We start from the raw sequence: 288358 nt of genomic DNA, 5'->3' as shown, positions 1-288358 counted from the left end.
CTAACTAGGGTATAGATGTTCTGAAATATATTAATTATACAAGTTAGCGATGAGCATCTTACGTATAAAATATCAGGAAATACAAAACAATATTTAACATAAAAGCGAAAAATTATAATTAGTGTATTAAATGTACTTAGGTATAGATTAGCCACAATTGTCTTTACTAACTTTCTCATTCAATCTATGTAAATAGATTATAATCAGTGTATTAAATGTACTAAGGTATAGATTAGCCACAATTGTCTTTACTAACTTTCTCATTCAATCTATGTAAATGCAATAAAATCATTTCAAGGCAGATAATTATAAAAACATGTAGAGTAAATTATTGACTACGATCTAATATTTTCCCTTATTCAATAATGTATAAATGAAGCTGATATGTGTGATTAAACAAACATATGTAAAGCTGTTATAATATTTGTTTTGTTAAAATAGTGCCTGTACTTGTAACGTGTTTTAGTACATATAATTAAATCTAGTTGGTGACACAATTATATGTTCAGACTGCTTATGATGAGGCTACTATCTCATTGAAGTAAAAGTACATAGAAAATCTATCCACCCAACAAAATTTACCACCCCTTATATCTTCTTATTAACACCACCTACCTTCGTAAGATATATTAATACACAAGGAAAGTTAAAAAGGTAAAAAGTAGCAGATTCAATATTTTTACTAATAAACAATAACTGTTGTTGTGAAAACATTTCACGAAGGATAATTGTCACCACAGCACTACGAAAACTAGATTAAATTGTTAATTTTAAACTTTGATTTTTACTATAACGTTCATCTGCATAAACCTCTGGTTGTTTCACCTGGCATGGCCAGGTGGGTTAAGGCGTTCGACTCGTAAGTGGATGGTCGCGGGTTCGAATCCCCGTAGCACCAAACATGCTCGCCCTTTCACCCGTGGGGGCGTTATAATGTGAAGGTCAATTCATTAGTAAACTAGTAGCCCAAGAGTTGGCAATGGGTGGTGATGACTAAGTGCCTTCCTTCTAGTTTTACACTACTAAATTACGGACGGCTAGCGCAGATAACTCTCGTGTAGCTTTACGCGAAATTCAAAACAAAATAAATATACCGATTCTAAATCCTGGTTTACAGTTTAAACTTTACTGATAGGATAATAACAGTTAGTTAATCTCCATCCAGAGTATATTGTAATGATTCGTATAATATGTTTCTACGACGTAAAATATTTAAACAATATTTCAGACCTATATATCTCGGTAACTTTCAGTTATATGGATTATTTATAACAAAAGGGATTTGTACAGAAAATTTGGTCATAGTATAATAAAGACGTGAAGATTAGTAGAACAAATATTTATATCAGTGTTTGGTACAATAAACTCGTTTATATTTGAGAGAACAATACGTAATATGTCTGTAACCGGTGTAAACAAAGGCGACTGCTCAGTATTTGACCCTGTAATCTCCTTGTGGGTCAACTGATGTTATTACATCTGTAATGACTGCTAGATGTACGATTCGGGTGTGATTTTTACCATATTTTCGTTTTACCCAGCTAAAACAATATAACCATGACGTCATTATAAAAACGTGACGTCGACTTTTGCTAGTGGAAATAAAAATTCTCTTTTCGCTTAGCAAGTTCAGTAGAACTTTATTTAAACAGTTCTGAACTTTTACCTTGGTAATGACAAAGCCTCCTTCACAGGTGGTGTCATTTAACAAGAGTTTATGTACTTCATATATTCATAAAACAAGAACATTTCCACATGCACGTTGTAACAATTTGTATCAGAACAAAGGTAATGTTTCTAACCCTCCACATGACATTATGTTTAAAGTCTGTGTGAGATAAAAGTTAAAAATATTTCAACAAATTCTGTAATTATAGTATTTAAACTCTAAAATTACGTTTAGACAAAAATCAGCTGTACCTATGAAGACTATAATGGTTTTAATTTCTACATCAATAAAAAACAAAAATAAAACCAATATAATTTCAAATATATTAGATTATGAAAGTTCCATCCAATGCCCTAAACTATTATTATCAAAAAATAGTGTTAAATAGTTATTAAAATTAACATTGTTGTAAAGTAGATTGATCTGTTGGAGTACTCAATGTAACATTGTAGTTTCATCTATTACATTACCAGACTAGTCAATGTAACATTGTAATAATGAAGTTTAATCTGTTAAGGTACCAGTCTAGTCAAAATAACATTGTATTAATATAGTTGGATCTGTTAAAGTAACAAGTTAGTCAGTGTAACGTTGTTATAAAGTAGTTTGATCTGTTAGACCAGGAGTTTCCAAACTTTTCAGACGTGCGGAGCGTCACATCAGAAAGAAAATAACATTCAGGAGCCTTAATAAAAAATACATTAAAATAGGAACAATCGGTCACTAGCACCAGATAAAATATACTTTAAGCTTTTGGAACATGCGTTTATTAAAACTATCAACATTTAAAGAAACATTTTTACTTCTACTTACTTTGTTAACAATTTCTGCTTGCAAAATTTATATCAGTAGACGTACAGTATACTTTGCAAAATTTATATCAGTAGACGTACAGTGTACTTTGCAAAATTTATATCAGTTGACGTACAGAGTACTTATTTTTTATTAGTCGCTCGGATGGGCTTGCTTTTGTTCACAAAGTAGTTCAATATTTGGAGTTATGGTTGTTACTTGTAAGTGCACTCATCTCTAATATCTAGTATGTTTCTAAATTTGGTCTTTGTAGTTGTATATAGTGAAAATGTGTGCCCACAAAGATATGTTATTAGAAAACCCGTCAAAATTTTCAAAGCACTGTTACTTATTCCAAGTTATTCCATGGCCATTTCAATCCAAAATTGTGTAATTTCTTTTTGTTGAAATTTTGTTTTTAGGATGTAATCAGTTGAAATTTGTATAAGTTGATTTTCTCTTTTAAAGGAAGATCGTTGGTATTTGCAGAGTCAACATAAGGATTTTGAATCCACAGTAATTTTTCTAAATGAGAAGGAAAGTACTCGCTAGTAATTGTACACAAATCAGATATGTGCTACAAGACTGAAACTTTTGTATGTTCACTTTAGGAAACTTCATTCATAAGTTAAAAACAATACGTTAGATAACACGATATGAAGCAATAAGAGCACCTTTGTTGTCCTGATGGACAAACGAATGTAGCTTTTCTTGCATTTAATTGCAAACACTTTCTCTTGAAATACTCGGAAGTTGGATTTTTAATTGGAAGTGTTTGATTTCTAGATGCTGTTTTAACTTTGCTGGGTGCAAACTACTGTTACTCAACAGTGTTCCACATTCAACACACAACCCACAAGGACCATCTTCATTACCTGTCCATGTAAAACCACATTAAATAAAACTTTTATCACACTTTCTTTTATTTCTTGTTTCACTACTTGCATCATCTTGTGTTAAAGTGCTTCACACGACGAAAACGTCGATGAATTCGTATTAGGCCTAGGAAGATTTTTCGTAAGAGATTTATTACTTATATTCAGCCACTTATCCATTATAAGGGTGACAACTAATTATTAATTTGTCTAAACACGTATTCTTATATCTTTTACACTTCAAAAGTATTTTCACGGACACAAAATAGTTTATTAATGAAAACTCGTTCAAGCACTTGAGTTTTATCATCATACAATGACATGCTGAACGAAGATCAGTATTGCCATAAGGAAGTCAAAAATAAAGATTTGTAAAAAAAATACTAGACCGCTGGAATAATATACATTTCTAAAGGTAAAGGGTAACCTATTATTTTTTACTGTTTTTTGTTTTTAACGGAAAGTTTTAAGCTATATATATTTTAAGCCAGATCTGCCATGCATCTAACTCTCGAACGAAATAAAACGAAATGAAACATGACGTCATGAGGACCATTGGTAACAAGCTTGTCTAATTAAACTAGAACAAATCTAATCTAACCTAACAATTACCAATTATAATTGTGATAAATATAATTATACGTCATAGAAATATACTTTGAAATTGAAACAATTGATACTGCCTCAAATTGAATCACAATGTTTCTAATTTGGACAACTTTCAGCTATGACGTAATATTTCATATTTTTTTTAGATTTAGCCGCTAATCCAGATCTGGCGTTCAAATGACAGTTGGCATCACTACACAGGGTTGACAGATGTAGTAGCAGGCTAGTCAAAGTAACGTTGAAATAAAGTAGTTTGATCTGTTGGAGTTCGGTGCTAGTCAGAGAAACATTGTAGTAAAATAGTTTGAACTATTTGTGTAACGTGCTAGTCAAAGAAACAATGTTATAAAACATTCAATACACTTCAGTAGGAGGCTTGTTAAAGTAACATTGTAATAAAGTGGTTTCATCTATTTGAATATAGAACTAGTGAAAGTAATATTGTAATAAAGAAGTTTGATAGGTTGTAACAGCAGACTAATCAAAGCAATATTGTAATAAAGAAGTTTGATAGGTTGTAGTAGCAGACTAGTCAAAGCAATATTGTAATAAAGAAGTTTGATAGGTTGTAACAGCAGACTAGTGAAAGTAATATTGTAATAAAGAAGTTTGATAGGTTGTAGTAGCAGACTAGTGAAAGTAATATTGTAATAAAGAAGTTTGATAGGTTGTAACAGCAGACTAGTGAAAGTAATATTGTAATAAAGACGTTTGATAGGTTGTAACAGCAGACTAGTGAAAGTAATATTGTAATAAAGAAGTTTGAAGGATTGTACTAGCAGACTAGTCAAAGTAATATTGTAATAAAGAAGTTTGATAGGTTGTAGTAGCAGACTAGTCAAAGCAATATTGTAATAAAGAAGTTTGATAGGTTGTAACAGCAGACTAGTGAAAGTAATATTGTAATAAAGAAGTTTGATAGGTTGTAGTAGCAGACTAGTGAAAGTAATATTGTAATAAAGAAGTTTGATAGGTTGTAACAGCAGACTAGTGAAAGTAATATTGTAATAAAGACGTTTGATAGGTTGTAACAGCAGACTAGTGAAAGTAATATTGTAATAAAGAAGTTTGAAGGATTGTACTAGCAGACTAGTCAAAGTAATATTGTAATAAAGAAGTTTGATAGGTTGTAGCAGCAGACTAGTCAAAGCAATATTGTAATAAAAAAGTTTGATAGGTTGTAACAGCAGACTAATGAAAGTAATATTGTAATAAAGAAGTTTGATAGGTTGTAATAGCAGACTAGTGAAAGTAATATTGTAATAAAGAAGTTTGATAGGTTTTAACAGCAGACTAGTGAAAGTAATATTGTAATAAAGACGTTTGATAGGTTGTAACAGCAGACTAGTGAAAGTAATATTGTAATATAGAAGTTTGAAGGATTGTAGTAGCAGACTAGTCAAAGTAATATTGTAATAAAGAAGTTTGATAGGTTGTAGCAGTAGACTAGTCAAAGCAATATTGTAATAAAGAAGTTTGATAGGTTGTAGTAGCAGACTAGTGAAAGTAATATTGTAATAAAGAAGTTTGATAGATTGTAGTAGCAGACTAGTGAAAGTAATATTGTAATAAAGAAGTTTGATAGGTTGTAGTAGAAGACTAGTGAAAGTAATATTGTAATAAAGAAGTTTGATAGGTTGTAACAGCAGACTAGTGAAAGTAATATTGTAATAAAGAAGTTTGATAGACTGTAGTAGCAGACTAGTCAAAGTAATATTGTAATAAAGAAGTTTGATAGGTTGTAGTAGCAGACTAGTCAAAGTAATATTGTAATAAAGAAGTTTGATAGGTTGTAACAGCAGACTAGTGAAAGTAATATTGTAATAAAGACGTTTGATAGGTTGTAACAGCAGACTAGTGAAAGTAATATTGTAATAAAGAAGTTTGATAGACTGTAGTAGCAAACTAGTCAAAGTAATATTGTAATAAAGAAGTTTGATAGACTGTAGTAGCAGACTAGTCAAAGTAATATTGTAAAAAAGAAGTTTGATAGGTTGTAACAGCAGACTAGTGAAAGTAATATTGTAATAAAGAAGTTTTATAGGTTGTAACAGCAGACTAGTGAAAGTAATATTGTAATAAAGAAGTTTGATAGGTTGTAATAGCAGACTAGTGAAAGTAATATTGTAATAAAGAAGTTTGATAGACTGTAGTAGCAGACTAGTGAAAGTAATATTGTAATAAAGAAGTTTGATAGGTTGTAGTAGCAGACTAGTGAAAGTAATATTGTAATAAAAGAAGTTTGATAGACTGTAGTAGCAGACTTGTCAAAGTAATATTGTAATAAAGAAGTTTGATAGGTTGTAGTAGCAGACTAGTGAAAGTAATATTGTAATAAAGAAGTTTGATAGGTTGTAGTAGAAGACTAGTGAAAGTAATATTGTAATAAAGAAGTTTGATAGACTGTGGTAGCAGACTAGTGAAAGTAATATTGTAATAAAGAAGTTTGATAGGTTGTAGTAGCAGACTAGTCAAAGTAATATTGTAATAAAGAAGTTTGATAGGTTGTAACAGCAGACTAGTGAAAGTAATATTGTAATAAAGACGTTTGATAGGTTGTAACAGCAGACTAGTGAAAGTAATATTGTAATAAAGAAGTTTGATAGACTGTAGTAGCAGACTAGTCAAAGTAATATTGTAATAAAGAAGTTTGATAGACTGTAGTAGCAGACTAGTGAAAGTAATATTGTAATAAAGAAGTTTGATAGGTTGTAGTAGCAGACTAGTGAAAGTAATATTGTAATAAAGAAGTTTGATAGACTGTAGTAGCAGACTTGTCAAAGTAATATTGTAATAAAGAAGTTTGATAGGTTGTAGTAGCAGACTAGTGAAAGTAATATTGTAATAAAGAAGTTTGATAGGTTGTAGTAGAAGACTAGTGAAAGTAATATTGTAATAAAGAAGTTTGATAGGTTGTAGTAGCGGACTAGTGAAAGTAATATTGTAATAAAGAAGTTTGATAGGTTGTAATAGCAGACTAGTGAAAGTAATATTGTAATAAAGAAGTTTGATAGGTTGTAGTAGAAGACTAGTGAAAGTAATATTGTAATAAAGAAGTTTGATAGGTTGTAACAGCAGACTAGTGAAAGTAATATTGTAATAAAGAAGTTTTATAGGTTGTAGTAGCAGACTAGTGAAAGTAATATTGTAATAAAGAAGTTTGATAGGTTGTAGTAGCAGACTAGTGAAAGTAATATTGTAATAAAGAAGTTTGATAGGTTGTAGTAGCAGACTAGTGAAAGTGATATTGTAATAAAGAAGTTTGATAGGTTGTAGTAGCAGACTAGTGAAAGTAATATTGTAATAAAGAAGTTTGATAGACTGTGGTAGCAGACTAGTGAAAGTAATATTATAATAAAGAAGTTTGATAGGTTGTAGTAGCAGACTAGTGAAAGCAATATTGTAATAAAAAAGTTTGATAGGTTGTAGTAGCAGAGTAGTGAAAGTGATATTGTAATAAAGAAGTTTGATAGACTGTAGTAGCAGACTAGTGAAAGTAATATTGTAATAAAGAAGTTTGATAGGTTGTAGTAGCAGACTAGTGAAAGTGATATTGTAATAAAGAAGTTTGATAGGTTGTAACAGCAGACTAGTGAAAGTAATATTGTAATAAAGAAGTTTGATAGACTGTGGTAGCAGACTAGTGAAAGTAATATTGTAATAAAGAAGTTTGATAGGTTGTAGTAGCAGACTAGTGAAAGTAATATTGTAATAAAGAAGTTTGATAGGTTGTAGTAGCAGACTAGTGAAAGTAATATTGTAATAAAGAAGTTTGATAGACTGTAGTAGCAGACTAGTGAAAGTAATATTATAATAAAGAAGTTTGATAGGTTGTAGTAGCAGACTAGTGAAAGCAATATTGTAATAAAGAAGTTTGATAGGTTGTAACAGCAGACTAGTGAAAGTAATATTGTAATAAAGAAGTTTGATAGACTGTGGTAGCAGACTAGTGAAAGTAATATTGTAATAAAGAAGTTTGATAGGTTGTAGTAGCAGACTAGTGAAAGTAATATTGTAATAAAGAAGTTTGATAAGTTGTAGTAGCAGACTAGTGAAAGTAATATTGTAATAAAGAAGTTTGATAGACTGTAGTAGCAGACTAGTCAAAGTAATATTGTAATAAAGAAGTTTGATAAGTTGTAGTAGCAGACTAGTGAAAGTGATATTGTAATAAAGAAGTTTGATAGGTTGTAGTAGCAGACTAGTCAAAGTAACATTCTTATAAAGTTGTTTGATAGGTTGTAGTAGCAGACTAGTGAAAGTAATATTGTAATAAAGAAGTTTGATAGACTGTGGTAGCAGACTAGTGAAAGTAATATTGTAATAAAGAAGTTTGATAGGTTGTAGTAGCAGACTAGTGAAAGTAATATTGTAATAAAGAAGTTTGATAGGTTGTAGTAGAAGACTAGTGAAAGTAATATTGTAATAAAGAAGTTTGATAGACTGTAGTAGCAGACTAGTGAAAGTAATATTGTAATAAAGAAGTTTGATAGGTTGTAGTAGAAGACTAGTCAAAGTAATATTGTAATAAAGAAGTTTGATAGGTTGTAACAGCAGACTAGTGAAAGTAATATTGTAATAAAGAAGTTTGATAGGTTGTAGTAGCAGACTAGTCAAAGTAATATTGTAATAAAGAAGTTTGATAGGTTGTAACAGCAGACTAGTCAAAGTAATATTGTAATAAAGAAGTTTGATAGACTGTAGTAGCAGACTAGTCAAAGTAATATTGTAATAAAGAAGTTTGATAGGTTGTAACAGCAGACTAGTGAAAGTAATATTGTAATAAAGAAGTTTGATAGACTGTAGTAGCAGACTAGTCAAAGTAATATTGTAATAAAGAAGTTTGATAGGTTGTAACAGCAGACTAGTGAAAGTAATATTGTAATAAAGAAGTTTTATAGGTTGTAACAGCAGACTAGTGAAAGTAATATTGTAATAAAGAAGTTTGATAGGTTGTAATAGCAGACTAGTGAAAGTAATATTGTAATAAAGAAGTTTGATAGACTGTAGTAGCAGACTAGTCAAAGTAATATTGTAATAAAGAAGTTTGATAGGTTGTAGTAGCAGACTAGTGAAAGTAATATTGTAATAAAGAAGTTTGATAGACTGTAGTAGCAGACTTGTCAAAGTAATATTGTAATAAAGAAGTTTGATAGGTTGTAGTAGCAGACTAGTGAAAGTAATATTGTAATAAAGAAGTTTGATAGGTTGTAGTAGCAGACTAGTGAAAGTAATATTGTAATAAAGAAGTTTGATAGGTTGTAACAGCAGACTAGTGAAAGCAATATTGTAATAAAGAAGTTTGATAGGTTGTAGTAGCAGACTAGTGAAAGTGATATTGTAATAAAGAAGTTTGATAGGTTGTAACAGCAGACTAGTGAAAGTAATATTGTAATAAAGAAGTTTGATAGACTGTGGTAGCAGACTAGTGAAAGTAATATTGTAATAAAGAAGTTTGATAGGTTGTAGTAGCAGACTAGTGAAAGTAATATTGTAATAAAGAAGTTTGATAGGTTGTAGTAGCAGACTAGTCAAAGTAATATTGTAATAAAGAAGTTTGATAGACTGTAGTAGCAGACTAGTCAAAGTAATATTGTAATAAAGAAGTTTGATAGGTTGTAACAGCAGACTAGTGAAAGTAATATTGTAATAAAGAAGTTTTATAGGTTGTAACAGCAGACTAGTGAAAGTAATATTGTAATAAAGAAGTTTGATAGGTTGTAATAGCAGACTAGTGAAAGTAATATTGTAATAAAGAAGTTTGATAGACTGTAGTAGCAGACTAGTGAAAGTAATATTGTAATAAAGAAGTTTGATAGGTTGTAGTAGCAGACTAGTGAAAGTAATATTGTAATAAAGAAGTTTGATCTGTTAGAGAACGTGCCTAGTAAAATTAACTTTAACCTAAAGTAACGCCGTTTGTAGTTAGATATGTATTACAAACACCGAAGTGAAAACAAAGTAGAGCTTTATAGATAAACCTGGAGTTTTAAGAAATTTGAAACCAGCTTACCTGCATAAGTATTTCCTTGTAGGATATCATGCCGAGAAATTTAATGTTTCGTCATTTTTAGTTTTAGGTTTTTAATTTTCGTGTTGAAATATGATTTTAAGGACTTACAGCACTGTTCTGTTTCTCGTAATAAAACCCAGGCTTGAAGACTTACAGCAAGCACTTCGTGTTGAAACCTAGACTAGAAAATCTATAGAAATCACTTGGATATCTCTGGTGTTGAAACCTAGGCTTGAAGATCTATAGAAATCACTTGGATATCTCTCGTTTTGAAACCTAGGCTTGAAAATCTATTGAAATCACTTGGATATCTCTCGTGTTGAAACCTAGACTAGAAAATCTGTAACACTCGTTAGAAACTTGTAGTTCCTATTCTGGTCAATAAATGTGATTTATGACTAAGTCCTGACTTTGCTCATGGCGACAGAAATTCAACACTTGTTAGAGTATGAGGCATGCGCACATCGTGTCAAGAGAGTAATGTAACTGATTCTGGAGCTGATGTTTCTTTCATTGAGTACCTTTTGATAAGAAACCGTTTTCCACGACACACATATTAGTTTCCAACATACAGTATTAGACAAACAATTAAAATGGATGTAAGGGCAATTATTGTCTGTAAGTACTGGTGTTGTATATAAAATATAGCGTTATATATATGAAACATTATTAATGAAAATAGTAATTTAAGCATACTATTTTATTACTATGAACATTTAGGTACCTTTAGCAAACTATAGTTCCAATTATCATTATAAACATAATATTAGGTATTTTAACACCTTATAGTTTTAATCATAAGTATAGATATCTTTAACACTTTTATCTCCATCTCCCGCTGGTACAGAGGTAAGTATCTTGATTTACAACTTTAAAATGAGAGGTTTGATTTCCCTCGGTGGACTCAACAGGTATTCCGATGTGGGTCTGCTATAAAAAAACACTTTTAAATACAGTCGGTACTCTAAAGATAATATTAGGTATCTCTAATACCTTGTGTTTTTACTCATCATTCTAAACACAATAATAGGTATCTTTAACACGTTATAGTTGTAATCTTCACTATAAACATAATAATAGGTATCTTTAACACGTTATAGTTGTAATCTTCACTATGAACAGTGGAAGAACAGAACTTTACGGAATAAATTATTTATATTTAAATAGGGTAGGGGCTGACTTGTTTGCTTTAACTCCGTTGTGAGGGAAGTTATAAACTTGGTCCAGACACTGGTGAGGGCCAGGTCCAGACACTGGTGAGGACTAGAAAAACTAAGTACTAAAAAGTAAGAGGCAGTGAAGAGTTTAGAAGTAGTTATAAGGTTAGGCTTAGTGTTACAGTTGTAACGTTAGAAGTATAAGAAATAAAGTTTGTTTGTTTTTCTTATAGCAAAGCCACATCGGGATATCTGCTAAGCCTACCGAGGGGAATCGAACCCTTAATTTTAGCGTTGTAAATCCGGAGACTTACCGCTGTACTAGCGGGAGGCGAGAAATAAAATATAGTTGGGTTTGTTTTGAATTTCGCGCAAAGCTACTCGAGGGCTACCTGCGCTAGCCGTCCCTAATTTAGCAGTGTAAGATTAGAGGGAAAGCAGATAGTCATCACCACCCACCGCCAACTTTTAAGCTACTCCTTTACCAACGAATAGTGGGGATTGACCGTAACATTGTAACGCCTCCACGGCTGAAAGGGCGAGCATGTTTGGTGTGATGGCGATTCGAACCCGCGACCCTCGGATTACGAGTCGAGTGCCTTAACCACCTGGCCATGCTGGGCCCATGAAGTATAAAAGTAGTTATAGGCTTTATGTTATCGTTGTAACGTTACAAGTATATGAAATAAAATATATGACTTTAGAACATTAGTAGGAATGGAGGATTTTGATATAATGGGAATAAAGTAGATGATTTTGATGACAGAAATACAGTTGGTGCCTTTAGAGCACTGGTTGTAATGTAGGGTTTTGATATAATAGAAACAACTGAAGCATGGTTATATGTATATTATTTTGATGACAGAAGTTTCTTTGTGCTACAGGGTTACAAGTTATTTAATAGGATAGAGTAGTAAAGAGAAGAGAAGTGATTTGATAAGTGAAACGTGAGTTACATGTTGTTGAAGTATTTAAGATAATAGCAAGAAGACTGAATACATTTAGATGTTTATTAATGGATATGAAAATGTATTACTCACCATCAGATGGTACTGTTGAAATTAGTGAAAAACTTTACCATGAAATTAATATGTCAGCTATTAATGAACTCATAATTATTGGTGATTTTAATTTTAGACACATAAACTGGGAAATGATAGAGTCAAACCATGGGAGAGTAAGGTTTTTGAAACTGTTCAGGATGAATTTTTTCGCCAATTGGTCAAGGAATCTGCTAGAAACAATACTATTTTAGATTTATTGTTAACTTCTAATATAGAAATGATGGAGAGGGTAGAAACCGAGTAACATCTGGGTGCAAGTAATCGTTGTTTTATTAGGTTCGATCTTATGTTGCACGTGGAGATAAGGAATAATTATACTTTGGTTACAAATTTAAAAACATAAAATTTTGAAAAAATCAATAAGAATTATTTGTTGTTTGGGAAACTAAGATATTTGGAGACATTGGTCAAATGTGGTCATGGTAAAGATGTTCGTTATAGGAAGAAAAGAGTAGCTGCTAGTAAAAAACTAGGTTGGCTAACAAAAAGCTCAAGAGAAAAACATCATGAATTCAATGAATTTCTATTGACTGGTATAGCAGGAAACTGAAAGTATTACAGAATATTAATCATGTTGGTGAGCAAGAAATTAGAACATCAAAAAGGATGGAGGAGAAGAGGTTTATGAAAATGTATAAATTAACAGTAAGTGTTTCTTTAAATACATTAAGGTAAACAAAATCTCAGAATGGGGGTAGGACACTTGAGGAATGATATTAACAGTGAGGGTTTCTTTAAACACATTAAGGTAAACAAAATGTTAGAATGGGGGTAGGACACTTGAGGAATGATATTAACAGTAAAGGTTTCTTTAAACACATTAAGGTAAACAAAATGTTAGAATGGGGGTAGGACACTTGAGGAATGATATTAACGGTAAGGGTTTCTTTAAATACATTAAGGTAAACAAAATGTTAGAATGGGGGTAGGACACTTGAGGAATGATATTAACAGTGAGGGTTTCTTTAAACACATTAAGGTAAACAAAATGTTAGAATGGGGTAGGACACTTGAGGAATGATATTAACAGTAAGGGTTTCTTTAAACACATTAAGGTAAACAAAATGTTAGAATGGGGGTAGGACACTTGAGGAATGATATTAACAGTAAGGGTTTCTTTAAACACATTAAGGTAAACAAAATGTTAGAATGGAGGTAGGACACTTGAGGAATGATATTAACAGTAAGGGTTTCTTTAAACACATTAAGGTAAACAAAATGTTAAAATGGGGGTAGGACACTTGAGGAATGATATTAACAGTAAGAGTTTCTTTAAACACATTAAGGTAAACAAAATGTTAGAATGTGGGTAGGACACTTGAGGAATGATATTAACGGTAAGGGTTTCTTTAAATACATTAAGGTAAACAAAATGTTAGAATGGGGGTAGGACACTTGAGGAATGATATTAACAGTGAGGGTTTCTTTAAACACATTAAGGTAAACAAAATGTTAGAATGGGGGTAGGACACTTGAGGAATGATATTAACAGTAAGGGTTTCTTTAAACACATTAAGGTAAACAAAATGTTAGAATGGGGGTAGGACACTTGAGGAATGATATTAACAGTAAGGGTTTCTTTAAACACATTAAGGTAAACAAAATGTTAGAATGGAGGTAGGACACTTGAGGAATGATATTAACAGTAAGGGTTTCTTTAAACACATTAAGGTAAACAAAATGTTAAAATGGGGGTAGGACACTTGAGGAATGATATTAACAGTAAGAGTTTCTTTAAACACATTAAGGTAAACAAAATGTTAGAATGTGGGTAGGACACTTGAGGAATGATAAAGGAAGACTAGGATGATTATAAGATGGCTCGATTATTAAATTTTGCTTTTTCTTTGGTCCTTATTAATGAATATTTAAACAGTATTTCACATCTTGAACAGTTGATAAATGAAAATGACATCGAACAAGATGAATGCTAATTAAGAAGGAATTGGGAACTTTCAAAACATAACGCTCCTGGGTTAGGTAATATTTCCCCAAGGGGTTTCAACGAAGTTTAAGGTTGGATACTTGAACCATTTCTACTATTTTTTATAATTTCTTGAATATTGGGTAAGTTCCAGAGGATTGGTAGTTAAGTAATAGGACTCATCTTTTCAAAGAAGGTAATAAAACTTTTCCCATGTTAGAGACATTTTAGTTTTACATAAGTTGTGGAGAAATGTTTGAAAAGTCTGTTGAAACATGATTTTTCTCAGTCATTGATAAAATTTAGAATTTTATTGGATAGTCAACATGGTTTCACTAAGGGAAAATCTTGTCTTACAAATCTTTAGACATTCTTTGAATGTAGAAGGTGAGCAAGGTGCCACATGAAAGGGTGGAGGATAAATTAGCAAATTGAAGTGATGAGTGGTTGGATGAAAGAAAAGGGTTGTTACAAATAGAGTTCAGTTGAACTGGATTGATTAATGTTATGTACGTCAAGGCTTAGTCTTAGAACCTTTACATCAATGAAAATTATTTAAATTTAGAGATGATATTAATGTTTTCGTTATTACTAGCTGTCAGTAAGATTCTGCTGATTTACAAAAGGATTTAAGCTAATTTATGAGTTCAACAGATAAATTGCAGTTGCGTTTCAATTATAATAATTGTACTACAATGCATGTGGGTTGTCATAATTTTAATTACAAGTGTAATTTGGATGAAAATGACCTTTAAAATGTTATGAAAAAAGGAATTTTGATGTAATAGTTGATCAGTCTCTGAAGCTATATAAACTGCTTGCTGTTTCTAGTGGTAAAGCAAATAGGATTTTAGGTTGTATATATAAAATACTAAATACAAGTCTAAAGGGGTTATAACTTCATTGTACAGGTCACTGGTTAGGACTCATTTGGAATATTGTGTTCAGTCTATATTTTGAGAATTTAATAAAAAAGCGGTTGTTTATGGGACAACACAGTTGATTCATGTTTGAGCAGTAATTAATTTTTGTGAATATACTCTGATAATAATATTATACTAATAGATAAAATGTAGGTTTAACTTCAGTTTGAGGAGCTAATCCCAAGCACTGTTTGTATGAACTAAGAGTTGATATTGAACTTTGTATCTACGGTTAGGGTTACATTTAGTTATAACTTTAAGGTCAATCCCACAATTCGTTGGTAAAAGAGCAGTCCAAGCAGTTGGTGGTGATGATTAGCTGCCTTTCCTTTAGTCTTACACTGCTAAATTAGGGCTGGCTAGCATAGATAGCCCTCATGTAGCTATGTGTGAAATTCAAAACCAACCCAAAAGTCTTTTCAGGACTATGCCCATTTGCCTATAATGTTTAGTGCTAGTTGTTACTTTTATTTGTTTGGTAGTTCCAAATGAAACTATAAACAGTTTCGTGCTAGTTGTTACTTTTATTTGTTTGGTAGTTCTAAATGAAACTATAAACAGTTTTGTGCTAGTTGTTACTTTTATTTGTTTGGTAGTTCCAAATAAAACTATAAACAGTTTCGTGCTAGTTGTTACTTTTATTTGTTTGGTAGTTCCAAATGAAAGTATAAACAGTTCCAAATGAAACTATAAACAGTTTAGTACTAGTTGTTACTTTTATTTGTTTGGTAGTTCCAAATGAAACTATAAAAAGTTTCGTGCTAGTTGTTACTTTTATTTGTTTGGTAGTTCCAAATGAAACTATAAACAGTTTCGTGCTAGTTGTTACTTTTATTTCTTTGGTAGTTCCAAATGAAACTATAAACAGTTTCGTGCATAATAATCACATTTTTCACTTAATTACTTTATCAGCGCGAATTAGACATTTAATATCCTTCTGAATACACTGTGATTAATTTATAAAGCAATGGTTTATTTTCTTGTGCAGGTGGACTTTGGTATGATACATAATGAATGGTGTAATACACTTGGTACATGATAATGGTGTGTGACTTAGGAACTCTAGCACGTGTTCATAAATCACTGTTATAAATACTTGCGCGACAGTTCTAGGAATCAGTTGTATGTTTCCAGCACAAATTCAGATTTGGTTGAGATAGGAACACTATGAATACAAAAGTTATTCTTTGTAGCTTTAATAGATTTGTCTGTTTATCGAAAATTGAGTTACGTTTTCTATTACATAAATGTTGATAATATTTTTACGCAACAGTTTTCTCGTTACCATACTTTATTTGGTATGTGTGTTTTCTCATAACAAAGCAACATCGGGCAATTTGCTGAGTCCGCCTTCTAACTTGTTTGCTTCCCACTACTTTATATTTAAAAAAAACAACACAACATTTGTTTACTTCCCGCAAGTTTATCCTTTTTAGAAAAAGCATAGGAACATTTGTTTGCTTCTGGCTAGTTTATTTTTAAAAAAACACATAACATTTGTTTCCTTCCCGCTAGTTTACCCTTTTTAGAAAAAACATAGGAACATTTGTTTGCTTCTGGCTAGTTTATTTAAAAAAAAAACATAACATTTGTTTGCTTTCCGCTAGTTTTCCTTTTATAAAAAAACATAGCATTTGTTTCCTTCCAGCTAGTTTACCTTTTAAAAAAACATAACAACATTTGTTTGCTTCCCGCTAGTTTACATTAAATAAAACATAACAACATTTTTTTGCTTCCCGTTAGTTTACATTAAAAAAAACAACATAACAGCATTTCTTTGCTTCCAGGCCAGTTTATCTTTTTTAAAAAAATGACAACATTTGTTTTTTCCCGCTAGTTTATCCTTTTTAGAAAAAACATAAGAACATTTGTTTGCTTTCCGCTAGTTTTCCTTTTTTAAAAAAAACATAGCATTTGTTTCCTTCCCGCTAGTTTACCCTTTTTAGAAAAAACATAGGAACATTTGTTTGCTTCTGGCTAGTTTATTTTTTTAAAAAAACATAGCATTTGTTTCCTTCCCGCAAGTTTACCTTTTTAAAAAACATAACAACATTTGTTTGCTTCCCGCTAGTTTACATTAAAAAAAACATAACAACATTTTTTTGCTTCCGTTAGTTTACATTTAAAAAACCATAACAACATTTGTTTGCTTCCGTTAGTTTACATTAAAACCATAACAACATTTGTTTGCTTCCTGTTAGTTTACATTTAAAAAAAACCATAACAACATTTGTTTGCTTCCCGCTAGTTTACATTAAAAAAAACCATAACAACATTTGTTTGCTTCCCGCTAGTTTACATTTAAAAAAAACCATAACAACATTTGTTTGCTTCCCGCTAGTTTACATTAAAAAAAACATAACAACATTTTATTGCTTCCCGTTAGTTTACATTTAAAAAAACCATAACAACATTTGTTTGCTTCCCGTTAGTTTACATTAAAAACCATAACAACATTTGTTTGCTTCCCGTTAGTTTACATTTAAAAAAAACCATAACAACATTTGTTTGTTTCCCGTTAGTTTATTTGAAAAAACAACATTTGTTTGTTTTGCGCTAGTTTACGTTTTAAACAAAACAACAATTGTTTCCTTCCCGCTGGTTTACCTTTTTTTAAAAAAAAGATAACATTTCTTCGTTTTCTGGAAATTTGTATTTTTAAAAAACATAACATTAGTTTTCTCCCTCTAGTTTACCTTTTTCAAATAAAAATATAACAGCAGTTGTTTGCTTCTCGCTATATTAATTTCTTAAATAAAATATAACACTTCTTTGCTTCCCGATAGTTTACCTAAGTTAAAAAACAACATTTGTTTTCTTCACACTAGATTACCTTGACAAAAAACATAAAAACATTTGTGTGTTTCCTACTACTTCATCGTTTTTAATAAATATAACAACATTTGTTTGCTTCTCGCTAGTTTATCTTTTTGAAAAAACATCACAACATTTTTTTGCTTGGCCAAGTGGGTTAAGGCGTGCGAATCGTAATCTGAGAGTCGCTGGTTCGCATCCCCGTCGCACCAAACATGCTCACCCTTTCAGCCGTGAGGGCGTTATAATGTTACGGGCAATCTTATTATTCGTTGGTAAAAGAGTAGCCAAAGAGTTGACGGTGGGTGATGATGACCAGCCGCCTTCCCTCTCGTCTTACACTGTGAAATTAAATGTTCTCGTGTAGCTTTGCGCGAAATTAAAAGATAACAAATTTCATTCTAGTTTTAATAATTTCTAGTAATTGTTTATCACTAATAATTGTTTATCACTAATAATTGCATATTTTTTTCCAATTTAATATGTTTTTACCAGATAGTATGTCTACAATTTCAATCCCCATAAGAATAAACTAACATTATTATTCTTATTATATTTATATGATGTAATACACTGCCGGCCAAAATCTTAAGGCCAATGAACAAAAAGAAAACATGTGCATATTGCGTTGTTAGACTCAACCATTTATTTAAGTAGAGCTTTGAAAGATGAAAATAAGAAAAGGGAAAATAAAAATAAAAAACGTTTTTAGCATTTAATTGGGAAAATGTGAACACTATGAAATTAGTCTAAGTACTAGCTGGTCAAAAGTTTAAGACCATACTGAAACGAAGCGTTAATCGGTAAACACGTAACGAAATTTAGTCATTTGTGTTTAAGCATTAGCGTTGTCAACATCTTCCACTGACATCTTCTGTGTTACATTGGGTAAAAACATGACAAAGGCTAAAAAGTTGACAGAGTTTGAACGTGGCAGAATTGTCGAGCTGCAAAAGCAAGATCTCTCTAAACGTGCCATTGCTGGTGAGATTGGGCGTAGTAAAACTGCTGTTGCAAATTTCTTAAAAGACCCTGATTAATATGGAACGAGAAATTCAAGTGGTCGGCCCAAGAAAAGTTCACCGGTGTTGAGCAGGAGGATTCGACGGATTGTCCGGCAAGATACCTCTGATCGTCGAACCGGATTAAGGCCCTTACGGACGCAGAATGCAGCTCAAGAACAATAAGACGGCATTTACGAGAGAAACGCTTTAAAAACCGTAAACTTCATCAAAGGCCACGCCTCCTTCCATACCACGGTTAAGCTTTGCTGCGAAGCACCAAACGTGGAATGTAGAAAAGTGGTTTTGTTTTCTGATGAGAAAAAATTTAACATGGATGGTCCAGAGGGTTATCAACGTTACTGGCACGATAAGGATATCCCACTGGAGACATTTTCTACACGACACAGTGGAGAAGGTTTCTTCATGATCTGGGGTGCTTTCTCCTTCATTGAACAACGGAGCTTCAGGTTATACAGGGGCATCAAACAGCAGCTGGCTACACTGACATGTTGGAGAGAGCATCCGTAATAACTGAAGGCCCTCGCTTGTGTGGAAATGACTGGATCTTTCAGCAGGACAACGCTGGATCCCACAATGCCCGCAGGACAAAGGATTTTTTCGTGGCGAACAACATGATTCTTTTGGACCATCCAGCGTGTTTGCCCGAACTGAACCCCATCTAAAATGTTTGGGGGTTGATGGCAAGGGAAGTCTATAGAAATGGATGTCAATTCCAAACAGTGCATGATCTTCGTGAAGCCATCTTTTCATGTTATTCCAGCCAGCCTTCTGCAAATGCTTATAACGACCATGCCAAAGCGAATGTTTGAAGTTATTCGCAATGACGGCCGCGCAACTCACTACTGAGACCTCTTGTTGGGCATTTCCTACCCTGTTTAGGACTTCTTTTTGGTATAGTCTTAAACTTTTGACCAGCTAGTATTTAGGCTAATTTCATAGTGTTCACATTTTCCCTATTAAATGCTACAAAAGTTTTTTGTTTTTTTACCTTCTCTTATTTTCATCTTTCGAAACTCTACTTAAATAAGTGGTTGAGTCTAACAACGCAAAATGCATATTTTTTTATGTTCATTGGCCTTAAGATTCTGGCAAGCAGTGTATTATCACATTTAGTGAAAGAAAGAACCCGTTACAACATTATTACTGTTATTATATTTATATGATGCAATATGATATGGTTTTCACTCTGACGATGTACTTTCTCCATATTTTTAGAGTTACGAGCTGGCGTTTAAATTCGGAAGATTATCTACTCGAAACAACTATTTAGTTATTAAGGTTTCAAAAGTATGTTTTAAACTGTCAAAATATGATTATGTGATATTATTGTTGGGTGTCTAGTGTAAGTATATTCGTGGTTAGCATGTTAAGATACGCGAACAAAAACACGTAAAATAATGAAAGAAATCTGTCTTATTTCCAAAAGATATATAATAGAAATATGACTAACAACATTATTACCTCTGATTCGTTGACCTTGTTAAGTCGAAAGGTGTGACTCGGGTTCCCAACGTCCTTATTCATGGTCTAATAACTAGAAGTTTACGTTCTTTATTCGGCCGTAGAGTTACTAAGTCTCAGTGATATACAATCTGAATATTTCTACATCTTCTTATCGTGTTTCTGGGACACAAAGCTTTGCATTTATCAGAAAAACAGCAATACAGTTTATAAATCATACAAATATACGAACCATGGACACAAATCTTTCAAAGTTCTTTTATTACTCATAAAATACAATGTCGTCTCTATAATTCATTATCCAAAGCATACTAGTGTGAGAAGATAACAGTTCACAGTCTAACTTTATGTCGCAAATTACTTTTCGTTTATCTAATCTTGTTAATCTCCGGTAACTAATCTTTATGACAAATAAACATTGTCCACGAACTTAACCAAACCGCTCCCAATACTGAACAAATGAAAATTTTCAACTTGAACATTGTTAAAATATACTGATGCTTGACCAGGATATAAATATAGCAAGTCATTATTACTTTCTAATTAGGGAATCCAAAGACGTATCCTTAACGTCCTCAAAATAAGAATTCAAATAATGGAGAAACAATAACTGTCACCTTCATAAAATATAACTACATTCACGTCCTTAAACCACAATCCAATGATCGAAAATTAACAGATACGTTCCTAAACTAGAAATAAGAATGGAAAGTTAACAGATGCGTTCCTAAACTAGAAATAAGAATGAAATGTTAACAGATACGTTCCTAAACTAGAAATAAGAATGAAATGTTAACAGATACGTTCCTAAACTAGAAATAAGAATGGAATGTTAACAGATACGTTCCTAAACTAGAAATAAGAAGGGAATGTTAACAGATACGTTCCTAAACTAGAAATAAGAATGAAATGTTAACAGATACGTTCCTAAACTAGAAATAAGAAGGGAATGTTAACAAATACGTTCCTAAACTAGAAATAAGAAGGGAATGTTAACAGATACGTTCCTAAACTAGAAATAAGAATGAAATGTTAACAGATACGTTCCTAAACTAGAAATAAGAAGGGAATGCTAACAGATACGTTCCTAAACTAGAAATAAGAAGGGAATGTTAACAGATACGTCCCTAAACTAGAAATAAGAATGAAATGTTAACTGACAGTAACAAGAAAATAAAAAAAACAACAAAAAAGACTGTTACTCATTACTAAAGAATAGAATGATATAAAAGAATAACTGAAACTAACATAACTATAGATGAAAGAGTAACTGAAACTAACATAACTATGGATGAAAGTATAACTGAAACTAACATAACTATAGATGAAAGAGTAACTGAAACTAACATAACCATAGATGAAAGTATAACTGAAACTAACATAACTATAGATGAAAGAGTAACTGAAACTAACATAACTATAGATGAAAGAGTAACTGAAACTAACATAACCATAGATGAAAGAGTAACTGAAACTAACATAACCATAGATGAAAGAGTAACTGAAACAAACATAACTATAGATGAAAGTATAACTGAAACTAACATAACTATAGATGAAAGAGTAACTGAAACTAACATAACTATGGATGAAAGTATAACTGAAACTAACATAACTATAGATGAAAGAGTAACTGAAACTGACATAACTATAGATGAAAGAGTAACTGAAACTAACATAACCATAGATGAAAGAGTAACTGAAACTAACATAACCATAGATGAAAGAGTAACTGAAACAAACATAACTATAGATGAAAGTATAACTGAAACTAACATAACTATAGATGAAAGAGTAACTGAAACTAACATAACCATAGATGAAAGTATAACTAAAACTAACATAACTATAGATGAAAGAGTAACTGAAACTAACATAACTATAGATGAAAGAGTAACTGAAACTAACATAACCATAGATGAAAGAGTAACTGAAACTAACATAACCATAGATGAAAGAGTAACTGAAACAAACATAACTATAGATGAAAGTATAACTGAAACTAACATAACTATAGATGAAAGAGCAACTGAAACTAACATAACTATAGATGAAAGAGTAACTGAAACTAACATAACTATAGATGAAAGTATAACTGAAACTAACATAACTATAGATGAAAGTATAACTGAAACTAACATAACTATAGATGAAAGAGTAACTGAAACTAACATAACTATAGATGAAAGAGTAACTGAAACTAACATAACTATAGATGAAAGAGTAACTGAAACTCACATAACTATAGACGATAGAGTAACGGAAATTAGCATATTTATAACACACTATATAAAGAAGCAAGTGAAAGGTGCATAAACACATTTAGTTTTAGATTGTATCTGATAGTAAAACAGTTAACATAAAGTATAACGCACTATATAAATAACCAAGTGAAAGGTTCATAAACATATTCAGTTATAGATTGTATCTGATAGTAAAACGGTTAACATAAAGTATAACACACTATATAAATAACCAAATGAAATAAGGTACATAAACATATTCAGTTATAGATTGTATCTGATTAGTAGAGCAATGCCACATGTAATGTTTGTTTTAATTTTAATGTATGGTTCGGTAATAATAAGTGTTTCAAATAATTTCCTGGAATATTTAATGTACAAATATTATGTTGTATTATATTAAATACGGTGTATTTAATGTACAAATATATTATTGTATTATATTATATTATATGGTATTTATTAGCCCAGTATTTTTTTATTCTTTTCACTTTTGTTACTATTTAACTCGTGAAAGAAATAATTGCAAGTCCGGCTGTTAACCCTTTAAACTTCTATCGTTTCTGCCATTTCTTGCCAACTCACAAGAATACATGGACCGTTTAGTGAGTTGGACGTCTACCAAGAACCATTGTCGACGACATGTTCCTGGAGTCTGTACAGGAGAGACCTTTATATTTAGACGCTACTAACCCATCCTTACTTGTGTCTCTATGCCAAGGCGGGAATATTGGGAGCAGGGTTTGGAGTAATACCACAGTTTGTTTGTGAGTAATATTGTTACATATACATTGTATTATTTTTATTGTTGAATAGTACAGTGTGTTATTTTTAATGTTGAATAGTACAGTGTATTATTTTTATTACTGAGTAGTACGGTGTACACTTTTTATTATTGAGTAGTACGGTGTTTTTTATTATTGAGTATTACGGTGTATTATTTTTATTACTGAGTACTACCGTGTACTATTTTTATTATTGAGTAGTACGGTGTATTATTTTTATTATTGAATACTACGGTGTATTACGTTTATTATTGAGTAGTACGGTGTATTATGTTTATTATTGAGTTGAACGATTTATTATTTTTATTATTGAGTACTACGGTATATTAATTTTATTATTGAGTTGAACGATTTATTATTTTTATTATTGAGTACTACGGTATATTAATTTTATTATTGAGTTGTACGGTGTATTATTTTCTATAATAATATTTCACGTATTTAGCATGCTTCCACTGCACATTTCTGTTAAATTGTTGTTAATTTCAAACCTCATAATATCTTTCCTGATGCAACAAGAATTCCTTTCTGACTGTATGTTTGAAAGTTACACGATAACATTGTTGACACAGACTTGATCTAGTTATAGTCTAGAAACGATCTCCAGAAACAAAGGTCATAATTTAAGGTATTAAACTTAACTCAATGCGAGAAAGCCTGGGATGGTTATCGTGGTGATTTGGGGTATTTCGAGGTGGTTATCGTATAGATCTGGGATATCTCAGGATGATCACTTTGGTGATTTGTGATATCCCAAGGAGGGTTTAACTGGCGACTAAAAAGAAAATTTATGAAACACCATGATAGCTGTAGATGAAAACATACCTAGCAACACTGATAAACCAACATTAAATAGAGACCACTGGTTACCATTGGTCAGTTCTTCACTCGTTACACCAGTCATGTTACATTCATTTCACTCTTTCTTGATACCACATAAACCAACATTAAATAGAGACCACTGGTTACCATTGGTCAGTTCTTCACTCGTTACACCAGTCATGTTACATTCGCTTCACTTTTCCTTGATACCACATAAACCAACATTAAATAGAGACCACTGGTTACCATTGGTCAGTTCTTCACTCGTTACACCAGTCATGTTACATTCATTTCACTCTTTCTTGATACCACATAAACCAACATTAAATAGAGACCACTGGTTACCATTGGTCAGTTCTTCACTCGTTACACCAGTCATGTTACATTCGCTTCACTTTTCCTTGATACCACATAAACCAACATTAAATAGAGACCACTGATTACCATTGGTCAGTTCTTCACTCGTTACACCAGTCATGTTACATTCGCTTCACTCTTCCTTGATACCACATAAATCAACATTAAATAGAGACCACTGGTTACCATTGGTCAGTTCTTCACTCGTTACACCAGTCATGTTACATTCACTTCACTCTTCCTTGATACCACATAAACCAACATTAAATAGAGACCACTAGTTACCATTGGTCAGTTCTTCACTCGTTACACCAGTCATGTTACATTCGCTTCACTCTTCCTTGATACCACATAAACCAACATTAAATAGAGACCACTGGTTACCATTGGTCAGTTCTTCACTCGTTACACCAGTCATGTTACATTCGCTTCACTCTTCCTTGATACCACATAAACCAATATTAAATAGAGACCACTGGTTACCATTGGTCAGTTCTTCACTCGTTACACCAGTCATGTTACATTCGCTTCACTTTTCCTTGATACCACATAAACCAACATTAAATAGAGACCACTGATTACCATTGGTCAGTTCTTCACTCGTTACACCAGTCATGTTACATTCGCTTCACTCTTCCTTGATACCACATAACCCAACATTAAATAGAGACCACTGATTACCATTGGTCAGTTCTTCACTCGTTACACCAGTCATGTTACATTCACTTCACTCTTCCTTGATACCACATAAACCAACATTAAATAGAGACCACTGGTTACCGTTGGTCAGTTCTTCACTCCTTACATCAATTATTACATTCAATTGACTTTTATCACATAAAGTCTAAAGACAAAACGTTAGAAATTTGTGCTATTTTAATATTATATCTCTAAGTATATCTTTCAGTATATCTGTATCTCTCAGCTAGGGAGTTCCACCCTTGTTAAACTTTAAAGTTACTTAACCTGGTGGTGTGGAAAAATTTAAGGGTTTGTAACATGATATGTAGGAAACTTAAGGTAGTTAACATAGGTTATATGAGAACTTAGGTTAGTTAACATAAAGGTGTGGGAATTTAAAGTATTTAACATAAAGAATTGGGAACTTAAGTTAGTTAATATAAAGATGTGGGGACTTAAGGTAGTTAACATAAAGATGTGGGGACTTAAGGTAGTTAATATAAAGATGTGGGAACTTAAGTTAGTTAATATAAAGATGTGGGAACTTAAGGTAGTTAACATAAAGAATTGGGAACTTAAGGTATTTAACATAAACTTATGGTAGTTAACACAAGTTATGTGAGAACTTAATGTAGTTAATATAAAGATGTGGGAACTTAATGTAGTTAATATAAAGATGTGGGAACTTAATGTAGTTAACATAAAGAATAGGGAACTTAAGTTAATGTTCAGGAAACACAGTGTGTGATTATATGAACTCATTACTTAATGACTTACTCTTTGAATGATAAAAGTAAAGCGACATCACGTAATTGTAGTTAAACCTGTGCCAAGAATGATTTCGGTTATTAATGAAGGGTGCCAAGACATTTCATTCTATAAAGAAATCTCGTTAATACATTTACCACAGATACGTTTGGTTCGACGTAGAAGACACAAAGAGACCACCATCTGTAGAAAACTCTCCTTTATATCTGCACCACAAATCCAGTTAGACCTTTACTGGCATATTTTGTTTAGGTATGTTTATGTTTCCTTTCTTACTGAAAGTCATTTCCATTTGGTGATGAGAATCTTTCCAAGGAGCCACCTTTTCAACTAAGAAAATCTAGAGGACTTGAGTCCTGTTGTTTTGTTGAAATTAGTCCCTGCTAACTTATCTTTTTAAAGAGGACTTCAGTCCTGCTGTTTTGTTGAAATTATTCCCTGCTAACTTATCTTTTTAAGGAAAAACCTGATTCTTACTGTCTTGTTGAAATCGTTCCTGCTAACTTATGTTTTTAAGGCGGGCCTGATTCTTACCGTCTTGTTGAAATCGTTCCTGCTAACTTACGTTTTTAAGGCGGGCCTGATTCTTAATGTTTTGTTGAAATCGTTCCTGCTAACTTACGTTTTTAAGGCGGGCCTGATTCTTAATGTTTTGTTGAAATCGTTCCTGCTAACTTACGTTTTTAAGGAGGGCCTGATTCTTAATGTTTTGTTGAAAATACTTCCTTATAAGATTTTAAGGAAGAAGAAACCAAATCTTTCTTTACTGAAAATCATGCATGATAAACTCTTTTAAGTAAGATAAAGCCCAATTCTGTCTAAGTATGGAATTAATTTTCGGTTTCTAACTCTGAAGGCCAATCGAAGCTACTAAGTATCTCTTTATAAAGGACATGTCTCAAGTGATCTAATTGTTAAACATCAAGTGTCTGTCCCAAAATGGATCCATGAGCGAAAATATTTTTCCTCGCTGACGTCAATAACTAACTGAAATGTAGCCAAACTTTGTGGCAAAAATAGAGATTTGTTTCCCGCCTTTATATGTTATCACTGAAGTTGTCTATAAAATTTATTACATCCGTAAACTACTTAATAAGTAACGTGAGTTACTTACGTACCTGTACGTGAGTAATATACGTTTTGTAAACAATATCTATAATTCCAATATTACTTTACTAAACAGGACTGTTTTTACGACATCAGGCGACTTGCAGTTATACCTTTACTTTGCAAATCTGTGAGGTGAAAAATAGGCTTAACACTATTTTTATATACATATATGTTAATAAAGATGGATCAATGGCTTTACATAGACGAATTTTGGGAATAGTAATTGAGCAAGTTATGTGAACGTATAAATAAACTTGTATGACTGATATTATAGAAATAACTTTTTTTAATTTTGAAACACTGGCCATGGAGAAATACATGGTGTTATTTAGAAATGAGAAAGGACATAGATAATATGTATAATATAGATCCTAATATATACGTTATATTCAAAACTTTGTTGTACGTTTGTTTAAACCTGCACCCTGTTGTATTACATGGATTATTTTATAACAAATTTATGTAAACTTCGATTGTAATCTATTACATGAATTACTTTGTTATACATCTATGTAAACCCAAGCCCTGATTCTGTCTATTTACAGTTGTTTCACATGTAGCTGATTCTATCTGTTTCCAAGTGTTTCATACAAGCACTTCACTTTATTTTTCATACCTAAATAGAAACTACTTTTACACCTTTTATTTTCCATGTATTATTATTATGTTATGTTAAACAGATATGTATATATTTTATTTGATGTTCAAATATCCACCCTTAGATGTCTCTAGGCTTTATTTATAATATCGTCCTAGACACCTGTTTCCTGCGGGGTTAGATACTTGACAGCTAAGTTTTACTATCACAATAGAAGTGAGATATTATATAAGCTTAGCTGCGTCATCGTTAATAACAAACTATGTCGTATCTCGTAGCCAACTAGACTGCTTTTCTGAGAAACACGACATCTGCATTTCCTTTATTGCTTGGAAGTTCTACTTAAGTGACAGTATCTATTAGGTAAGAAGGAATGAGGTTAATAGTGTGGTGTTTGTTCTTCTGTAGCAGAGAAACTGCCAAGAGTGTTTTGTTCTACTACCACGACTAGCAGGAGTGGCTTTTATGAGACTGCAGTGTTTTATTTCTGGGTATTTTGTTGGGACCCTTCATAGATATGAAATACTACCAGAAGTTGGAAACCATCTGATGCTTTGTGTACATTGTGTTCGTGTTCGCTAGAAATACTTCATGAAAATGTATCTTTGGTCAGGTAAGTAACAGCTATAACTTCTTTGATGAAGTCCCCACAAATCAGAATTTTAGGGCCAAAGTTTATGATGCAAGTTTTTTCCTTTTTCACCTCAATCTCATCATAAAAGAGAAAATGTTGAAACATCTACAAGGTAAAGTCAGCAAGTGGTGGTGTCAATAACCTAATGATAGTAATCAGAAGAATTCGGCAGAAGACGTGAAAATTCTCAGTAGCTGGAGTGACTGCTTTCTTCACAATCCTGACAGATTATACTTAAAATCTTTTCTCTAAAAATCTCTCTGTTTGAACCTTTCATTGACAGAGTTCTCAACATTGATCGAACATTCACTCGACCACCAGCTAAGGCAATGTTTCTCAGCTGTGAATGCTTCCCATCTTGGAAAGGATAATAACTTCAAGTTAATTGCGAATGCCACTCTAGTCTTATCTAATGCATCCTTCATTCATTTCCCTATATTAGTTTGACCAGTAGTATTTGATGCTTTTTGTCAGAAAGATCTGACTGAGGAACTGAGGAACTACATGTGTGGTTTGAAGCCTAGTAGTTCTTCCTGGATCTAATTGAACACATTCTGTGTCTTCCTGACTTTCATGAAGGAATATTCTATGTAACTAAGATTTTGTTTTGACGAAGTGTGAAGTGACGAGCCTTCCAACTTATACCACGAGAAATAGGATTTCCATATCCGTGGAGGCCAAACCACAGATATCCATTTATGTAGCTTTGTGGTTAATTACAAAAAACAACAATTATCTGCCAGCTACCTATTCTATCAATCCTGATAAATATCGACCCAATGTAACCATGGCACTATTCTTATATATTTGAAGTATTTTGTTTTTGCATCTTTGAGTAATTCCAAGAACTTCACCAAACTTTTTATCAGCAAATATCTTATCATGATTGATGGGATCCTTGATTTTATATTGGCTTTACTTTCAAGCATCTTTGGAAATAAATTTCGATTATACATAGTGGACCATATTTCTTCAAGTCCACTGCCTTCCACAGTTTTACAACAACCTGACCCAAGAAAAGATACAAATGGCGAACTTATTTCAGACAAAGCAGGACATTCTTACATACACTTACCAATGTATTGAAATGTTAGGCCTTAAAGTAGAATAGTTCATAACATGTAGGTTTCTGTTTCTGTTTATCAATGTAGTTTTCTATATGAAGTGATTTATTCGATGGTTCTGGTGTATCACTGAGCAGTAAACAATGGTAGAACACAACCATTCACATTACGTCAAATCTGACAAGAAGCTATAAGAACTAAATATGTCGTAGTGAGAATGAATTGTAGAACATCCATAAAGTGACCACTCGTATAAAAGTAAGAAATCTCAGTGACTTCAAAAGCCGCAAACATCTACATTTCTTAGATGGCTCTAAAATATAGCCAAATAAGATGTGCATCTGTTATCTTTTGGTTTAAAGCTGATGTCTGACACCATTACATAAACTGCTATATGATGTATTCAAAAGATGAAATTTAAAGATGGCATTAAATACACGATGAGATGTAAAGAATATAAAGCTAATACACAGTGGTAGGTCAAGCAAGGTCTTAATGGTGATATATTAAATACACTAAGATAGACCAATAACTTAAAGCTGATATATTAAATACATAGGGATAGGTCAATGACTTGAACCTGGCATATTAAATACATAGGGATCGGTCAAGAATTAAGGCTCCCAAATTAAATACAGACTGATGGGTCTAAAACTTAAAATTGATATATATAAAATGCACAGTGATAAATTTAGGACTTGTAGCTGATATATTAAATACCGAGTGTTATGTCTAGGCCTTAAAGCTGGCTATTAAATACACATTGATAAGTGTAGAACATAAATCTGGCATATTAAATACACAGTGATAGCTATAGGAATTAAAGCTGACATATTAAGTACACAGTAATAGTTATAAGACTTAAATCTGACATTAAATACAGTGGTAGGTCTAGAACTTAAGGCATGCATATTAAATACACAATGATAGGTTTAGGAGTTAAGGCTTATACATTAAATACACATCATGATAGTTGTAGGACTTAAAACCAATATATCAATTACACACTGATAGGTCTAGGTCTTAAATCTTATATACATAAATACCCAGTGATAGTTATACGACTTAAATTTGATATATTAAATAAACAGGTATAGTTATAGGACTTAAAGCTGTTATATTAAATACAAAGTGATAGGCCTAAACTTAAGGCTGGCATATTATATACATAGTAATAGGTCTAGGACTTATGGCTGATATATTAAATACATAGTAATAGGTCTAGGACTTATATAGCTGATATATTAAATACACATGGATATGTCAAGAACTTAAATCTCACAAATTAAATACACAGTGATAACTCTAGGACTAAAGAATGACATTAATTACACTGTGTTAGTAAAAGGAGTGAAAGCTGAAATTAAATACACAGTGATGGTCTAGTACTTAAGCTGGAATATTAAACACAAAGTGATAGGCTAGTACTTAAGCTGGAATATTAAATACAAAGTGATAGGCTAGTACTTAAGCTGGAATATTAAATACACAGTGATATCTAGTACTTAAGCTGGAATATTAAATACATAGTGATAGTCTAGTACTTAAGCTGGAATATTAAATACACAATGATAGTCTAGTACATAAGCTGGAATATTAAATACACAGTGATAGTCTAGTACTTAAGCTGGAATATTAAATACATAGTGATATCTAGTACTTAAGCTGGAATATTAAATACATAGTGATAGTCTAGTACTTAAGCTGGAATATTAAATACACAGTGATAGTCTAGTACATAAGCTGGAATATTAAATACACAGTGATAGGCTAGTACTTAAGCTGGAATATTAAATACACAGTGATATCTAGTACATAAGCTGGAATATTAAGTACAGAGTGATAGTCTTAATAGTACTTAAGCTGGAATATTAAATACACAGTGATAGTCTAGTACTTAAGCTGGAATATTAAATACACAGTGATATCTAGTACATAAGCTGGAATATTAAGTACATAGTGATAGTCTAGTACTTAAGCTGGAATATTAAATACACAGTGATAGTCTAGTACTTAAGCTGGAATATTAAGTACATACTGATAGTCTAGTACTTAAGCTGGAATATTAAGTACACAGTGACAGTCTAGTACTTAAGCTGGAATATTAAGTACATACTGATAGTCTAGTACTTAAGCTGGAATATTAAATACACAGTGATAGTCTAGTACATAAGCTGGAATATTAAGTACATAGTGATAGTCTAGTACTTGAGCTGGAATATTAAATACACAGTGATATCTAGTACATAAGCTGGAATATTAAATACACAGTGATAGTCTAGTAATTAAGCTGGAATATTAAATACACAGTGATAGTCTAGTACTTAAGCTGGAATATTAAGTACATTCTGATAGTCTAGTACTTAAGCTGGAGTATTAAGTACACAGTGATAGTCTAGTACTTAGGCTGGAATATTAAGTACGCAGTGATAGTCTAGTACTTAAGCTGGAATATTAAGTACACAGTGATAGTCTAGTACTTAAGCTGGAATATTAAATACACAGTGATAGTCTAGTACTTAAGCTGGAATATTAAATACACAGTGATAGTCTAGTACTTAAGCTGGAATATTAAGTACACAGTCATAGTCTAGTACTTAAGCTGGAATATTAAATACACAGTGATAGTCTAGTACTTAAGCTGGAATATTAAATACACAGTGATAGTCTAGTACATAAGCTGGAATATTAAGTACATACTGATAGTCTAGTTCTTAAGCTGGAATATTAAATACACAGTGATAGTCTAGTACTTAAGCCGGAATATTAAGTACAGAGTGATAGTCTTAATAGTACTTAAGCTGGAATATTAAATGCACAGTGATAGTCTAGTACTTAAGCTGGAATATTAAATACACAGTGATAGTCTAGTACTTAAGCTGGAATATTACACAGTAATAGTCTAGTACTTAAGCTGGAATATTAAATACACAGTGATAGTCTTGTATTTAAGCTGGAATATTAAGTACATACTGATAGTCTAGTACTTAAGCTGGAATATTAAGTACATACTGATAGTCTAGTACTTAAGCTGGAATATTAAGTACACAGTGATGTATTTATTAAAGAGTGATAGATGAATGACTTAAAGCTTCACAGTGATAGTGAAGCTATAACCTTAAATCTGAAACCTTAAAACTGAAACTTTAGCTCTAGAGTGAAAACCTAGGCATTTAAATTGCCACATGGATGTAAAGTGAAACCTGAAGGGTTTAAAACCTCAGTATATTTATGATGAGAATGAAAACCTTAAAAGTTAAAGTTTTGGGCTAGTTACTACCAAGGACTTTAAACTGCAACTTTAGGTATGTAGTGAAAGTGAAGACCTTAAATCTACGACACTAAGACTAAAATGTAGACCAATGTTAGGTAAAGAGTTAGAATTAAATTTGTTTAAAGAATTTTTATATCTTTGCAATACTGCAAAATTAATTTTAGTTTTTATACTTTTAATCAAAGATATCGTATAAAAATTATTTTTTAAACTTTTACTAAGCTTTGGTACTTCCAACAATTATTAGTTATATCTACCAATAACCTGATCCACGACTAAATAAAAAACCATGATTATATTAATACTGAATAATACAGCTGAATAAAAGAGTTGTTTTCGTTTTCTTTGCTGTTATTTATTCTGGCAGCATGATAAAACTTGCGGAACCAATTTATGTGAGTGAAATATAATACGTAATTCTAGATGGCGTTACTTTGAAAACGAAGCTTAGCTGGTTAGATAAGCGGTGATACTCTAAAATGTGTTCCTTCCACCTTGTGAACGTTTAAGCAACGAGCCACCATAGCTTTCAAGGTCATAAACAGTCCGTTAGGATTGAATTGCATCTGACGAATGTATTTTCTAATAACCAGAGATCAAATAACATATATATTTAAAACGAACATTGTTATGCACAAAACAACACAAATACGTCGAGCGAAAGTCGCCAAAAAATAAATATCCGTTCATATCCAGTTTCAGATTGAAAGTTTCAAATAGTAGTAAACATGTTGGTTTCATACAGTGAGCTTTTCATATAACCACTAGTTGGTTTCATACAGTGAGCTTTTCATATAACCACTAGTTGGTTTCATACAGTGAGCTTTTCATATAACCACTAGTTGGTTTCATACAGTGAGCTTTTCATATAACCACTTGTTGGTTCCATAAGACAAGCTCTTAATCGTAGCCAGTTCAAACAATAACATTATTACCCTAATCACCAGTTTATTTCAGACAGTACTATTTACATCCTGATCATCAACTGATGTCAGACAGTACTATTTACAATCTAATCATCATCTGATGTCAGACAGTACTGTATACATTCTAATCATCAACTGATGACAGACAGTACTATTTACAACCTAATCATCAACTGATGACAGACAGTACTATATACATCCTATTTATCAACTGATGACAGACAGTACTATATACATCCTAGTCATCAACTGATGACAGACAGTACTATATACATTCTAATCATCAACTGATGACAGACAGTACTATATACAACCTAATCATCAACTGATGTCAGACAGTACTATATACATCCTATTCATCAACTGATGACAGACAGTACTGTATACATCCTATTCATCAACTGATGTCAAACAATAAGATTTTTTTTCATCACAAATTGATTTCAGACTGTAAAATGTTCAGATTGATTTTATAATTGTCTAATAAATAAATAATAGAAACTTATTTATTTTACAAATCAGGGCTAGTCAATCAGTGTGCTGGACTCATTAGCTGCGGATTCGAGTTCGATCATCGATATTTCAACCGTGTATTTATTATACTCTGATTGTCAATCATACGTTTGGTGTTGAAACGTCACCTTTCCTCTGCATGTTTACAATGAAAACAATGTTGTTTTAGACTGGCGGGTTAGGGCGCTTGACTCACAATCTGCATCTTACGGGTTTCAATTCCCAAAACAGTAAACATACTCGCCCTTTCAGTCGTGACCGTGTCATAATGTATGGTCAATCCCACTATTTGTTGGTAAAAGAGTAGCCCAAGAGCTAGCGGTTGGTGGTGATGACTAGTCGTCTTCCCTTTTATCTTATACTGCAAAATTAAAGATGGCGAATACAGATTATAGTCGTGTAGCTTTGCGCAAAATTGAAAAGCAAACAAACCATCCTTTACTAATAACATGCCATTCATCTACTATACTGTTTTCATAGACTCACGATATCCTCTAAATGTAATCCGTCTGTGGCTTAACTACACAATTAAACTTTCTGTTAACTAAACGCTATTTCCTACCAACAATCTGTCATCGGCCTAAATAGCCAACTAGACTTTCTGAAGGTCATTTAGTGTTCTCTATCAGCAACATTTAATCAGCCTAACTAGGCTTTCAAACTTTCTAAAGGCCAAATGCCATCTATTCTCTACCAGAAATATGTTATTAGCCTAACTAGGCTATTAGACCTTCTGAAGTTCAATTGTTACCTTGTACTGCCCTTAGACTAAGTGGACTGTTAGATTTTTTGTCGACAACGTTTTACAAATTACCGAAATCCTAAAGTAGGCCTAACTAGAACGTCAAACTTTCAGGTACTCATGTTTAGGATATTTCTGATACGTCAGGAGATACTTGAGGTTAATGTGAAGCTGGTTATTAAAGATATTATTGCTTGAATAAGATGATTTCTTCATTCACATAATACGTTCATCTTACAGGAAAATTGTTACGTACAAGATAGCCTACAATTCATTTTAAAATGACGTAATGGGCTGCGGTCCGAGCAAGCTGTACTTATCTTCAAGACGACGAGGTTCTTACTCAGAAGATGATGGTGATGAACATTGTGAAATGGGTAACACAAACATCTACAATATTATAATAATAAGAATGGAGCCGGTATGTGTGTTATAAATATTTTGATAGTTTTCCATCTTTTCAGCCCTCTTCGTCTTTATCTATTTTCTTCTAAACGACAGTTTTTATTCTGTATCATGTGTAACGGACTAATAAACTTGTATTGTTCTAGTTGTAACGTTATCTGGTTGTCTAACTAATTTATTTTATTTTAATTAATATATCGTCTGGTAGTCTAAGTATGAATAATCAATAACAGTCAGCTAACTGAAAGAAATTAATTTTTATATTTATTATTTCGATTTAAAGTTTCTAATAGCGTTTTACACAAAAGATTAGAAACCCAGGTAAATATTGTAAAAATAATTGATAACTTATGTCTCTTGGAGATACCAAGCAACAAATACTTCCTGTAATTTGTCAACACCATTTGTTCAACACCTGTTTTACGATAGTTTACGTGGGTTGGTGATTACATCACAATATGCGACATTTCAACGCCTATTGCAGATACAGGCGTCAAAAGAGATTTAACATTACAAATGGCAAATTCACATAAACGAATTCTTGTTTGTCTCAGATAACCTTTGGCAGGTATAAACTTAATAGGGAGAAAAATCCACCAGCAGAACAACAGATACATGATACATCAAAGATTAAAGAGTAGACTATGGAATAAGACATATACATTACAGAGTAGACTAGAGAACAGCCTATATACGTTACAGAATAGACTAGAGTACACCACATATACATCACAGAGTAGACTAGAGAACAGCCTATATACGTTACAGAGTAGACTAGAGTACACCACATATACATCACAGAGTAGACTAGAGAACAGTCTATATACGTTACAGAATAGACTAGAGTACACCACATATACATCACAGAGTAGACTAGAGAACAGCCTATATACGTTACAGAGTAGACTAGAGTACACCACATATACATCACAGAGTAGACTAGAGAACAGTCTATATACGTTACAGAATAGACTAGAGTACACCACATATACATCACAGAGTAGACTAGAGATCAGCCTATATACGTTACAGAGTAGACTAGAGTACAGCACATATACATCACAGAGTAGACTAGAGAACAGCCTATATACATTACAGAGTAGACTAAAGTACACCACATATACATCACAGAGTAGACTAGAGAACAGCCTATATACGTTACAGAATAGACTAGAGTACAGCACATATACATCACAGAGTAGACTAGAGAACAGCCTATATACGTTACAGAGTAGACTAGAGAACAGCCTATATACGTTACAGAGTAGACTAGAGAACAGCCTATATACGTTACAGAATAGACTAGAGTACAGCACATATACATCACAGAGTAGACTAGAGAACAGCCTATATACGTTACAGAATAGACTAGAGTACAGCACATATACATCACAGAGTAGACTAGAGAACAGCCTATATACGTTACAGAATAGACTAGAGTACACCACATATACATCACAGAGTAGACTAGAGAACAGCCTATATACGTTACAGAATAGACTAGAGTACACCACATATACATCACAGAGTAGACTAGAGAACAGCCTATATACGTTACAGAGTAGACTAGAGTACACCACATATACATTACAGAGTAGACTAGAGAACAGCCTATATACGTTACAGAATAGACTAGAGTACACCACATATACATTACAGAGTAGGCTAGAGAACAGTCTATATACGTTACAGAATAGACTAGAGTACACCACATATACATCACAGAGTAGACTAGAGAACAGCCTATATACGTTACAGAATAGACTAGAGTACAGCACATATACATCACAGAGTAGACTAGAGAACAGCCTATATACGTTACAGAATAGACTAGAGTACATCACATATACATCACAGAGTAGACTAGAGAACAGCCTATATACGTTACAGAGTAGACTAGAGTACAGCACATATACATCACAGAGTAGACTAGAGAACAGTCTATATACATTACAGAGTAGACTAGAGTACAGCACATATACATTACAGAGTAGACTAGAGTACAGCACATATACATCACAGAGTAGACTAGAGAACAGTCTATATACATTACAGAGTAGACTAGAGTACAGCACATATACATCACAGAGTAGACTAGAGAACAGCCTATATACATTACAGAATAGACTAGAGTACAGCACATATACATCACAGAGTAGACTAGAGAACAGCCTATATACATTACAGAATAGACTAGAGTACACCACATATACATCACAGAGTAGACTAGAGAACAGCCTATATACATTACAGAGTAGACTAGAGTACAGCACATATACATCACAGAGTAGACTAGAGAACAGCCTATATACGTTACAGAATAGACTAGAGTACAGCACATATACATCACAGAGTAGACTAGAGAACAGCCTATATACGTTACAGAATAGACTAGAGTACAGCACATATACATCACAGAGTAGACTAGAGAACAGCCTATATACGTTACAGAATAGACTAGAGTACAGTACATATACATCACAGAGTAGACTAGAGAACAGCCTATATACGTTACAGAATAGACTAGAGTACACCACATATACATTACAGAGTAGGCTAGAGAACAGTCTATATACGTTACAGAATAGACTAGAGTACACCACATATACATCACAGAGTAGACTAGAGAACAGCAGGTATACACTTTAGAGTAGAGTACATAACATCAGTGTAGAATAGACAGAGTATCAGACGAACCACAAATGCGTTATTCCATGTTACGTTCCGTGAAATGATGTACTGTTTCTTAATGTGATGTCTACAGATAAAAAAACATGATAATCTAACTAACCGTACAACACTGTATTCTCCACCGACTAAAATCTAGAATATTACTCGGATAGTTCCAAGAGGACAGAGGACGCAGTATCTCTAAATGTGAGGCTATTCTTGATTGGCCACTAGAGCTGTATCTACTTAGAGAAGTGTGTATGAACCAGCATGCACACGAACAATAATTTCTTATCTTTAAATGAAGGTATCTTTCTACACTTAGAAACCAGTATCTAATATTAGCTTTATTGTTTTTACACAGTAATGGAAGTTTCTAAATACTCATCTGAAAACTGCACATATAATATATTATAAACCTGGTTAAAAGTGTAATTAATGTTTTATTGTTGTTGTTATTCCCAGGAGAGAACGTATTTACACCCATGGGTGTCTCCCACCTACATCCTAAATATTCACGGAAAATGGAAGCGAACAACCAAGAGATTACGGTAATAAATATTTTAAGTTTTTTGGTATTACAGGGATTTCTTTTAAAATATTTAAATATATCTAACATTTGAGGGTTTACTAACATATCTTATATGAATATTTAAATATATCTAACATTTGAGGTTTTACTAACATATCTTATATGAATATTTAAATATATCTAACACTTGAGGTTTTACTAACATATCTTATATGAATATTTAAATATATCTAACACTTGAGGTTTTACTAACATATCTTATATGAATATTTAAATATATCTAACACTTGAGGTTTTACTAACATATCTTATATGAATATTTAAATATATCTAACACTTGAGGTTTTACTAACATATCTTATATGAATATTTAAATATATCTAACACTTGAGGTTTTACTAACATATCTTATATGAATATTTAAATATATCTAACACTTTAGGTTTTACTAATATATCTTATATGAATATTTAAATATATCTAACACTTGAGGTTTTACTAACATATCTTATATGAATATTTAAATATATCTAACATTTGAGGTTTTACTAGCATATCTTATATGAATATTTAAATATATCTAACACTTGAGGTTTTACTAACATATCTTATATGAATATTTAAATATATCTAACACTTGAGGTTTTACTAACATATCTTATATGAATATTTAAATATATCTAACACTTTAGGTTTTACTAACATATCTTATATGAATATTTAAATATATCTAGCACTTGAGGTTTTACTAACATATCTTATATGAATATTTAAATATATCTAACAGTTGAGGTTTTACTAACATATCTTATATGAATATTTAAATATATCTAACAGTTGAGGTTTTACTAACATATCTTATATGAATATTTAAATATATCTAACATTTGAGGTTTTACTAACATATCTTATATGAATATTTAAATATATCTAACACTTGAGGTTTTACTAACATATCTTATATGAATATTTAAATATATCTAACACTTGAGGTTTTACTAACATATCTTATATGAATATTTAAATATATCTAACATTTGAGGTTTTACTAATATATCTTATATGAATATTTAAATATATCTAACATTTGAGGTTTTACTAACATATCTTATGTGAATATTTAAATATATCTAACACTTGAGGTTTTACTAACATATCTTATATGAATATTTAAATATATCTAACACTTGAGGTTTTACTAACATATCTTATATGAATATTTAAATATATCTAACACTTGAGGTTTTACTAACATACCTTATATGAATATTTAAATATATCTAACACTTGAGGTTTTACTAACATATCTTATATGAATATTTAAATATATCTAACACTTGAGGTTTTACTAATATATCTTATATGAATATTTAAATATATCTAACACTTTAGGTTTTACTAACATATCTTATATGAATATTTAAATATATCTAACACTTGAGGTTTTACTAACATATCTTATATGAATATTTAAATATATCTAACACTTGAGGTTTTACTAACATATCTTATATGAATATTTAAATACATCTAACATTTGAGGTTTTACTAACATATCTTATACGAATATTTAAATATATCTAACATTTGAGGTTTTACTAACATATCTTATATGAATATTTAAATATATCTAACACTTGAGGTTTTACTAACATATCTTATATGAATATTTAAATATATCTAACACTTGAGGTTTTACTAACATATCTTTTATGAATATTTAAATATATCTAGCACTTGAGGTTTTACTAACATATCTTATATGAATATTTAAATATATCTAACAGTTGAGGTTTTACTAACATATTTTATATGAATATTTAAATATATCTAACACTTGAGGTTTTACTAACATATCTTATATGAATATTTAAATATATCTAACACTTGAGGTTTTACTAACATATCTTATATGAATATTTAAATATATCTAACAGTTGAGGTTTTACTAACATATCTTATATGAATATTTAAATATATCTAACATTTGAGGTTTTACTAACATATCTTATATGAATATTTAAATATATCTAACACTTGAGGTTTTACTAACATATCTTATATGAATATTTAAATATATCTAACACTTGAGGTTTTACTAACATATCTTATATGAATATTTAAATATATCTAACATTTGAGGTTTTACTAATATATCTTATATGAATATTTAAATATATCTAACATTTGAGGTTTTACTAACATATCTTATATGAATATTTAAATATATCTAACACTTGAGGTTTTACTAACATATCTTATATGAATATTTAAATATATCTAACACTTGAGGTTTTACTAACATATCTTATATGAATATTTAAATACATCTAACATTTGAGGTTTTACTAACATATCTTATATGAATATTTAAATATATCTAACATTTGAGGTTTTACTAATATATCTTATATGAATATTTAAATATATCTAACATTTGAGGTTTTACTAACATATCTTATATGAATATTTAAATATATCTAACACTTGAGGTTTTACTAATATATCTTATATGAATATTTAAATATATCTAACACTTGAGGTTTTACTAATATATCTTATATGAATATTTAAATATATCTAACATTTGAGGTTTTACTAATATATCTTATATGAATATTTAAATATATCTAACACTTGAGGTTTTACCAACATATCTTATATGAATATTTAAATATATCTAACATTTGAGGTTTTACTAACATATCTTATATGAATATTTAAATACATCTAACATTTGAGGTTTTACTAACATATCTTATATGAATATTTAAATATATCTAACATTTGAGGTTTTACTAACATATCTTATATGAATATTTAAATATATCTAACATTTGAGGTTTTACTAACATATCTTATATGAATATTTAAATATATCTAACATTTGAGGTTTTACTAACATATCTTATATGAATATTTAAATATATCTAACATTTGAGGTTTTACTAAGATATATTATATGATTTTATAATAAACAGCGATGTTTCGGTGATATTTTGTTTTGTATATTGTGGGATTTTCCATTAAACTGTAGAACTGCTAGGTTACATAACATTTGATAATTGTTGATGAGTGTAGACTACAGAACGTTTGATACTTGTTGAAAGTGTATTTATAGAATATTCGATATTTGTTTATGAGTGTAGATTATAGAAGGTTTGATAATTGTTGATGAGTGTAGACCACAGAACATTTGATATTTGTTAAAAGTGTATTTATAGAATATTCGATATTTGTTTATGAGTGTAGATTATAGAAGGTTTGATAATTGTTGATGAGTGTAGACTACATAACATTTGATACTTGTTGAAAGTGTATTTATAGAATATTCGATATTTGTTTATGAGTGCAAATTATAGAAGGTTTGATAATTATTGATGAGTGTAGACCACAGATCATTTGATACTTGTTGAAAGTGTATTTATAGAATATCCGATATTTGTTTATGAGTGTAGATTATAGAAGGTTTGATAATTGTTGATGAGTGTAGACCACAGAACATTTGATACTTGTTGAAAGTGTATTTATAGAATATCCGATATTTGTTGATGAGTGAAGACTACAGAACGTTTGATATTTGTTGATGAGTGTAGACTACATAACATTCCATACTTGTTGAATATATGTTTAGAGAATGTTCGATGTTTGTTTATGAGTGTAGACTATCGAATGTTTGGTATTTGTTGAAAGTGTAGACTACAGAACGTTTGATACTTGTTGAAAGTGGATGTATAAAATGTTTTACGAAATGAACCTGTATAATACCCTGTTTGGTACCATTAACCTATTGGTAGATTTTGTTGGGTTTTTTTTCAGACAACGATATTGAACCGTAATGTGAAACCTGAACTTAAGGACAAGGGGAACCGGACACTTTCTGGACCACTGAGAGCCCAGGTGTGAGTAACAAAGTCGAATCATTTTGTTTCTAATATTTTGTTCTCAGTGGTTTTTAAACTACCCGTATACGAAGAATAATGTTAAAGCTTTTGAAAAATAAAAACGTGTTTACAAAGTTGATTGTGTAACATAGTAGATTCCACGTTGTTTATTTATAAAGTTGATCGTGTAACACAGTGGATTCCACGTTGTTTAGTTATAAAGTTGATTGTGTAACACAGTGGATTCCACGTTGTTTAATTATAAAGTTGATTGTGTAACACAGTGGATTCCACGTTGCGTAATTATAAAGTTGGTTGTGTAACACAGTGGATTCCGCGTTGTTTAATTATAAAGTTGATTGTGTAACACAGTGGATTCCAGGTTGTTTAATTATAAAGTTGATTGTGTAACACAGTGGATTCCACGTTGTTTAATTATAAAGTTGATTGTGTAACACAGTGGATTCCACGTTGTTTAGTTATAAAGTTGATTGTGTAACACAGTGGATTCCACGTTGTTTATTATAAAGTTGATTGTGTAACACAGTGGATTCCACGTTGTGTAATTATAAAGTTGATTGTGTAACACAGTGGATTCCACGTTGTGTAATTATAAAGTTGATTGTGTAACACAGTGGATTCCACGTTGTTTAGTTATAAAGTTGAATGTGTAACACAGTGGATTCCACGTTGTTTAGTTATAAAGTTGATTGTATAACACAGTGGATTCCACGTTGTTTAATTATAAAGTTGATTGTATAACACAGTGGATTCCACGTTGTTTAATTATAAAGTTGATTGTGTAACACAGTGGATTCCACTGTTTACATTCAACACTTTTAACTGAAACGTTGTACATTTAACACAAAGTTAGTTGTATACTGAGCACTAACTTTATAAAATATTGAACACTCAAGCCAGGTAACATTATTGAAACTTTGTGTATTGAGTAGTTAGCTTTAAGCTAATTAAATTTCAGTAAGTTTATTGAAACTTATCAACGTTCTTTGCAGTAAACGAACACCAAGCCAAACAGAATTCTTCAGAGTTTTGGATGAGAAAATCAACCTAGTAAGTAAGAAAGGAAACACAACAACACTTCACCTTTAAAGAACAATAGGAACTATGATTGTTAAAATAAACATCATTCTGAAATGATAAATGTACAGCATATCTCCTTAGATGAGACTCTAGTCGTGTATGTTGAAATATTCATCAAACTTACAACATACCTCCTTGGATAAGAAACCAGTGATGTATGTTGAATTATTCATATTGTTAAAACAGTAGTTACCACATATCACATACATTAGTTGTTAAAACAGTAGTTACCACATATCACATACATTAGTTGTTAAAACAGTAGTTACCACATATCACGTACATTAGTTGTTAAAACAGTAGTTACCACATATCACGTACATTAGTTGTTAAAACAGTAGTTACCAAATATCACATATATTATTTGTTAGAACACTAGTTACTGAATATCACATAAATTAGTTGTTAAAACAGTAGTTACCACATATCACATACGTTAGTTGTTAAAACAGTAGTTACCACATATCACGTACATTAGTTGTTAAAACATTAGCTACTGAATATCACATACATTAGTTGTTAAAACAGTAGTTGCCACATATCATATTCATTAGTAGGTAAAACAATAGTTGCTAAATATCACCTATCTCAGTTCAAACAGTAGTTACTACACATGACCAACAGTTACTTGTATATTGGGTGGATTTAGAAAAAAACCAACAGTTTCTTCTTTACTGATTGAAAAAATAAAGTTAATAATTAATCTCGTAGTGGGTGATAACAAACAAAATTACTTTATCTTGAAACTATGAGTTAATAATATTGACACCTAAAGACGAAGCTAGAAAACTGTTAATCTGAAGATGACCTAAGAAAGTCGAAACGTTGTTCCCTGCTTGATTGGTAAAAGTATTAATATCCATACCAGACCAGCCGTCCTGAACTATATTTTTACTTCAGATGGGTTTCTCGTCATCACGAAAAGCTGTTAAGAGTCAGAAGTGATAAATATATGTAATACGAGTACAATTGGTTTATATATGTTCCCTTAACAGTCAGAAAAAGAACAAGTTGGTTAACCTGCTGGAACAAGCTAATAAATCATCACATTATACTTTAAGATATAGCTGAACCGTTATCAGTTTCTTTTATATTTCCTATTAACATACATGTTGAAATATTTTGGAAGTAAAATAATTCATGTAAAGTTAAATAAAACGAGTTTGTTTGTTTTGGAATTTCGCACAAAGATACTCGAGTTCTATCTGTGCTAGCCGTCCCTAATTTAGCAGTGTAAGATTAGAGGGAAGGCAGCTAGTCATCACCACCCACCGCCAACTCTTGGGATACTCTTTTACCAAAGAATAGTGGGATTGACCGTCACATTATAACGCCCCCACGGCTGGGAGGGCGAGCATGTTTGGCGCGAACCCGCGACCTTCAGATTACGAAGCGCACGCCTTAACGCGCTAGGCCATGCCGAGCCCAAGGAAATGAGTACACGATGAATAATATGTTGTTACATAACTTCATTTTAAGCTATTAGATGGCAGCACAGACGCTATAAATATCAATTTATCAAACCTAATTTCTCATAGCTCACTCTGTAGAAATAAATTGAAAATTGTACACAGTCGTTATTTTGAAGGAAATCGTGATTTATTTTCTTCATCTAAATTTCTAGTGTATAGTCGTTATCATATTATAAAAAATATCACTGACTTAAATTGAGACTGACTTGTCCCAAAAACGTTGGTGATATACAATAGAGACTGACTTGTCCCAAAAACGTTGGTGATATAAAATAGAGACTGACTTGTCCCAAAAACGTTGGTGATATACAAGGTCTGTTCCAAGTTCACTGTGTCGGTATTTGGGTATTGATGTTAAATACCCAGGTCAGGTACATTTGACCTCTTCCTCCCTCCCGAACGATTATAGCGTCTGTCATTAGGGTTTTTTTTTTTGTTTTTTTTAAGCTTTGGGCCAGAGTAAAAGTATAACATCATACTCAGGCCCATTTCAGGGCTCAGTCCATGCATGGACGAACAAGAAGTTTTTTTGTTGTTGTATTTTCCCTTTATTATTTCTCTTGTGTTTTTTTTCTTCATTTTTATTTTTTTTTTGTATTTTCATATATATATATATATATTGTATTTTTCTCCTTTTTCTTGATAGAGAGAATGCTACTACTACTTGTAGTAACACACACAAAAAAAAAGAAAAAGAAAGTAATAATAATAATTATAATTCAATACTTGAATAATAATTCAAAAAGAGAGAAAAAAATAATGATTAAAAAAGGAAAATAATAATTATAATAATAAAAAGAAACAAGGACTAAGTGTCTAGTGCATAGTGGCCAGCTTGTGTTACATTTCTTAAATATATGTTAAAAGGGGAGAGGTATTTAGGACCATTTACATCATGTACGTGATATCTGTCGAGATCACACATTAAGTCATTTTTATGCCAATTCTTATTGAAATATTTTAGAGAATTATGCAAGAGTCTTTCAGATATTGTGTCTATGTTTGCATACTTGTGCATGAATGTGGTTGAGGTGCTACGTGGTACTTTATATGCTGAAGTTAGTACTGAATTTTGTATACGTTGAAGTTTCTGTACATGTGTGGGTGCTATGTTAATCTAGGCAGGTGATGCATATTCTATTGTTGGTCTAATGTACGTTTTGTAGATTTTAAGTATGTTGTCTGGTGATGTTTCTTGGATTTTACCTGAAAGACTTCTTGCATAGTTTGCTCTTTTCCAGATTCGTATCAGTATATTTTTAATGTGTGGTAACCACGTTAATTTTGAATCATAGGTTAGACCTAGAAATTTAGCAGAAGTAGCAGTCAGTAAAAGTGATCCATTCATATAGAGTTTTGGTGGATCTTTTTTCAGCTTATTCAGTCTGCTGAATAATATGACTTGGGTTTTTGGAATATTGATTTTGATTCTGTATTTCTGGCAGTATTCTTCGATGTTATTTAGGACTGGTTGTAGGTTCGTTGCTGCTATTGACGGAGTGGGGGCACTTTTCCAGACTGCTACATCGTCAGCGAACTGTGATGCATAACCTAAATTTAGGTCCGACAGAGGCATATTACTCACGTACATGATAAATAATATAGCGCTAACAACCACTCCCTGCGGGACTCCTGCTTCGGGTGAAAAGGACCCTGAGTGGGCCCCATTTACATTTACCTTACACATTCTGTTTTCCAGGAAGTTGGACAGCCAGCGAATAGTTTCCTGGGGTAATGCCATTTCAAGTAATCTATGACGTAAGCCATTATACAAGGTCTGTTAAAAAAATACGCGGACTGTTTGAATTGCGCGGCTCCAGTTGGTTCCAGGATAATCCGCTTGGTGTCGCTAGGTTCGCACAGATAAGCTGATTACGACGCCATTTCCCGATTGCAGATATATTCACTTGTGTATTAGCTACGCGGTTTTAAGTGAAGTGCGATTTTTTCGTTTGGCGGATTTCAGAATGAATGACCTGAAGGAGCAACGACTTGCTGTGAAATTTTGTGTTAAACTTGGAAAATCTGCGACTGAAACTTTTGCTATGCTTAACACGGCTTACGGTGATGTTGCTATGAAGCGTACGGCATGTTTCAAGTGGCATGAACGTTTTAAGGATGGTCGACAGTCCATTGAAGATGATGAGCGTTCTGGACGTCCTTCCACGTCAACTGACGACAAAATCAACACCCTGGTGCGGGCAAATCGACGTCTGACTGCCAGGGAGCTTGCTGAAGAGTGTGGGATATCAGTTGGATCTTGTTACGAGATTTTGACCGAAAAATTGAAGATGCACCGCGTTGCTGCGAAATTCAGCCCTCAGAACTCGTGAGTTTTTGGCCAAACACTCGATCACTGTTCTTTGTGATCACCCACCCTACTCACCTGACCTTGCTCCTTGCGATTTTTTCTTGTTCCCCAAACTCAAAAGACCCTTGAAAGGAAGAAGATTTGAGACGATTCCCGAGATTTAGGCAAATGCGATGAAGGAGCTGGAGGACATTACAAAAGAAGCGTACCAGGACTGTTTCAACAAGTGGAAACACCGTTGGGATAAGTGTGTGCGTTGGGGAGGAGAGTACTTTGAAGGGGTCCCAGACCTGTAACTTGTAAATAAAGAACATTTTGTTTTATGACGTCAGTCCGCGTTTAAAATTAAACAGCCCTCGTATAATAGACACTGACTTGTCCCAAAAACGTTGGTGATATAAAATAGAGACTGACTTGTCCCAAAAACGTTGGTGATATACAATAGAGACTGACTTGTCCCAAAAACGTTGGTGATATAAAATAGTTTAATTTCAAAACGATTTAAGTATAAAATTGAATCGATCTTTTTTAATAAAATGATAAATTTTCTGCATTTAGCTCAAGGTTACGTTATCTTACACTGTGTTTTACTTATTATACCAAAACTGCTTGTAATGTTTTATTTCTCGAAGCTGCCGTAAAGTACGTCTAATTAATGAATTATTATTAATGTTTCACTGTTGTTCTGATATTATAGTATAAAAACCTGTTAAAAAACACCATGAATTGATTAGTAAAAATACATAATTTATTAGAACGAATTTGTTAGTCTCTATTCTTATTTCCTCAATCTCAAAATGATTTTTTATCACTATAGTTTTAATAAAACACTACACAGAAAAAATTTCTTTCGAATAAAAGTATGTGTGCACCCAGATAGAGACTTAAATAGCATATTTTAACGTTTTTACATTCCGACACAAATTTCTAACTCTTTGGATTCTAAAAGGATAAAACGTACTTGGTTGTAATAAGCATTTATTTTCCTTTACGTTTTAATGCGAAGTAGATGGTATACAGGAGGTGGATTTGTTAATTTGTAGTATCCATTACTAGATAACAGAAAGATATGTAAAACTGTACGTTTTTAGACCTCACTCGACGAAATCTTCTTAAATATGATCTCAGATTCTAATTTTAGCACTGGCTTTTATAAATACCTGAACTTTTCATGCTTTTAGTTACATTTTCTCATAAAAAGTGTTGTACATCTGCTGTAGTTTCTTAAATTTCCTTTCTTTGTGACGTTTTACCATCAGGGCCGAGGGAACAACAAACACTGCACCCAAGAACCTTCAAAGTGTTAAACTAAGCTATCCAGGATGAGGGGTTTAAATCAGGTAAGATATCTTTAAGTGATATTTAAAGACTGGCTGATTTTAAACAATTTCATGTTACTTTATTTTTATTTTAGTTATTAACACAACATACTCTCTCTCAGAACTTATAAAGGTAATTCAAAAACAAATTCATATATATAAATATTTGTGTTTATAAATATGTTTGTATTTGACTTAACGTCAAGTTACTTACCTAACGGTGTTACTGTTAGTGTTAGAACACATTTCAAAACATCCTAACAACACAATATATTATCACTGATATTAGTTTTATAGACGTTACCTCATACAAAGAATAGAGACAATTTAAATGTTTATATTTATATATGAAATAATGCATAATCAGTAGATTTATGTTTAAGAGTTTGACAGGTTGTCAAAATGATAATTTCTGACAAAATCCACTAAAGTTAAATAGAGAACCTCACGGATGCCATTTAACCCTACTTTAACCTTGTGTTGGTTCTTATATATAAACGAAACGTTTAATATTTTCCATTTCATTTGTAGTATTTTTTCCTTAAAAATATCGTAATTAGAATTACGTAATACAAGAAGTAATATTACAAGACAAAACATTTACATTAAAACTATATAAAATAGAATTATATAATAAAACATTCATAGTAAAACTATATGAAGTAGAATTGCAAGATAATAATTTACATTAACACTATATGAAATATAATTATATAATAAAACATTGATATTAAAACTATATGACGTAGAATGAGATAATAAAACATTTTAATTCGATAAATAATCTATCGTTTCAGAACACTGAACAGAAGAGAAACTGAAAGAAGAGGTGAAAATAATGGTGTTACGTTTTACACCATCTAAATAATCAAAGAACGTTTCTTGCACATGTGTGCTAGATGATGGATTTATTTAGGGGCATGACTGCGTATTGACAGGATGTGGACAAAGACACGAATTGACAAGTAGTGGCTGCTTATTAGCAGATATTAAGTGTCTGGAGACCGCAAAGAATGACTTTAATAAAAGGATGCTAGAAGTTCCTTGAAAGTGTTTATTTTATTGATCTAGTGAATACAGTGTTTAACACTAGTACATTAAGTATACAATGTATACCTGTGAGTCAGGTCAATGGTTATTTACTTAATGCATACAGTATTTAATAGTAGCACATTAAGTATATAATGTAAACAATGCTCAGTGTCTCAAGTCAGTGGTTATTTATTTAATGGATATAATGTTTAATAATAGTACAACTAAGTATATGATGTAAGCAGTGTTCAGTATGTGAGGTCAATGGTTATTTACTTAATGAATACAGTATTTAATAGTAGCACACCTAAGTACATGATGTAAGCAATGCTCAGTGTCTCAAGTCAGTGGTTATTTATTTAATGGATATAATGTTTAATAACAGTACAACTAAGTATATGATGTAAGCAGTGTTCAGTATGTCAGGTCAATGGTTATTTACTTAATGAATACAGTATTTAATAGTAGCACACCTAAGTACCTGATGTAAGCAATGCTCAGTGTCTGAAGTCAGTGGTTATTTATTTAATGGATATAATGTTTAATAACAGTACAACAAAGTATATGATGTAAGCAGTGTTCAGTATGTCAGGTCAATGGTTATTTACTTAATGCATACAGTGTTTAATAGTAGCACACCTAAGTACATGATGTAAGCAATGCTCAGTGTCTGAAGTCAGTGGTTATTTATTTAATGGATATAATGTTTAATAACAGTACAACTAAGTATATGATGTAAGCAGTGTTCAGTATGTCAGGTCAATGGTTATTTACTTAATGCATACAGTGTTTAATAGTAGCACATTAAGTATATAATGTAAGCAATGTTCAGTGTCTCAAGTCAGTGGTTATTTATTTAATGGATATAATGTTTAATAACAGTACAACAAAGTATATGATGTAAGCAGTGTTCAGTATGTGAGGTCAATGGTTATTTACTTAATGAATACAGTGTTTAATAGTAGCACATTAAGTACATGATGTAAACAATGTTCAGTGTCTCAAGTCAGTGGTTATTTATTTAATGGATATAATGTTTAATAACAGTACAACTAAGTATATGATGTAAGCAGTGTTCAGTATGTCAGGTCAATGGTTATTTACTTAATGCATACAGTGTTTAATAGTAGCACACCTAAGTACATGATGTAAACAATGTGCTGTATCTCAGATCACTGTTTTAATCATCAATCGAACCTTGAAAATTGGTTTTATCAAGGAATTGGAATGTAGAATTTCATAACTTCAAACTTGTTTCCTGTAGTCAGATTGTATAGTTCTTGTTTGAATCTTAAGTAACGAACTCTGTATATGTCTAGCCAGAAGAACAGATATCAAAGAAAAATTAAAATAGTTTTATGTTACTCTTTCCTCAGAAGTTAGTTGGTCGTATTCTGTCTACACTTCTACCCAAACTAAACTGGGTCGTATTCTGTCTACATCTCTATTCAAACTAAACATTATGTTATTCTACTTACACTTCTGCCGAGACTAAAGTAGGTTGTATTCAGTCTACATCTCTACCCGGACTAAATTTGATTGTATTCTGTCTACGCTTCTACCAAGACAAAACTTGGTGGTATTCTGTCTACATTTCTACCCAGACTAAACTTAGTTGTACGAGGTCTGTTCAAAAAATACGCGGACAGACGTCATAAAACAAAATGTACTTTATTTGGAAGTTACAGGTCTGGGACCCATTCAAAGTACTCTCCTCCCCAACGCACACACTTATCCCAACGGTGTTTCCACTTGTTGAAACAGTCCTGGTACGCTTCTTTTGTAATGTCCTCCAGCTCCTTCGTCGCATTTGCCTAAATCTCGGGAATCGTCTCAAATCTTCTTCCTTTCAAGGGTCTTTTGAGTTTGGGGAACAAGAAAAAATCGCAAGGAGCAAGGTCAGGTGAGTAGGGTGGGTGATCACAAAGAACAGTGATCGAGTGTTTGGCCAAAAACTCACGAGTTCTGAGGGCTGAATTTCGCAGCAACGCGGTGCATCTTCAATTTTTCGGTCAAAATCTCGTAACAAGATCCAACTGATATCCCACACTCTTCAGCAAGCTCCCTGACAGTCAGACGTCGATTTGCCCGCACCAGGGTGTTGATTTTGTCAACGTGTGGGTCGTCAGTTGACGTGGAAGGACGTCCAGGACGCTCATCATCTTCAATGGACTGTCGACCATCCTTAAAACGTTCATGCCACTTGAAACATGCCGTACGCTTCATAGCAACATCACCGTAAGCCGTGTTAAGCATAGCAAAAGTTTCAGTCGCAGATTTTCCAAGTTTAACACAAAATTTCACAGCAAGTCGTTGCTCCTTCAGGTCATTCATTCTAAAATCCGCCAAACGTAAAAATCGCACTTCACTTAAAACCGCGTAGCTAATACACAAGTGAAGATATCTGCAATCGGGAAATGGCGTCGTAATCAGCTGATCTGTGCGAACCTAGCGACACCAAGCGGATTCTCCTGGAACCAACTGGAGCCGCCCAATTCAAACAGTCCGCGTATTTTTTGAACAGCCCTCGTATTCTGTCTACATTTTTACCCAGACTAAACTGAGTCGTATTCTGTATACATCTCTATCCAGACTAAACTTGATGATATTCTGTCTACATTTCTATTCAGACTGAACTGGGTCGTTTTCTGTCTACATTCTTCTTCAGACTAGACTTGGTTGTATTCTGTCTACGTCTACGTCTCTACCCAGAATGAACTTGGAAGTATTTTGTCTACATCACTAACCAGATTAAACTTGGTGGTAGTCTTTCTACACTTTTACCCAGATTAACTTTGAAGGTATTTTGTTTAAATCTGTACCCAGACTAAACTTTATGAAATCCTCTCTTTATTTCTGTTTAGTCCAAACTGCGTGGTATTCTGTTTATATCTGTATTCACACTAACCTTGATGGTATAGTGTCTATATTGCTACCCAGAAAAACTTGGTGATATTCCGTCTACACCTTTACCCAAATAAAACTTAATAATATTCTTTCTACATCTCCATCAAGACTAAATTGGTGGTATTCTTTCTACATATTTACCCAGAATAAACTTGATGGTATTCTGTCTACACTTCTGCCCAGACTAAACTTTGTTATGTTCTGTCTACACTGCTACACAGACTAATCTTTGTGGTATTCTCTCTACATCTCTACACAGACTAAACTCATTCTATTTTGTCTACATCTCTACCCAAACCAAATTTGGTGGTATTTTGTCTACATTTTTCCCACACTAAACTTAGTTGTATTCTGTCTACATCTCTACTTAGACAAAACTTCGTTGTATACTGTATACATCTCTACCCCCACTATACTTGGTGGTATTCTGTCTACATCTCTACCCCGACTATACTTGGTGGTATTCTGTCTACATCTCTACCCCGACTAAACTTGGTGGTATTCTGTCTACATCTCTACCCCCACTATACTTGGTGATATTCTGTCTACATCTCTACCCCGACTATACTTGGTGGTATTCTGTCTACATCTCTACCCCGACTAAACTTGGTGGTATTCTGTCTACATCTCTACCCCGACTATGCTTGGTGGTATTCTGTCTACATCTCTACCCCGACTATACTTGGTGGTATTCTGTCTACATCTCTACCCCGACTAAACTTGGTGGTATTCTGTCTACATCTCTACCCCGACTATACTTGGTGGTATTCTGTCTACATCTCTACCCCGACTAAACTTGGTGGTATTCTGTCTACATCTCTACCCCGACTATACTTGGTGGTATTCTGTGTACATCTGTACTCAAACAAAACAAAGTTGTAATCTGTATATACTTCGACGCAGACTAAACTTCCTCGTATTCTCTCTACATTTTTATCCAGACTAAACTTGGTGGTATTGTGTCTACACTTCTACCCAGAAGAAACTTAATTATATTCTGTCTACACCTGTTTTCAGACTAAACTTGGTGGTATTGTGTACACATATTTTCTCAGACTAATCTTGGTCGTATTTTGTCTACATCTCTATTGAGACTAAATTTAGTGGTATTCTGTCTACACTGCTACTTAGACTTAAATTGAACGTTTTTTGTCTTCATGTCTATCCAGACTAAACTTCGCGGTATTCTCTCTACATATCTACTCAAATAAAACGTGGTTGTATTATGTATACACTTCGACGTAGAAAAAACTTTATCGTATTCTGTCTTCATTTCTACCCAGACTAATTTGGCGGTATTCTTTCTACATCTCTACCTTGACTAAACTTGATGGTATTCTGTCTACAATTCTACGCAGACTAAATTTGGTCGTGTTTTCAGTGATGTCGAGAAAACCCACTTGTAGAGAAATATATATGTAAAAACGGCTCGTTTGGGTTGAGAAAATATTTTACATAGAAGAGCAAACAACGTTGTTCACTCCTCTAAATTGTCTATTTCTCTACCCAGGCTATACTTGATTGTATTCTGTCTGCATGTCTACCCAGACTAAACTTTGTAGTTTTATGTCTACATTTCTATCCAGACTAAACTCGGTCGTGTTCTGTCTACACTTCTACCCAGACTAAACTTGTTTTTTTCTACATTTTTACACAGCTTAAAGTTGGCTGTATTCTGTCTACGTCTGTATCCAGACTAAACTTGGTCGTGTTCTGTCTACACTTCTACCCAGACTAAACTTGTTTTTTTCTACATTTTTACACAGCTTAAAGTTGGCTGTATTCTGTCTACGTCTGTATCCAGACTAAACTTGGTCGTGTTCTGTCTACACTTCTACCCAGACTAAACTTGTTTTTTCTACATTTTACACAGCTTAAAGTTGGCTGTATTCTGTCTACGTCTGTATCCAGACTAAACTTGGTCGTGTTCTGTCTACACTTCTACCCAGACTAAACTTGTTTTTCTACATTTTACACAGCTTAAAGTTGGCTGTATTCTGTCTACGTCTGTATCCAGACTAAACTTGGTCGTGTTCTGTCTACACTTCTACCCAGACTAAACTTGTTTTTTCTACATTTTACACAGCTTAAAGTTAGCTGTATTCTGTCTACGTCTGTATCCAGACTAAACTTGGTCGTGTTCTGTCTACATCTCTTCCCAGATTAAATTGATTGTATTCTTTCTACATCTACACTCAGACTAAACTTGGTAATATTTTGTCTACCTCTCTACCAATCCTAAACTTGGTCATGCTCTGTCTGCATCTCTTCCCAATGTAAACATGATTGTTTTTGTCTGCATTTCTACCGAGACTAAACTTGGTTTTATTCTGTCAGCATCTCTACCCAGACTAAACTTCGTCGTATTATATCAACACTTCTATCCGGACTAAACTGGGTTGTATTCTGTCTACATCTCTACCCAGACTAAAGTTGGTGGTATTGTGTGTACATCTCTATCCAGACTAAAGTTGTTGGTATTGTGTGTACATCTCTACGGAGACTAAATTGGGTCGTACTTAAAAATTAGTTTTGTATTGTAAGCTGTCGTTTTCAACACACGTTTTCTTTCCTACCTAAAGCAGTAATTTACTATGATATTTTTTTTTTCTGGTAAGTCCTGATAAGCAAGTAACGAATGGAAAATTCAGTCAGATGTGTTTTAGTACGGAATCAGTGAAACTTAGACCCACTTCGTAAACAGATGTTGTTAAGTGTTAAAGCACTGATATTTTACTCCATTGTAAGAGAGTAGACCGATACAACTTTTGTTTTCAGACTTAAAGATCTGTTTTGGTTAACTATAAATAAATAGACAAAAGCATGAAGTGGGAAAAATAATATTTTTTTCACAATTACCTCTGTACTTACATTTGTGTGGTCAGAGTTTATAAAGATTTGTTAAGAAGAAAAACACAAACAGGCCCTAATGGTGTAAAAAGTTGTTTAAAGCTATAACAACTAGAGAAGGTCCTCCTAACTTATGACTACAATATAACAAATAATTCAACAGTGTATAGATCTACAATATAACAAATTCAACAGTGTATAGATCTACAATATAACAAATAATTCAACAGTGTATAGATCTACAATATAACAAATAATTCAACAGTGTATAGATCTACAATATAACAAATAATTCAACAGTGTATAGATCTACAATATAACAAATTATTCAACCATGTATAGATCTACAATATAACAAATAATTCAACAGTGTATAGATCTACAATATAACAAATTCAACAGTGTATAGATCTACAATATAATAAATAATTCAACAGTGTATAGATCTACAATATAACAAATAATTCAACAGTGTATAGATCTACAATATAACAGATAATTCAACAGTGTATAGATCTACAATATAACAGATAATTCAACAGTGTATAGATCTACAATATGACAAATAATTCAACAGTGTATAGATCTACAATATAACAAATAATTCAACACTGTTTAGATCTACAATATTAACAAATAATTCAACAGTGTATAGATCTACAATATAACAGATAATTCAACAGTGTATAGATCTACAATATAACAGATAATTCAACAGTGTATAGATCTACAATATAACAGATAATTCAACAGTGTATAGATCTACAATATGACAGATAATTCAACAGTGTATAGATCTACAATATAACAAATAATTCAACAGTGTATAGATCTACAATATAACAGATAATTCAACAGTGTATAGATCTACAATATAACAAATAATTCAACAGTGTATAGATCTACAATATAACAAATAATTCAACAGTGTATAGATCTACAATATAGCAAATAATTCAACAGTGTATAGATCTACAATATAACAAATAATTCAACAGTGTATAGATCTACAATATAGCAAATAATTCAACAGTGTACAGATCTACAATATAACAGATAATTCAACAGTGTATAGATCTACAATATAACAAATAATTCAACAGTGTATAGATCTACAATATAACAAATAATTCAACAGTGTATAGATCTACAATATAACAAATAATTCAACAGTGTATAGATCTACAATATAGCAAATAATTCAACAGTGTATAGATCTACAATATAACAAATAATTCAACAGTGTGTAGATCTACAATACATCAAATAATTCAACCATGTATAGATCTACAATATAACAAATAATTCAACAGTGTATATATTTACTATATAACAAATAATTCAACAGTGTATACATCTACAATATATCAAGTAATTCAACAGTGTATAGATCTACAATATAACAAATAATTCAACACAGTATAGATCTACAATATAACAAATAATTCAACAGTGTATAGATCTACAATATAACAAATAATTCAACAGTGTATATATTTACTATATAACAAATAATTCAACAGTGTATACATCTACAATATATCAAATAATTCAACAGTGTATAGATCTACAATATAACAAATAATTCAACACAGTATAGATCTACAATATAACAAATAATTCAACAGTGTATAGATCTACAATATAACAAATAATTCAACAGTGTATATATTTACTATATAACAAATAATTCAACAGTGTATACATCTACAATATATCAAATAATTCAACAGTGTATAGATCTACAATATAACAAATAATTCAACACAGTATAGATCTACAATATAACAAATAATTCAACAGTGTATAGATTTACAATATAGCAAATAATTCAACAGTGTATAGATCTACAATATAACAAATAATTCAACAGAGTGTAGATCTACAATATATCAAATAATTCAACACAGTATGGATCTACAATATAACAAATAATTCAACAGTGTATAGATTTACAATATGACAAATAATTCAACAGTGTATAGATCTACAATATAAAACATAATTCAACCATGTATACATCTACAATATATCAAATAATTCAACAGTGCATAGATCTACAATATATCAAATAATTCAACAGTGCATAGATCTACAATATAACAAATAATTCAACAGTGTGTAGATCTACAATATATCAAATAATTCAACCATGTATAGATCTACAATATAACAAATAATTCAACAGTGTATATATTTACTATATAACAAATAATTCAACAGTGTATACATCTACAATATATCAAATAATTCAACAGTGTATAGATCTACAATATAACAGATAATTCAACAGTGTATAGATCTACAATATGACAAATAATTCAACAGTGTATAGATCTACAATATAACAAATAATTCAACACAGTATAGATCTACAATATAACAAATAATTCAACAGTGTATAGATTTACAATATAGCAAATAATTCAACAGTGTATAGATCTACAATATAACAAATAATTCAACAGAGTGTAGATCTACAATATATCAAATAATTCAACACAGTATGGATCTACATTATAACAAATAATTCAACAGTGTATAGATTTACAATATGACAAATAATTCAACAGTGTATAGATCTACAATATAAAACATAATTCAACCATGTATACATCTACAATATATCAAATAATTCAACAGTGCATAGATCTACAATATATCAAATAATTCAACAGTGCATAGATCTACAATATATCAAATAATTCAACAGTGCATAGATCTACAATATAACAAATAATTCAACGATGTATAGATCTACAATATAACAAATAATTCAACAGTGTATAGATCTACAATATGACAAATAATTCAACAGTGTATAGATCTACAATATGACAAATAATTCAACAGTGTATAGATCTACAATATGACAAATAATTCAACAGTGTATAGATCTACAATATAACAAATAATTCAACAGTGTATAGATCTACAATATAACAAATAATTCAACAGTGTATAGATCTACAATATAACAAATTATTCAACACTGTTTAGATCTACAATATTAACAAATAATTCAACAGTGTATAGATCTACAATATAACAGATAATTCAACAGTGTATAGATCTACAATATAACAGATAATTCAACAGTGTATAGATCTACAATATAACAGATAATTCAACAGTGTATAGATCTACAATATAACAGATAATTCAACAGTGTATAGATCTACAATATGACAAATAATTCAACAGTGTATAGATCTACAATATAACAAATAATTCAACAGTGTATAGATCTACAATATAACAAATAATTCAACAGTGTATAGATCTACAATATAGCAAATAATTCAACAGTGTATAGATCTACAATATAACAAATAATTCAACAGTGTATAGATCTACAATATAGCAAATAATTCAACAGTGTATAGATCTACAATATAACAGATAATTCAACAGTGTATAGATCTACAATATAACAAATAATTCAACAGTGTATAGATCTACAATATAACAAATAATTCAACAGTGTATAGATCTACAATATAACAAATAATTCAACAGTGTATAGATCTACAATATAGCAAATAATTCAACAGTGTATAGATCTACAATATAACAAATAATTCAACAGTGTGTAAATCTACAATATATCAAATAATTCAACCATGTATAGATCTACAATATAACAAATAATTCAACAGTGTATATATTTACTATATAACAAATAATTCAACAGTGTATACATCTACAATATATCAAATAATTCAACAGTGTATAGATCTACAATATAACAGATAATTCAACAGTGTATAGATCTACAATATGACAAATAATTCAACAGTGTATAAATCTACAATATAACAAATAATTCAACACAGTATAGATCTACAATATAACAAATAATTCAACAGTGTATAGATTTACAATATAGCAAATAATTCAACAGTGTATAGATCTACAATATAACAAATAATTCAACAGAGTGTAGATCTACAATATATCAAATAATTCAACACAGTATGGATCTACAATATAACAAATAATTCAACAGTGTATAGATTTACAATATGACAAATAATTCAACAGTGTATAGATCTACAATATAAAACATAATTCAACCATGTATACATCTACAATATATCAAATAATTCAACAGTGCATAGATCTACAATATATCAAATAATTCAACAGTGCATAGATCTACAATATAACAAATAATTCAACGATGTATAGATCTACAATATAAAAAATAATTCAACAGTGTATAGATCTACAATATGACAAATAATTCAACAGTGTATAGATCTACAATATGACAAATAATTCAACAGTGTATAAATCTACAATATAACAAATAATTCAACACAGTATAGATCTACAATATAACAAATAATTCAACAGTGTATAGATTTACAATATAGCAAATAATTCAACAGTGTATAGATCTACAATATAACAAATAATTCAACAGAGTGTAGATCTACAATATATCAAATAATTCAACACAGTATGGATCTACAATATAACAAATAATTCAACAGTGTATAGATTTACAATATGACAAATAATTCAACAGTGTATAGATCTACAATATAACAAATAATTCAACACTGTTTAGATCTACAATATTAACAAATAATTCAACAGTGTATAGATCTACAATATAACAGATAATTCAACAGTGTATAGATCTACAATATAACAGATAATTCAACAGTGTATAGATCTACAATATAACAGATAATTCAAAAGTGTATAAATCTACAATATGACAGATAATTCAACAGTGTATAGATCTACAATATAACAAATAATTCAACAGTGTATAGATCTACAATATAACAGATAATTCAACAGTGTATAGATCTACAATATAACAAATAATTCAACAGTGTATAGATCTACAATATAACAAATAATTCAACAGTGTATAGATCTACAATATAGCAAATAATTCAACAGTGTATAGATCTACAATATAACAAATAATTCAACAGTGTATAGATCTACAATATAGCAAATAATTCAACAGTGTACAGATCTACAATATAACAGATAATTCAACAGTGTATAGATCTACAATATAACAAATAATTCAACAGTGTATAGATCTACAATATAACAAAAAATTCAACAGTGTATAGATCTACAATATAACAAATAATTCAACAGTGTATAGATCTACAATATAGCAAATAATTCAACAGTGTATAGATCTACAATATAACAAATAATTCAACAGTGTGTAGATCTACAATATATCAAATAATTCAACCATGTATAGATCTACAATATAACAAATAATTCAACAGTGTATATATTTACTATATAACAAATAATTCAACAGTGTATACATCTACAATATATCAAATAATTCAACAGTGTATAGATCTACAATATAACAAATAATTCAACACAGTATAGATCTACAATATAACAAATAATTCAACAGTGTATAGATCTACAATATAACAAATAATTCAACAGTGTATATATTTACTATATAACAAATAATTCAACAGTGTATACATCTACAATATATCAAATAATTCAACAGTGTATAGATCTACAATATAACAAATAATTCAACACAGTATAGATCTACAATATAACAAATAATTCAACAGTGTATAGATTTACAATATAGCAAATAATTCAACAGTGTATAGATCTACAATATAACAAATAATTCAACAGAGTGTAGATCTACAATATATCAAATAATTCAACACAGTATGGATCTACAATATAACAAATAATTCAACAGTGTATAGATTTACAATATGACAAATAATTCAACAGTGTATAGATCTACAATATAAAACATAATTCAACCATGTATACATCTACAATATATCAAATAATTCAACAGTGCATAGATCTACAATATATCAAATAATTCAACAGTGCATAGATCTACAATATAACAAATAATTCAACAGTGTGTAGATCTACAATATATCAAATAATTCAACCATGTATAGATCTACAATATAACAAATAATTCAACAGTGTATATATTTACTATATAACAAATAATTCAACAGTGTATACATCTACAATATATCAAATAATTCAACAGTGTATAGATCTACAATATAACAGATAATTCAACAGTGTATAGATCTACAATATGACAAATAATTCAACAGTGTATAGATCTACAATATAACAAATAATTCAACACAGTATAGATCTACAATATAACAAATAATTCAACAGTGTATAGATTTACAATATAGCAAATAATTCAACAGTGTATAGATCTACAATATAACAAATAATTCAACAGAGTGTAGATCTACAATATATCAAATAATTCAACACAGTATGGATCTACAATATAACAAATAATTCAACAGTGTATAGATTTACAATATGACAAATAATTCAACAGTGTATAGATCTACAATATAAAACATAATTCAACCATGTATACATCTACAATATATCAAATAATTCAACAGTGCATAGATCTACAATATATCAAATAATTCAACAGTGCATAGATCTACAATATATCAAATAATTCAACAGTGCATAGATCTACAATATAACAAATAATTCAACGATGTATAGATCTACAATATAACAAATAATTCAACAGTGTATAGATCTACAATATGACAAATAATTCAACAGTGTATAGATCTACAATATGACAAATAATTCAACAGTGTATAGATCTACAATATGACAAATAATTCAACACTGTATAGATCTACAATATAACAAATAATTCAACAGTGTATAGATCTACAATATAACAAATAATTCAACAGTGTATAGATCTACAATATAACAAATTATTCAACACTGTTTAGATCTACAATATTAACAAATAATTCAACAGTGTATGGATCTACAATATAACAGATAATTCAACAGTGTATAGATCTACAATATAACAGATAATTCAACAGTGTATAGATCTACAATATAACAGATAATTCAACAGTGTATAGATCTACAATATAACAGATAATTCAACAGTGTATAGATCTACAATATGACAAATAATTCAACAGTGTATAGATCTACAATATAACAAATAATTCAACAGTGTATAGATCTACAATATAACAAATAATTCAACAGTGTATAGATCTACAATATAGCAAATAATTCAACAGTGTATAGATCTACAATATAACAAATAATTCAACAGTGTATAGATCTACAATATAGCAAATAATTCAACAGTGTATAGATCTACAATATAACAGATAATTCAACAGTGTATAGATCTACAATATAACAAATAATTCAACAGTGTATAGATCTACAATATAACAATTAATTCAACAGTGTATAGATCTACAATATAACAAATAATTCAACAGTGTATAGATCTACAATATAGCAAATAATTCAACAGTGTATAGATCTACAATATAACAAATAATTCAACAGTGTGTAAATCTACAATATATCAAATAATTCAACCATGTATAGATCTACAATATAACAAATAATTCAACAGTGTATATATTTACTATATAACAAATAATTCAACAGTGTATACATCTACAATATATCAAATAATTCAACAGTGTATAGATCTACAATATAACAGATAATTCAACAGTGTATAGATCTACAATATGACAAATAATTCAACAGTGTATAAATCTACAATATAACAAATAATTCAACACAGTATAGATCTACAATATAACAAATAATTCAACAGTGTATAGATTTACAATATAGCAAATAATTCAACAGTGTATAGATCTACAATATAACAAATAATTCAACAGAGTGTAGATCTACAATATATCAAATAATTCAACACAGTATGGATCTACAATATAACAAATAATTCAACAGTGTATAGATTTACAATATGACAAATAATTCAACAGTGTATAGATCTACAATATAAAACATAATTCAACCATGTATACATCTACAATATATCAAATAATTCAACAGTGCATAGATCTACAATATATCAAATAATTCAACAGTGCATAGATCTACAATATAACAAATAATTCAACGATGTATAGATCTACAATATAACAAATAATTCAACAGTGTATAGATCTACAATATGACAAATAATTCAACAGTGTATAGATCTACAATATGACAAATAATTCAACAGTGTATAGATCTACAATATGACAAATAATTCAACAGTGTATAGATTTACAATATAGCAAATAATTCAACAGTGTATAGATCTACAATATAACAAATAATTCAACAGAGTGTAGATCTACAATATATCAAATAATTCAACACAGTATGGATCTACAATATAACAAATAATTCAACAGTGTATAGATTTACAATATGACAAATAATTCAACAGTGTATAGATCTACAATATAACAAATAATTCAACACTGTTTAGATCTACAATATTAACAAATAATTCAACAGTGTATAGATCTACAATATAACAGATAATTCAACAGTGTATAGATCTACAATATAACAGATAATTCAACAGTGTATAGATCTACAATATGACAAATAATTCAACAGTGTATAGATCTACAATATGACAAATAATTCAACAGTGTATAGATTTACAATATAGCAAATAATTCAACAGTGTATAGATCTACAATATGACAAATAATTCAACAGTGTATAGATCTACAATATGACAAATAATTCAACAGTGTATAGATTTACAATATAGCAAATAATTCAACAGTGTATAGATCTACAATATAACAAATAATTCAACAGAGTGTAGATCTACAATATATCAAATAATTCAACACAGTATGGATCTACAATATAACAAATAATTCAACAGTGTATAGATTTACAATATGACAAATAATTCAACAGTGTATAGATCTACAATATAACAAATAATTCAACACTGTTTAGATCTACAATATTAACAAATAATTCAACAGTGTATAGATCTACAATATAACAGATAATTCAACAGTGTATAGATCTACAATATAACAGATAATTCAACAGTGTATAGATCTACAATATAACAGATAATTCAACAGTGTATAGATCTACAATATGACAGATAATTCAACAGTGTATAGATCTACAATATAACAAATAATTCAACAGTGTATAGATCTACAATATAACAGATAATTGAACAGTGTATAGATCTACAATATAACAAATAATTCAACAGTGTATAGATCTACAATATAACAAATAATTCAACAGTGTATAGATCTACAATATAGCAAATAATTCAACAGTGTATAGATCTACAATATAACAAATAATTCAACAGTGTATAGATCTACAATATAGCAAATAATTCAACAGTGTACAGATCTACAATATAACAGATAATTCAACAGTGTATAGATCTACAATATAACAAATAATTCAACAGTGTATAGATCTACAATATAACAAATAATTCAACAGTGTATAGATCTACAATATAACAAATAATTCAACAGTGTATAGATCTACAATATAGCAAATAATTCAACAGTGTATAGATCTACAATATAACAAATAATTCAACAGTGTGTAGATCTACAATATATCAAATAATTCAACCATGTATAGATCTACAATATAACAAATAATTCAACAGTGTATATATTTACTATATAACAAATAATTCAACAGTGTATACATCTACAATATATCAAATAATTCAACAGTGTATAGATCTACAATATAACAAATAATTCAACACAGTATAGATCTACAATATAACAAATAATTCAACAGTGTATAGATCTACAATATAACAAATAATTCAACAGTGTATATATTTACTATATAACAAATAATTCAACAGTGTATACATCTACAATATATCAAATAATTCAACAGTGTATAGATCTACAATATAACAAATAATTCAACACAGTATAGATCTACAATATAACAAATAATTCAACAGTGTATAGATTTACAATATAGCAAATAATTCAACAGTGTATAGATCTACAATATAACAAATAATTCAACAGAGTGTAGATCTACAATATATCAAATAATTCAACACAGTATGGATCTACAATATAACAAATAATTCAACAGTGTATAGATTTACAATATGACAAATAATTCAACAGTGTATAGATCTACAATATAAAACATAATTCAACCATGTATACATCTACAATATATCAAATAATTCAACAGTGCATAGATCTACAATATATCAAATAATTCAACAGTGCATAGATCTACAATATAACAAATAATTCAACAGTGTGTAGATCTACAATATATCAAATAATTCAACCATGTATAGATCTACAATATAACAAATAATTCAACAGTGTATATATTTACTATATAACAAATAATTCAACAGTGTATACATCTACAATATATCAAATAATTCAACAGTGTATAGATCTACAATATAACAGATAATTCAACAGTGTATAGATCTACAATATGACAAATAATTCAACAGTGTATAGATCTACAATATAACAAATAATTCAACACAGTATAGATCTACAATATAACAAATAATTCAACAGTGTATAGATTTACAATATAGCAAATAATTCAACAGTGTATAGATCTACAATATAACAAATAATTCAACAGAGTGTAGATCTACAATATATCAAATAATTCAACACAGTATGGATCTACAATATAACAAATAATTCAACAGTGTATAGATTTACAATATGACAAATAATTCAACAGTGTATAGATCTACAATATAAAACATAATTCAACCATGTATACATCTACAATATATCAAATAATTCAACAGTGCATAGATCTACAATATATCAAATAATTCAACAGTGCATAGATCTACAATATATCAAATAATTCAACAGTGCATAGATCTACAATATAACAAATAATTCAACGATGTATAGATCTACAATATAACAAATAATTCAACAGTGTATAGATCTACAATATGACAAATAATTCAACAGTGTATAGATCTACAATATGACAAATAATTCAACAGTGTATAGATCTACAATATGACAAATAATTCAACACTGTATAGATCTACAATATAACAAATAATTCAACAGTGTATAGATCTACAATATAACAAATAATTCAACAGTGTATAGATCTACAATATAACAAATTATTCAACACTGTTTAGATCTACAATATTAACAAATAATTCAACAGTGTATAGATCTACAATATAACAGATAATTCAACAGTGTATAGATCTACAATATAACAGATAATTCAACAGTGTATAGATCTACAATATAACAGATAATTCAACAGTGTATAGATCTACAATATAACAGATAATTCAACAGTGTATAGATCTACAATATGACAAATAATTCAACAGTGTATAGATCTACAATATAACAAATAATTCAACAGTGTATAGATCTACAATATAACAAATAATTCAACAGTGTATAGATCTACAATATAGCAAATAATTCAACAGTGTATAGATCTACAATATAACAAATAATTCAACAGTGTATAGATCTACAATATAGCAAATAATTCAACAGTGTATAGATCTACAATATAACAGATAATTCAACAGTGTATAGATCTACAATATAACAAATAATTCAACAGTGTATAGATCTACAATATAACAATTAATTCAACAGTGTATAGATCTACAATATAACAAATAATTCAACAGTGTGTAAATCTACAATATATCAAATAATTCAACCATGTATAGATCTACAATATAACAAATAATTCAACAGTGTATATATTTACTATATAACAAATAATTCAACAGTGTATACATCTACAATATATCAAATAATTCAACAGTGTATAGATCTACAATATAACAGATAATTCAACAGTGTATAGATCTACAATATGACAAATAATTCAACAGTGTATAAATCTACAATATAACAAATAATTCAACACAGTATAGATCTACAATATAACAAATAATTCAACAGTGTATAGATTTACAATATAGCAAATAATTCAACAGTGTATAGATCTACAATATAACAAATAATTCAACAGAGTGTAGATCTACAATATATCAAATAATTCAACACAGTATGGATCTACAATATAACAAATAATTCAACAGTGTATAGATTTACAATATGACAAATAATTCAACAGTGTATAGATCTACAATATAAAACATAATTCAACCATGTATACATCTACAATATATCAAATAATTCAACAGTGCATAGATCTACAATATATCAAATAATTCAACAGTGCATAGATCTACAATATAACAAATAATTCAACGATGTATAGATCTACAATATAACAAATAATTCAACAGTGTATAGATCTACAATATGACAAATAATTCAACAGTGTATAGATCTACAATATGACAAATAATTCAACAGTGTATAGATCTACAATATGACAAATAATTCAACAGTGTATAGATCTACAATATAACAAATAATTCAACAGTGTATAGATCTACAATATAACAAATAATTCAACAGTGTATAGATCTACAATATAACAGATAATTCAACAGTGTATAGATCTACAATACAACAAATAATTCAACAGTGTATAGATCTACAATATAACAGATAATTCAACAGTGTATAGATCTACAATACAACAAATAATTCAACAGTGTATAGATCTACAATACAACAAATAATTCAACAGTGTATAAATCTACAATATAACAAATAATTCAACTGTATAGATCTACAATATAACAAATAATTCAATAGTGTATAGATCTACAATATAACAGATAATTCAACAGTGTATAGATCTACAATATGACAAATAATTCAACAGTGTATAGATCTACAATATGACAAATAATTCAACAGTGTATAGATCTACAATATAACAAATAATTCAACAGTGTATAGATCTACAATCTTACATAGATAATTCAACAGTGTATAGATCTACAATATAACAAATAATTCAACAGTGTATAGATCTACAATATATCAAATAATTCAACAGTGTGTAGATCTACAATATAACAAATAATTCAGCAGTGTATAGATCTACAATACAACAAATAATTCAACAGTGTATAAATCTACAATATAACAAATAATTCAACAGTGTATAGATCTACAATATAACAAATAATTCAACTGTATAGATCTACAATATAACAAATAATTCAACAGTGTATAAATCTACAATATAACAAATAATTCAACAGTGTATAGATCTACAATATAACAGATAATTCAACAGTGTATAGATCTACAATATAACAGATAATTCAACAGTGTATAGATCTACAATATAACAGATAATTCAACAGTGTATAGATCTACAATATAACAAATAATTCAACCATGTATAGATCTACAATATAACAAATAATTCAACAGTGTATAGATCTACAATATAACAAATAATTCAACAGTGTATAGATCTACAATATAACAAATAATTCAACAGTGTATAGATCTACAATATAACAAATAATTCAACAGTGTATAGATCTACAATATAACAAATAATTCAACAGTGTACAGATCTACAATATAACAAATAATTCAACAGTGTACAGATCTACAATATGACAAATAATTCTACAGTGTATAGATCTACAATATGACAAATAATTCAACAGTGTATAGATCTACAATATGAGAAAGAATTCAACAGTGTATAGATCTACAATATAACAAATAATTCAACAGTGTATAGATCTACAATATAACAGATAATTCAACAGTGTATAGATCTACAATATAACAGGTAAAATTCAACATACTATAGATGTACAATACAACAGAGATAATTCAACATAATATAGATATACAGTATAACAGAGATAAATGAAGATAGTTTAGGCCCAAAATAAAAACAAACATGATTCAACATAGTATAGATGTAATAGAGATGATTCAACATTGTATAGATCTATAATATAACAGAAATAATTATACTAAGTATATCTCTACAATGAATCAGGAATAATTTAACAAAGAATAAACGTATAATATAACAGAGATTATTCAAGATGGTATAAATCTACAATATAACAAAAACAACTCAAGATGGTACAATCTACAATATGAAAAAGATAATTTAAGATGATATAGATTTATAATATAACAGAGATGATTCAATATAGTATAGATGTACAGTAAAAACGAGATTATTCAACATAGTACAATCTACAATATAATAAAGATAATTTAACATTGTAGAGATCTGCACTATTACAGAGATAATTCAACATAGTATAGATCTACAATATAATTGAGATAACTCAGCATAGTACAATCTACAATATAAAAGAGATAATTTGAGATGGTATAAATCTACAATATAACAGAGATAATTCAACGTAGTATAGATCTACAATATAACAGAGATAATTATACTAAAGTATATCTCTACAATAAATCAGCAAAATTTAACATAGTATAGATCTACAATTTAACAAAGATAATTCAATATAGTATAAATGTACAATATAAGAGAGATAATTAAACATAGTATAACCTACACTATAACAGATATAATTGAACATAGTTTGGGTCCAAAATAAAACAGATGATTCAACATAGTATACATGTACAATAAAACAGAGATGATTCAACATAACATAGATTTACAATATAACAAAGATAATTCAACATATTATAGATCCACGATACAGCATGAATAATTTAACATAGTATAAGTCTGCATTTTATAGAGATAATTCAACATAGTATAGATCTATGATGTAACAGAGATAATTTAACATGGTATAAATCTATAATATAAGAGAGATTATTGGGCATAGTATAGATCTATAATATAACAGAGATAATTCAACATGATACATATCTACAATATAACAGAGATTATTAGGTATAGTATAGATCTATAATATAAGAGATAATTCAACACGATATACATCCACAATATAACAGAGATTATTCAGTATAGTATAGATCTATAATATAACAGAGATAATTCAACACGATATATATCCACAATATAACAGAGGTAATGAATTATTATAGTTTGTGAAGTTAACAACATAACAGTGTAATCGTTTTCTTATGTTATTACAATTGTTGAGCAGGATTGTAAAAAGAAATTATAAATGTACATTTTTAACGTGATATTAACGTGTTTTAACATGATATTCTTAATATTGAGTTTTCAGTTATTCGCTTTTCAGTATTACAGATTTTATTTTATTCTTTCGTCCTATTAATGGGACAATATTTGAATATTATAAAGGAGGAGAAAGGAGAATGAATCATTTTCTTTATTGTAACTAAAGATGGACATAAAGTGTAGCCATATATTTTTATAGGGCTTATAGCGACCTATGTATAGAAACACGTAAAAATATTAACATAAAAATGTAACTCAAAATGATGTATATATATAGATATCGAATTGTAATGTATCCCTCACTAATAACTGACAAGTTTGATAACAAAAAACAATTATTTTATTTTAATATTTAAAAGTAAATGCTTCTACCAAAGTTAGAAAGTTTTAATTTGATTTCTCAGCTTCCTCAGTAAAATGGGAAGTTTAATATAATTAAAACATATATGCCAGGAAAGTCTCAAAATTATCCTCACAATGTTACTGGTTTTTGGTTGTTTTTATTTTCAACAATTTCATTAGTACCATAACAGGAATAACTGAGCTGTATATATAATATTGAAACACACAAATCTTAGTTACTGATGTTATACAATGTTTATGGGAGAAACCACTGTTGATTAAAAAATGTAACTAATAAAAGTATTGACTACATGTGTGAAAAGAAGATAATTTTCATTTCTGATGCTGATGAGCTTCGTACCTGATGATAATATTGTTAGTTCTAATTAGTGACAGGCAACATGAAGGTAAGGTCATAACCAAGCTGCAATTGTTTGATTTTATCACACAACATCAAGTCCTAAACACATTTATATTATCAGACACTATTAGCATCCTCATTAACAATACAATACAGTATCAAGATCTTCATCATCAACATCGTACAATACCTAGATCCTCATCATCAATACCATACAATACCAAGATCCTTATCATCAATACCATACAATACCAAGATCCTTATCATCAATACCATACAATATCAAGATCCTTATCATCAATACCATACAATACCAAGATCCTCATCAACAACATCATACAATACCAAGATCCTTATCATCAATACCATACAATACCAAGATCCTTATCATCAATACCATACAATATCAAGATCCTTATCATCAATATCATACAATACCAAGATCCTCATCATCAATACCATACAATACCTAGATCCTCATCAACAACAGCATACAATAACAAGATCCTCATCAACAACACCATACAACACCAAGATCCTTATCATCAATACCATACAATACCAAGATCCTTATCATCAATACCATACAATACCAAGATCCTTATCATCAATACCATACAATACCAAGATCCTTATCATCAATACCATACAATATCAAGATCCTTATCATCAATATCATACAATACCAAGATCCTCATCAACAACATCATACAATATCAAGATCCTTATCATCAATACCATACAATACCAAGATCCTCATCAACAACATCATACAATACCAAGATCCTTATCATCAATACCATACAATACCTAGATCCTCATCAACAACACCATACAATACCAAGATCCTCATCATCAATACCATACAATACCAAGATCCTTATCATCAATACCATACAATATCAAGATCCTTATCATCAATACCATACAATACCAAGATCCTCATCAACAACATCATACAATACCAAGATCCTCATCATCAATACCATACAATACCAAGATCCTCATCAACAACATCATACAATACCAAGATCCTCATCATCAATACCATACAATACCAAGATTCTCATCAACAACATCATACAATATCAAGATCCTTATCATCAATACCATACAATACCAAGATCCTCATCAACAACATCATACAATACCAAGATCCTCATCATCAATACCATACAATACCAAGATCCTCATCAACAACATCATACAATACCAAGATCCTCATCATCAATACCATACAATACCAAGATTCTCATCAACAACATCATACAATACCTAGATCCTCATCATCAATACCATACAATACCAAGATCCTTATCATCAATACCATACAATATCAAGATCCTTATCATCAATATCATACAATACCAAGATCCTCATCAACAACATCATACAATATCAAGATCCTTATCATCAATACCATACAATACCAAGATCCTCATCAACAACATCATACAATACCAAGATCCTCATCATCAATACCATACAATACCTAGATCCTCATCAACAACATCATACAATACCTAGATCCTCATCAACAACATCATACAATACCTAGATCCTCATCAACAACATCATACAATACCAAGATCCTCATCAACAACATCATACAATAACAAGATCCTCATCAACAACATCATACAATACCTAGATCCTCATCATCAACACCATACAATACCTAGATCCTCATCAACAACATCATACAATACCTAGATCCTCATCAACAACATCATACAATACCTAGATCCTCATCAACAACATCATACAATACCAAGATCCTCATCATCAATACCATACAATACCTAGATCCTCATCAACAACATCATACAATACCTAGATCCTCATCAACAACATCATACAATACCTAGATCCTCATCAACAACATCATACAATACCAAGATCCTCATCATCAATACCATACAATACCTAGATCCTCATCAACAACATCATACAATACCTAGATCCTCATCAACAACATCATACAATACCAAGATCCTCATCATCAATACCATACAATACCTAGATCCTCATCAACAACATCATACAATACCAAGATCCTCATCATCAATACCATACAATACCTAGATCCTCATCAACAACATCATACGATACCAAGATCCTCATCATCAATACCATACAATACCTAGATCCTCATCAACAACATCATACGATACCAAGATCCTCATCAACCTCTACAATAGGACGTGGCCGGACCGCAGTATTGGGAAATATATTATTCGGGTTATCGTAACGAGACGGCTGTACAAAATATCTGGTGTCTAACTCAATTTTCTTGTCCGATACGTTTGGATAATGTGGGAATTTAAATGTCAAACAATCACTGTCCATTGTGTTGACTCGGAAGGATGTAGAATAGGGAGTTTCGCTAGTGGAATGTACAGGAAAATGAAGTGGGTCACAGGACATAGTGACGTCATCACTGGCATGTTTGTCGAAGTTGTTCCTTTTTGCCACTTGTTTGTTTATATGTGGTCCCTGTGGTTGTGACTGGCCTCCTTCAAACAACATGTTGCCTTCCGGGATGATCTGGGTTCTTTCTTGAAGTAGACTGTTTACAGAAAGTCTACTTGCGGGATGACTCATTATGTCTACGCTATAACGTGAATGTCTTCTTTGAAGTGTGTTTCCTTTCGATCCAGTAAGGTGTTTTCTACAGCACATGCAGTAACAGATGGCGTTCACTAGGATAACAAGGAAGAGAAACCCACCGCATGCAGCACTCGATATAATAATCACTTGTTCAACATCAACGTTTTCCTTCGGTTGAGAAGTTTTACTAGTGGTGACGTCTAGTGTCGTTGTTTCGACAGTTTCTGGTCTAGAGGATGAACTTATAGTAAATTTTTCAGTTATAGATGAAGTTGTATTGGTTGATGTGCTGGTCGAGGTGGTAGTGGGAATATTACGACCTTTCAGAATAACAGGAACCACATTTGACACTCTCCCATAATTACCCGCACTGTCAACAGCACGAAGGCCTACGTAAAGAATAGTGTCTTTCTCTACCGGAATAAAACTAAAGCCTTGGACTTCCACTGAATAGCTAGGTAGTGGCTGTGATTTCATGAAGATCATCTGCTCGTGACTGTCCCCAAAACTACATTCTGTTAGCGCTGATGGAACCTCAGAAAACTGGACTTCATACCTTGAAGCTGCAACATACATCAAGGATATGGTCAGTACTGGAAATTATTGTTTAAACATAGATAACATAGAAACCTAACTGTGGTCGCTTTTATAATTCTTGTTTGCTTGTAAATTAATTTCATTTATTATACCAGGATTATGACCTAAATCTATTTAATTACTAGGGTTGACTAACGTACCACTTCCCCAGTCACCATCACCACCCGGAGCAGTCCATTTCAAGAAGACGGTCACATTTTCCAAACTTTGATTGACACTTTTCACTTGAAGATTGGTGACTCTGTTTGGAGGATAATGATCTTCGTCAGTAGGTGGAGCCACAATGTGAAATGACTCAACAACGGTAAACCGGCTGAAATTATTCAATGGTACTTGGTTTTTGAAATCTAGTATATCTGTCGAAAATAGAAAATTGGTCAAGTATGATAAGAAAACATGAACTACATACTGTGTGAAACTACATGAACTACATACTGTATGAAGCTACTCGAGGTTACCACATATATTATTATAAGACACTAGATTAACACTAATATTGTAATATAATGTTCGAGGCTAACACAGACATGGTAATAAAATACTCTAGATCAAAACAGACATTATGATAAAATACGCTAGATTAACAAAGATATTACTATAAAACACTAGATGAACACATATTGTAATAGAATGTTTAAGGTTAGCACATACACGATAATGAAATACTAAAGGTTAACACAGACATGGTAATAAAATACCCTAGATTATCACAGACATTATGATAAAATACCCTAGATTAACAAGCATATTATTACAGAACACTAGCTTCACGCTGATATTGTAATAGAGTGTTCGAGGCTAACACCGACATGGTAAAAACATACCAGAGGTTAACACAGATATTATGGTAAAATACCCTAGATTAACAAAGATATAATAAAACACTATTTTAATACTAATATTGTGGTAAAATATTCAAAATTAATACAGACATGGTAATATACTAGTCTATATTAACGAAGATATTAATATACATACCGTAGAGTAACAAAGATATTATTATAAAACACTAGTTTGACACTAATATTGTAATAGAGTGTTCGATGTTATAAAAGATATGGGGATAAAATACTCTTGATAAATACAGATATTATGATAAAACACTCTAGATAAATACAGATATTATGATAAAATACTCTTGATAAACAAAGATATTATTATAAAATACTATAGATAAATACAGATATTATGATAAAATACTCTTGATAAACAAAGATATTATTATAAAATACTCTTGATTAACAAAGATATTATTATAAAATACTCTAGATAAATACAGATATTATGATAAAATACACTTGATAAATACAGATATTATGATAAAATACTCTAGATAAATACAGATATTATGATAAAATACTCTTGATAAACAAAGATATTATTATAAAATACTCTAGATAAATACAGATATTATGATAAAATACTCTAGATAAATACAGATATTATAATAAAATACTCTAAATAAATACAGATATGATAAAATACTCTTGATAAACAAATATATTATGATAAAATACTCTAGATAAATACAAATATTATGATAAAATACTCTAGATAAATACAGATATTATGATAAAATACTCTTGATAAACAAAGATATGATAAAATACTCTTGATAAACAAAGATATTATGATAAAATAATCTAGATAAATACATATATTATGATAAAATACTCTTGATAAACAAAGATATTATGATAAAATACTCTAGATAAATACAGATATTATGATAAAATATTCTTGATAAAGAAAGATATTATGATAAAATACTCTTGATAAACAAAGATATTATTATAAACCACTGGATTAACATTAATATTATAATAGGATGTTCGAGGTTAACATAGATATGATAATAAACTACTCGAGATTAACACAGACATTACGATAAAACACCTTAGATTAACAAAGAAATTATTATAAAACACTAGATTAACACTAATATTGTAATAGAATTTTCGAGGTTAACACAGACATTATCATAAAATACCCTAGATTATCAAAGATATTATTGTAAAACACTGGATTAACACTAATACTGTAAGAGAATATTCGAGGTTAACAGAGACATGGTAATAAAATACTCTAGATCAACCCAGACGTTGTGAAAAGGTACCCTAGATATTATTATAAAACACGAGATTAACATTAATATTGTAAAACATGGGAATAAATACCCTAGATATTATGATAGAATATATCATAATCAGATACTCTTAATTATTTCAGATATAATAAATAGTCTAGATTAACCCATTAATTATAATAAAATAATCTAGATTAATTCAGATACTGTAGTAAATACTCTAGTATAACACAGATACATAATCTAGACTGACAAAGATATTACAATAAAATACTCTAGATTAACACAGATATTATAATAAAATATTAAAAGGAAATATACACATTAAAAATTCAATAACAACATTGTCCATGGGAGTGTTTTTCGTATAGCAAAGCCTGGTCAAGCTATCTGCCATCTCTGCCGAAGGTACTCCAGCTCTTAACAAAGCCTGGTCAAGCTATCTGCCATCTCTGCCGAAGGTACTCCAGCTCTTAACTTTCCTGTTGTAAATCATTGGACTTTCCACTGTTTAAACAGGGGCTACTGCTCACCTGCCTAGATCTAAAGAGGTCTACAGTAACGTTAGCTATGTTTACAATAAAGTTAGTCTGATTTACAATATAAGATAGAACAAAACAGGTTTACTGTAATTTTAGCTAGATTTCTCAGAAAGTTAGTGTGATATAATATATATCATAGATCTGAACAGAATTACTGTAATGATACTTAGGTTTATAATAAGGTCAGTCTGATCTAGAATATAACAGATATAAACAGAACTACAGTAAGTTTAGCTAGGTTTATAATAAGATTTGCCTGATCTAATATATATCATAGATGTGAACATATTTACTGTAAGGTTAGGTGTATTTATAATAAGATTAGCCTGATCTATAATACAACACAGACCTAAACAGGTATATTGTAAGGTTAGTTAGATTTGTAATAAGGTTACTCTGATCTAAAATATAACAGATCTAAACAGGTTTTCTGATAAGTTAACTTTGTTTGTGATAAAATTCATCTGATCCACAAATTAACAAAGATCTAAATATATGCTATAGTGGATGCTTCTGTATTAGTTACTATTTTATGAAATAATTTGCTAATTTCATTAATTTAGTTTTCTCGTCTAAACAAGAAACTTTATTCGAATAGACTAAAGTAAATTAACACATGTATCGCAGAACTCACCATAAATTATTTGAGTTGGAGAAACCTTTGTATTTCGTCCATTCAGTACCACAGTGTCATTTTCTTCATGTATTGTAGCTTTGATGTGTACGCGGTACCAACCACTAACAGAAAACTGTGTGTAGTATCTTGAGTAGATGCCATCTCCTCGACTAATATCTGGATCTAAGTAAGAGAGAATTACAACATAGGAGAGATACTTCGAGGTAAATGGCTGAAAACTGCGTATCTATTATACAATAAACGGTTGGACATATTTTATGTTGTACAATAAAAACTGTATGTATTATACAATAAAGTGTTGGACATATTTTATGTTGTACAATAAAAACTGTATGTATTATACAATAAAGTGTTGGACATATTGTATGTTGTACAATAAAAACTGTATGTATTATACAATAAAGTGTTGGACATATTGTATGTTGTACAATAAAAACTGATAAAACTATGTTATACAATAAACGGTTGGATATTTTGCATGCTGTACAATAAAAACTGTATATATTATACAATAAACACTTGGACATATTGTATTTTGTACAATAAAAATTGTATGTATTATACAATAACGGGTTGGACATTCTACATGTAAAACACATTTGAACATTCTGTAAAAGACATTTCTGTAAACAACCTGATAAGTTTCTATAGACAGTATTTATTATATAGAACGTATCTGAAGGTTCTTTAGATAACTTTTGAACATGGTATAGACAATATTTGTTTATTGTACAATTAAGGTTTTAATCCTATATAAGACATTTGAAAATTCCACATACATGTATAACATCTGTGACCTTTATGTTTCACACAGTTATTTGGAACTTACCTCCATTACCACTGTCAAAAAGAGGTACTTACCTCCATTACCACTGTTAAAAAGAGGTACTTACCTCCATTACCACTGTTAAAAAGAGGTACTTACCTCCATTACCACTGTCAAAAAAAGGTACTTACCTCCATTACCACTGTCAAAAAGAGGTACTTACCTGCATTACCACTGTCAAAAAGAGGTACTTACCTGCACTACCACTGTCAAAAATAGGTACTTACCTCCATTACCACTGTCAAAAAGAGATACTTACCTCCATTACCACTGTTAAAAAGAGGTACTTACCTCCATTACCACTGTTAAAAAGAGGTACTTACCTCCATTACCACTGTAAAATAGGTACTTACCTCCATTACCACTGTCAAAAAGAGGTACTTACCTGCATTACCACTGTCAAAAATAGGTACTTACCTCCATTACCACTGTCAAAAAGAGGTACTTACCTGCATTACCACTGTCAAAAATAGGTACTTACCTCCATTACCACTGTCAAAAAGAGGTACTTACCTGCACTACCACTGTCAAAAATAGGTACTTACCTCCATTACCACTGTCAAAAAGAGGTACTTACCTGCATTACCACTGTCAAAAATAGGTACTTACCTCCATTACCACTGTCAAAAAGAGGTACTTACCTGCATTACCACTGTCAAAAAGAGGAACTTACCTCCATTACCACTGTCAAAAATAGGTACTTACCTCCATTACCACTGTCAAAAAGAGGAACTTACCTCCATTACCACTGTCAAAAATAGGTACTTACCTCCATTACCACTGTCAAAAAGAGGTACTTTCACTTCAGAATCTTTCTCACCGAGTAAGCGAACGAAAGCAGTTACGTTGGCATTTACTATTGGATTTTCTCCTTTCTTCAGTTCAGCATAGATCACCAAAGGTGCGTAACGAGGGTTGACCTAGGAGACGGGAAGGGTAACAGGAGCATTGTGATTCATATCATACAACCAGAACAAGGAAGGTTACTGTTCATATCATACAACCAAAACAAGGAAGGTCACTGTTCATATCATGCAACTAAAACAAGGAAGGTTACTGTTCATATCATGCAACCAAAACAAGGAAGGTTACTGTTCATATCATGCAACCAAAACAAGGAAGGTTACTGTTCATATCATGCAACCAAAACAAGGAAGGTTACTGTTCATATCATACAACCAAAACAAGGATGTTTACTGTTCATATCATACAACCAAAACAAGGAAGGTTACTGTTCATATCATGCAACTAAAACAAGGAAGGTTACTGTTCATATCATACAACCAAAACAAGGAAGGTTACTGTTCATATCATACAACCAAAACAAGGAAGGTTACTGTTCATATCATACAACCAAAACAAGGAAGGTTACTGTTCATATCATACAACCAAAACAAGGAAGGTTATTGTTCATATCATACAAACAAAACAAGGAAGGTTACTGTTCATATCATACAACCAAAACAAGGAAGGTTACTGTTCATATCATGCAACCAAAACAAGGAAGGTTACTGTTCATATCATGCAACTAAAACAAGGAAGGTTACTGTTCATATCATGCAACCAAAACAAGGAAGGTTACTGTTCATATCATGCAACTAAAACAAGGAAGGTTACTGTTCATATCATGCAACCAAAACAAGTAAGGTTACTGTTCATATCATGCAACCAAAACAAGGAAGGTTACTGTTCATATCATGCAACTAAAACAAGGAAGGTTATTGTTCATATCATACAAACAAAACAAGGAAGTTTACTGTTCATATCATACAACCAAAACAAGGAAGGTTACTGTTCATATCATGCAACTAAAACAAGGAAGGTTACTGTTCATATCATACAACCAAAACAAGGAAGGTTACTGTTCATATCATACAACCAAAACAAGGAAGGTTACTGTTCATATCATACAACCAAAACAAGGAAGGTTACTGTTCATATCATACAACCAAAACAAGGAAGGTTACTGTTCATATCATGCAACCAAAACAAGGAAGGTTACTGTTCATATCATACAACCAAAACAAGGAAGGTTACTGTTCATATCATACAACCAAAACAAGGAAGGTTACTGTTCATATCATGCAACCTAAACAAGGAAGGTTACTGTTCATATCATGCAACCAAAACAAGGAAGGTTACTGTTCATATCATAGAACCAAAACAAGGAAGGTTACTGTTCATATCATAGAACCAAAACAAGGAAGGTTACTGTTCATATCATAGAACCAAAACAAGGAAGGTTACTGTTCATATCATAGAACCAAAACAAGGAAGGTTACTGTTCATATCATGCAACTAAAACAAGGAAGGTTACTGTTCATATCATACAACCAAAACAAGGAAGGTTACTGTTCATATCATACAACCAAAACAAGGAAGGTTACTGTTCATATCATACAACCAAAACAAGGAAGGTTATTGTTCATATCATACAAACAAAACAAGGAAGGTTACTGTTCATATCATACAACCAAAACAAGGAAGGTTACTGTTCATATCATGCAACCAAAACAAGGAAGGTTACTGTTCATATCATGCAACCAAAACAAGGAAGGTTACTGTTCATATCATGCAACTAAAACAAGGAAGGTTACTGTTCATATCATGCAACCAAAACAAGGAAGGTTACTGTTCATATCATGCAACTAAAACAAGGAAGGTTACTGTTCATATCATGCAACCAAAACAAGTAAGGTTACTGTTCATATCATGCAACCAAAACAAGGAAGGTTACTGTTCATATCATGCAACTAAAACAAGGAAGGTTATTGTTCATATCATACAAACAAAACAAGGAAGTTTACTGTTCATATCATACAACCAAAACAAGGAAGGTTACTGTTCATATCATGCAACTAAAACAAGGAAGGTTACTGTTCATATCATACAACCAAAACAAGGAAGGTTACTGTTCATATCATACAACCAAAACAAGAAAGGTTACTGTTCATATCATACAACCAAAACAAGGAAGGTTATTGTTCATATCATACAAACAAAACAAGGAAGGTTACTGTTCATATCATACAACCAAAACAAGGAAGGTTACTGTTCATATCATGCAACCAAAACAAGGAAGGTTACTGTTCATATCATACAACCAAAACAAGGAAGGTTACTGTTCATATCATACAACCTAAACAAGGAAGGTTACTATTCATATCATGCAACCAAAACAAGAAAGGTTACTGTTCATATCATGCAACCAAAACAAGGAAGGTTACTGTTCATATCATACAACCAAAACAAGGAAGGTTACTGTTCATATCATGCAACTAAAACAAGGAAGGTTACTGTTCATATCATGCAACCAAAACAAGTAAGGTTACTGTTCATATCATGCAACCAAAACAAGGAAGGTTACTGTTCATATCATGCAACTAAAACAAGGAAGGTTATTGTTCATATCATACAAACAAAACAAGGAAGTTTACTGTTCATATCATACAACCAAAACAAGGAAGGTTACTGTTCATATCATGCAACCAAAACAAGGAAGGTTACTGTTCATATCATAGAACCAAAACAAGGAAGGTTACTGTTCATATCATAGAACCAAAACAAGGAAGGTTACTGTTCATATCATAGAACCAAAACAAGGAAGGTTACTGTTCGTTAGAAATATTCTTATGCATTAGGTTTAGACTTTACGTGATAACAGTGAAATGCATTTTGTTTTAAACATTATTCAAATTCATTAATCCTTAAAGAATATCCCGGTAAAACATGTTTGTAAACATTGAATATTAATCATTTTGTTTAAAAATTCAATTATTGTAAACTTTTTTAAAAATGTGTTTAAGCACAAAGCTTCACAAAAGCCCATCACGAGTTTCTACTACTGTAAACCGCAGACATAGCGCTGTCTCAAATTACTTGACAGATATTTGGGTTTAATTTTTATTTCGCTCTTATCAAAGGGGGACAAAAAATAAGTCGGTGGGTCAGAAACTTTTGTTTCTCTTCACCCCACTCGTGGAAGAAGTTAGTTTAACACATAATTTGAAACTTATTAATTGAACTGGAGTGAACTTGAACTAGAATGGTTAGAGTGAATATTTATAAATAACAACATTCAAAATTCCTTGTAAAGTTACAAAAATGAATATTCTTTGTAAAATCGTACTATTAAAATTTCTTTGTAAATTTAAAGTTCAGATTGGTGAAACATATTTATGTATTTTTTGACGAAACGTGATTATTTTTAGAGAAACTTTTTATAAAGCACGTGGTTTTAAACTGCCTAAGTATAAAACATAAATAGATGAAATACATTTTTTACCTGCCGTTGACTTGTCCAACCTCTCAGTCTGATCACGTGCTCAGAATTATTGATTGTTCGAACCGATACCATGGCTACGCATGTCAACATGGTATTCGTAATTGCGGGTATGGCTGTGTAGGTCCAGATTTTTGGCTTGATATAAAAGGTTGAAAATATGTTAATAACTAAAACCAGTAATTCAGAACACTTATGAGAAATAACGCTGTTTCATCACTAATGCTATTTAGCTCAGGAATTGACATCAGAGGGCGTCATAACGATAACATGTTCAGTTAAAATAATCAAAGTAAATCCTGTTGATAATGAGTGATGTCGAGAAAACCCACTTGTAGAGAAAATTATACCGGCTGGTATGGGTACTAATAGCTTTCTCTACCCATACCAGCCGTTTTTAAATATATAAGTCCTGTTGAAATATTGTGATGTTGAAAGATAAAGCAATCACACCGATCCAACATCATCCGAGTCCATCTGAAGATATCCAATCAACAATAATAATTGTCTCACGGTGTGACTCCAGATATCAAATCATTAAAATACGTATAAGCCACAGTGTTTTCAAGGCTCATATAATAAAATGAAACCACCTTGTATTTCAATAAATATATTATTACCAGTCATTTTCATTTACGATTGTCCCCGTAGTGGAACAGCTCTATGTCTGCAGACTCATACCGCTAGAAAGAGGGTTTCAATACCTGTGGTGGGCAGAACACAGATAGCCTAGTATGTAGTTTTGTGTTTAATACTAAAAAACACATATTTAAGGATATTAAAGGTATATTTGAAAAAAAAATTCTAGTGTTCTCAGTTATTCCTTACATACAAGAAGATCAAGACAGACACACACAAATTTACATATAGGTCAATACACACATTCATATGTACGTCAATATAAGCACGCAAATGATATATACACACTAATATAAACACAAATTTATATATACGTCCATATACACAGACACAAGTATATACATACGTTAATATACACTGGCAGAAATGTATATACACGTCAAAATACACTCAAATTTATATACCGCAATATACACACACAAATTTATATACCGCAATATATACACACAAATTTATAAACGCGTAAATCGACATACCGTATTTTCCGCCTAATAAGCCGAATTTCTGGCCCTAAATTTTGGACCTGATTTTTGGGGGTCAGCTTATTGGCCGATCACTCCTTTCGGAAATTTCTTCTTCTTAGGAAATGTTTTTATTTTGAACATTACCATTGGCGGTAATTTTGTCCAATCAGCAAAGCACGTTAAGTGAAACGTTGTTTCTGGAATTTCATTGGTTACCTAATTACAGTGAGTGGAGCCAATAACGAATGACATATTGATTCCATCTCTGTCTCAATACGACACGTTCTGCTTTACTACAGAACGCCAATGATCACACACAACATGCATGCTGACGCTGAAACGAGACTAAGAAATCATTTTGAAGAAACTTGTCACTTCTTAAAAATGGCTTCGGCTTATTGGGCGGTAAAAAGCAAAAACCCTCATTTTCAGAGCTGAAAATTCGGCGATTCGGCTTATTAACCGGAAAATACGGTATACAAATTTGTATATACATCAGTATACACACACAAATTGATATATGTCAATATACACACACAAATAAATATATATGTCAATATACACAGACGCAAAATTCTATATAAATAAATACACAAGCACAAATTTATACATACGTCAATATACACAAGCACAAATTTATACATACGTCAATATACACAAGCACAAATTTATACATACGTCAATATACACAAGCACAAATTTATACATACGTCAGTATACACAAGCACAAATTTATACATACGTCAATATACACAAGCACAAATTTATACATACGTCAGTATACACAAGCACAAATTTATACATACGTCAATATACACAAGCACAAATTTATACATACGTCAATATACACAAGCACAAATTTATACATACGTCAATATACACAAAAAAATTAATACATACGTCAATATACACAAAAAAATTAATACATACGTCAATATACACAAGCACAAATTTATACATACGTCAGTATACACAAAAAATTAATACATACGTCAATATACACAAAAAATTAATACATACGTCAATATACACAAGCACAAATTTATACATACGTCAATATACACAAAAAAATTAATACATACGTCAATATACACAAGCACAAATTTATACATACGTCAGTATACACAAAAAAATTAATACATACGTCAATATACACAAAAAAATTAATACATACGTCAATATACACAAGCACAAATTTATACATACGTCAATATACACAAAAAAATTAATACATACGTCAATATACACAAGCACAAATTTATACATACGTCAGTATACACAAAAAAATTAATACATACGTCAATATACACAAAAAATTAATACATACGTCAATATACACAAGCACAAATTTATACATACGTCAATATACACAAGCACAAATTTATACATACGTCAATATACACAAGCACAAATTTATACATACGTCAATATACACAAAAAAATTAATACATACGTCAATATACACAAGCACAAATTTATACATACGTCAGTATACACAAAAAAATTAATACATACGTCAATATACACAAAAAAATTAATACATACGTCAATATACACAAGCACAAATTTATACATACGTCAATATACACAAGCACAAATTTATACATAGTCAGTATACACAAAAAAATTAATACATACGTCAATATACACAAACATATTTATATATACGTCAAAATACACAAGCGCAAAATACACATCATAATTTATTTGATGCTAGTTTTAGAGTATCAAAATCCAACCAAACTTACAAATCATAGTTTATTTAGTGCTTGATTTAGAGTATCAAAATCCAACCAAACCAACAGGTCATAATATATTTAGTGCTGGTTAAAGAGTATCATAATCCCACCATACCAACACATCATAATATATTTAGTAATAGTTTTAGAGAATTAAAATCCAACCAAACCAACACATCATAATTTATTTAGTGCTAGTTAAAAAGTATCATAATCCTACCATACCAACACATCATAATATCTTTAGTAATAGTTTTAGAGAATTAAAATCCAACCAAACCAAATTATCATTTATTTATTGCTGGTTAAAGAGTATCCTAATCCAACCAAACCAACACATCATAATATATTTAGTGATGGGTAAAGAGTATCATAATCCTACCATACCAGCACATCATAATACATTTAGTGCTAGTTAAAAAGTATCATAATCCAACCAAACCAACACATCATAATTTATTTAGTGCTAGTTAACAAGTATCATAATCCTACCATACCAATGCATCATAATATATTTAGTAATAGTTTTAGAGAATTAAAATCCAACCAAACCAACACTTCATAATTTATTTAGTGCTGGTTAAAGAGTATCATAATCCAACCAAACCAACACATCATAATATATTTAGTAATAGTTTTAGAGAATTAAAATCCAACCAAACCAACACATCATAATTTATTTAGTGCTAGTTAAAGAGTATCATAATCCAACCAAACCAACACATCATAATATATTTAGTAATAGTTTTAGAGAATTAAAATCCAACCAAACCAACACATCATAATTTATTTAGTGCTGGTTAAAGAGTATCATAATCCAACCAAACCAACACATCATAATTTATTTAGTACTAGTTAAAAAGTATCATAATCCTACCATACCAACACATCATAATATATTTAGTAATAGTTTTAGAGAATTAAAATCCAACCAAACCAACACATCATAATTTATTTAGTGCTTGTTAAAGAGTATCATAATCCAACCAAACCAACACATCATAATATATTTAGTGCTAGTTAGAGTATCATAATCCTACCTTACCAACACATCATAAGATATTTAGTGCTAGTTAAAGAGCATCATAATCCAACCAAACCAACACATCATAATTTATTTAGTGCTGGTTAAAGAGTATCATAATCCAACCAAACCAACACATCATAATATATTTAGTGCTAGTTAAAGAGTATCATACTCCAACCATACCAACACATCATAATATATTTAGTGCTAGTTAAAGAGTATCATAATCCAACCAAACCAACACATCATAATTTATTTAGTGCTGGTTAAAGAGTATCATAATCCAACCATACCAACACATCATAATATATTTAGTGCTAGTTAAAGAGTATCATAATCCAACCAAACCAACATATCATAATTTATTTAGTGCTGGTTAAAGAGTATCATAATCCAACCAAACCAACACATCATAATATATTTAGTGCTAGTTAAGGAGTATCATAATCCAACCATACCAACACATCATAATATATTTAGTGCTAGTTAAAGAGTATCATAATCCAACCAAACCAACACATCATAATTTATTTAGTGCTGGATAAAGAGTATCATAATCCAACCAAACCAACACATCATAATATATTTAGTGCTAGTTAAAGAGTATCATAATCCAACCATACCAACACATCATAATATATTTAGTGCTAGTTAAAGAGTATCATAATCCAACCAAACCAACATATCATAATTTATTTATTGCTGGTTAAAGAGTATCATAATCCAACCAAACCAACACATCATAATATATTTAGTGCTAGTTAAAGAGTATCATAATCCAACCAAACCAACAGATCATAATTTATTTAGTGCTAGTTACAAAGTATCATAATCCTACCATACCAACACATCATAATATATTTAGTAATAGTTTTAGAGAATTAAAATCCAACCAAACCAACACATCATAATTTATTTAGTGCTGGTTAAAGAGTATCATAATCCAACCACACCAACACATCATAATATATTTAGTAATAGTTTTAAAGAATTAAAATCCAACCATACCAACACATAATTTATTTAGTGCTGGTTAAAGAGTATCATAATCCAACCAAACCAACACATCATAATATATTTAGTAATAGTTTTAGAGAATTAATATCCAACCATTTAAAGACAACATATTTTTTATTTAGTGCTACTTTTAGAGTATCAAATTACAACCAAACGATATCATTATGATTTACCTAGTGCTTGTGTTATAATATCAAAATACAACTAAACCATATCATCATGATTTACCTAGTACTTGTGTTAGAATATCTAAATACAACCAAACGATATCATCATGATTTACCTAGTGCTAGTGTTAAAATATCAAAATACAACCAAACCATATCATCATGATTTACCTAGTGCTAGTGTTAGAATATCAAAATACAACCAAACCATATCATCATGATTTACCTAGTGCTAGTGTTAAAATATCAAAATACAACCAAACCATATCATCATGATTTACCTGGTGCTAGTGTTAAAATATCAAAATACAACCAAACCATATCATCATGATTTACCTAGTGCTAGTGTTAAAATATCAAAATACAACCAAACCATATCATCATGATTTACCTGGTGCTAGTGTTAAAATATCAAAATACAACCAAACCATATCATCATGATTTACCTAGTGCTAGTGTTAAAATATCAAAATACAACCAAACCATATCATCATGATTTACCTGGTGCTAGTGTTAGAATATCAAAATACAACCAAACCATATCATCATGATTTACCTGGTGCTAGTGTTAAAATATCAAAATACAACCAAACCATATCATCATGATTTACCTGGTGCTAGTGTTAGAATATCAAAATACAACCAAACCATATCATCATGATTTACCTGGTGCTAGTGTTAAAATATCAAAATACAACCAAACCATATCATCATGATTTACCTGGTGCTAGTGTTAGAATATCAAAATACAACCAAACCAATATATCATATTTTATTTACTGGAAGGTTTAGGGTATTCAATTCCAACCATATCAACACATCATAACTGATTTAGTACAAGATTTAGAGTATAAAACCAGATTATCTTATCATAATTTATTTAGTACTAGTTATACAGTATAAACATCCAACAATACCATCACATCATAATTTCTTTAGTGCCGTTTTAAAGCATCAAAACCCAATGATACCAACACATCATAATTTATGTACTAGTAGTTTTAGAGTATCAAAATCAAACTAAACCATATCATAATAATTAACCTATTTCTATTGTTAGAATATGAAAATCCAACAAAACCAATATCATCATAATTTATTTAGTGATAGTTTTAGAGTAACAAATTTCAAAAATTATAGCAAAAACTCATAATTCATTTAAAGAATGTTTTAGAGTATGAAAATCAAACCATACCAACACATCATAATTTATTTAGTGATAGTTTTAGAGTATAAAAACCCAATTATACGAACACATCATAATTTATTTAGTGCTAATTTTAGAGTATCATAATTCAACAATACCAACACATCAGAATTTACTTAGTGCTAGTTTTAAAGTATTAAAATCCAAACATACCAACACATCATAATTTATTTAGTGATAGTTTTAGAGTATAAAAACCCAATTATACAAACACATCATAATTTATTTAGTGCTAATTTTAGAGTATCATAATTCAACAATACCAACACATCAGAATTTACTTAGTGCTAGTTTTAAAGTATTAAAATCAAACATACCAACACATCATAATTTATTTAGTGATAGTTTTAGAGTATAAAAACCCAATTATACAAACACATCATAATTTATTTAGTGCTAATTTTAGAGTATCATAATTCAACAATACCAACACATCAGAATTTACTTAGTGCTAGTTTTAAAATATTAAAATCCAACTAAACCTACACATGATAATTTATTTAGTGCTAGTTTTAGAGTATCAAAATTCAATCATTAAAACAACAACTCATAATTTATTTAGTGTTAGTTTTAGAGTATTCAAATCCAACCGAACCAGTACATCGTAATTTATTTAGTAGTAGATTTAGAGTATAAAAACCCAACCATTAATACAACTCATAAATTTTTAGTGGTTGTTTTAGAGTATGAAAATCCAACCATTTCAACACATCATAACTGATTTACTGCTAGTTTTCGAACATAAAAATCCAACGATAACAACACATAATAATAATTTGGTGGTAGTTTCAGAGTGTCACTATCCATCCAAACCTACACATAATTTATTTAATGCTAGTTATATAGCGTGAAGTTATATAGTTATATGGCACCATTTTCTGTTACTGTTAGTCAAAGTGTGTTTATTCATACCAGGCTGCTTGTGAACAATAACTATTATTTGGGTTTATTTAAATCGAATCAACCATTTGAAGGTTTTTCCTACTTGTACGTTATTATAAGAGAAATGTTTTCTTACCAATACCGACTGCACGGACTTAAAAACATTGAGATGTACATTATCTCGCCAGCATGTTGTGATTTCCACGTTTCTTCCAGTGCAATCTTTTCCGTCTAGAGTAAGTGTAATTTCTGATTTCGATTGGGACTCACATTGTGCTTGAAATACCAAATCTCCATTCAAGTCTTTCTCGGTGTAAAACTGTTCTTCTATTTTATATTTTCCTACATTAACGGAGTAATGAATCTGTATGGATATAATAAAACATAATACCTGACTTAACCAATCCAAGTTCATCATATTTGAATTATTCGACATGTATATAAAGTGGGAAAAATTTGTACCACTGGAAATATTCCAAAATCATGTTACATGCCACTAAATGATAAAGAACTGCTGAAATCATACAACACGATAGATAACAATTATATGAAAAATAAAACATCTTTACATACGTTAAGATAAACGTTTTATTGTATAATAAATGGAATAGCTTTCTTATTCAAAGCGAAAAGGCTAGATACTATATTTCAGATTTAACAGATTTGTATAAACTATTTAAGGTATACACAAGTATACACAATGTCACTTGGAACAATGAGGTTAATCTTAATATATTGAAAAACGTATGAGTGAAAAACTTCAGTTACTTTACACTCAGTGTTCAGAAATAACACAATACTAAATTCATGTGGTACAACACAGTACCAGATTCATGTCGTACAACACAATACCAAATTCATGTCGTACGACACAGTACCAAATTCATGTCGTAAAACACAGTACCAGATTCATGTCGTACAACACAGTATCAGATTCATGTCGTACAACACAGTACCAGATTCATGTCGTACAACACAGTGCCAAATTCATGCTGTACAACACAATACCAAATTCATGTCGTACAACACAGTACCAGATTCATGTTGTACAACACAATACCAAATTCATGTCATTCAACACAGTACCAAATTCATGTCGTACAACACAGTACCAGATTCATGTCGTACAACACAGTACCAAATTAATGTCGTACAACACAATACCACATTCATGTCGTTCAACCCAGTACCAAATTCATGTCGAACAACACAGTACCAGATTCATGTCGTACAACACAGTACCAAATTCATGTCGTACGACACAGTACCAAATTAATGTCGTACAACACAATACCACAATCATGTCGTTCAACCCAGTACCAAATTCATGTCGAACAACACAGTACCAGATTCATGTCGTAAAACACAATACTAAATTCATGTCGTACAACACAGTACCAGATTCATGTCGTACAACACAGTACCAAATTCATGCGGTACAACACAATACCAAATTTATGTCGTACAACACAGTACCAGATTCATGTCGTTCAACACAGTACCAAATTCATGTCGTACAACACAGTACCAAATTCATGTCGTTCAACACAGTACCAAATTCATGTCGTACAACACAGTATCAAATTCATGACGTACAACACAGTACCAGATTCATGTCGTACAACACAACACCAAATTCATGTCGTACAACACAGTACCAAATTCATGTCGTACAACACAGTACCAGATTCATGTCGTACAACACAATACCAAATTCATGTCGTGCAACACAATACCAAATTCATGTCGTTCAACCCAGTACCAAATTCATGTTGTTCAACCCAGTACCAAATTCATGTCGTACAACACAGTATCAAATTCATGTCGTACAACACAGTACCAGATTCATGTCGTATAACACAGTACCAAATTCATGTCGTACAACACAGTACCAGATTCATGTCGTACAACACTGTACCAAATTCATGTCGTACAACACAGTACCAGATTCATGTCGTACAACACAGTACCAAATTAATGTCGTACAACACAGTACCAGATTCATGTCGTTCAACACAGTACCAAATTCATGTCATACAACACAGTACCAAATTCATGTCGTTCAACACAGTACCAAATTCATGTCGTACAACACAGTATCAAATTCATGTCGTACAACACAGTATCAAATTCATGTCGTACAACACAGTACCAGATTCATGTCGTACAACACAACACCAAATTCATGTCGTACAACACAATACCAAATTCATGTCGTAAAACACAGTATCAGATTCATTTAATTTAACATAGTAACATATTTAAGTTTAACACGGTAACAGATTTATTTTACATAACACAGAACAAAATTTATACATTTTATCATGGTAACAGATTTATCTTCTATAACAAAGTAACACATTCATTTCTTTTAACACAGTAACAAATTATGTTGTTTAGCACTTTATCAAACTAGTTTAATACTGTATTAAGTTAATGTTGATTAGCACTGTACCAGAGTTGTTTAATACTATACTGTTAATGTTGTTTGCTACTGTACTAAGTCAATGTTGTTTACTACAATACAAGACTTGTTTAATACTGTACTAAGTTAATGTTGTTTAATAAAATACAAGACTTGTTTAATACTGTACGAAGTTAATGTTGTTTACTACAATACAAGACTTGTTTAATACTGTACTAAGTTAAAGTTGTTTACTACAATACAAGACTTGTTTAACACTGTACTAAGTTAATGTTGTTACTACAATACAAGACTTGTTTAATACTGTACTAAGTTAATGTTGTTTACTACAATACAAGACTTGTTTAATACTGTACGAAGTTAATGTTGTTTACTACAATACAAGACTTGTTTAATACTGTACTAAGTTAAAGTTGTTTACTACAATACAAGACTTGTTTAATACTGTACTAAGTTAATGTTGTTTACTAAAATACAAGACTTGTTTAACATTGTACTAAGTTAATGCTGCTTAGTACTGTAAGAGAACTATTTAATACTGAATTAAGTTACTGTTGTTTAGTACTGTACTAAGTTAATATTGTTTTCTATTGTGTCAGACTTGTTTACTACTGTACTAAGGTAATTTTGTTTACTGCTGTACTGAGTTAGCAGTGTTTACTACTGTACTAAGTTAACAGTGTTTACTACTGTACTCAGTTAACAGTGTTTACTACTGTACTCAGTTAACAGTGTTTACTACTGTACTAAGGTAATCTTGTTTACTTCTGTACCAGACTTGTTTAATTCTGTACTATGTTAATGTTGCTCAGTTGTATATTTTGTGATTCTTACAGTAACCAGCTCCTCTCGACCGTCTTCGAGGTTTTCATGGGCACTAGTGATGGCCAAGGCAATGTCCTGGACACTCTCTACACCTTCGTCATCTGTAAAATACAGCAGGTCTCCACGTTTGATTGCTGCTGAGGTCCAGTCTTTGTCCTTGTTTCTGAAGAGGACTGACACAAGTCTAACAGCACCTGTTGTTTGTAGCAGGTTATCGGTCCATACAGACTCTTCGACTACTAACACCACTGTTGCTGGTTGATTGAGTTTCACCATCTGAAAGCATCACGTCAGTCGAATGAGCGCTGCTCCAAAGAACTTGTAATATGTATTATTTATCGGAGATGTTAAGTTTACACGGAACTATTTATTATAATAATTATTACTCACACGGAGAACTGGAAACACTTATTATTTACCTCACACACTAATAATGAACTCTATACAATAAAAGCAACTCACGTTTAAAGCTCTTTCGACTGCACAAGATACACAAACATTTCCAGTACTGGTGGTATTAGTAGGTCCGTTTAACTTGAAAAGGATGTCTTCCCGTGAAATTTTGTTTAGTGGGACGATAGGACTAACTTCTTCCACACTGGAAGTATTTACACAAAGAACTCCAAGTTCTATTCCTTCCGGGAAGATATCAAGAACCTGACAAATAACGCGATGAAGGTTCATCCATCTGTGCTGTAAAGAAAGAAAATCCAAGTATAATTAACCCATATCTAACAAGCAGATAGTAAAATAAATTACACACATCTGGTTTCACAGTGAATAAAGTACAGGCGAGTAAAAAAGTGTAAGGTCGTCAGACCTTGATGTACAAATTATATGTAACCATTTTATAGTTACCAGAGTAATTACCTTAAAAAAAGGATATTTAACTAGGTTAGAGGTCAGGTCAGAGTGTAGTATAGATACCTTAATATCTCAAGATGAGGATTCTGGGAATTTACGGATTTACAATACTGAAAGTCAGGGTTAAGTTTCTTGAGGTAGATGCAGTTGATTTTCCCAGTATGGGTGTGCTGTAAAACAAACAAGCAATCAGCAAAATTCCACTATTACTCTAGGACTAAGCATTTGCGAATTGTACGTAAAGTGTACAGCCAAAAAACGTCATGAAGGATTTCAATTACCCTGATGTCTAAACTGATTCTCATGAATATTTCATTATCAATGTACTTCTGTAACTTATATTTAAAACTAGTTTATTATGTCATTTTTAAAACACAAATATATTATATACGCTAACGTTAAACGTAACATTTTGAACAATAATTAATTGGATCGTTAAGGTGCTCAATTAGTAAGAATCGCAGGTTCGAATCCCTCCACCAAACACACTTTTCCTTCATGCTTCCGAAAAGACAGCCGAAAACGTGTAAAACGTCTTGATTTTAAGTGACTGACCCGAAATATAATAAAAATTAAGGTCGAACAAAATAATAATTGACCTTTTGTCATCAAATAATGTGTTTTATGACTAAAAGATAGAGCTACGTGTCATCAAATAATGTGTTTTATGACTAAAATATAAAGCTACGTGTCATCAAATAATGTTTTATGACTAAAATATAAAGCTACGTGTCATCAAATAATGTTTTATAACTAAAATATAGAGCTACGTGCCATCAAGTAATGTGTTTTATAACTAAAATATAAACCTACGTGCCATCAAATAATGTGTTTTATAACTAATATATAGAGCTACATGTCATCAAATAATGCATTTTATAACAAAATATAGAGTTATGTGTCATCAAGTAATGTGTTCTATAACTAAAATATAGAAATAAGTGTCATCAAATAATGTGTTCTATAACTAAAATATAGAGCTACGTGCCATCAAATAATGTGTTCTATGACTAAAATATAGAGATACGTTTGATCAAAAATGCGTTTTATAACTAAAATATAGAGCTACGTTTCATCAAATAATGCGTTTTATAACTAAAATATAGAGCTACGTGTCATCAAATAATATGTTCTATAACTAAAATATAGAGCTACGTGCCATCAAATAATGCGTTTTATAAATAAAATATAGAGCTACGTTTGATCAAAAAATGCGTTTTATAACTAAAATATAGAGCTACGTGTCATCAAATAATTTGTTCTATAACTAAAATATAGAGCTACGTGTCATCAAATAATTTGTTCTATAACTAAAATATAGAGCTACGTGCCATCAAATAATATGTTCTATAACTAAAATATAGAGCTACGTGCCATCAAATAATGCGTTTTATAAATAAAATATAGAGCTACGTTTGATCAAAAAATGCGTTTTATAACTAAAATATAGAGCTACGTGTCATCAAATAATTTGTTCTATAACTAAAATATAGAGCTACGTGCCATCAAATAATGTGTTTTATAACTAATATATAGAGCTACGTGTCACCAAGTAATGTGTTCTATAACTAAAATATAGAGCTACGTGCCATCAAGTAATGGGTTTTATAACTAAAATATAGAGCTACGTGTCATCAAGTAATGTGTTCTATAACTAAAATATAGAGCTACGTGCCATCAAGTAATGTGTTCTATAACTAAAATATAGAGCTACGAGCCATCAAGAAATGTGTTCTATGACTAAAATATAGAGCTACGTTTCATCAAATAACGTGTTTTACAACTAAACTATAGAGCTACTTGTGATCAAATAATGTGTCGAATAACGAAAATATAGAGCTACGTGTCATCAAATAATGTGTTTTATAACTAAAATATAGAGCTACGTGTCATCAAATAATGTGTTTTATAACTAAAATATAGAGCTACGTGCCATCAAATAATGTGTTCTATGACTAAAATATAGAGCTACGTGCTATCAAATAATGCGTTTTATAACTAAAATAGAGAGCTACGTGTCATCAAATAATATGTTTTACAACTAAACTATAAAGCTACTTGTCATCAAATAATGTGTTTTATAACTAATATATAAAGCTACGTGTCATCAAGTAATGTGTTCTATAACTAAAATATAGAGCTACGTGTCATCAAATAATGTGTTTTATAACTAAAATATAGAGCTACGTGCCATCAAATAATGTGTTCTATGACTAAAATATAGAGCTACGTGTCATCAAGTAATGTGTTCTATAACTAAAATATAGAGCTACGTGTCATCAAATAATATGTTTTACAACTAAACTATAAAGCTACTTGTCATCAAATAATGTGTTTTATAACTAATATATAAAGCTACGTGTCATCAAGTAATGTGTTCTATAACTAAAATATAGAGCTACGTGTCATCAAATAATGTGTTTTATAACTAAAATATTGAGCTATGTGTCATCAAATAATGTGTTTTATAAGTAAAATATAGAGCTACGTGTCATGAAATAATGTGTTTTATAACTAAAATATAAAGCTACGTGTCATCAAATAATTTGTTTTATAACTAAAATATAGAGCTACGTGTCATCAAATAATGTGTTCTATGACTAAAATATATAGCTACGTGTCATCAAATCATGTGTTCTATAACTAAAATATAGAGCTACGTGTCATCAAATAATGTATTCCAGAACTAAAATGTAGAGGTACGTCATGAATAAAGTACCTTAAGCTTTACTAAAGTGTGAATTAAAGTTTGCGAAACAAAAATGGGTGCTGTAAATTTTCCCCCTAATTCTTTGGTATTATTATATTTACATAGATTATGGAGTAATATTAGACTAGACAAATAGATATATATTTACATAGATTATGGAGTAATATTAGACTAGACAAATAGATATATATTTACATAGATTATGGAGTAATATTAGACTAAACAAATAGATATATATTTACATAGACTGTGGATTAATATTAGACTAAACAAATAGATATATATTTACATAGACTATGGAGTAATATTAGACTAAACAAATAGATATATATTTACATAGACTATGGAGTAATATTAGACTAGACAAATAGATATATATTTACATAGACTATGGAGTAATATTAGACTAGACAAATAGATATATATTTACATAGACTATGGAGTAATATTAGACTAAACAAATAGATATATATTTGTATGAACTGTGGGGTAATATTTTATGGAATATGGAGTAATATTAGACTAGACAAATAGATACATATTTATATGGACTGTGGGGTAATATTAGACTAAACAAATAGATATATATTTACATAGACTATGGAGTAATATTAGACTAGACAAATAGATATATATTTACATAGACTATGGAGTAATATTAGACTAAACAAATAGATATATATTTACATAGACTATGGAGTAATATTAGACTAGACAAATAGATACATATTTACATAGACTATGGAGTAATATTAGACTAAACAAATAGATATATATTTGTATGAACTGTGGGGTAATATTTTATGGAATATGGAGTAATATTAGACTAGACAAATAGATACATATTTATATGGACTGTGGGGTAATATTAGACTAAACAAATAGATATCAACATATTTTATGGAATATGGTGTAAGATTAGACTAAACAAATAGATATATATTTACATAGACTATGGAGTAATATTAGACTAAAAAATAGATATATATTTACATAGACTATGGAGTAATATTAGACTAAACAAATAGATATATATTTGTATGAACTGTGGGGTAATATTAGACTAAACAAATAGATATTAACATATTTTATGGAATGTGGAGTAATATTAGACTAGAAAAATAGATATATATTTACATGGACTATGGAGTAATATTAGACTAGACAAATAGATACATATTTATATGGACTGTGGGGTAATATTAGACTAAACAAATAGATATATATTTACATAGACTATGGAGTAATATTAGACTAAACAAATAGATATATATTTACATAGACTATGGAGTAATATTAGACTAAACAAATAGATATATATTTACATAGACTATGGAGTAATATTAGACTAAACAAATAGATATATATTTACATAGACTATGGAGTAATATTAGACTAAACAAATAGATATTAACATATTTTATGGAATATGGAGTAATATTAGACTAGACAAATAGATACATATTTTTGTGGACTATGGAGTAATAATACACTAAAGGAATGGAATATATAAGATAACTCTGCTTTACTAATACAGTTATCTAACACAATTAAATGTACATTAAGGTGTATATCATATGTTCCAATGTTTCTGTCGGTTTTATTTCAATGTTAGAGGATGGATGTCAGTTGCCAATGTCCAGGAAAATGAGTCAGAACTGAACACAGTTCCGTCAAGCTATGTGGTGGACTTGACTTTAACGACATATCATTAGTGACCCATATGCCCCCAAGATAGACTCAGCAGGTAGCCCAATGTGGCTTTGTTATAAAAAGAACATACACATACACGCACAAACACACCCTACATGTCAATAACTTGGTGGTAAGGACGTTGTATTTCATTCTTTGTGTTAGTAACGTGGTCACTGGAACAACCTTTCTAATATAAGACAGGGAAGTAAAGTGACAAAAGATGGACATTACGTGTAGTAAGGGTCATCTTTTGTGGATAGCAATTTGTAAAACCGGAACAGAGAGACAAACTTCAAAGTTACATTCCAAACCTACAAAGATACAGAAATCTAAGATTGAAATTCAGTCATTAAAAGTTACTAACCTGGGGGATGTTCGACATATGACAGAACGTGCGTCTTATGCGAGTGAACGAATCCGAAAAACGTGTGGTAGAAGTTGTAACTGATAGAACATTTCGCAACCAACGTTATGATGACAGAATTACCTGAAGAGATATTGTCTCAGAGACTGAACACACTAAAGGACTGTTTGTTTGGTTGTGTTTTTAATTTCGTGCAAAGTTACATAAGCGCTACCTGCGCTAGCCGTCCCCAATTGAGCAATGTAAAACTGGAGGGAAGGCAGCTAGTCATCACCATCCACCGCCAACTCTTAGGCTACTCTTTACTAACGAATAGTGGGATTGACCGCTTAAATAACGCCCCCAGGGCTGAAGGGGTGAACATGTTTGGTGTGACAGGGATTCGAACCCGCTACCCTCAGATTATCGCCTTAACAACCTGGCCATGTCGGGCCTTCACATCAAAGGATGAAGCAATCCTGTTCTCAGTGGAAAACTAACCACAAACAGACTGTTCTCAACCTGCTCTTCGGACTGATGTTTGTTTGTTTCACACCACGGATTACTCCTCTAATTGGTCTAATGTCATGCAAATGTGCTCAAACTTGCCAGCCATCGAACTGTATGCGCATTTCTGAACATTTTCAAATGTACAGTACCATTCAAGCTGTTGATGAAAACCTGTTACTGACTGACACAGAAGATTCGTGTCACGGTACTGCATCAGATTAGACAGACATTTTGTTAGTAAACTTCTCGTAAACCCACCTATTGACAAAACAATTAAATAACTCAAATGTTTATATGCTAACAGCATTTAAGTCCAAGAAGAAAATGAACATTTTCATTGCATTTCCCGAAATATCACTGATACAAATCGTTGTATTTCCCCAAAATATCACAGATACAAATCGTTGTATTTCCTGAAATATCACTGATACAAATCGTTGTATTTCCCGAAATATCACTGATACAACTCGTTGTATTTCCCAAAATATACAAATCTATTTAAAATATACTCTTCAAAAAAAGAAACGCAAAAGGCAAAATTTGAGACAAATTGTTAACAAGTTTATTCTGGGTAGTTCTGTATGACATGTGTTAAACTTTGCACATTCACTGCTGAACGTCCAAAGTCTGCAAAGGCGAAATCCACGCTCACTAGTTGAAGTTTAACGTCACTCAACGTCAATAACGAGTATGCCCCCCGTGAGCATCAATAACTGCTTGGCATCTCCTGCCCATGGAAGCGATGAGATGACGAATCACATCCTGTGGAATGGCTATCCACTCAGCCTGCAAAGCTGCTGCAAGCTGAGGTAGAGTCTGCGGTTGAGGTTGTCGCTGTCGCAGACGTCGGTCCACCTCGTCCCAAAGATGTTCGATGGGGTTTAAATCTGGTGATCTGGAGGGCCAGGGAAGAACGTTGATGTTGTGGTGTCTCAAGAAGACAGTAGTGAGTCGGGTTGTGTGAGGACGGACGTTGTCATGTTGAAAAACGTCGTTGACGTTCACCATGATGGGTTGCACATGGGGCCTAAGAATCTCGTCGACGGTTGCGTACGGTCTGATCGGAAATCCTACGCAGCCCTGGTATGGTTGAGGCAGTAGACGTCGCAGTGGTGGTCCTATCCCGAAGGTGACGTAACCGGATGTAGCGATCTTGTGCGGGCGTGGTCACACGAGGTCTGCCAGATCGTGGACGGTCACGAGTTGATCCATGTTGTTGGTGACGATTCCATAGCCTTGTGATAGTGCTTGGGTGGACATTCACAGCTCTGGCAACATCTGATCGAGATTCTCCTGCTTCCAAGCGACCAATGGCTTTGTTGCGTTGTGCTTCAATCAGTCTTGGCGAAACTGTATTGCGTGTTAGTGACTTAACACTGAGCTATGGAAACCGAGAACCCGTCACTTTTATAGGGATTTTCCACATGTTGCACTTGCAGAACATGCAGATCTATCAAACAAATTTATTGGACACGAATGCGTTTTGGCGAAAAATCCGATGTTTTCCTCCGTTTTCAAAGTGCACAACTTTTATTGTCATTTTGATCTGACAATCAGTGCCGTAACACGTGTAACATCACATACTCTGAGCTTGTAACGTTATTACATATATTTCTCTTTAAAATAACAAAAATATCCCTTTTGCGTTTCTTTTTTTGAAGAGTATATATCAGATATTGCCACGGAACAATTTTCACATAACTAAATATGCCTAAGGCTAAGAAATCCTGTTATAAATGTTAGTTTATTAGATAAATCAAATTGGAGGCCATTTTTAAAAACAGCACTTTACTTGAAGTCTGGATTGCCCACCAAATGATTCTAGAAGGACAGATATCAGACATGGTGACTTTTGGTCCTTCTATTTGTTGTTCAAATCGCGTTTCTTTAAAATTAGATTAATCGAAAACGAAGGAGGCTTGAGAACGTAAAAACATCAGATTAAAGGAAAAACACTAAAAAGGAAACCATATAAAGCACACACAAAACTAAAAACGTAACCACATCAGATTAAAGGGAACAAAGAAGATCTGACTTTACTGTTAAAACAAATAACAACAAGTGATACACCTCTTCAAGTACACCAAAATATTACCAGAGAAGTCAGTAACAACAAGTGATACACCTATTCAAGTACACCACGATATTACTACAGAAGTCAGCAACAACAAGTGATGCACCTCTTCAAGTACACCACAAAATTAATACAAAAGTCAGCAACAACAAGTGATACACCTCTTCAAGTACACCAAGATATTATTACAGAAGTCAGTAACAACAAGTGATACACCTCTTCAAGTACACCACAATATTACTACAGAAGTCAGCAACAAGTGATACACTTCTTCAAGTACACCCCGATATTACTACAGAAGTCAGCAACAACAAGTGATACACCTCTTCAAGTACACCACAATATTAATACAAAAGTCAGCAACAACAAGTGATACACCTCTTCAAGTACACCACAATATTACTACAGAAGACAGCAACAACAAGTGATACACCTCTTCAAGTACACCAAGATATTATTACAGAAGTCAGTAACAACAAGTGATACACCTCTTCAAGTACACAAGAATATTACCAGAGAAGTCAGTAACAACAAGTGATACACCTCTTCAAGTACACCACAATATTACTACAGAAGTCAGCAACAACAAGTGATACACCTCTTCAAGTACACCAAGATATTATTACAGAAGTCAGTAACAACAAGTGATACACCTCTTCAAGTACACCAGAATATTACCAGAGAAGTCAGTAACAACAAGTGATACACCACTTCAAGTACACCACAATATTAATACAAAAGTCAGCAACAACAAGTGATACACCTCTTCAAGTACACCACAATATTACTACAGAAGACAGCAACAACAAGTGATACACCTCTTCAAGTACACCAAGATATTATTACAGAAGTCAGTAACAACAAGTGATACACCTCTTCAAGTACACCAGAATATTACCAGAGAGTCAGTAACAACAAGTGATACACCTCTTCAAGTACACCACAATATTAATACAAAAGTCAGCAACAACAAGTGATACACCTCTTCAAGTACACCACAATATTACTACAGAAGACAGCAACAACAAGTGATACACCTCTTCAAGTACACCAAGATATTATTACAGAAGTCAGTAACAACAAGTGATACACCTCTTCAAGTACACCACGATATTACTACAGAAGTCAGCAACAACAAGTGATACACCTCTTCAAGTACACCACAATATTACTACAGAAGTCAGCAACAACAAGTGATACACCTCTTCAAGTACACCAAGATATTAGTACAGAAGTCAGTAACAACAAGTGATACACCTCTTCAAGTACACTACGATATTACTACAGAAGTCAGCAACAACAAGTGATACACCTCTTCAAGTACACCAAGATATTATTACAGAAGTCAGTAACAACAAGTGATACACCTCTTCAAGTACACCACGATATTACTACAGAAGTCAGCAACAACAAGTGATACACCTCTTCAAGTACACCAAGATATTATTACAGAAGTCAGTAACAACAAGTGATACACCTCTTCAAGTACACCACGATATTACTACAGAAGTCAGCAACAACAAGTGATACACCTCTTCAAGTACACCACAATATTACTACAGAAGTCAGCAACAACAAGTGATACACCTCTTCAAGTACACCAAGATATTAGTACAGAAGTCAGTAACAACAAGTGATACACCTCTTCAAGTACACTACGATATTACTACAGAAGTCAGCAACAACAAGCGATACACCTCTTCAAGTACACCAAGATATTATTACAGAAGTCAGTAACAACAAGTGATACACCTCTTCAAGTACACCACGATATTACTACAGAAGTCAGCAACAACAAGTGATACACCTCTTCAAGTACACCAAGATATTATTACAGAAGTCAGTAACAACAAGTGATACACCTCTTCAAGTACACCACAATATTACTACAGAAGTCAGCAACAACAAGTGATACACCTCTTCAAATACACCACAATATTACTACAGAAGTCAGCAACAACAAGTGATACACCTCTTCAAGTACACCACAATATTACTACAGAAGTCAGCAACAACAAGTGATACACCTCTTCAAGTACACCAAGATATTAGTACAGAAGTCAGTAACAACAAGTGATACACCTCTTCAAGTACACCACGATATTACTACAAAGTCAGCAACAACAAGTGATTCACCCCTTCAAGTACACCAAGATATTATGAGAAGTCAGTAACAACAAGTGATACACCTCTTCAAGTACACCACAATATTACTACAGAAGTCAGCAACAACAAGTGATACACCTCTTCAAGTACACTACGATATTACTACAGAAGTCAGTAACAACAAGTGATACACCTCTTCAAGTACACCACGATATTACTACAGAAGTCAGCAACAACAAGTGATACACCTCTTCAAGTACACCAAGATATTATTACAGAAGTCAGTAACAACAAGTGATACACCTCTTCAAGTACACCACGATATTACTACAGAAGTCAGCAACAACAAGTGATACACCTCTTCAAGTACACCAAGATATTATTACAGAAGTCAGTAACAACAAGTGATACACCTCTTCAAGTACACCACAATATTACTACAGAAGTCAGCAACAACAAGTGATACACCTCTTCAAATACACCACAATATTACTACAGAAGTCAGCAACAACAAGTGATACACCTCTTCAAGTACACCACAATATTACTACAGAAGTCAGCAACAACAAGTGATACACCTCTTCAAGTACACCAAGATATTAGTACAGAATTCAGTAACAACAAGTGATACACCTCTTCAAGTACACCACGATATTACTACAGAAGTCAGCAACAACAAGTGATTCACCCCTTCAAGTACACCAAGATATTATGAGAAGTCAGTAACAACAAGTGATACACCTCTTCAAGTACACCACAATATTACTACAGAAGTCAGCAACAACAAGTGATACACCTCTTCAAGTACACTACGATATTACTACAGAAGTCAGTAACAACAAGTGATACACCTCTTCAAGTACACCACGATATTACTACAGAAGTCAGCAACAACAAGTGATACACCTCTTCAAGTACACCAAGATATTATTACAGAAGTCAGTAACAACAAGTGATACACCTCTTCAAGTACACCACAATATTACTACAGAGTCAGCAACAACAAGTGATACACCTCTTCAAGTACACCACAATATTACTACAGAAGTCAGCAACAACAAGTGATACACCTCTTCAAGTACACCAAGATATTAGTACAGAAGTCAGTAACAACAAGTGATACACCTCTTCAAGTACACCACGATATTACTACAGAAGTCAGCAACAACAAGTGATTCACCTCTTCAAGTACACCAAGATATTATGAGAAGTCAGTAACAACAAGTGATACACCTCTTCAAGTACACCACAATATTACTACAGAAGTCAGCAACAACAAGTGATACACCTCTTCAAATACACCACAATATTACTACAGAAGTCAGCAACAACAAGTGATACACCTCTTCAAGTACACCACAATATTACTACAGAAGTCAGCAACAACAAGTGATACACCTCTTCAAGTACACCAAGATATTAGTACAGAAGTCAGTAACAACAAGTGATACACCTCTTCAAGTACACCACGATATTACTACAGAAGTCAGCAACAACAAGTGATTCACCCCTTCAAGTACACCAAGATATTATGAGAAGTCAGTAACAACAAGTGATACACCTCTTCAAGTACACCACGATATTACTACAGAAGTCAGCAACAACAAGTGATACACCTCTTCAAGTACACTACGATATTACTACAGAAGTCAGTAACAACAAGTGATACACCTCTTCAAGTACACCACGATATTACTACAGAAGTCAGCAACAACAAGTGATACACCTCTTCAAGTACACCAAGATATTATTACAGAAGTCAGTAACAACAAGTGATACACCTCTTCAAGTACACCACAATATTACTACAGAAGTCAGCAACAACAAGTGATACACCTCTTCAAGTACACCACAATATTACTACAGAAGTCAGCAACAACAAGTGATACACCTCTTCAAGTACACCAAGATATTAGTACAGAAGTCAGTAACAACAAGTGATACACCTCTTCAAGTACACCACGATATTACTACAGAAGTCAGCAACAACAAGTGATTCACCCCTTCAAGTACACCAAGATATTATGAGAAGTCAGTAACAACAAGTGATACACCTCTTCAAGTACACCACAATATTACTACAGAAGTCAGCAACAACAAGTGATACACCTCTTCAAGTACACCACAATATTAGTACAGAAGTCAGCAACAACAAGTGATACACCTCTTCAAGTACACCAAGATATTATTACAGAAGTCAGTAACAACAAGTGATACACCTCTTCAAGTACACCACGATATTACTACAGAAGTCAGCAACAACAAGTGATACACCTCTTCAAGTACACCAAGATATTATTACAGAAGTCAGTAACAACAAGTGATACACCTCTTCAAGTACACCACGATATTACTACAGAAGTCAGCAACAACAAGTGATACACCTCTTCAAGTACACCACAATATTACTACAGAAGTCAGCAACAACAAGTGATACACCTCTTCAAGTACACCAAGATATTAGTACAGAAGTCAGTAACAACAAGTGATACACCTCTTCAAGTACACTACGATATTACTACAGAAGTCAGCAACAACAAGTGATACACCTCTTCAAGTACACCAAGATATTATTACAGAAGTCAGTAACAACAAGTGATACACCTCTTCAAGTACACCACGATATTACTACAGAAGTCAGCAACAACAAGTGATACACCTCTTCAAGTACACCAAGATATTATTACAGAAGTCAGTAACAACAAGTGATACACCTCTTCAAGTACACCACAATATTACTACAGAGTCAGCAACAACAAGTGATACACCTCTTCAAGTACACCACAATATTACTACAGAAGTCAGCAACAACAAGTGATACACCTCTTCAAGTACACCAAGATATTAGTACAGAAGTCAGTAACAACAAGTGATACACCTCTTCAAGTACACCACGATATTACTACAGAAGTCAGCAACAACAAGTGATACACCTCTTCAAGTACACCAAGATATTATGAGAAGTCAGTAACAACAAGTGATACACCTCTTCAAGTACACCACAATATTACTACAGAAGTCAGCAACAACAAGTGATACACCTCTTCAAGTACACCACGATATTACTACAGAAGTCAGTAACAACAAGTGATACACCTCTTCAAGTACACCACGATATTACTACAGAAGTCAGCAACAACAAGTGATACACCTCTTCAAGTACACCAAGATATTATTACAGAAGTCAGCAACAACAAGTGATACACCTCTTCAAGTACACCACGATATTACTACAGAAGTCAGTAACAACAAGTGATACACCTCTTCAAGTACACCACGATATTACTACAGAGTCAGCAACAACAAGTGATACACCTCTTCAAGTACACCACAATATTACTACAGAAGTCAGTAACAACAAGTGATACACCTCTTCAAGTACACCACGATATTACTACAGAAGTCAGCAACAACAAGTGATTCACCCCTTCAAGTACACCAAGATATTATGAGAAGTCAGTAACAACAAGTGATACACCTCTTCAAGTACACCACAATATTACTACAGAAGTCAGCAACAACAAGTGATACACCTCTTCAAGTACACCACAATATTAGTACAGAAGTCAGCAACAACAAGTGATACACCTCTTCAAGTACACCAAGATATTATTACAGAAGTCAGTAACAACAAGTGATACACCTCTTCAAGTACACCACGATATTACTACAGAAGTCAGCAACAACAAGTGATACACCTCTTCAAGTACACCAAGATATTATTACAGAAGTCAGTAACAACAAGTGATACACCTCTTCAAGTACACCACGATATTACTACAGAAGTCAGCAACAACAAGTGATACACCTCTTCAAGTACACCACAATATTACTACAGAAGTCAGCAACAACAAGTGATACACCTCTTCAAGTACACCAAGATATTAGTACAGAAGTCAGTAACAACAAGTGATACACCTCTTCAAGTACACTACGATATTACTACAGAAGTCAGCAACAACAAGTGATACACCTCTTCAAGTACACCAAGATATTATTACAGAAGTCAGTAACAACAAGTGATACACCTCTTCAAGTACACCACAATATTACTACAGAAGTCAGCAACAACAAGTGATACACCTCTTCAAGTACACCAAGATATTAGTACAGAAGTCAGTAACAACAAGTGATACACCTCTTCAAGTACACCACGATATTACTACAGAAGTCAGCAACAACAAGTGATACACCTCTTCAAGTACACCAAGATATTAGTACAGAAGTCAGTAACAACAAGTGATACACCTCTTCAAGTACACCACGATATTACTACAGAAGTCAGCAACAACAAGTGATACACCTCTTCAAGTACACCAAGATATTATACAGAAGTCAGTAACAACAAGTGATACACCTCTTCAAGTACACCACAATATTACTACAGAAGTCAGCAACAACAAGTGATACACCTCTTCAAGTACACCACGATATTACTACAGAAGTCAGTAACAACAAGTGATACACCTCTTCAAGTACAAGTACACCACGATATTACTACAGAAGTCAGCAACAACAAGTGATACACCTCTTCAAGTACACCAAGATATTATTACAGAAGTCAGTAACAACAAGTGATACACCTCTTCAAGTACACCACAATATTACTACAGAAGTCAGCAACAACAAGTGATACACCTCTTCAAGTACACCACAATATTACTACAGAAGTCAGCAACAACAAGTGATACACCTCTTCAAGTACACCAAGATATTACTACAGAAGTCAGCAACAACAAGTGATACACCTCTTCAAGTACACCAAGATATTACTACAGAAGTCAGCAACAACAAGTGATACACCTCTTCAAGTACACCACGATATTACTACAGAAGTCAGCAACAACAAGTGATACACCTCTTCAAGTACACCAAGATATTACTACAGAAGTCAGTAACAACAAGTGATACACCTCTTCAAGTACACCACATATTACTACAGAAGTCAGCAACAACAAGTGATACACCTCTTCAAATACACCACAATATTACTACAGAAGTCAGCAACAACAAGTGATACACCTCTTCAAGTACACCACAATATTACTACAGAAGTCAGCAACAACAAGTGATACACCTCTTCAAGTACACCAAGATATTAGTACAGAAGTCAGTAACAACAAGTGATACACCTCTTCAAGTACACCACGATATTACTACAGAAGTCAGCAACAACAAGTGATACACCTCTTCAAGTACACCAAGATATTATGACAGAAGTCAGTAACAACAAGTGATACACCTCTTCAAGTACACCACAATATTACTACAGAAGTCAGCAACAACAAGTGATACACCTCTTCAAGTACACCACGATATTACTACAGAAGTCAGTAACAACAAGTGATACACCTCTTCAAATACACCACAATATTACTACAGAAGTCAGCAACAACAAGTGATACACCTCTTCAAGTACACCACAATATTATTACAGAAGTCAGTAACAACAAGTGATACACCTCTTCAAGTACACCACAATATTACTACAGAAGTCAGCAACAACAAGTGATACACCTCTTCAAGTACACCACGATATTACTACAGAAGTCAGCAACAACAAGTGATACACCCTTCAAGTACACCAAGATATTATACAGAAGTCAGTAACAACAAGTGATACACCTCTTCAAGTACACCACAATATTACTACAGAAGTCAGCAACAACAAGTGATACACCTCTTCAAGTACACCACGATATTACTACAGAAGTCAGTAACAACAAGTGATACACCTCTTCAAGTACACCACGATATTACTACAGAAGTCAGCAACAACAAGTGATACACCTCTTCAAGTACACCAAGATATTATTACAGAAGTCAGTAACAACAAGTGATACACCTCTTCAAGTACACCACAATATTACTACAGAAGTCAGCAACAACAAGTGATACACCTCTTCAAGTACACCACAATATTACTACAGAAGTCAGCAACAACAAGTGATACACCTCTTCAAGTACACCAAGATATTAGTACAGAAGTCAGTAACAACAAGTGATACACCTCTTCAAGTACACCACGATATTACTACAGAAGTCAGCAACAACAAGTGATACACCTCTTCAAGTACACCAAGATATTATGAGAAGTCAGTAACAACAAGTGATACACCTCTTCAAGTACACCACAATATTACTACAGAAGTCAGCAACAACAAGTGATACACCTCTTCAAGTACACCACAATATTACTACAGAAGTCAGCAACAACAAGTGATACACCTCTTCAAGTACACCACAATATTACTACAGAAGTCAGCAACAACAAGTGATACACCTCTTCAAGTACACCAAGATATTACTACAGAAGTCAGTAACAACAAGTGATACACCTCTTCAAGTACACCACGATATTACTACAGAAGTCAGCAACAACAAGTGATACACCTCTTCAAGTACACCACGATATTACTACAGAAGTCAGTAACAACAAGTGATACACCTCTTCAAGTACACCACGATATTACTACAGAAGTCAGCAACAACAAGTGATACACCTCTTCAAGTACACCACACGATATTACTACAGAAGTCAGTAACAACAAGTGATACACCTCTTCAAGTACACCACGATATTACTACAGAAGTCAGCAACAACAAGTGATACACCTCTTCAAGTACACCAAGATATTATTACAGAAGTCAGTAACAACAAGTGATACACCTCTTCAAGTACACCACAATATTACTACAGAAGTCAGCAACAACAAGTGATACACCTCTTCAAGTACACCACAATATTACTACAGAAGTCAGCAACAACAAGTGATACACCTCTTCAAGTACACCAAGATATTAGTACAGAAGTCAGTAACAACAAGTGATACACCTCTTCAAGTACACCACGATATTACTACAGAAGTCAGCAACAACAAGTGATTCACCCCTTCAAGTACACCAAGATATTATGAGAAGTCAGTAACAACAAGTGATACACCTCTTCAAGTACACCACAATATTACTACAGAAGTCAGCAACAACAAGTGATACACCTCTTCAAGTACACCACAATATTAGTACAGAAGTCAGCAACAACAAGTGATACACCTCTTCAAGTACACCAAGATATTATTACAGAAGTCAGTAACAACAAGTGATACACCTCTTCAAGTACACCACGATATTACTACAGAAGTCAGCAACAACAAGTGATACACCTCTTCAAGTACACCAAGATATTATTACAGAAGTCAGTAACAACAAGTGATACACCTCTTCAAGTACACCACGATATTACTACAGAAGTCAGCAACAACAAGTGATACACCTCTTCAAGTACACCACAATATTACTACAGAAGTCAGCAACAACAAGTGATACACCTCTTCAAGTACACCAAGATATTAGTACAGAAGTCAGTAACAACAAGTGATACACCTCTTCAAGTACACTACGATATTACTACAGAAGTCAGCAACAACAAGTGATACACCTCTTCAAGTACACCAAGATATTATTACAGAAGTCAGTAACAACAAGTGATACACCTCTTCAAGTACACCACGATATTACTACAGAAGTCAGCAACAACAAGTGATACACCTCTTCAAGTACACCAAGATATTATTACAGAAGTCAGTAACAACAAGTGATACACCTCTTCAAGTACACCACAATATTACTACAGAAGTCAGCAACAACAAGTGATACACCTCTTCAAGTACACCACAATATTACTACAGAAGTCAGCAACAACAAGTGATACACCTCTTCAAGTACACCAAGATATTAGTACAGAAGTCAGTAACAACAAGTGATACACCTCTTCAAGTACACCACGATATTACTACAGAAGTCAGCAACAACAAGTGATTCACCCCTTCAAGTACACCAAGATATTATGAGAAGTCAGTAACAACAAGTGATACACCTCTTCAAGTACACCACAATATTACTACAGAAGTCAGCAACAACAAGTGATACACCTCTTCAAGTACACTACGATATTACTACAGAAGTCAGTAACAACAAGTGATACACCTCTTCAAGTACACCACGATATTACTACAGAAGTCAGCAACAACAAGTGATACACCTCTTCAAGTACACCAAGATATTATTACAGAAGTCAGCAACAACAAGTGATACACCTCTTCAAGTACACTACGATATTACTACAGAAGTCAGTAACAACAAGTGATACACCTCTTCAAGTACACCACGATATTACTACAGAAGTCAGCAACAACAAGTGATACACCTCTTCAAGTACACCACAATATTACTACAGAAGTCAGTAACAACAAGTGATACACCTCTTCAAGTACACCACGATATTACTACAGAAGTCAGCAACAACAAGTGATTCACCCCTTCAAGTACACCAAGATATTATGAGAAGTCAGTAACAACAAGTGATACACCTCTTCAAGTACACCACAATATTACTACAGAAGTCAGCAACAACAAGTGATACACCTCTTCAAGTACACCACAATATTAGTACAGAAGTCAGCAACAACAAGTGATACACCTCTTCAAGTACACCAAGATATTATTACAGAAGTCAGTAACAACAAGTGATACACCTCTTCAAGTACACCACGATATTACTACAGAAGTCAGCAACAACAAGTGATACACCTCTTCAAGTACACCAAGATATTATTACAGAAGTCAGTAACAACAAGTGATACACCTCTTCAAGTACACCACGATATTACTACAGAAGTCAGCAACAACAAGTGATACACCTCTTCAAGTACACCACAATATTACTACAGAAGTCAGCAACAACAAGTGATACACCTCTTCAAGTACACCAAGATATTAGTACAGAAGTCAGTAACAACAAGTGATACACCTCTTCAAGTACACTACGATATTACTACAGAAGTCAGCAACAACAAGTGATACACCTCTTCAAGTACACCAAGATATTATTACAGAAGTCAGTAACAACAAGTGATACACCTCTTCAAGTACACCACAATATTACTACAGAAGTCAGCAACAACAAGTGATACACCTCTTCAAGTACACCAAGATATTAGTACAGAAGTCAGTAACAACAAGTGATACACCTCTTCAAGTACACTACGATATTACTACAGAAGTCAGCAACAACAAGTGATACACCTCTTCAAGTACACCAAGATATTATTACAGAAGTCAGTAACAACAAGTGATACACCTCTTCAAGTACACCACGATATTACTACAGAAGTCAGCAACAACAAGTGATACACCTCTTCAAGTACACCAAGATATTATTACAGAAGTCAGTAACAACAAGTGATACACCTCTTCAAGTACACTACGATATTACTACAGAAGTCAGTAACAACAAGTGATACACCTCTTCAAGTACACCACGATATTACTACAGAAGTCAGCAACAACAAGTGATACACCTCTTCAAGTACACCAAGATATTATTACAGAAGTCAGTAACAACAAGTGATACACCTCTTCAAGTACACCACAATATTACTACAGAAGTCAGCAACAACAAGTGATACACCTCTTCAAGTACACCACAATATTACTACAGAAGTCAGCAACAACAAGTGATACACCTCTTCAAGTACACCAAGATATTAGTACAGAAGTCAGTAACAACAAGTGATTCACCCCTTCAAGTACACCAAGATATTATGAGAAGTCAGTAACAACAAGTGATACACCTCTTCAAGTACACCACAATATTACTACAGAAGTCAGCAACAACAAGTGATACACCTCTTCAAGTACACCACAATATTAGTACAGAAGTCAGCAACAACAAGTGATACACCTCTTCAAGTACACCAAGATATTATTACAGAAGTCAGTAACAAGAAGTGATACACCTCTTCAAGTACACCAAGATATTATTACAGAAGTCAGCAACAACAAGTGATACACCTCTTCAAGTACACCAAGATATTATTACAGAAGTCAGTAACAACAAGTAATACACCTCTCAAATCACACACAAAATTAAAACGAAGTTGACAAGCCACGTTGAGTTAGTATGAACATTGAAGACGTCCGACCAGTGTGTGTAAAATGTATACATTTATGTTTCTTATGAGTCAGTCACATACTACCTGTTCCGTCATCTGTAGAATGATGACGTACTGATGAACTGTCCGCCGGACATATGTGAAGGTGACTTTCGGTGGTTCTCTGTTTAACGGAACGTTCCTGAAAGAAAAAAAGAAACTTATTCAGTTGTTTTACCTTCTTGCATAAAACAAATGCTACAAAAACATAATTCGTTAACACGTCCACTGCTCTAAGATTCACCTACCTTTGACCTTTAAAGTCCTGAGATGACGAGATTACTTCCCACGTGCTACGTCCGTTACATAGGATGTTCTGTTTCGTAAGTGCATTTCTATTGTGGAGAAAGGCCTTGTCTTTACTACAGAATCTAGTAATCTAGATTGTGGAAAGAAATCACTGGTGTTTCATTAAAGAAGTAAGAAATTACAATGAGGAGGGATATTAACTGTCCAACTGTACTTTAAACAAATATTATAAGAGCTACAATCAACGTTTTTATCTGAAATTTAAACAGAAACTGCCAGGATGAAATAATAATCAGTGATGTCGAGAAACCCACTTGTTGAGAAATTTATATGCAAAAAACGGCTCGTTTGGGTTGAGAAAATATTTCACAGGTTCTTTGTGAACCTGACGATGACCGAAGAAGGTCGAAACGTTGTTCGCTCTTCTATGTAAAATATTTTCTCAACCCAAACGAGCCGTTTTTGCATATAAAAAAAAAGAAACTGCCAGGGTAAATTACGTTTCAACACAAACTATAAACTCCATATAAACACAAACTCTTATAACACTATGTAGACGAACTTTATGTTCAACATCTAAAAACAATAACAAATATTCAACCAATGTTACCTTTATAACACTGAGTAGATAAAGGGGAATCGACCTTGGTAACACTGAAAAGTTAAAAAAGAAACGACCTTGGTAACAATGAGTAGTTAAAGAAGAAGCGACCTTGGTAACAATGAGTAGTTAAAGAAGAAGCGACCTTGTTAACACCGAGTAGTTAAAGATGGAGCGACCTTGGTAACAATGAGTAGTTAAAGGAGAAGCAACCTTGGTAACAATAAGTAGTTAAATGTGGAGCGAACTTGATAACAATGAATAGTTAAAGGTGGAGCGACCTTGGTAACAATGAGTAGTTAAAGGTGGAGCGACCTTGGTAACAATGAGTAGTTGAAGGAAAAGCGACCTTGGTAACACTGAGTAGTTAAAGGAGAAGCAACCTTGGTAACAATAAGTAGTTAAATGTGGAGCGAACTTGATAACAATGAATAGCTAAATGAGAAGCGATCTTGTTAATACCGAGTAGTTAAAGGTGGAGCGACCTTGGTAACAATGAATAGTTAAAGGTGGAGCGACCTTGGTAACAATGAGTAGTTAAAGGAGAAGTGACCTTGGTAACAATGAATAGCTAAATGAGAAGCGACCTTGGTAACAATGAGTAGTTAAAGGAGAAGTGACCTTGGTAACAATGAGTAGTTAAAGGTGGAGCGACCTTGGTAACAATGAGTAGTTAAAGGAGAAGGGACCTAGGTAACAATAAGCAGTTAAAGGAGAAACGACCTTGGTAACACCGAGTAGTTAAAGGAGAAGTTGAATTCCCCATAGCTTTAGTTATTTTACGTTTTTGGACACAAACAAGCTTCTGTTGTAAGTTCTTTAGAAATCTGGTTTTTCTTAGATTATTACAGAGGTTCTCAAACTGAGGAGGAAAGATGCCTGTGCCTAATGGGATGTATCGTGATAGGACGAGTTGGAAAGTTTAAGATAATAGCGAATGATTAGCATACATTTTCTTACGTACGTTTATAAAAATTAATATAATAATAGTAACTTGTATCAGAGCAAGCTATGAAGTTATAACGAAACTCGAAATGAACGTGGCTGTCAGTATTCCTAATTAAATTTTTCTTTTTCTATTTGTAAAGATTAGAATGCACCGTTTTATCAGTTCTTTCCCGTCGCTGTATGCTCACTGGTGTTAAAAATATTTTCGAGTAAGCTCAATGGTGTTGTCTAATGAATTACCAAACTTTCAGTTGGCGTTGTTTATATAACTAGCCCTTTATTAAGCTCACATATGAATGGACAAATTCATCTTATATTTAGCGTCTCATATGAAACTTAAACTGCCATATTCATATACACTTACAAGAGGAAAGGTTGTTATATCAATAGTTTATCTGTACGTGTAAAGTATATCACAAGTTTAAAAATCAAGCATCTGAAAACAAACTATTTTGATACTACGAATTTGGAAACTGATACCAATGAAAGATAAGGAAATCATATTATCTTCCAGGAAATGATCCAAAAGTCAGATGATAGAGCTTTCAGACTGTGTGTTTCTCTAACAAAACTTTTCAGAAAACAAAAATCAACACTTGTACAAAAAGTTCAGTGCAAATTAATTTTCAGTTTCATTAGTACCACATTTCTATACGTTTCACTATATATACAAGTGTGGATTATTTATAATTCCTTGCCCTACCTGTGGAAGATGTGAGATGAACATTATCGAAGACTGTAAACCATTTAGCTGCTCAAAATCACGTAAAGAAAGACTTGGACATTCCTCGGGTTTCCAATTGATTTTCGTACTGTTTAAAATACCAAATGAATTACCTGCTTCAAATAATCTGTTAAGAGGATGTGTCAAGTCTAAAAATATTTTTAACTTTAGAAGGACGTCTTACAATTTAAAATTTGTTTACAGAAAGAAAAGATCTTTTCCCTACAAATTGTATGCGTTAGGATATAGATAACAAATAGTATAAACAATAATATTTATATAGCAAAGTGATACAGCTGTGATTCAAAGGTGTTTTTTTTCCAGCTAGATTAATAAACTCGAGTCGAAGGGCGTAACATATCAATTAGGAAATATTAAAGATCTTTCACTGTACCAGCAAATATTATCTCTTATTTTAAACTCTCCTTTATACAAATATAAACTCTTCATGAGTTGGATGACCGAAACCTAAGCTCTTCATAACATGATGTCACTGAAGTCCAATATTTAGCCTCCCCCTTCCCTAGTACAGGGATAAGTCTACGGATTTACAATGCTAAAATCGGGGATTCGATTCCCCTTGGTGGGCTCGGCAGATTGCCAGATGTGGCTTTACGATAAGAAAACACACTCCTATACATAGTTTACACTTATGAAGTTTTAGTTATCTGTTAAACCTAATACATAATCTAGATATACGTTGAGTTTAGACTTATAAACTTTTACCTAAGTTAATAGGTAATTAAAGCTTTGTTGTTTTAATTTTTGTTAGTATTTGTTTTGTTATATATAATACATATGTTTAAGATTCCATCTCTGCCAGGACCAAGTAAATTACTTAACATTTATTCTTTATTTATATTTCATAGCTGTAGTTAGTGTTAATATAATATGACACTTACTCGAGTTGTTCCTCGATTGTTGGACTCAAACATCCAGTAAAACGCCACCTATGACCATCATGGTAGCAGTTCGGGAATGTTTCGCTATTTTCAAAGGAAAATTCGTCAAAAACTCCATATCTGAGATGAGCCCAATGATGTAAGAACATTCGTGCTAAGGAGTCTGTAGAATATATCAGAAAAAGGTTCAACAAAGATGTATCTCAGACTAGTTAAATTGTAATAATATTTATTGTAGGACAATTTTGTACAAGAAACAAGAAGAAGGTTCAACAAAGATATATCTCAGATTAGCCGAGGTGGTAATAATATTTATTGTAGGACGTCTGTACAAGAAACCAGAAGATGGTTCAACAAAGATGTATCTCAGATTAGATCAAATTGTAATAATATTTAATGTAGGACGTCTGTACAAGAAACCAGAAGAAGGTTCAACAAAGACGTATCTCAGATTAGCCGAGAATAAGTAAGAATGCAGCCCATGTTATGACAGTAACATTTAGTAAATCAACCATTTCTAATAACTCGAGATACGTTATAAGATTTTTTGATATCTAAGTCTTTGCTATTTTTAGCATATTTTAATATATTTGTGTTCTGGTAATTAAATTAAAGTTTTCTGTGTCAAAATGTTTGTGAGATACACGAGATGACACGGGAAACTTTAATTTAATTACCAGAACACAAATATATTAAACTTGCTTTTTAACTGTGGTTAATCGTATGGTTTTTCCGTAATTTTAATGTGCAGTTTTATCTGTAGTTAAATATATAGTTTATAACTTTAATACAGTGCTTTGAACTGAAATAAAAATTTTAATTTGTTAATATTTTTTCGTGGATAATTTAAACTTTAAACAAATGTCACCATTTAAAAAACATGTAGGTTCAGGGTCAACTGAGCGATAGCAAACACGGAGGTGGAAGACTCAGCCACTCACTCAATTTGTCAACATTGTTACTAGCCGACAGACAACTCGGCTGCAATCCAGTTGCCGACAGACTCGTTGACATACCAATATTTCGAATGTACCGGTAGTATTGACGATAGTAAGATAGGCGAGTGCTTATGGATATCGAAGTAAAATAATTATCTCAACTTTCTGACAAGATTGTAGCTTTGTTGCTGTATGACTCATTGTTAAGATTATTGATGTTGTAGAGGTACGACATAACAAATTTAAAAACATGGTGAAGAAGACAAGATGTCAGTGTTCACATTACTGAACAAAGTACTACAGGAGCAGCACGACACTGACGCATACAAACAGTGGCCAGAGAAATAAAGATTGTGACAGGAAATGGACGAATACAGAATGTGGTTACGTGCTATCAAAAGTTCCAGGACAATGGTCACATTCTAATCCGTGATGACGAGAAAACCCACTTGTAGAGAAAATTATATATTTAAAAACGGCTGGAATGAGTAGAGAAGGCACTAATAGAGGAGCAAAGAAGATCGAAACGTAGTTCGCTCCTCTATTAGTGTCTTCTCTACCCATACCAGCCGTTTTTAAATATATAATGGTCACATTCTACTCCATCTCAGGAGAGTGGGGTAAAGTTTTGTTCTGTAGGCCTAATAAAGTGTTTCGTTTGTATCAAATCATTCTATTTTGTTTTTATCTATTCAAAATGTAACACATTACACGTATACGTTGTAAACCTGATTCGTGCACATGTAAACATATACCTAAGTAAACGTAAGTGTAACAACAAATCAATCTCATGACACAATTGTCGACGATCTGCAGTCGACAAGTTCACTTTTCAGCCAGTTGTCTTTCGTCACCTACTTCATTTGACGACCTGTCTTTCGACATTATTTACTGTCGCCGATTGGCTATCGCCCATTTGTCACCGAACCGATATGTAATATTTTACAAATTTCGAATAGTAAACAGCATATTGTTTTAAAACAACAAAAGAACCAACTTTCATCGAGGGTAGATATAATGTCCATTGGAATATGGATTCGTTCCCCAAATTCGCCGCATCCTCTGCTGTGTTGAGTGTACATACTGTTCACAGATCCACCGCTGGAAGACGACATACGAACGTCACTAGTACTATAAACTTCCCACGTGGCGTTGAGGATACTGATGTTTTGGGATAATAAACTTTCATCTTCCCACGAGGATGGAAGGAGAAAGATTGCTTCTTCAAAATAAGCTTGTCGTTCAGTAGCGTTAAACAGAAGTTCTGAAGACTTCTCTATCACATTCTGTAAGAGATTTTACTGAGATTAGGTGACATACATCAAATAATTCTTTGGGATCACTACAGTCGTACTATATAATACCTCGGGATCACTACAGTCGTACTTTGCAGATAACTTTATGATACCTTGGGATCACCACAGTCGTACGTTACAAATAAGTTTATAATACCTAGGGATCACTACAGTCGTACTATATAATACCACGGGATCACTACTGTCGTATTTTACAGATAACTTTTAATACCTTGAGATCACTACTGTCGTACTTTACAGATAACTTTATAATACCTTGGGATCACTACAGTTGTACTTGGGAGATAACTTTATAATATCTTGGGTTCACTACAGTCGTACTTTATAATACCTTAAGATCACTACTTTCCTATTTTACAGATAACTTTATAATACCTCGGAATCACTACAGTCATACGTTACAGATAACTTTATATCTTGGGTTCACTGCAGTCTTACGTTACCGATAATTTAATAATATCTCGGGATCGCTACAGTCGTACTTTAGAGATAACTTTATAATACCTCGGGGTCACTACAATCGTGACTCGGCATGGTCAGGTGGGTTAAGGCGTTAGACTCGTAATCTGAGGGTCGCGGATTCGAATCCCCTTCAGCCATGGGGGCGTTATAATGTTACGGTCAATTACACTATTCGTTAATAAAAGAGTAGCCCAAGAGTTTGGCGGTGATGGTGCTGACTAGCTGCCTTCCCTCTAGTCTTACACTGCTAAATTAGAGACGACTGGCACAGATATCCCTCGAGTAGCTTTGTGCGAAATTCAAAAAACAAACAAACACAACAGTTGTACTTTACAGATAACTTCATAATACTTTGGGATCACTACAGTCGTACTTTATAATACCACGGGATTACTACTGTCGTATTTTACAGATAACTTTATAATACCTTGAGATCACTACAGTAGTACTTTACAGATAATTTTATAACACCTATGCCTCACTACGATTGTACTTTACAGATAACTTTATAATACCTTGAAATCACTACAGTCGCACGTTACAGATAACTTCATAATATCTTGGGATCACTACAGTTGTACTTTACAGATAACTTTATCAACATATTTAAAATTGGTATGAAGCTGTTGCATTTAGATAGTGATATATTTCAGACACAGAAATAAAGCGTTGTATTTGGGCAAAGATATATTTTCTCACACAGAAAAAGGAAGCGAACCAGAGTTGTTTATTGACACATCCTCTAGACAATGCTCAGAGGATGATTGCCCTACTATTTATGCATGATCTAGGAATATGAAATATCTATTGAGTGCTCACCAACATTCTCGAACCCTGAATTTTAAATCGATAAGTTCACAGGCATGGTCCGGTGCATTTTTTATGTATAATGGTATCATCTTTATTACGTGATTTACCTGTGTGAAACTCTCTTAATCATAATAAATAACCTTGACTGGAATAAGGTTACATGGAACAGTATTACACAACATACCATAGCCCTTGACTGGAATAATGTTTCATGGAACAGTGTTACATAACATACCATAGCTCTTGACTGAAATAAGGTGTCACAGAAGAGTGTTCCACAACACACTATAGTCTTTGACTGAAATAAGGTTTCATGGAGCAGCTCAGATATCTTTTACTTAATACCAAATAATCAAAGAACAAAAATATTTGGCGTATTAAATAAAGACACTGTTCAATAGTAAATATATCAGAGAAGAAAAATGAAAATTAAATGAAATTATTTAGAAATTAGAATCAAAACATGTAATAAACAAGACTTTACACGTCAAGTTAAAATAAAAAATAATATAGTACTGACACAACTGTCACTTCTAAACATTTCAACATCTTGGATATAAAGAAGACTATACGATACAAAAGATACGTCTGAGTAAATGTTAATAAAATAATGTGATCTTTGTTCGTGAGACTTCGGAGTTCTGTTAATTATTAGTTCCTTTTTAATTACAAACGTCACAATTGTATGATTTATTAATTGTTATAGTTATATTACGATTGTATCATTTATTAATTATTTTAGATATATTACAATTGAATAATTTATTAATTATTTTAGATATATTACAATTGTATCATTTATTAATTATTATAGATATATTACAATTGTATCATTTATTAATTATTTTAGATATATCACAACTCTATCATTTATTAATTATTGTAGATACATTACAATTGTATCATTTATTAATTGCTATAGATATATCACAACTGTATCGTTTATTAATAATTCTAGATATATTACAATTGTATCATTAATCAATTATTATATATATTACAATTGTATCATTTATTAATTATTTTAGATATATTACAATTGTATCATTTATTAATTATTTTAGATATATTACAATTGTATCATTTATTAATTATTTTAGATATATATATTACAATTGTATCATTTATTAATTATTTTAGATATATTACAATTGTATCATTTATTAATTATTTTAGATATATTACAATTGTATCATTTATAAATTATTATAGATATATTACAATTGTATCATTTATTAATTATTTTAGATATATTACAACTTTATCATTTATTAATTATTTTAGATATATTACAATTGTATCATTTATTAATTATTTTAGATATATTACAATTGTATCATTTATTCATTATTTTAGATATATTACAACTTTATCATTTATTAATTATTTTAGATATATTACAATTGTATCATTTATAAATTATTATAGATATATTACAATTGTATCATTTATTAATTATTTTAGATATATTACAACTTTATCATTTATTAATTATTTTAGATATATTACAATTGTATCATTTATTAATTATTTTAGATATATTACAATTGTTTCATTCATTAATTATTATAGATATATTACAATTGTATCATTTATTAATTATTTTAGACATATTACAATTGTATCATTTATTAATTATTATAGATATATTACAATTGTATCATTTATTAATTATTTTAGATATATATATTACAATTGTATCATTTATTAATTATTTTAGATATATTACAATTGTATCATTTATTAATTATTTTAGATATATTACAATTGTATCATTTATAAATTATTATAGATATATTACAATTGTATCATTTATTAATTATTTTAGATATATTACAATTTTATCATTTATTAATTATTTTAGATATATTACAATTGTATCATTTATTAATTATTTTAGATATATTACAATTGTATCATTTATTCATTATTTTAGATATATTACAACTTTATTATTTATTAATTATTTTAGATATATTACAATTGTATCATTTATAAATTATTATAGATATATTACAATTGTATCATTTATTAATTATTTTAGATATATTACAACTTTATCATTTATTAATTATTTTAGATATATTACAATTGTATCATTTATTAATTATTTTAGATATATTACAATTGTTTCATTCATTAATTATTATAGATATATTACAATTGTATCATTTATTAATTATTTTAGACATATTACAATTGTATCATTTATTAATTATTATAGATATATTACAATTGTATCATTTATTAATTATTTTAGATATATTACAACTTTATCATTTATTAATTATTATAGATATATTACAATTGTATCATTTATTAATTATTATAGATATATTACAATTGTATCATTTATTAATTATTATAGATATATTACAATTGTATCATTTATTAATTATTTTAGATATATTACAACTTTATCATTTATTAATTATTATAGATATATTACAATTGTATCATTTATTAATTATTTTAGATATATTACAACTTTATCATTTATTAATTATTTTAGATATATTACAATTGTATCATTTATTAATTATTATAGATATATTACAATTGTATCATTTATTAATTAATTCTCTAGCATATGTATATTACAGATATTACCTGAAGCTTGTCGATAAACCTTAACAGTTCTTCATTATAAGAAAAAGAAACAACCAAATTGTTGTAGCTGTTCCTTTCAAAAGTAATGCTAGAACTATAAATGATTCTGGATCCTAGGAATGCAATAAGAAGATATATCTTCCAGTTTTCTATCATGATGAACCAGAATATAGAGGAGAAATATTAAAGCTTCAGTAACCCTATCGCCATTTTCTAAAAACTTACAAAGGTAAAATAGTGTATTTTAACACTGGTAGATAACGGCTAAACGTTAAAGTGAGTGGCCTTTGGAGCTTTCAGTGATTATGTTTTGATAACGTATACGAAATAATCTCGCGACAGGTGTAGATCTAGTCCAAAGTTCAGGCCGTATAAAGCTGAGCAGTTTTAATACGTAAAAATTAAACAGAAATTTGTAAACACAAAGTACTTATCTGAAGAAAACAATAATCAGCTATGATTGATATTTTATTACAAACATCAGATTCTTACTTTCAGTTTTTGTAATTTATTGTCAACATGGCTACTAATAAGGATAAATCAGCAACATAAATGTTACATTTTCTTCAGATATTGTAAGAATATAGATTCACTATAGTAAATGAAATAAAAGTAGAAACATATAAACTACATTTCTCCAAAATCAAGCTAACTGACGAATTTAATATTATTTTAATATGTAGTTAGAAATGTATGGAAATGTTATTGTTACATGTGTATTGCATAAGTTCTAAATCTGTGGAAGATTCTGGAGAATATGAATCAACAATATGTTTCACGAAACCACTAACGATATCTTCGAATATTGTTTGGTCACTATAGCCAGTGTATAGTACTATAAGTCTCTGATATTATAAATGTGAAGAACGCTTATGAATTGGAAAACTTCATATATTTGATTAGAAAAGTTTACAGATTTGGAACATTACAAACTTCAGTGAATTAAATTTAGATGTTGTTTCTGCTGCGGCATTAGAAGTGAAGTGTATCTGTGTATCAACATCAAAATAGTTTGCGCCTTGTAAACGATTTACAAAGTATTCAGTTCCATACCGAAAAGAGGACTTAACATTGCAAGTTCATAAAACTTTCATCTAGGTCTATTCACTTCAAAGAAATGTACTGACCTTAAATAGCTACCATCTTAACCCTAGAGACTACATTATTAGATCACCTTCGTCTATTCCCTTCAAAGAAATGTACTGACCTAAAATAGCTTCTACCTTAACCCAAGAGACTACATTATTAGACTACCTTCGTCTATTCACTTCAAAGAAATGTATTGACCTAAAATAGCTTCTACCTTAACCCAAGAGACTACATTATTAGACTACCTTCGTCTATTCACTTCAAAGAAATGTACTGACCTAAAATAGCTTCTACCTTAACCCAAGAGACTACATTATTACACTACCTTCGTCTATTCACTTCAAAGAAATGTACTGACCTAAAATAGCTACCACCTTAACCCTAGAGACTACATTATTAAATCACCTTGCTCTAGTCACTTCCAAGAAATGCTCCGACCTAAAATAGCTACTATCTCAACCCAAGAGACTACATAATTAGATCACTTTGATCTTGTCAAACAAAGAATTAGTTAGGTACATGTGATACAAAGAATGTCGGGAAATGTAATGTGATCACAGAACTCCTTGGTAGGACTGAGTAGTTTTATTTGGAAAGCCAAACAAAGAACACACGTTCAAGGACCATACACTGTTGATTAAATGGAGCAGATGTCCACAACGTATGACTGAGTACAGGTAATAAATGAACAAATGAAAGAGTACAGAATATTAGGTTGTTTTACACCAAAGACTTAATTAACTTTTTACGTGAGACTTTTACAAGAAAGTATAGAGACCAGCCATATTGCCGAGTTTGATTTACGAATGTGTGAAAATTATTAAATAAAAATATGTATTTGTAATCTTTATCATATTTTGTTTAATTATTCTTGTATAAATAGGTATAAACTGATAATGTTTGATATCACTTTTCGTTATTCTACACATTAAATACTTAAGAACGTGATTTTATTGTCTTTCGTATGTGTTTATTCTTAAAATATCTTATTTTGGATATTTATGATATATGACTGTTTTTATTTAACTAAGCCTTTTTTTTTAAATATCAATTTGTTCCTTTTCTATTTGTAAGATTAAGCACAAAGCTACACAATGGGTATCGAAACTCGGTTTTTAACGGTGTGAGTCCGAAGACATAGCGCTATGTCAATGTGGTAGGATAAACCTTTTCGGAGTTTTATATTTAATAACGTGAATTATTCATTTATATTTCAGTATTTCTAGCCACAAATTTTCTCTTTGTTAAAAATATATCCAAGTTTACAATCGTCTACAGAAAGTACTTCACTATAAATATCGTTTTATAAAAAAAAGCATTTCGTAACTATTCTTGTGGTTTATTTTATTTTACTAACATACCCCCCACACAACACGTGGCACAGAACAAATTCTCCGGGTTCATATTACGAGAAAACACGTTTAAATACCTCTGGTGGGCAGAGCATAGATAGCACATTGTGGAGATTTGTTCTTAATTACAAACATTTGTTAACGTGATGATTATTGGGTAATATTTCTTGCTTTAATCTGTGTACTAAGTAGATCATATAATAATACACTTTTTCTTTAAATATAATAAACATATGTATTAACTTTCTATACATTAAAAAACAAACATTTATTAATATATACGTGTATGTAAAAACGGCTCGTTTGGGTTGAGAATTATTTTTTTTTTTTACGTAGAGGAGCGAACAACGTTTCGACCTTCTCGGTCATCGTCAGGTTCACAAAGAAAGAGAGAGGTAACTGACCGGAAGCTGACCACATGTTTGAAAGGGGGTTGTGTAATGAGTGTCGGAATGTAGAGGGCGGGTTTAGATGTTTGAATATACAATTTTATATTATTTTTTAAATTATTTATTATATTATATTTTAATATAGATATAAAGGTGTTTCTTTGTATTGGTTTAATTTGGGCTTGAGTTGTTGTATAAGTAAGGCTTCTTTAATTTTGCGTTTGTTTATGTTTGTTTCTTTATTTAGTGTTTGAGTGTTTTCTATGGTTATGTTGTGTTTATTTGACTTGCAGTGTTCGAAAACGTGTGAAGGTGACTTTTTATGTTATTTGAATCTGGTTCCCATTTTTCTACTTGTTTCTCCAATATAGAAGTCGTTGCAGTTATCACATTGTATTTTATAAATAATGTTGGTGTGATGTTTGTCACATTGTATTTTATAAATAATGTTGGTGTGATGTTTGTCACAATGTGATAACTGCCACGACTTCTATATTGGAGAAACAATTAGAAAAATGGAAACCAGATTCAAATAACACAAAAAGTCACCTTCACACGTTTTCGAACACTGCAAGTCAAATAAATACAACATAACCATAGAAAACACTCAAATACTAAATGAAGAAACAAACATAAACAAACGTAAAATTAAAGAAGCCTTACTTATACAACAACTTAAGCCCAAAATAAACTAATACAAAGGAACACCTTTGTATCTATATTAAAATATAATATAATAAATAATAATAAAAAATAAATAGTATAAAATTGTATATTCAAACATCTAAACCCGCCCTCTACATTCGGACACTCATTACACAACCCCCTTTCAAACATGTGGTCAGCTTCCGGTCAGTTATCTCTTTCTTTCTTTGTGAACCTGACGATGCCCGAAGAAGGTGGAAACGTTGTTCACTCCTCTACGTAAAAAGTATTCTCAACCCAAACGAGCCGTTTTTACATATGTATTTCTCTATAAGTGGGTTTTCTCGACATCACTGAAACATATATTAACTTTATAAACTTTAAACACAACAAACAGATGTATCAACTTTCCATCTTTAAACATAACAAGCACATGTATTAACATTCTGTACTTTCAACGTAACAAACACATGTATTAACTTCTAAACTCTAAATGTAAAAAACAGTAGTAATTTTCAATACAGTAAACATAATAAACAGATGTATTAACATTTTATACTTTAAACACACCAAACAGATGTATTAACTTTCATTACTTTAAACAAAACAAACAGGTGTGTTATCTTTATGTACTTCAAACACCATAAAAATGCATTAACTTTCTACACTTTAAACACAACAAACAGATGTATATATTTTCTATGCTTTAAACATAACAAAGAGATTTATTAACTTTCTATAGTTTAAACATAATTATATATGACATTCATTTTTACTGGTATTGTTTTTCATTAATTAATATTGAATATGACAGCTAAGGAAACTTCTGTTATTATGGATGGGAAGATATTTTACGATATACTATAAACATCTTTAATTTTAATGATACGAAATGTGTTTTATACTAAACATCTTTAATTTTAATGATACGAAATGTGCTTTATACTAAACATCTTTAATTTTAATGATACGAAATGCGCTTTACACTAAACATCTTTAATTCTAATGATACGAAATGTGCTTTATACTAAACATCTTTAATTTTAATGATACGAAATGCGCTTTATACAAAACATCTTTAATTCCAATAATACGAAATGCGCTTTATACAAAACATCTTTAATTCTAATGATGCGAAATGTGCTTTATACTAAGTATCTTTAATTCCAATAATACGAAATGCGCTTTATACTAAACATCTTTAATTCTAATGATACGAAATGCGCTTTATACAAAACATCTTTAATTCTAATGATGCGAAATGTGCTTTATACTAAGCATCTTTAATTCTAATGATGCGAAATGCGCTTTATACTAAACATCTTTAATTCCAATAATACGAAATGCGCTTTATACAAAACATCTTTAATTCTAATGATGCGAAATGTGCTTTATACTAAGTATCTTTAATTCCAATAATACGAAATGCGCTTCATACTAAACATCTTTAATTCTAATGATGCGAAATGTGCTTTATACTAAGCATCTTTAATTCTAATGATACGAAATGTGCTTTATACTAAACATCTTTAATTCCAATGATATGAAATGCGCTTTATACTAAACATCTTTAATTCTAATGATACGAAATGCGCTTTATACTAAACATCTTTAATTCTAATGATACGAAATGCGCTTTGTACTAAACATCTTTAATTCCAATGACACGAAATGCGCTTCATACTAAACATCTTTAATTCTAATGATACGAAATGCGCTTCATACTAAACATCTTTAATTCTAATGATACGAAATGCGCTTTATACTAAACATCTTTAATTCTAATGATACGAAATGCGCTTTGTACTAAACATCTTTAATTCCAATGACACGAAATGCGCTTTATACTAAACATCTTTAATTCCAATGATATGAAATGCACTTTATACTAAACATCTTTAATTCTAATGATACGAAATGCGCTTTATACTAAACATCTTTAATTCTAATGATACGAAATGCGCTTTGTACTAAACATCTTTAATTCCAATGACACGAAATGCGCTTCATACTAAACATCTTTAATTCTAATGATACGAAATGCGCTTCATACTAAACATCTTTAATTCTAATGATACGAAATGCGCTTTATACTAAACATCTTTAATTCTAATGATACAAAATTCTCGAGGTCAGAGTAATAATACAATGTCAATTAACTTCGACAGGACCCGGCACGGCCAGGTGGGTTAAGGCGTTCGACTCGTAAACGGACGGTCGCGGGTTCGAATCCCGGTCGCACCAAACATGCTCGCCCTTTCAGCCGTGGGGGCGTTATAATGGGACGGTCAATCCCACTATTCGTTGATAAAAGAGTAGCCTAAGAGTTGGCGGTGGGTGATGATAACTAGCTGCCTTCCCTCTAGTCTTACACTGCTAAATTAGGGACGGCTAGCACAGATAGCCCTCGAGTAGCTTTGTGCGAAATTCAAAAAACAAACAAACAAAACATAACTTCGACAGTGGCCTCACTGGTTGCTAATACATATGGCACCATCTCAAGATCGCATGCGTCATTGGAGATGCAAGATAGCCTAGTGATTTTTGTATGAAACATCGGTCAGCCTTGGGTAGTGATGCCAACTGTCTTTTAAAAGCCAGATCTGGATAAGCGACAAATCTCAAACGAAATAAAACAAAATGAAACATGACGTCATTGCTGAAACTTGTCTAAATTTGAAACATTGTGATGCAGTTAGAGACAGTATCAATTATTTTAATTTCAAAGTATATTTATATGACGTATAATTATATTTATGACAACTATAATTGGTAATTGTTAGGTTAGGTTAGATTCGTTGTAGTTTAGTTAGACAAGCTTGGTACCAATGAGCTCTATGATGTAATTCGCACGCTTGACGTCATGTTTCATTTCGTTCAATATTTATAGGTACGTCAGATCTGGCTTAATATTTTGTTATTTATATGTACGATAGATCTGACTTAATATTTTGTTATTTAAACGCACGTCAGATCTTGCTTAATATTTTGTTATTTATAGATACGTCAGATCTGACTTAATATTTTGTTATTTAAACGCACGTCAGATCTTGCTTAATATTTTGTTATTTATAGGTACGTCAGATCTGACTTAATATTTTGTTATTTAAACGCACGTCAGATCTTGCTTAATATTTTGTTATTTGGCTTAACACATTTTGCTAAAAAACAAAAACAATTATAAAACTAATAGGTTACCCTTTACCTTTAGAAATGTATATTATTCTAGCGGTCAAGTATTTTTTCCACAAATCTTTATTTTTGACTTCCTCATGGCAATACTGATCTTCGTTCAGCATATCATTGTACGATGATAAAACTCAAGTGCTTGAACGAGTTTTCATTAATAAACTATTTTGTGTCCGTGAAAATACTTTTGAAGTGCAAAAGATATAAGAATACGTGTTTAGACAAATTAATAATTAGTTGTCACCCTTATAATGGATAAGTGGCTGAACATCAGTAATAAATCTCTTACGAAAAATCTTCCTAGGCCTAATACGAATTTGTCGGCGTCATTGTCGTGGTCAAGCACTTCAACGCAGGACGATGCAAGAAGTAGTGAAACAAGAAATAAAAGAAAGTGTGATAAAAGTTTTATTTAATGTGGTTTTACATGGACAGGTAATGAAGATGGTCCTTGTGGGTTGTGTGTTGAATGTGGAACACTGTTGAGTAACAGTAGTTTGCACCCAGCAAAGTTAAAACAGCATCTAGAAATCAAACACTTCCAATTAAAAATCCAACTTCCGAGTATTTCAAGAGAAAGTGTTTGCAATTAAATGCAAGAAAAGCTACATTCGTTTGTCCATCAGGACAACAAAGGTGTTCTTATTGCTTCATGTCGTGTTATCTAACGTATTGTTTTTAACTTATGAATGAAGTTTTCTCAAGTGAACATACAAAAGTTTCAGTCTTGTAGCACATATCTGATTTGTGTACAACTACTAGCGAGTACTTTCCTTCTCATTTAGAAAAATTACTGTGGATTCAAAATCCTTATGTTGACTCTGCAAATGCCAACGATCTTACTTTAAAAGAGAAAATCAGCTTATACAAATTTCAACTGATTACATCCTAAAAACAAAATTTCAACAAAAAGAAATTACACAATTTTGGATTGAAATGGCCATGGAATAACTTGGAATAAGTAACAGTGCTTTGAAAATTTTGACGGGTTTTCTAATAACATATCTTTGTGAGCACACATTTTCACTATATACAACTACAAAGACCAAATTTAGAAACATACTAGATATTAGAGATGAGTGCACTTACAAGTAACAACCATAACTCCAAATATTGAACTACTTTGTGAACAAAAGCAAGCCCATCCGAGCGACTAATAAAAAATAAGTACTCTGTACGTCTACTGATATAAATTTTGCAAAGTACACTGTACGTCTACTGATATAAATTTTGCAAAGTATACTGTACGCCTACTGATATAAATTTTGCAAGCAGAAATTGTTAACAAAGTAAGTAGAAGTAAAAATGTTTCTTTAAATGTTGATAGTTTCAATAAATGCATGTTCTAAAAGCTTGAAGTAAACTTTATCTGGTGCTAGTGACCGATTGTTCCTATTTTTATGTTTTGTTTGTTTGTTTGTTTTTAATTTCGCATAAAGCTACTCGAGGGCTATCTGTGCTAGCCGTCCCTAATTTAGCAGTGTAAGACTAGAGGGAAGGCAGCTAGTTATCACCACCCACCGCCAACTCTTGGGCTACTCTTTTACCAACGAATAGTGGGATTGATCGTTTCATTATAACGTCCCCACGGCTGAAAGGGCGAGCATGTTTGGTGCGACGGGGATGCTAACCCGCAACCCTCAGATTACGAGTCGCACGCCTTAACACGTTTGGCCATGCCGGGCCAGGGTCCTATGTTTAGTGTATCTTTTTATTAAGGCTTCTGAATGTTGTTTTCTTTCTGATGTGACGCTCCGCAGGTCCATCAAGCTAAAACACAGGCCATAAAACAAGTCATATACCCAAGCATCATATATCTAGGCAGAACACTTCCGCCCCAGAGACGGAAATCAAGAAAATAAATAGAATAATATTCAGTTTTATATGGAATTTAAAAAGAGAACGCCTGTAACGTGAAATAGTCAATCTTCCGACTAACGAAGGAGGCCTAGGTCTACCCAAGTTGGACAACTACCTGACAGCAGTTACGATCCAGAACACGTGTAAAATTATGGGGTCTGAACACAACTGTGCAAAAACAAAAAAGATGACAAAGAAACACCCAGCAATTGAACTACATAAAATGTCAACGGAAAAGATATACGAAAATCTAACAGATAAAATCCAAGTCAAAATAATAAACCAATATCCACATATAAACTGGAAGACAGCATGGTCCACAACAAGTAACAGAAAAATCGAAAGCAAAAGAAGAGACTTAAATTATAAAATAGCACATGACGTAGTTAGTACAACAGAAAGATTAAACAAACAAAAGGTTATGAAAACAAACAGTTGTCCGTACTGCCAGTTCACACAAACAACAAAGCATGCTTTCTATGACTGTGCAGACGTTAAAGTATATTGGCGGAAGATATCTGATTATTTCCATACGGGCCTGATAAGTTACGCTAAAGTCCTATTTAATGTCCCGTGAACACCAATCAGAAAATCTTCTACTTTTTGTTGAGTGAATACCAGATATGGTCCGCAAGTTGTAAAGCAGTGTATGAAAATGTAAAGGAAAGTGTTCCGGTGGTGATGAAAAGAATTAGAGCAAACACGAGGATTAGGCTTAAAATCGATAAGCATCGAGTATCGGAAGCAGAATTTAACAAGAGATGGGCCTCGGAAGAGTCGAAATTCATGAAAACGAAAGGCGGATTCATAAATGTGAGATTTTAAAATTCACTATGTCAAGGCAAGCATCACACGCTGACTTCAAGTGTACGACGGAGGAGTAAACCACGGCGGACCAGCCAACGCTGAAGGGCAAACATGGTTAGCGAGTGTGTTTGTGTACTTCACATGTGTAGGTGCTTGGACAAACGGCTCATGGACCATAAAAATAGTGACTTTGACTACACGTGAAGTTGTGTATCGTGTTCCCCAAATGTGTTGAACAAAAATTCAACATATGATAGAAAAGCAAGATGCCACTACGACGAAGGAATCCCACAGTAACAGGAAAAAAGAAAACAAAGGTAAGTAATTTCTATAACTCACTTTGTGTTGACTGGGGTTGCAGGATAGGCTGGAGATATGCCCTATCCTCTTCCCACAGTAAGTTTACTCAGAATAGTTAGTGTGTTTTCCAAGCTGAAGGAATGAAGACGTGGTGCAGGAGATGGAGTTAGGAAGCCTACCCCTAAGGTACGGATCGCATCCGGGGACCTGACGGGTGGCAGACTGTCCTCGGCTGCAGACGGCGCAGGAAACCCTGCGTGGTTAGCTGTCGAGTGTACGGTTCGTCATACTGGCGGGTGTTGGGTACAAGGAGGTGAACCCGGAATTCTCAGGTCAGTGAAGAAAACCGACTCTTTGAGAAAAGGAAAGACCTACGGGTCAAGTACTGACTTGGAGTATGGCAACCACACGAATTTGATGACCCTGAGTAACAATCCGAAGTCGCTCAACATAGGTAAGAGTTTAAATTCCGAGCAGAAATCGAATGCAGACTGCAGCCAAGTTCCGACGGCAAGGCCAACACGTAAAGTTGAAACATTGACGTCATTGGCAAATGTAGTACTTAAAATAAAAATACGTAATAGTTCCCCTAGCACAGGGTTCTGGGTGTCAAAGAGCTATCTTATTCACCCAAGCCTCTAGAGTACTTAGAGCAAACATCTGTGGGAAGATGACGTGATAAAAGTAGGAAATGATAGGTAAATTTTAGGTAGGGTTACGTGAGCGTGTTGCCCACAGAAACATCGCCTCTACAAATAGCCATGTTTATTTCCCAGGCTAAGCCTGGTGCAACTATCGACCCATCCAGAACACGGATACTACCCCGAGGGGAATTCTCCTCCGGCCGTCAACGCCTGCAGACCTGTCATACTTACGTGAGCCGTGGAATGCTGAGATTAAAATTATGTGTTCACTAACCTTTTCTCTATTTTCCTGAGTTGATCTATTCATTCATCCCAACGAAATCAAGTGTGCCATTGAAAGCCAAATTATACGCCGTGCACAGAATTTTCTCCAAATATACCAATCAAGCTACCAATTTCATCAAAACAGTTACAAGCATAGTTCCGATACTATTCTACATAATGGATGTTATTATCACATTTTTACTTTTAGTGCTGAAGTCGTCGCTCAACCAAACCAAGGATACCCAATCCCCCGAGTCAACCACAAACTACTCCGCCATCTAACAACTCATCAAAACCATTCATCGATCCACCACAGCGTAGAAAATCAATCAACCAGCAAGTGTACCCAAACGGATTCCTACAGCAGAGCTCTCAGACTACAACTCAGAAGGCCTAGACTTGCGACGTCTCAACGTCTACTGAACATTTCCAGACAATAAACGAAGGAATTCAAACTAATTGAATTACCAAACAACCCAGACCCTAGTAAACACCAGAGCCTCTAGCAAGCCGCTCAGCCAACTCTACCAGCTACAACATCCACAAATTTTCCCATACACCCGGTTCTGCCACTAACCAACGACAGGCTGTTTTTGATTTCACCAAGAGGAACTACCATCGACATTCCTCATTCACTTGAACCCAAACTAAGCGCTCCTCAAGATCCGTCAAGTCTTTTCTAACAATAGTCTTCAATTTGTACCCCAGTTACAGTATATGTGTATTGTTACTCTATGTTGATATTAATTAATCCTTGTATATTTTCCTCACAGCTTGCTTCGGGCACGGTCAAGGCATTTTTATTCGGTGCCCTGGCCGTGAAAGTGGGTTTTCTCGGGGTACTCCAGAGCAAACTTTCGTTTTCATCGGATCTATAGATCCCAGCCCTGAAAAGAGGTTCGTTCTTTAATCATCAAACTTTCAGTAAACTAATATCATGTGTTTTAGTTATGTCGTTGTACTGGTTTTACATTTTTCTGCTCTTTCTACTTCGATCAAATCTACGCCAAGTTATCTTGGAGAAAGTGTAGGCGGAACTTCTAGTCTGATTCTTCACTCGCATTCTGGCTCGCCGACCCTGTTTCGCAGCTTCGTCCGATTTTCCTCAAAGAGACAATAAATATGTCAACACAATAAGGTAATTTGCTACCACCACTCTAGTTTAGAAAATAAGTGTTACTCTAGTTCAGTAAACAAGTTCCAGATTATGTGCTTAATTAACTCTAGCCGTGTGTGGGGTGAAGAGAAACAAAAATGATTCTGACCGCCCCGGGTAACGAAATAATAATTTAACCCAAATACCCACCAAGTATACACACACACTGGATACCTTGTTAGACTTACTGAATCTCTATTTAAAGCTTTTAATCGGAACCAGATTGCCGTGGGAGTATTCTTTGATGACAGACGAGCCTTTAATTCTTTGTGGCATAACGCTCTCCTTTATAAACTATTCTCCATGAACATTCCAAATACCTTTATCCGTTGGATAGCTAGCTTTTTAAATAACCGTTTCGGCAGAGTTAAAGTTAATAATGAACTCTCTCACTCGTTCCCCTTACTAGCAGGAGTCCCCAAGGCTCCGTGCTTAACAATGAACTCTCTCACTCGTTCCCCTTACTAGCGGGAGTCCCCAAGGCTCCGTGCTTAACAATGAACTCTCTTACTCGTTCCCCTTACTAACAATGCTTACTCGTTCCCCTTACTAGCGGGAGTCCCCAAGGCTCCGTGCTTAACAATGAACTCTCTTACTCGTTCCCCTTACTAGCGGGAGTCCCCAAGGCTCCGTGCTTAACAATGAACTCTCTTACTCGTTCCCCTTACTAGCGGGAGTCCCCAAGGCTCCGTGCTTAACAATGAACTCTCTTACTCGTTCCCCTTACTAGCGGGAGTCCCCAAGGCTCCGTGCTTAACAATGAACTCTCTTCGTTCCCCTTACTAGCGGGAGTCCCCAAGGCTCCGTGCTTAACAATGAACGTTCCCCTTACTAACTCTTACTCGTTCCCCTTACTGGCGTCCCCAAGGCTCCGTGCTTAACAATGAACTCTCTTACTCGTTCCTCTTACAGCCCAGTTTAAAGATTTATCAGCTACCCCCTCCTCTTGGTAAACGTACATTTCACCCATTAATACTCTCAACTCTATTTGCTAATGTCGTTTATGTCAATTTAGTTATGATTATCTTGTTTAATTATCTTTTCGTTTACAGCTCATGCACTAACCAGATATAATTTTCTGGTTAGTGAAAGTGGGTTTTTCTCGGGTTACTCCCGTTTTCCTCCCACAGCTAAATTACCGGGTATTAGGATTTATAGATCCCTACCTTCGTGTTGTGTATTTTTATAGAGTCAATTTTTAACCTCCCGCGAAACACCAACGGACCTTTGCCACTAGTTGACTGAATAATCTCTTTAACTTTAAATATTGTAAATATAGCTATTAATCAGCAGTCCAGCTAACTCTAACTTCGCGTGTAGGGCGAAGAGAAGGTCTCTTCTGAGCGCCCTCTATTACTTTGCACCTCTTCTTGAAATGCAAAGTGTTAAATCGAAATACGAATTTTATTTATTTACACACATTGACTCGAAGACGAAAGACGGAAGACTTTCGAAACGTCGTCGTCTACACTTGTGTCTCCACAACAGGCAGTTTCATCAATAAAGATATAATCAAACCTTGTCGTACATTCCAAGTGAAAGTCGTGTCAGTTTCATCAATAAAGATATAATCAAACCTTGTCGTACATTCCAAATGAAAGTCGTGTCATCGTTGTTAAGAGACTACTTTTATTTGAAATTGTTATGTGATAAAGAAATGGTTGTTCACATAACATAGCTATTTTGTGTATCTAGGAATATCCTACGTGTGAAATTTTGTTATGGATTTTTGTTTGTGGTACCATTCAATAGATAACGCCACAGTGTATTTATTCTTTTGATCACATACATAAAAATACACATATATCAGATCATCCCTTAAGTAATGTCCGATTTTAGGTTAAAAAAAAAGAAAGCATTTCAAATGTTTTTAATCTTATTTAATCAATAATGCATGTTCCATTATTATTAATTACTTCCTATCAATAATTTACAAGCTTCTTAATGTCACTTCTATAAAATTATTGGTTTGGAGGAAAAGAATGTAGAGAGGGTAGTTTGACATCTTCATGTGTTCCCAGCTCTTTTCCATCAAAATAGTTCTGCAAACTTCGGCAGATAATCAGATGAGACAAGGTCTGGAGAATAAGGAAGATGTGGAAGTTTTTCCCAGTCTAGTTCTTCAATCTTGGCGGATATGATCCATGATGTATGGGGCCGTGCACTCTCCTGGTGTAACATAACACATTAAGATGAATCAAAGCAGGCCTCTTTTCTTTCAGTGCAACATTCAAGCGCTCTAACTGTTGACAATAGAAGTCTGATATAATCGTTACATTGAGTGGAAGCAACTCAAAGTGGATCACACCAACAATATTCCATCAAACGCTTAACAAGACTTTCCTAGGGTGGAGATTCATTTTGGGCTATGCTTTAGCCAGTTTATTTGCACTGAGCCATTGTCTGCAGCACTTAACATTTTTATAAGATATCCATTTTGCATCTCTAGTCACTAACCTGTCCAAAAAAGACGAGTTATGTTTACGAGAGTGCAGAGAAGTGGAAATGTTCACTCTTACTCTGAGGTTGGCTTCTGTCAAATCATAGTGGACCCATTTTCCAAGTTTTGACAACTTTTCAAGCTGTTGCAGATGATGGTGAACTGTTGAATGGGTTGAATGAAGCTTTTGTTCTAGTTCTTCAACTGTTACAGCGCAATCTTCATCAAGTGCAGACAGAAGCAAGTCATCAATAAACTTAACAGGACAACCTGAACATGGCACATCACTTAAGCTGTAGTCACCTGATCTGAACTTCTGAAACCACCTTCGACATTTTATTTCATTGAGATACTCCACAACATAAACACCTTGAATGTTCCGTGTAGTTTCTGCTGCACTATTGCCTTTTTAAAATTCATAAAGCATTATATACCTAATGTGCTTCTCAGACACATCCATCTTCATAAGTGTTTATTTGATTAATGATCTGAAAAAGTGGAGTTCGGTTAGTTTATTTTATTATCTCAACATTTTTATACACGTCCTACTACAAATTTTAGTCATTAAAGCCTTCTACAAAGACAGAAATTATAATGCACTTTGTGTATTAAATTTTCAGACATAACTTATGGGATAATTTGATAGTCAAATGTACGTACAACAAATTATTTACACTACAGTGTTCACTATATCATAAAGACCATATTATCAAAGATCCACTTAGGTCTGTCTATTCAATCACTTTAGAATTTCAGTGGAAAAGGCGAACCACCCTTCTCTATTCCTAGCGAAGTAGTATTTTGTGTATAGCTCACTCAGAATTGTATAACGAGTTTCGGCAGTGATATACTTCTCTTACAGTAATCATTTATTCAAAATATTATCTGTTCCTTTTGACAAAGTACACTCAGGCTGATTCAATTACCTTCAATCCACACTTTAAAAAACTAAGTCATTCTTGTTGTCTCCTTTTCTACTATTTGTCTTCAATGGCGTATATAGATACGGGATAGAGATGGCCTAGCCCCGGGGCCCATGGTCTTGATGTGGCCCCATTGATAATGTTATTTTGTGTAAAATTACACGGGGTGTAGGGCCCACACAACCTTAAATTTGGCACTGATGGTCTTATGTAACGTAGTAAACGTAAGGCCTACGTTAATCACTAGACCTATCATTTCTATCGTACTCAATTTCACACTGAACTTCACCCTAGCAGAGACTTTCCTTTCTTCTTGGTATGCTGTTCTCCATTCACTTCATGCTATTTCTATGTTTATTAATCGCTATATTCTCTACACCAATGAGCTACAAACACAACTTCCAATAATCGTCTGCTTTTTTTTAGAAAACAACAACTAAACAATCATACAATATTCATTTACAAAATAAACTAAATAATATATTATCCCGCAAAGGCAGAACGTTGGCTAGGATTAGAATTATATATGTGCCTAGAGTGTGAAGATCGTGTTTTCTCAACTTTTGTTTATGAAAACAAATAATATCTACACTAAACAATGTTTTGTATCATGGCAGCTGTGTTTATTTCGAAAAATTCAATACAATTCAATTCTTCACTAAGTGACGAAAGTTAAACATAATACAAATAGACAAATAACATTAATAATAATATTCTGTACTGATTTTTAAAACAAATTTTAAGTTTTAAAAATAAAAAATAAAAAATTAGAAAAAAATACATCAAATCTCAAGAAGTTTTGTAATTAAAATTGATATTTAAATATTATTTTCAACAGTTAATTTCTTTTAAAGTAAAGTTAACACTAATTGTATCTGCAAACAGTATGAAGCCTCAAACTCGAAAGAAATGAGGGTTCTAACACATAAAATATTTCATATTTCTATTCTATAATTCTCTCACTGAACCCAGAAACAAGATCATTCCACTTTCCTTGTTTATAATCAGGAACATAAACGGATGGTTAGCAACAAAGGTTGGTAGGTTATGACTTGCTGATTTAAGCATCACAACAACTCCAGACGCTGCAGCAGCCTCGCTTCCTTCTTCGTTCACATCAATCATAGCTTTATGTAAGACATCTTTCACAAATAAATTACGACGACCATTCATTCCCGAGAAATCGGCGGAAAAGGAGAAAGCCTCATTCATCCCCATTACTTGGAGATATTCTTTAATTTGGGGAGAGTTCTCTAACTTAAACTTAGGGATGGTGACAACTATTTCAGTATCCTGTAAGTTATTTATCAACTGCTTTACAGATTGTGCAGACAACGCGTTTTCCACATGCTTAAGTCTAACGTCCCATTCCGGTAGGATGAATATCATACTGGTTTTATCTCCATCATACGGTAACTCTAGTACTTGACATTTCAATTCACTGTCATAGGTGTACGGAAACTTGTTCGTCAGACTCATCATTTCAACTCTTCTGGCAACTTTATTATTATTATAAAACAAAGAAAGTGTAGTTCTCTTTCGATCAAACTGAGTTTTCCACGAGCCTTTAAAGTAAACAGCATTTAGAAGAAAGAGACGAGTTAGAGGGCTAAGCGGTTTGTCAATGAGAGAAGTAATTTTATTGTGGGTTATATTAGAAACCCATTTGTTGACCATCTCTTTTACCCATATTCCATTTCTAACAAAGTCGACAGGCTGGATGTCAGAATAGAATTTTCTGTGTAGAATTCTTTTGTAAGAGTTCAGTATATTGTAATTGTTCTGAAAAGATGATGAAAGTAGCATATTTTAAAGTAGCAGTCCAACTAGAACATACAAGTTATAGTTATTTATATAATATTATACAAAATAAGTCTAATTTATTAAAAATTTATTGAGAAGCATAAACATTTTGATAACAAATGGAAGCCATATTCAGAATTATCGTCTATGTATATATATATATATGCAAAACCTAAATTACACAATTCTTCCTTGTGCTAGTTTTTGTTTACTAACTACCATGCTGAAACAATCTCCAGTTTCATTAAATAAATTACAAAATCGGTTAGTTGTGAAATTACAAGAAAATGCAAATCACAAATTCGATTTCCAGATAATTAAACTTAATGAAACCAATATTAAAAGCACAAATTATTGAAAATTTAAATAAAAACCAATTAACCGATACAACCCAAACATACAGTTTTACTAAATTACTATAAAAACCAATTAACCGATACAACCCAAACATACAGTTTCACTAAATTACTGTAAAAACCAATTAACCGATACAACCCAAACATACAGTTTCACTAAATTACTATAAAAACCAATTAACCGATACAACCCAAACATACGGTTTTACTAAATTACTATAAAAACCAATTAACCGATACAACCCAAACATACGGTTTCATTAAATTACTATAAAAACCAATTAACCGATACAACCCAAACATACGGTTTTACTAAATTACTATAAAAACCAATTAACCGATACAACCCAAACATACGGTTTTACTAAATTATTATAAAAACCAATTAACCGATACAACCCAAACATACAGTTTTACTAAATTACTATAAAAACCAATTAACCGATACAACCCAAACATACAGTTTCACTAAATTACTATAAAAACCAATTAACCGATACAACCCAAACATACAGTTTCACTAAATTACTATAAAAACCAATTAACCGGTACAACCCAAACATACGGTTTTACTAAATTATTATAAAAACCAATTAGCTGATATAACCCAAACATACAGTTTCACTAAATTACTATAAAAACCAATTAACCGATACAACCCAAACATACGGTTTTACTAAATTACTATAAAAACCAATTAACCGATACAACCCAAACATACGGTTTCACTAAATTACTATAAAAACCAATTAACCGATACAACCCAAACATACGGTTTTACTAAATTACTATAAAAACCAATTAACTGATACAACCCAAACATACGGTTTTACTAAATTACTATAAAAACCAATTAACCGATACAACCCAAACATACGGTTTCACTAAATTACTATAAAAACCAATTAACTGATACAACCCAAACATACAGTTTCACTAAATTACTATAAAAACCAATTAACCGATACAACCCAAACATACGGTTTCACTAAATTACTATAAAAACCAATTAACCGATACAACCCAAACATACGGTTTTACTAAATTATTATAAAAACCAATTAGCTGATATAACCCAAACATACAGTTTCACTAAATTACTATAAAAACCAATTAACTGATACAACCCAAACATACGGTTTTACTAAATTACTATAAAAACCAATTAACCGATACAACCCAAACATACGGTTTCATTAAATTACTATAAAAACCAATTAACCGATACAACCCAAACATACGGTTTTACTAAATTACTATAAAAACCAATTAACCGATACAACCCAAACATACGGTTTTACTAAATTACTATAAAAACCAATTAACCGATACAACCCAAACATACGGTTTTACTAAATTATTATAAAAACCAATTAGCTGATATAACCCAAACATACAGTTTCACTAAATTACTATAAAAACCAATTAACCGATACAACCCAAACATACGGTTTTACTAAATTACTATAAAAACCAATTAACCGATACAACCCAAACATACGGTTTCATTAAATTACTATAAAAACCAATTAACCGATACAACCCAAACATACGGTTTTACTAAATTACTATAAAAACCAATTAACCGATACAACCCAAACATACGGTTTTACTAAATTATTATAAAACCAATTAGCTGATACAACCCAAACATACGGTTTTACTAAATTACTATAAAAACCAATTAGCCGATACAACCCAAACATACGGTTTTACTAAATTACTATAAAAACCAATTAGCCAATACAACCCAAACACACGGTTTCACTAAATTACCGTGGCCCGACATGGCCAGGAGAGTTAAGGCGTGCGAGTCGTAATCCGGAGGTCGCGGGTTCGAATCCCGGTCGCACCAAACATGCTCGCCCTTTCAGCCGTGGGGGCGTTATAATGTGACGGTCAATCCCACTATTCGTTGGTAAAAGAGTAGTCCAAGAGTTGGCGGTGGGTGGTAATGACCAGCTGCCTTTCCTCTAGTCTTACACTGCTAAATTAGGGATAACTAGCGCAGAGCCCTCGTGTAGCTTTGCGCGAAATTGAAAATTGTTTGTTTGTGTAGAATTAAGCACAAAGCTACACAATGGGCTATCTGTGCTCTGCCCACCACGGGTATCGAAACCCGGTTTTCAGTGTGTAAGTCAGCAGACATACCACTGTGCCACTGGCGGGCCAAAACTGAAAAGAAAAAAAAGCCTCTCTCCATAAAAGTATAATTATATCTGACCTAAGGTTTGAATATGCTGTGTAAAGTTCACTTCAACCCAGACATTAAAAGAAGAGATAAAGTTATATTATATTGGTTAAAAATATCACAACATCGAACATGGTATCTCTTGCTAAATTATTAGTGTTGATCTATTAATTTGTTAATTTTAAAAAAAAAACAACAGATAAGTAAAAGCAAACGTTTGCTCCTGATTATTGATTCTAACAATTCTACTTATGGTACTACTTGTACCAGGGTAGGGGTAGCTACATAAAACTGATCATTCGGTCGATTGTCAACCGATAATCACCAGTACAAGTGTAGGGTTAGCTATACAAAACTGATCATTCGGTCGATTGTTAACCGATAATCACCAGTACAAGTGTAGGTTAGCTACATAAAACTGATCATTCAGTCGATTGTCAACCGATAATCACCAGTACAAGTGTAGGGTTAGCTATACAAAACTGATCATTTGGTCGATTGTCAACCGATAATCACCAATACAAGTGTAGGGTTAGCTGTACAGAACTGATCATTCGGTCGATTGTCAACCGATAATCACCAGTACAAGTGTAGAGTTAGCTATACAAAACTGATCATTCGGTCGATTGTCAACCGATAATCACCAGTACAAGTGTAGGGTTAGCTATACAAAACTGATCATTCGGTCGATTGTTAACCGATAATCACCAGTACAAGTGTAGGTTATACACTGATCATTCAGTCGATTGTCAACCGATAATCACCAGTACAAGTGTAGGGTTAGCTATACAAAACTGATCATTTGGTCGATTGTCAACCGATAATCACCAATACAAGTGTAGGGTTAGCTGTACAGAACTGATCATTCGGTCGATTGTCAACCGATAATCACCAGTACAAGTGTAGGGTTAGCTATACAAAACTGATCATTCGGTCGATTGTCAACCGATAATCACCAGTACAAGTGTAGGGTTACCTATACAAAACTGATCATTCGGTCGATTGTCAACCGATAATCACCAGTACAAGTGTAGAGTTAGCTATACAAAACTGATCATTCGGTCGATTGTCAACCGATAATCACCAGTACAAGTGTAGGGTTAGCTACACAGAACTGATCATTCGGTCGATTGTCAACCGATAATCACCAGTACAAGTGTAGGGTTATCTACACAGAACTGATCATTCGGTCGATTGTCAACCGATAATCACTAGTACAAGTGTAGGGTTATCTGTACAAAACTGATCATTCGGTCGATTTTCAACCGATAATCACCAGTACAAGTGTAGGATTAGCTATACAAAACTGATCATTTGGTCGATTGTCAACCGATAATCACCTGCACTATTGCAGTGTTACCTACATACAACTGATAATCACCAGTACAAGTGTAGGGTTATCTCCACAGAACTGATCATTCGTTCGATTGTCAACCGATATACACCTGTACTATTGCAGTGTTACCTACATACAACTGATCATTGTTTTTGTTGTTAATTCATACACACCTGCACCAGTGCAATGTTACCTACATACAACTGATCATTGTTTTTGTTGTTGTTGTTAATTCATACTCACCTGTACCAGTGCAGTGTTACCTACATACAACTGATCAATGTTTTTGTTGTTGTTGTTAATTCATACTCACCTGTACTAGTGCAGTGTTAGCTACATAAAACTTATCCCCAGACTGGTCACTCTTCAGTAACTGGAAAGCCTGGTAAAAACTGTCGGGAACATCTTCTTGTGCAAGACCAGCTTCACGAAACCCAAGAACTGAACTCATTTCAATTGCTGTGTTACCCCTAGCACCTACGAATGCCATGCTTAACGCAGTGGACAAACTGAATGGTGAAAATATTATGTTTTTTCCTTCATTTAAAAGTCTTCTGCATAAGTGGATACCAAACTGGTTAACAGCTGTCTTCAGGTTTTCATGAGACCGGTCTGCCTTTTCTTTGTAAAAATGTAGTTCCTGACAAAAGGTAGTGCTAACAATCAGCATCACCAGACAGAAGTCTAAAGTTCTTCTACTAAGCATGTTTCCTCTGCAGAAGAAGAGAAACAGATTCATCAGGGTTTCTCCAAACAAAGATGTGTGGGAAAGCTTTCAATATAATAGATAATTCTTGACATAACGATTGGAGAAACATATTATTTTACGATAATCACTTCTAACAATAACAATAACATAAATTAACCTCAACAAAATTCCAACATACTTGGTGATAAGTACCTTAATGCATTACAAAAGTTGGTTCTAATGAAAATATTCAGATTATAAAGTGAGGTTATAAAACATTTGTGAGATTTTTACAGGTTACAATCTCCCTTTCCTCCCCATTCATGTAAACCTTTCTCTATACCACGACTTCAACATTAAAACCCGTTTAAACAAACCAAGGACCAAACAGTTCATAGAAAATGGATAGCAACGATTCATTGTCACATTATCCGTGTTACAATTTCTTACTGAGGCAAACATTTGATGACTTCAAGGACTAAAACAGTGAACATTAAACGCTTATAAAACCTTGCAGATTATCTTTATCTCTACCAAAAAATAAGCCAATATTCAACGTTTATAAACCCTTGCTGTTTATCTTTATCTCTACCAGAAGATAAACCATATTCAATGTTTATTAAACCTTGTTGTTTATCTTTATCTCTGCCAAAAAATAAGCCAATATTCAACGTTTATAAACCCTTGCTATTTATCTTTATCTCTACCAGAAGATAAACCCATATTCAATGTTTATTAAACCTTGTTGTTTATCTTTATCTCTGCCAAAAAATAAGCCAATATTCAACGTTTATAAACCCTTGCTATTTATCTTTATCTCTACCAGAAGATAAGCACATATTCAATGTTTATTAAACCTTGCTGTTTATCTTTATCTCTACCAGAAGATAAGCACATATTCAATGTTTATTAAACCTTGTTGATTACATTTATCTGTACCAGAAAATAACCCAATATTCAACGTTTATAAAACCTCCTTGATTATCGTTGTCTGAACCAGAAGATAAGTTAATATTCAACGTTTGTAAAACCTTGTTGATTATCTGCATCAGAAGATGAACCCATAAGAGTAAATAAAGTTAAACATCTAATTATACGTATGTTATTACTATTTACAACTTTTTCACCAAGAAAGATAATTTTTCAGAACAGATACGATGTTTCCATCACTCGTGGAATCATTCTAAAGTACATCAGTTTTACTGTTGAATGCCTCTCAGAGGTACAGTTGTATGTTTGCAGACTTATACCACTAGGAAATGGGTTTCAATACCCGTAGTGTACAGTGTACTTAATATCATACAAAGACTTTATCGTTAAACTGTAATATGTGTAACTTGTTATAAAATACACTGCTGGCCAAAACCTTAAGACCAATGAACATGAAAAAAATATGCATTTTGCATTGTTAGACTCAACCACTTATTTGCGTAGAGCTTTGTAAGATGAAAATAAGAAAAAGAGAAAATAAAAATAAAAAACGCTTTTAGCATTTAATGGGAAATTTTGAACACTATGAAATTAGTCTAAATACTAGCTAGTCAAAAGTTTAAGATCATACTGAAATGAAGCATTAATCGGTAAACACGTGACGAAACTTAGTCATTTGTGTTCAAGCATTAGCGTTGTCAACATCTCCCACTGACATCTTTTGTGTTACATTGGGTAAAAACATGGCAAAGGCTAAAGAGTTGACACAGTTTGAACGTGGCAGAATTGTCGAGCTGCAAAAGCAAGGTCTCTCTAAATGTGCCATCACTGGTGAGATTGGGTGTAGTAAAACTGCTGTTGCAAATTTCTTAAAAGACCCTGATGGATACGGAAGGGGAATTTCAATGGTTGGCCAAAGAATATTTCGCCAGCGTTGAGCAGGAGGCTCGACGGGTTGTTCGGCAAGACACCAGCAGATCGTCGAACCGGATTAAGGCCCTTACGGACGCAGAATGCAGCTCAAGAACAATAAGACGGCATCTACGAGAGAAACGCTTTAAAAACCGTAAACGTCTTGAAATGCCACGACTCCTTCCACACCATGAAAAAGCTCGGTTAAACATTGCTGAGAAGCACCAAACTTGGGACGTAGAAAATGGACGAAGGTCTTGTTCTCTAACGAGAAAAAATTTAACCTGGATGGTTCAGATGGCTTCCAACGTTACTGGCACGATAAGGATATCCCACCAGATTCATTTTCTACACGACACAATGGAGGAGGTTCCATCATGATCTGCGGTGCTTTTTCCTTCTTTATGTTTATTGGCCTTAAGATTTTGGCCAGAAGTGTATACAGAATGATTAAGTAAAATCGAAACGAAACTACTTTATTGTAATGTAGTATTGTGTGTTTGTTATAGAATAGCCACATCGGGCTATCTGCTGTGTCATGCAAGGGTAATCGAATTCCTGATTTTAGCGTTGTAAATCCGCAGAGTTAACGCGGTCCCTGCAGTGGACCTTGGACTATGGAAAGAGTTTGAACGTTATATAAGGAGAAAATGTGAAGATTTAAAGATAACAAAATTGACCACATTTTAAGTAACTATAACTAAGAATGTATCCAACCTGTATTCCAAGGTTCGTGTAAATTACTAGGAATTTTTTTCTAGAAGGGTTTATACTTCCCTTTGGTTTCCGCAGTGAAAGGATTATCTCTTTGAAACAGACACATCAAGGAAATGCACGTGAACAACAGACGTTTCACAGCTTGAACTTACCGGTTAACTGATTTGTATTGTGAACTGCTTAGCTGAGCCACACATATGTACATACTGTTTACTATTATGATGAGATGATCTGCTCATCCGTGTTTTGGACTAATTACCTGACTAGTTTCTGATTTGAAATTCTGATCACTAACAAGCAAGATATATACATACAATATACTAAGAAAATATATACATCTAGTTACGGTTTCAAAGGAGATGAAATATTTTAAAACGAACAGACCTTGAAATGTTATGTCACAAAATAACAATAGTTTTTTCAAATATTCATCTTAATTAAACCATTGCAGCAAGATAAAAACAATAGCAATGTTGGAAAACGTCCAGCTACAGTCAAACTTGTTTTTACAATTCACTGTCAGTCTGGCAGATAATAGATACAAGGATTTGTGATAAACCACATTTTATTTACTTTATTCTTGGTTTACTATTACCGTATAATGCTATATTGTTGGGTTAGCTACATTAATGTTAAATTGTTAGGTTAACTACATTAATGTTATATTGTTGGGTTCGCCACATTAATGTTATGTTGTTAGGTTAGCTACGTTAATGTTATATTGTTGGGTTAGTTACATTAATATTATATTGTTAGGTTAGCTACGTTAATGTTATATTGTTGGGTTAGTTACATTAATGTTATATTGTTGGGTTCGCCACATTAATGTTATATTGTTAGGTTAGCTACGTTAATGTTATATTGTTGGGTTAGTTACATTAATGTTATATTGTTGGGTTCGCCACATTAATGTTATGTTGTTAGGTTAGCTACGTTAATGTTATATTGTTGGGTTAGCCACATTAATATTATATTGTTAGGTTAGAAACATTAATGTTATATTGTTAAGTTAGCTCCATTAATGTTATATTTTTAGGTTAGCTACATTTTATGTCAATATTATTAGATTTCTCTAACAATGTTCGAATCAGACTTCTAGAGTTTTAAAAATAATACATAGCCGTGTAATAAACTTGGATAACTTGGCTTTTATTACTCTTAGATTCTGTGACAAAGACGCTTACTTATTATATATCTTCTGTAGAATATGTTGGTATATAGAACATATATTGATACTAGAAATAAAGGACCTTATAATACGAAAATATTGTTTCTATTTAATTAGACACTCAATGTGTCACTTTACAGCTTCTTGAAGAACTGTCCACTAAAACAGAAACTGAAAGTACGGAACTTAGACTTCTTGATTTAAAATATTATTACAGTCACATGACAAAGTTTCAACCAACACATCTGAGCTTATTACATCATGACATTACTGTTGCAAACACTCGTAGTTAGAATTATTTTTTCTAATTAATAGCTTTATATACAGCCCACAAAATAATTTCACGTGACAGTTTTAACAAAAACACCCTCTATTATTTTTCTTTGTACTCATTGCTGGTTTTAGTTTTCTCATTAATCTTGCAGTTTATTTCGTGTAACGTAATTTTTAATACAATTAATGTTAAATTGTTATAAAGAGACTACAGAAGAAAGGAAGAATTTGCACTTACAATTATTTCCTAAGATCGGGGATAGTTTCTCCAACGTTGACAGTTAAGCTTATGTGAAGCGTGATTGAGAGCGTTATTAATAGTATAGACTTTTACGTGTAACTATCTGTAGGCTGAATAAATCGTGCTAAGGTTTCCTGGACAATTCCAACGAACTACTGTTCCTGGTATTCTGAAGATGAGCTTATCAGCTACGACCACACCTCGGTTTCAAAGTTGCTTTTGTCTTATTTTGACTGTGCTATTCTAAAAAGCGTACCCACTATTTAAAATGTACACATATTTTGTTTCAACCCGATCCTCATATCATCATTTGTTATAATATCCACAGTTTGTTCTCTTAAAAACGAATTCACAATTTCACATGGAACTTCCAGGTAAGAAAATCGGGCAAGCCTATCCAAAGCTTTTGCAATTTCTATTATTTTCTTCATATTCTATTCCAGAACTTTTTCTAGATATTTTTTTTCTGATGTAATAGTGAAATCATGTTGGATAATGTGACCACCAATGCTTAATAGTTGTTATGGCTTTCACATGGAAGCTGGTCAAACGTGATGCTTTTAAAAAGACCGATCTCTTGTTCACTATTCCACCCATTCACTCAAGAAATTATTTCCACAGATTTCTCGGTTGTCCAATGATGAATTAACCAATTAAGCTCTGGAACAAGAGTTGGTAGTGTCACGACTACAGCTTTCCAGAAAAGACATTCAGTAACAGGTAATACAGCAGTAGTGATACTAGGCGTATTCCGTATTTCGTTTCAAAAGGTGTTTCAGGTTGAAACTCTTGAGCTCATTCAGAAAGAGACGTGACTAGTTTAATATTTTCATTTAATAATTCATTTGGCATATCTCTTATTTTGTTACTAGCGTTCTTATCCACCTCACTGATGTTTTTCTTTACTTCACTTTTGACTTTTTTAATTTTGTCATCATAACCTTGTTGAAAATCTTTAATTGTTGTAATCCTTCTTCCCTTCCAATGTATTCATTGATCTTGCTTTCAGATTTTTAGAAGTTGTCTCTAAATAGCGCGCCTCTTTCTTTTGATTCATCTCTTAAATTACTATCATATTATTTTAATTTTCTGTTACTCTCTTCTAGCTTTCACCTCTTTCTTCTTCGTCTTCCTTGAATTATCTGTATATTTCTTCTTGATCGTTTGTGAATAATTTCATCATCTCCAATAATACCTTGATCACCCATTTTGAATTTTTGGCCGTCATCTTAAACAGCAGAAGTTTAGCTTATATTATTTTCAAAGTTTTATTTTATTTTCATCAAAATAACCCCACTTCTGACACAAGTGTTGAAAAATTGTTACATCATTTGGCTGATTCTTCAAAATATTATAGTGAAAATAAGATAAGTTCAGTCTACGTAACAACAACTCATTTTCTTTCTTTAGTGGTCAAAACACAGACAGTTCATTGTATAGCTTTCTAACAACAAAAACAAAGAATTTCTTTTTTAACGTTACTACAAGCTGATTTTATTGTACACAGTTGTAAGTTTACTTTCACGAATGACTTTCAGATAAAAAGATCTTGGTAGTTGCACCAGAACTGATATAAAAATATATTTACTTGCATAATTTTACAGCTTTTCGATCAAATAACTGAATACATACACACAACAACTAACATTCATACCAATATTTCACTGAATCTGGTACTCTATCAATAAGAAAAAAACAACAAAAACGGGGTGATTTTCTGATAGCTTTAAGAAAAACAATGCTCACAACTGTTTCGAAGCTTCCCTGATTATCATACTTATCATTTACTTAACGACATAATATTTAGAATATTTTAAGTCTGCTTCCACAAACTTACTTGATCTTAATGCCATAATTAGTTCTGGTATTTAATTATAATATAGGATAATAAAACATTTTGCAGAAGTATTTATTTGTCCGTTTTAGAGTAAAGCCACATTTAACTATTCGCTGTGTCTACCGCGAAAAATCGAACTCTGAATTTTAGTATTCTAAGTCCGTAAACTTACCGATGTTACATCGAAGGACAGGCTAAAACCGACTGTACCGTTCAGACTAATCCTGTCAATAAATACGCTTACCCGATTGTTTCATCTTGTCTATAGTTGTATTTGATATTGGAAGTTCCATTGGTGGACTAAACAAATTTGTGATCAAATAGTTGATTTAAAACTAAATATTAAAATAGTATAAGTCTGTATATATTAGGCGGTAAGTATGAAGAGTGGTGACATATTTTTTAAAATTTTATTCTGCGCAAACCTGAAAGTCTGCGGTTCAGCAAACGTAAACTAACTAATGTAAAGTGAAAATATTATTTATGTTAGGCCTAATGAAATTTAACGTTATGATTTCTAAGACTAATGTTCAAGTGTAACTGTAAGTAGTAACCAGTAACATCGTTAAAAATAGAAAGAAAAGAAAGTGTAATATAGAGATGGTTAGTGTAAACTGTATTTCAATAAGTGCTCCGAGACTAATCTTGGTGCCATTATTGATATTGAAAATGATTGTCACTCGGTTATTAAGTGATTGATTTGTTGTCAGTGTTACTCAGTAGCTTTATTGATATTAGTATCAATAGCATTGAGCATCACTCAGTGTATTTGTTATTATTAACGTTAAATAAAAACTGATATTTTTAAATATATAACTCAACGCTATTAAAATTGGAACATCGTGAGAAGCATCTAACATTTTTAATGATGAACAGAAAAATTATATATGATGTACTGATATTAATATTGTATTGCACGTAATATTTATAGCATTATAATGTAATGTTAGTTGTAAGTATTGAGGCAAATAACCGAAAATGATGTTTGAAAAAAAAGTGTTGAATTGCAATATTGCATTTTTCACCATAATAAAAGCATGGATGCTAACTGTACACAGTATTATTGTTACTATTAATACTAATATGACTGTGTAATTTAATTTTCTGCCAAGTACTGTTCATGTGTCTTCCAAATTCCATATTTGATCATTAGTGATACTTTAAATTGTTAATAAGTTTCACTAGCAAGTGTTAGCAAATTTAATCATATAATGCTGTTAGTAGAATAGTAAAAAATTAGTACAAATAAAAACTGCTCAACCTATAATTGTCTCACAATTGTAACAATGTAGTAGTTTTGAATTGTTAAAAAGATGGCTTGTTGTTCAGGGTGATGTGAAGAGGGTATGAAAAGTATCTGGCTAGCTGAAATGTAATATGTAGCCTTGTTTGTGATAATATAATGTTTGTTTTCACTGTGTTAATTATTAACAAAAGAAACTGCTACAACTGAAATTTTTTACAAAAGAACATGTCAGTAACTTCTTTGATTCATTGTAAACTATGGATTTAAGTTTTTACTAGAAATATTTCAGATTTTTAGATTTTATTTCATTAAATATATTGTGTATGTAATGGTTTTTAACATATAAAATTTACATTAAATTTTGTTAATTTCTTGAATCATCAATGCTTATGACTGTTTCTCTTGATATACAGTGTTGTTAATACATATGTATTCATTTTTCATTTTCTGCTGTGGTTCTTTCCAAATAGTATGTTTTAGCATTTTTGAGGGTAAAAGAAAAATCTGTAAACCAATGAACTAGGGAAAATAAACAATCCATAAAATTAACCAGTTAATCCAGATATTCCATAAATAAACTAATTCATATATTCTGTACATTTTTTATTAGTTTTATTTTCAAGTTTAATGCATTTTACAAAAAGAAGAAATGGTGTATTGAATGTATTGTAGAATTAAATTTTTATACATTTTAATCAAAATAAAACTTGTTTTAGAAATATGCTACAACAGGAAGTATTGAGGTGGTAGTCATGTTAGTGTAACAATATGAGATTCAAGCTGTTATTAAATCAGGCCTCAATACATCCTGAGACCAGGTTTTCATGGTAATCTCACATTTCAGTGTGAGATGTACTTTAATCTCCCACTTTGTTCATGTGTAAGGCTGTGCTAAATAGAACTCAATTCTAGAACAGTTTTGGGCTCTTTGGAGTCCAGAACTATCTTCACATTCTTTGAGTTCTAAATCAGATTTTATTTCTAAGATTTTAATGTCAGGTTCATTACTTCACGTTTTGTCAGGAATGAAGTTCTGTGGTTGTACATGTTACTAAGTTTACACCATTTTAGTTCACTACTTTCTCTCAGTTCAACCAATCAGCTTGCACGTTTAGACTCGGATGTGATCGAAGGCAGTTAGTTCAGGCAATACTATCAAGTGGTTGTTGTGGTCATGATGTGATGCACTTGGTGTGAATGTAAATAAATATAGCTCTCATTTCCAGACACAAACTGTACTGGAGTTCTGTTAGGCATATCAAAAGACCTTTGCTTATTGTTTTACAGCATGGTTAGTCATGAGTGGATTAGAACTATTCTGAAACAACCTACTTGACCTTTGGATATTACGTTGACCATTTTACTTTCATTCATTGTAAGAATCCACCTAAGTTGTATTTATTTAGTCTACTATTTTAAGACTTGCACTATTGAAGTGTAATATAACTTATATGATAAAGTTTAATAATGAATCCTTTGTTTTTTAGTGTAAAACTGTCACATACTATAATTATGCAACTAACTGAAAATATATTCCATAACTTTTGTGTATTAGACCTGGCTCCTAGATCTGAACATATTTGTTGAGGCCTGGAGTAAACTGATTTTAACTTCTAGGTGACTGTGTGAAATATGTTACTCTTGTTAAAATTTTATTTTTTAATAATGGTACTTGATTATTCAGTAGTATCAGAAATTCATCAAATTAAATATATTGCTGTTACAATATTAATGTCTTGCTAGTTTGATTTCAGCTGTTAACTAGTGGTGTTTCTAACAGCCTGCTATGTTACATGAGATTGTTAGAATTGTTTATAATTGTTACAGGTAAACCCTGTTTATATGTCGTCTTTATTAACCTTCTGTTTGTATAGTTGATTCCATATATTGCTGTACTTAAGCCAGTGTCAAGTATATAAATATATAGTGTGATCATTGAACATGAAATGGAAAACTTGTATACTGACATAAATGTGCTACATATAAACACTGTTATTTTCTTTCATTAGTGTAACAGTAATTTAGGGATAAACCATTTACAGCAGTACAGAGAAAATGAAATGGTCTTTTATATATATAATAAATTTGTTATTTAACTCTTAATATAGTTCACCTCTAATGCTTGTATTTTCAAAAGTACTCTAAATTATACGTTTCTGATAAGAATGGCAGCATTTTTGTAATTTTTATTTTTAGACAGATTATTTGTTGTGTTTTATTTTACAGATTTGTTATAATTCATTTTTAGACAGATTATTTGTTATATTTTATTTTTAGACAGACTATTTGTTATATTTTTACAATATTTAGGTTTGTATACTTTAATCAAGTTGGATCAAAAGTTAGAGAAAAGTAAGAACTTTGATTCTTTGTTTATTTTTCAGGAAATTATCAGTTCTGTCAAACTATTGTAAAGTACCAGCACCCAGTACAGCTAAAGGCAACTAATTAAATAAGCCACTCACTGTATTTGATAAAACCTTTTTTTATTGCATCTTAAAATTAATTCTGCTCATTCTAAATAATCTAGGATAAGACATTCATAAAGTTCCTATGGTTTTCTAGTTTCTGTCAGAAATCTTAAAATGAGTATATTTTGATAGGAATTCTTACAGAGTTTATCTTAAATAATTATTTTTATGTACTTTATAAATTGCTTCATATCAGATTGTTTTACTTGTGCTGTTTCTTTTACTTTAAAGTCATGATTTTTAAGCACTTCTACTTAAATGACACATTAAATTACACTTTCATCATGTGTTTTGGGTTATTTGTTGAGTTAATTGCATTAAATGTTTAAAAATATTTTTTATTTTATTGGAAAACAATATAAATAAATATGACATCAGTACTTCATTGTATTTCTGACCTTATAAGTAAGCTAGTGATAAGCTGTTTTAGTAATCTTGCAAAACTTGTATGACTTTTGTTTTAAAAATGGTTTGTTGATTTACAGGATATCAGTATGGATAACTACATGATTTTCAATGTAACCTTTTCTTAACCGAGTTGACGTCATGTCTCACAAAAATCCAGCATTGACAGACAATGAGTATCACCCTTTGAAAATCCCAGAAATGGAAATACAGCCAAGATCTGCATCTGCTTGGCAGGGTTAGTAGTGAAATGGTCATATTACTGTGTAAACATCTATTTACTCTGATTCAGTAAGTAATTGTAATGTGATCAGTTTTGAATGCTATAGTTCAAAGGTTGTGTAAAATGTGGTTTCTTCTTCCAATGTGCTTTATATCTTATCCTGTTAAGTTGTTAATTTGTGTTCTTTTGATGTTGTACAGTGATTAGTAACGAGAGAAACAGCTTTGATGTGTGTGTTAAATCCCTTCGTATGTGTAGAACTTTGTTAACTTGCAAAATGTTCAGTGTTTGTTGATTTGTTTTTCTAATGTAGGTTATCAGAGAAGTCAATATATGAAGTATTGTGTCTGTTTTCAACAAGGACATGTTTATTATGGGAGAAAAGTATCTTGGTATTCTGGTTCATCAGTTTCTTAAGCCATTTAATTAGTGTAATGTTGATAATGGCAGGACTTTAGGTTGTATCTACAGAAGTATTGAATACAAATTTGGTAGGACTAGAATGACATTGAATGCTTCATAGGGACAGCTTAAAGTCTTTAAAATTGATTTATGCTGAAAAAACAAGGGGATCTGATTGAGGTATTTAAGTTTGTAAAAGGAATTGACAGTGTTGATGTTTTGTACTTAATGGTGATATAGTAGGACACAACTATAAATTTTGGTATGGAAAAAGTAATCTTCAACTTAGACAGTTTTATTATTATAACAAGATTGTTAGCATTTGCTGCCTCAAAATTTGATGGCTGTATTAAACGTAATGGAATTAAAGAAATGGTTTGATAAATTGTTGAATAAGGTCAGGCTGTGAGTGTTTCATGTGCATGTTTAGTGGATTGATTGGCAACGTGTCCCGAAACTCTGTTCTACCTTATTAACTATTTTGCCATGAACACTTACGAATCTGTTAATGAAATTGAATAGACATCAGGACAATAAACTTCATCAATTTTATTCCATTTATTGGACTTGCAGGTTTGTTTTAACTCTGTTACAAAGTTTCTCACAAAAATTTACAACTTCTATTCATTTCCTTTTTATTGTACCTCCATGTATGTAGAATATGTGGCTGCATAAGTTAATTTAAGCCAAAATTATATTATATTATAAAAGTTAACTTGAGCCTAATAAGTTACTTCAAATTAAAAATAACTAAAATAAGCTTGCATTCATTTGTAAATTAAACATTTACTTCAACTGTTACTCAGTTTTCAACCAATCTTGTGAATGTTTATAAAACATAATCACCACTGACCTGTTATTTTTATATATACCTCTACATTTGTGGCATCAGTCCAAAACAGTCACTGAATTTGATAAAGGAGAAAGTTCAGAAAACAAACATACAAACCACTCTACTTAGCCATGCCAGTGACTAGTATATTTTAGCATTATATAGACAGTTATTCTATCATTTTATCTAATTCATTATCTTTAATAATAGGCTAGAATTTTTTATAAAAAGGATGCTTCATTGTCTACCATCAATTCCTGTATATTTCTGTGGAGACATTTTCGAGTTGGTGAATGAACACATTTTGCTCTTCAAATTACATTGGAATAACTGTGTCAGCATTTGCACCGATGGCTGTCCTTCAATGCAAGGAAAAAAGAAGGGATTCGTCAGTCTGGTGTGTCAAAAAATCCAAACATTAGGACTGTTCACTGCATAATTCACAGAGAGGCGCTCGCCTCCAAATCTTTGTCAAACGATTTGCAGTCTGTCATGAATAAAGTTATTCAAGTGGTGAATTTCATCAAGTTTTGGCCACTTCAATTTCTCTTTTCTCTCTTCTCTGTGAGACGTTGGATTCAGACTACAAAAAGCTACTGTATCACACTGAAGTTTGATGGCTTTTGTAAGGAAAGGTGTTAAAGCATCTTGTCTAACTAAAAACTGAAGTAATTTCCTTCTTGGAGGTTGAGGAAGCAGGTTTTGAATTTTCTCTTCATGATGAGATCTAGTAGCTGAAGGTTCAATTTCTCTGACTTGTTTGAAAAATTAAATTCTCTGAACTTAAGTCTCCAAGGACCATCTGAAAACATTATTACTGCAACATCCAAACTGAAGGCCTTCGATGAAAAGGTGATGCTGTGGAAGAATAAGATCTCGAAAGGAGTCCTTGATTGTTTTCCTTCTGCTAACGAATATATCCATCAAAGAAGAAAATTGTCCCTCAAACTTTGAACACATTAAGCGACCTACAGTCTGCACTAAAACATTACTTCCCATCACTTGCTGTTGACGAATATAACTGGGTAACCTATCCATTCGGAATCAACGAGACAACAAATCTTACAATTGAGGAGGAAGAACAGCTCATTGATTTACGAAATGACCAATTTTATCAGTCATTGTTTCCTGAAAAGAGCCTGGATGAGTTTTGGATCTCAATTAAAAATTCATATCCTGCAATCACTTGAAGTTCTGCTTTCATTTGCATCTTCGTGGTTTTGCAAAATTGATTTTCAGCATTGGCTGAAATTAAAGCCAGAAAGAGAGAGAGGCTTCTTACAGTCAATGATGAAATGTGAGCTTGTTTGTCTACGTAAGAGCTTCGCTTCAATTTGATTTGCTCTCAGAAGCAGGCACAAGCATCACATTGAAAACATATGTAAAAATAAAGTTTTGATTTTTCTGCTATACCACAAAATCGTTAAAAAGCATTAGAAGGACACTCAAGGCCAAAGCAAGCGATAGTATTATCAATCTGCAGATGACATTAATATCTCATGCTTTGGCCGTGATGTTTGTTCTCAGGCTTTTTAAGTTAACTCTTCTGTATTACGTGTATCTAAACGTGATGCAAAGTGACATTAATATCGCTTGCTTTGGCTGTGATTTTCATTCTAAGGCTTTTAACCTTTGCCTATAACATGTACCTAAAAATTGTTAAGGCTTTCCAGGTGTGCCGTGAAAATTTTCAGATTTTTGTAGTGTGCCGCCAGTCAGAAAAGGTTGAGAACCACTGTTTTATAGAGTGCTGTTTGAACTGTTAGATACTGTATGAATAATTCCACAGTTCTTTGTTTAGAGTGTTGTTTGAACTGTTAGATACTGCATGAATAATTCCACAGTTCTTTGTTTAGAGTGCTGTTTGAACTGTTAGATACTGCATGAATAATTCCACAGTTCTTTGTTTAGAGTGCTGTTTGAACTGTTAGATACTGCATGAATAATTCCACAGTTCTTTGTTTAGAGTGTTGTTTGAACTGTTAGATACTGCATGAATAATTCCACAGTTCTTTGTTTAGAGTGCTGTTTGAACTGTTAGATACTGCATGAATAATTCCACAGTTCTTTGTTTAGAGTGCTGTTTGAACTGTTAGATACCGCATGAATAATTCCACAGTTCTTTGTTTAGAGTGTTGTTTGAACTGTTAGATACTGCATGAATAATTCCACAGTTCTTTGTTTAGAGTGCTGTTTGAACTGTTAGATACTGCATGAATAATTCCACAGTTCTTTGTTTAGAGTGCTGTTTGAACTGTTAGATACTGCATGAATAATTCCACAGTTCTTTGTTTAGAGTGCTGTTTGAACTGTTAGATACTGCATGAATAATTCCACAGTTCTTTGTTTAGAGTGTTGTTTGAACTGTTAGATACTGCATGAATAATTCCACAGTTCTTTGTTTAGAGTGCTGTTTGAACTGTTAGATACTGCATGAATAATTCCACAGTTCTTTGTTTAGAGTGCTGTTTGAACTGTTAGATACTGCATGAATAATTCCACAGTTCTTTGTTTAGAGTGCTGTTTGAACTGTTAGATACTGCATGAATAATTCCACAGTTCTTTGTTTAGAGTGCTGTTTGAACTGTTAGATACTGCATGAATAATTCCACAGTTCTTTGTTTAGAGTGCTGTTTGAACTGTTAGATACTGCATGAATAATTCCACAGTTCTTTGTTTAGAGTGCTGTTTGAACTGTTAGATACTGCATGAATAATTCCACAGTTCTTTGTTTAGAGTGCTGTTTGAACTGTTAGATACTGCATGAATAATTCCACAGTTCTTTGTGTATTTTGAACTGGTAAATAGTGCTTGAATAACTTCACTATTTCATGTCTTGTATTTAAATCCATAGTATTATATTCAGTAAGGTCTGTGACTTGTGTAATAGACTATGGTAATAAATGTGTATGTATATATAATATGAAATACATTATTATATTTTAAATTTACAGATCTTGAAAAGGCATGGTCATCTGTTGGAGTTCTGAAACAGCAGGTATGTTGTTTGGTGTATGGAAGTTTTTATGTGTGGATTTATGTACATTGTATTCACAAGTACTTTTATATTACAGATTGGTTCTGTAAACAGTCTTTTTAATTATTTTAATAAGTATGGTAATGTTTCTTTAGTGGTTTTATAATTTATTTTCACAGTAAGTTCATTTGTATTTTGTAGTTAATGTGAAAATGGAAGATCTACTTGCATATTATGACAATTATATTAATCTTTACATTTTTTTGATTTTGTGTATGAAATATATTTTCTAATGATATTGTAAGAGTTACATTATATACTCAAGTTCTGTTTACTTCATATTACCATAAAACTCAGTTGAGAGAGAGCTCTTTGTAGATATGAATATATTTTATATAGAAGTTTTAAAAATATTCTAATCTATAGCTTGCAAAAACTCAACAAAAGTTAGACAGAGCATCAAAAGGATATATGTACAGTGATCCTAGTCTATCTGTTTCTGTGTCTTCATCAACAAACTCAGGGAAACCCTTGAGGACTTTAAAGACATTAGAACCACTTAAGCCTTATGAAATGAAAACTGGATTCATGGTGATTATACTTTGTTGTTCTTGTATTCTTGTAGAAGGTTTTTTTCTTAAGTGAAGACATCCATTGTTGTGAAAAGTTTGTAGCAACCAGGTGGTTCTTTAGAGCATCTTAATAAAAGTGTGTTAAATAGTGCTGAATTATGTACATTAGATTTCAACATTGATTGGTCATCCAGTTTACTATTTTTGCACATTAGTCAATTTTACATTGCACTTTATTGTGGTATCAAAAAGATTACAAAATATTTGCAAACAATGTGTATCTAATATAAGGTTGTAAATAAACATTCAAATAATTATAAATTTTAACCATTTCATGTTTCTCCATTTTCCTACCTGCAACACTGGATACCAAACCTGTATTAAACTGACTTCAGTTATCATCACTGGTTTTGGAATAGTACTCAATACATCTTGCTTTGTCATTATTTATAGATTGTTGTTGCATTGTTTGTATTGTATAGATACTATATTACTGAAGTTATAGAAACTAAAAGGACAAGAATTAGAGTGGATTGTATAAACCAGAAGTGAATATCAATAGATTTTAATTCAACTTAATGAATTAAAACCATTTGAATTATAAAACACACTTTGATGGATGTTTTATTGATATGCATTAACAGTAAAATTAATTTAATGAAATTTCATAAAACGTGTTATATAAAGGGTTAAACTGTTTTTGGTGTTTCTTATTGATATAGTCCTGATGATTTAAGCTTTATTTTTATGTTATACTAATCAATATGACATAACTAATAATCCATATTGTAATAGTATACAAGTTTAATGTTTTAATTGTGTAAGGAAATATTTTTTAAAATTCCTGAATTTCCCCTCATGTGACACATGACACATTTTCCATTGGTGTGTCATTTTGTCTATTTTATCAACCACTCCTTGAAAAAGTACAAAATTAAACATAAATTACTCTATCTAAAATTGTCATTGTTCAGACAAACTGCAATTATTATAATCTTCAATTTGTTTGGCTACAGAGCTGTCTAGAAGAAATTCAGTCACATCCTCTCTTTCATAATTCATTAATAGTTCTCTCTCACATTTAATTGTTAAAGCCAATAGAAAGTCAAGGTTTTCATCTGTATGTTACGTTTTCAATGGTTAAATGTCAGTTTCACTCAAATGTTATTCACATGAGAAAGTGAACGACTAGTTTGGATGAATTTTTAACAACTCTCGTTGCATAGTTATAAAGCTACAAAAGTTTTTAGAGGTAAAATAATTTTTGTACTTTTTATATGTAGTTAGTCTATACTGTTTAGTGTCTTATTGAATTAAATAAAAACTAAGATTAATTTTCTCTGACAACCAAGAGCAAGAAAAAAGAAGATTGGTTATGTATTGTTTCTTGTTTGTTGTGTTTACATATAATTATAAAAGTAACTAAATTGTAAAAATAAGGATCTTTCTTTAGGTTAGTTTAGATTAGATGAAGTGAAATGAATAATATAATAAAAATGGTTCATGATGCGTGCACACAAGTAGCTTGTGGGTAATGTAGTTTGATAGTATAACATATCCTAGGGGTGTTTAAAATTTATAATTGCAGGAATAGTAGTTGGACATGGTTCAAAGGGTAATGAAATAATAAAATTGAATTATCTATAGATGTATACTGGTATGAGCTGAAGGCTACTTAGGATAAATTATTGTAGTTTCCTGTTAAAATTTGAACTCATTTTAGAAAGAAAAAAAGGGTAAATTAGATTTATTTTGATTTTTTTTGGGGTGGTTATGAGATCCAGCCAAATTGATCTCTTGTAGTGTTTTATTCATAGATTTATCTTTAGGGAATATAAGAATTATGTTTTATCATAATCTGGCAAATCTAATATGGAATGATGGAATTTTTTGTGAATTTAAAATGTTCGACCATTATCAACAAAAGTAGTTAGTAAGGTCCCACTATCTGAACTGTACATTTCTGTAAATTAAAGTTTCTTTACAAGACAGTTCATCATCTTTTCAAAAAGCAACAATAATATTAATTACATTTAAGTTTTTATTGCAACAAGTGACTAATGTGTAAGAAAATGGTAATGGAATTCAGTCTACAAAATATTATTGATAGAACACTTATTTTTATAGATGATCTAATTTAATACTTACTTAATCAGGGTGTGAAATTTAGGAAGCACCTAATCTCACTTAAATTTTAACATGACTCCTGGTGTTTACTTTCTGAATCTAATTTTCAGTAAACTTCTATTTTTAGAAAGCTTCTGATTATCAGAGTCTGAATGTACCTAACAATAATCAAAGCTTTCTGGAAGATTTGCCTGAGAAACTTCCAGCAACAACCTTAGCAAGGACTAGTAGTTCAAGTTCAAAAGATGGCTGTTTCGAAGAATTTAGTTATTTAAAATCAGCAGGGCTTGCAAAGTGGACATACAACTCTGGTATACCCACGTGGCTGCAACAGAAGAACTTGGGATCAGAACAGGTTGCTTTTTCTGAGTGGGAAAAACAGTTTCTGCTGAAAGAACTTTCAGATTTTGGTGATTCTACGAGTGAAACAAATTCTGAAGCTCTTCGTGAGACTAAAGTTTGTTTCGTTAATGACCAAAAGTCAGTTCTACAGTATCAAAGAACACCTGTATCAAGTGAACAACTTCGGTACATTTCGTTGCCAGAAGCAAAAAGTAGGATTTTTATTACGTTAGCTTTTAATATTTTTAGTATAAACTTTTGGTCCAAACTCAAGAAAAGTATCTTATTTCTTATTCAGCTTGTTTTATGAAAAGTAGTGTGAACTGTGAGAAAATAGTGTTATGATGGAGTTTGTAGGCTCTGTTTGTAAAGATAGTCAAGGTACTCCATAGTGATAATTCAAATATCAGGCAGAAAAATCAACAGTGATTGAGATTTTTACTTTAAAAGATGTTTGTCAGTCACTTTCATTTATGTACCAAACAAGTCCAAATACAAGGCAAGAAAACAAAACAACAAATCAGAAAGGGACAATTTGTCAAATTGTTCTTCTTGTTCTACTTGAGATATAACATTACAACTACTTTATCACTAACTAATTACACACTGTTGTGACATTACAACTACTTTATCACTAACTAATTATACACTGTTGTGACATTACAACTACTTTATCACTAACTAATTACACACTGTTTCTGAATGGTGTACTGTGTCATTGATAGTTGTAATAACTACTAGTAATTAAAAAAAATCATAATTCTGTTGTAAACAGTGTAATTACCATTTGAAGTTAGGTTTTTTTACAGAAACCAGGTGTTCTTTTAAGAAAGCTTAAGTACAGTATTAAATATGAATTACCAGCCAGTAATAGGTAATCATAAGATGACTAATGTGTAGAACACTTGATGCTTTGTACACTATACCTTTGTGTCTTTTGGGAGCCAACATCATATATTAATTATGGATTGAATGAGTAAAAACAGGTCAAAACACTTAATTTTAAACTTTTATTACACAAAATGTACTAACCTTTAGTCAAGGACAAAGATGTCACAAGAGAAGTAATGCCAAACATTTGGTAAAATGATGTATGGATGATAAAAAAAAAAACAACATATGGAAGACATAGCTAGGTATAGATAATACCTTCATGACTGTTAATATTAAAATTTAACATAACACTTTAATATGTGTACTCAACCTTATTGTTACTGCAGTTAGAGGTTAGATGTTCCTGACAGTTGATATGCAGTTTGTTTATCATAATATCATGGTCATATCAATATAGTATGACTAAGAGCCTAGGATGTGGGTACCAATAACCCAAGTTGGTGTAAAACATGAGGATAGTTAAACTGACCAAGTTAATTGTTTTGTACTCATGTATTGTACATGAAACATTAAATTATACAAGGTGTTCGGAAAGTCACTGTGCAGTTTTGTAATCATATTTTATTCAGTCTTTTTCAAGCCAGAAACTGGTAGCGGTGTTTAGAAACAAAATAAGAAGGATCCAAGCCTGTATTGATGCCAACGGGGGTCACTTTCAACATTGTTTATGATTGTCAGTCATATTTACCTCCTGTATTCTATTTTGAAACATGTCTGTCAATAAATATACAAGTGCACAATGACTTTCCGAACACCCTGTATTATTGAGATGATGAGTGCATAGCTGTGTTATCCCTGTATTGTTGTTTCCATTGATGTATGTATAGTTGTATTATCCCTGTATTGTTGTTTCCATTGATGTATGTATAGTTGTATTATCCCTGTATTGTTGTTTCCATTAATGTGTGTATAGCTGTATTATCCCTGTATTGTTGTTTCCATTGATGTTTGTATAGTTGTATTATCCCTGTATTGTTGTTTCCATTGATGTTTGTATAGTTGTATTATCCCTGTATTGTTGTTTCCATTGATGTATGTATAGTTGTATTATTCCTGTATTGTTGTTTCCATTAATGTGTGCATAGCTGTGTTATCCCTGTATTGTTGTTTCCATTGATGTATGTATAGTTGTATTATCCCTGTATTGTTGTTTCCATTGATGTTTGTATAGTTGTATTATCCCTGTATTGTTGTTTCCATTGATGTTTGTATAGTTGTATTATCCCTGTATTGTTGTTTCCATTGATGTTTGTATAGTTGTATTATCCCTGTATTGTTGTTTCCATTAATGTGTGTATAGCTGTATTATCCCTATATTGTTGTTTCCATTGATGTTTGTATAGTTGTATTATCCCTGTATTGTTGTTTCCATTGATGTTTGTATAGTTGTATTATCCCTGTATTGTTGTTTCCATTAATGTGTGTATAGCTGTATTATCCCTATATTGTTGTTTCCATTAATGTGTGTATAGCTGTGTTATCCCTGTATTGTTGTTTCCATTAATGTGTGCATAGCTGTGTTATCCGTGTATTGTTGTTTCCATTAATGTGTGCATAGCTGTGTTATCCGTGTATTGTTGTTTCCATTGATGTTTGTATAGCTGTGTTATCCCTGTATTGTTGTTTCCATTAATGTGTGTATAGCTGTATTATCCCTATATTGTTGTTTCCATTAATGTGTGTATAGCTGTATTATCCCTGTATTGTTGTTTCCATTAATGTGTGCATAGCTGTGTTATCCCTGTATTGTTGTTTCCATTAATGTGTGCATAGCTGTGTTATCCGTGTATTGTTGTTTCCATTAATGTGTGCATAGCTGTGTTATCCCTGTATTGTTGTTTCCATTAATGTGTGCACAGCTGTGTTATCCCTGTATTGTTGTTTTCATTAATGTGTGCATAGCTGTGTTATCCCTGTATTGTTGTTTCCATTAATGTGCACAGCTGTGTTATCCCTGTATTGTTGTTTCCATTAATGTGTGCATAGCTGTGTTATCCCTGTATTGTTGTTTCCATTAATGTGGGCATAGCTGTGTTATCCCTGTATTGTTGTTTCCGTTGATGTGTGCATAGCTGTGCTATCCCTGTATTGTTGTTTCCGTTGATGTGTGCATAGCTGTGCTATCCCTGTATTGTTGTTTCCGTTGATGTGTGCATAGCTGTGCTATCCCTGTATTGTTGTTTCTGTTGATGTGTGCATAGCTGTGCTATCCCTGTATTGTTGTTTCCGTTGATGTGTGCATAGCTGTATTATCCCTGTATTGTTGTTTTCATTAATGTGTGTATAGCTGTGTTATCCCTATATTGTTGTTTCCATTCTTTTTATTGCTGCCATCCCTACATCATTTTAAGTTTACAAAATGTTTATTATTATTTGTTATAAATTAAAATATTAGCTGCTTTTAGCACTGCTGTAATAAATCTCCCATCCATCGAAAGTTTACGAAAATATCTTATGTAGATTTAATGATCAAAATTTTCTTTGTATAGGTGGTAAAATATTAAATTCACGTAAAAGCAATATAAGGCTAAAAGAAAATTGATGTCCAGTTAAACTTATAGTTCATTAGCAAATACTCTGCAAAGCAAAGAGGTATCATGATATCAGTAAAGTTTGACCAAGTAATATGAACTTCCCTTTTAAGATATACTACATAGTATAACAGTTGGTAGTAGTTAACTGTTAGTTTCATTATTGATGGCTCTATAGTTTTTAAACAATTGTTTTAATGATTTGTGTGACATGAGTTCAGACAAACAAATTAATTTAGAAAATTGTAAATCTGCAAGCTCTGGTATAAATCTTTGGTACAGTATCAGAGTTGATTTTTCTGTTCTGTAGGTGGTGTAAATCTGCAAGCTCTGGTATAAATCTTTGGTACAGTATCAAAGTTGATTTTTCTGTTCTGTAGGTGGTGTAAATCTGCAAGCTCTGGTATAAATCTTTGGTACAGTATCAAAGTTGATTTTTCTGTTCTGTAGGTGGTGTAAATCTGCAAGCTATGGTATAAATCTTTGGTACAGTATCAAAGTTGATTGTTTTGTTCTGTAGGTGGTGTAAATCTGCAAGCTCTGGTATAAATCTTTGGTACAGTATCAAAGTTGATTTTTCTGTTCTGTAGGTGGTGTAAATCTGCAAGCTCTGGTATAAATCTTTGGTACAGTATCAAAGTTGATTTTCTGTTCTGTAGGTGGTGTAAATCTGCAAGCTATGGTATAAATCTTTGGTACAGTATCAAAGTTGATTTTTCTGTTCTGTAGGTGGTGTAAATCTGCAAGCTATGGTATAAATCTTTGGTACAGTATCAAAGTTGATTTTTTTGTTCTGTAGGTGGTGTAAATCTGCAAGCTATGGTATAAATCTTTGGTACAGTATCAAAGTTGATTTTGTTCTGTAGGTGGTGTAAATCTGCAAGCTATGGTATAAATCTTTGGTACAGTATCAAAGTTGATTTTTTTGTTCTGTAGGTGGTGTAAATCTGCAAGCTTTGGTATAAATCTTTGGTACAGTATCAAAGTTGATTGTTTTGTTCTGTAGGTGGTGTAAATCTGCAAGCTTTGGTATAAATCTTTGGTACAGTATAAAAGTTGATTTTTTTGTTTTGTAGGTGGTGTAAATCTGCAAGCTATGGTATAAATCTTTGGTACAGTATCAAAGTTGATTTTTCTGTTCTGTAGGTGGTGTAAATTGCAAGCTATGGTATAAATCTTTCTTTGGTACAGTATCAAAGTTGATTTTTCTGTTCTGTAGGTGGTGTAAATTGCAAGCTATGGTATAAATCTTTCTTTGGTACAGTATCAAAGTTGATTTTTCTGTTCTGTAGGTGGTGTAAATCTGCAAGCTATGGTATAAATCTTTGGTACAGTATCAAAGTTGATTTTTTTGTTCTGTAAGTGGTGTAAATCTGCAAGCTATGGTATAAATCTTTGGTACAGTATCAGAGTTGATTTTTCTGTTCTGTAGGTGGTGTAAATCTGCAAACTATGGTATAAATCTTTGGTACAGTATCAAAGTTGATTTTTCTGTTCTGTAGGTGGCCTTGAAAAAATTAAAGATCTTATAGAAAGACAAAAAAAAGATTTCACAAACAGAGCATCTGTAAATGTTGAGGAGATACAACCACCAGTTGAAGTCTTCATGACTCCAAGACCCAACAAAAGCCCAGATCTAGATTTTAAGAAAGAAATTTTCAAATCTCCGGAGCCGAATGCTACAGATTTGCTTTCTGAACCACATACAGAATGTACTTCTCCAAAGAAGGTTGATGTTGAGATACAGACAATTACTCATAATGTCTCACGAAGAGTGGCTGCAGCACCTTCCATTCCAATTTACCGGGGATTTAGTGCTTATGGAAAAATCAACACCAAAAAAATCCTTCAAGAGAGGAAGCAAGTTAAAGAAAAACCTGAAGGAAGTATGTTATATTAAGTGTTGTATGTTGTATTAAGTGTTATAGTTGTATTAAGTATGTTATATTAAGTGTTATATTAAGTATGTTATATTAAGTGTTATAGTTGTATTAAGTGTGTTATATTAAGTATGTTATATTAAGTGTTATAGTTGTATTAAGTATGTTATATTAAGAGTTTTAGTTGTATTAAGTGTTATAGTTATATTAAGTATGTTGTATTAAGTGTGTTATGGTTATATTAAATGTTATATTGTATTAAATATGTTATAGTTATCATAATCAGTTGGTTTGTACCTTTTTGTAATGCACTTTTGATTTGATAAATTATGTATTGTATAGGGAGGTATGTGTAGGTAAATATCAATATTGTACATTAAATCAAATGTAGTTGACAAAATGTATTCCTAATGTAAACCTATATATACTCAAACTCAGATTTGGCAAATGTATTTAAAACATAACTGTTTGTTGAAGGTATGACAAGAACTCGATAAATAGTTACTGAGCTGGAGATAAAGTAAATAATTTAAAACTTGCTTTCAATGATCAGCTTCTGATGATAGTAGCTGTGAAAGTTAACCTGTCATACTAATATCAGCAAGTCTAGTAGATCCACTACTGTTTATTTTTGTTGATGATAGTAGCTGTGAAAGTTAACCTGTCATACTAACATCAGCAAGTCCAGTAGATCCACTACTGTTTATTTTTGTTGATGATAGTATATGTGAAAGTTAACCTGTCATACTAACATCAACAAGTCTAGTAGATCCACTACTGTTTATTTTTGTTGATGATAGTATATGTGAAAGTTAACCTGTCATACTAACATCAACAAGTCTAGTAGATTCACTACTGTTTATTTTTGTTGATGATAGTATATGTGAAAGTTAACCTGTCATACTAACATCAACAAGTCTAGTAGATTCACTACTGTTTATTTTTGTTGATGATATTATTGACTTGTCTGTAATGTTACTATATGTTTGTCCTTACTGATCCTCGTGTTTAATTATAGACTTGTCTGTTTTGTTACTATATGTTTGTAATTAATTATAGACTTGTCTATTATGTTACTACATGCTTGTAATTAATTATAGACTTGTCTGTTAGGTTGCAATGTGTTTGTCCTTAGAGATCCTTGTGTTGAATTATCTACTTGTGTATTATGTTACTGTATGTTTGTAATTAATTATAGACTTGTCTATTATGTTACTACATGCATTTAATTAATTATAGACTTGTCTATTATGTTACTACATGCTTTTAATTAATTATAGACTTGTCTGTTAGGTTGCAATGTGTTTGTCCTTAGAGATCCTTGTGTTGAATTATCTACTTGTGTATTATGTTACTGTATGTTTGTAATTAATTATAGACTTGTCTATTATGTTACTACATGCTTGTAATTAATTATAGACTTGTCTGTTAGGTTGCAATGTGTTTGTCCTTAGAGATCCTTGTGTTGAATTATCTACTTGTGTATTATGTTACTGTATGTTTGTAATTAATTATAGACTTGTCTATTATGTTACTACATGCATTTAATTAATTATAGACTTGTCTATTATGTTACTACATGCTTTTAATTAATTATAGACTTGTCTGTTAGGTTGCAATGTGTTTGTCCTTAGAGATCCTTGTGTTGAATTATCTACTTGTGTATTATGTTACTGTATGTTTGTAATTAATTATAGACTTGTCTATTATGTTACTACATGCTTGTAATTAATTATAGACTTGTCTGTTAGGTTGCAATGTGTTTGTCCTTAGAGATCCTTGTGTTGAATTATCTACTTGTGTATTATGTTACTGTATGTTTGTATTTAAGTATATACTTGTCTGTTATGTTACTATGTTTGTATTTGATTACGTACTTGTGTATTATGCTACTATATGTTTGTATTTAATTATATACTTGTCTCTTATTTTACTGTGTTTGTAGTTAATTATATACTTGTCTTATGTTGCTGTATGTTTGTATTTAATTATAGATAATCTATTTTACCATATTTTTGTCCTTACAGATCCTTGTATTTAATTATAGGCTTGTCTACTTTATTAGTATATGTTTGTCCTTACAGATGCTTGTGTTTAGTTATATACTTGTGTGTCATGATACTATATGTTTGTTTAGTTATATACGTTTCTATTATGTTACCCTATGTTTGTATTTAATTATATATCTGTTTATTATGTTACCCTGTGTTTGTATTTGATTATATACTTCTGTATTATGTTACTATATGTTTGTATTTAATTATATACTTGTCTGTTATATCACTATATGTCTCTAATTATAGACTTGTCCATTATGTAACTATATTTTTGTCCTTAGAGATCCTTGTGTTTAATTATATACTTATGTATTATGTTACTATATTTTTGTATTTAATTGTATATTTGTCTGTTATGTTACTATAAATTTTTATTTATGTACTTGTGTATTGTGTTACTATATTTGTTTAATTATAGACTTCTCTATTATGTTACTATATGTTTGTCCTTACTGATGATTTTGTTTAATTATATACTTCTCTCTTATGTTACTATCTTTTTGTTCTTACTGATCCCTGTATTTAATTATATGCTTGTCTGTTATGTTACTAGGTGTTTGTATTTAATTATATAGCTGTTTCTTATGTTACTACATGTTTGTATTTAATTATATACTTGTCTATTATGTTACTCTTTGTGTTTAATAATGTACTTGTCTGCCATGTTACTATATGTTTCTATTTAAATATATACTTTTTAGTATATTACTGTATGTTTGCATTTAATCATATACTTGTCTGTCATGTTACGAAATGTTAGTATTTAATTATAGACTTGTCTCTTAGGCTACTGTATGTTTGTATTTAATTATATACTGTCTTTTGTGTTGCTGTATGTTTGTATTGAATTATATACTTGTCTGTCATGTTACTATGTGTTCGTATTTAATTATATACTTGTCTATTATACATATGTTTGTGTTTATTTATATACTCGTCTGTTGTGGTACTATATTTTTGTGTTTATTTATATACTTGTTTACTCCTCGATGTGGATTCCTGTACGTGGTGAGGGACCCCCAGGGAAGGTTCTTTTCTTTTAGTTTACCTCCTCTGGGATCTAAACATCCACCCACGTGTTTGCCGTGCATGGCAATCCATGAAGGGGGGGAGAGGATCCTGATGGTTGAGGGGTCAAACCCTAACACACTACTTTGGCCTTGAATTCCTGAAGATGGGTGGCCTTGGGGTGGCCCTCCTTGTGTCAATTGGCTGGTCCACTCGGGCTAGGGTCAACCAAGTACTAGTGTTGGATGTTCTCAACATGTGTTGTGGACATTATATCTGATGGTGGTGTTTGAGTATAGTGCTCACGAAACCCTGGCATTGCTGCAGTGTTCTTGTTTGACATTGTAGTGCATCCCCTTGTAGGGCTCCATGATGGGTTGGGTCAGTGGGCAATGAAATTTCCCTTTCTTTATTATGGATACTTTAATTAAAAATCGTAATAAAATAATGAAAAAACAGTCTATAGGTAAATGATCATGTCTTGAAGATTCTGAGCAGCAATCCTTACCATTTGTACCACCTATTGTACCTCACTTTCTTATATTACACTCACTTTCAGACAAATCTTCAGGGCAAATGTCTCCCTTTTTCATTCAGAAGGGACTAGAGGGACTTGCTGGATCTCCAAAGTCAGTAAAAAGGCTTCGATCTGGTGATATATTGGTGGAAACATCCACATCTCAACACAGTGAACTCCTGTTGCTTTCAAAGGTAATTTGGGATATACTTATAGAGATTACATCTCTCATGCTCCTTTGAATTCATCATGATGAGTTATTATTGAGAGGGATTTGAAGAACATCCCAGAGTCGGAGATTCTTGCTGGTTTCTCCACCCAAGTAGTTTCTGCAGTGAGACGTATCTCTACTCACAAAGATGGAATTATGGTGCTGACCAATGTCCTCATTCTGACATTTACGTTACCCAGTCCGCCTGCCACTATCAAGACAGGGTATCTTAATTGCAGAGTATGGCCATACATTCCAAACCCTCTCTGATGTTTCCAGTGTCAATGGTTCGGTCACTCAAAGATGTCATGTCTTGGTTCCTTGACGTGTGCTCGTTACAGTGGCAAGGACCATGATGGCTATCAGTGTGAAACGGACCCTCATTGCATCAATTGCAATGGCTCTCACCCATCCTACTTTTGTTCTTGCCCTAAATGGTTGGAAGAAAAAGAGGTGCAGCGTTTGTAAACGATTTATAACATTACCTATTTTGAGGCTTGAAAATTGCTGTCTACTACCTCATCTCAGATGCATGCTGCTGAACTTTGTTCCACAGCTACTGTGGGAGTGCAGAGAGTACTTTTTGTGCCTCTTAAAGAATTGTTCTCCAAACAATTGAAAAGTTTTTTTCACCTCTATGGTTAAAAAAGTTGATGAATCAACTTTAACACCTATCTTTGTCCCTTATATACATTCCACTAAACCCCAAGATCAACATCCTTTTGTTCCGGGTACAGGCATTTCCTCGGATCCATCTTTCTCTCTCACCCCAAGATGTAAAACAATCATTTGTTCATGTCCTCAGTCTATGGAATCCCCTTCCAACAGCAAAGACCTGCCTAATTGACCCAGGGCAGGATTCATGGAGGTTGACAGACCTCTCTTGAATAAGGAAAAAAAGTCGTGGTTGTAAAGAGAAGGGTTCTCCGCCTAATTCGCCTACACATAAATAAAAATGGCCACCCTGATACAATGGAACTGTCGAAGTTTACATTCCATTCTGTTTGTCTCTTTACAGGAAACATTTCTGAAACCTATCAATATAGTCACCTTTTGGCTGTTTTCTTTACAGAGAAATGACAGGCTGTGTGATGGACGAGTGCATGGAGGGGTGGAACTGTTTGTTGATCAGTATGTACCCACCCTGTCTTTGCCATTTGACACATCCTTGGAAGCTGTAGCCATCTGTGTTTTTTTGGTTCATACCATCACTATTTGTTCTCTCTATCTGTCACCTGGAGAGACATATGATCCATCAGACCTTGATGCTCTCATTGAACAGTTACCATCTCCCTTTTTCATCATGGGGGACTTTAATGGACATCATCCCCTCTGCTATGCTCTCTGATCACATCTTTACTCTTTTCAATACTGGTTCTTCTACTTATTTTCATGCACCTAGTCAGTCCTTTACTGCTATTGATCTCTTAGTTTGCTCCACTTCACTATTCTCCCATTTTTCATGGAAAGTTGACAATAATCCACGAGGCATTGATCATTTTCCTATCATTTTGAGAGAGACTGGCTGTGGTTGTAGGGTGGCACCCTACCCGTGTGCTCTGGTGGAAAGTGGATCACGCAAACTAGTCCTCTTTCACTGGTCTCACAGAATCCGATCTTGCCATCGTCTGTAAGCCATCAATAGATGACTGTGTGGCAGAAGTAACTGACTGTATTATACAAGCAGTTGCTCGATGTATTCCTTAAACCTCAACACATTTTCCGAAGATATTCCACACTCTCGAATCGCAATACTTTCCAACTGGCCTGTGCACATGCTCGGTGGGTAAGACGTCAAAGCCAGAAGGAATCTTGGATTAAGTTCACAAGTGATATATCTTTTACCACCAGTTTCAAAGTTATATGGGACAAGATTCGAAAGGTCAGTGGCTAATATAATTCTGTCCCCCTCTCGATCTTGCACTCTGATAGTCAGGAAGTAATTGACACCCAGAGCATTGCCGATACTCTAGGTGACAGCTTTTGTTGGGTATATAGCACTTCTGCTTTATCTTTCGCCTTCTTAGCCATCAAGACTCGGGCAGAGCAATCATCTTTATAATTGTCCCTTTACACTGGTGGAACTCAAACTGGCAGTACATTGGTTGGACCTGAGGATGTCCAATATGATATGCTGTGCTATCTATCTCCTGCTTCTCTTGCTATTCTTCTGATTGTTTTTAACTGGATCTGACAGGAGAGTGTTTTCCTGATGCCTGGGGCCATGCTATTGTCCTACCTTTTTCTATGCCTGGGAAGTATCCCAAGATTTCTTTAAACTACTGTCCAATTGCTTTGATGAGCTGTCTCTGTAAGACCTTAGAGAGGATGGTTAATGTCACTCTTGTTTGGTTCCTCAAATCAAACAACCTCCCCTCATCCACCCAGTGTGGGTTACGACGACAGCACTCTACCATGGACCATCTGATTTCATTTGAAATGTCAATGAGAGAAGCCTTTCTCAAATGAGAACATCTTGTACCAATATTCTTTGACATTGAGAAGGCTTATGACACAACATAGAGGTGTGGCACTTTTCGAGACCTCCATATATATGGGTTACGTGGCCATTAACCCATTTTTATTAAAATGTTTTTGATTGAAAAAGAGATTCCAAGTTTGTGTGTGTTTGACACTTTCCCATTCTTTTCTACAGCGAGTCCCTCAGGGCTGTGTTCTGAGTGTCACACTTTTCAGTATAAAAATTAATGCTATCACTGAACAACTCCCTCTCACTGTTGCAAACAGGCTCTATGTTAACGACTTTCACATCTCATCTCAGTCGTTGAACGTGAGGTATATTGAGCGGCAGCTACAGAATGTCCTCAATCATTTACTGAAGTGGACCACAGCAAATGGCATTACCTTCTCTTTTTAAAACCATTTGCATGCACTTTTGCCGCCAATGGGTTATTCACCCTGATCGTGAATTTCGTATCAGTGAGGTTGTGCTTCCTGTGTCTCTGAGACTAAGTTCTTGAAGTTTATCTTTGACCACACATCAGTAGGTATGGTTCAAATGTACAAGAGCATTGAACATCCTCTGTGTCCTCTCTACCACCATTTAGGGGGTGGATCAACATTCTCTGCTAAAGATATATTGTGCTTTTATTTGATTGAAACTCGACTATGGATCACTGGTCTATGGCTCTGCTAGACCATCAGCCTTAAAGATGCTAGATCCTATTCATCATCAAGGACTTTGGCTGTGCACTGGTGCTTTCTGCACTTCCCCAGTTTAGAGCTTTATAAATAGAGCCTCATGAACCTTCTTTGCACCTCCGCTGTTTGCAACTGTCTTTACTATATGCTTCAAAACTTCGTTCTTCACCAAAGCATCCCACCTAGGGTTGTGTTTTCCTTCCTTGATGGGCTATGCTTTTTCAAACCAGATGGTCTGCCATTGCTCATTTTGGCCTTCGTATCCAAGCACAGTTAGGTGAATTGGGTCTGTCCTTGGATAACAATGCTGTATCCACTGGTCAACAACCCATTACACCATGGCTTCTTATAGCCCCCAGTTATGACCTATCTTTAAGTCATTTGACCAAAGTAGACACTCCTGATTGGAAATACTGTCTGCTATTTGCTGAACATCTTTCAAACCATCCTTCCATTCCTATTTATACAAATGGCTTGAAATCATGTGACTGTGTGGGCTCTGCCATGGTTTGTTCTGGTTCAGTGGTTGCGTGCAGAATCCTCTCTACAGCTTCTGTGTTCACTGCTGAACTGTGTACAATTTCTCGTACCCTGGATCACATAGAAGCTAAGCAGTTCTTGAACTTCACGATTTATACTGACTCACTTAGTTCTCTACTGGCCCTGTTCTCACTGATATTCAAAACCGATTGGCCCATTTCTCTTTAACATCTACTTCTGTCCAGTTTTTCTGGATACTGAGCCACGTTGGTGTTCGCAGATGAGCTTGTCAGCACTACAGCTAAGAGTCTATTTGCTCTGGCACTATCACAGCTGTGCCTTTCCCATACATCGACAATTGTCCTGTATTTAAGGCTCAGCTCCATGCCAGATGGCAGTCAACTTGGAGTAAGCAACGCAAAAACAAGCTCTTCCAAATAAAACCCTATATTGGACTTTGGCTGTCTAGCTTCCACAAGGATCGGAAAGAAGAAGTTGTTCTGACTAGACTATGCATTGGTCACAGTTTTTAACTCATGTTTTCTTTTATCTAGAATTGATGTAACACTCCTATGATAACAAGCCATATTTTACTTTCTTGTCATTGTTACGATTCACAACAATAGCACCATTTTAAGCATGTTCTGTCCCAAGGTTTGTCCATAACATTAGACAGTGTTATTGGTGATAATGATAGTGTCCACCATGGTATTGTTTTAAAGACCAGTAATCTTTTTAATGCCATTTAAGTTTTTTTAATGTGTACATTACACCTTTTTAATGTGGTTCCTTTTTAAAAATCACAGTTCATCTAGTTTGATTTGAAATTAGAAACTGGCCATAACATTGACTCGAAACAAGGACTGGAAAGGCCAACTTCGGGTGACTGACAGTTGTTTTTGTACTTACATGTTAGACTTCCTGGCGAGTTATGATTATTACAGTCACACTACAGAAAGTTTTTTACAGTTTGAATTACTGTAGATTTTCTCTTGACCAGATGTAAACTTTGGTTTTATGCTATTTATTTATTTTTTTCACTTTGTTTTGTTTTGCCTTAATTTCCTTTTATGAATTTTACCAAATTTACTTTTACCTTTTTACCTGACGTTTGGCACAGATAACCTATCTGCGTTGTGCCATAAAACACTAAATCACCCACCCACCCATATACTTGTTTATTATGTTGCTGTATGTTTGTAATTTATTAGACTTGCCTCTTATGTTACTATATGTTTGTCCTTACAGATCTTTGTGTTTAATTACAATATGTTTGTATTTAATTGTATAATTGTCTATTATGTTACTGTATGTTTGTAATTAATTATAGACTTGTCTGTTATGTTTCTATATGTTTGTATTTAATTATATACTTGTCTGTTATGTTTCTATATGTTTGTATTTAATTATATACTTGTCTGTTATGTTTCTATATGTTTGTATTTAATTATATACTTGTCTGTTAGGTTGCAATGTGTTTGTATTCAATTATATACTTGTCTATTGTATTACTATGTGTGTATTTAATTATGTACTTGTGTATCATGCCACTATATTTTTGTATTCACAGATCCTTGTGTTTAAGTATAGATTTTTCTATTATGTTACTATATGTTTGTATTTAATTGTATACTTGTGTATTGAGTTACTATATATTTGTATTTAACTATACACTTCTCTCTTATGTTACTGTATGTTTGTCCTTGCTGATCCTTTTGTTTAATTATTGGTGTGCCAATTATGTTACTATATGTTTGTATTTAAATATATAATTGTCTATTATATTACTATATTTTAAAGAACTTTTGTAAGCTTTTACACTATTTTTTTGTGAAATTAAATTATTAAATATAGCTGACTAACTGTATATCCCATTTGTTTCACATCCTACTCATTTATTTTCATTAGAAATGCTTAATTTGATTTAAAATCCATAGCAGACTAAAGAAAACATGAGAATAAACAAGTGCAATCTGTGAAAATGCAAGTCATTTTTTAACGTAATTATGAACAATGATGAGTGTAGCTGAAGCTTTCAAGTTGCTATTTCATGGTACTTTAACCATTATATGAGTGTTTATCTTAATTAGGAAATAACATGTAATTAACATATAATGCTAATAGTATATTTTTACTTTTATCTCATCAGCTTCCAAAGAAAATTCTAACACCATAAATATTTCACCTGGAAAAAGGATTAGGAAAAGGAAGAAAAGTTCCAAGGTGGCAAACTCCAATTGTAAGTAAGAGTTCATCTGTTCTTTAAACTCCAATTGTAAGTAACAGTTCATGTGTTCTTTAAACTCTTAACTGTAAGTAACAGTTCATGTGTTCTTTAAACTCTTAACTGTAAGTAACAGTTCATGTGTTCTTTAAACTCTTAACTGTAAGTAACAGTTCATGTGTTCTTTAAACTCTTAACTGTAAGTAACAGTTCATGTGTTCTTTAAACTCCAATTGTAAGTAACAGTTCATCTGTTCTTTAAATTCCAATTGTAAGTAACAGTTCATCTGTTCTTTAAACTCCAATTGTAAGTAACAGTTCATCTGTTCTTTAAACTCCAATTGTAAGTAACAGTTCATCTGTTCTTTAAACTCCAATTGTAAGTAACAGTTCATCTGTTCTTTAAACTCCAATTGTAAGTAACAGTTCATCTGTTCTTTAAACTCCAATTGTAAGTAACAGTTCATCTGTTCTTTGAACTCTTAACTGTAAGTAACAGTTCATCTGTTCTTTGAACTCTTAACTGTAAGTAACAGTTCATCTGTTCTTTGAACTCTTAACTGTAAGTAACAGTTCATCTGTTCTTTGAACTCTCACTGTAAGTAACAGTTCATCTGTTCTTTGAACTCTCACTGTAAGTAACAGTTCATCTGTACTTTAAACTCTCACTGTAAGTAACGGTTCATCTGTACTTTAAACTCTCACTGTAAGTAACGGTTCATTTGTACTTTAAACTCTCACTGTAAGTAACGGTTCATCTGTACTTTAAACTCTCACTGTAAGTAACGGTTCATCTGTACTTTAAACTCTCACTGTAAGTAACAGTTCATCTGTACTTTAAACTCTCACTGTAAGTAACGGTTCATCTGTACTTTAAACTCTCACTGTAAGTAACGGTTCATCTGTACTTTAAACTCTCACTGTAAGTAACGGTTCATCTGTACTTTAAACTCTCACTGTAAGTAACGGTTCATCTGTACTTTAAACTCTCACTGTAAGTAACGGTTCATCTGTACTTTAAACTCTCACTGTAAGTAACGGTTCATCTGTACTTTAAACTCTCACTGTAAGTAACGGTTCATCTGTACTTTAAACTCTCACTGTAAGTAACAGTTCATCTGTACTTTAAACTCTCACTGTAAGTAACGGTTCATCTGTACTTTAAACTCTCACTGTAAGTAACGGTTCATCTGTACTTTAAACTCTCACTGTAAGTAACGGTTCATCTGTACTTTAAACTCTCACTGTAAGTAACGGTTCATCTGTACTTTAAACTCTCACTGTAAGTAACGGTTCATCTGTACTTTAAACTCTCACTGTAAGTAACGGTTCATCTGTACTTTAAACTCTCACTGTAAGTAACGGTTCATCTGTACTTTAAACTCTCACTGTAAGTAACGGTTCATCTGTACTTTAAACTCTCACTGTAAGTAACGGTTCATCTGTACTTTAAACTCTCACTGTAAGTAACGGTTCATCTGTACTTTAAACTCTCACTGTAAGTAACGGTTCATCTGTACTTTAAACTCTCACTGTAAGTAACGGTTCATCTGTACTTTAAACTCTCACTGTAAGTAACGGTTCATCTGTACTTTAAACTCTCACTGTAAGTAACGGTTCATCTGTACTTTAAACTCTCACTGTAAGTAACGGTTCATCTGTACTTTAAACTCTCACTGTAAGTAACGGTTCATCTGTACTTTAAACTCTCACTGTAAGTAACGGTTCATCTGTACTTTAAACTCTCACTGTAAGTAACGGTTCATCTGTACTTTAAACTCTCACTGTAAGTAACGGTTCATCTGTACTTTAAACTCTCACTGTAAGTAACGGTTCATCTGTACTTTAAACTCTCACTGTAAGTAACGGTTCATCTGTACTTTAAACTCTCACTGTAAGTAACGGTTCATCTGTACTTTAAACTCTCACTGTAAGTAACGGTTCATCTGTACTTTAAACTCTCACTGTAAGTAACGGTTCATCTGTACTTTAAACTCTCACTGTAAGTAACGGTTCATCTGTACTTTCAACTCTCACTGTAAGTAACGGTTCATCTGTACTTTAAACTCTCACTGTAAGTAACGGTTCATCTGTACTTTCAACTCTCACTGTAAGTAACGGTTCATCTGTACTTTCAACTCTCACTGTAAGTAACGGTTCATCTGTACTTTCAACTCTCACTGTAAGTAACGGTTCATCTGTACTTTCAACTCTCACTGTAAGTAACGGTTCATCTGTACTTTCAACTCTCACTGTAAGTAACGGTTCATCTGTACTTTCAACTCTCACTGTAAGTAACGGTTCATCTGTACTTTCAACTCTCACTGTAAGTAACGGTTCATCTGTACTTTCAACTCTCACTGTAAGTAACGGTTCATCTGTACTTTCAACTCTCACTGTAAGTAACGGTTCATCTGTACTTTAAACTCTCACTGTAAGTAACGGTTCATCTGTACTTTAAACTCTCACTGTAAGTAACGGTTCATCTGTACTTTCAACTCTCACTGTAAGTAACGGTTCATCTGTACTTTCAACTCTCACTGTAAGTAACGGTTCATCTGTACTTTAAACTCTCACTGTAAGTAACGGTTCATCTGTACTTTCAACTCTCACTGTAAGTAACGGTTCATCTGTACTTTCAACTCTCACTGTAAGTAACGGTTCATCTGTACTTTCAACTCTCACTGTAAGTAACGGTTCATCTGTACTTTAAACTCTCACTGTAAGTAACGGTTCATCTGTACTTTAAACTCTCACTGTAAGTAACGGTTCATCTGTACTTTAAACTCTCACTGTAAGTAACGGTTCATCTGTACTTTAAACTCTCACTGTAAGTAACAGTTCATCTGTACTTTAAACTAATTGTAAGTAATGGTTCATCTGTACTTTAAACTCCAACTTTAAGTGACAGTTCATCTGTTCTTTAAACTAATTGTAAGTAATGGTTCATCTGTACTTTAAACTCCAACTTTAAGTGACAGTTCATCTGTTCTTTAAACTAATTGTAAGTAATGGTTCATCTGTTCTTTAAACTGTAACTGTAAGTAAGCTGTTAAGTCACAGCTTATCTGTTATGTAAACTTTTAACTGTAAGTAATGGTGCATCTGTTCTGTAAGCTGTTACTGTAAGTAAGGGCTCATCTGTTCTGTAAGCTGTAACTGTAAGTAACTGATCACTTGTCCTTACACTCCAACTGTAGGTAAAGGATCACTTGTTCTTTAAAGTCTAACTGTAAGTAATGGTTCATCTGTTCTTTAAACTGTAACTGTAAGTAACGGATCATTTGTTGTTTAAACTCTAACTGTAAGTAACAATTTGTTCTGTTGTTTAAACCCCAAATATAACTAACGATTTAAGTATTCTTTAAACTACAACTGTAAGTAATGGTTCATCTGTTCTTTCTGAAGATATTCTAAGTAAAATTCTGGTATAGTATCTTATCTAGAATGCTGTTAATTATGTGTGTAAAAGCAATTTTTGATGACATGATGTAATGTCTTTATATACTTATTGTTTTAGTAAACTAACATTTGTGGATTATTGATAAACCTGTGAAGTGTCATACTTTAACAAATGTTAAACTAATTATTTCATTTTAGTTTGGGTGACTAGTGTAACAAAACTGTATTGTAAAGGAATGCTTGTAGTCAGGTGTGTGTTTGTGTTTCTGTGCATGTATCTTGAAAACTGATAATGTTAGGAAAGTCAAGACAGGACAATCCTCTCCAAATTTGGTCTGGATCTAGTGCCTTTATCATTTTGAATGATTTTTTATAACAGGAATGTTGGGCATTTTTAACAATTTGTAAAGGCTTAGCCATCTATAGCAAGCAACAAATGAGTGCAAAGTTTATAATTAGAAGGGGTAATAGTTTTCTGTACTAATTTTCTAAATTTTAAGAGAAATAATTGAAATTTAAGAGCTCATCTATAAATAGTAATAATGTATATTTATATGTAATGTATTATCATCAAAATGTGACTACATGTTACAAAAGACTAGACCACTAAAGGCCATTAGATACAGTCATATGTGCCAAGTCATTGTGGTTTCTGTAATTTTAGTCAGATGTGGCTGAAAGTCCAGTAATATAAAAATAATAAATATTATAGATGTGTATAAGTTGTATATTTAAGCTTGTTAGACAAGACATTTTGTTTTTTCTAATTTCTGGTCATTCTATATGAAAAAAAGTGTAACATATATTTTCTAATTTTTTATGGAGGTTTGAAAGATTTTGTAAAGAAAACTATTTGTTCACTATCTGGAGGTTTGAAAGATTTTGTAAAGAAAACTATTTGTTCACTATCTGGAGGTTATAAATATTTTGTAAAGAAAACTATTTGTTCACTATCTGGAGGTTATAAAGATTTTGTAAAGAAAACTATTTGTTCACTATCTGGAGGTTATAAAGATTTTGTAAAGAAAACTATTTGTTCACTATCTGGAGGTTATAAAGATTTTGTAAAGAAAACTATTTGTTCACTATCTGGAGGTTATAAAGATTTTGTAAAGAAAACTATTTGTTCACTATCTGGAGGTTATAAAGATTTCGTAAAGAAAACTATTTGTTCACTATCTGGAGGCTATAAAGATTTTGTAAAGAAAACTATTTGTTCACTATCTGGAGGTGATAAAGGTTTTGTAAAGAAAACTATTTGTTCACTATCTGGAGGTGATAAAGGTTTTGTAAAGAAAACTATTTGTTCACTATCTGGAGGTTATAAAGTTTTTGTAAAGAAAACTATTTGTTCACTATCTGGAGGTTATAAAGGTTTTGTAAATAAAACTATTTGTTCACTATCTGGAGGTTATAAAGGTTTTGTAAATAAAACTATTTGTTCACTATCTGGAGGTTATAAAGGTTTTGTAAAGAAAACTATTTGTTCACTATCTGGAGGTTATAAAGGTTTTGTAAAGAAAACTATTTGTTCACTATCTGGAGGTGATAAAGGTTTTGTAAATAAAACTATTTGTTCGTTATTTGGAGGTGAGAAAGTTTTTGCATGTGAAAATTTAAAATCTTCTGATGTATTAATTAGCCCACATCAAAACTTGTACAGTTTTACTAACAAGTTTCTTTTCATTATACATAAGTACAATACAGTCCTAGAAAAATGTAAATAATAAATTGTTAATTAACTTTATCAGTGAGCCTGAGTGAAGACGTGTGCAATCACACAGCCTAGGGCTGACTACATAAAGTTTACCAGGAAAGAAAAATATATATTAATTTAGTTTTAAACCTAAATCATATGTAAATTTATTGAAGTTAAAAATAGAAACCTTTTCTACAATGTGGACACTAAATTAAGAAATCGTCAAATATTTCTCCAATTTTATTGTTTAGATATTTCACTACACTTTCAGTACGCAGACAACATGAGGTCATGCTGTAACAAATTGCTCTATAAGTAGTTGAAAAATACACAAACAAGATGGTTTCCAGCAGGCAAATAGGGCTACAAAACTTCTCACCTGATGTTTATTGCACTTAACCCTATAGAGAGAGGTACTACCAGTTTCTGCATACATTACTAGGTTTTACTTAATCACATTAAATATTTGGTGAAGCTACTTTATGATCAATGTATGCAAATAAAGTTAGAATTAACATTTACATTATTGTTGAAAGTTTCATGTTATCTGAAGTTTAAATCCCTTATTTCAGAAACTATTTTCAAACTTTAGTTATCTTGTCATGTGATGCTTAACTCCACATAGTCTGAAATGTAACTGAATATACTTCTACAGTTACACCTTAATTCTATGTATAGATATAAACTTTCTTAATTGTTCTGTTTATACATTCTGCTTTTATCTCCTTAGCACAGATCCATAGAAACAAGAGGTAATTTTCTTTAAAATCTTCACAGAAGTTGTGCCCACTTTATATACAAGTAGTAGTGATTTTTCAACCAGTTATGCTTATGATGGTTATAGCCAATAAAAGAGCATGTTTGAAAATACAATTTCCCAAAAAAGTTATATAAAGAACTAGTCAAACTACTTTATGCAATGCTTCTCATATAGAAATGTGTTAGGTTGGCAGGTAGTTGAATTGTATTTAGGTTCTATCTTTAAGTTATGTGTTATTTATGTTTTAAGAGACATATTTGAAAGATTTAATAACTTTTAAAATATAAACCATCTCCTTGGTTCACGAGGGTCAGCAAGTGTGCCATTCTTCTGGTGGCTAAACATTTCTTAGTCTATCATATTGTAATATTGGTCAGGGATGCCCATGATGATGTGTTGAATGAAAAATAAGGCTGATAACAGGAATATAGGATAAAACGGTATAAATAAAGGATATGTGAAATGTAAAGACGTATAGTTAAGAATGTAGGATAAAACGGTATAAGTAAAGGATATGTGAAATGTAAAGACGTATAGTTAAGAATGTAGGATAAAACGGTATAAATAAAGGATATGTGAAATGTAAAGACGTATAGTTAAGAATGTAGGATAAAACGGTATAAATAAAGGATATGTGAAATGTAAAGACATATAATTAAGAATGTAGGATAAAACGGTATAAATAAAGGATATGTGAAATGTAAAGACATATAGTTAAGAATGTAGGATAAAAGCGGCATAAATAAAGGATATGTGAAATGTAAAGACATAGTTAAGAATGTAGGATAAAACGGTATAAATAAAGGATATGTGAAATGTAAAGACATAGTTAAGAATGTAAGATAAAATGGTATAAATAAAGGATATGTGAAATGTAAAGACATATAGTTAAGAATGTAGGATAAAACGGTATAAATAAAGGATATGTGAAATGTAAAGACATATAGTTAAGAATGTAGGATAAAATGGTATAAATAAAGGATATGTGAAATGTGAAGACGTATAGTTAAGAATGTAGGATAAAACGGTATAAATAAAGGATATGTGAAATGTGAAGACGTATAGTTAAGAATGTAGGATAAAACCGGCATAAATAAAATGATATGTGAAATGTGAAGACGATAGTTAAGAAATGTAGGATAAAACCGCATAAATAAAGGATATGTGAAATGTGAAGACGATAGTTAAGAATGTAGGATAAAACCCGCATAAATAAAGGATATGTGAAATGTGAAGACGTATAGTTAAGAAACGTAGGATAAAACCGGTATAAATAAAGGATATGTGAAATGTGAAGACGATATAGTTAAGAATGTAGGATAAAAGCGCATAAATAAAGGATATGTGAAATGTGAAGACGATAGTTAAGAATGTAGGATAAAACGGTATAAATAAAGGATATGTGAAATGTGAAGACGTATAGTTAAGAATGTAGGATAAAACGGTATAAATAAAGGATATGTGAAATGTGAAGACGTATAGTTAAGAATGTAGGATAAAACGGTATAAATAAAGGATATGTGAAATGTGAAGACGTATAGTTAAGAATGTAGGATAAAACGGTATAAATAAAGGATATGTGAAATGTGAAGACGTATAGTTAAGAATGTAGAATAAAACGGTATAAATAAAGGATATGTGAAGACGTATAGTTAAGAATGTAGAATAAAACGGTATAAATAAAGGATATGTGAAGACGTATAGTTAAGAATGTAGGATAAAACGGTATAAATAAAGGGTATGTGAAATGTGAAGACGTATAGTTAAGAATGTAGGATAAAATGGTATAAATAAAGGATATGTGAAATGTGAAGACGTATAGTTAAGAATGTAGGATAAAACGGTATAAATAAAGGATATGTGAAATGTGAAGACGTATAGTTAAGAATGTAGGATAAAACGGTATAAATAAAGGATATGTGAAATGTAAAGACGTATAATTAAGAATGTAGGATAAAACGGTATAAATAAGGGATATGTGAAATGTAAAGACATATAGTTAAGAATGTAGGATAAAACGGTATAAATAAAGGATATGTGAAATGTGAAGATGTAGTTAAGAATGTAGGATAAAACATTATAAATAAATGATAAATGAAACGTAAAGACGTAGTTAAGAACGTAGGTAAATTAGCATTTAAAGTATGTACATATTTCTTTTTAAACATTTTGTTCCATTGTATGTTGATGATAATAGCTAACAATGGTGATGTGTGAGATATTTTATAAAGACACGTTAAGAAAGCTTAGATTTATCTTACAATATTGTTCTCCATACCAGTTGTACTCACTGGGTACTCCACCCTCTCCATAGAGTTAATGTCTTGACCTCAGTGTTGCTTCAGAAAGGAAAATCTCATCGTATTCTGTGGTGATGTGGGCTGAGGGGATATTTTTATACAAACTGTACATCTCTTGCTGTGCAAAAAGATTGACAGAGAACATAGTGGTGAAGGGTGTGGTGTTCTTCTAAGGTTTGGTTTGTTCTTACAACAATAAACGTAAGAGAAGTGGACTCTCTTATTGAAGATTTACAAGGACCATTGTTGTGTTAACCTGTTTTCATTGTCACTTCATGTTTGTATTTTCATTGTTAACACACATTTTTCTTTGTCCTTATTGGTGTGAGAGCCTAGTGTGTGTTAGACTGACCTTTCTAAAGGGGGAGGTAATTTCTATGTGTTTGTGTAGTTGTTGATACCATTTTGTATGTTAGTGTTGTTGGGCAAGTTGTTGCTTTGGGGTAAAGTGAGTTATTTTGTAAGTGAGTGACCAACTTGGATTCTACATCTACATATGTATGATACATCAAGCTTTCATGTTTAGCTACAGAGATTACAAGGGTTTCTATAGTCCTCTTTTCACAAAAGATGGTGCTTGTGTCTTTATATACATAAAAATACTACAAACTAGCATCTTGTTATTTTTTTAAATTATCCTTTCTCTGGTATAAAATGATAATAAAGGAGTTGATAATCAAATAAATTGTTGTTTTTGATTATAGATAACTACCTTATTTAACATACTTGCAAATATCACACATTCCTCCTATATGTTCTGGTATGTTAACAGTAATAACTCCTGCGACATGGCGTGAAGAAAGAGCTTTGGTCCTTCAGAAGTTAGGGATGGTACGTGTTCCAGGTAGTCCACGTACCAGAGTCAGCCAGTCTTCCCAAGTAAAGAAAGGTGAGCTCAGAGATTGACTTAGCTGATAAACACAGATAATTGGGCACAAAATGCATTCATAGTGTCTTCTTACAATATTTATTACAACTTAAAAGTTGTAACTTCTCCTTCTGCTCTAGGATGAAATAAATAAATATATAAAAGTAGACCAGCATGTGAGTGAAACACTTCTTTATGTTGGTGACTTTATAAACATTGAGTGTTTTTGATATATTAATAAAAATAAAGATTAATAAAAGAGACTGTATAAACTTTAAAAATTTGTTGTACGTACTGGAGGGATTTACCCGTGTTCTTTTACTAATATAATTGTTTAAAAGTATCATGTGTACCTTTACTAATGTAATTGTTTAAAAGCATCTCGTGTACTTTTACTAATATAATTGTTTAAAAGTATCATGTACTTTTATTATTGTAATTGTTTAAAAGTGTAATGTGTACCTTTGTTAATGTAATTGTTTAAAAGTGCCATGTGTACCTTTACTTATTTAATTATTTAAAAGTCTCATGTTCCTTTACTAGTATAATTGTTTAAAGTATCATGTGTTACTTTATGAATATAATTGTTTAAAAGTATCATGTGTACCTTTAATGTAATTGTTTAAAAGTATCATGTGTACCTTTAATGTAATTGTTTAAAAGTATCATGTGTACCTTTGTTAATGTAATTGTTTAAAAGTATCATGTGCACCTTTACTAATGTAATTGTTTAAAAGTATCATGTGCACCTTTACTAATGTAATAGTTTAAAAGCATCATGTTTACCTTTAACTAATGTAATTGTTTAAAAGTATCATTTGTTTTTTTACTAATGTAATTTGTTAAAAGTGTAATGTGTACCTTTACAGATGCAATTATTTAAAAGTATCATGTGTTCCTTTGTTAATGTAATTGTTTAAAAGTATCATGTGCACCTTTACTAATGTAATTGTTTAAAAGTATCATGTGCACCTTTACTAATGTAATAGTTTAAAAGCATCATGTTTACCTTTAACTAATGTAATTGTTTAAAAGTATCATTTGTTTTTTTACTAATGTAATTTGTTAAAAGTGTAATGTGTACCTTTACAGATGCAATTATTTAAAAGTATCATGTGTTCCTTGACTGATATAATTGTTTAAAAGTATCATGTGATTATATGGTAACATAATTTTTTAAAAGTGGAATATGTACCTCTACTAATATAAATGTCTAAAAGTATCATGTGTACTCTAATAACCAACTTTGAATAGTTGTGAGCTGTCATGTTAAAGGTTAAACTGTTATACTCTGGTTTTACTGTTAAATTAGGATTATTCTTTAGGTTTGGCATTAGTTTTTAAGATGTTTAATTAAAGTTGAATCGTACGTGCCAGTCTCATGTACGGAGAGCTCTGTATTTTATGATGCTCTGACTAGTCAAAAATGAACTTGAATATACTGATATGGAGAGTGGATATTAGTTTTCTGTCTGTTAGAAGTTTTCTTATGAAACCTTATATTGAGGAATAATTTATTTCAGCTACTTTCCAAGAGAAGAACAAAGAAGTTCACAGCTTAGCAGGTGCTGAACTAGACAGAATTAAAGTTGCTACAGAAACACGTTCAGCAGAAAATAAGATTGCTGGCAGTGTTCGAGCAGTATTGAAAGACTTGCAAAGCTGTGATGCTGAGAGAGGTGAGTTCTCTTGTACAAGTGTTTGGTCTAATGGGATGAAACTTGGCTACCAAATTTCAAACTTTTTGTTATTGGTTGATAAATTTCAATAAGTATAACATATCAATGGAGTAGCTATAGATAATTTACCTTTGATTTATATACATCTTTCCCTGACAAAAAAATTAAAAAATAACCAGTGTTTTATGAAATTGAAATATTATTTAGTAGAATTGTCTTTCATCAAGAATGCAATACATAATTTTATGTTAATACTGTAGTAAATATAACAGATCTTGTGTATGTGTGATAGAAGAAATCTGTGTAACATTTTTATATTCATTAAATATTTACAATATCTTGACATAAGAACTACACTGTCCATAAAACCATAACCTGCTTTTCAAAACCACTTTAGTTTTATCCCATAAAGCTACACCTTATTTTTACAATGACTTTAGTTTTAACCTGTGAAGCCATGTTTTATTTTTACAACCACTTTAGATTTAATTCATAAAGCCATACCTTATTTTTACAACAACTTTAGTTTTAACCCATAAAGCCATATCTTATTTTTACAAGCACTTTAGTTTTAACCTGTAAAGCCATCCCTTATTTTTACAACCAGTTTAGTTTAAACCCATAAAGCCATACCTTATTTTTGCAACCTCTTTAGTTTTAACACAAAAACTCAAAGCTTACTTTTACAATAATTTTGTTTTAGCTCACAAAGCAATAACCTGCATCTAAAAGTATTTGGCTATTAACCCACAACACTAAATATAAAACATTTGAATATCATATTAAAAACTTAAACTCTCAAGTCTAATCCTCAGATAGGTTTATATAAAAGATATTGTAGTCCTAAAGACCCCTGAACATCAATGTGCAAAGGAAACAGTAAGTAGTGTCATAAGTATTTCAAGTACTTCTGTACCTAGCAAGTTGATATGAAAGTGTGTGAAGTGTGTTGGTACTGTATTGATTTCTAACCTCTGTACCTAGCAAGGTGATATGAAAGTATGTGCACTGTGTTTGTATTCTGCTGATTTCTAACCTCTGTACCTAGCAAGTTGATATAAAAGTGTGTTGGTATTATATTGATTTCTAACCTCTGTACCTAGCAAGTTGATATGAAAGTGTGAAGTGTGTTGGTATTGTATTGATTTCTAACCTCTGTACCTAGCATGTTGATATGAAAGTATGTGAAGTGTGTTGGTATGTATTGATTTCTAACCTCTGTACCTAGCATGTTGATATGAAAGTATGTGAAGTGTGTTGGTATGTATTGATTTCTAACCTCTGTACCTAGCAAGGTGATATGAAAGTATGTGCACTGTGTTTGTATTCTGTTGCTTTCTAACTGCTGTACCTAGCAAGTTGATATAAAAGTGTGTGAAGTGTGTTGGTACTGTATTGATTTCTAACTTCTGTACCTAGCAAGTTGATATGAAAGTATGTGAAGTGTGTTGGTACTGTATTGATTTCTAACCTCTGTACCTAGCAAGGTGATATGAAAGTATGTGAAGTGTGTTGGTATTGTATTGATTTCTAACTGCTGTACCTAGCAAGTTGACATGAAAGTATGTGAAGTGTGTTGGTATTGTATTGATTTCTAACCTCTGTACCTAGCATGTTGATATGAAAGTATGTGCACTTTGTTTGTATTCTGTTGCTTTCTAACTGCTGTACCTAGCAAGTTGATATAAAAGTGTGTGAAGTGTGTTGGTACTGTATTGATTTCTAACTTCTGTACCTAGCATGTTGATATGAAAGTATGTGAAGTGTGTTGGTACTGTATTGATTTCTAACCTCTGTACCTAGCAAGGTGATATGAAAGTATGTGAAGTGTGTTGGTATTGTATTGATTTCTAACCTCTGTACCTAGCAAGTTGATATGAAAGTATGTGAAGTGTGTTGGTATTGTATTGATTTCTAACCTGTGTACCTAGCAAGTTGATATGAAAGTATGTGAAGTGTGTTGGTATTGTATTGATTTCTAACTGCTGTACCTAGCAAGTTGATATGAAAGTATGTGAAGTGTGTTGGTATTGTATTGATTTCTAACCTGTGTACCTAGCAAGTTGATATGAAAGTATGTGAAGTGTGTTGGTATTGTATTGATTTCTAACTGCTGTACCTAGCAAGTTGATATGAAAGTATGTGAAGTGTGTTGGTACTGTATTGATTTCTAACCTCTGTACCTAGCAAGGTGATATGAAAGTATGTGAAGTGTGTTGGTATTGTATTGATTTCTAACTGCTGTACCTAGCAAGTTGATATGAAAGTATGTGAAGTGTGTTGGTATTGTATTGATTTCTAACCTGTGTACCTAGCAAGTTGATATGAAAGTATGTGAAGTGTGTTAGTATTGTATTGATTTCTAACTGCTGTACCTAGCAAGTTGATATGAAAGTATATGCAATGTGTTTGTATAATGTTGATTTCTAAGCACTGTACCTAGCAAGTTGATATCAAAGTATGTGCACTGTGTTTGTATTCTGTTGATTTCTAACCTCTGTACCTAGCATGTTGATATGAAAGTATGTGAAGTGTGTTGGTATGTATTGATTTCTAACCTCTGTACCTAGCATGTTGATATGAAAGTATGTGAAGTGTGTTGGTATGTATTGATTTCTAACCTCTGTACCTAGCATGTTGATATGAAAGTATGTGAAGTGTGTTGGTATGTATTGATTTCTAACCTCTGTACCTAGCAAGTTGATATGAAACTGTGTGAAGTGTGTTGGTATTGTATTGATTTCTAACCTCTGTACCTAGCATGTTGATATGAAAGTATGTGAAGTGTGTTGGTATTGTATTGATTTCTAACCTCTGTACCTAGCAAGTTGATATGAAAGTATGTGAAGTGTGTTGGTATTGTATTGATTTCTAACCTCTGTACCTAGCAAGTTGATATGAAAGTATGTGAAGTGTGTTGTTATTGTATTGATTTCTAACCTCTGTACCTAGCAAGGTGATATGAAAGTATGTGAAGTGTGTTGGTATTGTATTGATTTCTAACCTCTGTACCTAGCATGTTGATATGAAAGTATGTGAAGTGTGTTGGTATGTATTGATTTCTAACCTCTGTACCTAGCATGTTGATATGAAAGTATGTGAAGTGTGTTGGTATTGTATTGATTTCTAACCTCTGTACCTAGCATGTTGATATGAAAGTATGTGAAGTGTGTTGGTATTGTATTGATTTCTAACCTCTGTACCTAGCAAGTTGATATGAAAGTATGTGAAGTGTGTTGGTACTGTATTGATTTCTAACCTCTGTACCTAGCAAGTTGATATGAAAGTATGTGAAGTGTGTTGGTATTGTATTGATTTCTAACCTCTGTACCTAGCAAGTTGATATGAAAGTATGTGAAGTGTGTTGGTATTGTATTGATTTCTAACCTCTGTACCTAGCAAGTTGATATGAAAATATATGAAGTGTGTTGGTATTGTATTGATTTCTAACCTCTGTACCTAGCAAGTTGATATGAAAGTATGTGAAGTGTGTTGGTACTGTATTGATTTCTAACCTCTGTACCTAGCAAGTTGATATGAAAGTATGTGAAGTGTGTTGGTATTGTATTGATTTCTAACCTCTGTACCTAGCAAGTTGATATGAAAGTATGTGAAGTGTGTTGGTACTGTATTGATTTCTAACCTCTGTACCTAGCAAGTTGATATGAAAGTATGTGAAGTGTGTTGGTACTGTATTGATTTCTAACCTCTGTACCTAGCAAGTTGATATGAAAGTATGTGAAGTGTGTTGGTACTGTATTGATTTCTAACCTCTGTACCTAGCATGTTGATATGAAAGTGTGTGAATTTTGTTGGTACTGTATTGATTTCTAACCTTTTTATCTAGCAAGTTGATATGAAAATATATCCACTGTGGTTATATTGATTTATAACCTCTGTACCAAGCAAGTTCATATGAAAATATATGCAGTGTGGTTATATTGAATTGTAACCTCTGTACCTACCAAGTTCATATGGAAATATATCCACTGTGGTTGTATTGAATTCTAACCTCTGTACCTAGCAAGTTGACATAAAAATATGTGCAGTGTGTTGGTTTTGTGTTGATTTCTAACCTGTATGCCTACTAAGTTGGTATGAAAATATATGGAGTATGTGGGTATTGTATTGATTTATACTACATTATACACTCATAAACTGACTTGACTTAGAAATCATGCATGTACCACTGTAATATTCATATGTTAGATGGAATATACAATAGGCATATAATATATGAAAACATATATGGTACATATAAATACTTAGTGTAATGACAGTAAATGTGTCTTCATTAATGGTGATAACCCAACATTTTTCATTTATTATACTGTGACATTCAATATTCATACTCTAAATACGGAGGATGTGACATCAGTTCTTTGTCAGTCACAAGGTTTCTGGAGACTTTTAAGGTCATGTCACTGACATGGTACACTGGATCATTAGTGTTGATGTTTAAGGCTATAGTGAAGAAATAAACATAGAAAAAGTGAATATGAAATTTGACATTTGTACATATCATTTCAAACCACATAGGTGCAGCATATGTAGTAGAATTGTGCTTTCTGTGGGTTAAAAAAAGACTTTCATATTTCATGTACTTCTGTGTTCCTCGGTTTTTCCTTACCAATACAGTGATAAGGTAAATGTATGTGTTTTTATAGCTCATACATTCTTGCGTATCATGGGTGCTCCATAATAAAATGGTTATTGATAAAAAGTCAAACAGATTTGGTATTAATTTCTTTTCTCTTAGATGTACATGAAGTCATTTTGTTATATTATTCTATGTTGGAAGACGTATCCAAGTAATGAGTTTATTTGTAAGTGATTAAATCTTTCTCTGCTGAAGTGAATGTAAAACTGTTTACATTAATGTGCCTTAAACGAAATATCAATGGGAAGAAATGTGTGTGGAAATGACTTGTGTAATTTACTAAATCATCTAAATATGTGGGAAAATGACTGGTGTAATTTACTAAAACTTTTAAATGTGTAGGAAAATGATTTGTTTAATTTACTAAAACATTTCAATGTGTGGGAAAATGACTTGTGTAATTCACTAAAACATTTAAATGTGTGGGAAAATGACTTGTGTAATTCACTAAAACATTTAAATGCGTGGGAAAATGACTTGTGTAATTCACTAAAACATTTAAATGTGTGGGAAAATGACTTGTGTAATTCACTAAACATTTAAATGCGTGGGAAAATGACTTGTGTAATTCACTAAAACATTTAAATGCGTGGGAAAATGACTTGTGTAATTCACTAAAACATTTAAATGCGTGGGAAAATGACTTGTGTAATTCACTAAAACATTTAAATGCGTGGGAAAATGACTTGTGTAATTCACTAAAACATTTAAATGTGTGGGAAAATGACTTGTGTAATTTACTAAAACATTTAAATGTGTGGGAAAATGACTTGTGTAATTTACTAAAACATTTAAATGTGCAGGAAAATGACTTGTGTAATTTACTAAAACATTTAAATGTGTGGAAAAATGACTTGTGTAATTTAATAAAACATTTAAATGTGTGGAAAAATGACTTGTAATTTACTAAAACATTTAAATGTGTGTGAAAATGACTTGCATAATTTAGTAAAACATTTCAATGTGTGTGAAAGTGACTTGCATAACTTACTGAAACATTTAAACTGTTCCTTACAACACTGTAGTTAAACTTGTAGCACTGTTTATAAACCTTGTGATGATTTTCAGGACTGTACATGTTATTTCTTATTGTTCTTTATTCAAGAGGATGAAGCAAGTGTACAGCAGCCTTCATCTAAGAAACCAAGGAGAATAGGAAGTAAGAAAAGGAAAGCAGTAAAGCAATCAGGTACTAAATCATGTGAAATATTGGAAAAGTGGTTAGTTTAGCCTAACGCGGGTATAATGATTAATTTGGCTATATACTAGTGTAACGTATTAGGGTAAACTATTACAGAATATTGTTTTTCAATACAGAATATTTCCTTATTTTATTTTCACTTTGAAAGTTTCTCTTGCATTTTTGCAAATGGGAAGCTTATGGAATTTCAGTAGGTATAGGGCAGTGTCTTGTATATGTTTCCTGGTGCATTGTTTAAGTAAATATAAATTATTTAATCTATTAGTACTATCAGTATAAAAATAATAGGAGACTTGTATTTCATCAGTGACTGACAGAGGAAAAGGTCAAAGATAATACTATATTACTTGTTTTACATATGTCTTATTAATTGTTATAAAAGTAACTAAATGTACAGCTTAAAAATGTATTAAGTTAGGTAAAGTTAAAATAGGTGAGATAATAAATTGTGGTGGTAATAATTCTTCATAAGAGTTGCTTGTGAGTGGCTCCTGCATTCAACTGTTTGGTACAGTAATTTGAGTTACACATTTGCCAAGCAATTTACAACTCACATGGTGGGATTGTTAGTAAAAGACACAGTTAAAAGTGCAATAGAACAATAAAACATGTAATCTGTTAGGAGCCTTGAGATGTATAGGATAACAAATTATAGCATCTTGTTGTAGGTGGAGGAAAAACAGTAATATAAGTTACTTCAGATTTTTTCTATGGGTATTACACGGTCAGTGAAAATGATCAAGTCCATGTGGAATTAGAGTAGAGAAAATAACTGCTAAAATATAAAGTTTATCTGACAAAATAGTTTTATATTTATTTATGAGGCTTTAGAGGTTACATAAATTAAATTTGAAAATTATCAGGTGAAGAAAAGTATTCTATTTTTAAGGTGAGGATAAATTTGTAATTGGGGCAAACATCTCTTTGATTCTGTAAATAGATGGGCAAATCTATAGTAAAATATTAAATTAAAAATTGTTTGTTTGTGCGTGCAAAAGACTTTAAGTTTACAAATATCTTCTCAGATTTTGTGAAAGTTACATGGTCCGTATCAAAAGTTATGGTATGTGAAAGTTACATGGTCCGTATTAAAAGTTATGGTATGTGAAAGTTACATGGTCCATATTAAAAGTTATGGTATGTGAAAGTTACATGGTCCATATCAAACGTTATGGTATGTGAAAGTTTCATGGTCCATATTAAAAGTTATGGTATGTGAAAGTTTCATGGTCCATATTAAAAGTTATGGTATGTGAAAGTTACATGGTCCATATTAAAAGTTATGGTATGTGAAGGTTTCATGACCAATATTAAAAGTTATGGTATGTGAAGGTTTCATGACCAATATTAAAAGTTATGGTATGTGAAGGTTTCATGACCAGTATCAAAAGTTACAGTATGCAAAAGTTACATGGCACATATTAAATGCCACATGATCCTTATTAATGTAGATTTATTTTATCTAGAGTTAAGACTCATCACGTTTTACCAAAAAAATGTATATTATACTCTAGTATATAAAAGTGTATATCCTTCATGCACATGATACCCAGACCCACATGATCCATAATGAATATAGATTTACTTTATCTAAACCAGAGAAATGTATATTATACTCTAGTTTAATAGCACTGTATATTCTTCACGTATATTATACTCTAGTTTAATAGCACTGTATATTCTTCAATGATATATTATACTCTAGTTTAATAGCACTGTATATTCTTCACGTATATTATACTCTAGTTTAATAGCACTGTATATTCTTCACGTATATTATACTCTAGTTTAATAGCACTGTATATTCTTCACGTATATTATACTCTAGTTTAATAGCACTGTATATTCTTCACGTATATTATACTCTAGTTTAATAGCAGTGTATATTCTTCACGTATATTATACTCTAATTGCAGTGTATATTCTTCATGTATATTATAATCTAGTTTAATAACAGTGTATATTCTTCATGTATATTATACTCTAATAGCAGTGTATATTCTTCATGTATATTATACTCTAGTTTAATAACAGTGTATATCCTTCATGTATGTTATACTCTAATAGCAGTGTATATTCTTCATGTATATTATACTCTAGTTTAATAACAGTGTATATTCTTCAGGCACATCTTTCGTAATGAATATGTTGTTCAGGAATATTTTGGTAACATATTTTTTCTCACTTGGACATGTTTTGAAGATAATTATTTCATGCTTTAACATTTCATTCATGGTAGTATGTTATAATTGTTATTAAAATAAAATTCTAATTAAACTCTTTTGAGTAATATGAATTTGTAATACATTGTTTTTATACTATAATGTTATGACTGATTTGGTTTTATGGCCTTCAAAGAATTAGAAATGTGTTTTAATTATTTCACCCTGGGTATGTTTTAGTATGCATGGCAGAAAGTTCTAGAGCTGTACTTTCAAAATCTTATTAAATTAATTTTCAGTAATGTTATACCATTAATGACATGAATGCTTAGATAATAATCCATGTTTTAACTTGACATACACTTTAAGTTTTTAAAGTCAAAGAAAATGTGTAAAACAAATTCTGAACTTACTCTAATGTTAGAGAGTAACACTTTCAGTCTAGGCATGTTATCATCTCTGTTTTATCTACCACCAGCTACAACAAAATGTAAGAAATTAAACATGAATTACTCTCTGTAATAAGTCATTATTTTTTTACAACCTTTAGTTTTGTTTGGCCACAGAGCTATAAATGGAAAATCATACTTTTCTGCCACATCTTTCAGGCTTTGTTGATAGTTTTTTTTTGTTTAATTATACATAACTTATAACCAATTGAAAGTTTAGGTATTCCCTTTTGACTTGGGAATGACTTGTTGTATAATGCGTTGTGTTTTGAACAGATAATCATTAATTCCACTCAAAGTACAAACTTCATTCCCATTGGAAAGTTAATTATCAGCTTGGATTAATTTGTCACATAGTTAGAAAACCAGAAACATTTTGAGAGTTAGGGGAAGTGGTGTACATTTTGCATGTTATGAGTCTATGTGCTTTTGTACCTTATTTAATTAAATAAAAATTATCTAATGTACTACTACTATTAATAGTAATACATAGGCTAAATTGTAAGTGACGGTTGACAACAAGAAAAAAAAGATTATGTAAATACCTTCTTGTTTTTCGTGTTTGTTCTTTATTTATTATTGTAATAGTAACTAAAATGTAAAAATAGGGTTATTTTTAGGTTCTTTAAGTAAAATAAATAGTATGAAAAAAATGTTTCATGAGGCATTCGTATGAGTAGCACTTAGGTGATGTAATTCAATAGCATTATGTAAGTTGCATGTACCCCAAATGATTTTAACTTATGGCAAAAATAGAAATTAAACACCCTTCAAAGGTTAATAAAGTTATAAAACTGAATTATCAATAGATATATACTGTTATGAGATTAAAATCTACTGAGGATGAACTATTGTAGTTTCATGTTACAATTTGAAATCATCCAAGAAGTAAAAAAACCTAATTAAATGTATTTCATTGCTTTTTTGTGGTTATGAGGTTTGTCAAATTGAACAATCCTGTTTTGAGTTAGGATAGAGAAAATAATAGATGAAATATAAAGTTTTACTGGAAAAAGTGATTAAAATATGTTTAGGAAGTTAACACAAAGGAAATAGATATTTGAGATTAGCAGAAGTATTTTTAATTTTAACATAAATTATATTTATGTACATTAATGGGCAAACCTTTATTTTAGTTTGTTTAAAGTATGTCACAAAAAAAACATGATTTTTTTTGTATGTGAAAGACTTGTAATGTTAAAAGAAAATCTGCCAGATTTTGTAAAGATGTACGCATTATATTGAAAGTTAGAAATATTAAATCTATAAAGACCTCAAACAAATACAAATAGGTCATGTGGCTGGTCAAATTGACCATGCCTTTGTTTAGAAGTATTAAATCTATAAAGACCTCAAACGAATACAAATAGGTCATGTGGTTGGTCAAATTGACCATGCCTTTGTTTAGAAGTATTAAATTTATAAAGACCTCAAACAAATACAAATAGGTCATGTGGTTGGTCAAATTGACCATGCCTTTGTTGATATTTTATCTCAAGACTGAAATGACTATAATTTATATAATCTGTTCAGTCTTTGTGCTTTAGTTTCTCATAAGTACAGGTCAATTTATTTGTATTCAATGTTTCAGAATTGGAACAAAAGGCACCAGCTCCAAAAGTCAGGCACTATGATCCGACAGTTATCCGGCAGTATATCAGTAAACAGAAATCTGAGAGACGGAAGCAGATGCTAGAGGAAAGACAAAAGACAGCACTTGTTCAAGAACGGAGATTTCAGCAACTCCAACAGCTATATGCTAAACAGAAAATTACAGCATTAGCTAGTATTAAGAAACCAATCCAAGATAATAATAACAAGAAGGTAGGAAATTAACACTTAGAATATATTAAGAAATGATTTACTTTTTAAATTAAAAAACAAGAAAATGCTAAAGATATGAATCTCTTACTCATTAACTTTAAGTGTTGCTTACTATCTAAAACACTTTGTAGAAAATTACTGATAATTTACTTACCTCTCCTCACACTCAGCTATTTTCAAATTTACTCCTTCTAGCCCACATATTTTCATTTGCTAATTGCCTTGAAACTCTCACCTAATTCCACATGCATACCATTGGTTCAGCTGCATTTATGCTTGCATATTAACATGCAACAGTCCTCCACCAATAGAAGTGGCAAATCTTCCTATTATAGTTGACTCCATCTGTGAAACTGAACAGTCTTCACTTCTTTATATGCTATAACAGTCTTATTACATAGTGCTTGGTTTCAAACTTTTTTTCTCTTTAGTGCACTTTTGAAATATTTAGCTACTGATTCTTGCATTCTTTAAGTATTTTTTGTAATCCAACATTGAGTTGGATTTCTTTATTTCATTGTGAATTATAATTTTTACACAATTACTGGTAGGTAGTCAGTATTTACGAATTTAATATTATGACTACAGTGGCTACTGATGGTACTGGCACTCAACAGTCTGGTATAACAGTTGCAAGTGTGACTGTTGGTGGAGGAAGTGCTGGGCCAAGAAGTCTCCAGATCTACAAGCAATTATTTCATCACGTGAGGACTTAGATCAAGACAATTTGGACTTGGACAGCTTCCACCTCCCTTCCTTTTCTGTTGGGTAGTCTGGTTATATAATTATTTGCCCAATTCCTACATTTTTGCAGCCTCAGTTTTCCACTGTCTTCTTCTGGCTCCATCCTTCATACACACACCCAACTTCTCATCAGAGAAGCTGTTTAGGTGGGTTGGAGAATTCTACTATTTCTTCTCCCACCCATCCAATATCATTATTATTATGGGTGGCACTTTTTATCTCATATTTGAGCTTAGCCCTTTCCTCTTCACATATGAACCATGGAAGTTTCCTTCCTGTGCAAGAGGTTCTGTCATTTTTTGGAATTTGGGCATCATTAGAGGCCTTTATCTATGTACTGTACTACTATACATTCCTTGCAGTTGGTATTACAAAATCAATGACACCTCATCATGGACCCACAGGACTTACAGATATCCCTTCCTGCTTCCCTTCAATCTGACTTCCTTTTAGTGGTTAGACAGGGTCAACATGACAGTGGGGATACTTATTCTTCCACTCTTCCATTTCGTCTGGATACTCCAAATTGTGGAGAACTGTTGCATGATGATTTGTAGATGAACCACGTAGTATACATACAGAATTAGGCGGGAGTTCCAGGCCTAGTAACTGTAAGAGGAGGTAAATACTGGAATTATACTTTTAGAGTAGGAAAATACTGACTTCAGTAATTATGCTTCTGTTAAATTAAATTTACAGAATGAGTCTGATATGACAACCAAGCCCACTTCAACATCTCAGTCTTCACACAGTGAAGAAGAACACATGAGTTCTTTGTACCTTGAAACTGGACCTTTGTCTACTTCTTCAGATGAGAAATCACCTTCAGCAAATCAAGTAAATGATGAACAGCCTGTCCTTATCCCTCAGGCAACAGATGTTAGGGTTGAGTGTACATCATATCAATTACCAGCTACTGTTGAAGAGGGGTCCAGCGATTTGTTGAAATACGAGACTCTGAGCAAGCCAGAAGTCTTACAAGGTAAAGTTTCTTTCTTGGCAGCTGGTTTTTCTTAATTTCATTTTGTTATCTGTGTGCAAAATACCACTGAATATGACCAGAAGTCAAAAGCAAGAAAATCTACAAACTTGATTTTTAAGATTATCTATAGATTAAACATAAATTGTTTGAATTTATTCTAATCATATCTGTTATGTAAAGAAAATTAAGTTTCTATAAGAGGGTATCAACACTTAATTAATACCTGGCTTTCACCTCCTTTTTCTAAATGATAAAATCAGTCTGGTATTTTGTTTAAGTTCATGAAAGTGGTTAATTAACCCTATTGCTGTGGGTTAAAAGTCATGTCATTCAAAAATTTATTGAGCTACTATTTCATGAATGTATGCCAGTAAGTTTAATATCAAACTGTTGATTATAATTCAGATGCTAGTATTATACATTAGTTAAATTATTAATTCAAAATTAAATGTTAAAAACAATCATAAATATTGATTTTTGTGTCTCACATGGTATGTTAAATACAGTACTAGTTCAAACCAGATGTTTGCAGTTTCAAAATACAAAGTCTGTAGTTTCTTATAAATTAGAAACTCAAATTACTAATAGTAACAAGTTAGAATGTAAGATGAGAACCTCCTTTATTATCTGTTTGCTGAGATATTGAATCAAACATAGTAACCCTTCTGAGATATTGCTCGTATACAGTTATAACAACACATAATTATACACCTTATGTTATAACGATGCTTAACATACTGTCATAAGATATTATTGATGTTAAAGTATAGTTGTTTCAAAGTTATAACAACACAATTACATATCCTTATGTTATAACAATACTTAATATACTATTGCAAAATATTAATTATGTTAAATTATAGTTGTTTTAAAGCTATAACAACACATAATTGTATACGTTATGTTTGTCAACAATACTTAATATACTATCATAAAATATTATTGATGTTAAGTTATAGTTTGAAATCTTGCACAGTAAACTGATACTCAAAATATCTTAAGATTTAACATTAAATATTTGTTGTTGTAAGATTAAAATAAATCAGAAGTACCATAATACAAAACTTCAAGGTGATTTACTCTGAGATTTGAGTACTTTAATTAATTGCAATTTCTAGAAAAAATTGTTAGAATGAAAATGAACTTTGATAACCTTAAAATCTGTTTATTGCTAAATTTTGAATTAGAAATAATAAGAGTATACTTCAGGTAAGGAGCATTTTGAATTAGAAATAATAAGAGTATACTTCAGGTAAGGAACATGATGTAATTTTGTGGGAGAAATCTTTATTGCTCAAGTTGGCTTTTGTTAATTTTGTATTATCTTCATTAAAGATGTTTATTGTTCCTGTCATTAGCTCAGCAAGAAACTTTTGTACCTCCTGTTGTCAAAAACCTCCAAACGTTAGCCACGTCTATTCAAAGCAGAATTGATGAAGAGAGTCGACGACTGAAAGCTCTTCTTGAGGGAGTTAGCTCAGATAACAGTTCTCAGTGCTTAACGTTACCTTGTGAGAGTGGAAGCCATGTGTCTGAAGGAGAAAGCAGTAGTTTGAATGAAGAAAGTTTACCAGGTAGCAACTAATGATACTGTTTGTTTCTTACGTCAGTCAACATGTGTGGACAATATGACAGTCAGTTTCTTTGCTACATATTATCTGTATTAGTAAAGAACATTTGATAAGAGATATATGTCATTTGTCACTGTCTGCAGTCTTCTATGTTTTTAACCTTTGTTGTCAACTGCTGGCATAAGGATGTTTAAGAGATTGTCTTTGTTCTTCATCAGCTCTAATTTCAAACCATATTTCAGTGTTTCAGTTGGATTTGGGTTATCTAGAGTTATTGTCTGGTATTCCATAATACATGAACATAGGTATTGCAGCATTGTTTAGAATGCTGTGTTGTGGTCCCTCTTTAAACCAACTAAACGGGTTCTTGCTGAGTTGCTATCTCACCAGTTTATAAATCTTGGGTATTGCAGCATTTTCCACAACTGTGGTAGTATAGTGGTTCAATTTTAAACCAAGATAAATGGGCTGTAACTGTATTACTGTCTCTAACTTGGCATAAAGCCAACATCCATAGTCCATTTTACAAAATAATTAACACAAGGTACTTCCATTTATGATGGTTTTCATCTCAGTTCTTATACTATTAAAGGTGATGCCTTGGTTTGATGGCTGTAATGACTAGTTTTTCAGGTGCAAGCCCTCTTTTAGGTCTGGAAATTTTGTGTTTATTATGTATTTAATGACAGATGTGTTATTACGTATCAGTGTTTTCTTGGACCAAATAATGATTAAAGTTAGAAACCTAGAATGAAATATTTTGAATGTAACTACTGTTGATGGTGCAGACAGTAGCCAGACCTCAGTTGTAGTTGACGAATTTTGTGTGAAACATTGACATATATTGTTTAATTAAGTTTGGAATGGATTGGAACTAATACTGTTAAAATAACCAGGTATTAATACCAGATTTAATGGACAATACGCACCACATCAAAGCTACTTTTGCTACTAGATGTGAATGTAAATTTTAAAAGATCAGAATGTAAGGCAATCAGTTTGTCAGTGACATATGTTTACTGTTATAGAATTTTTATAAATTATTAATTTCTAAGTAATCAAGAGTAAACTGTCTAAAAATGTTTGATTTTAATAAAAGTAGATAAACTTAAATTACCTGTGTAAACAATTTTACTAAGCAGTTCTGTTTCTATGTGATTTTACTTAAATCAGGCTTTTTAGACACATATTATCTCCTTATGTGATTTGAGTTAAATTTTTACACGTAATTTGTGTACTTAAACCTGTCTTTCAATAGTTATATTTTATCCAGGACAGTAGTCACTTCTACACACAGAAAACTATCTAATATCACAAGTTTTCTTGTGAATTATGCTACTGCATAATGACATTATTATGCAACAAAATCCCTCCTTCAGTATGAGGGTGGAACAGGCTCATTGTGTACTTACTTTCATAAAGCTTTTGAACTCATAAATTTTTCCAAGTACTGAACACAATAGACATGTTTTTATTTATAATTTAACATGATTTTCGAAGTGTAGGTAATTTAATTTCTTCAGCCCATGAACACTTGTTCATGTACCATCTTCTAATACTTGTGTGAAGGATTGATATTCTACACAGGTTGTGTGATAATGATATCTTATGGATGCACTTTTAATGAGGATGATGTGGTGGCTGCATAAATGAAATACTGGGCTCTTTCACGCTGCCAGTACCTTCAGCTCAGGTCCCTCCTTTTGGTGTTCTTCACCTGGTTAGGCTTTTGGAACTTTTTTCCTTGTTAAATAGAAACTTTTGTGTATTCTTAGGCCTTTTATTTCTCTTGTGTTATATTCTTTTTTTTCCTATGAGGTCAGTGCTATATTTAAACACCTTTCTGCCATCTTACTGATTTACATTGAAATTTTAATTAAACCACTTAATTATCAATGTATTTAAAGTAAACTGTTATCGTCCAGTGTGTTATAATACTTTTATATTCAGGTTATACTATCTACATCTACATTCCTTTGTTTTGAAAGAAATCTCTCAAACTTTGATCTTTTAGTCAGAGTTGGTGTACCTTAAGTAATTTAGGTGTTTTTGTGCAAACATTCACAGTATGTGGGTTGCTTACCAATAATTCAAATACATTCCAAAAACTTCTATGGGAAAAAACCATGATAAAAGTTTCTCAATTTAACATAAGCCACTTCCACTTTCAAAATAGAAACTGTGTTGCTAAATGGCATATTTAACTTGAATGGCATGTTTGTAATCAATAGAAAGGAAATATTTCATGCTATGTGTTGTAAGAAGGGGAGGAAGTTAAGTTATGTATGTTTTTTAAAAAGAAAATCAAAATGAAGCTTATTGTTGAAAGTTGTGTCCATGGTATTAGGCCAAATTTTATCTCACCTTGTTCATATTATTTTGTTAAATAGTTAAATTGCATTTAGGTCTTACTTTTGTATTTTAGTTCATTATGTTTTAAAATTCATATATGACAGTTTTAAAGACTTTCTAATTTAATTCTGTCCTCAACAAGTGTTATCCCCTTGAATGAGCGTTTGTCTGTTATCTAATAGCTTTCCCATTCAGGACAGCATTCTATCAGGTTATCCCTTAAGTAATTTCCAATTTTAGGTTAAGAAAAAGAGAAAGCATTTCAAATGCTTTAAATGTTATTTAGTCAATAATGCATGTTCCATTTTTATTAATTACTTCCTGCCAACAATTTACAAGCTGCTGAATGCCACTTCTGTAAAGTTATTGGGATTCGGAGGAAAGGAATATAGAGAAAGTAGTTTGACATTATCATGTGTTCCAAGCTTTTTTCCTAACTTTTGTTCCAAGCTTCTTTTTGGGCAACAATAATCAGATGGGGCAAGGTCTGAAAAATGAGGATGTGTAAGTTTTTCCCAGTCTAGCTCTTCAATCTTTGCAGACGTGATCCTTGTTATATGAGGCCATGCATTATCCTGGACGTTATCCTTTACGATTGATCAAACCAAGCCTCTTTTCTTTCAGTGCAACATTCAGACTCTGTAACTGCTGACAATAGAAGTCTGATGTAATCGTTGCATTGAGTGAGAGCAACTCAAAAGTGGATCACACCATCAATATCTCACCAGACACTTAACAAGACTTTCCTTGGGTGGAGGTCCATTTTGGGCTGTGCTTAAACCAGTTTACTTGCACTGAGCCATTGTCCGCAGCACTTAACATTTTTATAATATATCCATTTTTCATCTCCAGTCACTAACCTGTCCACAAAAGACGAGTTATGTTCACGAGAGTGCAGAGAAGTGGAAATGTTCACTCTTGCTCTGAGGTTGGCTTCTATCAAATCATGGGGGACCTATTTTCCAAGTTTTGACACCTTTCCAAGCTGTTGCAGATGATGGTTAACTGTTGAGTGGATTGAATGAAGCTTCTGTTCTAGTTCTTCAACTGTTACAGCACAATCTTCATCAAGTGCAGACAGAAGCAAGTCATCAATAAAAGCAACATGACGACCTGAACATGGCACATCACTTAAGCTGTAGTCACCTGATCTGAACTTCTGAAACCACCTTCGACATTTTATTTCATTGAGAGACTCCACAACATAAACACCTTGAATGTTTTTTTGTTTTGTTTTTTACTCATAAAGTATTATATGCTTATTGTGCTCCTCAGACACGTCCTTTTTCATAAGGGTTTATTTGATTAATGATCTGAAAAAGTGGTGTTTGGTTAGTTTCTTTTATTTGTCTGAATGTTTTTATACACGTCCTACTACATATTTTAGTCATTTAATGCCATCCACGAAGACAGAAATGATGATAAATTTTCTGTATTAAATTTTTGGATATTACTTGTGGGATGACCTGATACTTGGTCTTCCTACTCATATATGGGGGCATCCACCACCACTTTCCTTCTAATCTGTATACTGTCTAATGCCTCCCTCCATTTTACCAGGCAGCTCTATAGGTTCAGCTGTATACATTTTTGACATTTATCATGCAGGCTTTTCTGCAAATTTCATCTTTCTTGATACTGTGCTTCCTTCTCAGTTCTCTCTACCTTATTGTTTTTCCTTCCATAAACACACTTCTTCTGCCTTCATACCCAACTGACACCTCATTATCATTTTGAATGCTCTTACCTGTGCCATTTAAAGCCATTGACAACCTTCTACAGGTACTGCTTACTTCATGCTTGTAGTTTATGTGCTAGTGACTTATCCTGTACCCTTTTCATCATCCTATATTCTGACTTCTTCAAACTGGAAATTTTTCCATCAGTTTTCAGCTTGTGCCTTCCTTTATTTTCTTCTTATATAATAGCTCAGATCCAGAAGAAATGTTGTGCCCTGTTTGCCCTGTTTACTGCTACTTCTTTCGTACCTATTGCTTTTGAAGTATCTGTATTTCTCTCCTCTAAGGACAAATTTTATTATATCTTTATAAGTTTGATTTACCAGATTTTTCTTTGTTTAATTTACCCCTTCTTGGAAGGTTGTTGCTTACATTTGTTCTTCATTTCATACCATCAGATTCGTCATTCATTTCTAATGGCTCTTGGATGAGATGAGTCAGGCTTGCATGTGGACATGAGATGATTCAAGCTAATGTGTAGACATATAAAAAATATAAAAAACTAAAATAATTATTTATCTTCTGCTTTATTGGGTTTTTATCAAAGTGCCTGAATCATCTTGTTTAAAGCAGTTACATTTAAGTTTATTTGTTAGTATATATTTTCATAATGGATCAGTTGTGATTTTTACACCAGGTATAGGAGCCCTCAGAGGTCATCAAAATAAGGTTTATCATCAGAGACTCACTCAAGCAGCTGTGAAGATTCAGTCAGTGTTTCGAGGCTATAAAGCCAGGAAAGAGTACAGAAAACTGAAGGAAAACAAGATGATTGGAGTGTCTGAAGAAAAGGTATTTGTGATGTTGATGTGAATAGTAATGGAAGCATGAATATAACAACAGCCAATACACTACACGTGGCACTGGGAAACAGACACGTTTATCAGCCATATAACTAATCATTGTTTTAATTTGTATTTCTGTAAACTTATAAAAGTTGTCTTTAATAGGGTTGAATACAAGATTTTGTAGCAGCTGGGACATAAGTTTCCATGTTTATAGGAACTTATAGTTCTAGAAAAGTGGAGATAACTTCAGCTGTTGTTAATATTACTGGAATTTTTATTTTGAATCAATTTAAAGAAAGTCATTAAAATAATAATTACAAAATGTAAATTAGGAAGGTTTAATAATAAAATAGTAGCTGCAGAACAATAGTCATACACACATGTGGACTTCTAATTCTTGGTTCACCTTTCTATAAATTTCTTTCAGTATTCACCTAAGCAATAGAGCATGATAAAATATTTGGTGTAAAAGTAACAAACCAAACAATATTCAGTTATCAAATGAATGTGCCTATGTATATTAAATAGAAATATTTTGTCTATAAAGACGTATAATATTATTAATTGTATATAACAAATATACAAATACCATGTAGGAATATTTTCTTTATAAAGATGAACTGTCTGATTAACTCCCTCAATAGGGGCTTAGTCTCAGGGACCAACCATGTGATCATTTTTTACTGTATTTACATTTAATACAATGATTTTTAATACAGTGTATATATATATGTATCTTCACAAAAAATAGCAAAATGGTAAATATTACAAGTTGTTTGTATGCGGAGTATCAGTATTTTTACTAAATATTTGTCCTTTAATATATTGAGTATTTGTTTTGAATATTCTGTATTCAAAGTGGTTTTCATGAATTTTGAAAGTTGAATAGCTGCATAGGTCATATGTTTACATTAAAAAGAAAACTGTTGTAAGAGTGATATTTTAACAATTAAACTTTAGGTATTTGTAATGATATGGTCCAGGTAAATAGGTCACATGTTTACATTAAAAAGAAAACTGTTGTAAGAGTGATACTTTAACAATTAAACTTCAGGTATTTGTAATGATATGGACCAGGTACATAGGTCACATGTTTACATTAAAAAGAAAACTGTTGTAAGAGTGATACTTTAACAATTAAACTTCAGGTATTTGTAATGATATGGTCCAGGTACATAGGTCACATGTTTACATTAAAAAGAAAACTGTTGTAAGGGTGATACTTTAACAATTAAACTTCAGGTATTTGTAATGATATGGACCAGGTACATAGGTCACATGTTTACATTACAAAGAAAACTGTTGTAAGGGTGATACTTTAACAATTAAACTTCAGGTATTTGTAATGATATGGACCAGGTAAATAGGTCACATGTTTACATTAAAAAGAAAACTGTTGTAAGGGTGATACTTTAACAATTAAACTTCAGGTATTTGTAATGATATGGTCCAGGTAAATAGGTCACATGTTTACATTAAAAAGAAAACTGTTGTAAGGGTGATACTTTAACAAATAAACTTCAGGTATTTGTAATGATATGGTCCAGGTACATAGGTCACATGTTTACATTAAAAAGAAAACTGTTGTAAGAGTGATACTTTAACAAATAAACTTCAGGTATTTGTAATGATATGGTCCAGGTACATAGGTCATATGTTTACATTAAAAAGAAAACTGTTGTAATAGTGATACTTCATCAAGGGAGTGCAAAATGTAAAAGGTTTTTCATCTGTTTTAAACAAATAAATTACTTCTTGAGTGAAACAAAAACACTGTTGTAAATGTAACACTTCAACAAAGAACCTTGGGTTTACCAACTGTGTAATTGAAGTTCGTAGCCTCTTATATCATATGTTTATCTGATTTATGATAATTGTTAGAATTTTGTAAGGGTTTCCTCTCTTTTAACATGTAACTGGAATAATTCTGTTGGCCACTACTTTTATCCTCAGTCTATAATTCATGTTCTGATCTATAATAAACTCACAGTGAAAGATTCCATACCTCAGGTTTGCAAGGTCAAGATGTTTTATAATTTTATTGCTTCTGTTAAAATCTCACATGTTCATCTTCCAGGATACAGATGATAGCCTGAGTGAAGGACCACTTCTGTCAGACAATGGAAAAGAAAACTGTTCATCTAAAAGGGTAAGTAAATTACTAGGTTCTGTTAGTTAAAAGAAACTTGCTGCCTGTTAAATAGATGGCTGTCCACTTCTTACAAGTCAAAGTTAAGTCTTTCGAGATTAGTGGGTTTTTCATTTTTTAGGTAATGGATAGGAAAAATACTTTTTACAATCCCACTAGCATGTCTTCATGATAGGCAATGAAAATAAAATCCAAGTCTAACAGTTTCATGGTTTTTTTCTAAGTTATAAGCAAACATTGGAAAGAAAATCTTTATGTAACATTAGTCAGACAGCAGAAAGGAAATCATTATGTAACATTAGTCAGACAGCAGAAAGGAAATCATTATGTAACATTAGTCAGACAGCAGAAAGGAAATCATTATGTAACATTAGTCAGACAGCAGAAAGGAAATCATTATGTAACATTAGTCAGACAGCAGAAAGGAAATCATTATGTAACATTAGTCAGACAGCAGAAAGAAAATCTTTATGTAACATTAGTCAGACAGCAGAAAGGAAATCTTTATGTAACATTAGTCAGACAGCAGAAAGGAAATCATTTTCCAGTGTACATGTTTTTTTCCATTTTTCAGATGATAAAAATAATTTTGTTGTATAGTATTTGCCCTCATTTTTTATATAATCTATATCATTCAATTACACATCTTGTATGTTTTATCCAGATTCTTAGGTTTCTTTCTTTTGAGGTTTATATGACAATTGAGGTAAACTTGGCTTAACAGTATTTGAAAATGGAATCTGTTCAAGAATGTGAAAAGATCTACTTGTTAGATGTTTGTAAAACCACTGTGTAGATGTTTTCACTATTATATGGTTGAGAGGAAAATCTTATCTATTTGTTAGTTGTTAATAAAATTACTTGTCAGGTGTTTTCACTTCTGTTATGTGGTTGAGTGGAAAACTGTTAATGTGAAAAGATTTTCTTTCAGACTGTGAAATGAAAAATTTTTAAAGTAATATCAGTAGGTTTATTTGGTCAGCAGCTAGTGGAAAGTTTAATAACTATTTTATTACAGGTAAAATGTTTTCATCACTGATGTAATCATTCTTGTGTTCAAGGGTTTGAAAGTTAAGAATGTTTTAGTAATTAATCTTATGGTTATGGGAAGTTCATTTGACATAAACTCACATGAAAAATTATATAAAATGGATACGGATGTTTGGGAAAATAATAATCGTATAGATGTGTGCTTGAGTATTTATTAATTGTAGGATTATTTGATTGTAGTGATAATGTTTCTGAGTATTTGTTAATTGTAGGATTATTTGGTCTTAGTAATAAGGTTTCTCTGAGTATTTGTTAATTGTAAGATTGTTTGATTTCAGTAATAAAATTTCTTTGGTTTTCCTTTTGTTAATGTCAGTTTCAGGTTTTAGTGGTATGAAATTTTGTTCAGAAAAACTGTGGTTTTTGTTCATGGACTTCAGAGTTCTGGTGTTTTTTTTAACCTGTCTTCAAGCGCACAAGTACAACCTGTATTGATTTTCCATCCTGGAATGAAAATTATACACATTAAAATTATCTAAAGATTTTACCCACTCAGGAAACATTTACAAAATAAAGTAACAGTTTTACAGCCTTTTACATGAGTAAAACATGATGTAATTTGAAGATCAAGTTAAAAGAATACCACAAATACAAAATTACATGAACGTATGAACAGAAAGAACCATAGTTCATTTTGAACAGAATGTCACAGTACTAAATGAAGAACCAGACATCAACAGAATTAAAATCAGAGAAGTCTTATTAATAAAATTAAAATGAAATTCGTGATGTTAGAAAAATATGTAAGTTTAAGAAATCAGTATAACACAAAAATATGGTGCACAATAAACTAAGGGTTTCAGAAGATGGGCCTTTTTTTTGAAGGAAAAAATTCTAACCTTTTAAAGCATTCAGGTTATATGGTCTTTTATCTTTATCGATGTGTCTTTGTTTCTATTCTTTCTCAAGTCAGACTTCAACTCACACAAGTAGTTAATATATTCCACATTTCCTTGTTTTATTCACTGTTTTATCTATGCAGCTATAAATAAATGTCATTTCACATGGATTGACAGGCATGTGTAAGTCATCACTTTGAACACCCTAACAGTGTATTTAATTTTTTTTAAATAATAAATTAAAACTTGTATTTCAGAATGATTGCACCAATTACACTATATAACACAATTTTTACTTTTTTTTTGTTTCTGGGCAGAAAGTGTTATTTCCTAATTACTTAAGCCTAAAGTAAATGGAAAAGAACTATTTTTCTCTGCTTTTGTGACCTGGGAGCGTATGACGAAAACATGATGGAAGACTATATTTGGGGCTCATACATGAAAAGTGATTTACATTACAGTTGCAAATCTCGAAACTACTCACTTCTAAACGTTTTTGTTCGTTTTTATATAACTTTAGTATAAACACATGTAAATCTCATATATTGTTTTATTCAGACCTTATGTAAATGAAAATGTACAAATTTGCCCGTTTTTACATAGAAAATAGGTTAATTTCTAAGTTTCATTATCCAGGTCACAAAAGCAAAGTTTGAAGGGAATAATGGCCATTTTCTGTACTTTTACAACATAAGCAATTAAGAAATAACATATACTATCGAGGAATAAAATTTGTGTTACATAGTGTTATTGAATCATCAAACCTGTCCAAAAAGTGTTTTTCCTTACTGTAACTGTAATAAAGTAATATTTATGACTTGAAAGTAAACATTGATATAGTAATTGTACCTTTTAATTCTCAGATATTAGAAATACCGTAAATATCTCGGGTAAAGTAAACATTACTCATCATGCACATAATTTGGTTCATGTTATAACAGTATTAACTCCACCCACCCTAGTTTATTCCATTGTGCATGACAAAGTTTTAATCTTATATTTAACATTTTATTAACCTACTTTATTTATATTATACCAATTAAACTAACATTATATCTCATCTGAGAATCGATATTTTAATAGTATGTAAGTTTTTAAGTTCTTCATTCCACCTATTATGACATTTTCTCTTAGTATGTCAGCATCCATATTTTATCCACCACTCCTTGAAAAAGTATGAAATTAAATGTTTATGATTTACTATAAACTTCTTGTTTATTTAACTTTGTGTTTTTAATTGACCTATGTTGTTTATTCATCTTTGTGTTTTCGGTTGACTTAGCATTTATTAATATTTATTTTTGGTTTATGTACCTTGTTCATTCAATTGTGTGCTTTTGGTTGACTTAGTGTTTATTAATCTTTGTGTTTTGATTGACCTACCTTGTTTATTCATCTTTGTGGTTTTGGTTGGCTTACCTTGTTTATTCAGCTGTGTGTTTTTAACTGGCGGATGTTGTTTATTCATCTTTATGTTTTTGGTTGACGTACAGTGTTTATTCAACTGTGTTTTTGGTTGACCTACTTTGTTTATTCATCTTTGTGTTTTCGAATGACTTACAGTGTTTGTTCATCTGTGTGTTTTTGATTGACCTATGCAGTTTATTAATCTTTGTATTTTCATTTCACTTACAGTGAATATTCAGTTGTATGCTTTTGGTTGACTTAATGTTTATTAATCTTTGTGTTTTTGGTTGACCTACCTTGTTTATTTAACTGTGTATATTTGGTTGACTTGCAGTGTTTATTCAGCAGTGTGTGTTTGGTTTACATAACTTGTTTGTTCAGTTGTGTGTTTTTGGTTGACTTGAAGTGTTTATTCAGCTGTGTGTCATTGATTGCCTATCAGTGTTTATTCATCTGTGTGTTTTTAATTGACCTATGTTCTTTATTCATCTTTGTGTTTTTTGTTGACTTGTAGTGTTTATTCAGCTGTGTTTTTGATTGACCTATGTTGTTTATCTGTTTTTGTGATTTTAGTACACTTACAGTGAGTATTCGGTTGTGTGCTTTGGTTGACTTAGTGTTTATTACCCCTCAGTGTGCTTTCCTGTACATGGTGAGGTGACCTCCCAGGGAAGTTTCTGTTCTTTCAGTTTACTTCCTCTGGGATCAAAACATCCACCCATGTGTTTGCCGTGCGTTGCAACCCGTGAAAGGGATGAGAGGTTCCTGGTGTTTGAGGGGTCCAACTCTAATACGCCACTTTGGCCTTGAATTCCTGTAGACACAGGCAGCCTTAGTGTAGCTACCTTTGAGTCAATCGACTGGTCCACTCAGGCTAGGGTCAACCAAGTATTAGTGTTGAATGTTCTCAACAGGTGTTGTGGACATTGTATCTGATGCTGGTTTTTGGGTATAGTGTTCACAAACCCTGAAGTTGCTGCAGTGTTCTTGTTTGACATTGTAGTGCATCCCTTCATAGGGCTCCATGGTGGGTGGGGTCAGTGGGCACTGAAATTTCCCCTTCTTTATTATGGATACTCCAATTGAGAATCTTAATAAAATAGTGAAAAACAGTCTATAGGTAAACAACCACATCTTGAAGATTTTGAGCAGCAATCCTTGCCATCTATGCCACCTGTTTTTCCTCATTTTTTTATGTTGCATTCTCCTTCAGACAAACCTTTAGGGCAAATGTTTCCTTTTTTATTCAGAAGGGACTAGCAGGACTTTCTGGCTCTCAAAAGTCAGTAAAGAAGCTTCGATCTGGTGACATATTGGTGGAAACATCCACATCTCAACACAGTGAACTTCTGTTACATTCAAAGGCAATTGAGGATATACCTATTGAGGTTACTTTGAATTCATCATGAGGAGTTATTGTTGAGAGGGATTCAGAGATTCTTGCTGGTATCTCCACCTGGGGAGTTTCTGCAGTGAGGGTTATATCCACTTGCAAAGATAGAATTGTGATGGCAACAAGTGTCCACATTCCCACATTTACGTCACAACATCCGCTGTCACCATCGAGGCAGGTTATCTTAATTGCAGAGTATGGTCATACTTTCTAAACCCTCTTCGATGATTCCAGTGTCAGCAGTTCTGTCACTCGAAGATGTCATATCGTGGTTCCTTGATGTGTGAAAACTACAGTGGGAGTGCAGACAGATCTCTCTGTGCCTCCAAATGAATGGTTCTCCAAACAAATCAAGCCTTTTGACCTCTGTGGTTAAAAAAAGTTGATGAATCAACTTCATCACCCATCTCTGTCCCTTACATACATTCCACCAAACCCCAAGATCCACCTCCTTTTGTTCCAGGTACAGGCATTTCCTCAGATCTATCTTCTTCTCTCAACCCAAGTTACAAAACAATCATTTGTTCTCGTCCTCAGTCTCTGGAATCCCTTCCAACAGCAAAGACCTGCCTAATCGACCCAGGGCAGGATTCATGGAGGTTGACAGACCTCCATGAATAAGGAAAGTAAGGAAAAAAAGACGTGGTTATAAAGAGAAGGGTTCTCCGCCCAATTTTCCTACACGTAAATAAAAATGGCCACCCTGATACAATGGAACTGTCAAAGTTTACCTTCTCATCTGGATGACATCAAAACACTGATTGCTTCCTACTATCCTGTATGTATTTCGTTACTGGAAAAAATTCTGAAACCTGCCGATACAGCCACCTTTCGGTGGTTTTATTTGTACTGAAATGACAGGCTGTGTGATGGACAAGTGCATGGAGAGGTGGCACTGTTTGTTGATTAGCATGTATCCACCCTGTCTTTGCCATTTGACACATCCTTGGAGGCCGCAGCCATCCCTGATTCCTTGGGTCATACCATCACTATTTGTTCTCTCTATCTGTCACCTGGAGAGACATATGATCAATCAGACCTTGATGCTCTCATTGAACAGTTACCATCTCCCTTTTTCATCCTAGGGGACTTTAATGGACATCATCCCCTTTGCTATGCTTTCTGATCACATCTTTTTTCATTACTGGTTCTTCTACTTTTTTTCATGCACCAAGTCAGTCCTTTACTGTTATTGATCTCTCAATTTGCCCCCCTTCATTATTCTCTCATTTTTCATGGAAGGTTGACAATAATTCACGAGGCAGTGATCATTTTCCTATTTGAGAGAGACTGGCTGTGGTTGATGCCACCCTACCCGTCTGCTCTGGTGGAAAGTGGATCATGCAAACTATCCCTCTTTCACTGCTCTCACAGAACTTGATCTTGCCATCATCTGTAAGCCATCAATAGATGACTATGTGGCAGCAGTAACTGATTGTATTATACAAGCAGCTGCTCACCGTATTCCTAAAACCTCAAAACGTTTTCCACTATATCCTCGTCCATGGTGGAATCCTGCCTGCCACATGGCATGGAAGGCTCAAAAACGAGCCTGGGATACTTTCTGAAGATATCACACACTCTCAAACCGCACCACTTTCCAGCAGGCCTATGCACATGCTCGGTGGGTAAGACTTTAAAGCCAGAAGGAATCTTGGATTAAGTTCACAACAGATATATCTTCTACCACCAGTTCCAAAGTCATATGGGACAAGATTCGAAAGGTCAGTGGGTAATATAATTCTGTCCCCCTCTCGATCTTGCACTCTGATAGCCAGGAAGTAGTTGATACCCAGAGGATTGCCGATACTCTAGGTGAAAGCTTTTGCTGGGTATCTAGCACTTCTGCTTTATCTTCCACCTTCTTAGCCATCAAAACTCGGGTAGAGCAATCACGTCTTACCTTTCGAGCTGATTGTCTCTGTGACTGTAATCATCCCTTTATACTGGTGGAACTCAAACTGGCCTTTCATTGGTTTGGCAGTACATCGATTGGACCTGAAGATGTACAATATGACATGCTGCACCATCCACCTCTTGCTTCTCTTGCTATTCTTCTGATTGTTCCAACGAGGTGGACCTTAACATAAATAACCAAAGCGTACTTTTAGCTAGAACAGCAAAGCTTGGAATCCATTTCTATCTTTATAAAGCCAAGCACAATTTTGAACTTAACCATTAAATGGGATCTCGATTAAACCATCGAATCTTGAGTTTAAATATAATGTATACTCTCTCTCTCTCTCTCGCTTGCACACACACTTAAAGTCTGAGGATATATTCAAATATTTATAATAAATAACCACGTTATACACCACAAGAGGGAATTAATCTAAGAGTAATATTAACTGAAATTGTTGTTCGGACACATGAGAAGTATAATAAATAAATGGATATGTAGTATAAAACTACAAGTCATATGACAGAACAATGACACCAGGGGGGATACAAACCTAGAAACATTTAAGTTTTAACTCTAATAATCAATATACAATTAAACAAACATGCAGTATAACATAGTAGTTTCAAAATTAACAGGTCTACTGAACACTTGAGGGGAACCAAGTCACAGTAGAGCACGGATTCAGAACCAGGGATGCTGGTACTCCCCAAATGTCCTCAGGAAGAAATGCCTGATGCATAATTTTTAGGGAAGAAAAACAAGGATAAAACTCGGATATTAAAGAAATATTTTTATGCCTAATTATCCTGATTTTTCACAACTGGCATATAAAACCATTTCAAGAAACAGAAACACCCACGACAACGTAAGTTACCGATTTGGTTAGGTAACCTTACCTCGAACAAAGAGTTCTGATGAAAATCTGTCCTCCCCTCCAGGGTTTGTTGCTATACAAGAGTAATAATTCCCTATGTCGCTCACATTAACATTGTGACTATGAGAACGGATAGCCTTTTATGGGTAAGAATAGTCAAATGATCTGCCGAGTGAATGATATTTCTGTTTTTAACCAGGTAACTTCAACAGGATCTTCTCCTTCTTCCACCCCACAAGTAACCTGTATTGTTTTACCTTCTTCTGGTTCTCGAGGAAAAGAAACTGGCCTTTCATTGGTCTGGCAATACATCGATTGGACCTGAGGATGTACAATATGACATGCTGCACCATCTATCTCCTGCTTCTTTTGCTATTCTTCTGATTGTTTTTAACTGGATCTGGCAGGAGAATGTTTTCCTCATGCCTGGTGCCAGGCTATTGTCCTATCTTTCTCTACGCCAGGGAAGGATCCCAAGATTCCTTCAAACTACCGTTCGGTTCCTTTGATGAGCTGTCTCTGTAAGACCTTATAGAGGATGGTTGATGCCAGTCTTGTTTGGTTCCTCAAATCAAACAACCTCCCCTCACCCACCCAGTGTAGGTTCTGATGACAGCGCTCTACCATGGACCACCTGATTCGATTTGAAATGTCAATGAGAGAAGCCTTTCTCAAATGATAACATTTTGTACCAATATTCTTTGACATTGAGAAGGCTTATAATACAACATAGAGGTATGGCATTTTGTGAGACCTCCATATATATGAGTTACGTGGCCATTTATCCATTTTTATTAAAAAATTTTAATGGAAATGAAATTCCAAGTTTGTGTGGGTTTGACACCTTCCAGTTTTTTTCTACAGAAACTTGGAGTCCCTTAGGGCTGTGTTCTGAGTGTCACACTTTTCAGTATAAAAATTAATGCCATCACTGAACAATTCCCTCTCACTGTTGCAAATGGGCTCTATGTCGACGACTTTCACATCTCATGTCAGTCATCGAACATGAGGATCATTGAGCTGCAGCTACAGATTGCCCTCAATCATTTACTGAAGTGGAACACAGCAAACAGTCTTAACTTCTCTCTCTCTAAAATCGTTTACATGCACTTTTGCCGCCAATGGGGTATTCACCCTGATCCTGAACTCCGTGTCAGTGAAGTTGTGCTGCCTGTGGTGTCTGAGACCTAGTTCTTGAAGCTTATCTTTGACCATAGGGTGATCTTTATACCACACATCAAGCAACTGTGGGTCAAATGTACAGGAGCACTGAACATCCTCTGTGTTCTCACTTCCACCACTTGGGGAGCTGGTCAATATTCTATACTAAAGATATATCATGCTCTTATTCAATCGAAACTCGACTATGGATCACTGGTCTGGAGCTTTCTGCACTTCCCCAGTTCAGAGCTTTTACATAGAGTCTAATGAACCTTCTTTGCACATCCACCGTTTGCAGCTGTCTTTACTATATGCTTGGAAATTTGTTCCTCACCAAAGCATTCCACCTAGGGTTGTGTTTTCCTTCCTTGATGGGCAGTGCTTTTTCAGACCAGATGGTCTGCCATTGCTCCTTTTGGCCTTCATATCCAGCCCATTCCACCATGGTTTCTTACAGTCCTCAAATGTGACATATCTTTAAGTCATCTGAGAAATGCAGACACTCCTGATTGGAAATACTGTCCAATATTTGCTGAACATTTTTCAAACCATCCTTCCATTCCTATTTATACAGATGGTTCAAAATCAGGTGACTGTGTGGGCTCTGCCATGGTTTGTTGTGGTTTGGTGGTTGTGTGCAGAATCACCCCTACAGCTTCTGTGTTCACTGCTGAACTGTATACCATTCCTCCTGCTTTTGATCACATAGAAGCTAAACTGTACTCGAATTACACTATTACTGACTTGCTTTGTTCTCTACTGGCTTTGGAATCACTTCATGTTGTTTCACACCCTGTTTTCACTGATATTCAAGACCGACTGGCCCATTTCTCTTTAACATCTACTTCTATCCAATTTTTCTGGATACTGGACCACATTGGTATTCACAGGAACGAGCTCACCAACACTGCAGCTAAGTCTATCTGCTCTGGCACTATCACTGGTGTGCCTGTCCCATACATGGACTATGGTCCTGTATTCAAGGCTCATCTCCGTGCAAGCTGGCTGTCGACTTGGAGTGAGCAATGCAAAAATAAGTTTTTCCATATAAAACCCTATATTGGACTTTGGCCATCTTGCTTCCATAAGGATCAGAAAGAAGTTGTTCTAACTAGACTACACATTGGAACTGATGCACCAGTGTGTTGACTGTGTAACACTCAGGTCACAATAAGCCACATTTTACTTTCTTGTCATTGTCATTATGACTCTCAACGATGGCACAGTTTTAAACATATTTTCTTCCAAGGTTTTTCTGTAACGTTAGATAGTGTTATTAATGATGGTGACACTGTCCACCTTGATAATTTTTTTAGTTTTTTAAAGGTCAGTACTCTTTTTAATGCCATTTAAGTTTTTTTAATATCTACATTACACCTTTTTAATGTGGCTCCCTTTTAAATATCACAGTTCATCTAGTTTGATTTGAAATTAGAAACTGGCTGTAACATTAACTTGAAACCAGGACTGGAAAGGCAAACTTCAGGTGACTAATGCTTCTGTTTGAATTATATGTTTGAACTACCTGTTGTTCATCCTGGCGAGCTATTATTATAATTTTGCTACACGTCTTTTAAAATTTTTTTATTACTTTCCTTTTTGAAAATGACCATAACGTCAAATAACTCAGAACCAGGACTGGAAAGGCCAACTTCAGGTGACTGACGGTGGTTTTTGTACTTACCTGTTAGTCTTCCTGGTGAGTTATGATAATTCCAGTTACGCTACAAAAAATCTTTTACAAATTGTATTACTGTAGTTTTTCTCTTAATGTTGTAGACTAGATGTAAACATTGGTTTTATGCTATTTATGTTTTTTTTTTTTTTATATACCTTAATTTCCTTTTACGAATTTTACTAAATTTACTTCATACCAGATGTTTGGTGCAGATAGCCTAGCTACATTGTGCCATAAATCAACCAACCAGTGTTTATTAATCTTTGTGTTTTTGGTTGACCTATCTTCTTTATTTTGCTGTGTGTTTTTGATTGACCTATGTTGTTTATTCATCTTTGTGTATTTTGTTGACTTACAATGTTTATTCAGTTGTGTGATTTTGATTGACTTACCTTGTTTTTTCAGGTGTGTGTTTTTGATTGACTTACCTTGTTTATTCAGGTGTGTGCTTTTGGTTGTCTTACAGTGTTTATTTATCTTTGTGTTTTTGGTTGACCTATTTTGTTTATTCAGTTGTGTGTTTGGTTGACATACAGTGTTTATTCAGCTGTGTGTTTTTGATTGACCTGTGTTGTTTATTCTTTGTTTTTTTGGTTCACTTACAGTGAGTATTCAGTTGTGTGCTTTTGGTTGATTAGATGTTTATTAATCTTTGTGTTTTTGGTTGACCTATCCTGTTTATTCGGCTGTGTGTTTTTGGTTGGCTTAGAGTATTTATTAATCTTTGTTTCTTGTTTACCTATCCTGTTTATTCAGCTGTGTGTTTTTGGTTGGTTTAGAGTGTTTATTAATCTTTATGTTTCTTGTTTACCTATCCTGTTTATTCAGCTGTGTGTTTTTGGTTGGCTTAGAGTGTTTATTAATCTTTGTTTCTTGTTTACCTATCCTGTTTATTCAGCTGTGTGTTTTTGGTTGGCTTAGAGTGTTTATTAATCTTTGTTTCTTGTTTACCTATCCTGTTTATTCAGCTGTGTGTTTTTGGTTGGCTTAGAGTGTTTATTAATCTTTATGTTTCTTGTTTACCTATCCTGTTTATTCAGCTCTGTGTTTTTGGTTAACATACCTTTTTAATTGATTTTTGTGATTTTGTTCCCTTGCAGTGTTTATTAATCTTTGTGTTTTTGGTTGACATACCTTATTTATTCAGCTGGGTGGTTTTGGTTCACTTAGTGTTTATTCAGCTGTGTTCTTGATTCACCTATGTTGTTTTTTCATCTTTGTGTTTTTCAGTTGACTTACAGTGTTTTTCAGTTGTGTGCTTTTGGTTAACTTACTGTTTATTAATCTTTGTGTTTTTGTTTGACCTACCTTATTTATTTAGCTGTGTGTTTTTGGTTAACATACCTTTTTACTGATTTTTGTGGTTTTGTTCACTTACAGTGTTTATTAATCTTTGTGTTTCTGTTTGACTTACCTTGTTTATTGAGCTACGTGTTTTTGGTTGGCTTAAGTGTTTATTAATCTTTATGTTTTTGGTTGACTTACAGGTTTAATTCAGCTCTGTGTGTTTGGTTGATCTACCTTGTTTATTCAGCTGTGTGAGTTGGTTGATCTTTATTTGCTTTGCTCTCTGGTTTTATTTGTTTAATATTTTTAACTGCTATGCAGAATAGATTTTAAAAGATCTAGGAATTATATTTAAATGTTTATTAAGTAAGTTAGAATATCAACTATATAAGTTAAAGTTTCCCAGTAAATAGTTTGAAACTTGTATGTTTTATTACAAGAGAAATGTTTATTTAATTTTTTTTAATAGATTATAGAGGCATGGCAAAATAATTCAGAGAAGACTTTAAAACATGAATATTCATTTGACTCCAATTGGAATATTGCCAGAACACCAGATCCTTTCAACTTCATCAGTGCTTGGCAGCAGAAACAAATGTGTAAGTGCATATTATCAGATCTTATTAATAACAGGAACATATTAGCTGTGTCTGTTAAATCACTATATGTGTGTGTTTGTGAGTGTGTACATGCACATCATTGGACTCACTTGATCCCTGTGTTTCATGCATGATTTGTAGAAATGGTTTGACTTGAGTAGGTTATTGTCAATGTGATTGGTTCTGTGAAGTCTTGTTTTTTCATTTCAGTTCCACTGGAGAGAATCCAAAATAAAACAGACCACAGTTTTAAGTTAAGTCTCCAACTTGCATCAAAAACTTCACCTGATGTGGAGTACAGTGTAGCTTTCAGCAAATCCAGTGAGGAGTCTTCTAAAACATATATTATGTCACATGCTTCGTCAGAATCTCTTTCTCACAACACAAGCTCTTCCTCATTAACGGTTACTGAGAAAATAAATTATTCAGGTAGTGGTGGTGTTAGTAATTCACAGGATAAGATAGATGAGATTCCAAGAATATGTCCCTCTGTTGAGAAGCTAGTTAGTGTAGCTGAGTTAGAGAAGGATTCAGCAGAGAAGACAGTTGAGAACTCTAATGAAACATGTTTAAATAAAGCTGTATCCAGGAAAGACTCATATGAAGAGTTGGATGTTAGTGATACGCTAAGTGAAGGAAGTTTGTCCTCAAGTACGCTGTCTGAAGGTAGAATATTAACACTAAATGGCTCAATACCAGAGGAGAGTAGGAAGGAAACTAGTAGTTCAAAAACTGAAGACAATGAGTTAAACCCTTTCTCAGGTGCTGAATCTAAAGATAAGGATGGGACCCAGAGGTAAGTTGTAGCTCACAAGCCATGCACAGTCTGTAATGTATGATGCCTTAATTTTACATACATATATATACACACACACACACACACACACACGATGGTTAACTAGTCTGTAACGTATGGGGTATAATTTTTTATTTTATATGTATGATGTTTAACCAGTCTATCTATAGTGTATGTACCTTCTTTTTTTTTTTTACTTTATATATAAGATGATAACTCACTCTGACATGTATATCTAATTCTTTTATTGTTCTGGCTAGAACTTTATATACACTTACATAATATGATTTTGTTTCTCTTCAGAGTATTGTAATTAACAGTTCTAGAATACATCTGGTCTACAAGGTTTACAGTGTCTTGTTATCTAAAATATAAAAAGTGCTAGTGAGATTTAGCCAAAAAAAGTCTCATGAATTATTACTGTTTTGAATATTTTAATACATTTCATTGTTTTCAGTGCCTTCTCTAATACCTGTAAATAAATATAGTCACATTTCAATTTGTCCTTGAAAGCTGTCAATAACTAGACCAGACTGTTTTTGAAAATAAAATATTTTTGTACAGAAGTGAATTAAAGTTTCTTATCTGAAGGTCTATATGGAAAAATAACTTTTAGAATCCTACAAACTATTTTTTATTTTTTCATAATTAATCTATTTTAACAGGAGTTCAGTTACATCTGATGCTATAATACCCACCAGAAACAGTGTGTCTGTTAGAAATACCATGACACCAGAGAATCATCAGGATGAAGTTAAAGAGCAGGTTTTAATCTTCTTCTCTTGTAACAATAGTATTTAGAATGTATGAATTAATTATTGTTTGTTATACCAAGTAATATAACATAAACACTAACCAAACAATTCATATATTAATAGTATATAAGGTTTAAGTTAAAAACTCCTGAAATTCCCCTATTATGATATGTGTAATATGTATGTGTGATATTTTTTTTTGTAGGAATCATTATTTTATCCATCACCCCTTGAAAGAGTAAGAAATGAAACGTTACTCACTACAGAATCATTATTGGTCAGACAAATCATAATTGTATAGCATTCGATTTTGCTTGGTTACAGAGTTATCAAATAGAAAATTAAACCCCTACTGTCATACCCACCTGTCATATTCTTTGTTTCAGGATTTGTTATAGTTCTTTTTTATGTCAAATTATACATTATCTAACCAACAGAAAGTCAAGGTTTTTATACATGAAATGACATACTGTATTACATTGTGTTCTGAATACACACGTGCCATTTTTACATACCATACAACTTCAGTTTCCACAGGAATCACAACAAATAGCTTGGATGAATTTGTAATGGTTCTCAGAAGGTAATTAAAAGAGCAGTAGAACAGTAAGATTTAATTATAAATGTATACTGTTATCAGCTTAAAACTACATTGGATAATTAACTGAGCCTGTTTTGAGTTAGGGTAGAAAAAATAACAGATACAAATATTTGAAGTGTATTTGGGAGGTTTTAGGCTCTTTACAAAGGAAAGTTGAAATTTTTATTATGAGAAAAAGTAATTTTAATCCTAATATAAAGGTTATGTTTCATGAGAACTATTTTAAACAAATACTCAATATATAAAATGTTTGATTATTTAAAACACTTCACTAAACACAATATTTTTTATATATGAGAGATTTATAATAAATCTGAAATAATGCCAAATTTTGTGAAGATATAGACATAATATTGAAAATTTGAAGTATTAAATCTATAAAGACCTCAAATGAGTACAAAATGGTCTCATGGTCATTTCAGATTGACAAAGCATGTGTTGAGAGAGATAACAGTACATTTCCTGTTACTATAATTCATCATAGTATGTATGACATTTAGGATAATGGAAAGAAATAAAAAATTTACATGTGGTGTTATTTTAAAACATTGGTTTTACATTCACTCATTTATGTGCTTCTTGTCTGAACAAATATCAGTTTTTTGTGGGTATAGGAAGTGTAATAATATTCTCTTTAACTTCTCTGACTGACTTTAGAACTGGGTTATCAACTTCTGATAAATAACACACTTAAACACAGTGTAAAACAGTTGTGAACTATGGTTGTATCTGTCCACACTACTTAACTTTGGTCATAGATTTTGTTTATGTTTTACAGTATATAGACATGAAAGTAAATACTTGTCCATGTGCTATTTACTACAGGACCTCTCCAGGCTCCCCCCGTCTTCTCTAGGTATACGATTGAGTACTGAACTGACGTACTTGGATAACATCAATGAATCTCTCCTTCAGTTAAGTGAGGTCAGTCGAGTTCATGCTATTTCTTCTGTTCGACAGGATGTTGTCAGTGTAGCAAACATACTAGAGGTAAATAATTTAGTAAGTGTAATTAATATACCTGTGTTGTTAATACTGCACCTGTTACAGTTTTATATTTATCACTATTATAATGTGTACATGAAAACACCTTGAATTAGAAAGATCTCTGTGTCTACCCATCCAATTTGTTTAATAATATCCTTGTAATTTAGTATTTGTCAAGAGAAGGGACATAAAGTTCACTAAAGTGTGGACTTGTTATGTACATGGTAGTGAATTTCTGTATAAAAATATGTTTATTCACAAAGACAAACAAATCAAACATGTAAATGTTTGGGGATGGCTTGAATGGGTAATGTATTATAAATGTAAATCATGTTGACATGGTTATGTCATTATCAAACATAATTAGTTTACACAGGCAGAAAAATATGTACAGGATGGAACAAAAATATCACATGACTTGAGATTAATTAAAAGCTTGGTTCAGTTACCTTGGTACCCCAGGTTCTTGGGTTAAAGTAGGGCTTCCTTCATTTTGTGTTTGTTGATGTTTAGTTTTTTGTTTAAATTAGTGTTTTGTACAAATATTGTTTATTTTATACAATGGTGGTAAACATGGAAAGATTATTTATTATAGTCAATGAATCTGGTTTCCATTTGTTTAGTCATTTCTTGGATGTAGAATTGGAGACAGATATTGCATGTTATATTATAAGTGACATTAGTATTATGTGAGTTTTTTGTAATTTTTACTTAGTAATTAGTTTAGTTTCAGGTTTACAGATTAATTTTATGTTTGGCCAGTTTTGTCCAAGTGTTGATCATTTATAAGCTGATGTCGGGGTTGAATGGTAAACTTCAGTATAATGTGTTGTTGTTTGGTGTTTTAGCAGCAGTTAAGTTTGTGTTCTGTTGGTTGTGTAGAAATATTTCAATAATGATTAATTGAAACTTGTTGGTGTGAATGAACAAATATTTTATTAATTTGATTTATTCATCTGTGTATTAAAGTTGAATAAAGTCTTAAAGCTGTGTGTATAACATTCTTCAGTATATTAGCCCCCGATCTGTGTGTTTCCATCTGTAAAGACACCTTTATGCAAAGTATTATCTAAATTGGTCAAAGTATATAAGAGTGACTGGCACAACTGGTAAATATGTGGCACCTGTTAATTGTAACACAAGTCTCTCTGTCACAAGACATTGTATTGTCGTGGATGAAATACTGAAACAAAATGGCAACCCAAAACCCCTAACATTTTGTTTGTTCTTTACTTCTGTTTAACATTTATAAAATCAAAAGAAAGACAAACCCCATGTCTCTGTTTTATTGTGTGTAAAATGTATGCCAAAATGCATTTTTTAATGTCTTAAATTATCTTTCTAAAACAGGAGTGGGGTCATAAATGTAAAAAAACAAAAATATCTGGATGTATACGATTAAAATTGGAAATGAAATATTATTGTTACAGTGAGTTTTTAAACTTGTGCAAGTTGTTCCCAGACATGTATTGGGCATTTTATTAACAGCTTCAAATAACTGTATACAATTGTTACTAGTTTGGTTGGTATTGAAGAACCTTACTATTGTTTGTAACTATACACAACTGTTACTAAGTTGGTATTGAAAAACTCTACTGTTGTTTGTAACTGTATACAATTGTTACTAATTTGGTATTGGAGATCCTTACTGTTGTTTGTAACTGTATTCATTTGTTACTAGTTTGGTATCGAAGAACCTTACTGTTGTTTGTAACTGTATACATTTGTTACTAGTTTGGTATTGAAGAACCTTACTGTTGTTTGTAACTGTATACATTTGTTAGTAGTTTGGTATTGGAGAACCTTACTGTTATGTACAAGGATTCCAAATCTTGAAAAGCTGATAAATGGAAGCAGGATCAGTCAAGATGACTGCATTGTTTCTGAGGTGGTTAAAAAAAAAGGATGTTTAAAAATGTGATAATGCTCCTGAGCCAAATAATATTTCCACAAAGGTTTTGAAGGAGGTTAAAGACTGGATATGAGAACCATTTACTAATATTGTTTGTCAGTCCTTGAATAGAGGTCCTGTAGCAAAGGATTGGAAGTTCAGTAATGCAACTCACCTTTTCAAAGAAGGTGATAAAAATTGTTCCAGTAGTTATAGACCCATTACTCTTGTATCAGTTGTGAGAAAAGTTTTATTAAGTGTTAAAAGATGCTTTACAAAGTTTTTTAATGAAGTTTAGATTTTATTGGACAGTCAACATGGTTTCACTTACAAAAAATCTTGCCGTATAAATCTTTAGACATTCTTTAATGGTTTACTGCTAACGTTATATGAGGATAATGGTGTATATTTGGTGTATCTGGATTTTCAAAAAGTATTTATTAAGGTGTTGCATAAAAGGCTTGCAAAAAAATTATAGGTGTAGAGGATAACTTAGCAAATTGGATGGAAGAAAACAGAGGGTTGTTACAAATGAGTTCAGTCAAAGTAGATTATCTTTGACGCTTTATATCAATGACACTTATGAAAGAATAGTCAATAAATTACTTACATTTACTAATGACACTGAGGTCTTAGTTGTTGCTGGCTGTGAAGTGGATGCTGCTGATTTACAAAAAGATTTAAGATCATTTAGTTAGTTGGTCAAGTAAATGGTAGATGGGTTTTAATTATAATAAATGTAAGTTAATGGGTTATCATAATTTTGATGGAAATAACAGTATTTTGAAGAAAGGGATCTAGGTGTAACATTTGATCAGTCTCTAAAGCCATCCAATCAGTGTGCTGTTGCTAGTGGTAGGGCAAATAGGAATTTAGGTTGTATCTACAGAAATATTCAATACAAGTCTAAAGATGTTATTATTTCACTGTACAGGTTACTTGGAAGGTTAGATTTGGAATATTGTGTTCAGTCTTGAGCTCCTTACTGTAGGAAGTATTTGCATAGACATGCAATAGACAGTAGTATTATATTTATATAAATGGTGCCAGTGCATTAGATCCACCTGTGACATATTCATGATGTTATATTCTAGTGGAGTAAAATAAAGTGCTCCATTAGGAGAAACAGAGGCAAAACAGGAAAATCATAACTGCTATTGCAAATCTACTTGCACTTAGGATAAAAGTTTCATGAAGCTGGGGGTTGCACATTATATAATAAAAAAGTTTTTCCAGTATCATATAAGCAAGAGTTTTATTATAGTATGATTATGCAAATGAACTTAGACTATTATATGTTTTCCTTAGATTGTTTCCATCATACTTGCATTAATAGGTGAAATAATAGAAACTGTATGAACTTATTTGCTCTACTTAGTATTTTTGCTCTGATGCACCTGATACACTAGCAGATACAAGTAACTTTTCTTTTCTAAGATATATTTTTTATCCATTTATTCCAGCTCTCTAAATACACTAAGACATAAGTGTACCGTAATAACAAGAAGCATAGACCTTCGAGTAATGCTGAAGATGAACAGAATAACAGAGAAAAGACAGAATGTATGATTACTGTGTTCAACAAATAATCTGACCTCACGTTTATTACTGTTTTGTGTGTATTACTCTGTTACTGTGAGTTGTTAGGTACTATATTTATGTTAGTAGGCCACTAAACTGACCAAGTTAGTATGATGTACTTAATTAAATAGAAATCACATGGGTGTACTGTAACACTTGAATACAAATATGATGTAAGACTTTTATCGGTCTTTGACTGTGTTCCTGTTATTCAGGATGTTCAAAAATCTCACAAGAAAGAGCATCGTAAGCTTCATCAGGAGATTCAGAGACAACAGCATGAATTGGACTTGATCAGACATACTCAACAGCAGGGGTTAGAGCACAGCACTCAAAGAGCCTTTACAGAGTCAGCTCAGAAACTGATGAATCACCAAGCAAGAGCTGCAGTTGCTACGGCTAAAGCTGCCCGAGAACTTGCTAAGGTTAGTAAAACAAAAACAACATGCTTTCTATATGTTTCTCTATTTAATCTCATGATATGGGCTTGGTGAATTCCAAGTTTTATACTTTTTTGTACTGTGTCTTTTGTTTCTTCTTTATGATCACAAGCTTTCAATGAGAACTAAGTATTTGGTAGGAAGAAAAATCAATTTTTATCAAAGTAAATTTACTAAAAATTCCTCTGAACACAAAGTCAAAATTAAAAATACTGTTCTTCATCTCGAGATTTTCAAATTTCATTTGTATAGTCTCAAATCAGTTTCATGCAGTTTTTTCTCAGTAAAACTTTACAGCTTATAATTTTTATTTTCTCTATCAGATTGGTTAATTTTACTCACCTTTCCTCACTTCATACAAGGTTGGTTAATTTTGCTCACATTTTCCTTATTCCACACAAGGTTGGTTAATTTTGCTCACATTTTCCTTATTCCACACAAGGTTGGTTAATTTTACTCACCTTTACCTTATTCCACACAAGGTTGGTTAATTTTGCTCACCTTTTCCTTATTCCACACAAGGTTGGTTAATTTTGCTCACCTTTTCCTTATTCCACACAAGGTTGGTTAATTTTGCTCACCTTTTCCTTATTCCATACAAGGTTGGTTAATTTTGCTCACCTTTTCCTTATTCCATACAAGGGTGGTTAATTTTACTCAAATTTTCCTTATTCCATACAAGGGTGGTTAATTTTACTCACCTTTTCCTTATTCCATACAAGGTTGGTTAATTTTACTCACCTTTTCCTTATTCCATACAAGGTTGGTTAATTTTGCTCACCTTTTCCTTATTCCATACAAAGTTGGTTAATTTTACTCACCTTTTCCTTATTCCATACAAAGTTGGTTAATTTTACTCACCTTTTATTGTCCCATAAAAGGTTGGTTAATTTTACTCACCTTTTCCTTATTCCATATAAGGTTGGTTAATTTTGCTCACCTTTTCCTTATTCCATACAAGGTTGGTTAATTTTGCTCACCTTTTCCTTATTCCATACAAGGTTGGTTAATTTTGCTCACCTTTTCCTTATTCCATACAAGGTTGGTTAATTTTGCTCACCTTTTCCTTATTCCATACAAGGTTGGTTAATTTTGCTCACCTGTTCCTTATTCCATACAAGGTTGGTTAATTTTGCTCACCTTTTCCTTATTCCATACAAGGGTGGATAATTTTACTCACCTTTTCCTTATTCCATACAAGGTTGGTTAATTTTGCTCACCTTTTCCTTATTCCATACAAAGTTGGTTAATTTTACTCACTTTTTCCTTATTCAAATACAAGGTTGATTAATTTTACTCACTTTTTCCTTATTCAAATACAAGGTTGGTTAATTTTACTCACCTTTTATTGTCCCATAAAAGGTTGGTTAATTTTACTCACCTTTTCCTTATTCCATACAAGGTTGGTTAATTTTGCTCACCTTTTCCTTATTTTATACAAGGTTGGTTAATTTTACTCGCCTTTTTTTATCCCATAAAGGTTGGTTAATTTTACTCACCTCTTCCTTATTCCATATAAGGTTGGTTAATTTTGCTCACCTTTTCCTTATTCCATACGAGGTTGGTTAATTTTGCTCACCTTTTCCTTATTCCATACGAGGTTGGTTAATTTTGCTCACCTTTTCCTTATTCCATACAAGGTTGGTTAATTTTGCTCACCTGTTCCTTATTCCATACAAGGTTGGTTAATTTTGCTCACCTGTTCCTTATTCCATACAAGGTTGGTTAATTTTGCTCACCTGTTCCTTATTCCATACAAGGTTGGTTAATTTTGCTCACCTGTTCCTTATTCCATACAAGGTTGGTTAATTTTGCTCACCTGTTCCTTATTCCATACAAGGTTGGTTAATTTTGCTCACCTGTTCCTTATTCCATACAAGGTTGGTTAATTTTGCTCACCTTTTCCTTATTCCATACAAGGTTGGTTAATTTTGCTCACCTGTTCCTTATTCCATACAAGGTTGGTTAATTTTGCTCACCTGTTCCTTATTCCATACAAGGTTGGTTAATTTTGCTCACCTGTTCCTTATTCCATACAAGGTTGGTTAATTTTGCTCACCTATTTCTTATTCGACATAAGGTTGGTTAATTTTGCTCACCTTTTCCGTATTCCACACAAGGTTGGTTAATTTTGCTCACCTTTTCCGTATTCCACACAAGGTTGGTTAATTTTGCTCACCTTTTCCTTATTCCACACAAGGTTGGTTAATTTTGCTCACCTTTTCCGTATTCCACACAAGGTTGGTTAATTTTGCTCACCTTTTCCGTATTCCACACAAGGTTGGTTAATTTTGCTCACCTTTTCCGTATTCCACACAAGGTTGGTTAATTTTGCTCACCTTTTCCGTATTCCACACAAGGTTGGTTAATTTTGCTCACTTTTTCCTTATTCCACACAAGGTTGGTTAATTTTGCTCACTTTTTCCTTATTCCATACAAAGTTGGTTAATTTCGCTCACCTTTTCTTTATTCCATACATGGTTGGTTAATTTCGCTCACCTTTTCTTTATTCCATACATGGTTGGTTAATTTCGCTCACCTTTTCTTTATTCCATACATGGTTGGTTAATTTCGCTCACCTTTTCTTTATTCCATACAAGGTTGGTTAATTTTACTCACCTTTTCCTTATTCCATACAAGGTTGGTTAATTTTGCTCACCTTTTCTTTATTCCATACATGGTTGGTTAATTTCGCTCACCTTTTCTTTATTCCATACAAGGTTGGTTAATTTTGCTCACCTTTTCCTTATTCCATACAAGGTTGGTTAATTTTGCTCACCTTTTCCTTATTCCATACAAGGTTGGTTAATTTCATTCACCTTTTCCTTATTCCATACAAGGTTGGTTAATTTTGCTCACCTTTTCCTTATTCCATACAAGGTTGGTTAATTTTGCTCACCTTTTCCTTATCCCATACAAGGTTGGTTTATTTTATTCACCTTTTCCTTATTCCATACAAGGTTGGTTAATTTTGCTCACCTTTTCCTTATTCCACACAAGGTTGGTTAATTTTGCTCACCTTTTCCTTATTCCACACAAGGTTGGTTAATTTTGCTCACCTTGTAATTTCTCCTTAGCTTGGCATGGCCAGGTGGCTAGACCTCAAATCCGAGGTTGTTGGTTTTAATCGTTGTCATGCCAAAAATGCTAACCCTTTCAGCTGTGTGGATACTATAGTGTGATGGTCAATTCCTCTATTTATTGGTAAAAGAGTAGCCCAAGAGTCAGAGGTGGGTGGTGATGAGAAGTTGTTTTCCCTCTTGTCTTACACTGTTAAATTAGGGATGGCTAACACAGATAGCCATTGTGTAGCTTTGCATGAATTTCAGAAAGAAAGTAACAAAAAATAATTCAAAATAATACTGAATAACATTTTGTTTATGTAATGACTTTATATAATAACTTGAAACACTATTTGTTTATTGTAAATAAGTTAAACTCATAACTATACATGTGTTTCTGCTTGCATTATGTTGTTCTATTGTCCTTTGAACTAACTTATATTCTTGCCAATCAAATGGTAGATAACTTGGTAAATACGTAGCTTGTGTTACCTATTGAATTACGTAATACAAAGGCTACTTGCAAGCAGCTCATGAAGTATTAATTTACCTAATCTAACCTGAAAAGTTTCTAATTTTTACATTTTATAATAATAAAGAATACCCAGAAGAAAACCAGAGACAAAGTACTTTCCTTCATTTTTTTCTGTCAACTGAAAATGAAAATTATCTCTACTTTTCTGATACTGAGAAAACAGAGTATTAGCATATAAAAATGGCACAATGTCCTTTAACTACGATAATGTTAACAATGTAACTAGAACCAATAAAATTCAGCTTAGCTTGTTAATGTGCTTCATGTGAGAATAAAGGTTGAACTGAAAGTGAAATAGACAATTTTCTGTATAGCAAATAATTTAATACATTATTTGATGGTGAAAACCTTGCCTTTGTATTAGTTATATATAATGTGGTATTAAACATCAAAGAATCGATGCTAATATCTGAAAAATAGGATGTGATCGGTGGACATGACATGAGGAGTCAGATTTATTAACTTGTGTGTCTGTAACCAAATAAGATATAAAAATTATGTTTTGTTTTAGTGATAACAATATTATAGTACATTATGTTTTGTTTTAGTGATAACAATATTATAGTACATTATGTTTTGTTTTAGTGATAACAATATTATAGTACATTATGTTTTGTTTTAGTGATAACAATATTATAGTACATTGTTTTGTTTTAGTGATAACAATATTATAGTACATTATGTTTTGTTTTAGTGATAACAATATTATAGTACATTATGTTTTGTTTTAGTGATAACAATATTATAGTACATTATGTTTTGTTTTAATGATAACAATATTATAGTACATTGTTTTGTTTTAGTGATAACAATATTATAGTGCATTATGTTTTGTTTTAGTGATAACAGTATTATAGTACAAGAGGGTTAAGATGCTATGTATTAAATATGGTAGAGTCTTGATACAGAAGTGAAAAACTTTTCCACATTAAGAAACAGTTGAACTTATAAATAAAAAAGATGTTTTCTTGTGGGAATACAAAACAGTGCATTGTTTGGTGAATAAAGTATACCAGAGCTTTATAAAGTTTATTCTTGGAGACTATATACACACACATACAACCAAATATGCATTTTAACCCTGTAAGCTGCGTTAGGGGTCAAAGTGCAGAAGCCATGACATTCAGTATGGTATTATTTATAAGCTGTTCATTATAACCTAAACTACTGACTTAACAACAGTTCATAATAAATACTAGATGAACAATGTAGGGATACTAAATACAATTAGAGATGTGCATTTCAGAGATTCTGTATGTGAACTGTGTGAAAGATAAACGTATCTATTTGTCACATAAACATCACTTCAACTTCTTGGAGACTGTCGGACTGTTTGTAACTCATCTGATTTTTTAATGTGTGTACTAAAAGATTGTCACTATCATGAAAGTACACATAGTCAGTATTTCTTATACAGTGCAGGATAGGCTCAGCAGACTAAGTTTATTCATTTTGTTCAATACAGGATAGGCTAAGCAGACTGAGTTTATTCATTTTGTACAATACAGGATAGGCCAAGCAGACTGCGTTTATTCATTTTGTACAATACAGGATAGGCCAAGCAGACTGAGTTTATTCATTTTGTACAATACAGGATAGGCCAAGCAGACTGAGTTTATTCATTTTGTACAATACAGGATAGGCCAAGCAGACTGAGTTTATTCATTTTGTACAATACAGGATAGGCCCAGCAGACTGAGTTTATTCATTTTGTACAATACAGGATAGGCCAAGCAGACTTAGCCCATGCATTTTGTACAATACAGGATAGACCCAGTAGACTTGAGCTCATGCAATTTGGAGAAATGATAACTTGTTCAATTAACAGTGTATTTTTGGGATAGGGTCTAGTTGTTTTACAATATTTCTTAAATCCAACACATCTGTGAAAACGAAAAACCAGCTGATGCTTCAATATTTTTCTGGTGTAATATGTCGAGTTTTAATTAAAACTTGACTGAAGAGAAAATGTAGTCTGGTTAAGGGCTTGATGTCACAGTAGTTACTACATCTAACAGATAAACTTGAAGTATGACACCATTCATTTGGATATTGTTTAAAGTATGACATTTTTAATTCAGATATCTGTTATAGTATGTCACTATTCATTAAGATATTTGTTGTAGTATGACACCATTCACTCAGATATCTATCAAGTGCTCTTGAAGTACAAAATATATTATAAAAGACAAAACTGATTTAAAGCATATGTCTATAAATAATGATTTAGTTAAAGTATAAAAGTTGTGTAGCATTCAAAGTGTGTGTTTGTAAAATCTTGTATGACAAAAGACTTCTAATGAAATCATGTGCATATCATTTTCTTCAAGGTAAAAGTGACTCCTCTGAAAGAGTTTGGAGCTTTGTGGCAACAACACAGCGAAGGAACAACTAGACTGATTTCCAGTGCAGCTGCCGCAGCTGCTGCATCTGCTGTAACAGCTGTTTTTGAAGGACAGCAAAAAAAGTTGATTGCCTTCAGAGAGGTAATTTTATTACCTTTATCTGTTGAAATATTAAATTATAAATCACAGTTTGTCCTCTTCTTAACATAAGAAAGTAGGTGGCTTTTAATATTATCATTAATCAAATATATAGAGCTTTAGATTGTGGAAATAGTGGTGTTCTGACTGAATGTCCACTAGTGACTTTTAAGTGTTTTATAAATTTAAAATACAATATTTATTGCTTTAATAATCATAGTATATTCACAAAAGTATTCAGCCTAGTGTTACTTTTGCCTCCCAAAAAATGGGACTGTTTGAATTTACTTATATCAATCATAATACCTAACTACTCAGTGTAACTCCAAAATTTGAAGGTATCTCTGAGTTATAAGTTTTTCTTGACTGAAAATGTTTAGTTAATAACATTCAAGGAGTTCCAGTTTTATAATTTCAATTACAGATTTAGTTTTAGTAATGTTATTATCTTTTATCAGAAGCCTGGATCCAGTAATGACAAGTCTTCAGGTCATCTTTCTTACACCAGTGACTTTGAACAAGTGTCTCCTCCTCCTTCGAAACTTGAAAATGTATCTGGAAAACATCATAATGGACAGCTAAGTGGTGTGTCTGAAAGTGTTACAGAAAGGAATCGATCCAAGCTTAGCAGCATTAGTAGCACCTTGGAGGACAGAGAGATGAGAAATGATGCTGCTGAACATGTTCCACAGAGAAATCATTCCAAGGTTAGTAGCTCCTCAGAAAACAAAGGGATGAGCAGTGACACTATTGTGTCTGAACATCTGCACAAGGAAGCAGAACATATCCAACCATCAGCTGCTAGTTACATTTCAGAACATATCTCCACTGTTAGTGAGAAAGATGAGAGTTCTGTTTCAGAGCACCTCTCAAGTTTTGGAGAAAAATTGAGAAATTTATTTCTGATCACACACTGTCTCGGGACGACAACAGGCAACTTGTAACTAGCAGATCCAAACACAAAAGAACTGCTAGGAATAGATCTAAAATAGAAGACAGATCAACAGAGGACACAGAACAGTATAAAGAAGGTAAACATTGTTTTGTATGTAAGATAAGTTGAAGTTCTCATAACCCTATTGTCCTTGCTATCCTTTACTGATTGTGACACAATGTTTCACTGTCAAACATTGAAAGTGTAAATAAACTATTTTTATATTATAGCAATTGTCTAGACTAGCATAAAGTCTTAGTTAATGCTGCATATTTTAATAGTATCTAAGTTTTAATTCTACAGAGCAATAGTTTAAAATATCCTCAATTTCCACTTGTGTGACACACGTGATGCGTGTCATCGTCCCCACTATCCACCACCCGTTGAAAAAGTATGAAATTAAATGTTTATTACTTTCTATAAACTTGTTGTTTATCAGATAAACCACATTTATTTGGTTACAGAGCTATCAAGTAGAAAATCATACCCTACTTGTCACATCCTCTCCCATAATTCTATAATAGTTCACACTTACGTTTAATTATATATTATTTATAGCCAATTTGTCAAATGACATGTTGTAAGACATTATGTTCTGAACAGTTAAATGTCAGTTTCACTCAGAATACAAACATTGTCCATGTGAGAAAGATAACGACTTGGATGAATTTATATTGACTGTTGTTATGGAGTGAGAAACTTTTTAGGATGTAAGAGAATTTGTCTACTTTTTGCATGTTATTGGTCTATTGTTTAGAGCATCATTTAATTAAATATTATTAATTGCAATACCATGAGTAGTATAAAATTTTGGGGTTAACTCTCTTTAGCAACTGAGAGCAAGAAAAAGGAAAATTGGATAAATAGTTTATTTCTTGTTTTTTGTGTTTATTCTTTGTGTAAAATGTAAAAATAATGAAATATTTAAGTAAAACAATAATGTAATAAAAATGTTTTGAGGAGGAGAATATGCTGATACCAGCTGTAGTAATGCAAGTTGCACGTGTCCTGAGTGATTTATAAGTTATAATGGTCCTTACAGTAGAGTCACAGTTCAATGACCATAAAACAATAAAATTTAATTGTAAATGTGTGTGTATATACTGTTATGAACTTAGAGCTACTTAGAACAAATGAATGTGGTGTTATATTAAAATATGAAGCCATTCTAGAAAGAAAAATGATATAATTTATATTTATTTTGATATTTTTTTCGGATTACAAGATCAGTCAAATTGACCAATCCCATTTTGAATTAGAGTAGAGAAAGTAACAGATAAGCCATGAAGTTTTACTGAAAAAAAAGTTTTGAAGTTCATTTAGGAGGTTTTGTGGATTACAACAAAGGAAGTTTGAAATTTTTAATTTTAACATAAAAATTACTTGGCCCACAGACTATACAAAAGAAATACTCTGTATATTTGTGGAAAAGCTTTATTTTATTAAAATTCTTCAGTACAAAATATGATGTATGTCAAAGACTTATAATATGTACTGAAATACTGGCAAATTTTGTGAAGGTATATGCATTATATTGAAAGTTAGAAGACTAAAAAGGTGCTATCCCTTTTATGATGAGTCGTATGTCAAAGGCCATGTCATTGCTTTTGTTGACTTGCATTCAGATATTTATATAAGTAAGTATGGAATTAAATTGTAGATTATAATTCAAACTTTAATATTATGTATGAGTTGATTTCTTAATTTAAAAGTAAACATTAAAAGACTACATTTAAATATAGCTTGTAGTGAATCAAATGGTATGTTGAATGTAGCACTGGTTAAAATTAGATGTTTATGTGGTCAGAGTGCTAAGTCTGTAGCTTCATACAAATTAGAAACTTGAATTACTAATATTGACAAGCCTCATATGTTTTTATTTTGGCTTACACACTGGATCGAACACAATGGCTCCACTCACCTCTCTCCATTTTTTGAAGCAATCTTTTATATACACTTTCTTCAGTATGTGACATGTGAATAACCATTTAACAGTTTAGAATGCAAATGTATCTATGAACTTGTGTATATAATACCAAGTCCATTGGAAAAAGAGGTCATGTGGTGGGTCATACAGACCTAGCCTATGATGAATGTGTTAGAGTGATGAGCAGTTAGTTGTGGACTTTTTTAAGTTTCTTTTCAGCATAATTGTACATTTCTTGATTTGGAGTTACCTGTAAGGATTTCTCTAATTGTTTAAAAGGTCCATATTTGTAATAATTATTTCATTATTCTGTCTTTTATCTAATGAATTTATATTTGTCATTGGGGAAGGTTGTTCACAACAAACTGTTCATAAACTTCAATTGCTAATCTTGCCTTCAAGAACGTTTTCTAGTATCTTTATAACAATGGCTAACATCAGTATTTCTACCCTGCAGGTGTACCAAAACCACATTCCTCTAAACTTCTGTTGCCTTCAAAAGATCATAGAAACGTCTCACTTTCACGGAACAAACCTAACAGCACATCGTCAACAACTAGTACATCAGATCAGGTAAAATTAACAACATTGACACTGTGGTTCACTTAGCTCAGGGTTTGTGATAGGAGCAGTACAGAATAGTCAATAGTTGGATTCCAGCTAGATCTGTTTTTTTATGTATGATGATAATATAGTCATTCAGTACTTTTGAAGACTTGTGTGGATTGTTGTAGTCCAGATAGTGCTGCTTTTTATATACAATAATAATATAGTCATTAAATACTTCTGAAGGTTTGTCTGGATGGTGATAGTCCAGCTAATTTTAGTTTTTATATATGATGATTATATAGCTATTAAATACTTACAAAAGTGTGTTTGGATGGTTATAGTCCAGCTAATTTTAGTTTTTATATATGATGATTATATAGCTATTAAATACTTACAAAAGTGTGTTTGGACGGTTATAGTCCAGCCTGTTTTATTTTTTATATAAAATGATAATATAGTAATTAAATACTTGTAAAGGTTTGTCTGGAAGGTTATAATCCAGCTATAATGATAATATAGTAATTAAATACTTCTAAAGGTTTGTCTGGGTGAACTTTCATGGGTATTTCAAACCCTATTGGTTCATTATGGGGCTATGCCATTTAGAAAAGGGAAACCTCTTGTGATACCAGGTTTCCCAGTTTGGACCTAGCCCCATACATTTGGCAAGGGTTAGCTTAGTGTACTTGTATTCAATGCTTCAAGGTCACTTAATGTAAAACATCTAGTGAAGATGTGAATAAAAGTGCTGTACATGATCTCACTTATAACAGGTGCGGAATAAATTGTCTAAACTTTATTTGTACAAGTAATACAGATCAAGCATTATTAAAGCTGTTGTATTGATCATGGTAGTAAAAAATGTGTTGGACCAAAATAGGTGTAAATTGTTTGAATAAAATAAATCTTTGTGCATTTTGACAAGTTGTTGTACTCATGAATTTATCATAGGTACAGGTATATGTTGTTTTCCAGTTGTATGTTCTAGCTCATTAAATGAGCAAAAAACATATACAAATTACCTAAATTCATATATGAAGTATTAGCATTTATTATAGAGTGTGTGTTAATGTGATTGTTGACTCACTGCTTAAAGACACATTTTTTGTATTGAAAGTATGTAATATGCTTTTTAGGAATCCCAGTTTTCCCTTGGACTGCTCTTGGATGGAGATGAAAAGGAAGGCACTGTTCCATCTTTCTTTTCCGAACAGTCACTTACAAATTTCACAGTGAACATGGTTCGTAAACTCGCCAGAGATGAAGAACTTAGGGCCCGTCATCAGTTGGCACTTTTACAGCTCCAAGAAAAGGCATTGGTAGACAAAGCAAGGTCTGAAATGGCATGGCTAGAACTTGTCAAAAGGTATGCCACTATCTTCATGATAGAGTAAAAAAAATTGTATCTCACTTACAGTCTTTAGTTTTGTTTTACCATGAATACTTTTTACCTTACAATATAGTTATTAAGTATAGGTGTACTAGTTTTCTTTTACCATGATTACTCTTTGTTTTACAATCTCGTTATTAAGTTATTAAGTACAGGTGTACTTGTCTTGTTTCACCATGATCTACTCTTTCTTGTTTTGATTACTCTTTGTTATACAATCTAGTTATTAAGTACAGGTGTACTTGTCTTGTTTCATCATGATTACTCTTTGTTATACAATCTAGTTATTAAGTACAGGTGTACTTGTCTTGTTTCACCATGATTACTCTTTGTTTTACAATCTAGTTATTAAGTACAGGTGTACTTGTCTTGTTTCACCATGATTACTCTTTGTTTTACAATCTAGTTATTAAGTACAGGTGTACTTGTCTTGTTTCACCATGATTACTCTTTGTTTTACAATCTAGTTATTATTGTAAGTACAGGTGTACTTGTCTTGTTTCACCATGATTACTCTTTGTTTTACAATCTATTTATTAAGTACAATCTAGTTATTAAGTACAGGTACTTGTCTTGTTTCACCATGATTACTCTTTGTTTTACTTAGTTATTAAGTACACCATGATTACTCTTTGTTTTCTACAATCTAGTTATTAAGTACAGGTGTACTTGTCTTGTTTCACCATGATTACTCTTTGTTGTACATGTCTTGTTTCACAATCTAGTTATTAAGTACAGGTGTACTTGTCTTGTTTCACCATGGTTACTCTTTGTTTTACAATCTAGTTATTAAGTACAGGTGTACTTGTCTTGTTTCACCATGATTACTCTTTGTTTTACAATCTAGTTATTAAGTACAGGTGTACTTGTCTTGTTTCACCATGATTACTCTTTGTTACAATCTAGTTATTAAGTAAGTACACATGAGCTAGTCTTGTTTTACCATGATTACTGATTGTTTTACAATCTAGTTATTAAGTACACATGAGCTAGTCTTGTTTTACAATATAGTTATTAAGTTCACATGAGCTAGTATTGTTTTACCATGATTACTCTTTGTTTTACAATCTTGTTATTAAGTACAGGTGTACTTGTTTTACCATGATTACTGATTGTTTTACAATCTAATTATTAAGTATGAGTGTACTAGTCTTGTTTTACCATGATTACTGATATTTTTACAATCTAGTTAAGTATTACATGTGCTAGTATTGTTTTACCTTGATTACTGTTTATTTTACAATCTAGTTATTGAGTATACATGCACTAGCTTTGTTTTACCATAATTACTGTTCGTCTTACAATCCAGTTATTAAGTATAATGTTCTAGTCTTGTTTTACAATACAGTTATTAAGTGTACATATACTAGTCTTGTTTTACCATTATTACTGATTGTTTCACAATCTAGTTATTAAGCGTACATGTACGTGTCTTGTATTACCATTATTACTGATTGTTTCACAATCTAGTTATTAAGCGTACATGTACGTGTCTTGTATTACCATTATTACTGATTGTTTCACAATCTAGTTATTAAGCCGCATACGTATGCGTGTCTTGTATTACCATTATTACTGATTGTTTCACAATCTAGTTATTAAGCCGCATATGTACGCGTGTCTTGTATTACCATTATTACTGATTGTTTCACAATCTAGTTATTAAGCGTACATGTACGTGTCTTGTATTACCATTATTACTGATTGTTTCACAATCTAGTTATTAAGCGTACATGTACGTGTCTTGTATTACCATTATTACTGATTGTTTCACAATCTAGTTATTAAGCGTACATGTACGTATCTTGTATTACCATTATTACTGATTGTTTCACAATCTAGTTATTAATTGTACATGTATATGTCTTGCATTACCATGATTACTGTATGTTTTACAATCTAGTTATTAAGTGTACATGTATATGTCTTGCATTACTATTATTACTGATTGTTTCACAATCTAGTTATTAAGCGTACATGTACGTGTCTTGTATTACCATTATTACTGATTGTTTCACAATCTAGTTATTAAGCGTACATGTACGTGTCTTGTATTACCATTATTACTGATTGTTTCACAATCTAGTTATTAAGCGTACATATACGTGTCTTGTATTACCATTATTACTGATTGTTTCACAATCTAGTTATTAAGCGTACATGTACTAGTCTTGTTTTACCATGATTACTGTATGTTTTACAACCTAGTTATTAATTGTACATGTATATGTCTTGCATTACCATTATTACTGATTGTTTCACAATCTAGTTATTAAGTGTACATGTACGTGTCTTGTTTTACCATTATTACTGATTGTTTCACAATCTAATTATTAAGTGTACATGTATGTGTCTTGTATTACCATTATTACTGATTGTTTCACAATCTAGTTATTAAGTGTACATATACTAGTCTTGTATTACCATGATTACTCTTTGTTTTACAATCTAGTTAAGTATTACATGTGCTAGTATATTTTACCATGGTTACTGTTTGTCCTACAATCTAGTTATTGAGTATGAGTGTTGTAGTCTTGTTTTACCATGATTACTGTTTGCTTTACAATGTAGGTATTGAGTACTGGTATTGTTTCATCTTGATTGCTGTTTGTTTTCTTGATTACTGTAGGTTTTGTAGTACTGGTACTGGTATTGTTTCATCTTGATTACTGTTTGTTTTACAATGTAGGTATTGAGTACTGGTATTGTTTCATCTTGATTGCTGTTTGTTTTACAATGTAGGTATTGAGTACTGGTATTGTTTCATCTTGATTACTGTTTGTTTTACAATGTAGGTATTGAGTACTGGTATTGTTTCATCTTGATTGCTGTTTGTTTTATAGTTTAGTTATTAAAGATATGTGTAGTAGTTTTGTTTTACCATTATTACTGATCCTTTTACATTCTAATTATTAATTATATATGTACTTGTCTTCTTTTATCATGACTGTAGCTATTGAGTATGAGTGTTGTAGTCTTGTTTTACCCTGATTACTGATTGTTTTATATTCTAGTTAATAGTTTTACATGTACTTGTCTTGTATTACCATTATTACTGATTGTTTTACAATCTTGTTATTAAATATGCATGTACGAGTCTTGATTTACCATGATTAGGGATTGTTCTACATTCTTATTATTAATTGTTCATGTACTAGTATTGTTTTACAATTATTCTTGTTTGTTTTACAATCTAGTTATTAAGCAGAGGTGAATTAGTCTTTTTTTTGCTATGATTACTGATTGTTTTACCATGATTACGGTTTGTTTTACAATCTAGTTATTAAGTATACATGTATGTGTCGTGTTTTAACATGATTATTGTTTGTTTCAGAATCTCATTATTAAGTATTCATGTACTAATCTTGTTTTAACATAATAACTGTTTGTTTTACAATCTAATTATTAAGTATGGGTGTAGTAGTCTTGTTTTACCATGATTACTGATTGTTTTACCATCTAGTTATTGGATTGAAAGAACATGGTAGTCTTTTCAAAAATTACAATGACTGAGAAAACCACTCTGTGGATATTTTAAGCTGTTGATTGGTTAATCACATGTCATATACTGCAGTAAGAGTATATAAGGGACTGTTTCAAAAAATGAAAGAGTTGAATGGGGCCACATTCAGTACATAAGCCATATCTCAATATAATAAAAACATAGCATTCTTATTTCATATTTTAGCTTGTCAGTATTAGTAGTTTGAAGTTCTAATTTGTATGAAATTATAGACTTAGTATTATGACATCATAAACATCTAATTTTAAACAATGCTACATTCAACATACCACATGTCTCACTAAAATATATACTTAGTTGTGTTTTTTAATATTTACTATTAAATTAAGAAATTAACTCGTATATAGTGTTAAAGTTTGACCATTTGATTTCAAACTTACTGGCATAAATACTAAAATAGTAGTTCAACAAACAAGATGAATGGGCCTTTTGACACGATCTAATGTGAAAGGGCTAATATATGTTCATTCTTCCCATCCCTTTGAATGTTTGTGTACATGCTCTCTATTTTTGCATCACAATTAAGTGTGATTAGTATGCCTCCTCACACACAAACTTTGGAACAGTTTGCCCTTGCATATTATGGTGCAGACTGCCCTTTTCTAGACCAGCAATGATTAAGTTGCATACTTTCTGTTTGTGGAAGCAGCCTCAAAATCTCCTGTAACTCTGACCGGTGCCCAGTTTCCTGTCTTCTTACCCTTATAGTTTTTTGTTTTTTTACAGCATCTCTTTCACATCTGTCTTCTCTCTTAGGATTCTCTTATTTTCTTCACATTGGCTCATTTGTCTTTTTCATCACTAGCTTTGTATGTGTGGTTTCTCTGTTGTTGGGACCTCCTAGATCTTGATACTACCTTAATTTGCACTAGTTTCCCATCATCTTTAGGATTTACATATGGCCCCATTTTTGCAGCATAATGTATCTGCTTGTTTTCCAAGTCCTAGGAGTCACAAGTTGCATCAGTGCAACAACAATATACCTTTTCCAGTTTTTTTGCCTGTTTTCCAGTCCTTCTAATTCCTAACTTTTACCTCTCCCTCCTTCTGGGGTTCCTCGTCTTGTCTTTACTTCAATGATGGATGCACATTGCCAACAATATCAGTGCCTACTCAGTGGAAGCTTGCCTGACTTGACAATTTTTCTTCAGCACTGGTATCCTTTTGTCTCAGATCTTTGTCTCCTATAACTGTTTTCTTTCTTTCTGCCACTGGATCCAAGAAATATCTAGTGACTGTGAGGGCCAGTTCAGGATCTACTATCTTAGTAGGTCATTGAACCTGTTCTACATCCTTTAACAGGTTTTTTTCTTCCCAATTCTTTATTGTTCCCAAGAAAACCAGAGACTGGATCCTTGTCATTAGTTTGCCATACCTCAGTCGATTCATTCAACTGCTCTTTTGCCATGAAATAATTTTTGACCTTGTTGTGTGGTTAGAGTTTTTGCTTATTAGCATAATGCTCTGGGGCTGTGATTCCACCAATATATGGACAACTGGCTTCTTCTTGCTCATTCTAAATGGGAGTCAGCAAGACATACTCATCAGTTTTTTTTCAAATAGCTTGCTTGAGTGGGCTGGTTCATCAAATTGGGGATGTCCTTCCTCCATTCTACCCAATATATTGTCCATATAGGTGTCTTTTTCCATGCATATCTCATTCAAGCCTAGTCTTTTCTATTATTTTGTTCCATGGCATTGTCAGTTTGCCCCACCCTTTTAGCCCTTATCTGAAAGTGAGGTTTTATCACTTTTGGGGATGTAATCTAAAATGATGTCACTTGTCCACCTCAGTTATGCACATGTACAATCCCTTCAGTGGGCTCTTTACAATCAATGGAACATTGCTTGGGATACATTGGTGGCTCTTTTTACCCTAAGGAACAGTCTGCTTAGGTGGGTAAACAAGGCCCATGTTGGCAAGCACTTCTTGTTGTCTGGATTTACATCTGTACCATGGACACATCCCATTAGAGCTCAGATGCATTGACTACTTACCAAAAGTCTTTGGACTGTTGAGAAGAAGTTTTTGCATATCAGTATCCTTGATCTTACCAGACATTGTCTGGTGATAATTCATTCTGACATTTATATATAGTAGCACATATCAATCATCAAGAAAGCATCCACTCTGGATCTCTCTGTTTTTGAACACTGGATCTCCTATGTTGGTGATGTTAACTGACCCTGTATAGAAAGACTTAACTTTTTTTTTTTTGTAACAGTATCTTTTAATTTTCAGCTTGTTTTTTCAATATGTATAGAAATCATCATATCCAGTTGGTATTTTTTTCTCAAGGACCCTTCCAAAGTACTTCAAGGATGTCTTATTGTGAATTTTTGCATTTAAAAGATAAAATTTTGAAATAAGTATTACAACTTTTGAAGCATGATTAGAGTAGAAATTTAGTATCATGATAAAAGTCATCTTCTCAACAGTTTGTACAGCAGTTTAGAGATACATATTAGATATTTAAATCTATTTTCTTTATGATTTTTAAAAATATAACAAATGTATCAATATTGTAACAAAATTTTATTATTTACTAGGAATTTCCGGTTGAAAGGATCAGAAAATAAGGTTCCTTCAATTCACAAACGACAGAGAGGTGTTCTTATGAAGTTGAAACAAGAACGTAGTGAGATACAACAACTCCAACAAGCCCATCGCACTGCAGCAAAAAACAGACGAGAATTTCTAGAACAGCAAGAAAAAGTAAGGGAATCGAAATCAGGTGTTTGTCAGAAAGAAGATAAACGCCTTGAAGAGGAAGTGGAAGGTTTGTTGATATTTATAAACAGTTCCTGTATTTGTTACAGTGGGTATGGCAGCAACAAATAATGATTTTGAGAACTTCAATGGACCTCAACAAAAGAAGACGGTGGTTTGGCTTCTATACTACAACTACTAAACTACAACAGCTGTAACTGCTAAGCTGCAATAAACAATAACTAATAAACTGTAACTTCTAAAATACAGTAAATTATAACCACTAAGATACAACAAAATGTAACAACTAAAACTACAATAAACTGTAACTACTAAAACTACAATAAACTATAACTACTAAGCTACAATAAACTATTATGACTAAAATACAGTAAACTATAACTACTAAACTATAATAAACTATAACTACTAAACTATAATAAACAATAACTACTAAACTACAGTAAACTGTAACCCCTTAGCTCCAGTAAGTTGTAGCCATATAAATATCAAAACATTGTATACTTTTTTTCCAAGAAACAGTTGTTTCAGTCTATTATGGTTCTGTAATTTATTGTTTTGACTTGTTTCAGTTTCTACTGAAACAATGATAATAAATCATATTTATCACTTTGTTCTTTTAATCTTTCAAACATGACTCACTTCTCCATAATGTTTTTCTAATATTCCCATTTAACAATTCTGATGCATTTCATATAATTCACAGACTTTAACCCTAATTTATAACTTCTTTTTGATTGTATCCTTTTGATTTTGGTTTAGTCTTAAAACCAACACAAAATCCATATTCATCTGTCACTACAGAGATCATTTGATATATTTGAAATCATATCTGCCTAAGTAGTACTTGCATAATAGCTGCAGACAGCTTTTCCATTAACTGTTTCCATACTTATCAAACATATGACAGTTGCAGGTGTTCATAACTACAATCACTGTCAATAGGTTTTAGCATCCTAGATGGACATTTAGGTATTCATTAAGATCCAAGACAGTAGCTGCCTGGCTTTTGTTTTCACAAAGAAATGGAAGGAACTTTATTTGTTTTTGTGTTCTGTATGTACTATTTTTTGATAAAATCTGTAATAACTGTCAGGAGATACCATTTGGCCACATGAACAATATATATATCACATTTCAAATACCGTTTTTACTTTGTTATTGTAAGACATAATAGGAGGTATAGCATCACCTTATGTTTCCATTGTGATCTTCCTTTGTAAAATAAGGTTTATTCTTGTTGACGATAAACCCAAATAAGGTTTAGTATCATCCTTGTGTACTATTGTGTTCTACCTGTGTAATATGGGATATAGTATCATCCTTGTGTACCACCTGTGTAACAGAAGGTTTAGTATCATCCTTGTGTACCACCTGTGTAATAGAAGGTTTAGTATTATCCTTGTGTACCACCTGTGTAATACAAGTTATAGTATTATCCTTGTGTACCATTATGTTCTACCTGTGTAATATGGGATATAATATCATCTGTGTATGTTTTTACATTCTTCAAAGAAAGTTTCAGCATGGCTTGAGAAAAGTTGTAAATATTTTTATATGTGGCTGCTGTTATTTATGAAATAACAAAAAAATTGGCTTGAGATCCATTTCAGTGATGTCGAAAAAACCCACTTGTAGAGAAAAAATAAATATATATGTAAAATTGGTTTGTTTGGGTTGAGAAAATTTTTTACGTAGAGGAGCGGACAACATTTCCACCTTCTTCGGTCATCGTCAGGTTCACAAAGAAAGAAAGAGGTAACTGACCGGAAGCTGACCACATGTTTGAAAGGTGTTGTGTAACTGAGTGTCAGAATGTAGAGGGCGTGCTTAGATGTTTGAATATAGAATTTTATATTATTTATTTTATTATTATTGTATTTTTTAATATAGGTAATAAGGTGTTCCTTTGTATAAAAACTTTTCTTAACCAAAACGAGCCATTTTTACATCTATATGAGATCCATTTCATTTCCCCTTCCTGTTTAATTTAAAGCATTTTAATTTATATTAATGTGGAACTTAAAATCTTTATTTTTACAGTTTTTTCAAAGAAATCTAGATCATCTTCAAATCCAGAGTCAATGGATCGTTCTTGTATAATATCAAAGACAAAGAAAACTCCATCACTAAATTCTGGAAGCTCCTTGTCTGAGCATGTTTCTACAGAAAGTGTAGCTATAACAGAAGAGTCCGTGTCTGAGCACGTTTCTACAGAAAGCATAGCTGTAACAGAAGAGTCCATGTCTGAGCACGTTTCTACAGAAAGCGTAGCTGTAACAGAAGAGTCCGTGTCTGAGCACGTTTCTACAGAAAGCGTAGCTGTAACAGAAGAGTCCGTGTCTGAGCACGTTTCTACAGAAAGCGTAGCTGTAACAGAAGAGTCCGTGTCTGAGCACGTTTCTACAGAAAGCGTAGCTGTAACAGAAGAGTCCATTAAACCTGGTGTAAGGGTTTATAATCCTTTTAATCTGATATTTTAAGTATAAATTGTAAGAACTGAAAACCAGTGTATTGCTATTATTGGTGTAATATGAATCCACAGTTTGTTACAAGATAAGAAATTGTATCTCAGTACATAAAAGGATGTTATTCCTCCTGTAGGCTTCTGCAGAGATGCCAACCATTATGATTTGAGCATAATCATTACGATTTTGGTGTATACTTTACGACTATACGCTCATACAGACAAATATTACGACTTGTTGCAACTATCAAATTATTATATATTATGTAGGCCTATACAATAAAGTGATAAATTGTTCCCCCAGGGCTTGAAAGAGGTGAAAAGAAAATTTCTAGTGAGATACAAATAAATTTTGATAATAAATAAAAGACAGTCCAAATGGCTACTTGCAATAATCATGTTTGTGCTTGAAATAATAAAAAATATTTGTATCTCTCACGTCTACCAATAGTTTGAGTCTGGTGCCTCTCCATACTGGATACTTGGGGGAATCCATAGTTACGTCATCAGTGCTTGTCAGCCAATCGGTGCTCGCGATTCTTCTCATTTTCTAAGTAGCATAGAAACACCAATGTGATCGTTCACAATATGGAAAAAAAGAGGCCTCATTTACCAGATTGTCTTGTTTCTGGCAAATCTAAAAGGACTAAAACTGTGAAAGGGCTGTCTATAATCATTACGCTAAGCCATTTGAAATAGTTGGCATTTCTGCTTCTGTTGCTTTTTTGTTGTTGTTTTTTTGTATCATGAGTCATAACTTCATAGTTATGAATGACATTGTAAAATGAATTTAATAATGTGTAATATTTTTATGCTCAATAATTGTTTACAGAAATGTTTATATAAAAAAAAATTAATAAACAATTTATTGTTCTTCCCAAAAGACTGAAGGCCATGAAATTTCTGAACTCTCAGGATCTGAAACACCTTCTTTAGGTATGATTTATTACATGTGTTTTGATTATACAGCCAGATAACTGGTTGTAGTATTCTTCCACATTTTGATTATATAATATCAGTGTTCTGTATTTTCTGTTTCTATCATTTTTCTTCTATGCTGTCATGTTACTTGAACATTTTTGACATATTTAATATAAATATTCTTAATGTTTATATGTTACTTGGATGTTTTTCATATATCTAATTTAAATATTCCTAATGTTTAGATGTCATTTTGATGTGTTTCATATATTTAATATAAATGTTCCAACTGTTCAGGTGTTTCTTGGATATTTCTGACGTATTTAATATAAATGTTTCTTGTGCTTAGATGTGACTTGAGTGTTTTTAATGTAAATATTTCTAATGGTACATGAATATTTTTAATGTATTTAATATAAATGTCCCTAATGTTCAGATATTACTTTGTAATATTTCTTGTTTTTTTAAATACATGACATATTCATAATGCAACTATTTACTTGGTTACCTTCACAATATGGCTAATGTTGATAATATGTCATATTTAACATTACAAAGTTTCTGTGCTGTGCAGCTGGAGGTGTTATGTTCCTCATATATTAGTTTCCAACTCTTTTAACAGAATTGTTTTACTTAAGTAACCTTGTTTCTTTTGTAATATTTTACTTTTCACACAAGAATCTGTTGTAGAAGCCATTTGTCCGACTTCTAGTCAAACTACTAGTTCCAAATTCTCCATACCTACCAGCTTAAAATCTGAAAAAAGAATTGAAAAACCATCTGAAAGATATAAAGTAGCTGAAAAAGGAGCAGAGAAGTCACTTAGCAGATTAAAAGGGTCATCTGACGTGTCCTCAAAGCAAACTTCTCATGAGGGACATTTAAAAGTAAAGGCAGGGAAGCGGTCAGTTTGATTAGTCAGTAGTTTCTAATGTTCTTTGCTGTTTTTCTTTGACGAATTGAAAAAGATAATTTATTACATAGCTAATAGGAATTACAAGAAATACATTTAAGGATTTACTTATTATCATAGCTTACCTTGATTTTAAGAAATTTGATAATATAACGTTATTACAGTTCATTAAAGCTTGTAAGTAAAGTGTAAACAACAGAACATAACTTGTATGTTAGAGAAGTATCTAAAAGAAGCTGTTTGTCCAATAATGTGATGTTTTTCTATATATTTTACCATGTAGATACCTTACTAAAAGAGAACAAAATCTTCATAAAAGGAGAAAGGATCTAGAAAGCCTTATCAAGTGGCAGCATCAGTTAGATAAGCAGGAAGCAGAAGTTAGGGAACTGGAGAAAAAGGCATTAGAGCTACTAAATACTGACCGTAAGACCATGGCAACTACAGAATATAGTTCTACAGGTGAGAAGCAGTTAGAAAAAACACCAGGATAATAACAGAGCATCTGAGAATTATGGTGCAAAATGGTATGGCTTATTGTTTTGTGCTCACTGAACAAACAAGTATAAGATATTCCTACAAAGTTTCAAGATACAAATAAAACATCTAATACAAACTCTGATTTCCTTCCTGACTCACCATCACATGACATCCTTACTCATTGTAAGGTTCTAGCTGAATGATATGCAATCTTTGGCTTATTGATAAACAACTTCACATGTACATACATGTTTATTTTATTTATTGCATGTATTGGCTGGAGATAAAATTACAGAATGCAGCACTGGTTAAAATTAGATGTTTCTGATGTCAAAGTACTAAGTCTATAGTTTTGTACAAATTAGGAACTTGAATTACTAGTATTGACAAGCTATAATATAAAATAAAAATTTACATCCTTTTATTTTGCTGAAATATGGTTTATGTACTGAATCAAACATGTTGAAATGGTCTCTTATATACTCTTTACTACAGTATATGACAAATGATTAACCAATTAACAACTTAGAATGTCCTCAGAGTGGTTTTCTCAGCCATTTTAATTTTTGAAAAGGCTATCACATTCTTGCAATCCAAGATTGTGTTGAAGTAGGGTGTGTGTTTAGATTGCTCAAAGTTTCACGTGGAATTCTGTGCTATCAGTGTAGTTATTTTTTGGTTATTCAACTGTACATACAAAACCTAAAAAAACATTTTGTTCAATATACTCCACATGCAAATTTGAAAAGGCTTAGCAACCTATGTCCAGCAACAACTGAATACAAAGGTTGTAGCGAGAAGAGATAATTGTTTGTTTTACTTCTTGATTTACTGTTCTATATTTTAAGAGAAATAAGTCTAATAATTTATTTCTAAATAGTAATAATAATATACATACAATGTGTAATAATTGAAATGTCACTATATATTACAAAATACCAGTCCATTGAAACACAGGGAAGACTAAAGGTCAGTTTTATATTATGGATACATGTGCACTGTGTCAATGCTAGTTATTTAACACTAGCTATGTATAACTAGAAGGTAAATATAATACAAATTATACATGTTCTTATACAAAACATTTATATATTGGTGTGTTATAATATATAAGCATTCTAGCGTGAAAGGCATAATTTATATTTCTTTCATTTTTTATGATGGTTGCGAGGTCCTTATGCGACAGATCCTACATAGTTAGGGTATAGAAAATAACATAAAATAGAAAGTGTTACTTAAAACAAATATTTGAAATGTATTTAGGAGGTTTTTAGATTATGACTGAGGTTTTAGGGACGAAGAATAGTTTTTAATCATGACATGAAATCAGTTTGCACTTGGACTGGTAACAAAAAATTCTGTGTCTTCACAAACACATATTAAGTAAATATATTTCATTAAAAACTTATTTTTTGAGTACATAATAGTTCTTATCTTTACTAAATGTCTACCAGATTTTAAGATGCACATGTTGTATCAAAAATTATAGTAAATAGTTAATGTATGCAACTGTGTAGACGAACTAATATATTATACTGAGCCTGTAGTGAAGGGTTTAATAGTCTACTAAACTTTCTTTGAATGAACTACTGTTGTGATTGTTGCCGTTAATGACAATGTTAAAACTTATTGCTTTTAACTTAAAAATCAAATAGTTATTCTTATGAATTATTGCAATATGTCAATCACTTACACGTTGAGTACTACAGTCAATTACATGAAGTTAATAATCGTTTTGATATCACAGTAACATGAATTAGAACAGCTGCATCTTACAAAATTTCTAGTAGCTGTAGTTTCACAGAATGTTGATTATCTGAAACTGTAGGAACATAAACAGTGTGTGTGCAAGAAATGAAGCCTGTAGTAACTGTAGTTTCAGAATATGTTGATATACCAGATAATGTAGGTACATAAACAGTGCATGTACAAGTAAAAAGGTCTTTAGTGGTTGTAGTTTCACAGAATGTTAATGTATCTGAAACTGTACAAACATAAACAGTGTGTACAAGTAATAAAGTTTGTAGTGGTTATAGTTTCACAGAATGCTGATATGCCAGATAATGTAGGTACATAAACAGTGTGTGTACAAGTAATGAAGTCTGTACTGGTTGTAGTTTCACAGAATGTTGATATACCAGATAATGTAGGTACATAAACAGTGTGTGCACAAGTAATGAAGTCTGTAGTGGTTGTAGTTTCACAGAATGTTGATATATCAGATAATGTAGGTACATAAACAGTGTGTGTACAAGTAATGAAGTCTGTACTGGTTGTAGTTTCACAGAATGCTGATATGCCAGATAATGTAGGAACATAAACAGTGTGTGTACAAGTAATGAAGTCTGTACTGGTTGTAGTTTCACAGAATGTTGATATATCTGATACTGTAGGTACATAAACAGTGTGCACAAGTAATGAAGTCTGTACTGGTTGTAGTTTCACAGAATGTTGATATATCTGATACTGTGAGAACCTAAACTGTGTGTACAAGTAATGAAGTCTGTTGTGGTTGTAGTTTCACAGAATGTTGATATATCAGATAATGTAGGTACATAAACAGTGTGTGTACAAGTAATGAAGTTTGTAGTGGTTATAGTTTCACAGAATATTAATATATCTGATACTGTAGGAACATAAACAGTGTGTGTACAAGTAATGAAGTCTGTAGTGGTTGTAGTTTCACAGAATATTAATATATATGATACTGTGAGAACCTAAACTGTGTGTACAAGTAATGAAGTCTGTACTGGTTGTAGTTTCACAGAATGTTGATATATCAGATAATGTAGGTACATAAACAGTGTGTGTACAAGTAATGAAGTCTGTACTGGTTGTAGTTTCACAGAATGTTGATATATCTGATACTGTGAGAACATAAACAGTGTGTGTACAAGTAATGAAGTCTGTAGTGGTTGTAGTTTCACAGAATGTTGATATATCTGATACTGTGAGAACCTAAACTGTGTGTATAAGTAATGAAGTATGTTGTGGTTGTAGTTTTATACAGTGTTGATATATTCGATACTGTGGGAACATAAACAGTGTGTGTACAAGTAATGAAGTCTGTAGTGGTTGTAGTTCTTTTAAAGATGTAATGTTGCTTTTACCAAGATGTGAGAATTAGTAACTTTTTTTGTGATATTTTTTTAATTGTTTGTTACTATTATTACTGTTCCTGTGTTTAAATTTTGTCGTGTTAAAAGTTTTCATTCATTTTGCTTTGAGTAACCTGTTATACTATAATGTTAATACTGTCACCTACTAGAATAGTGTTCATGTGCCCTTATCTGTGGGGAAAAAACAACAGTTTATCTTCTTCTCCTAGCATTAGTGGACCAGAATTGAAGAATATATTAAGGCATGTGTTGTTTGGCTAAATGTTGATACTTCAGTTTTGTATGTATATAAGTGATGTGTAGATTAGGTAGTGCTGCATATTGTTCAGTTGAAACCCTAGTGTAGCATGAAGCATGTTTAGTGAAGACAATAAGAAATGTAATAATACAAATAACAACAAAGAAGTTAAGTTTTGAGTCAGAGGATATTGCTAACTTACATTGTAGTAATACTTTATTATGTAGGACTTATTACACATTTTATTGTTATTATCACTTCTGGTATCTAAGTATTTAGTAAGACTAAATGTAAACATTTTCTTAATAGAAACTAAACAACCAGCTGAAACTCATGACAAAACTATATTGAATTCAACAACAGTCACTACCAAACAAATCCAAGGTTCAACTTCTGTTTCTTCTAAGGATGATAGGAAAGATAGAACTCGTACCAGTGGAAGTGATAGCTCTGTGGCTGAAGATCTTCCCTTACATGATCAACCACATATGAACTCTGATAGTATCATGGAGAAGATGATTCAATGTCCTTCAAGAACTAGGTAATGTGTTCCTGTTATAGACTGACAGAATCATGATCTTAGAAAAACTTGTACGTTCAAGATACAGTAACCCAAAAAGCATATGTTCAAGATACAGTAACCCAAAAAGCATATGTTCAAGATACAGTAACCCAAAAAACATATGTTCAAGATACAATATTTCAAGCACTTTTGAAAGGTGAAACTTTCTTCATTTACAACTTGCTTGTGAAGAAGAAAAGTCAACCTTTTGAAAGTTCTCAGGTATTGTGTTTTTATTACTTTGTCATGGAAGGTATTTCCTTTTGTCTGGATTTTATTTATTTATTACTACATTCCAGTACTCCATGCAGGCCTTCATAGCTGACATTTTATGTAATCACAGTTTAACATTTAGCTTGATCATAACGTAACTAAGATTTCATTTTGTGTGGGTCTCAAATTTTAGTTTTTTTCTCTAGCTGTTATTTTTTATATTTAACATACTGACTTTGCATTAAAATGAATTGACTGTACTATTGTAGTTTCGATACCTGTGGAGGGCAGAGCACAGATGGCCCATTGTGTAGCTTTGTGCTTAATTCAAAACAAACTATTGTAGTAGAGAGTTGTCACAGATATAAATTGTGATGCCTGTGCTTGTGCAGCTGGTACCAGAAATTTTCTGGCCTTCCCTTTGTAGATAAACGTACGACTGTATGAATATATCAGAGCTCTTTCTGATGAAAGATATACATCAAAGAGATTGAAAAATGATGCAGAGTCGAAAAATAGTATTTGAAGAAAAAGATGACCTTTCATCACCCTCCATGAAAGAGGAAAACCTTATAAAACAAGACATACATCTTCTATGATGCATGAGGAAGACATTGGTGGCTGCATGTATTTCAGCATCAATTTGTCTTCTCTTCTTGTTTCTTCAGGAACTTTCTCTGATTCTGTTGTTTGTTTTCCCTCTGTTTCAAATATCTTAATTTTTGCCAAGTTTTCTTAATTTTATCATACTGGTATTCAACAATTTTTTTTTCCTTCTGTTGCGAAGTAACATTATATTTCTTTCACTGTTTGTGAACTATTTCTAGTAATTTTATTCAGTATTTCAGTTTAGAACTTATTTCACAGATAGTGTTAGAAGTGTTCAATTGGAATGAAAAGCTGAAGTGTCTTGATGCTCAACAAAAGCCATCCTGTAGTTCAGGATGTAATCTGTAATTCACATATCAACCTATATCTCAGATCCTTGTTTTGTTATGGTCAAAGTGTTACCTACTTTTAAGAGAATTTCTTGCTCAGAGACTTGCTTATTTGCCTAAAAGCCATAGCTATTAGAGAATGCCAGCATAACTTTATAGATGATGGGGTTGAGCAAGCTTTGTTTGAAATAGAGGAGACAGACCATCCACTTGAGCTGGAATATGGAAACATTATGGCTGCAGATTGTCATGAGGTGTAGTTACTGGGTCTTCAAGCAGTTGCCAACAAAGATGTGGATGCCATTGTTGTATGCTCTTCTCCTGTGCTGATGGCTGGCCTTGACTGTGCTAACTACTGGTGACAGGTCATAAATTTCTCACTACTACTGTTTGATTTCGGTCCTTTCTTATCAGCATTTCAGGAATAAGTGGTAATAGCAGTGAATTTATTTATTTATGAAAGAGGAGGGAAGAGTGTCACCATAACATATTTACTTAGGTGAAAGAATGCAATAATAAATGAGTTAATAATTAATGTGGTCCGTTAATTACCTATGAAACAATATATTCAATATTCATATCACACACAAAATAGTTAAATCAATTAATTTCACCAAAGTAATGAACTATGGGCACTTTTTCACTGTTTTGGGTTATTCCAACTATTTAGTAATTGAAATTACAATTAAATTGATTAATATCATAAAAAGAATCAAGGAACCCTATTAATATATATATGTCCCCTTTGAACACTAATCACCATGTTACTTTCATCACTTAATTAAACACCTTTACTATTAACTTGTGTGGTTTAAGTATATAAGTTATGATTCAAAGTTATCCAAGTTTTAAGACCTTTATTTCAAAATAAATCTTCAAACAACTAAAACTTCAGATGCATTTTAACATTGACCAACTCTGTATCTTTAATAATACAATAGTAGTTTTGTAGATGTATGTTTAGACTCTAATGTGCTTACATAACTTTTTTATTCATCCATTTCCAAGTTCTCTGAATGAATGCAGTTGAAACAAGTAATGAATGTTTTCAACTCTAATAGGTATCATGTCCACCTTAGATTTAATTAAACGTTTTAGCTTACATGTAGAGATTACATGCACAAGTGAATAGTCATAAGAAAGAGCTCATTTTACTTTTCAAATTGGTGTTTAGTTTTTATTACAGAATACATATAACTGACTGTATTGTTGGTTGCCTGATTGACTTTAACACTTACAGATTTTTCTTATACAAATATGTTATGGTTAGAGATACAGTTTATATTATATTTAGGTCTTACCTAATACATAATTAAATAAAATATAAAAGTATGTTTTAAAATGTACAGTTGAATAGTTTAAACATTATTAATGATACATCATACTTTATGTCAGTTCCCAAGGCTTTTTATATCACACAGTGCATAAGAAGTTTACTCTAAGGTTACACGTGTCTGTCAGAGAAACTGTAGTGTATCTTTGACGGTGTTGTTGAAATGAATAACAAGTGGTAAAGGACAAGAAAGAAAAATAGCATTAATATACATGAACATGAAAAACATGTAAAGTCTTACGTTTTTTGTTGTTTTTTTATCTTAACTCTTCTTACTGGTTGGTTTATTTACCTCTTTAGTCCTCCCTATGACAAGAAACATGAGGCCCAGAATGTGACTGATGTTTACTCTGAATCTTTTGAATCAGTTGATAATTCTATGAACAGCAACCCCTCTGCTGAAAACATGTCTAAACATGGAAGGAAATCTGAAGACGTTACTGGGAGACATAGAAGTCTTGGAATTGTAATACGTTCTCCTCTTGTTCCTCGGAGCCATCGAAGACATGATTCTAGTGGTTCAGAAGATTCCCTTACTATTTCTCAATCAGGTGATAAGTTTGGTTAAGTTATATTTATTATAATAATTTACTAGGAGATATAAATACAAAAATAATAAGTGTTTTTTCAAGTACTGACATAAACATTGACTTGTATAACTTTCAGAGAAGATGGGTTTTTTATGATGTGAATGTTAAACTGTGGTTTTCAGAAACTACATCAGGTCAGATTGGAATTGATGAAAACTGACTTAGCAAACTTTCAGAGAAGATAGTTTGCTTTGATGTGAATGTTAAACTGTGGTTTTCAGAAACTACATCAGGTCAGATTGGAATTGATGAAAACTGACTTAGCAAACTTTCAGAGAAGATAGTTTGCTTTGATGTGAATATTAAACTGTGGTTTTCAGAAACTGCATCGGATCAGAGTGACATTGAAGGAAGGATTTTTGCCCTAAAGGAAGAGCTGCGTCATCGGCGGTTAGAAGCTGAGAGGCTCAAGAAAGAACAAAAACAGATATACAGAGAACGTCTGAAAGAACGAGAGGAGTCACTGAAGAAACAGATAGAAGTAATGTGTTATTGTTATGTCAAGTATGAAAGTAGCCTAAACTACTTATTCTTTAGAATTCCTTTGTTGAATTATTTTCTCTCTAATAATTTATAAGTTACTTAGCATTGTATGTTTTTTGTCAAAAATATAAACAACTTCTCAGTAAAGTTTTTCACTAGATAGAATAACCATAAGATACCAAGTTTGAACTGTTTGATGTTGTGACAGGCATACGACAAGTTCATTCAAAAAACCCAACAGGATCTTGATGTAGAACTAGAAGCTTCGGTCCTCTCTGGTTCCAGCCTAACTCCCTTACAGATCAAACCACAAATCAAACAGCCTCGAGTAGCGGAATCTCGTCGGCTCTGTAAACAGTTAAAACTGGACAAGAGTCAGAGTTCAGGAGAGGTAAGTTCAGAGTATATGCAGAATAGTATTATTTGGTATGAGGTGTTGGAATTTTGTAAAATAAATTTATTATTTACTAAGTTATTTTTCATGTCATATCTAATTAAAAATTATGAGCAGCATGAATAATGTTGAGTTTTGATAAGAAGACCTGGTAGTTTTATGTTGAGTAATACAGGATTGTGTTTGATTATAATATAAAAAGTCAAGAATGTCCTGTGACTTCAACTTTCCAACTCACACACAAATAGTTCCAGTATCTGTAGATCCATAGTTTTTATGCCACTACCTGAAAAAAAGATTGCTTCGTTCTTTGGATGTTGTTAACTAGCCGTCTTTCCATTGATCTATCAGTTTAAAATCAGCAATAGTTAGTGTCTGTGTAAATTTGTGTGAATTACTCAAACAAATTATTTAATTATGTAGTGAGGAAAACAAATGTTTAAATTTGGGGTATTTTTATTCTTATCGTTTTATGTATATGTATACAAATATTAATCATTTTTTATTTATAACCCGTCAGGGCACCGAACTCGAATAACCTTAACAGTAAGCCAGAACTAAAATGATTAGGTTATTGTTAATGTATTATTTTTATATTGTGGATGAAATTTTTAGGTTAAACTTTAGGTATGGTTAAAATGTGTTGCATGGAAAAGTATGGGGGAAAAGAAAACTGTGTCTGTATATGTATTTATAGACACTCATGTTTTATTTTGTTTTTAAAATCTATCTTGTGAATCATACTTAAAGTCTAATTCAATTCTCTTTTAGGTCAGCCCAGTAAAATTATCTGTAGAACTCACTGCAGTTGATGATAGCAAAGAATTGAGAATCTCTAAAAGTGAACAAGAACTATCATACTCTAGAGATGAACAAAAATCTACTGACTCCATATCTTCATGGTCCAAAAGTCATCAAGATAATACTGGAACAGTGCAGTCTCATTTTAAGGACAAGCAAGATGGTTCTGGTCATACGTATGGCCATGAGGTAAAAAAAACTTTAGGCTTTGAAGATGAACACAAGTATAAAGATGTGACATCTTTGAATTCCAGTGATGAGCAGGAATTTTCTATGTGTAAAGAAGATTCTGTTGTTTCAGAACTGTATGTTTCCAAATGTAAAAACACTGATTCAAGAAGTTATAGTAATAAAGGAGATGAAGGTCCTTCAACCTCTAAAGACCAGTTTGTTTTATCAGAAACTGAGGAAGAAGTAAAAGAAACAGTGCCTTTATGTGAAGTAAAGTTTGATAAATTAGTACTTTCTAAATTAAAGGGCGCATCAGTCTCCAGACCTGAAGAACAAATTGGTAAATTACAGCATTCAGAATCAGGAAGTGTGTCTGAAATTACAGGATCAGTGCCTCCTGGTTCCACTTATCAAAACAGAAGTAGTGAATCAGAATCAAGAAGTGTGCCTGAAATTACAGAATCAGTGCCTCCTGGTTCCACTTATCAAAACAGAAGTAGTGAATCACAATCAAGAAGTGTGCCTGAAATTACAGGATCAGTGCCTTCTGGTTCCACTTATAAAGGCAGAAATAGTGAATTAGGATCAAGAAGTGTGAATGAAATTACAGAACTGGTGCCTTCTGGTACCACTTATGAAAACAGAAGTAGTGAATCAGAATCAGGAAGTATGCCTGAAATTACAGGATCAGTGCATTCAGACTGTATAGCAAAGAATAGAATTAGTGAATCAGAATATTCGGAATATAAGAGGGTGCCTGACAGTACAGAGTCAGTGCATTCTAGTTCGAGTGCTGAAGAGAAAAGTAAGGATTCGAACCATTCAGGACCAAGACACATATCTGAAGTTACAGAGTCAGTGCCTTCTGGTTCCAGTGCTAAAAATAGCATTAGTGAATCAAAGCATTCAAGAGCAAAAAGTGTGCCTAAAGTTACAGAGTCAGTGCCTATTGACGCTAGAGCTTTAAAGATTGAGTTGAATTGTCCAGATTTAAAAGCAAGCCAAGCTACTAAGCACTTGCCTACAGAGTTAACAAGTGTCCAAGAGGTTCCAGGTGCTGAAAATCCTGAAGCTTTAGTGCTCAAATTTGCTGATAAGAAGTTGGTTGCTACTGAAAGTAAGTTTTACTTTTTATCAGTTTTTATTTATTAAAAAATTACATTATTTGCCTATTCTGCAGTCTTTATATTAACGTTTGCCTTTAAAGTATCTAATTGCTGGCATAGTTTTGCTGTTGTATCAAAGTGAACAGGGCAGAAGTGCAAGGTTAAATGCTGCTCCAATCATTTTCTACATATATTATTTTGTTTTTGACTTTGGTTAGACATCTATGAGAACAATTTTAATATTTATCAAACTCACTAGTTTTCTTTATCTTATCACATTAACATCTATGTTAAATGAAATCCTTCATTAATAATTGTGGAAACATAATTTTCACTTTTCCAGATACTGTACATTAACATACAACTTAATATCCCTTGTTAATGATAACTAACATCAAGGACTACATATTCTAAATTTTCTCCTATCAAACAAATACTGTTGTCATCACCTTATTATAGCTTCACACTAGCCATCTATCCATGTGTAGTAATACTTCAGTAGGGATTTTTATTTTTAAGCATATTTTTTTTTAATATACATGTGCTTATTTTATAATGATGGTGGCTTCTGAAGCCCAGACAGGACTGTGAAGAATAATATTCTACATATGTCAACCAACTTTTAATTAAAATCTGATAATTTCTTACTGAATTACTAAGGAAAAATAATTTGACAATTCAATCTTCATATCAACAAGATGTTTTTTACCTTCACACTTCAAAATCTAATCACCTCTGAGTTTAGTGTTAGTACAAATGTATAACAAATTTCCTCCAAATCCATTTAGCAGTTTTCAAAGAAACCTTGTTGACTCACACTGGGTGAAAACAATAACCCCAGTAAATCTTCTGTCTAGTCAGGGTTTCTGTTACTTATTATACAAATATGGTGTGACATCCTGCCCTTTATGTTAGTGTGACAGTTTTCTTCAGTTAGATGTTTGAGGGAATTCAGGAGTAGTTCTATCCATAATGTCACTGTGAAAGTGGTCTTGACAGGAACCATGGACTCTTCAGTAACTTGACCTATCTCCAGTAGTCTTAACAGAGACCTTGGACATTTCAGTAACTTGACCTTCTTCTTAAGTCCAGCTTTTTTATAATTGTATGGTCAGCTATGCTGTTTCAGAACAGTTTCTTGGTTTACTGTCATCAGTAGATTTGTTATTATGTTTGATATTAACTATCTGAATGTCCACCCATATGTTTGCTGTGTGTGATAACCTGTGGAGAGAGGGAGAGGATTATGGTTATTGAGAGGTCTAACTTTAGCACACCATTTTGATCAATTGGCTGGTCCTCTTGGGCTAAGATCAACTGAGTATCAGCATTAAATGTTTTCAACAGATGTTGTGGACCTTGAGTCTGATACTTATGTTTGGTTATAGTGTCCACAAAATCCTGGTGATGCTGCCAAGTCTTTTGCTTTTAGCTCTGTAGCACATTCTCTTAGAGAGCTCCATGGTGGGTGGGGCCAGTGAACACTGAACTTCTCTCATTCTCGTGGCTTCTAACATTTCTCACTGCTAAGGTTAACTCTTGACTGGCAAGCAACCATGCTTAGAGGGCTCTGATACTCAGTCCCTAGTTACAATTGATATTGTACATTGACTTTTCACTTACACTCACTGTAGGAAAAGTTCCTTAGGCAGGTGTCACCATTTTGTATTCAGAAGGGAATAGAAGGGCTGATTGGATTTCCAAACCTATACAAAAAGTAAGATCTGTAGACATTTTGGTTGAAACATTAATACCAAAACACACTGAAGTCTTTTGAAGTCAAAGATATTTTGGGATTTGTCTGTGTAGGTTACTCCCAATGCTACCCTGAGAAGGATTTTCTTAACATTCCAAAGTCAGAGATTTTTTAGGTCTCTCCAGTTAAGGAGTTTCAGCCATATGATGTACATCAATTTGTAAAGATGAGATACTTTGGCTTAAATGCCTTCTCATTTTAATGTTCACTTCTTTGTGCCCTCCTACATCTGTTAAGGCAGGTTACTTACATTGTAAGGCTCAGACCTATATCCTTAACCCTTTCTGGTGTTTCCATTGCCAGCAGCTTGGTCACTCTAAGATCTTTTGCTGTGCCTTTTGTGGTAAGAAAGACCAGGAGCTTCACTGTATTGAGTGTGATAGTTTCCACCTTTTCTATTCATATACTTGTCCAAAATGGATCAAGTAAAAGGAGGGACAATCCTATCCTGGGGCATGGTAGATAAAATTTCCATTTATTCACTGCTGCCCTCCTTTCCATGCCTCCTAAAGAATATTTTTCCTTTTATCTGTAGAGTTTGTTGCCCTGTGTGAGAAAGGGAGCTGATGCATCAACGTTGTTACATATGTTTCTGGTGGCTGCCCAGGTCATTCTCCATCAACCCGGAAGTGCAAACCAGTTATGTGATCATGTCTACAGTTACTAAACTCACTATCTTCTAGCAGACATCTGCCCACTCAACCTCAGGCAAAATCCTAGGAGGTCGACAGACCTCTGTCTCCAGAAAAGAAGCTGTGTGGGTGCATATCAGAGGGCTCTCTACCCTCCCTCCTTACTGAATGACAGTGGCACCACTGATACCTTGGAACTGTCAAGGTTTATATTCCAACTTGGATAAAATTAAGGCCAAATTAATTCATACCATTCAGTATGTCTCTCCTTACAGAAAACTTTCTTCCATCCTGCCGATACCATTCCCCTTCAGCAGTTTTCCTTCTTTAGGAAAGACAGGTTGTGCGATAGTAGAAACCATGTTGATGTGGCTTTGCTGGTCACCCAGCATGTGCCCTCCACATCTGTGCCACTAGTTGTTCCATGTGAGATTGTGGCAATTCATCTCTCTTTTGGTTGTACCGTCAGTATTTGTTTCATCTACTTGTCTCCATGAAAGACAGTCAGTAGGATCTAGATATTTTTTTAGATCAGTTGCCATTTCTAATTCTCCTTTTGGATGATTTTAATTTATATAGTCCTCTTTGGAACATGGGGCCTGTGCCTGCATTGATGGAAGAGGTCATTCTGTGGAGCATATGCTCTCAAATCATAATTACTCTCCATTCAGTAATGGTTTGTTTACTTACTTTCATGCACCAGTCGCCTACTATATATCTGCTTACTCTCACTTTCAGTGATGTCGAGAAACCCACTTGTTGAGAAATTTATATGCAAAAACGGCTTGTTTGGGTTGAGAAAATATTTTACATAGAAGAGCGAACAACGTTTCCGACCTTCTTCGGTCATCGTCAGGTTCACAAAGAAAGAGGTAACTGACCGGAAGCTGACCACATGTTTGAAAGGGGTTGTGTAACTGAGTGTCGGAATGTAGAGGGCAGTGTTAGATGTTTGAATATATAATTTTATTTATTTTATTATATTAATATAGGTATAAAGGCATTCCTTTATATTGGTTTATTTTGGGTTTAAGCTGTTGTATAAGTAAGGCTTCTTTAATTTTGCATTTGTGTATGTTTGTTTCTTTATTTAGTATTTGAGTGTTTTCTATGGTTATGTTGTGTTTATTTGACTTGCAGTGTTCGAAAACGTGTGAAGGTGACTTTTTATGTTCTTTGAATCTGGTTTCCATTTTTCTACTTGTTTCTCCAATATAGAAGTCGTGGCAGTTATCACATTGTATTTTGTAAATAATGTTGGTGTGGTGTTTGTCAGTGTAGTTTTTACATAGTATAGACCTCAGTTTTGTGCCTGGTTTTTGAATAAATTTGGTATTAACTGGAATGTCATATTTTGTTACTAATTTTTGCCAAATGTTGGTTATTTGTTTGCTGATGTCAGGAATATATGGTATACAGCAGTATATGGTTTCGTGATTTTTTGATTCGTGAGATATATTTACTTTTGTTGGTTGATTTCGCTTTCTGTCTAGGTGTGTGCATATAATGTTTTCTACGGTTTGTGGAGGAAACTTATTGATGTTGATGAAGTATTGTTTTATTTTGTCCAATTCATTGTTAATTTTATCTGGTGAGCATAGTTTTATGGCTGTGTTTATTTGGTTTCTTATTAATATAATAAGATAAATAAAATTATATATTCAAACATCTAACACCGCCCTCTACATTCCGACACTCAGTTACACAACCCCTTTCAAACATGTGGTCAGCTTCCGGTCAGTTACCTCTTTCTTTGTGAACCTGACGATGACCGAAGAAGGTCGAAACGTTGTTCGCTCTTTTATGTAAAATATTTTCTCAACCCAAACGAGCCGTTTTTGCATATAAATTACTCTCACTTTGTTCTCATTTTTCTTGGAGTGTGGAGAGTGATTCATGTGGCAGTGATCATTTTTCCATAATCTTGCATGATACTGGCTGTTGTCAATGGTACTTTACCCACATGCCACAGTAGAAGTTGGACTAACCCCTTTCAATTTTACTTTCCAATGGCCAGGAAGTTGACAATGGCTTTGACATTTTTAACACCCTGTGGGGAAGGTTTTCTTATATTTCCAGCTCTTCTGCCTTTTTCCCAGCCTTCTTGGTTATCAAGACTTGGGTCAAGAGATTTGCCACTTTTCTTTTTGGAGATGGGTCTCTCTTACTACAATTTTCCATTCACTATGGTGGAAGTGCTAGTTGCTCTTTGTTCATCTAGCAGTAAATTAGTTGGGCCCAGTAGTATTCTTTACAGTATGCTATGCCATTTATCTCCTGCCTCTTTATCCTTCTGGCTGTATTCATTACAGTATGCTATGCCATTTATATCCTGCCTCTTTATCCTTCTGGCTGTTTACAACTGGATTTGGCAGGAGGATGTCTTTCCTGATGCTTGGTGCCAAGCAATATTATACTATCCCTTTTTAAGCCCAGGAAGGATCCCAAGATTCATTCCAATAAACTGTTGACCTATTGGTTTTACGAGCTGTCTGTGTAAAGTTTTCTCAGGTGTATCAGGGCACTGAACATCTTTTTTTCTGTTTCATGGGACTTGCTTTTGATCACAAGCTGACTTTTATTTCACATATCAAACAGATGACTGTATTCTGAGCTTTATGTTTGACTGTGTTGTATTTAACTTTGTATGAATACACTCAGTGATGTTTGTCTAGTTTTATTGGAATTAACCTTTTGTAGCTTTATTCTGTGCCATTTGTCAGCTCTTGTTGGAATTATCTACATGTAATTACATCATGGGCTGTTGTGTTTAACTTCATATTTTTCACATGTTGTATGTATGTGATAAAGGTTGCATAGTGAATCGTATATTTTCTACAATATCTATTCGTGTATTTGAATAAAGATTATATCTGTTAAATTAGAGTATTATAACCATTTAACATATTTCAAGCTTGAGTATGTAGTATCATATTACATCTGAAGTAAGATGGTCTGGAACTACAAGATCGGGGATGTAATCTATATACATGATGTTAAAATATGTGTTTGGGTCAATCCTAACTCCTTCGAACCTACTGCACCAATCTCAACTAAAATGTGTGTGTAAACACTATGTACTATAGAAATGTCCTAAGGGTCTTAACCCTATTATTTCTATTTTCTAAAGCCTCTTGGTTAAGAACTGCAAACATGTTAAGTCAATCTTGGCAGATTGATGCTTCAGACAATGTTGAATATTTTAAAGAGATTTAAGGTCAAAGTATGTGAGTAGCTGGATTGGTTCTCAAACAACCATGTTTTTTTGTCAGTGAGATGTAGGGTATTCAAGGTGGGATCATCTCAAAATTATTATTTGTTGATATGTGGAAAACAAACTGAATGTTTATGAAAAATTTGTTATAATTTTAAAATGTTGAGATAAAGTTTATGTTCAGGTTATTACTCTGAAATATATGATTGCTGTTAAACTTATATTTTTTAAATCAAGTTTAAATGTTTACTGTCAGATGACAGGTATTTCAGCTTGTCAGATATAAATAAAATCACCATTTAGATATACAAGTAGATTTGTCTTTCTTTATTTCTGTACAAAGTATGTGATGAAAGCTATGTTTCAACATCTTCAGTTTTACATTTATCAGCTCTATAATATAACTATAGTAATTTATCATACATTCTTAGAAAAATTGTACTAATAATTTTGTAGTGCTTAAATCTTAAGGTTTGCACATCCTTAAGTAGTATTTCTACACATTTGTCATGTTATTAAGTATAAGTGATTACATTATGTATTGGTCAGTCATGTAAAACAGGTTTATTCTTGAGATATTCTATAATTTGAATATTTTTAAACAGTGATAAATGTAATGTTATATATTCGTAGTGGTATGGGGGAAAAGAATATTTTTAGCACATGTGTAGATAGTTCTACTTCTGCTCCCCAGGTGGTGCAGTTACGTATAACTTTTGACAACTCACCTACACAGCACATGATTCATATCTTTTGTATACATGTACATGGTTTCAGGTTCACTCCCTCCCAAACTAGATGACTCAACACATAAAGGAATTTAAAAGTTCCCAGCTGATAACATTGTTACTGTTTTATATCACAATGGAACCTTATTTAATCAGAACATACTTTCTCTTCTACTGTATTACTTCTATTTTTACCAACTAAAAACTCATGGTTCAGTGTAAGAAAAGACCAAACTCTTCAGGTTTGGGGTTTAAGCCAAACTGTCTCATTCTCTGTTTTCTTTGGTGTGGCTGTTCTACCTCAAGCCTGGTTCACCTGTGGACAGTGACTTTACACACAGTATCTTCACTATGGAACAGTGAGTTTAACTCTTTCTGTTAACTATTTGTAAGAACTGCTGCTGTATACCTTCAACTACAATGTGTGTATGTAGATAAGTATTAATTGTGAAGATACCCAAAGATACATAATAAAGTCGGCTGTATTTTTATAGTTAGTGTACGATATGTCTATATTTTTTAAACAGATTATTACAATTTTTTGTGTATAAGTAATATATCATCCACTAACACTGTAGAGCTTGCATGTATTAACACTAGATTATCAAACATTAATACTGGTTCTATGGTGTTCTTATTGGGTATCCAGTATCTCAACTGAGTTTCTGTGTTTGTGCTTCTGAGATCTTTATATAACAGAATGTTAAAAACTGGCTTAGTTATGTACAATAGGATATGGATGGCTGGGTTCATTAAATAATGCTCTTTTAGACTGCTACTGTTGTGTATGTAGTCAGTAGGTTGATACCCCTACTTCACAGCTATTAATGAGGCCAACATTTTGTAATAATTCTTAATTATTTACTAAATGTTCAACTGAAACATTATTTAGATAGAGAGTATCTTAATGTGTTAGTAGATTATAACTTGTAACTTTTATGTTTAAGTTTATACAATACAAGTACATTCTGAATGAAAAAACAGAAAATTATAAGTTAAGATAATGAAACAGACAGGACATGAATAAACATTAACTCAACAATGTGTTTTGCAGACATAAGAAGAATGATTTTGTTATTAATTAAACATTATGAAACTGCATTATGAATTTAATTTTTCAATGTACATCACATAAGTATTCTTAAGAACACACTAGTTAATGATTTCTGTACATGTCACAGATGTCATGTAAATACAAGTTTGATTTGTCTTTCTGTACTTCATGTCACAAATATCACGTAAAGAGTAGTTTGATTCACAACTTTTTCTGTACTTGGTGTCACAAATATGTAAATAACAGTTTGATTAACGTATCTCTGTACATCATGTCACAAATATGTAAATAACAGTTTGATTCACGTATCTCTGTACATCATGTCACAAATATGTAAATAACAGTTTGATTCACGATCTCTGTACATCATGTCACAAATATGTAAATAACAGTTTGATTCACGTATCTCTGTACATCATGTCACAAATATGTAAATAACAGTTTGATTCACGTATCTCTGTACATCATGTCACAAATATGTAAATAACAGTTTGATTCACGTATCTCTGTACATCATGTCACAAATATGTAAATAACAGTTTGATTCACGTATCTCTGTACATCATGTCACAAATATGTAAATAACAGTTTGATTCACGTATCTCTGTACATCATGTCACAAATATGTAAATAACAGTTTGATTAACGTATCTCTGTACATCATGTCACAAATATGTAAATAACAGTTTGATTAACGTATCTCTGTACATCATGTCACAAATATGTAAATAACAGTTTGATTAACGTATCTCTGTACATCATGTCACAAATATGTAAATAACAGTTTGATTAACGTATCTCTGTACATCATGTCACAAATATGTAAATAACAGTTTGATTAACGTATCTCTGTACATCATGTCACAAATATGTAAATAACAGTTTGATTAACGTATCTCTGTACATCATGTCACAAATATGTAAATAACAGTTTGATTCACGTATCTCTGTACATCATGTCACAAATATGTAAATAACAGTTTGATTCACGTATCTCTGTACATCATGTCACAAATATGTAAATAACAGTTTGATTCACGTATCTCTGTACATCATATCACAAATATGTAAATAACAGTTTGATTCACGTATCTCTGTACATCATATCACAAACATGTAAAGAGTAGTTTGATTCACGTATCTCTGTATATCATATCACAAATGTCACATAAACAGAAGTTTCATTCATGTCTTTCTGTGCATCATGTCACAAATATCATGTAAAGAGTATTTTGATTCATGCTTTTATGTCTGTCATGTCACAAAAATCATGTAAAAAGTAGACTGGCTCATGTTTTCTTCTGTACACAGTATCACAACAGTTTTTTAAAATATGTTTTCTTTTACTTGGTTTCAGTAAAGTCAAGTAAAAATTGTGTAATTTTCTTCTGTTAAATTATGTCAATAATCTTAAGGTGTTTCATTTCCTTCTGTTAAATTATGTCACCAATCTTAGGGTGTTTCATTTTCTTCTGTTAAATTATGTCACTGATCTTAGGGTGTTTCATTTTCTTCTGTTAAATTATGTCACTGATCTTAGGGTGTTTCATTTTCTTCTGTTAAATTATGTCACTGATCTTAGGGTGTTTCATTTTCTTCTGTTAAATTATGTCACTGATCTTAGGGTGTTTCATTTTCTTCTGTTAAATTATGTCACTGATCTTAGGGTGTTTCATTTTCTTCTGTTAAATTATGTCACTGATCTTAGGGTGTTTCATTTTCTTCTATTAAATTATGTCACTGATCTTAGGGTGTTTCATTTTCTTCTGTTAAATTATGTCACTGATCTTAGGGTGTTTCATTTTCTTCTGTTAAATTATGTCACTGATCTTAGGGTGTTTCATTTTCTTCTGTTAAATTATGTCACTGATCTTAGGGTGTTTCATTTTCTTCTGTTAAATTATGTCACTGATCTTAGGGTGTTTCATTTTCTTCTGTTAAATTATGTCACTGATCTTAGGGTGTTTCATTTTCTTCTGTTAAATTATGTCACTGATCTTAGGGTGTTTCATTTTCTTCTGTTAAATTATTTCACTGATCTTAGGGTGTTTCATTTTCTTCTGTTAAATTATTTCACTGATCTTAGGGTGTTTCATTTTCTTCTGTTAAATTATGTCACTGATCTTAGGGTGTTTCATTTTCTTCTGTTAAATTATGTCACTGATCTTAGGGTGTTTCATTTTCTTCTGTTAAATTATGTCACTGATCTTAGGGTGTTTCATTTTCTTCTGTTAAATTATGTCACTGATCTTAGGGTGTTTCATTTTCTTCTGTTAAATTATGTCACTGATCTTAGGGTGTTTCATTTTCTTCTGTTAAATTATTTCACTGATCTTAGGGTGTTTCATTTTCTTCTGTTAAATTATGTCACTGATCTTAGGGTGTTTCATTTTCTTCTGTTAAATTATGTCACTGATCTTAGGGTGTTTCATTTTCTTCTGTTAAATTATGTCACTGATCTTAGGGTGTTTCATTTTCTTCTGTTAAATTAGTCACTGATCTTAGGGTCTTTCATTTTCTTCTGTTAAATTATGTCACTGATCTTAGGGTCTTTCATTTTCTTCTGTTAAATTATGTCACTGATCTTAGGGTCTTTCATTTTCTTCTGTTAAATTATGTCACTGATCTTAGGGTCTTTCATTTTCTTCTGTTAAATTATGTCACTGATCTTAGGGTGTTTCATTTTCTTCTATTAAATTATGTCACTGATCTTAGGGTGTTTCATTTTCTTCTATTAAATTATGTCACTGATCTTAGGGTGTTTCATTTTCTTCTATAGATTCAGTGCATAACTGAAAATCCTTTATATATGTTCTCTAGTTGGTGTCACAAAAGTCATGAGCTGGTTCTCTCTGCAGGTGTATCAGAAGTCACGAGCTGGTTCTCTCTGCAGATGAATCAGAAGTCATGTGAAGAATATGATGCTTTAACTTTCATGGCTTCACAGTGCTCAACATTGAAACGGGGTTTTCCACAAGATCACTTGTATGTGAATAACCTTCAATGTACTTGCTTTATGAACTTGACCTTTCCAAATCAACTACTCATGGGTAAAGCAGAAGTGTTTCAGTATCCATCTCCATTTATACCTTGTATTGAATAATAAGGTACGGTCTGTTTTTCCAAATATGAACAGGGTTTCATGTTCACCAGTTGTGCTCTCCATCACATTATGATCCAGTGGAGTACAGGAGTCTTTACTACTGTTCAGTTCTAAACTGCTTGGATAGTCAACCATGGAGACACCCTCCTGAATAAGTTCTACTAAAAGATGGGAATAACCATTCAGTGCAGAATAGAGTGGTGGTGTTCTCTAGGTGTAGGTGGCATGCTATTCTTCAGAATGCAATGTATATTCACAGTTGAATGAGATGTCAAATTGCAATTCACTCCTTCATTTGGGAGTTTTCATCTTACCCCTGGGTGGATGTCAGTACCCTATAACTGGATTTTAGAATTAGAGTAGAACCAATCAACACAAGGTTTCACACATGTTTGTGGTTGTCGGTATTCCTCGCATGATCATACTCTTTCTGTGTTGTGAGTCACAGAGGAGGTTAAGGGAGGTTGTTCCATTTCTGTCCTTTCTTACTGTATCCTCAGCGTTATGGCTATTTTTGGATGGTTCCAGTTAGTTTCACTGTTGAAGGAGTTGATTTATATTATATGAACAATATTTCAATAGCAAAGAATGGGTCTCTAGACAAATAGTTCAAAGTTAACATGTTGTTCTTGGCAGTGGGAGCAGTTCTAAATTCCCTCCAGTCTCATCCAAACTCCTCAGCATCTCCCATGAATATCAATTAACAGCCACTGTATGCCTAGGAACATTTCCTTTTATATTATGTGGGATTAATTTACATATATAATTACACAGTTAGGATCATTATCTTGCCACTTAGATATGTTCCTCTCTTTTTCCACCCTTATCTACCACACATTTCATGAATGAGTGAAGAGTATACCAAGTTCAGAAGTGATGCAGTCCCCCTCATCAGACCTTTGTATTTGATTCTCTCATTTCTAAAGGTATCCTTCAGATGCTCTGGGGATTACTTCTATCATTCCATATTCAGTGTGGTTTTCTAGCTAATCTTATGAGAAGGTAAGTACTGTTATAATTTTCCTATACTGAAATATGTTTCTTATAAGTGCTTATTTTCATACCATTCCTTCTTTTCCACTTTCCTCCTGTGCTTACATCTTTTGACAAACTTTCAAGTAATAATTTCATAGAGGCATGTAGAGAGAGACACACAAATTACCTATTTCATACTCTTATTTGGTGGAGAGGTGATACATGAGAAACACGTTGGAATCATTAAAATCATGCTGGTGGCATGAGTTAAGATGGCAGCACTAGATGAAAATAGCTAATCTTCTGAGAGTAAGTAAGTACCTGTCTCAAATATGTTTTTAATAAAGGAACATTATAACATTCAGACATTACCATTTATATCAAGATATACAGTCAAGATATGTTAACAAGTAGAGTAGCAAACACATTCATGCAGTTTGACATTTATCAAGATGTACAGTCAAGCTATGTTAACAAGTAGAGTAACAAACACATTCAGGCAGTTTGACATTTATCAAGATGTATGGTCGAGTTATGTTAACAAGTAGAGTAACAAACACATTCAGGCAGTTTGACATATATCAAAATATACAGTCAATCTATGTTATCAAGTAGAGTAACAAACACATTCAGGCAGTTTGACATATATCAAGATATACAGTCAATCTATGTTATCAAGTAGAGTAACAAACACATTCAGGCAGTTTGACATATATCAAGATATACAGTCAAGCTATGTTAACAAGTAGAGTAGCAAACACATTCATGCAGTTTGACATTTATCAAGATGTACAGTCAAGCTATGTTAACAAGTAGAGTAACAAACACATTCAGGCAGTTTGACATATATCAAAATATACAGTCAATCTATGTTATCAAGTAGAGTAACAAACACATTCAGGCAGTTTGACATATATCAAGATATACAGTCAAGCTATGTTAACAAGTAGAGTAACAAACACATTCATGCAGTTTGACATTTATCAAGATATACAGTCAAGCTATGTTAACAAGTAGAGTAACAAACACATTTAGGCAGTTTGACATATATCAAGATATACAGTCAAGCTATGTTAACAAGTAGAGTAGCAAACACATTCATGCAGTTTGACATTTATCAAGATATACAGTCAAGCTATGTTAACAAGTAGAGTAGCAAACACATTCAGGCAGTTTGACATATATCAAGATGTATGGTCGAGTTATGTTAACAAGTAGAGTAACAAACACATTCAGGCAGTTTGACATATATCAAGATGTATGGTCGAGTTATGTTAACAAGTAGAGTAACAAACACATTCAGGCAGTTTGACATATATCAAAATATACAGTCAATCTATGTTATCAAGTAGAGTAACAAACACATTCAGGCAGTTTGACATATATCAAGATATACAGTCAAGCTATGTTAACAAGTAGAGTAACAAACACATTCAGGCAGTTTGACATATATCAAGATATACAGTCAAGCTATGTTAACAAGTAGAGTAACAAACACATTCATGCAGTTTGACATTTATCAAGATATACAGTCAAGCTATGTTAACAAGTAGAGTAACAAACACATTTAGGCAGTTTGACATATATCAAGATATACAGTCAAGCTATGTTAACAAGTAGAGTAGCAAACACATTCATGCAGTTTGACATTTATCAAGATATACAGTCAAGCTATGTTAACAAGTAGAGTAGCAAACACATTCATGCAGTTTGACATTTATCAAGATATACAGTCAAGCTATGTTAACAAGTAGAGTAGCAAACACATTCATGCAGTTTGACATTTATCAAGATATACAGTCAAGCTATGTTAACAAGTAGAGTAGCAAACACATTCATGCAGTTTGACATTTATCAAGATATACAGTCAAGCTATGTTAACAAGTAGAGTAACAAACACATTCAGGCAGTTTGACATATATCAAGATATACAGTCAAGCTATGTTAACAAGTAGAGTAGCAAACACATTCATGCAGTTTGACATTTATCAAGATATACAGTCAAGCTATGTTAACAAGTAGAGTAACAAACACATTCAGGCAGTTTGACATATATCAAGATATACAGTCAAGCTATGTTAACAAGTAGAGTAGCAAACACATTCATGCAGTTTGACATTTATCAAGATATACAGTCAAGCTATGTTAACAAGTAGAGTAACAAACACATTCAGGCAGTTTGACATATATCAAGATGTACAGTCAAGCTATGTTAATAAGTAGAGTAACAAACACATTCAGGCAGTTTGACATATATCAAGATGTATGGTCGAGTTATGTTAACAAGTAGAGTAACAAACACATTCAGGCAGTTTGACATATATCAAGATGTACAGTCAAGCTATGTTAACAAGTAGAGTAACAAACACATTCAGGCAGTTTGACATATATCAAGATGTATGGTCGAGTTATATTAACAAGTAGAGTAACAAACACATTCAGGCAGTTTAACATATATCAAGATGTACAGTCAAGCTATGTTAACAAGTAGAGTAACAAACACATTCAGGGAGTTTGACATGTATCAAGATATACAGTCAAGCTATGTTAACAAGTAGAGTAACAAACACATTCAGGCAGTTTGACATGTATCAAGATATACAGTCAAGCTATGTTAACAAGTAGAGTAACAAACACATTCAGGCAGTTTGACATATATCAAGATGTACAGTCAAGCTATGTTAATAAGTAGAGTAACAAACACATTCAGGCAGTTTGACATATATCAAGATGTACAGTCAAGCTATGTTAATAAGTAGAGTAACAAACACATTCAGGCAGTTTGACATATATCAAGATATACAGTCAAGCTATGTTAACAAGTAGAGTAACAACACATTCAGGTAGTTTGACATGTATCAAGATGTATGGTCAAGTTATGTTGACAAGTAGAGTAACAAACACATTCAGGTAGTTTGACATGTATCAAGATATACAGTCAAGCTATGTTAACAAGTAGAGTAACAAACACATTCAGGCAGTTTGACATATATCAAGATGTATGGTTAAGCTATGTTAACAAGTAGAGTAACAAACACATTCAGTCAGTTTGACATATATCAAGATGTACAGTCAAGCTATGTTAACAAGTAGAGTAACAAACACATTCAGGCAGTTTGACATATATCAAGATGTACAGTCAAGCTATGTTAACAAGTAGAGTAGCAAACACATTCATGCAGTTTGACATTTATCAAGATATACAGTCAAGCTATGTTAACAAGTAGAGTAGCAAACACATTCATGCAGTTTGACATTTATCAAGATATACAGTCAAGCTATGTTAACAAGTAGAGTAACAAACACATTCAGGCAGTTTGACATATATCAAGATATACAGTCAAGCTATGTTAACAAGTAGAGTAGCAAACACATTCATGCAGTTTGACATTTATCAAGATATACAGTCAAGCTATGTTAACAAGTAGAGTAACAAACACATTCAGGCAGTTTGACATATATCAAGATGTATGGTCGAGTTATGTTAACAAGTAGAGTAACAAACACATTCAGGCAGTTTGACATATATCAAGATGTACAGTCAAGCTATGTTAACAAGTAGAGTAACAAACACATTCAGGCAGTTTGACATATATCAAGATGTATGGTCAAGTTATATTAACAAGTAGAGTAACAAACACATTCAGGCAGTTTAACATATATCAAGATGTACAGTCAAGCTATGTTAACAAGTAGAGTAACAAACACATTCAGGGAGTTTGACATGTATCAAGATATACAGTCAAGCTATGTTAACAAGTAGAGTAACAAACACATTCAGGCAGTTTGACATGTATCAAGATATACAGTCAAGCTATGTTAACAAGTAGAGTAACAAACACATTCAGGCAGTTTGACATATATCAAGATGTACAGTCAAGCTATGTTAATAAGTAGAGTAACAAACACATTCAGGCAGTTTGACATATATCAAGATGTACAGTCAAGCTATGTTAATAAGTAGAGTAACAAACACATTCAGGCAGTTTGACATATATCAAGATATACAGTCAAGCTATGTTAACAAGTAGAGTAACAACACATTCAGGTAGTTTGACATGTATCAAGATGTATGGTCAAGTTATGTTGACAAGTAGAGTAACAAACACATTCAGGTAGTTTGACATGTATCAAGATATACAGTCAAGCTATGTTAACAAGTAGAGTAACAAACACATTCAGGCAGTTTGACATATATCAAGATGTATGGTTAAGCTATGTTAACAAGTAGAGTAACAAACACATTCAGTCAGTTTGACATATATCAAGATGTACAGTCAAGCTATGTTAACAAGTAGAGTAACAAACACATTCAGGCAGTTTGACATATATCAAGATGTACAGTCAAGCTATGTTAACAAGTAGATTAACAAACACCTTCAGGCAGTTTGACATATATCAAGATATACAGTCATGTCAACAGTTAGATTAACAAACATGTTCAGTCATTTTGACCTATATCAATATGAATAGTGAGTGAAGTCATGTTAATAAGTGGATTGTCCTTCATGCATGAATGGAGGTCGAAGTGTGCAAATATTGTTATTTAGAGTGCCATTCAACACAGTATTTGTGTTTGTCTGATTTATTGATTGTTTAGTTGATTTAGTAAATACACAAGCATATTAAAACTGCAGATGTGGGTTTCCATGGCTCTGAGAATTTTCAAATAAAATACACAAACTATATGATGGGAAAAGTTATTTTTTTTATCACATGAAAATAACCTTATACTCCAGCCTATAGAATTTGAGTCAAACTGATTTCAACTTTGCCATAAATTTAGTACATGTTTTTGTAACTCATCTGGTTTCTTGTTTACAAAATAAATCTTGGATATTTTTTTATTAACTTATCACAGTGTATGTATGTAAACTTAGCAAATAGTGAATTATGGTATCGGATGTACAAAACTTTTTAGTGTAAGCATTATTATTTGTTTTTTGGAGTTAATATTTCATGGCTGGTTTATATAACAAGTGTTAAAATTAATTATTTGAAAGGTCATAGTTGTTACAAGTTTGGTTGCAAGTGGCATGCTGTGTTTACAATTACTTTGTTGTCTAGGTTTTACTAATATTGTTGACATTACATTACTTGAATAATTTATATTTTTCAAGTTCTCAGTGAATAAGGTATTGATATATAAGGGACTCGTGATCCCGAGTTAAGAGAACTAAACAAAATGTGAAGTTAGCTGGTGTGTGAGTGATTAAGGGACAGTATTATAATGTCAGTTTCACAATGTAATGGAGATTAGCCAAATAATTTTTCTTGTCAGAGGATGTTCTAAAGTAATTGAACCAGCCTGTGTAGACTTTAGTAGAGTAGATGAATTACACTGTGTAACAGTATTTTTACTACAGGTAGTGTAACTGAATTACACTGCGTAACAATATTTTTACTACAAATAGAGTAGGTGAATTACACTGCGTAACAATATTTTTACTACAAATAGAGTAGGTGAATTACACTGCGTAACAATATTTTTACTACAAATAGAGTTGGTGAATTACACTGCATAACAATATTTTTACTACAAATAGAGTAGGTGAATTACATTGTGTAACAATATTTTTACTACAAATAGAGTAGCTGAATTACACTGTGTAACAATATTTTTACTACAAATAGAGTAGCTGAATTACACTGTGTAACAATATTTTACTACAAATAGAGTAGGTGAATTACACTGTGTAACAATATTTTACTACAAATAGAGTAGGTGAATTACACTGTGTAACAATATTTTTACTACAAATAGAGTAGGTGAATTACACTGTGTAACAATATTTTTACTACAAATAGAGTAGGTGAATTACACTGTGTAACAATATTTTTACTACAAATAGAGTAGGTGAATTACACTGTGTAACAATATTTTTACTACAAATAGAGTAGATGAATTACACTGTGTAACAATATTTTTACTACAAATAGAGTAGGTGAATTACACTGTGTAACAATATTTTTACTACAAATAGAGTAGGTAAATTACACTGTGTAACAATATTTTTACTACAAATAGAGTAGATGAATTACACTGTGTAACAATATTTTTACTACAAATAGAGTAGGTGAATTACACTGTGTAAAAATATTTTTACTAGAAATAGAGTAGGTAAATTACACTGTGTAACAATATTTTTACTACAAATAGAGTAGGTGAATTACACTGTGTAACAATATTTTTACTACAAATAGAGTAGGTGAATTACACTGTGTAACAATATTTTTACTACAAATAGAGTAGGTGAATTACACTGTGTAACAATATTTTTACTAGAAATAGAGTAGGTGAATTACACTGTGTAACAATATTTTTACTAGAAATAGAGTAGGTAAATTACACTGTGTAACAATATTTTTACTACAAATAGAGTAGGTGAATTACACTGTGTAACAATATTTTTACTACAAATAGAGTAGGTGAATTACACTGTGTAACAATATTTTACTACAAATAGAGTAGGTGAATTACACTGTGTAACAATATTTTTACTACAAATAGAGTAGGTAAATTACACTGTGTAACAATATTTTTACTACAAATAGAGTAGGTGAATTACACTGTGTAACAATATTTTTACTACAAATAGAGTAGGTGAATTACACTGTGTAACAATATTTTTACTAGAAATAGAGTAGGTGAATTACACTGTGTAACAATATTTTTACTAGAAATAGAGTAGGTAAATTACACTGTGTAACAATATTTTTACTACAAATAGAGTAGGTAAATTACACTGTGTAACAATATTTTTACTACAAATAGAGTAGGTAAATTACACTGTGTAACAATATTTTTACTACAAATAGAGTAGGTGAATTACACTGTGTAACAATATTTTTACTTTTTTTTGTTCCTAGACAGAAAGTGTTATTTCCCAGTTGCTTATGCCTAAAGTAAATGGAAAAGACCTATTTTTCTCTTCAAACTTTACTTTTGTGACCTGGGAACGTATAACAAAAACATGATGAGAAACTATATTTGGGTGCTGATATGTGAAAGTGATTTACATTGCAGTTCTAAATCTCGAAAAACTACTCACTTCTAAATATTTTTGTATAACTTTAGTATAGATACATGTAAATCTTGATTCATATGTTGTTTTATTCAGACTTTATTTAAATGAAAATGTGCAAATTTGTTCATTTTTGCACAGAAAATAGGTTAAATTCTAAGTTTCATTATCCAGGCCACAAAAGCAAAGTTTGAAGGGAATAATGGCCATTTTCTGTACTTTTACAACATACACAATTAAGAAATAACACATATTATCCAGGAACAAAATTTGTGTTACATAGTGTTATAGACTGAGTTGTATCATGAGAGAAAATTATATCAAGTTCAGGATAGAAGTATGGTACCCACAAGTGGAGTAACTGAATTATAGACTGAGTTGTACCGTGAGAGAAAATTATATGAAGTTCTATACAGTTGTGGTACCCACAAGTATAGTAAGCAAGTTACTGACTGAGATGTACTGGGAGAAACAGTTGTATGAGGTTCAGGATACAACTGTGGTACCCAAAAGTACAGTAGGTGAATTATTGACTGACTTGTACCATGAGAGAAAGTCATATAACTGAGATTAAAAATATATATGAAAGTAACTGTTACTAATATGGAGTGAGGTGTTACGAGTCTACTTGTGTTTCAGAAAGTTAATTAACAGTCATGTAATAAGATTTTAAGATGTATATAAAAGTAACTGTTACTGATAGGAAGTGAGGTGTTAAGAGCCTACTTGTGATTCAGACAGTTATCTAACAGTCATGTAACTGAGGTCTGAAGATGCATATGAAGGTAACTTAATGATATGGAGTGAGGTGTTACGTGTCTACTTGTGTTTCACAGTTATCTAACAGTCATGTAACAGATTTGAAGAAGTATATGAAAGTAATTATTAATGATATGGAGTGAGGTGTTACAAAACTACTTATGTTTCACAATTATCTAACAGTCATGTAACTGAGGTCTGAAGATGCATATGAAGGTAACTTAATGATATGGAGTGAGGTGTTACGTGTCTACTTGTGTTTCACAGTTATCTAACAGTCATGTAACAGATTTGAAGAAGTATATGAAAGTAATTATTAATGATATGGAGTGAGGTGTTACAAAACTACTTATGTTTCACAATTATCTAACAGTCATGTAACTGAGGTTTGAAGATATAAATAAAAGTAACTGTTAATGATATGGAGTGACATGTTACGAGTCTACTTGTATTTCAGAGTTATCTAACAGTCATGTAACTGAGGTTTGAAGATATAAATAAAGTAACTGTTAATGATATGGAGTGACATGTTACGAGTCTACTTGTATTTCAGAGTTATCTAACAGTCATGTAACTGAGGTTTGAAGATATAAATAAAGTAACTGTTAATGATATGGAGTGACATGTTACAAGTCTACTTGTATTTCAGAGTTATCTAACAGTCATGTAACTGAGGTTTGAAGATATAAATAAAGTAACTGTTAATGATATGGAGTGACATGTTACGAGTCTACTTGTATTTCAGAGTTATCTAACAGTCATGTAACTGAGGTTTGAAGATATAAATAAAAGTAACTGTTAATGATATGGAGTGACATGTTACGAGTCTACTTGTATTTCAGAGTTATCTAACAGTCATGTAACTGAGATTTGAAGATATAAATAAAGTAACTGTTAATGATATGGAGTGACATGTTACGAGTCTACTTGTATTTCAGAGTTATCTAACATTCATGTAACTGAGATTTGAAGATATAAATAAAGTAACTGTTAATGATATGGAGTGACATGTTACGAGTCTACTTGTATTTCAGAGTTATCTAACATTCATGTAACTGAGATTTGAAGATATAAATAAAGTAACTGTTAATGATATGGAGTGACATGTTACGAGTCTACTTGTATTTCAGAGTTATCTAACATTCATGTAACTGAGATTTGAAGGTGTATATGAATGTAACTGTTAGTGAGATGGTGTGAAGTGTTACTAGTCTACTTGTGTTTCAGTATAAATTAGATCATTAAATGTCATGTTCTTCTAAAGTGCGTGTCACACCTGATATATTAAAAGTACATGTGAAAAGATATGGAACATTATAAACCAAACAGCACTAAAATTACTTCTTTAAAACAGTTCTAACTAATATCCAAGCAGTATTAGGAACAAATTGTAGTTTGTAACTGGTAGTTATTAGGTGTTTCATAATGTGATGTTTATATGCAATTAACATTTCTTTACTAGAGGAACAAGATGAAGGAGAACAGTCATTAGAAGAGACATCTGGTCCAGGGGGTAATGACAGTGTTTCATCAATCTCGGTCATTAGTGTTGGGCCATCTCTTCAGACTGGACAAGGCAGCAGTGGTGAAGACAGCACTCAGAAGAGACTGTACATCAATCTTGACAACTGTTCAGAATTCAAGAAAAAAAGTACAGAATCTAACAAAAGTATATCAGTATCATTAAATCATATTTGTACTGAGGAAGAGACTGTTGTTAGATCAGAAAGTGGTTCTTGTGTCAGTGTGAAACAGGAACCAGAAGCTGGAATAAGCCATGAAGAACTTGTGTCCTCTCTTAGACATGAAGAAAACAGAGAGGATGGTGGAACTACTTTAAAACCTGTGTCTCTCAGACAGTCTGAGGTTGATCTTGAAAACTGCCATGTTGAAGAGAACAAGTGTGAACTTCCACAGGTTGCCACTAACGAGGAACAGGGCCAGGTTCCTTACCAGACACATCAACAACAACAACTTGCTGAAAGTATTACCACAAAACTCTTAATTACATTTATAGATGATGCTGTGAATGTAGTACATAGGATTGCAGCCCAACAACAACATAGGCAAACAGAAACAAAGAGGCAACATGGTGTTGAAGCACCCAGGCAGGTTACTGGTGAAGACACCATCCATGAAGTGAAGCCCAAGAAAGAACAGAGAATAAATGGTGAACAGCTTGAAAGAATATCACACATGTTATCAAACGTTTTGTTAGAAGATGCTCTTCATACAGTCATACAGATTTACTGCAGACCGACAGTCATGGTTAGATGTACACATCCAAGGGGAGAGAGTCAAACAGTATCTGACCAGAATGTTGTCAGTAAGAAGGTTAATTCCATCCTAGCCACTTTAGATTGTCCAAGGTCCCCAAAAGAGAGGTATCGTCCTCAGGACTTGATGGTTTTGTCTGTTGTCCCAGATGACATAGAAGATGTACAGTTGGGTCCAGTACTTAACACATTTCATGTAAGTTTAGTTTTTACACTTTTGTAACTGTTTAACATGTAACACATAATTTAATAACAATAAGGTCTATTTATGCCATCTGATCCACTAAACTAAACTTTAACATAAAAATAAGATACTCAAAACTAGCCTTCATCATTCACATATTTATCAAACCTTTCTTTAAATCCTTTTGAAGTAAGTGCATCAGCCACATCTGATGGCATTTCATTGCAAGAGGCAATAAACAGAAGCTGTCCTAGCTGAAGATTACTCCTACCTTCTAAATTTCACTTTGGTATTCTCATTCTACACCACTACTACAATAACACTACGTAACACAAATTTTGTTCCTGGATAGTATGTGTTATTTCTTAATTACTTATGTTGTAAAAGTACAGAAAATGGCCATTATTTCCTTCAAACTTTGCTTTTGTGACCTGGATAATGAAACTTAGAAATTAACCTATTTTCTATGTAAAAACGGGCAAATTTGCACATTTTCATTTACATAAGGTCTGAATAAAACAACATATGAGATTTACATGTGATTATACTAAAGTTATATAAAAATGAACAAAAACGTTTAGAAGTGAGTAGTTTCGAGATTTGCGACTGTAATGTAAATCACTTTTCATGTATGAGCCCCAAATATAGTCTCCCATTATGTTTTCGTTATACACTCCCAGGTCACAAAAGCAAAGTTTGAAGAGAAAAATAGGTTTTTTTCCATTTATTTTAGGTATAAGCAATTTGGAAGTAACACTTTCTGTCCAGGAACAAGAAACAGTAAAAATTGTGTTACGGTGTGTTATCAGTTCCTTTAAACACTAACACCTCAATAAGATCGTGTATAACCCTTCTTTTTTTGTATGACAACATTTCGATTGTAGTATCCCTTCTCTGAACGCTTTACAACAAAATTAGGAACTCTTTAGACTGTATATTCAATGTTTGTGGTCTCCTGTTACACATTCCATGCTAAATGTAATTGATTAGTCACAAATGCTGTTCACACATTTTGATTTGGAGACCTCATTCTACATTCATGTGGATGTTGGTTCCTAGCTTTGAGGAATTGAATCCATCCTTTTAATACTAGCTCGTATGTAGGTGATTTTTTGCATACAGTCCGATGCCCCCTAGCCACTCTACACCTCTCAATTACAATTTTGTGTTTCATGAATTATACACGTGGACGAAGAGTGTACCTCACTCAGAGGTGATGTGTTTCCCCTCTTCTGACTTTTGTATCTTTTTCTCTCATTGTCAGGAGTGCAAACACTTAGGGATGCTGCCTTGCAGTGTTGCTTGCTGCTGCTTCTTTGTGTGTTATTCTAGCTAATGTTGTGAGAGGAGGTAAATACTGTATCAGAAGTTATAAGTTTCTTGTATTTTCAATAAGTATTTACTTTCACCACTTCTCCAGTTGCCTACACCTTCTGCCAAACTTCAGAGTGAAGGTTTGATAGAGGACTTACATGAATATAGTGTGCTATTGTTGGTTCATGGATAATGCATGACATAAAGATATACTAATTCCAATAAGGGGGGAGCACAAGACTTGTGACATGAAAAAAAGTTTGAATAGAGAGGGCAGCACTGAATGAGAATAGCTAATCTTTTGAGAGGAGGTAAATGCATATTGGAAATACATTTTCAGCATAGGAAAATCATAACATTGAAAGACATATATAATATTTTAAACATCTGTAGTAACAAAAACTATGTGTTGACTGAGGATAACTTGATCAAAAAATACAAGGGGTTTAGTGTGAATGCACTACAAGCTGACTTTCTGACATCATACACACTTCCTACCTCAACATATGATGTTATTGCTATATTTTAAGATTCCAACAACATTTTCATATATTTTTAATGTTTAAGAAGTAACTGGAGTTTTTTTGTTCAGTATATTGGTTTTTTTCTAAATTTTGGATCAATAGACTGAACTGTTTGATGAACAAGAGTGGTTTGAAGATGACCTAGGGTTGTCCAGTAAGGAGAGACAAGATGACCAATTACTTTTGCAACAGCAGTTTTTACTTGAGCAGTATCAACAGTATTTCTACCAGCAAATTCCTAACAAACCACCACCACCATACACCCCTCCCCAGTCTACTGCCCCTAGGTCAAAAGTTGACCTTCAGAGGGCTGCTCAGCCCAAGGCATTTTCTATTGTCCCTCAGAGTTATGAAGAAGTAAAAGAGATAACAGATAAGGCAGCAAATGATGTTTTTGAAAAACTAGTCTTGGGTCACAGTCTTTCAGACATTCATTCTAACGACCAGTTTGAAGAAGAGCAAAATGTTGAGGAAATTACACAACTGAGTCAACAGAGCTTCGAAACTTTCATCTTCAGCTTGGTAAAAGAAATAACAGCAGATTTGTACAAGTAAGAAATTTGATTCTTATTGTGGGGAGCTTGTAATTTTAACACTGTATATCTTGAATTTGTACAGTTCATTTAAAGCTAGCTACAGAAATGATAGTGATTGTAAACCTTGGTTATTAGTGGATGTTTAGTTTGTGTTACTGGCATTTAGTTTGTTTAACTGTACTTGGAGAAACACTACTAATTGTAAAGTTTGTGTTACTGGACATTCAGTTTGTTTAACTTTACTTGGAGAAACACTACTAATTGTAAAGTTTGTGTTACTGAACATTCAGTTTGTTTAACTTTACTTGGAGAAACACTACCAATTGTAAAGTTTGTGTTACTGGACATTCAGTTTGTTTAACTTTACTTGGAGAAACACTACTAATTGTAAAGTTTGTGTTACTGGACATTCAGTTTGTTTAACTGTACTTGGAGAAACACTACTAATTGTAAAGTTTGTGTTACTGGACATTCAGTTTGTTTAACTTTACTTGGAGAAACACTACTAATTGTAAAGTTTGTGTTACTGGATGTTTAGTTTGTTTAACTGTACTTGGAGAAACACTACCAATTGTAAAGTTTCTGTTACTGTACATTCAGTTTGTTTAACTTTACTTGGAGAAACACTACCAATTGTAAAGTTTCTGTTACTGGACATTTAGTTTTTTTAACTTTACTTGGAGAAACACTACTAATTGTAAAGTTTTTGTTACTGAACATTCAGTTTGTTTAACTTTACTTGGAGAAACACTACTAATTGTAAAGTTTGTGTTACTGGACATTCAGTTTGTTTAACTTTACTTGGAGAAACACTACTAATTGTAAAGTTTTTGTTACTGGACATTCAGTTTGTTTAACTGTACTTGGAGAAACACTACTAATTGTAAAGTTTTTGTAACTGGATGTTTAGTTTAAGTTTACTTGGAGAAACACTACTAATTGTAAAGTTTGTGGTACTGGATGTTTAGTTTGTTTAACTCTACTTGTATGTTTGTTTGATGTGTTTTGTGAAAGTTATTACCACATCTTCAGTTCACTTTGTAGGTGCATTGCTTATGTATACTCTGATTTTCATAAAGAGAAAGTTACATTACTATTGTAGTGTTTATTTTGAAGCTTTAGCCCTTTGTGTAGTTTTGTTATAGTACGATTGTACTGTTTATTTTGAAGCTTTAGCCTTCTGTGTAGTTTTGTTATAGTACGATTGTACTGTTTATTTTGAAGCATTAGCCTTCTGTGTAGTTTTGTTATAGTACGATTGTACTGTTTATTTTGAAGCTTTAGCCTTCTGTGTAGTTTTGTTATAGTACGATTGTACTGTTTATTTTGAAGCACTAGCTCTTTGTGTAGTTTTGTTATAGTACGATTGTACTGTTTATTTTGAAGCACTAGCCCTTTGTGTAGTTTTGTTATAGTACGATTGTACTGTTTATTTTGAAGCATTAGCCCTTTGTGTAGTTTTGTTATAGTACGATTGTACTGTTTATTTTGAAGCACTAGCCCTCTGTGTAGTTTTGTTATAGTACGATTGTACTGTTTATTTTGAAGCACTAGCCCTCTGTGTAGTTTTGTTATAGTACGATTGTACTGTTTATTTTGAAGCATTAGCCTTCTGTGTAGTTTTGTTATAGTCGATTGTACTGTTTATTTTGAAGCTTTAGCCTTCTGTGTAGTTTTGTTATAGTACTGATTGTACTGTTTATTTTGAAGCATTAGCCTTCTGTGTAGTTTTGTTATAGTACGATTGTACTGTTTATTTTGAAGCACTAGCCCTTTGTGTAGTTTTGTTATAGTACGATTGTACTGTTTATTTTGAAGCACTAGCCCTTTGTGTAGTTTTGTTATAGTACGATTGTACTGTTTATTTTGAAGCACTAGCCCTTTGTGTAGTTTTGTTATAGTACGATTGTACTGTTTATTTTGAAGCACTAGCCTTCTGTGTAGTTTTGTTATAGTACGATTGTACTGTTTATTTTGAAGCTTTAGCCTTCTGTGTAGTTTTGTTATAGTACGATTGTACTGTTTATTTTGAAGCATTAGCCTTCTGTGTAGTTTTGTTATAGTACGATTGTACTGTTTATTTTGAAGCATTAGCCCTCTGTGTAGTTTTGTTATAGTACGATTGTACTGTTTATTTTGAAGCTTTAGCCTTCTGTGTAGTTTTGTTATAGTACGATTGTACTGTTTATTTTGAAGCATTAGCCTTCTGTGTAGTTTTGAAAGATATGTTCTTGTGTATGTAAGTAGGTAAAATAAGAAGTTTTAAAGTAAATGAATGTTTTAGATATATGTTATAATACTTAATGTTGTTGTGTTTTCAGTATTGGAAAAGAAGAGATTCTACCTGTCTGGGTTCGGAAGCGACAGTTAACACCCAAACCTTTATTACCATCCAATGCCAGACAGTTCACCACAACTGTTGAGAACTGTGTAGCTCAAAAGCTAGGACTTAACTCTTGTAACAAATCCACGATTTCTTCTCGTTGTGGTTTCAAGAAACTGGTACGTAAGAAAACAGACTTTGTTGACACAATCTTGATACAGGAGCTAAGGGAAGAGGAACAAGAGTGGGTCAGTTATGATGAAGATGAAGTCACAGTCAAAGTACAGATAGCTAGTGCCATATTCAACCTTTTACTTGAAGATACCATCCATCTAGCTAAGAGGCTGTTTGAAAGAACCAGTCACTTTCTAGAGAGATAGCTATTTAATGTTGTTCATTGTATATAGGACTTGATTTTAAAAGTTATTTAAACTGTAAATAAGAAATTACCACTTCCTAAGCACAGAAATAAGTTGTAGAAAAATTCAACATTGAGTTTCAGTTATTGATTATTTCTTTACAAGGAAAGAAGCTTATACATGACAACAGAAGTTTCAGTTGGATCTATAATCCATATTTATGGTTGATTTCTTGTGTGTGTGCTCTGAGTAATTGGTAAATAATTACATTTTGTATATAACTGTCATTAACAAGGGTTTATCTGGTAAAAAACAATATATTCAAAGAAGTTTACCAGCAAGATTTACAAAACTGATAAGTAGTCTTCAAATGAGATGACTTGTTGCATGATTGTGTACATTTTATAATTACTTAGAAACATAGTTGTTATCATAAAATAACATCAACTTGCCATGAAAGATGATGTTTACAGTTTCCCCATTCGACTGGTACTTTTGTGGAAAAGAATTCAGTTGCTATAGAGAAGGAATAAATTGCTCAATAACTGGAAAATGTATGAGAAGTGAAAACAAATTTAGGTTTCGGATTTTGTATTAGTTTGTGTTATGTTTGTAAATAATCAAATTCAATCACTTCTGTAGATAAAGTGACAGATAAGCAGTTTGTAAATTCTTTCATTAGTGTGTTGTGTAATTTATAACATAGCCAATAACACTTAGATATCATAATGTACCATAAAACAAAACATAACATTGGCCAGAACTACAGAGATATGGTTTTATGGTAGGGAAGTATACGAGTTCACAATGAGAGTTTAGAAGTGGTAAGATATTGTTTCTCCTTGAAGTTCCTACTAAAATCTTTATTGGATGTTAAACACCTTCTGTGGAAGATTATAGAACTTAATGGACTCAATTGGTAAACATTCCTGTAACTTTTCAGTCAGTTTAGTCCTAGCATGAAACAGACAGACATCCAAGTAAACTTATTCTATCCATCCTGGTACACACTATAAAGATAGCTGTGTAGTGAAATTAATTGTTTTGTAATTTCAGTAGGGATATTCCAACCATGGCATTGTTTTGTAAAATTATCAGCTTATTAGTATGTGCAATTAAGTTATTTCTGTATATTTTGTGTAACACTTAATAACATTTCATAGTGCAAACTCATTCCCCATATTGAGGGTGTATTTTCTCTTTTATGTTACTAATGCTTACAAGATAACACTATACTTTTTATGTTTTGAAAAGAAATAAAGTATTTCCACTGGAATATTAAATTTTGCTTTTTTGTGTATTGGTTTCTGTGCTTAAAACCAAATACTACCATTAACCAACACTTTCTGACCTGTACTGTCCTATCTACACATTCCTACCTGATTGTTACAAAATTAAATTTAATAAGTATTGTAATTTATAGAACATATAAACATACTATCTTTTATTGTAATTTTCATGATGAACTTGGTTCAAAATGCCTTCCCTCTGTCATTCATTAACAAAAGTAGTTTTGAATACATCAGTAAAGTTTACAACTTCAAGATTCCCAAATGTCATATCACTTTAATGTTATTTTTCACTGGTTCTCAAGGCATCAAACTAAGAAGAAACAATGATTCCCTAATGGACTCATCCCAAGTTAGTCTAAGAGTGGTCTTCAAAATAAATAAGCTACTTTTACTACTTAAAGAAGATATCTCCTTTAAAAAAATCACTGGTGGTATATCAATACAGTTGTCCATGTTACAAGCTTGATTATATTAAAGCAACGATCTGAACCCTACGTGCCATGATTCAACAGCTCTGGAATCTACAATGATCTAAGCAAACACTGTAATGAGAAACATAACATCGAACAGCTCGAAATAATATACTCGGCAAAAGATGAATGGATACAAAGGGAAAAGTGCTATGAGTTCGTAACCTAAAACTTCTCAGTGTGGATTCCTGTATATGGTGAAGGGACCTAACTTCTCAGTGTGGATTCCTGTATATGGTGAAGGGACCTAACTTCTCAGTGTGGATTCCTGTATATGGTGAAGGGACCTCCCAGGGAAGGTTCTGCTCTTTAAGTTTACCTCCTCTAGGATCTAAACATCCACCCACGTGTTTTCCATGTGTGACAACCCATGAAGGGAAGGAGAGGATCCTGGTGGTTGAGGGATCCAACCCTAATACACCACTTTGGCCTTGAATTCCTGTAGACAGGCAGCCTTGGGTCAATTGCCTGGTCACTCGGGCTACGGTCAACCAAGCACCAGTGTTGGATGTTCTCAACAAG

At 32.3% G+C, this 288358-nt stretch overlaps 6 protein-coding genes and 1 long non-coding RNA gene across 24 annotated transcripts in view; 4 read left to right on the top strand and 3 right to left on the bottom strand.

Moving 5' to 3' along the window:
- The window catches only part of LOC143245413 (proton channel OtopLc-like), a 49611-nt gene extending 28992 nt beyond the window's left edge, over positions 1 to 20619 (bottom strand). For 2 of the 4 annotated variants that reach the window (XM_076491736.1, XM_076491734.1), the window contains exon 1: positions 20327 to 20619. Coding sequence is in view for 2 of the 4 variants with exons in the window: in XM_076491734.1 (XP_076347849.1) it covers positions 20327 to 20389 (63 nt within the window). In the remaining 2 variants the exon portion in view is untranslated. Of the gene's footprint in view, positions 1 to 9958; positions 10337 to 20326 lie in introns of those variants that run through there. The other 2 variants (XM_076491737.1, XM_076491735.1) reach the window with 2 other exon arrangements.
- A 2564-nt stretch (positions 20620 to 23183) lies between these two features.
- On the top strand, positions 23184 to 50944 carry LOC143245412 (uncharacterized). 8 transcript variants are annotated; one of them, XR_013025622.1, is made up of 8 exons: positions 23184 to 23336; positions 35084 to 35220; positions 38384 to 38469; positions 42270 to 42352; positions 43348 to 43405; positions 48439 to 48558; positions 49335 to 49664; positions 50328 to 50944. XR_013025622.1 is itself a non-coding variant. In XM_076491727.1 (8 exons), the coding sequence occupies exons 3-7, from the start codon at positions 35133 to 35135 to the stop codon at positions 48523 to 48525; spliced, it is 402 nt and encodes a 133-aa protein (XP_076347842.1). In that variant the 5' UTR covers positions 23184 to 23336; positions 26125 to 26234; positions 35084 to 35132; the 3' UTR covers positions 48526 to 48558; positions 49335 to 50944. The 8 variants fall into 8 exon arrangements, 7 of the variants coding, with proteins under 7 accessions (XP_076347842.1, XP_076347846.1, XP_076347841.1 ...); XM_076491727.1 differs by adding an exon at positions 26125 to 26234 and having other exon boundaries at positions 49335 to 50944; XM_076491732.1 differs by adding an exon at positions 26125 to 26234 and having other exon boundaries at positions 23185 to 23336; positions 48478 to 48558; positions 49335 to 50944.
- A 20416-nt stretch (positions 50945 to 71360) lies between these two features.
- LOC143245410 (calcium-activated chloride channel regulator 1-like) lies at positions 71361 to 123042 on the bottom strand. Of its 2 annotated transcripts, XM_076491724.1 has the most exons (15): positions 122808 to 123042; positions 120433 to 120495; positions 118607 to 118895; positions 116672 to 116834; positions 115749 to 115857; positions 113496 to 113626; positions 113293 to 113389; positions 93416 to 93646; positions 92963 to 93229; positions 89840 to 90067; positions 82565 to 82699; positions 79049 to 79199; positions 77451 to 77615; positions 74329 to 74544; positions 71361 to 74154 (listed from the first exon to the last, which is right to left on the bottom strand). In XM_076491724.1, exons 1-15 carry the CDS (start codon positions 122961 to 122963, stop codon positions 73145 to 73147), a joined length of 3411 nt encoding a protein of 1136 aa, XP_076347839.1. In that variant the 5' UTR covers positions 122964 to 123042; the 3' UTR covers positions 71361 to 73144. The 2 variants fall into 2 exon arrangements, with proteins under 2 accessions (XP_076347839.1, XP_076347840.1); XM_076491725.1 differs by lacking the exon at positions 120433 to 120495.
- On the top strand, positions 74045 to 94430 carry LOC143245411 (uncharacterized). Its single transcript, XR_013025621.1, has 3 exons — positions 74045 to 74177; positions 74314 to 74517; positions 92965 to 94430. It is a non-coding gene; the product is annotated as an uncharacterized LOC143245411 (long non-coding RNA).
- A 15424-nt stretch (positions 123043 to 138466) lies between the features above and the next one.
- LOC143245409 (intracellular coagulation inhibitor 2) lies at positions 138467 to 148645 on the bottom strand. Its single transcript, XM_076491723.1, has 3 exons — positions 148478 to 148645; positions 143865 to 144264; positions 138467 to 139647 (listed from the first exon to the last, which is right to left on the bottom strand). The coding sequence occupies exons 2-3, from the start codon at positions 144255 to 144257 to the stop codon at positions 138814 to 138816; spliced, it is 1227 nt and encodes a 408-aa protein (XP_076347838.1). The 5' UTR covers positions 144258 to 144264; positions 148478 to 148645; the 3' UTR covers positions 138467 to 138813.
- A 1-nt stretch (position 148646) lies between these two features.
- Positions 148647 to 238305, top strand: LOC143245408 (uncharacterized). 6 transcript variants are annotated; one of them, XM_076491718.1, is made up of 25 exons: positions 148647 to 148854; positions 149102 to 149200; positions 154520 to 154677; positions 158851 to 158894; positions 159300 to 159464; positions 161700 to 162126; positions 166842 to 167225; positions 176804 to 176893; positions 185812 to 185928; positions 187431 to 187586; positions 193352 to 193435; positions 197650 to 197882; positions 199326 to 199608; positions 200967 to 201182; positions 205908 to 206062; positions 208136 to 208207; positions 220269 to 220398; positions 220609 to 221194; positions 221860 to 221959; positions 223376 to 223540; positions 227225 to 227434; positions 233377 to 233532; positions 233988 to 234560; positions 236848 to 236963; positions 238076 to 238305. In XM_076491718.1, the coding sequence occupies exons 3-23, from the start codon at positions 154581 to 154583 to the stop codon at positions 234471 to 234473; spliced, it is 4356 nt and encodes a 1451-aa protein (XP_076347833.1). In that variant the 5' UTR covers positions 148647 to 148854; positions 149102 to 149200; positions 154520 to 154580; the 3' UTR covers positions 234474 to 234560; positions 236848 to 236963; positions 238076 to 238305. The 6 variants fall into 6 exon arrangements, with proteins under 6 accessions (XP_076347833.1, XP_076347836.1, XP_076347830.1 ...); XM_076491721.1 differs by lacking the exon at positions 149102 to 149200 and having other exon boundaries at positions 223376 to 223474; XM_076491715.1 differs by lacking the exon at positions 149102 to 149200.
- A 6125-nt stretch (positions 238306 to 244430) lies between these two features.
- Positions 244431 to 287364, top strand: LOC143245407 (uncharacterized). 2 transcript variants are annotated; one of them, XM_076491713.1, is made up of 13 exons: positions 244431 to 244568; positions 246627 to 247030; positions 247935 to 247986; positions 248650 to 248875; positions 249168 to 249346; positions 253031 to 253262; positions 256068 to 256318; positions 256678 to 256838; positions 257049 to 257231; positions 258006 to 259323; positions 280021 to 281030; positions 282959 to 283407; positions 285714 to 287364. In XM_076491713.1, the coding sequence occupies exons 2-13, from the start codon at positions 246668 to 246670 to the stop codon at positions 286093 to 286095; spliced, it is 4806 nt and encodes a 1601-aa protein (XP_076347828.1). In that variant the 5' UTR covers positions 244431 to 244568; positions 246627 to 246667; the 3' UTR covers positions 286096 to 287364. The 2 variants fall into 2 exon arrangements, with proteins under 2 accessions (XP_076347828.1, XP_076347829.1); XM_076491714.1 differs by lacking the exons at positions 244431 to 244568; positions 246627 to 247030; positions 247935 to 247986; positions 248650 to 248875 and having other exon boundaries at positions 249278 to 249411.
- The last annotated feature ends 994 nt before the right edge of the window (positions 287365 to 288358 follow it).

The sequence above is a fragment of the Tachypleus tridentatus genome, chromosome 2 (assembly GCF_004210375.1).
Source record: "Tachypleus tridentatus isolate NWPU-2018 chromosome 2, ASM421037v1, whole genome shotgun sequence".
NCBI classification, from domain to species: Eukaryota; Metazoa; Arthropoda; class Merostomata; order Xiphosura; family Limulidae; genus Tachypleus; species Tachypleus tridentatus.
Note: the sequence above shows the minus strand (reverse complement) of the source record. Positions and strands in the feature narration are given on the sequence as shown.

Coding starts and splice junctions, on each gene's coding strand:
- LOC143245412 (XM_076491726.1), top strand. CDS start 35,133: ATGGGCTGCGGTCCGAGCAAGCTGTACTTATCTTCAAGACGACGAGGT. Junction 42,353..43,347: donor GGACCACTGAGAGCCCAGGT/GTGAGTAACAAA, acceptor CGTTCTTTGCAG/TAAACGAACACCAAGCCAAA. Junction 43,406..48,438: donor TGGATGAGAAAATCAACCTA/GTAAGTAAGAAA, acceptor CATCTGCTGTAG/TTTCTTAAATTTCCTTTCTT.
- LOC143245410 (XM_076491724.1), bottom strand. CDS start 122,963: ATGATAGAAAACTGGAAGATATATCTTCTTATTGCATTCCTAGGATCC. Junction 118,896..120,432: donor TATTTCAGTCAAGAGCTATG/GTATGTTATGTA, acceptor AATCTCTTACAG/AATGTGATAGAGAAGTCTTC. Junction 74,545..77,450: donor TCCAACTCAAATAATTTATG/GTGAGTTCTGCG, acceptor TATTTTCGACAG/ATATACTAGATTTCAAAAAC.
- LOC143245407 (XM_076491713.1), top strand. CDS start 246,668: ATGGATCGTTCTTGTATAATATCAAAGACAAAGAAAACTCCATCACTA. Junction 248,876..249,167: donor AAAGTAAAGGCAGGGAAGCG/GTCAGTTTGATT, acceptor TTTACCATGTAG/ATACCTTACTAAAAGAGAAC. Junction 249,347..253,030: donor TACAGAATATAGTTCTACAG/GTGAGAAGCAGT, acceptor TTTTCTTAATAG/AAACTAAACAACCAGCTGAA.
- LOC143245409 (XM_076491723.1), bottom strand. CDS start 144,257: ATGCTTAGTAGAAGAACTTTAGACTTCTGTCTGGTGATGCTGATTGTT. Junction 139,648..143,864: donor CTAACACTGCACTAGTACAG/GTGAGTATGAAT, acceptor TCATCTTTTCAG/AACAATTACAATATACTGAA.
- LOC143245408 (XM_076491715.1), top strand. CDS start 154,581: ATGTCTCACAAAAATCCAGCATTGACAGACAATGAGTATCACCCTTTG. Junction 154,678..158,850: donor ATCTGCATCTGCTTGGCAGG/GTTAGTAGTGAA, acceptor TTAAATTTACAG/ATCTTGAAAAGGCATGGTCA. Junction 201,183..205,907: donor GAATGAAGAAAGTTTACCAG/GTAGCAACTAAT, acceptor TTTTTACACCAG/GTATAGGAGCCCTCAGAGGT.